Source organism: Crotalus tigris, unplaced genomic scaffold (genome assembly GCF_016545835.1).
Source record: "Crotalus tigris isolate CLP2741 ecotype Arizona unplaced genomic scaffold, ASM1654583v1 scf7180000024470.1849372, whole genome shotgun sequence".
Taxonomy (NCBI): Eukaryota; Metazoa; Chordata; class Lepidosauria; order Squamata; family Viperidae; genus Crotalus; species Crotalus tigris.
The window spans coordinates 1-237,765 of NW_024100641.1; the positions used below are offsets into that span (position 1 = coordinate 1).

The following is a 237,765-nucleotide window of genomic DNA, read 5'->3' on the forward strand; positions in this document are numbered from 1 at the left end:
TTCCAAACATAATTGCTTTCTCCAGTGAATCCCCCTGGGAAAAAATGGAAGGAAAGAGAAGACGAGAATGATCAGCACCAAATTGGATGGACTGTAGCAATGGTTACACAGTTGGAAAGACTGAAGGGCCAAGTTGGGGACAGATCATCCTGAAGAAAGCCTATCTATGTGGTTGCTCAGAGACAAGAATAACTTACTGGCACACAATCATCCATCATATGCTTGCAAGTTCAAAATGTCCCTACCCATGAAAGTGCTCTATATGTACTTTAATGCACATTGTTTTGGAATGTGGCAAAGAAGAAGGACACCTTGTAGGAAGAGAGAGACTTCTGCCCTCATGTTTTGCCCTGGTGGAGCTATTGCCACTAGTGCTTTGAACTCTGCTGAGAACTGGGCAGAAAGTTAGAAACTCCTTTAGCGCTGGGGAGACACGGTTCCTCAAGATAAAATTTGAAAGCCCATCTCTCCTACGTGATATTAAAAAAATACATAGGAAGGGCATTTGATAACATGCTACCCCTCAAATGTTTTTGACTGGGTGCAGCTGCAATAAAGAAATTAGTTCCACAGGGTTTGGAAGACCCCAGCAAGAGATATAGCTTAGTTCAGCATTCAGATCATAACTTTCAAAAAAGGAGGGGGCACTTCCTTTTCACACTCTTCCTTTCCTATTAGTCTGCTTTTGATCTCAGGTGGATTAATTAGGATGTTTTATCTGAAGGCAACAGTGAACAAGTCCCTCCACTGTGAGAGCAGTAATAGTGCCAAGGAAATCTAAGCCTTAGCTTTCCTTTTCTACCCACAACTGCCCTTGTGATTAATGATACAACAGAACTTTAAAAAAAATAAAGAAGAGGAGGGGGAAAGGGGGGTCAACAGCTGAGTGCAAGGCAACTCTCTAGACAGGGAGTAATTAAGATACTTGGATAAATATGATTAATAAGCTGAAACTGGCAGGGTGTGCAGTAAACAAGGGCTAACCAGATGGTACCCTTTTCCCTCTCTGACAATTGGAGGAGCTTTGCAAAACGAGGGAGACAAGCGCCAGATTCTCAAAATGTGGCTGTTTTGATTCAGTGTGGGAAGACAGCAATGGCAGCCTACCTTAAGCCTACAGGGTGAATTGCCTGAGAAGAATGAAGAATGTTTGTCTCCAAGGCTAGCAGCTGCTGAGAATCATGGCAGGCAATTGTTCTCATGCCAGCAGAGGGGGGGGGGGCCTCTCCACAGTCCCATTTGCAGAAATTCAGTGGGTTAGATCTGAAAGCTCAACCCTCTAAAACATGCCAGAGGATCATCAAGCATAGCTGAGGGAGTTCATTTCATCGGAGATAGAAGATGCTTGGAATAGTTGTTGTGAAAGGAATCAGATACATCTGCAGATGTTTCTCCAGAAAAGATGGGTTCCAGCTGTGTCTCTCTCTCTTATTTACTGGGATTCTGAACTCATGGTAAAGTTAGAGCATTGTCAGCCTTGTGCAATAATTTATCTGGAATATGAAAATAGGAGAGAGACGTCAGGAGCAAGGGTCCAGTGATAGGGAAACATTTCCATCACTTGATTTGCTTTTCATCCCTCCCCAATGGAGAGGAACAGTTGATAAAATGGGTAGGATATAAAGTCTCTAACTTAGCTCATTTATGAAGTGACCAAGAGAATTAGAAGGTTCTGTCTTCTATTGGACATCTCTGGGGTCTTGCCAGGCTTCCCATGGCTCAATTAAGTTGAGGAATGAGTAAATAACTAAAGTCATGGCATTCTGCATCATCTCCACCTCTACATTTATTAACCAGCATGCTTCTTTACCCAAGAAAAGTATGAACATTGGGAAAGAGCAGTCCAATGCTTTGTTTATTGGCATATTCAGCTTCCCAGAAAAAAAAAAATATGTGTTTGTATGAAAGAAAGAGGGTGGAGATGACTTCTCCCTAATAGTTCCCAAAGAATATGCTTTATGGGAGAGTAGTCTACTTTACTTTGGCAAGATTCTGTCTTTAGGTAAGGAACAATAAAGGAATCTGTTTGGAAAAAAATCACATGTTCCTCGTGGTTTTTGAAGCCTGACAGTCACCTACTGAAGCCTTCTGCAATATGTGATGACATGCTTTATGACCACATCACTTAATGATGGAAACTCTAATCCCAATTGTAGTCATAAATCAAGGACTACCTGTATAGCCTTCTTCTGTGCTTCTCATCTTTCAAACATTTTGTCTTGTTCTTTAAAACTTCCATCCTATAGCAATTACACACCTCCTACAAAATTGTCATAAAATATCCATCCAAAAGAAAGCTGAGAATGTTGCACTTTCTCACTTGAAATGTCCTTTTCACTCCATTGTACTTTTATCCCAAGTGGTAATTTAACAGGTTCACCTTAACCATCAATATATATCTTCAGTCTGCAAACTCATACATCTGTTACATTTATTTCTGTTACACAACTATTAAATTATGTTTAATATTTCTTGCTGGACTTTCTTAAGTACAGTTCAAAAATATTTTCTAACCATTTTTTCTTCTGATACTCAAAAGAAGTAGCGATTGCATCACAGTTTGTCCATATTTAACAATCCATTTTCCTATTACAGCTGTAGAAAGAACTTCCCAAGGTTTCCTATGGCTCTGAAGGTGCCTCAGACAACATTAAACTATTAACTGATTTTAAACTCTGCAGTATAAATTCACATTTTAAAGATTAGCATTAGCAACTGGGACATTGAAGAGGAAAACAGCTTGATACAGTTGACACTTTCCCTTGAGAAGAGGAGAAATGAAGCAACCAGGGAGTTTTCCATTCCTCAATCAAGTATCTGCTGGAAGTTCTGAGAGTAATACTGTGCTGATATTTATTTTGTTTGCTTTTCCAGAGTCTCCCAACCCCAGAAAAAAAACATATCCTTCAGTTTTCTCTTGACAGGATTTTCCAGTTGACTTGGTTCTTGGAGGTAATGGAAGGTGCTAATGCTTTTGTGTTGTTTTATGTTCCATATCTTTTGATCACACTGAGGCCTCCTTAACTGCCCATAGTTCTCAGCATGAAAGGCGTCCGTGGGATGGATTTCCTCATGAAGATGTTTCTTGAGATTTAATAGAAGCATAGAAAGGCAGGTGGGCTACGGACCACTGATGAAATGGTTTTTCAGTGACTGGCAGGACAATCACGCTTATAAATCCTCGGCCTGCTCATAGTGAAATAAGTTCAAGAACAGCATCTTCTATCTATGAACCTTTCATCAAAGTAAAAACTTAAAAACCGTAATAAATGAACCAAAATGCATCATAAGTCACACAGGAAAATCTTGGTCTTCAATCTCCATATTCCTCACACATTTATCACTTAACACTCAAATTCAGAAGGAGGAGGAGGAATCCATGAAGTCAGGACATTCAACATTTGAGGATTGACTTCCTGTAGCAGATCAGATACCTCTGCTTCCTAAAATGATGAGGCAGAAGCGATCTGCCTCAGCTAGCTTGAAGGAAGCTAACTCTGCATGTGCAGAAGCCATTTTGGTTAGTCAAAGCAATATGGTTATCCCATTGCAAACCATGCTGAATTTTACTTTGCAGCTGAAGTTTGAAGCTTCATTAAAAAATTTAAAAAAAATACTTAAAGCACAGTTCCAAGAATAATTATTTTCATATTCTTTTGCCAACAATGACATTACACCATTTCCAGAAGATGCTACAAACCTGAGGGACACAGAAGACACAAAGGAAGATTTATAGACATACATATACACGCAGACCAATAAACCCAGAGAGACAGAGAGAATCTGGTGTACAAAATATTTGGTGTACAAATCAAGGCAAAGTGGAAGCAACAGAAAAATTGCATAACAGAAAAATGGTAGTCCATTGGCACGGTGCATATTTTTCCAATATAAAAAGCGAGTGGGGAAGCCTTAAATGAATTGATTCTGAGAAAATGTCCCTTTCTATTACTTTCCCTCACCTTTAGTGGTGAAAATACTCTAGTTTATTTGAATGACTCCAGAATACGAAAATAATTCCCAGTTCATCATTCCGAAGGAGCAGCTCACAGCCCATATCCATTTCAGCTGTATGGGTACTGCCACCCTCCCTCATTGGCCTGGCTTTGCAAGCAGCTGCCATCTAATTACCAGCCCTCATCACAAGTGGGAAGAAACAAGTTGTGGCATTTAGGAAAGGTTTGCAAAAATAGGTGTCAGACCTTAACTAATAGTGATTGTCCTTCCATTCTGCTGTAATTTACATTTAATTCACACATTTCATTTCCATTTAAAATATGATTACAGTGTTTTGAAGCACATCTCACCTGTCCCCTTGCATTACAGGAGAAGGGAAAATAACCTAAGGTGGCAGGAGCAAAGCAAGCCATCTAACAGCCAGCCTGCTGGATTGTAAACAGAGGATACCACTGACAACACTTAAGACTTGATAGAAGGGTTAAAAGAGATGTGTGCTTGCTGAAACTGTACTGGATGTGGCAGGTGTTTGTTTCAGAGGTACCTGGGTCAAGAAAGAGAAGAGGGGATTCCAGAAAGGACAACTATGGGGGGAAAAATGATTTAATTACTAGAGAACGCCAACTAAATAACCTGTTGGCTGGACACTATTAAAGCTGACACCAGCCAGAGCCTAGAAAAACTGAAAGAAAGCCAAGCACATGGCAGCTGGGCAGCAGGGTCAAGACTCCATCCTCGCGCCCCCTCGCACACAGATGATGCGGGGCACGGGTGGAGGGCATGGCCACCATGGCACTGCAGGGCTGCCTGAGCGATCTGCGGCGAGCCGTGGAAGTGGTGGATGGCCCGGCAAATGGGGCGGGGGTGGGGCAGGGGTGGAGCGGGCAGGGCAGAGCGATGGGGTGGGGGTGGGGCGGTTTTGGGGCACTCGGTCTCTAAAAGGTTCGCCATCACTGCTTTAGGATAAATGGTTAACGGAGAAGGTGCTAGGTTCTCCACTAAGGCTGAGCCATGGTTTAAAATAAACCGTAATTGGATAGGTTCAGACAACATAAAGTTAAAGGGTTCCCCTGACCAGTCATGTCTGAGTGGATGGTGCTCATCTCTGTTTCCTAGCCAAAGGAGCTGGCATTGTCCAATAATGCTTCCGTGATCAAATGGCCAGTATGGCTATATGCTGAGGCACACAGAACACTGTTACCTACCCACCAAAGTGGTACATATTTATCTACTCGCATTTGCATGCTTTCAAACTGCTTGGTGGGCAGGAGCTGAGGCAAGAACGAGAGCTCACTCCATCATGCAGTACCTGAGTCTCCAACTTCCAACCTTTTGATCCACAAGCCCAGCGTCTTATCCTGGTGTACCTATTACAAGTCCTGGCTTCATGGTGCAAAGTCAGCAGATCCTGACGATGATTTAAAGGGCTGTATAAACCAGTTCTTTTTTCTCCTGTCCTCTGGTCTCCATTTCCACCACTAAATTATAGGACTTTGATCCGAGTGCTACTTTTGCCCTACATTTTCGCTGCAACATAGCTGAGTTTTGTGCTTTTTCTGAAAAAAATAAAATAAAAGCACTACTGTTCAAACATAAAATACCACACAGTATGCTTTAAAAAGAAATAAGAAAAGAAGATGACTCTGTGCTTTGGGGCTAAGACAGGATGGGAATTAATATACCATAATTCATATCCCAGGGTTTCTACTTTGTATTCTGTAATAATTTCTGCCAACCATTTTCATTTGGATGACCTCTGTTCTCTCTTTCCTTCAGCGATAAGCAATGGCTTTTAACTATGTGCCCAGTTTTCTTGCTGCTTACAGATGTCATCTTTGAACTTCATATCTATAGATTTTACTCCTACGTTTTCACTCATCCTTTCTCCTTGCCTCTCAATGCAGAAAGAAAAATGAGTTTTAAAAAATGGAATAAGTCTATTTCATAATATTGACACAGCCTTTATCTTTTTATCTTACAAAAAAAAATGATTAAGGGGGAAAAAAATCAAGGCACAACAAAAGATAAAAATGGCTAAGTTCTTCCTGCCACATGACGTCCTCCAGCTGAATCCAGAAATACAATATTTGCAAATAATTTCTCAATAGAGCTTCTCCCCTTAAAAAAAATCCATACATTTATGATACTTCGTTTATGTAGATGATAAGAAAAGGAAAGTTGAACTCCACCAAATCATTCCTTTTGTTAGAATTAGGAGATGTAGTCATCAAGCTTCTGGAAAAGGTGGTAAATGGTGCGGAGCTTCCTCAGCTGATTTTAATGATCAAAGTGATTTGATTATATGAGAGAAATTAAGGAGAATCCAGTTTGTTCTCTATGTCCCTCTGGAGAAGAAGAGGAAGAAACTGGAAATGTCTTATTTCTTCTTTAGGGCCTTGATAGCCACTGCTGTCTATGGAAATTCTCAATCATCCAGTCATAATTGGACTTGCTATTTATAGGTGCTTTTCCAAAGGCAACTGCAGGAGGAGGAGGAGGAGGAGGAGGAGGAGGAGGAGGAGAAGGAGGAGGAGGAGGAGGAGGAGGAGGAGGAGGAGGAGGAGGAGGAGTAATTGTAGTAGTAGTAGTTTTGCTTCTGATCCAAGAAGCATTGGTGTGGTGGTTTAGGTCCCAGGAGAATGTAAGTTCAACTCCTGTCTTAGGCATGAATGCTGGCTGGATGACTTTGGGCCAGTCACTCTCTCTCTCAGCCCATGACATCAGAATCAGGTAAAAAACCAGTGAGTCAAATTTCTGTTGTAGCCAATAGATTAACTCACTCAGTTGATTTCTCCCCCCCCCCCCAAAAAAAAATGGACCCTGTTTTTCCTTCCTTCCTTCCTTTCCACTTGGAAGGAAAAAAATGCTGGATGTATGACTCGTAAATCATCTGTCTGTTTTCTCTGTATCATCCAACTTATCTTGTAGGATAATGTTCCCCTTCTCACCTTCAAGGACTCGTGGGTGTTTCTACTATCTCCCAACTCAAATTTCTACTTCATACTTCTGATAAAGCATGAAAACGCATGCCAGTCAAAATGTCAATCTTTAAAGTGCCAGGGGGCTTCCAAAACCTAAAAGACAAGATTTCAAAGTCAAATGAAAGATGTAGTAGTATGTTTGGGGCTTCTCAGATTTCATCACTTTCCAAGAAGTTTTTCTGCAGGATATTTCAAATTTTAGCTACCAAAAGGGAGGTGAAGTAAATGTACAGTATCATATCTTTCTTTTTATACAAAATATCCTGACTCATACAAACAGATTTTGCTAAGCCTTAGCTATCCATCCAAGGCCTTATTTGCATGAAATATTTGAGGAAAAGAAATGCATAAAACATGTACATATTGAACACACTTGGTAACTGCATTCAGAATTCTAAATTACAGAACCGCCTCCAAATTGCAAACAAACACATTTACACAGTCATTAAAATTGAGAAACACATATACCAAATCCATTCATTAACCAGTCCCGGGGGTGGTGGGTGGTGATTAAACAAATGGATTCTTTGAAAGCATTGGTAAAACAGAATACAGGAATACAGGTAATTGTCGGCTTGCAACAGTTCCTTTAGTGACCATTCACTATAACGGCACTGAAAAAAGTGACTTATGATCGTTTTTCATAGTTATGACCTTTACAGCTTCCTCATGATCACATGATCAAAATTCGGATGATTGGGAACTGGTTCATATTTATTGCTGTGTCCCAAAGTCATGTTTTGTGACTTTCTGACAAGCAAAGTCAATGGGTTGGGTTCACTTAACAACCGGGTTACTAACTAATCGACTGCAGTGATTCACTTAGCAACTGTGGCAAGAAAGGTCGTAAAATGGGGCAAAACTCACTTAACAACTCTGTCCAGAAATGTTGGGATCAGTTATGGTTGTAAGTCAAGGACTTATACTGATCTGCACAGTACAACTTTGCAAAATTGTTCAGTTCTTCCTTATTTGTTCAGTACATCCCATGAATTTCCTAGCCCATTGCTGTAGAAATGGCCATGTGGAATGTAAATGTGCAGGTGAATAGAAACACTGTGGAGATAACAGCATATTGCCTGTGATAAAAGAAATTGTCAACCTCCTCCTAAACTCCTATTAGGACATGTAAAAAGGAAGGGAATGTATTTTCTGCTCAGTATTTTAGAAGTTGAGAGACTGTTGCTTTATCTCTCTAGCACGGATGCATCCCGCTGCGCATAATAAAACAACATTATTCTTAGAAACAAAAGGATTACATGCATTTTATCAGTATTGGCTACTAAGCTTATTGATTAAATGCAACATTGATAGCTTGAAAATGATGGCAATTACTATCCAACGTATCCCGAGGGAACCCAGATGGTAAAGGGTGGTCTAGAAGTTGACTAGCTCTTATAATGTTGGGTTGTTGTTGTTTTCTCATAAGCTCTTCTAGATAAATCCTGCAGTCAGAAATCTTTTTTAAACCCAGCAGGCATTTAAATACGATTCCTTGAAGCACAGGAAATATAAGGTCCAAAATAAATCAACCAGCAGCACACTCTTCCTATATTCCAACCTAGACCATAATTCCTTTTCTTTTTTTCATTTCCACTGACCTACAATGGAATCCAAGATGCCCTGATTAATATCTGCCTCATGTAAGAAAAACTGCAGCCCTTATAAACAGCCTTATAAGCCCAAAGGCTGGTGATAAATCAGTTTGAGAAGGTGACCTCAACAACAGTGCTATAATCCCAAGTGTCAGGGTAAATTTATGAGGCCAATTTTATTGGCCTATATGACCTGCGCTCCTGAGAGATGTCTTGGTAACAAATCCAATCCATATTATTTGTTAGCTTTGACGAGTCTTAGCGGTGACTATGGGGGAGGGATTCCATTAAAACCCCACTATTCTCTCTCCAAAGACTGGACACAAAGAAGACCTTTGATAATAGTTAGTTAAGAGTTGAAATGGATGTCATACATTTTCAGCAGCTGCTGGGGTACAGGTAAGAGGTCTGAAACCTTGGTTTCAGATAATAAAAGATGTACAAAAAAGGCAGTCTCTTTCATATCATTAATGTCTATCACCTAATATGTAAAATAAAACCAGTTGTGGGTTCTTGGTGATGAACAAAAACTTTCTTACCATATTTAAGGGTATCCTTTTCTCTTTTATTACTCTACAACTAGGTATCCACTGTTTTTAGCATGGCTTGTTGAATGAAAAAAAAAAAAAAAAAAAGATTAGGTGCCCACTACAGAATTAGCCATAAACTATCACAATCCACAATGGCTGGATACCTGCAATATGGGTAGCCCCAAAACAAACAAACATGATGTCTTAATGTGTTGTGTGGACCAGGCCTCTGGATTGCAAACCTGAACATTACATATCAGAAGAGAACTCTAGGCAGAAACCAAATGATATCTAAAATATAACGTCAATGAGAACTACATTTCTCATTAGCTTCAAACAGGAAAAACGTCAGCTGAAAAGAATATTTTTTTTCAGCCCTTCCTTTCCTTGGCAAACCTATAACCTAATGTTTGCTTATTTTATGAATGTATTAGACAAGGATGATGGTCAGATATTCTGGCTCACTTTGACATCTCAAGGAACTTTTCTGAAAATAGGAGACTGCATAATTACCAGCTGAGGGAAGGAAGGAGGATCATAAGAAGTTCAGAATCTTGAGATTCTCAAGATCCCAAGTCATATTCTTTCGTCCACTTAATCCAACAATTTTCCAGTTTGTTTTGATACAACATGCCAATTTGCCCTCAAAGTCTATAGCTTTAGTTTCTATCTATATAGAAATATATAGAAATATCTACATATTCTTCCCTTTCTATCTCTTTTTTAATGATTTTTCCAAGAATCACATAGTAAGGAAGACTCTAGAGATTAGCTATCACTCAGAGTAGAAAAATACTGTGTTGTATAAATCATTTGACCTGGAATTAAGGAAGATGTAAATACTTATATGCAATGATCCTTTGGATGTGAAGGCACTCTGGCTGTGACATCTGTCTCCCTGTTGATTGCCAGGTTGATTCCTTCCTCATTGCTCCATATGCATCCTTTCAATGAAGTAGAAGATGATCTCTTCAAATAGGAAAGAGTGTATTCTGTAGCTACTCTCCCTTGCTATAGTCTTCAGTGGATTTCTCCAGTTGGTCAACCTGGTTCCCCTTCATGGTTCTAAATTGTTCACTTTCCTCCTGATCCATATTTCCTTATTATTTTTCTTTGTTAGACAACTACAACTGGGTCCCAAGTCCTTTAAGTCTGTTTGACTGTCCCTGTCATCATCAGGTTTAGGGATGGTTAATTTATTCTTTATAGCTCAACCACTGATGGCTGTTAAATCACAAATGAGAGCCAATAAAGGGTGAATTGCAGCTGAAATTACACTGTTTATATGACAGTGGAGTGCTGGCTAAAAGATTCATATGCTGTTGATGAAGTACGTTATAAATTTTAATTACCATAGTTTGTACAAATGACATGTTTGAAATGCTATTGAGTAATGTGACCCTGATAATGAAACTATAAAATAAATCATTAACTTTCTGAATGAGTTTTTTAAAAAAAAAATTTCCAGGCTACATGAAGTAAACTTTTCAATTTATGTCAATGTGTTGTTGTTTTTTTTTAAAAAAAAATACACACTCACAACTCCTTTGTCAGGCACTTGCTCTTATCCTGAAACACATGGAAGTATTTTAAAAAGTCATTATCCAAACATTTGAAAATCACAAAGGCAATTCACTTGTACAAAACAAAAACAAAACAGCTTAGTCCAGTAAGGTTGTCAGATTGTATATATGCATGTGAAGGAATGCATAATATATGCTGCTATATCTTTATATTTGTCTACAATGGCTATACATATAGCTAACTATATCATCTATCTATCTATCTATCTATCTATCTATCTATCTATCTATCTATCTATCTATTATTTTTATTTTGGGGGTGCTGTCAATTTTTGTCACTTGGAGACTGCTAGGACAAGTTCCTGCAGTTTTCTTGGGAAAAGTGGTTTGCCATTGCTTGCTTTTTAGGGTTGAGAGAGATGGACTGGCCTAAGGTCACCTAGGGCAGTGGTTCTCAACCTGTGGGTCGGGACCCCATTTGGGGTCAAACGACCATTTCACGGGGGTCGCCAAACAACGCAGTCCGCCATTTTTTCCCCCTTTTCCTTAGCTGTGCTACTCCCTTTTATTCTATTGGCTTTTGAAAGCCAATAGAATAGACTCTCTTGAATAGAGTCTAATTCTATTGGCTTTCAAAAGCCAATAGGAATTGTCCAGGCTGTCTCTGCCCTGCTGAGCCTGCCAAAAGTCCCAGTCTGCAAACGGTGCTGCACCAGTTGAGTAGTCCTTGACTTACGACTGGTTGAGTAGTCCTCAACTTATGACCGGTTGGGGGTTGCGGCATTAAAAAGGTTGAGAACCACTGACCTAGGGGGTCTTGTGCCTAAGCAGATGTGGAACACACAATCTCCCAATTTCTTAACCACTTCCCTAAATTGGTTCTCGGTATTGATAACATAGTTTGCTATAGATTGTTTCTTCTTACAGCTTCCGTTACATTCCCCAAGGTCTACGTGAAATTCAGATGAAGAAACTTTTCTTAGCATGCAGGTAGATCAAGCTTAACGTTTGCTTGTTGGATAGCTGCAGAAGTATCCCACAGATGGATTGACAACCTTGTTTTGTTTTAGCACTAATTTACTGCAAAGTTATGGGGACTTTCAGCTCTTTAGAGTTGAGAATGCAATTTCAGTGTTAAAAAATGTGGTGGGTAAGAAATCTAAAACAATAATAAGATGGTTTAATATGGTTGAGAGTTCAATTCTAGGAAGTGACAGATGTTTCTCTGTCAGGGCACAAAGATAAAATATCTGCTGTGAACTCCATGTAGGCATCAGGAAGGGCATCTGGCCGGTAAACACTCAAATCCATTCAGTTGCCCTGAACCCACCCTGAAGCAAGGGATTACAGGATCATAAAAAGAAAAAAAATAGGATGGATTGATATAATCAGTATTATAATAAACTACGCTAACAGTAGCATATTACATAGTAGCTTTTTTATCACCACGGACAGCATTTTCACACTCTCTTCACCCATTTCTACAATAAGATAAAAATATCAATTTACCTATGGCAAGAAATTGGTTCCTGCTTCAAGAGTAGGATGGAACGAATCATTATGACATTTAGACCCAGGATATAAATCTTACAAGGTACTCATGGCCTCTGAATGCATATTAATGGATTTACAATGATTTGTCTGTTGAAAGGTCTAAATCATAAAACGAAAGATGTTTTCCTAAAGAATAAAAATCAACACTACAGGAAAAATTACATGGAAGCTTTATGTATGAGCAGCGTATTCAGTGTAAAAGAGACCAATAAAACCAAATAAATAAAACAAATGTTTTGACACATTTCAATTCAAAGAAGCAAATTAGAATAACATGGAGCACTGATTAAAAAAAAATGGCACCTCAAGATATTCCACATGTGAAATCTAATGATTGGGCTTAATAAATACATCTTACAAAAGGTAAAATCTAAAACAGTATTTTTCAATCTCAGCAATTTTAAGAGGTGTTGGACTTCAGTTCCCAGAATTCTGGAAGCTGAAATCCACACATCTTAACTTTGCTAAGGTTGAAAAATACTGGTCTAAAATATCAAGTTGCTTTCATCTGGACTAGGGACAGATAATTACGGCAAGGCAGATCTATCCAAGTCTCCATACTTATGGAAAACCCATTTTGATAATGTTTATTAACATTTCCAGCTTAACTGGCTTTGGTGAAAAGAAGAGAGAAAGAGAGAGAGAGAGAGAGAGAGAGAGAGAGAGAGAGAGAGAGAGAGAGAGAATTTCCTAAGAGCTGTCCTGTGGTTTTCTATAATATCAATAAAAGGAGCAGAATCAACATTTCTTGTTAAAATTTCAGTGAGTATGCCCTTAGAAATTGTGTGGGAAATAAGTTCTTTCTTGTAGTTGATGTCCTTCATGATTATAATGTTGTTTTGGACTACAGTTTCAACTGCATTTTAATTATTGTTATACAGTATGTACAAATGGACAATATTTCTTTAATTTTTCTCAGTTGTACGATACTGTATAAGGACTTACTGCACAAACATGGCTATGGGTCTTGTACTATAGGACTGTAATCACAAGTCTGTCTGGATAAACATCCACAGGTAATCATGATATTTTAATACACGGGCAGACAACTTTTCTTCTGTCACATTCCAGCAAATGGCTGTCCAGTTTCTTCTTAAAAACTTCCAGTGTTGGAGCATTCACCGCTTCTGGAGACAGGTTGTTCCACTGGTTAATTGTTCTAACTGTCAGGCAGTTTCTCCTTAGTTCTAGGTTGTTTCTCTCCTTGATTAGTTTCCATCCATTGCTTCTTGTCCTGTCTTCAGGCGCTTTGGAGAATAGCTTGACTCCCTCTTCTTTGGGGCAGCCCCTGAGATATTGGAACGCTACTATCATGTCCTCCCTCATCCTTCTCTATCCAATTCCAGCAACCGTTCCTTATATGTTTTAGATTTTAGATTTATGACTCTTGAATCACTTAACTAGAACACAGCTGAAAAAGGACCTTGGAGATCTTGTAGCCCAACCCCCTGTTCAAGCCGGAGACCCTATACCATTTGAAACAGGTCTTTTCTTCAAAAATCTCCAATGACAAAGCACCTACAACTTCTGAAAGCATCTTTAATTGCATCTTGTGGAAATTTGTTGGACATGGGGTAATTGGGAGATCAAATCATGTCAATCTTCTTCTTATCCCCTTCATTTGACATGCTTCTAGTCATCCCATTTTTACTTGTGGTTTTTCATTCACATGATGCTAATGAGATGCATTAATCCACAGTAATAGACTTAACAAGAAAAGTTTTATCACAGTCTCAGTGTCATCTGTTGAAAGCAATGATATAAACTCTTCAGTTTATATCATAAACTCAGTCAGGCATGCTGACTGAGGAATTCTGTGAGCTGAAGTCCACAAGTCATAAAAGGGCCAGGTTTGAAGACCCCTGCCATAGAACATCACAAACCAAAGGAGAATTTTAATCCTTAACTAAGGCAAAAACTTCACTTTGTCTAAATTTTATATCCAAATTATGAATTCACCTCTGTCTTGAGGATCCACCACTGAGTGGAGAGATAGTGTACTATCCATTAGTTTCTACTTTTTTAAAATATGGCACTTACAGTATAGACAAATGCTTAAGATAATTTATGTAAGGAACTAAGCTTCTCAAAGAAACTCTCACTCCAGTTGGTGGAAAATGCTGGCCACACATTTGATGCTTGATGAATTCCCGACTACTAGCAAAATCCATCATTGAAATAGCTAAAGCAAAATTTAATTGAGCATACAGTATCTCTTTGCGATTCAAGATCGTGTCCCTATTTAACCTACAATGCAAACTCTAACAAGCATAGCATGTCCTTATGTTGGTTAAGATCCTACAGTGTGGATGGGGAAAAGAGCTAACTGGGAGTGTGTTTGGGTTAAATTTATGTGCTGTCTCTTACCAGCTCAAATACAAGCTCTTCCTGTTCACCCTACTTACTATTAAAAGAAAGGACCACATTACTGCTTTTATAAACCATTGATTAAGGTTTATAATAGCAATAATCCCCACAAAATTCATTGTTACTGCAGTTAATGACCAGTTTATTAGAGCGTTAACCATCCTTGGCAATGGGCTAAGTCGTTTAATGCTGGTAATGACCAATTTCTCAAGGGTTATTGCTTAAATAACAATCCTGAGTTAGATATATTCCTAACCAGATATAGCTCCAGCTGGAACCTTCTCTTGTGAAATAATTGCTCATTATTATTCCCAAGTTTTGCCATTATACTTCAAAGTTTCAAATCCAAAGGGTCATTTAGTGGGGAAAGTATCAAAGAACTGACAGCAAAGTGCTAAAGTAAGTTCTGAACTGGTGCTCAGATTTATGGACATGATCAGATTTGCAAGATAGTAATGCACAAGAACAGTAACAAAGGACATAATTTGGGACTGTACTCCTTACACATCTGTCAAGAGGATACAGCTGGTTAGACAATCACCAGCCAGCAACAGGAAAGTGGCTCAAATAAGGTCAGATGCTGTTATTAGGCTACAAATTTCTAGATGATTAGAAGGCAGCAAAGAGCTAGAGGTTTCTGTGACTCTCTGGTGCCATTTAGAGGCCATTCGGGTTTTTGCTGCTTAGTTGCAGGACTGCCTTGCTTTCAAGATTTTATTCTGCACTCTCCAGCATTAAGACAATAGCTGGTGTTGCACTGAGGATTTACTGGCCAAATGGATAGGGAACATGGATTTGAAAAACATGGTTACTTACTTCAAAATATTCCCATTACATCTTCATGATCTTCCTTAGATTCCTAAGTGCAGTACTACCTCCCACCTCTGGAATAAGATGATGGAGATAGAATAGGTCAGAAAGATACAGATAGTTGTGCATGACTACAGGAAAGACTTACTCTTGATTTTAATTAAATGCAAACTTCACCCCAGAAGCTATAGAGGACAAATGCACCATGGAGCAACCACTGCCAATGCTTGTTCTAATGTTCTAATTCTACCTGTCGCTTACTTGTTTGCTTTGTCTGGATTCTTTTTAATAGTCAGCAGGAATCTGCACTGATAGTACAGTTTGTCTTGTTGTTTCTTGCCTCCCAAAAAGTAGGAACAAAAACCTAAGTCTCTCTGGCAGATCAAGCTTACTACAAGTGGGAGAGAAAGTATATCAAGGCAAGAATCTTTCTTCCTGAATGGTGCCTCCTTCTCTGCTCACCCTACGCTGATAAAGATAGTTCTACAGTTTGACTAAGACTCCAAAAATTTAAAGCTACATTTGGACTATAACAGTCCTGACCCTTGCTTGTAATTATCCTTGGCAAGCAAACCATCCATCTTTGTTATACAATGGATTTGTAAGGTTGAAAAAGACCAACATAGATGTGATGTTTCAAAATGTTCAGATTAGGCTATGCAATGAATGGAAATGGTGGTGATGATGACATGGGTATGACCCTGAGGTCATGAATACAGAGAGTGGGAGAAGATGAACAAACTAGGAAGGACACAGCAATGGACAAGCACATGTGGCTATAATGACAGAGTCTCTATGAAAGATGAGTCCAAAGAATGTCACTTAAAAAGAACAAGAAGAACTAGGATAGTATATTTATTTGAAGTTCCCTTTTTTGTCATTGCTTCTTACATCAGTGTAAATGTTCTTTCTATTTTTGTTTTCACCATTAAAATCAATGGTCCAGCAAATGACTATGTGAGAAAAAATACTGGAGTACTGGAAATAAGAAGCTTCTTAACTGATCAGTTTATTGCCTTGAAGTATTCTAACTAATCATTTCAAATAGCAAATTATAGTTTGGATCAGTTCAATCAAGGTGTGAGGTCTGAAACAAGTGATTCATTGCCCTCTTCCTAAAATGAAAAAAGAAAAAGGGATCAGCCTAGAAGGGAAATTCATGACAAAAGAACTTATAAATTTTGTTTTGGGGGAAAAAAAACCAAACATGTATCAGTTGACTGTTCAGCCGGTCAGCGCTTCAAATCTCACCGGCTCAAGGTTGACTCAGCCTTCCATCCTTCCGGGGTAGGTAAAATGAGGACCCAGATTGTTGGGGGCAATGTAAATATATATATATAAATATATATATATATTTACATTGCCCCCAACAATGTATATAAATTGCTTACTGGTGTACACCGCTTAGAGAGTGCTTGCACTTAAAGCGGTATATAAGTCTCATAAATAAATAAATAAATAAATCAGTGGGCATAAATTAGTGCCGCAGCATTTTCATAAATTGCCCAATGCTAGGATGATTGAAAAATGTTCATTTGTCATACACAAACAGATGTGTCTTTTAAAAACACAAACTTTTTAAAAAAATAAATAAATAATGGCATAGAACAGCTATTCAAAAGGAAGAGCAAAATTTAGGAATAATTCGACTTGCCTACACCTTCCTCTGAATCAGAATTTATGCTGTTCCTGCTGTTGTTCAATTACAGTTCTAAGCAATCACAGCCACTTGGGCCAACAGTAGATTTTATTCAGCAACATCTGGAATTATTAATGGAGCCGTTAATTCCTCCCCTTTCTTTAAGCAATTGAGCAACACTCGTTATGACTATTCAGGCAATCCTGGAAGGATGTAGGTATGTCAAGATTGGCTAATGGCTGCCAGCCGCAGTTCTGAGCTGTTCCTGCATGGTGGGTCTGCTGCTGTTATCTCAGCTGTGGGACATTCAAAACATAAAAGAAGGAAGAGGGCACCTGACTTCCATGGCTTTGCCTGGAATGGGAAGCCAAGCTTGGTCATCCAGGATGTGTCACTCTTTTCCACCTACATATTATTCCTGCCATAAATCCCCTGACAAGCTTGAACTTTTCCTCGACTGACATGTTTACAAGGGAAGTGCCTCTTTGACAGGAAAATTAAGAGTATCCATCATTTAACGAGCTTTTTAATGAATGGCTCCGCAGATCACCCTGACTCTAGGCCTGGTAAACTAATTTATTGATCCAAGATTGTCTCCCCAATCTTTTTCTATTATTGCTTTTTTTCCTGAAGGGGAAGAGTTGTGTATGTCATGGCCCAAGCTAGAGGCAAAACAAAAACAAAAACAAATCAACCTTTTTGCATGTGGCTCCTGAACATTTTATTTTATTACGCTTTTTCCTTTCTTCTACCCTTCCTTCCCTTGGCCCCACCTCTTTGTCAGAACGTAGGGAACAAATGCCAGCTTTGGGCTTCTCACACCCACTTAAACATATGGAAGTGATTGCCTTTGTCTTTGTAATTATCCAGAAGCTAGCATTTCAATGGCTTGAGGTTTTATGTTCCAGAAACGAACCCATTCCTACATAAAACATGTTTATGGGGTTTTGCTTTCCCTCAAGGGTTTTTTTTTCCCCCTCCAGGTCTAAAGTGAATAGGACCCAACTATCAGCCAGCAAATGATGCCTAGGTTTTATTAGACCTTCTAGGAACAGATCCCTTTAAGGCTCTTTATAAAGACCACCAAGAATAAGATGTAACTAAAGGACAAGGGGCCAAGTTGCAACTGGTGAACCACAGAAATATTTCTTGCATGAAAAATTAGTGGCTGAAGGTAGGGAAATGGTGGTCAATATGAGTCACCCTGCTTCATTCTAGTATTTTGTTGTTGTTCCTTCAGTGCCTGGAGCTTCTTCTGCAGGACCCAATCTGGGTCAGTCACTGGAACCGAAAGATTTTGTCTTCTGAGCTTTTGGACTCAAGCTGAGCCCATTCTGAAAGAACTTCTTGGTGTCATACAGAAGTTTCCTGAGGATGGGCTCCAGCAACATTATCCCAGAACACCTATATTCTTCTTCATTTGTGGAGCTTCTTCTGTTGCCAATTTTTTTTTTATCGTGGTTTCCCTCATTTGCAGGAAGTAAACATGATGTCTGGGGGCTATAACACAGGTTTAGAAGCAACAGTGCCCACAACAACCACAATCATATTCAAAAACAGCCACTGGTGGTGGTGTCAACATGCAAATGCTGTGATTATGTACTAACATTGGGGTATCTGATACAACTATGAAAGTCCAGCATTTCTGTCATTACATCATCATCTACGTGTCACTATTTATCTCTCCTCTACAGAGGACCATGTCTAGAATTGTTTTTTAAAAAAATCTCTTACAGTCACGTTTTTACACAACTTCCAGGAAGACAGAGATAATTCTAGCCTTGCCCATATGGATGTCTTAGACAAACTACTTTAACTCTTCATCTTAACCACTTTTTGTCCATCCCTGTCTTGGAAGATGGCATTATTTTAAGTAGCGTATTAAATAAAAATGGAAGCACAGAAGACATTTCTGTAGCTAATCCAATATTTCCAGATATTGAGGAAGTCCTTTAGGTATTCATCACTCCAAGGATTCCAGTATAACAATGAATTTCTTTTTCCATATAAAACACTATTATTATAAAGTAAAAGAATAAAATATTTTATTTCTTTAATATTTATTAAATGTTACTTATTCAACATTTTTAATATAATAATAATAGTACTAGTACTAGTAGTAGTAGTAATAGTAGTAGTAGTAAAGTTGGAAGGGACCTTGGAGGTCATTGAGTCCAACCCCCTGCTCAGGCAGGAAACCCTATACCATTTCAGACAAATGGCTGTCCAGTCTCTTCTTGAAAACTTCCAGTGTTGGAGCATTCACCGCTTCTGGAGGCAGGTTGTTCCACTGGTTAATTGTTCTCACTATCAGGAAGTTTCTCCTTAGTTCTAGGTTGCTTCTCTCTTTGGTTAGTTTTCCTCCGTTGCTTCTTGTCTTTGCCTTCAGGTGCTTTGGAGAATAGCTTGACTCCCTCTTCTTTGGGGCAGCCCATGAGGTATTGGAACGCTGCTATCATGTCCCCCCTCGTCCTTCTCTTCATTAAACTAGACACACCCAATTCCAGCAGCCGTTCCTTATATGTTTTAGCCTCCAGTCCCCTAATCATCTTTGTTGCTCTTCTCTGTACTCTTTCTGGAGTCTTAACATCTTTTTTACATCGTGGTGACCAAAATTGGATGCAGTATTCCAAGTGTGGCCTTACCAAGGCATTGTAAAGTGGTATTAATACTTCACGTGATCTTGATTCTATCCCTCTGTTAATGCATCCCAGCACTGTGTTGGCTTTTTTGGCAGCTGCAGCACACTGCTGGCTCCTATTTGATTGTCCACTAGGACTCTGAGATCCCTCTCACAGTTACTACTATTGAGCAAGGTACCCCCTGTACTATACCTGTACATTTGGTTTTTCTTGCCTAAATGTAGAATCTTACTTTTTTCACCGTTGAATTTCATTTTGTTTTACATTGTTCTCAGTAGCTTAAAGAGAAGCTTATAGCATCTGGAAGCAAACAACTGCCAAACTTGAGTGGGGAACCTCTAATGGGTGGGGTGAAATCCAGAGCATCTGGAGAACTTCTACCATTCTCATCACTTCAGAAGCATTTTTTTTTTTTTTTTTTTTTTTGCATTTCTGGGAATAAGACCTCTGGGTGGCCTTTGGGGAGAACTGACAAGCATTGACCAATCTCATGACTTCAGTGAGATTTTGCAATATTTGGCTCTCAGTTGAAAGCTTTTGCACTCAAGGGTGCTGAAAGGAGAACAATGGTGTTTGTTTTGTTTTCTGGCTTGGGATAACAAGCATTCTTGTCCTAGAAATTCTGACCTAGAGAAACTGAAAGAGGACAGTGGGGAGAACAGCAATGAATGTCCCGCCACATCTTCAATGTGGTTCTTCAATTATATTATTAAATTGTTGGGCTTAATTTTCACCACCATTTCCGGGATAGAGTTGCATCTGCTATTTTAATTTTCCACAATGCTTCCAAGTTACCATTACTTTGGAACTGGAATCATTAATATGGAGTCTGTGGCCACCCACAGATACTTCCCCCAACACCAACAACAGGATCTGCCTGACAAAGTAGGAAAGGAACACATAAAAGTTTCTGCCATCATTTTTATTTCTAAGATTAAAGGTAACAGATATGGGTGCAAAACTGTGGATAAACATTGGATGGCAGCAAAGTCTGCCCTTTATTTCCTTGCTGCCATTTATTGTCCATTTATTGCCATTTATTGGTGGATAAAAGAGGAGGTGGGTCACTCTGATAGGGACATAAATACAGTAACAGGATAGCATGTTCTATAGGGCAAAAACATGCATGTGCGTACTGCAGTATAATGAGATAATATCTACTACAATGATTTTTATAGTCATCTTTTAGAAATGTCATGCAATTTCTCTTCTTAAGGATTTCAACTTGAAGCAAATGTCTGGTTTCCAATTCAGATTGTCAATGAATTTCTTTTAACTAAAAACAGCAATGGTTTAAAATGCAGACTCTTCATGTCCCCTGAACATTTGACAGCATTGCCTTCTGACATGGTTTGGAAGAGTTGAGAACTTCTGTTTTATCAGTTTTCTGATTCAATTATGAAAACTGAGCACATCTCAAATGAAACCCAGGGATCTTTTCCTGTGGGGCATGGATTGAAATATGGGTGGCTAAATTATCAAACAAATCAGCTTAGCATTTCTTATCATGCTGAGAATCTTGTTGACATCCAAGCTGTTAGTAGGAAATTCCAGTGAATCAAACACAGGCTCACTTATATTGGTTTATGATTATAGTGGTATCTCAGTACTCTGCGTTAATTGGTTCAGGGAGTACCAAACAAATTTTTCCCATAAGGAATAATCACAAGGCAAGTTCTTGCTTGTGCATTAAGTACCAAACTAGTGATGAGTTCTAGGACAAAAGTTTCATGTCAAATTGCACTGAGTACCAAATTTGATGAGTTTCGCAAGCAGTTGAATACCAAGGTACCACTATGTGTGCCATCAAGTCATTTTCAACTGTTAGCAACCACAGAGATAGATTATGATGATCTGTCCCTAATCTGATCTTTTAGGTTATCTAATTGTTCACCCATCACCGCTGCAACTAAGTCAACCATCTTGATTTCATACCCTTGTTCTTTTTCCTTCCACCTTTCCTAGAATTAGAGGCTTCTCCAGAGAACTAGATTTTTGTTTAATGTGACTAAAGTATGATAATTTGAGCCTGTTCATTTGTGTCTCCAGTGATAACTTTGGGTTGATTTGTTCAATAAGGCATTAATTTTTGTTTTCCTGACTTTCTGCACTATACAGATGACATTGAAAGGAAATGCAGCTTCGGGATATATCAGCAGAAATATCATAATATTTCCATTATATGTATATAATATATATGACTTTTTCAGTGGAAAGTCAGAGGGAGTGGCATTAGAGGGGGGGAAATGTGCACATAACAAGGTTATCTGGATCAGCTCTGATCCAATTCAAATCAACAATTTGATCTGGATCATTGATCAATCTGATGCGTCCATTTCAAATCGATTGAGAATATTAATTCAATGTGACATTCCAGTTCACCTTTCTAATTTGATTGAGCAAATCGATTTGAAGGTACGGTAACATCTACTTCAAACTGAGGATAAGAATCAAAGTATCAAACACTGTAGTTCTAAAATGTTTTTAAAAAAGAATTGATGTATGTGTGGTGGGGGGGGAGGGTTAGATTGTTAGCCAAGTTTAGAAACATTGTGGACTTGTTAAACTTTAAGGGCATCTACTAAAAACAAAGCTGAGTATGGCATTACCATGGGTTTTCTAGACCTTAAGTTATGGAGTTGGGGAACTAGCTTCTGCCTTGGTTTGATTAGAATTATTGATGAGGAAAACCCATTATCAATTCAAGACCGAGATATTTTAAATACACAGGGATGGTTATTACACCCTCTCAAAAAGGTCCACAATTTTCTCATGTTAATGTAGTTTTAATGTCATCAAACTCTTCCTGCCATCCCTTGTCTAGTTAAAAGAGAAATGGTTCTCCCCATCCTTGAAAGTTTTAGGAGCTGTGACGATGCCAGGTGAGCCAGCGTCTAAGAACATTCCAGAAAAAAAGAGAAAAAAAACAAACCAACCTTTTTTTTTTTAATCTGTCATCTCTTAATCGTATGATTTATTCCTGGCTCTCTTTCCACCCTCCAAATACTTGCCAAATAGAGTTGCCCCAGTGATGTTTTTTTTTTTGCAACGGTTGCAATAATGCAAATCCTTCTACGAAGGTGTTCATATTTCAAATGCTGGTGACATATTAATTGCCCTGGGAAACAGGGCAGAGAAAGGGGAACAAGCTTCCCTTTCCATGGACCCCAGACTTGAGCTAGCTTCCCCTCTGTCTCTTGCAGTGGAACACAGAAAAAGGAAGAATCTTTCAATGAGGAGATGAAACTGTGTGTGTGTGTGTGTGTGTGTGTGTTGTGTTCCGGTTTTTGTGTAATTTCATAAAGTGCAAATGGGCCGTCCAGCTCCCAAATGCCATATTGGTGGTTTGTCACAACAGTCATCAGTAACTGTCACCTCCTGCCTGGGGCTTAATTAACCCACTCGCTCATTAGCATGTCCGTGCAGTTGTAAGGAATGAAAGCCTGATTATTTTCTACAACAGTCGTAGCCAATTACTGCACCGAAATAGAGCCACATTAATCAAATCTTTAGTACAGTGGCAAATTCAGAGATATCAGATTGCAAAAGCCTGCAAAACTAATATGTCACTGTCAATGGGGCTACACAGGCATTTAGTGAATTGCATTAAATAGATGGCTTTGCTGAAACCACATGAATTTAATATGTGATGGGATCTGGAAGCTATTAGCGTGACATGGTAAAGGACTGAGAACTTGGCAGTTTGGGATTTTATCCTTGAACTTGATAAACCTCTATCATAAGCAACTTGTACATGTGCAGAAGGCTTTTTTGCACATGCCTGAATAATGGACACATTTTGCATGCTTCTTCACTGATGCACAAAATGAAGGAGAACAAAGCACAAAAAGTCCCAATAGTGGGAAATGTTACATCTAACCAATTGTCATTGTCTAGCAACAAGCCGCAACTGTGAAATGAAGGACATTCTTCTTTAGTTGTTCTCTAACAGGAGCCCCCAAATTCTTCAGCTCATCAAACCCTTCGTGAAGTTTCAAATTGTTCAATCAATCCTCAAACATTTACTGCAGGGGTCTTCAAATATGGCCCATTTATAACTTGTGGACTTCAACTCCCAGAATTCCTCAGTCAGCTGAAGTCCATAAGTCATAAAAGGGCCAAGTTTGAAGACCCGTGATTTACTGTGTGGGAAAAAAATTAAGAAATATTTTTTTTAACTAACAGTAATATGGATGGTGATGATGATTATTTGGATTGCCCCACTGACCTTGAGGAGTCAATAGACCACTACAGGGAATCTTATATACAGCATAACCAGCCTCAAGAATTTATATCCCTAAAATGTAACGACATGTTTGCTTTTTTTTTTTTTTAAAGTATGGTATACTGAGATTTGGGTGGCTCTAAATCAGATGTGCCAAGAGCAATTCCTCTATTTTCAGAAAAAACACACCTGGTATTTTTACTCAAGCTAGTGAAACACCTTGAAGTTTACTTATCTCAGTGAGACAGAGAGAAGATTGTAAATCATTATGCTCCTTTTAAAGAGATATATTCAAGTGTATTTACTAGGCTCTGGTGGAACATCTAAGAAAATCTATTTGGGGTTATATACTGTATGCACCAAGGAAATGCCATATGCTCCAGGCTAAGATGTTCGTGTTTGTGCTTTTCCAGAAAGCTTCTTCCACATTCTTCGAGTTGGCAAAGCGACCAGGTGACAGCTATGACGGATGACTCCCCACCTATAGGGGCTGTTCTTACACAAATTGCCTACCTCAGCAACTTGCCTGTGCTATCGCTTAATCTCACTGCAAAAGGTACACTCCCAATACATTTGTATATTTCCTTTCACGATAACTTAATCTGCCTTCCAGTTTATACATGCATATTGGGAAGATCTCTCTCTCTTTTTTTTCCCCCTTCCTTTCTTTTGTTTTCTTTCTCCCTCCCACCCCCTGAAGCCATCCATCTATCCAGTGGAAAGCAGCAACTGAATTTAAATATCAGTAATTTCATTATCTCTAGCCCAGAAAAACAATATGAGAGGGGGAAGCATAGCAATGCTGAAAACATAGGAAAAATACATTCCAGTCAATTGAACATATGTATGGTGTGTGTGTTGTGTGTGAGAGAGAGAAAGGGGAGGAAATGGGACAACTTACAATAGCCAGCTCGCCATGGCCAACTCACTGGAGGATAATTTAACAATGTTATTTAATTATTTAAAATAAATAATAAAATATTTTATTTTTTTGCCATTCACATTTCATTTCATCTCTCCTTTCACATCCTTTCTTCAATGATTCTATTCTACTATTTCTTTAATATTAGTGTAACTCTTGTCCCACAGTGAGTTGGCTGTGTCAAGTTGTCATAGACCCAGATAGAGGGAGGGAGGCAGAGAGAGAGGGAGGGAAGGAGATGTCTGCTGACTTATGATATTTAATATATTTTACCCAACATTTTTGAATAGAAACCGATTAAGACCACACATTACTATGTTACCTTTTGTGTTGTTTTCTTTGTATTGGCCATAAAACTTTGTTTGATAGGGAACATAGGCAAGATCCTTCTATGTGCATGAAGGACAGTTTCAGAAACCATGCATGGAGTCTTCAAAAAATCATGAAAAGCTAAAATTGAATATCTGATAGATCTAACCCAGGGTCACATATGACCTTCCAACCCAATCTTTGTATCCTTCCAAACTTCCTCTGATCATATCGCCAAAATTCATTAGCAAAAATACCAACAATCATAGGTGTACTTTCCTCAGTTTTGAAGTACTAAACCAGCCAATAGGTTTCTGAGCACTGTGCTACATAGCCATTTGGGGTACTATAAGATAGAACAGCTGGCTTCTGAAGAGACATCTAACTAGTATAGATGCATTGGAGGTTTCCTGCTGCTTTTGTCACTTTGGGCGGTCATCCTTTTTGATATTTTTAATACACTGGTGGGACCAATGCCACTTTGCCTACTCCACAGATTATTTCTGGATGCTAATGTCCAAGATCACTACATCCAACATAGCCATTTCCAAGCAACGCTGGTCAAAAATGAAATTTTATTGGTGTAGATTGCACCCTTCGACATCACCCTATGCCTGCCTTCCTGTTACCTGTCTGCTGTGCCATTTCTGAATAAAGAGTTTGCATTCTTTCAGAAGACTGTTAGGCCCGTATTCATAAATGTGTCACTGATATCTAGCAAGAGAGTTGGTGAGTTCCATCCTGATTCCTTACATGCCATTCTTTCAGCTGTCAGTCATCCTATTTTGGGTCAAAGATTTAATACTCTTTCAGAAGTTCATTGAACCCATGTTCAGAAATAGTCCAAACAATAGATAACAGACATGGGGCATCTCCCTGGTTTCAACCTGTTGGTCGTATGCCAACTATTCTAAGCACTCCTAAACCCTTGGCCATCTTCACTCAACCAACTATTAAAGAGAGCAATTAAGAGTTGTTTTTTTTTCTACTAAGTGGGGACATCGGTGGGAAGGGAAATTAAGCAAGGAAACCCACTAATCACTTTCCTTAAATTGTCCCACATTAAAACAGTAAAAACAGCATCACTTGCCAGCTTCATTACTGAAGCATAATAGGGATCAGAAATGAGGGAAGTTTGAGCATGTTCTTCTCCTGGCTCACAAACTGGAGGAAAGCACTTCATCATAGCAAAATGACTGTGCCAAGAGATTATGTACTGGTAAGGAATAAAATCAAGAAACAGATTCAAATGAAAGCCTCCAGATGTTGAAAGTATCTGGACCTTATTTCTCATGGCGCTCACACTCACGTTGCCTGAACAAAAAGTTGAACTTGGTATTTGGAATCTAGCTTCACTATGCCCATAAATATGATTCCTGAATTCAATGCTCCCACCTATGAAGTTCAAAGAGTTATGGGCCTTTTCTCTTTGTGTTATCATCCAGAAAATGATTATGTTCTATAGAAAAAGTGCTGTGAACCTCAATAAGCTTTTGACTTAGTAGACCAGCATTGGTCTCTCTGTGTCTTTGTCTTTGTCTCTCTTTCTGATTTGTTTTTTTTGTTTGTTTTTTGTTTTGGTTTTTGGGCCTGAAAATAGCAATGTCATCCTGGACATTTTGCATGAGATGAGGGTGGACAAACATTCTAGTAACGATAGTCAGTATTACTTCTCTGGCATCCACTTTGCAGGCAGTAATATGTCACATTCTTGCACTTAAATTGAAGAGTAGCTCCCACCTGTGAAATTCATGAGTTATGGGCCTTTTCTGTTTGTGGCAGAAATGTAATACAGACCTGTAGTCAGATAGATCCAAGCTTCTTAGGTATACATGACTTCAAAGGATATGTAATTAGATCTTGATTGATCATATGCCAGACTTGGTGTATTAATTATATCTCAGTCAATTAATCATGTACATTTTGGTCAAGGAATTCATCAGTTAAAATAGCTTCTATTTGCATATAGACCAAAGGAAAATGCTTATTTTTAAATTATGCATGCAAGTATAAATAATGCATGCAAATATAAGTAACCGCTCATAAAAAAAATGTTCCCCTTTTAATGATAAGGGTAGACCTCTTCTTAGATAATACCTACCAATCTTTTTCATAGTTCTAGAAGTGTTCTAATGCTGAATTCTCACACATTACAATATGCCATGGTTTGAAGAATACACCACAGTGACTAGGGTCATACATAAGTATAAGGTATAAACCATGCTTTACAAACACCATGTTAGGGTTCACTTATCAAGTGAAAAATCAATCAAATCATATTAGGGCTTTAATACTGTGAACTCTGACCTGCCAATGATAAAAGCAAATATTAATTAGATTATGATTGGATTAATGCAGTGTACTCTAATATGGGATTACCATCAAGAAGCCTTAAAAGAGTGGTTCTTCCAGCCTTCAGCAGCGACATTGCTAGTGAGACTGTAGAACCAGGTTACATTTTTATTTCATATCCTGTGTCATCTGCCTTGATGCCAAATTGCTATGTCATTTCTGTCTTTGGTCTCTGCTTCTGCTGAGTTTCCATAATTAACCTTAAAGACAATTTGTTAGTTTCCCATAGGATATGAGTTACCAGCTGTAACTATCAAGTTACTTAGGAATGAGAAAATAAACATCTGACATGATTCATTCTAAGTCATTGATTAGAATTCATTTACAACATTAATTTATTCAACTTTCAAAATAAATGTTTTAAAACTATTTTAACTGAAATTTCAAATCAGTTCAGAGGTGATTCAGGCTGATGATTCAGTCTGAAATGCTGATTTAAGTCATAAAGTCAGTTCAGTTTGGAGATTTGATGAAATTTAATTTTTGTGCAGCCGGATAAATCATATTGTTGCTCACATAGTCATTCAATTTTCCCAACAGACTAATCTCCAGATCTCAAGAATCTAAGCTAAATGCAAGAGTTTCATAAATATATTTAAATATTTTCACAAGCAGTGAACAGAAAATTCCTCCATAAAGATTAATAGTTTAGTCAATTTCAACCAGTTTAAAACAATGTTTTAATTAGTAATCTAATGATTAGATAGATAGATAGATAGATAGATAGATAGATAGATAGATAGATAGATAGATAGATAGATAGATAAGCAGGCAGGCAGACAGGCAGACAGACAGATCTAATTCTGTTTATTTTGATTCTCTACTGAAATAAGTATAAAAAGAATCAATGTCAGAGCCAGTGCTAAGAAAATAAATAAATCCCAGGACCGTGTTTCCTTCAGTCTTTCAATTTTCACTACTTGATGCTAAAAAGAAAAGAACAAAAGTGTTGCTGGCTTTTCTCTAAAAAGTGGGAAATAGAGGTCACTTCCCAAGGTCACTTTTCTTTGGAGAAGCAACCACTAGAGACTTAATGCCTTTGTAGGAAATTCTTTGTTTACACATTTTTAATCTGAGAAGAACAGAGTGAATAGTACAATCCATCTTTGGACTCCAGCTGAAGAAGCTTGGCCTAAGCTCTCCAAGCCAGGACACTGATAAAAGTATGATCCAAGTGGTGGAAGATGAAGGGAAGGGTAATAATTCAATGGTAAAAGGGAAAATGTTTCCTTTGCTCTCTGGCATTTGTAGCTAAAAGGTATACAAGAGCGTGGAAAGTCTGTTGTTGCTGCAGCGACATGACAGAAGCCAATTGGTCTTTCTTTCTACTCAAGCTCCAAAATTAAATAGTGGTTTGAAACAATAAAGCTCAGTACAAATGGCTTGAAGAAGAGAGACAGAGAGCCAAAAGACTACCGAGGATGAAGTTGTGTTCAAAATGTCTGTGTTTATTTTCAGTCACCCAGGTCATGGTTGTCTCAAAGGTGCTTTTTCAAAAGGCAATTGTGCTGTTTTTTTCCTTGAAGATTTGCTTCTCACCCAAAAAGCTTCATCGGTTCTGGCAAGAAGGATCATATTTCTTTGCAGTCATCTGGTTGTTAGCACTCTCTCTCTGAGAGCTCTTGAGCCCATTTGGAGGTTTATCTGTGCCCTCAGGGTCAGCTGTATCAGAGTGCAAATGGGGATGAAACTTTCTTGGAACTGCTGCAAGGGCTGTGTTGTAGACAGGAGATGGGTGGTGTCTTATTCCTCCCCCTCTGATGAGAGAGAAGTGCTCAGTGTTAACATAAATGGCCTCTTTTACCCCTCTTTCAAACCAGTGATCCTCTCTATCCATTGTCCTCTCTATCCATCCTGCCAGAACTGATGTAGCTTCTTGGATGAGAAGCAAAATGTCTTTTTCAAGATAAAACAGTCCAGCTGCCTTTTGAAAAAGCACCCCTGAGACTGTGTTCAAAATTCTAAGCTAATAACTGCCTGCTTTTTTCACCACAATGGTATGCAAATACTACTTCTATTTTATTCTTCCAATTGCTTCAACTTGTGTGCAAATGTCAACGTAACGTCTGACTCTTAAGATTTTACACTGTAATTTTCAAACTGAACACTAGTTACGGCCTTGTATAGATCTAAAACAGGATCAACAACATGATCGCCAACGTCTGATAACGGATATGGCACAAAAAGAAGAAGATAGATCTATATTGGTCTTTCAATGTGAACGTTATCTATCCTTACTTGCAACATTTCAACTACTAAGGAACTTTTTTCCCCATTCTTTATCAAGTGACTTATTTATTTTTTTACCAAAGAGATTCCTAGAATTTTCTGTATGTATAAATATGCCCCACCACTGAGGAATTCTAGGAATTATATTTCCCTTGGAGACTTACCAACTGTTACAACGTACATCAATATCTCATTAATGATTTGTAGACCACAGATGAAGAACCACGAGTCTAAAATATCTCCATCCAGTTAATAATGATTCATATACATTGGGAAATAGTGGAAAATTATTTTTTCAGTCTGTTTTCTATTTTCCTCTGGCCAATTTTCCATTTCTGTTGGAAATTTTACAAAGGCATATTTTTAAAAAAACTGTGTAAGGAAGTAATCTATCTCTCAATCTTTCTCCAAGTGTGGTCTTCCAAAGCATGATGGTTTTGGGCTACCTTCTCTGAGCAGAACAGTGCTTTAAATAAAGAAAGGCTTAAATGTGTCTCATTATTCAGCCGGAGTAAGTAACTTAATCATAATCTTCTGTGGTTTAGAGCAAAGTCTAGGAAAACAGCATTCTGGCACATTGGAATATTATATTTATTGATGCATGGTTTGTGCTATTAACTGTAGTTTTGATCACCACAACTAAAGAAAGCAGACTAGCAAAGATTGCAAATGTTAATTTTAATCCCCAATTTTTTTTCTGATGCCCTATAATTTTACAGATAAGCCAAAATTTGTGGATTACTTCTGTTTTTAATAGTTTCTTTCTGTGTGAACATTCCTAACTTTGTAAAAAGTTTATTGTTCTACATAGGCTTTACCCAAACTGGGCATCCTTCAGATGTGTGGATTTCAAATCTCAGAATCCTAGCAATTATCACATTGGCAAGGCAATTATGGGAGTTGTAGTGCACACAGCTGAAGACCATTCAAGTTCAAGAAAGTTTCTATGTGCCCTGTGATGCATCATAGCAAGATTTCATCAATCGAAAGCAACCATAAAAATCATCCATGTGTGTGCTTTCTTTTTCAGCATTTCTTTTCTTCTTCACTGAAAAGCAGTCATGCTTCTGGAACCACTTTATGGCTCCCTTCCATGGACATACACCTATGGGGCAATGAAATACATCTCTTTGTTCATGCCTATGATGATGGCCTAGTGCTGAAGATGCTCACCTCCCATTCAGAAGGTTGAGAGTTCAATCTTAGGTAGCAGCAGATGTTTCTCTCTCTGGGTGCAAAGAAAAAAATATCTGCTGTGAACTCTTCATGGCATCAGGAAGGGCATCCAGCTAGTAAATGCTCAGCTCCATCCAGTTGCCCCTTAATTTTACCTCGAATTAAGGGTTACAGGGTCGTAAAAAGGGATTAAATACAGTAATCCAAAATCAGATCATGGAGACCAACGCCAAGATTAATAAGGACTAATGTCCATTGGATGTGTGTTACCTGATGAAGGCCAAGCTTAACTTATAACTGAATTCAGTCTCTCTAATGGCATATAATATACAAGAGAATGTTTCATTATATGTACCAAATACCATTTGGAATAAACAGCAAGAGATAACAATAAAACAACTTTTATGTTACTAGTCGTGCAACTGTGGTATACAATCGATTAATTGACTGATTGAATGAGTGTATTGAAAAGAAAACAGTGTTGTGGGTTAAGCAGGGGAAGAAATAGAATAAAATAGAAAGTTGTGTCTTAAGGAAGCACATCTTCCTTCCCCTGTCCTTACCATTTTCTACAGAGGGACGATCAAGAGTATCCTGTCATACAGCATCACAGTCTGGTTTGGAAGCATCACTGCTTTAGACAGAAAGGCGGTGCAGAGAGTGGTGAGAATGGCTGAAAAGATCATTGACAATTCCCTCCCTCCCATCCAGGACATAGCACAGAAGAGTTGCTTGAGCAGGGTCCACAAGATTGTCTGGGACACTACACATCCTCTTCACGATCTGTTTTCCTTGTTACCTTCTGGGAGGAGGCTTCGTGGTATCCGAAGCAGAACATCCAGATTCAGTCACAGTTTTGTTCCATACAGTATTAACCTTGTGAACTCTAAAGCTTCCTCCTTCCATTATATATTCAAGATGGACAGTGATTAATATTTATATGTTACTTATATGTAAGGGTGTAGGTCTATACATAATGTTGTATATAGTATGTTTTAAATGTGTGTTATGTATGTGTACATTTTGAGAGCAAGCAAACTAAATTTCATTTTTAATGTGTGCCATTGTGCCCACAGTAAAAAATGACAATAAAGGTTATCTATCTATCTATCTATCTATCTATCTATCTATCTATCTATCTATCTATCTATCTATCTATCTATCTATCTATCTCTATTTATCTATTTATCTATCTATCTCTATCTATCTATCTATCTATCTATCTATCTATCTATCTATCTATCTATCTATCTATCTATCTATCCTGGGGACTGTAAAAAAATTCTCTTGAACTCATTTTGTTTTGCATTTTCAGACCAATACCCTAGCCATAAGTGCTATCATTTGAATGTTCTGAATTTTGCAATGTGTGTTTGGCTAATTACAAGTGTTCAAAATGCATATGTTCACAAAACTAATGCCTTTTATTATGATATAATAGTTCATTACATAAAAAGTAATTTGCAAATGCTGGTATATCAAGCAACGTTGCAGACAGAAATGCCTAGGCTTAGAAAAAGGCTTATCATAAGGCATATAAATTTTGGTGTAAACTTAAAAAAAAAAGCCTCAAGTTCAATAAACAAAACTAAGAAACTGAAATTAATCAATGTATTCATCTTTTATATCTCTAGCTAAAAAAGACCATCAGTTCATCAAGACTGAAAATGTCAGTAGAACACAAGAGCAAAATAGGTTACAGAATAGGTTAGAATGCAGTATTGCAGGCTAATTCTGTTGATTGCCAGCTGCCAGCAGTTTGGCAGTTCGATTCTCACTGGCTCAAGGTTGACTCAGCTTTCCATCCTTCCAAGGTCAGTAAAATGAGGACCCAAATTGTTGGGGGGGGGCATATGCTGACTCTGTAAACCATTTACAGTAGAGAGGGCTGTAAAACACTGTGAAGCAGTATATAAGTCTAAGTGCTATTGCTATTTCTCCCTGGCAGTAAATTCTTACTTCTTCCATCTTTTCTCCACCTACTTCCTGTAAGCCTGGGGGAAAGTAAGCCATTTCACATTCTTTTTGCAATGGCCATAGTTACTCCCCAATAGAAAAAAAAATGCATGTGTTTTCAATAGAATGCTTCTATTCATGGCACATTTGTCTTACAAATTCCCGTCCAGCTTTTTTGACATAATATTAACATCTATTTAAAAAAGATAGATCAACCTAACTCATGACTGGATCAGATTATTCTAATTTATGGAGAAGGAAGGAAGGAAGGAAGGAAGGAAGGAAGGAAGGAAGGAAGGAAGGAAGGAAGGAAGGAAGGAAGGAAGGAAGGAAGGAAGGAAGGACTATGTAGCAAAATAATAGATACAAACGAATAGTAAAAAGATATTTAGTAATTTCCACCTTTGTCACAGATTTGAACTTCAGATCTGAATTTATGCCAGTTTTGACATTAACAAAGAGATTTAAGAGTTCTTGCAAAATATAACAACAGCAACAACAACAAAAAAAAAATTAAAAAGAAAAATAAAGGAAGAAAGGGGGGGGGAAGGAATTCACAAAAGAGATTTTGTGTTCCAGGCCGAATAAATTATAGAATGATGTTATTAAAACACTTAGTTGTTAAGTTGCCAAGGGAAAAAAAATCCAGTATATTCACACGGACTTGAGGACCTGTCTCCATGCAAAGTAATTAAATTAGATTTATGGTCTGCATTACATCAGTGTTTGATAGTTCATTTTTCCTTTCTTCATATTTTGTCCTGGTTTATTAGAGCATGTGACAGATGGTAAAAATAGTGTGAAGTTTCTTGGCCCTGTGCTAAATCCCCCAATGGTAGTATATCTCTCTTCTGTCAGTTCTCCCCAGTGATGATAAATTAACCTCTCTTGCTTTATCCCTAGTGTGGCAGTAAAGCAGTCTTTGACACAGAACTATCACTTTATCTTAATCTGTGCTGTTTTAGGGGTGGGGCAGCATGGACAGACAGACAGTGAAAGATGATGCAATTGCATTTCTAAATTTATTGTGCCAGAAGAGGATTTAGCTGTGGGGCATAAGGTAAGGGGATCAGCTTGGAGAGGAAGAACTGCACAAAAGTACCCCAGTTCACAAGTTTCACTAAGTTAGAAATCTCCAGCAAGACAACTCTGGCCTCTAAGTATCTTTGACATTCCTAGAAAGGATACATAAGATCCCCATCCTTAAAAACTATTTCTGTGTGTCATGGTTGCAATAGCAAATAACGCCAATCCTATAAAATTGTAGTATCATTGCATAAGCTCCAATATATGTTTGCCATGGTTAGAATGCAGTATTGCAGGCTAACCCTACCTGCAGTCAGGAGTTCGATCCTGACCAGCTCAGTCTTCTATCCTTCTGAGGTCAGTAAAATGAGGACCCAGATTGTTGGGGGCAATATGCTGACATTGTAAACTGCTTAGAGGGTGCTGTAAAGCACTATGAAGCGGTATATAAATCTAAGTGCTATTGCTATTGTGATAGACATCATGAAAACCTGAGTATGACACCTGCCTGAAAATACTAAACTGTATCAATGGACAATGTCTGGCAGGGACCACTGAATGTATATATCATTTCCATGTGGGGGCTACAAGTCTAAGAAACACTCCTTGAAAGCAGTTGAGGAAATCCAGAATATGTATAGGACAAAGAGGTATTTGACCCCTTAATCTTTCATGTGGCCTTCAGGCTGTAGATCCCTGAGCCCACATAAACAGAATGAGTTGATCAAGAAGATTCCTTTCCAACCCTCAGGACTTCTTCAGGATGGCTTAATATGACCACAATCATTTAGGATGAACTGTGTCCTAAAATTAACTGAGGAGCCAGGAAACTGAATGAGACAGAAACCAAACACTACAGAATATGTGTAGTAAAATAAATTTTTGTGCATTGCCCACATACAGCAATGAAATGGGTTAAATTTAGAAGAGGGACCAGTTAACTCTAGAGGATGCATGGCACTGATTCATATCCACCCAGCATCTTTTGATTGCTGATATCCCAGGTGATGCCAGCTGGAGTCTATGCTGGTTTAGGAGAATTCTGTCCAGATTGGGACATTTTGGCAGAGTATGCCAAGTTTTCAGATGTGATTGCAGGCTAAAACAACCCCCACTAGACTTTTCTTATGCTACTGCGTTATCCCAAATTTCTGTTCCCTGAAAGCCAATGGCAAATCTCTGAATAGGTCTCAGAGGGTAGATATGTGTGTGGGTTTTTTTGTGTATGTGTGTGCGTGTGTATTTCTGTCTGTGTAAAATGTGTTTTTCTGTGTATATATATATGGGGGGAGAGAGAGAGAGAGAGAGAGAGAGAAGACATGCCCATAGTTTTTGTATGCATATAAAATAACATGTATCCAAAGTTATATTAATCTTTAATATGTAAAGTTAAAACATCCAAGCAAACATTATATACGGAGAGACACACAGATTAAACAACTAGCTTTAAAATAAAATAAAAAAAATCCACACTAATGTGGATTCTCATTTTAACTCAATAAACTTGTCCATCCTGCTGACTTTTTAGCAGCACTACAGTGCTTGTTACAGAAACCATTTCTACTTGCTTGAGATAGAACAATTTGCCCCAATGTATACCACCAGTGATTAAAAATGATAACACTTTATGTTAATGGATTTTTTTAAAAGGAAAAATAGGCAGGAAATAATATTTCTTTAAAAAAATGTTTCTGCTGCATGTCAGGCAACTGTGTGCTCAAAGCCATGAACACCATAAATAACAGCTGTGGCAGATTTTAGAGAGATATAAGATAGCAGCCATAGACCCAGGTGAGGGTAACTGAAGGAAGGAAACTGGATGGCAATGCTTGAGCCAGTGCAATCCAAAATAAAAATTTGCTTTCAACACAGAGCCAAAGAATATGGCAGATGCTGCTTTTTTGATGATATGACCTTTACTGCCCTTAGGAAATGGTTGATGGCTCGTGTTTATAATGGAGCAAATGGGCAGTATGGATATGCTCAGAAATATCATAATACATAGAGATTAGAGATAGAAATATTCCTATCTAGAGGGATTCAGCTTCTTCCTTGCTTGCAATTTTTCTAAACAATATTATTGTGGCTTTTCTTTCCCGCGCAGGCCCGAATGTCTCACCATATTAACTAGCCAATCCAATTCTATTATCACTCTAAGTAATTCTTATCATTAAACATGTAATTTATTTTTTTCTGCATTTTACAAAATGTGAAATATGACGGCTCGTTGTGTGCAGAGAGAGAAGGTGAATGCTCCATTAAGTTCAACACAGCTCCTCCATAAGATGCAGTAATTATATGCATTTTTTACTGCTAATTTCCTACTTGCAGATGCTAACAAAAGAAATAAGCTTTTAATCCAAACATAATTAATATGAATTACCTTCAAAGTATATCCAGGCTTTGCACCATTAAACTTAATTTTTGTTTTGCCTGATAATTGTGTTATCATTATCATTTATAAGAGGACTCAGGGACCTTAACACTATTCTTAGCCAAGACCAAACAACCAGTAAAGAATGTCTGTGTATTTTTATCTGTGTATATTCCTTGGCATTTGATTTGCGAGGCCTGGGCAATTGAACTGTTTTCAATCCAGCTTCTGAGATTGAAGGAGAAAGCATTGTTTTTGGCAAGGATTGAACCTTTTTTTAAGGATGGTTATGAATTGGGAAGAATTCTTAAGGTTTAAGAGAGGCTAATGAATACTGAACCCAAGGGAAAGGATACTGAAGAAAGACTGCAGAAGATCAGAGGAAAGAAAGAAACTTGAATTAGAGGAGAATTGAGGTAGGAGCAAACAAGGAGCAGAGGTTCTTAAGTCAAAAAGGGCTTTATGCTATTAAAAGGTAGAAAGAGGGGATACGACCTATAGGAGCTAAAGCAGATGATGGTGGCAGTGATTCATCAAGCTAGTGTCAGTTCTTAGTGACCACAGAGATAGATCTGCTCCATGACAATCTGTCCCTAACCCAGTGATGGCAAACCTTTTAGAGACCGAGTGCCCAAATCGCGAGCAGGGAGGCATCTCTGAATGCCGCCTCTGGCACGCAAAAACCAGGGGCGCAAAAATGGGCCACCATGCTGCAAGGTGCAAAAATGGCCACCAGCACGCTGCGCGGTGCAGATACAAGGCGCTGCACCAAGCAAGAACGGGGCAGGGCTAGTGAGCATCATGCAGGCACTAGCCCCACCCCATTTGCAGTGTGTGTGTGCTTGCGGCCCCATGCGCGCATGCATGCATGTAAAATGCTTCCCCCTCCCTTTTCTTCCAGTCCACCAATCGACAATGGTTAGTGACCTCTGCTCTACCACCTCTACTCGAGTTTGCTAGTTGGCCGCTTTGCCTCCTTTGTGTTGGGCGGGGCTCCTGTTCCGGGCAGCAGAGGTGGCCTGATGGACCTGCTGCTGGCAGCGGCGGTGCATGTGCCAACAGAGAGGGCTCTGGGTGCCGTCTTTGGCACGCGTACCATAGGTTCGCCACCCCTGCCCTAACCTGATCTTTCATGTCTTCCAATGGTGCACTCATTGTCACTGTGACTGAGTCTATTTTTCTTGCTGTTGGTCGTCATCTTCTCTGTCTTTTTACTATTCCAAGTATTACAGGTTTCTCCAGACTGGGGTCTTCCCTTAATGTGTCCAAATTAGGATCGTTTAAGTCCAGTCCTCTGTGCTTCAAGAGAGAATTCTGGGTTGGTTTGTACAGCAATCCAGTTGTTTGGTCTCTTGGTTGTCCATGGTAAAGAAAGAATCTATAAAATCTGGAACTAATAATTGCAACTGAAGAAAAGATGAGTCATTGAGCAAGGAGAACTGGGTTTAGGAAGGTCCAGCCCCTTCTGATGGCTTCTGCTATGTTCCAAACCCTCTCTATGAATACCCTACAAATGAACGCAAAGGAAAACTTTATAATAAAATAGATTTTCTTTGCAAGTTGCTAAGTTATTTCTCCTTTTCACATTTATTTAACAGATTTCAGTCTCTTCCTTCTCAGGGATGTTGTTGTTGCAAGACTCTAAAGTAGAGAATTGCATATTCTTCCCCTCTGGTTTCCCATTTTAAAAAAAATATGTATTGATGTATTCAGCTCAATCTTCATTGAACTGTTTGTGCATATGTGGGTATGCGCAAATGATTCATTTTATCTGATTTTTCAAATTTAAAATATTAATGTATTGCTTCTCATTATAAAACATCCCAAGGCAGTTGTTATTTATGTTGTTTTTATTAGGCTGCTTGCACTTCTCCAAATCCTGTGGTTTCTCTCAGCATGTGGAGGCCTCCTCTTGTCTTTTTCAGTGCCCTGAAAAGCAAAAAGTTTAAGTTTGGGGGGAAGAAGAATGCAACACTAGTTGATCAAGCATCTGCTAAGCCTATCCCTGGCATGCCAGCTTCTGTGGATGGGCTTCTTTAATCTTATCTGTATCTTTCAGTGTCTTCTATTTCCTTCTGAACAGAAGATTTGGAAATCTGGAAAACAGAAAGAGCAGGTCTGTGAATATCTCCCTGATGAGGCTAAAACTTGGCAATTGTTTATTTCAATTTTATTTTTCAGTGCATCTTTGTTTTTGTACATGATTCTCAGGTAGTCTCTGAGAATCATGTACAATTTGGTAAGACCACACTTGGAATATTGCATCCAGTTTTGGTCACTACGATGTAAAAAAGATGTTGAGATGTTGAAAGAGTGCAGAGAAGTGCAACAAAGATGATTAGGGGACTGGAGGCTAAAACATATAAGGAACGGCTGCTGGAATTGGGTATGTCTAGTTTAATGAAGAGAAGGACGAGGGGGGACAGGATAGCAGTGTTCCAATATCTCAGGGGCTGCCACAAGAAGAGGGGGTCAAACTATTCTCCAAAGGGCCTGAAGGCAGGACAAGAAGCAATGGGTGGAAACTAATCAAGGAAAGAAGCAACCTAGAACTAAGGAGAAACTTTCTGACAGTTAGAATAATTAACCAGTGGAACAACCTGCCTCCAGAAGTGGTGAATGCTCCAACACTGGAAGTTTTTAAGAAGAGACTGGACAGCCCTTTGTCTGAAATGGTATAGGGTTTCCTGCCTGAGCAGGGGTTGGACTAGATGACCTTCAAGGTTCCTTCCAACTTTATGATTATGATTATTCTCAGAGATCACCTGGAAAAGTCCCTGCTATTTTCCATGGCACTTTTTTTTCCAGAAGTGGTTTACCGGTGCCTTCTTCGTAGGGCTGAGAGATCTTGATTGACCCAAGATAATCCAGCTGGCTTTGTGCCTAAGATGAGACTAGAACTCACAGTGTTCCAGTTTCTATCCTGATTCAGGAGGCTGTGAGTTCTACTCTCATCTTAGGCACAAAGCCAGGTAAGTGACCTTGGGCCAATCACTTTCCCTCAGTCCTAGGAAGGAGGTAATGGCAAACTACTTCTGGGGAAAAATAAAAACCTTGCCAAGAAAACTGCAAGGACTTGTCCAGGTGATCATTGAGAATCAGGCATGATTGAATAGATTTTTTTTTTAAAAAAAATAGTTTTATAGTTTCAGTACAGTTATTTCTCCCCGTGCGATATTGAATATGTTCAGGAAGCAGTGAGATAGCCATCTGTCTAGGATGCTTTAATTCCTCAGTGGGGCAGAGGTTGCATTTGATGACCTAAATGGCCCCTTTCAAGATTCTGAGATTCTATATATAGGAAATATGATGGTGCCCCAAGGAAAAAAAAGCAACAGATTGGCCTTCCTTATGATCAGGGCACCCAGTGTTTAGAGAGCAGGTGCAACAGCTTCAGAATGGAACAGGGCAGAGCTAATTGTCTGATAATATCCACAGGCAAATCATGAATATACTGTAGCCGTCCCCTTCTGAAAAGACAATTCAATTAGCTGCCCTATTTGAAACACAAGCTCACACAGACAAGGGAGGCTGTTTCAGATTCTCCATTCCTTCCCCCATGAGTGTGTTGGGAACTCTCAGCTTGGCACAGATTCTTCAGTGAATTCTGGAGCAGGTGCTTAAAAGCTGTCCTCCAAAATTTCTATGACTCACTCAACTAAACCCAATATGGTGTTTGTTCTCTGCTTGTGTGTGTGTGTTCAGGGGGTTTTCCATGTAGGAATAGAGATCGGTCAGAAAAATGCAATGTTCTACCAATCAGAGTAGTGGCCTTATCAGGGGGTGGATGAAGGAGAAGGAATGAGGGTATAGTAAACTGGGTGGGCAGCTGCTGCCCTGGCATTCAGGATGGGTGTGAGCTGGAAAGCTTCCCAAGCGGTTAATTCATTTGTCACAATATTCTGGATCCAGCCAGGCTCCATATGTTTCATGCGAAAACAAATACCAAACTCTTTGTGTCACATCTCTGCTTCCCGCAAGGGGTATTCATTCCAGAGGCCGAAGTGCAGAGTGAGTCAATACAGAACTGCTGTTTTGCAGAAGAAAAGGAGTTGAAGGGATGTTATTTATTTTAGGATCCCTGGTTCCTGGGTTTTCCCCACCAGGTGATCTCCAGACGTTTGGGATTAGAAAACATCAAGGAGGGGCTGTCATTCAGAGGCAGAGCATGAGGAGTTAAAAACTGCAAGTGCAAGTCATCTTGCAAAATTCTCCACCAATATTGCGGGCAAAGAATTCAAGTGGACGATTGTTTCAGATATTCTCCAGAAATGTCAGTCCCACTAGGTCAGTGGTTCTCAACCTTTTTAATGCCGCAACCCCCAACCGGTTGTAAGTCGAGGACTACTCAACTGGTCGTAAGTCGAGGACTACTCAACTGGTGCAGCACCGTTTGCAGAATGGGACTTTTGGGGGGCTCAGCAGGGCAGAGACAGCCTGGACAATTCCTATTGGCTTTTGAAAGCCAATAGAATTAGACTCTATTCAAGAGAGTCTATTCTATTGGCTTTCAAAAGCCAATAGAATAAAAGGGAGTAGCACAGCTAAGGAAAAGGGGGAAAAAATGGCAGACTGCGTTGTTTGGCAACCCCTGTGAAATCGTCGTTCGACCCCAAATGTGGTCGCGACCCACAGGTTGAGAACCACTGCACTAGGTGGACTAAGGAGGTTATCAACTCAACAGGAAGACTTGAACTTTATTGAGATAGGCTACAATAACAAAACCTTGCAAGTTTGGTTCTTCTGTACATTCATCCTTCCCCTTCCAATAAACTAATGGATTGGGAAGGGATGTGCCTGAGCCACCTCTGAATATTATCTTGTTTCCCCAAGCTCAAAAAACCATGCTTCAACCATCTTTTCCTAGCTCATCTTCCTTACTATCTAGGTCTATTTATGTCATTTTATTGAATATAGAAGCAAACTGCCATTGTCTTCTTCCAGGTATTTTTCCAACAATTTTTCACAGGTAGCACTAGCACAAGCAATAGCACTTATACTTACATACTGCCCTATAGTGCTTTACAGCATTCTCTGAGTGATTTACAGATTCAGCATATTGCCCCAATTCGGGTCCTCATTTTATCAACCTCAGAAGGATGGAAGGTTGAGTCAACCATGAGCCGATCAGTATTGAACTCTTGGCATTGGGCAGAGTCAGCCTACAATTCTGCATTCTAACCACTGCACCACTACAGCTCCTCCTTTAAACAGGATCCTCTATTAAGCCATTCTTCAATTAAAATATAAAAGCTTCCCAGCATCATCCAGCCATTGTCAAAATGATGTCTGTCTCTATGTCTGGTGTTTTGTAATAATACTATGAGTTATTAGTGAAGAAATCTCTTTTGAGAAAGTTCATGGACAGCTTTTCTTCACGGAATCTTCCCTTAGAACAGTGGTTCTCCACCTGTGGGTCGGGACCCCATTTGGGGTCGAACGACCATTTCACGGGGGTCGCCAAACAACGCAGTCCGCCATTTTCCCCCCCTTTTCTTTGGCCACGCCCCTGGCACCCGGTGATGTATAAGTGGTTGGGGGTCACCACAACATGGGGAACTGTATTATGGGGTCACGGCATTAGAAAGGTTGAGAACCACTGCCTTAGAATTAAATGGGTCCATAAGAAACCAGGGAGAACCAATTGGATAAATGATGGTGAAAGGTACAAATTTGCCTAGGAAATTTCCTTTTTCCTTATCATCTTTCTTTTCTTTTCCTTTTCCATAATGTCTCTAATGTATCACTCTGGAGGATTCTGGGGCAAAAATGAGGTCCACTATAAAGAAATGCCAAAGGACAAGATGTGCATTAATTAGTGTGAGTCATGAACACAAATTGATTTAATGAACGCATGATAAAGCAGATGGAATTTTAATGAATGAATCATGAAATGAATTGATATTTAAAAACCAAAGTAGATGGAGTAACCCAAGTTAAAAAAAAAAGAAGAAGAAAGAACAAAAAGAAATAACATTGCTAAGTACACACCCCTTCCATTTTCTGGACCTAACAGAACAACATTTATGGAAGTGGGAAATTTCTCTCTCTCTCTCTCTCTCTCTTTTTAAGGAGCCACGAAAGCCCAGTGATGAAACTGCGAGAAGGAGACAAAATAATGTTTCATAATTATTTATTGAAATTAGCATTGCTGTCAAGCAAGTATGAATTATCGCCTGACTCCATTAGCTGACTTTTTATATGTGTGTGAGACAGAGGGAATGAGAAAATGATGAATGAGGGAGAGGCAGAGAGAAAATTAGAAAGGGAGAAGACAGAATGAGGGACGAGGGGAAGATCTCCTCTCTCCTAATTTGTTTCTGCAACTGGAAGCTCTCCTGTCAGAATCCAGGTGATGGTGTGATCTGGGAAAAAAAAAAAATGCTGTCCCAGAGGTATGTTGACACATTTCTCAATAAACCTACAAGATGCAACTGAGCAGTGTCAGTTTGCAAAACCTCTTTTAGTTTTGCAGGCTCCATCTCTTACCTAAATAATTTTACAAAGAGGGCACCATCGCTCCTTGGATTCCCACTTCCATCACCGTTTAAAGAGTGCCTTGTTCTCTAACCTTTTCTGGAGCTGTATGAAATGGATAATGGTCTGTAAAGGGTTAATTTCACTGGAAATAGAAGGTGTCGGGTTTTTGGTTTTTTTTTAGAAATCTGCTTGTTGTTTATGTGTAGCATAAGAAGCATTAGTAGGTGCAGGAACTTAAAGCACAAGAATGCAGTTCTTATTCCAAAGGTGTTTTTTTCAAGAGGCAACTGGACTTTCTTTGTTTTTCCCTGAAGATATTTCACTTCTCATCCAAGAAGCTTCTTCAGTTCTGACTGAATGGTGGGGAATGGGAGATTCCTGCAAAGAATATAAATCCTTCCGTTTCCCCACCATTAAGTCAGAACTGGATGACTGAGAATCTCCATAGGCACAATGCAGTTCTTAATTCCAAATGAAGTTCTTATCCCATTTTACTTGAACTTTCAATTAAGGAGAGATTTATAGCTTTACATGTAATCTCATAAGGTAGTAAGTGAACAGAAAAGGCACATTTGTTTTTTTCAAACTGAAGATTCGAATTGTGAATAGACTGTCACGAGGTATACACCAGTAAGTAGCTGGGGTCAGGACTAACTCCTAATTAATTTAATCCAATTTAAATTTAATTTAATTTAATACAGCTGACATGATTGCTCTTCGTTTATACTTCTGTCACATTAAATATTTATTCATTTATTCATTCATTCACTTTTTAAAAATGGGTAATCCGTCTTTCTCACAGTTTGTGGTTTCAGGTGGCATAAAACAATCAAAATAAAAGGAAATAAAAATCCCAAAACAAAATAAAGCAAAACAAATAAGAACGATACAAAGCTAACATGAAAAAAAAATACAAGCAACACAAAATTGAGAATAGTGGTAATACTCTATTGCTCCTATCAAGATTGGGCTCATCTGCAATCCTTTTGAAATAGACTTTCAGCTAAGATCCAGCTGAAAAGCTAAGAAAACCTGACACTTACCCCAAGCATTGGGCTAGAATGAGGGTTGAGTAAGGAGGGTTTTTTGGCTTATCGCCTGGGAACAAGTGTGGTTTGTTTTCATTCTTGTTTCTATCAAATGTTGTGAGCACTGGGCACCCATAGAAGTTATCCGAACAAGCAACTAAAGAAGTCAATAGTAGACCACCGTCTTAGATTAACCATTAAACAAAATTATCACGTTCTTAAGGCAAGAACATGGTGGGTTTTTTCCCATTAGTTATCATGCCTTTAATTCTTTCACTGCCATGTTCATCTTTGGTCAACTTTTAGGTCATCATCCTTGAACTCCATGTTCAACTTTAATCCGCATTGTTAACAAGATGTTGGCCTTGGCATGGCAATTGACTGAAGTTCAAAAAATTGGTTTGAAGGTGTTGTCAGATGTCCCTTTGGTTTTCATCCCACAGTACTGAAATGCCATTTCCGTGGAGGGGCAGGAAAAATGCTTTAGCTTTTCTTAAAAGAAACTGAATGAAATAATCCCTTCTCTGCAATTGCTCTGCCCTGAGTTAAGAGAGGTGGGTGGGGATGGTATGGTATTTGCTCTTTAGAGCTAGCTTCATTCAATTTGCTGAGCCATCATATGTTTTTTTTGTTGTTGTTGATGTGGGATTAGCATGATATGTGAGGCCCACCACTGTGATTTATCAACGTGGTCTGAAGCTCAGTGAGTTGTGTGAATTGTTTGCACATGAAACATATGAGGCCTAACTGGATCTGGAATACAGTGAGAAATGTGTGGTTTAGTTAATAAACCATAGTTAAGAAAACTATGGCTTAGTACAACAGTGACAGACAGCCATGAACTTCCCTGATATACTCACAATCTACACTTTTAGACAAAGGGAATGACATCCATTTGACTTCCTGGCCTCTTTTGATTTCCTTTCTGGATTCTTTGCTCTTCCTCCAGACAATATGAGAGGGCTTAAAATTCAAAACACTGGTCCCCATGGCAGAGGCATTTCCCTGTCCCCAACTTGCCTGCTGATAATAATGAGCCCAGACACTTTTATTATCATTATTAATTAGCACTTTCAAGCAATGGAATTAAATCAATATGGTAGACTGAAACTAATTTTAACAAGCCATTGAGATCAATCATCAGGACTTTTATCTACATAAATGCCACTAAACTCAGCTCGTTAGTGTAACATTAGTTGGAAAAAAGGGGGTGGGGGAGAGAAAAGGAAGACTGGCGGAGTTTTAATTAGGGAGACATAAACTGTGCCATGATTTTTCTTCTTTGATTTGCTTTTAATCTCATCTGCAAGTTCTGCTAGGAACTCTACTTAGTTATTACTCTCTTCAAAGGCAGCAGGGGGAGAAAGGAGACCATGCAAGAGAAAGAAGACCCTCAGATGCTCTTGGGGGCTTAACTGGTTCAGAAGACCTCCCCATTTATAGGACTAATGGTTTCCACTTTCGTCTCAAGGTAGAGTAGTCAAGAAAGCTAAACCCAAGGTAAGAAGAAGGTGATCATCCAAAATTCTTTGCATGGTGGAAGGTTGAAGCCCACAACCTGATGATACAGTATCACATCTTAGCCCCCCCTCAAAAAAAAAAAACAGGAAAGACATGCAGCGACCCTTCCAAGTAGATTTTTTTCATTGTTCCACACCTATAGACAGAATTTTGCCAAATTAAAGCAGTCTACTGCCTACATCAAACATATACTCTGGGAACAATTAGGGAGAGGCTGTCTTTACCCTCTTTCTCTCACACAAACTATCTGAACAGAATTGTCTCATGCTCCTCTGGAATGCGCCCCTCCCTTCTGGGAATCTGGCCCAATAGATTCCATCACATCACCCTACAACAGGCATGTCAAATGGCCGGCCTGTGGGCCAGATGCATCACATCAAAACTGCACCCACCCCATTGCCAGCAAGTGACAGTCGTGAGTTTGACATGCCTGCCCTACAACAAAGTTTGGAACTTCAGACTATTCATTTCTGCATATTTTGGATCAGTCACATACTACATTTCTCTCTCTCTCTCTCTCTCTCTCTCTCTCTCTCTCTCTCTCTCTCTCTCTCTCTCTCTCTCTCTCTCTCTCTCTCCCTCTCTGTGTACCTTCCCTAACTTTTGCTATAATGTTGTTCCATATGGTAATGTCCAAATGATACAGATATGAGCCATATGGAACAGTCCTATTTCTCAAGACTGCAGTTCTTAAGATGGTGAAAGATGTATATTGCAGGCTAGAAACCTGTTAAGAGTCCTTTCTACCCATTGTTCTGTATCCTGAAGATCCTGCCAAGATTCCAAAACTGGATTTCAGTCACTAACATTATTTTTATATGTGTGTTATTTCAAGAAGATTGGAAATTATATGTAATAGGTTCCCTTTCTTCCCATCTTCTCCAGGTTCCAAAAATACTACATCCATTATTGTCTTTACCAGTTTATAGCTTCCTTTCTCCTGGCAATCTGCAGCTACCTCTTTTCCCATATTCTGAAGGTGAAAGTTGATCTTTCATGGCAGTGCTGAAAAGCAATAGAGAGAAGTGAAATATCCTCAGTCAAAAATCGTAGGAGGAAAAAAGAGCATATTTTTTTGTCAGTTAGGTTGTAGTAGTGATCAATCATACAGCCATTTCTGATGCTTCATGACCCAGTGGATATGATTTGTCAGGACTGTCTGTCAGTAACTTTGGTAGTATCTAGTCATCTTGTCTTTTGACAGCTTCTTTTTCAACTGCCTTCAATTTTGCCCAAAATCAGAGCTTTCGCCAATGACTCTTGTCGTTATTTTGTATCCAAAATATTGAAATATTACCTTCATCGTTAGTGCTTCTAGTCGTATGAAGTACCAAATTGCCATAAGAAAGAGGCAGAATATCCATCACTTTTTTTGTGGAAAAAGAAAACTTTCAATAAAAGTAAAACCAAATGTACAGGTATAGTATAGGGGGTACCTTGCTCAGTAGTAGTAACTGTGAGAAGGACCTCAGAGTCCTAGTGGATGATCACTTAAATATGAGCCAGCTGTATGCTGCAGCTGCCAAAAAAGCCAACACAGTGCTAGGCTGCATTAACAGAGGGATAGTATCAAGATCACGTGAAGTAGTAATACCACTTTACAATGCCTTGGTAAGGCCACACTTGGAATACTGCATCCAGTTTTGGTCACCACGATGTAAAAAAAAATGTTGAGACTCTAGAAAGAATACAGAGAAAAGCAACAAAGATTATTAGGGGACTGGAGGCTAAAACATATAAGGAATGGTTGCTGGAATTGGGTATGTCTAGTTTAACGAAAAGGACAACGAGGAGGAACATGATAGCTGTGTTCCAATATCTCAGGGGCTGCCACAAAGAAGAGGGAGTCAAGCTATTCTCCAAAGCACCTGAAGGCAGGACAAGAAGCAACGGATGGAAACTGATCAAGGAGAGAAGTAACTTAGAACTAAAGAGAAACTTCCTGAAAGTTAGAACAATTAACCAGTGGAACAACCTGCCTCCAGAAGCGGTGAATGCTCCAACACTGGACGTTTTTAAGAAGAGACTGGACAGCCATTTGTCTGAAATGGTATAGGGTTTCCTGCCTGAGCAGGGAGTTGGACTAGATGACCTCCTTCCAACTTTATTATTATTATTATTATTATTATTATTATTATTATTATTATTATTCCATGTATTGGGCAAACCTAGGAAATGGTTAATGCTAACCAGATTAAGCAAGCTGTATGAACTCTGTGCTTGTAGTGTCATTCAACATATGCATTTCAACACAGCTACATTTGTTTATCTATATAGATTTATTGTGGCATAAGCTTCATGAGTAAACCTTGTTTTTTTTACCAATGTATAAATGGTCATGAAAAAAAACAATAAACAGGGAAGCCTAACTGCCACAAAAATAAGAGAAGTAAGAAAATGTCTACATAAAGCTGAATTGATTATTGCAGTAAACCAAACAGCATAAGTCAGCAATAACATGCAATCTACCTAAGCTTTTGCCATAGAGACCTAATCCTGAATAAAGTAGCACAGATTGCATTATTTGTGTACTAGTGCAATAGCTGCAGTGCCATTGTCAAAATCCCAAATCAAGCATAGCTATATTTGCTCATAAATTTAGCAATGTTGGGGCTTCCAGGGTAGCAATGGCAAATTAAAGATAGCTGTAAAAAAAAAAAGTTTGCATTACTAATGGAGCAAAATGGATATACTGAACGATGTTTTTGAACAATGGACCCAGATGTTAATTTTAGGAATTTCTGCCATTATTGATAGATTTATTGGACAAAATATTTACTGGACAAGACAGAGGAACACATTTTACCAGACAAGACAGAGAGTGATCTGAAAATGGATTTAAAACTGATAGATTACAAGAATCATACGGAAAACATTGCTACACTGGATGTACAAATCAAACGAATTCATATTTTAATAATTAAAAGGATATACAAATAACTAATCAAAAGAGTGATCCAGATAACTTTCCCATTTTGGATTTACAAAAGACACTTATTAGGACACTGAAGAGTTTTGTGAGAAAGGGCAAGGAATTTTTTTTAAAAAAAGATCTAGGTCATTATTTGAAAGGACTAAAGATCAAGATAGTTAAAAGTAGAAGGAAGAAATATAAAGTTGGTTTATTTCATCAAGGTTAAAATAGATATATTGTTTTCTCTGGTAACCCTTAATGGACTTTTGTTGATCAGGACTGAATGATGGGTTTGTTGTAAGTAAGAGGTGGGATAGGGAAAAATTGATCATATTTTGTATTTTAAGAGAAAGTGATAAGTTTACTAAAAGTGTTTATACTTGTGATGAAGGAGAAAGTCATTTCTTTTTTCTTTTCTTTACCAACTTTCTATTTTTTCTGAACATTTGTATTCCTTTATTCCTCTTAATTTGTATTTGTTAACATTTTTCAGTTAACAATTTCTCATAAAAATTACTATAAATTTTTTTAGCAATGTCACATAAGAATCTTATCTAGAAGATTTTGTGAAAGCTGATGACACTGCCTTGTCCTTTCACTGCTATTTTAAAACTGTCCATTTATTATTTTGCAGAGACTGACTTGGCTTGACTATGCAAATCCAGAAATGTTGACAAGTGACTGCATATGTCACATTGAAGAATGAGCAACCACAGAAATCTGAAAGAAGGAGAAGCAAATATTTTAAACAAAGGAAGGGTAACGTGGTGAGATCCACCACGCTGATATATGGCTAATAAGCATCTTTCTCCACTTTGTGCTCTGGAGGTGAACTGAGAAAGAAAGGACAAATGCCATGAGAAGGATAGGAAACTTTTAACCTGAAGCTCCTGTTCTATCAGGAACTGCAAAAACCTGATAGGAAAAATGAATCTCAACTTTTAAGCTCAACTGTAATCAAGGGCTATAAAAGTGTCAGATGTTAAGATTAGCAGTTGATGAATGACCCTGCCATAGACTGAGACGCCTTATCCCTTTTCAGGCCTCAGTTAGTTTAATATATGGGCAGCCTTGAAATACAATTCCGCCTGGATTCTCTTGATTCTGGTTGTCTAAGGTGGGAGCATCCTCACCTCCCACTTTAGGAGCGGTCAAAAAGGTTAAATCTGTGGATCAAATGTTGCACATAAACTACAGACTCCTAACCTTTGCAGTTTCCTTAGGGTCAGAATCAAAAGTGAGACCTGCTGAGAGAAAAATATTCCCTAATTATTATTATTTTTTACCATTCAGGAACTCCCATCTATGAGACCATGGCTACAGAACAGCTGGTTTAACTCTCCTAGAGTAAATGGAACAGCCAAAAAATCTAATGCAATGCTTGGTTGCAAAAACAGAGGGATAGAAGTCAAGACCATGTACCGTTTTATAAAATGTTAGTAAGCCCACATCTGGAATACTGCATCCAGTTTTGGTCACTACATTATGAAAAAGATGTTGAGACTTTGGAAAGAGTGCAGAGAAGAGCAACTAAGATGATTAAAGACCTTTAGACTAAAACATATGAAGAACGGTTGAGAGAATTGGCTAGGGCTAATATGGCTGTATTCTGTTGCTTGTGGTTCACCATGTTGACTTAGTATACACAGAAGGGCTATGTAAAAATTAGTTGATATGATCTGAAGGCCATTTGAGCAAATGTTCCATTCGAATCAACTTTCCAAATAGCATCAAATGCATCTCAATGCTGATAACATCTTTTTAAAAAACAGATTTGGAAAATTCCATCAGTTCCCCAAATGGATTCTAATCCTCAGATGGGATCAAAGCCAATTTGTACATCCCAGTTCAACAAGTTTAGGAGCTGCCTCCATAGTGCCATATTTTCTTTGCATCTTAGATAGCAGAAATATAAATAAAACCTTGAAAAATTCATTTTGTCCCCTTGGTAGTCACTTGTCAGAGATTATCACTTACCATCTGGAGAGAGCATCAAAAGAATTGATGTAAAATGAACTTGCCCAAAGGATTAGAAATCTGTCACTGCAGTGGTACGATTGGGTTGTAAGCTGTGACTCCTTTTGTCAAACATGCTCTGCAAGAATTATTCTAAAAATGAATGATGGGAGAAATTTGGAGTGACTTGGCACATTATTTAGAAAGGCGTTCAAAATACAATTAAATCTAAATTGAAGGGTACCAGAAATAGGAGGGAAATGTTTGAAGCAGGAGGATTGAATTTGTTTTTTTGGCTGTCAGGCTTGTTATTAGAGATCGTTGTGTAATTTTATCCTAAGAAAAATCAGATAAATGTTGCCACAATAGAGCAGTTGGTCCAAAGCTAAATCAGAATGAAACACCACCTTGTCTTTGCAGTGGAAATATACATTTGTGAAAGATTTGATCCTATGAGGATCACCATCAGAAGTGATCTTGGGTAGCTATTAGAGTCCATGCCAACCACTTTTGGTCTTCTTTTCCACTTCCTTGTTGTTACTGATTACCAACTGTTTGTTTTTGAGCAAGCAAGCAAACAAACAAAGAAGCAATTAGTTGAATAAAAAAGAACTCTCGTCCAACATATAATGCAGATTGGACCCAGGGGAAGAAGAATGTAGATAGGCAGCAACCATGGTGAAGTGTTGGTTGCACCCAGGGACACAGAATGGGACAGCCAACTCTCCACGGCCAAGTCACTGCAGGACAATTTAACAATTCAATTTAAGTATTTAAAATATATTTAAAAATATTTTAATTTTTGTCATTCACATTCCATTTTGTCCCTCATTTTGCATCCATTCTTTAATATTAGTATAACTCTTGTCCCGCAGTGAGTTTGTCCTGCAAAGAGTTGAGCATGGCAAGTTGTTCTGCAGCAAGTTGGCCATGATGAGTTGGCTGTGGTGAATTGTCATAGACCGCCCCCCCCCCAGGGACAGGGGCTCAGATGACAGTATCTCATCTAAGGTCATCCCTGTCATCTGAAACTGGCTTTGGCAATTACTGTGCATTTCATGATATTGTGGGACCTGCAAGTCAACAGATAGGCAACTGGCTGACCTGTAGATGTTTTGGAGTTCAATTCCCATCAGTCAGCAGAATCAGCAGCAAGGGACTTTGTAGGCTGTAATCCATGCTGCCCCCGCCTAGCTAGGTCCTTCAATGTTATTATCCAGTGGTTTCCAAATATGAGCTAATGCTTCTATACCCAAGGCATACGAAGGAGAGTGGGATGGGAAGAATGAACAATACTGAAAACATCAGAATGGCACTGGGATTTTAAATCACTGAGCTTGCCTGTCAGCCAATTTCTCTGCAGAAAGCTCTTAGCAGTTAATTTCTGGGTAATTTATTATCCTTCAGCTCAGCCCCACAGTGCCATTAACAGTACAGTGACATGACTGAGTGAAATATTGTCTAATTTATTATCTTATTACTCCTCTGGAACAGGATCAATTAATTACCCATTAAAGTATTTCAGTTGCAAAGATTTATTAGGGAGCTCGGCATTTTAACAGATGATTAGTTATATATGTTTGTTTGGCTGAGAAGCACAACCAGAGGGGAAGGAGAAGGGGGGGGAGGAGGGGGGAGAGATGGACTGCGTTGGGAGGGAGCTAATGGATCTCTTCTGGACTCTCTGAAAATGGAGCAGTCAGTGACAAGAATTATCGACTCATTCGCTTGTGGCTTGGAGATAACCATATGTACAGCAGAGGGGGGGTGGGAGAAGAGAGAGAGAGAGAGAGAGAGAGAGAGTGAAGGGGGGAACTTTCATGCAGTATTCTTTTTTTTTTCCCGCTTCTCCATTCAATAAATTTGCTTCAGAATATATTGGATTGGGGTTTGATGGCTATTTCGTGTTTTGCAGAGTGCTGACACCGGTATGATTCAGTAATTATTGTTTCTTTTAAGTTATTGCTGTAATTTTGCTTTCTAAGATCCCAATCAATTCCTGCCTCTCAAGGGCACGCTTGAAAAGCCATATTTGAAAACGGCCCTCTGATAGATTGCACCGTTAGACAGTGGCGGTGACAAATAGCCTAATCTGGCAGAAATTAGCTTGGCTTCCACAGATAGTTTTATACAGCGATGTAAATTATTTTGTCAGGGCCAGTCACTTTCCTGCTTAGAGTGCAGCTAACAAGAAGCCATGGAGATATTACGGGGGCTGCCGCTCATCCTAGGAGCGAGCTGCTGCAAAGACATTTATAAAAGGGAGAAGGCAAAGATCTACCTACCAAAGAAGACCCATGGGGAAGACAGTATCCAGCTGTTCCTAAGCCTCCCTCTAGAGGGTGAAAAGGACAAAACCAGACCATGGACAGGGTGGGTCTGTTGTATAAACAAGGCACAGTGGTGAATACAATGCAGATCACTCTACCTTCCTGTTCAGGGGCAAAGCAAAGTGCCAAGAGTATCTCTTGGTTTGTAGAGGTCCACAGCACCATTGTTCCCCCCTTCAATGAAATGTGAGGTGGGGTGCTTTTCCTTTTTCTATATAGGCTATCAGTGGATTTCTTGGAAATGGATGCAAAGAAGGGAGGGAGGGAGGGAGGGAGGGAGGGAGGGAGGGAGGAAGGAAGGAAGGAAGGAAGGAAGGAAGGAAGGAAGGAAGGAAGGAAGGAAGGAAGGAAGGAAGGATATCAATGTCTATCATTTTGGCTCAGGGTTCAAAACAGCTGCTTCAAGAATGGAAAGCCCCAAATTTTACAAATAAAGACAAATATATGTGTCTCCAGATAATGTTAAGTGAATCACTGCAGTAGTCAAGTAAATCATGTGGTCATTAAGTGAATCCAGCTTCCCCCATTGGCTTTGTTTGTCACAAGCTGGCTGGGAAGATCGCAATAGCAATTACATGATCTTGGGATGCTATAACTGTCATAAACACATGCCAATGGCCAACTGAAATTTGATCATGTAACCGTTGGGATGCTTGCAACAGTTGTAAGTGCAAGGACCGATCATAAGTCACTTTTTTTCAGTGATGTTGTAACTTTGAAAGGTCACTAAACAAATGGTTGTAAGCTAAGCACAACCTATAGACCAGAGCGCGAGATGATATTCCAGGGGGTGCGAAAACTTGAGTTTTCAAAATTATAGTGTATATGCATAATTCGTTGCTGTTATTTTGAACGTTTGCAAGGGGTGCAAGAATATATCAGAAGCGTTCTAAGGGGGCGGGGTATAGAAGAGGTTGGGAACCACTACTGTAGCCCCAAAAGAGGAAGCAACAAGGGGAGGAAGTGTAAAGGAAGACATACATGCCTTAAAATATATCAGTATAAATTGAACCCTCCGCGCATACATCCATTTCCCAAAAGAGTGAAAATCATTTGAAAAGATTAGATTTGATTAGATAACCTTTATTGTCATTTTTTTACTGTGGGCACAACGGCACACATTAAAAATGAAATTTAGTTGCTTGCTCTCAAAGTGTGCACATACATAACATACATTTAAATATACTATATACAACATATGTATAGACCTACAGCCTTACATATAAGTAACATATAAATATTAATCACTATCTTGAATACATAACAGAAGGAGGAAGCTTTAGAGTTCACGAGGTTAATACTGTATGGAACAAAACTGTGACTGAATCTGGATGTTCTGCTCAGATACCACGGAGCCTCCTCCCAGAAGGTAAGAAGGAAAACAGGTTGTGAAGAGGGTGTGTAGTGTCCCAGACAATCTTACAGACCCTGCTCAAGCAATGCTTATGTGCAATGTCCTGGGTGGAAGGGAGAGAACTGACAATAATCTTTTCAGCCATCCTCACCACTCTCTTTATAAGCTTTATAAAATGCCATGTCCGGCGCAAAGGATCAAGACCACACCTTAAGTTGCAGCTCAGAATATTTACTGCTCAATCCCATACAAAAGAATCTAGTCAAACAAAGTTCAATATTAAATTGGTACCAGATAAGGCTCAATGGAATTCAAGAGGGGTTGGGTTTGGACCATTTGTGATAATATAATGAATCTAAGCTGATGACGCATTTAACTCCTACGTCCAGCTCTGCCTGCTCTTCTCCTACATGCCAGGCCTCAGGGTGACTTTCTTGTTTTCTATGGAGAGAGGGCAATCCTTTTGTTTAAAAGGTCAACACCTCTGATGGGAAATATAAACTGGTCTGCTGTCTGTGCATCAGACACCTTTTAAAACAAAACAAAAACACCAAAGTGCTGCTGCTGCTTTTTTTTTTAACAACAAACCTCAAGGCAATCACAAGAATTGAACCATTGTTCTGAAATCCATACTGATGTGTATTCATTAATGCATTATCAACTGAGGCTTGTCTTAGCATGGGAAATTCTACCGCTAGTCCTCTGATGTTGCTATAAAATCTTCTATAACACCCTAGGCATTCTTGAGTATTGATTCTCTCCTTCTCCCACTTCCCATGCACATATTACAATCTATATTATATGTGTTTGGATTAGCAGTTTGCTAATATTTTTTGCTGGAATGTTTTTCCACCCAATTCATTCAGCTGGGTTGGGCAAAATGCTTTTACTTTTTTATTATTACTGCTATTATTAACAAAAAGCAAAAAAAAAAATATTGTATGTGTGATATTTACAAGCTGGCTGATCTCCTGTTTTTCATTTTATGATGTTCTCTCCAGTTATTTTGGGGGCTCTCTAGCATCCCATACTTCGATTAAGTCTTAGGGAAAGGAAAGCCTAACCAGGCTTAAGAAAACAGGGCAGTCAGAGAAACCCCAGAGTGATGCAGATGGTTAACAAAAAACACAACACGAGTGCCTTCTTCTGCATAATTGTAAAGAAAACTGACCAAAACATGCTTTCATTGAAATAAACAGGAGTCTCCCACTGAAAGAAAGATTTGGGGAAAAAATTGGAGAACAAATTTTAGCAGGAAACTCTGGATTTTCTGAAAAATTGCACATCATCAAAGACCTATTAATATCTAGCTGGTCCCCTATCAAATCAATCAATCGTGACCTGTCAATATCCAAATGAACATGTCTACTTCATGCTTTGTAAATGGGCATGAGATTGTTTCTGCTAATAAAGTTTAAAGAATTATTATGGTTAGATAGTCAGCTAGATGTTCAGACTGGATCTGGCATTTTTATCCACCTATCTCGTTGGATAGACATTGGTGGTTTAATGATAGTAAAGATATTATTGCAGAGTATAAATTGCTCCAAATAAAACTGCTTGAAGGCAGGACACGAAGCAAAGAAGGAAAACTAACCAAAGAGAGAAGCAACCTAAAACTAAGGAGAAACTTCCTGACAATTAGAACAATTAACCAGTGGAACAAACTGCCTCCAGAAGCTGTGAATGTTCCAACACTGGGAGTCTTTAAGAAGAGATTGGACAGCCATTTGTCTGAAATAGTATAGGGTTTCCTGCTTGAGCAGGGGGTTGGGCTAAATGACCTCCAAGATCCCTTCCAACTTTATTATTATTATTTTACAATTGACTAATGTGATTTTGAAAATATCAATTGGATTCAAGTGGTGTTCCAGATGTTTTAGACTTGCACCCAAGATGGCTATGACTATTGGTACCATCTTTACTTTCTTTTGCCACAGTTCTTCTATTTGCAGATCTTATATTTTGTGATTTTCTTCAGTTTGTTCTCTTCTCTTCTGCTGTGTCTATGAATTGCAAGGTCTACTATCCAGATGTTTTTGTTATCCTTATCAACAATTGTTGTTGATAGTCTGGGCTGTTGCATGACAGATGCTTGTCTGTTTGAATTCTAAAGTCCCAGAGCACTTTAGTTTCTTTGTTTTCTATTACTTCATCTGCTTTGTGGTCTCATCACTTATTGCTTGCAGGCAAAACTATTTCTTGCAAATATTCCAATATACCACTTTGCTACTTCATCATGCCATTGTTTACAGACTGTCTCTGTGATCTTCTTGCAGGAGCATAATAATAATCCCGATGTGTTGTTGTTATTGTTTTTGTTGTTATTATTCCCATTCTCAGTTCTGACTAGCCTGCCAATCAATCCTTTGCACGTTTTATCTGCTACCCATTTGGCAAGTGATGTAAAAAAGAGTTGGCATTTCAAGGGGTTTGAAGCACAAATATTTGCCCAGGGATGGAGTTTACTAAAGCCTGAAATGATGTTGTGATATTCTGACCTCCTCAGAGAGAGATAGGATAGAAATAAGGCAAAATACGGGTTTTTTTTCTAAAATGTTTGCTATATGATTCAGAAATATGAGATAACATCTATTGCTTCACACCAACTATCCTAATTGAAATTATATGCAGGGAATGTGACAGCTTTGTTGTGTTGTGCTTGGTGTAATGAACATGACAGCTTTGTTGCAGTGTGTGTGAAAGCACATGTAAAATCACAACTTATTTATAAGCAGAAATATGCACATTTCAACTGCAGCTTCCCACAGCACAAAGAACAACCGAAACAACTAAACTAAGTTATTCGTTATCCATTCCATCCGTTCAGAGATACTTGCAACTGGTAGTAATCCCGTACATGCATTAAACCACCAGTTTGAAGCCCAACTACATAAAACAATATTTTTCACAATTGATCAAAATGACCTTCCTCTGTAATCCTGGCAACCAGCAGCGGCAATAATGGCCTCAATGGCTAAATATTCTGGTCTTTTTAAAGATTAGCAAAATTTCAACTTTGGGCTACAGGGAAAGGATGTTCCTTATATGACTGTAAATATTCCTTTGCCTCCTCTGCATCATGTCATGCTTCTGTCCTGTTGGAGTGAATACATATAGGAGGAATAAATGCCTTCCACTGAGAAAAATAATTCCATGAAAATGTCCCGCTTCATATTTTAAATCACAGCATTATCATAACTCCAGGACGCAAATGAAATTTACTCCTGCTGCCCTGATCCTAAATGCATTTACGTGGAAATAAGCACCTTCATGAAAATTATTATTACTGGTATGAATAAATTGAGCCCCTTTCGCAATGTAGATACCTATTTGGCTCTCATTATACAACAGGTTAAAAACCGATGCTCCAAAATCTCCAGGAAGGTTCAAGTAATGCAGTCAGCATTTGCTCCCACTATTTATTCTTTGGGACCACCATGTTGTAGCTTCCCAAATTGCCCAGAGATCTAGTCCCTGTCTTCAACTTTTTACATTCTTACTCAATTTCTTTTTAAACAATGCAAAACTGGCTTCCAAATACTAACAAGGGGCCAATTCAACAGTGTGACCTTGGGAAAGCTACAGCAAACCTCACTGTTCTCCAAACTGGGTTCTACAATTTCTTTTTGTATACATTTTATAGGCTGACTATATATTTTGGATATATAGCAGCTAAAAGGGAGGGAAGCATGCAGGGAAAGAGAGGAGAGGAGGAAAGAGAAGTATCTTTTATATCCGCAGGCTGTCTTCAGCCCCAGCCTTCCTAAATAGAAGAGGTTAAATATATTACCGCCATTATACTCTACAAGGAACACATTCCATAAAAACCAAGGTGCTGTAAATTATCCAAATATGATGCTAACAAGGCAGGAAATGCACTGCTAATGAGGTCAGTGATGGAACTCCTGCAGTTCTGCAAATCATGTGCCAACCCTAACACAGGAGGTGTAAAGCAGGCCTGGGTCAGCATTTTCTGAGTGGCTTTCATAGCCTGCTGTTCGGAGAATAGTTACACACAGGTAGAAAATATATATATACATCCTCTCATCTTGTCTCCTTATTTACGTGTCAAATAAGCAAAGCACCAGTCCAGCCCGCTTTGCATTAATGCACTTTGCTGATATGTCTATTGTTCCGCAGTGTAGAGTGGGGAATTAGTCAATCCAAAGTGCAAATATTGGTTACACTTTGGAAGTGAGCTCACTTTTCTATTCCTATCCGATTTCCTTTTTGGATTAATTAAATATGTTGCCACTGTCAAGTTTGCGTGCAAAATTTATGCTTTAAATTTTAAACACAAAAAGCTCACTGTCATACTCATTAGTGCATGCACACACACACACACACATACACCCACATTCACACTCAAGGCATCAAACAACAGTCTCTTAGCAGAGAGTACATCTTACATTCTGTTTTCTTCTTGTAAGATTGATATGTATATAGAAAATAATAAATATAACTAATCCAAACATTTCAGGAAACACAGTAAGAAGTTGCAAATTTGTATCCAATCTTCCAGTAGTGTCCAAAGCAACAACAATGCTAGCCCAATGAAAACACACATATTGTGACATCACACAAATGCCACCATTATGGGCTTGGGTCTTGATATCCAACACAAGAGCATGAGCCAATGCTTTTGCATGATGATGTTATTGCATGTATTTCATCATTTGCCTTCCAGGCTTATGGACGCTCTGTCAACCTTCCTTCTGACTCATAAAGGTGATATGTACGGTTTGATCCTTGTAACAACAAGCTTGTGAAGTAGACTACATCAGACACAGTCAGACACCTGAAGATTTAAATATGAGTCTTCTGAATTCTTGTCTATTTAAGAATTATCCTACCTCAAACTCAACTGTATCTGAGTATGAACTAATAGAATACAAGAGAAGAGGTGGACCACCATACCATTTCAGTCTTTATGGCATTGAAGACCATTTTTATAGGAATTTGAGCACTACAGTTTCTAACTTGTGGTTCAGATCTTTGCACAATATATGAGCAGAATCTATTTTAACTTAGCAAGCCAACTATGAGTGGGAGTTGTCTTCTTCTTCTTCTTCTTCTTCTTCTTCTTCTTCTTCTTCTTCTTCTTCTTCTTCTTCTTCTTCTTCTTCTTCTTCTTCTTCTTCTTCTTCTTCTTCTTCTTCTTCTTCTTCTTCTTCTTCTCCTTCTCCTTCTCCTTCTTCTCCTTCTTCTCCTTCTCCTTCTTCTCCTTCTTCTTCCAATTTGAGTTACCTGAAATTATCATCTGCATTGAACTATCCAATTGGGCAACTGGTTGCAAACATATTTAGAGGTTTATCCTTAACAAGGGCTATCCATCCTACCTACAATGTGTGTGCATCATTCTTTTCAGGCTATTGGACACATTTGACCACTGAATGGTATGCTATCAAAACTCAGGGAGTGGGACCAGGGTTCAGATTTTGATTTCCTTCCAATTACATTGAAAGCTAATGAGAATTAAATATGATTTATGCATTTAAACATTCCCCCTTTTTGTCACATTAGAAAATGCAGTTAAGAAATTGTGAAATCTACAAGGGAAAACTGGAAAGGTGTCTCTGCCGCTGTGTCCTATCTCTCTCCTTTCCAAGAGGGTCTGTCCTGTTTGCCCCTGTGATGTGATTCCATGGGTCTCTCTCTGCCATCTGGCTTCAGGTTAGGATGATTTATGAGGTGAAGAAAAAAGACTGATAAATTTTACTGCTGGTCCCAGCATAAACCAAGGTATCAACAGCCCAATCCAGACAGCCCTAATGGAAACTGCCGGCACCAGAGTGCAAGGCATTATTTATGACTGTCTGCAATGCCACTGTAGGAAATTTATCATTGCTTCTCTTGAGCAAGCTGGAATCACAGCAGCATGGCCAGGGGGAAGGAAAGGGAGGAGGCAGTGGAGGTATCGCCAGGGGTAGAGAGGAAAGAATGCTACCCGGTTACCTGGTTACTCCCTTCCTGCATCATCACAGGCCAAATAGGTCTTGAGGGGGAGATGGAGAGAAAAGAAAACAACGGTGGGAGGGGGTTTGCCGAGCAAAATGATGAAAGATTTCAAGACTTCATCCATCATTGAGGGTGAAAAGGAATTACGATTGGGGGAGAGAAAACCAACAAGCTCAGAATCTAGGCACAATGAATGCTGGATTTTATAAGTCAGTGGTTCTCAACCTTTTTAATGCCACGACCCCCAACCGGTCGTAAGTCGAGGACTTCTCAACCAGTCGTAAGTCGAGGACTACTCAACTGGTGCAGCACCATTTGCAGAATGGGACTTTTGGTGGGCTCAGCAGGGCAGAGACAGCCTGGACAATTCCTATTGGCTTTTGAAAGCCAATAGAATTAGACTCTATTCAAGCGAGTCTATTCTATTGGCTTTCAAAAGCCAATAGAATAAAAGGGAGTAGCACAGCTAAGGAAAAGGGGAAAAAAATGGCGGACTGCATTGTTTGGCGACCCCCGTGAAATGGTCGTTCGACCCCAAATGGGGTCCCGACCCACAGGTTGAGAACCACTGTTATAAGGCAAGGTATATTCACTGAAGATACTGATGAAGGCTATTTAACAAGTCAAAAGACAAAGCTGTGCTTAGCGGAGTGAAGCTAGAGGAGAAGAACAAGGTACTGTTCTTCTCTTCTTCCTACCATGGAATTAAGCTGAGTTTAGTTTCTTATTCCTGCTTTGCTTCAAGACCAAGTCTACATGAAGAATGCTTCAGCAGATTAATTAGGAAGTCATCAGAGATGAATTATGGATGCTAACAGCCATGAGTGCATAGATGAGCAGTTGAATGCATGTCTTCAAGCCATCCTATTAGAATGCAACATCAGTTTTTGTTAATGGATCTAGGACAACTTGCCATGGCCAACTCATTGCAGCCAGTTTGCCATGGCCAACTCACCATGGGACAACTCACCGCAGGACAAAAGTTACACTAATATAGGAAGAAATGGAGGAATAGAATCATTAAAGAAAAGATATGGACAAAATTAAATATGAATGACAAAAATGAAAATAATTTTTAAATTATATTAAATAATTAAATTGAATTGTTGAATTGTCTTGAAGCAAGTTGTCCCATGGCAAGTTGGCCTTGACAAGTTGGCCGTGGAGAGTTGGCTGTGGTGAATTGTCCCATTCCATGTATTAATTGACACAATTTTCAATCCAGGACTTTGCTAATCATATTTGACTATTAGGCCTGGCCAGAGATAAACCAAAAAGAATGTCAAATGTAGCTATTAATAAAATTCATAAATAGAGGTCACCCACTTAAAATATTAACTTACTTTTGGTGCTGTGTTATTGAAATGCATTATCCATGAGCTCTCACTGGCCTTATTTATTCACAGATGTTTCAGTAGTATTTCTCCACTGAAATACTGATAAAAACAGAAATGCCAAATCATCTGCTAATGGTGGGAATTTAAAGAAATGTCAATTACCCAGAGACTTTCTAGAACAACTGATGCCAAGTTCTCCCACTCCTTCATCTCTACTGAAATGTCTAAAGTATTAATACCATAGTTGTATCTGGGGAAAAACAGACTAATTCTAGAGATGTTGACTATCATGCTCTACAAACAGATGTTGCCAAGTAAGAAAATATTACAGCAGAAGGAAAGGAAACTCCCTTTTTGGCAGAAATTAACACTCTCAGCACTATCAATGTTTGCTCAAGTCCCAAGTTGTCTACACAGGCTGCAGTGATTACCACCTCTTTCAGCAGGAAACTATGGTACTAGAAAGAACTGGCTGATTAAACAAGATAGCAATAAGCACTTAGACTTATATGCCACTTCACAGTGCTTTACAGCCGTCTTTAAGCGGTTCACAGAGTCAACATCTTGCCCCCAACAATCTGGGTCCTCATTTTACTGACCTCAGAAGGATGAAAGGCTGAGTCAACCTTCAGCCTGTGAGAATTGAACCGGCAGCCAGCAGTCAGCAGAAGTAGCTTGCAGAACTGCATTCTAAGCACTGCACCACCAGGGCTCTTAATTCTAGAAAAAGAAATATGACATGGGTTTGGGAGGGTATAAAGTAAAGGTTTCTATCCACTATCACACTCAAAAAATTCATAAATCACCTAGAGCAGTGGTTCTCAACCTGTGGGTCGGGACCCCATTTGGGGTCGAACGACCATTTCACAGGGGTCGCCAAACAACGCAGTCCGCCATTTTTTTCCCCTTTTCCTTAGCTGTGCTACTCCCTTTTCTTCTATTGGCTTTTGAAAGCCAATAGAATAGACTCTCTTGAATAGAGTCTAATTCTATTGGCTTTCAAAAGCCAATAGGAATTGTCCAGGCTGTCGCTGCCCTGCTGAGCCCGCCAAAAGTCCCATTCTGCAAACGGTGCTGCACCAGTTGAGTAGTCCTCGACTTACGACTGGTTGAGTAGTCCTCGACTTATGACTGGTTGGGGGTCGCAGCATTAAAAAGGTTGAGAACCACTGACCTAGAGAATGTGGTATCTACAGAACCAATTGCTTGAGCAGAGTTTGGACTAGAAGACATCCAAAGTCACTTCCAATTTTGTTATTCTGTTACTCTGCTTTAATCTTGTCTTTGGCCTGAATCTATTTGGAACTTACAAGAAAAGAAGTGCATATTACTTTTTAAATATTCCGATATCAGTTGGAGGCTGCTAGATTAATGGACAAAACACAATGAAAAAAAAATGAAAGAATTAGAGAAGAATAGATAAAGGTATAGATGATAGTTTCCTCAAGATAACAGAGAAAGAAAAAAATGAAGGAAAGCACGGGTACCAATCTTTTCCTAGTGTAGTTTTTCTGACAGATAAAAATAATTAAATATGGCATGGATTTAGGTCAATTGTACTCTTACTGGTAGCTTTAGACCTGGAACTTTCTCCAATTAACTGCTTTCAAGAAACAGTTTCCTGTTTTTTTCTCCTGACGCTGAAAATCAAGATTGGGTTGGTCATTAGAGAAAATGTGGTTGTTATCTTGGATGCTAGATGTTTGGAAATGGCATGAAATGTTGAAAAAGAGAGCAACATCCTCTTTGCTTCCTCCCTCTTCCTGCTTTCTCCAGTTCAGAAGACTTTTGTACAGGTAGCCCCCAACCTTTAACCACAACTGGGACCAGAATTTCCATTGTTAAGCAAGTTGGTTGTTAAGTGAATCATGCCAGATTTTAGGACCTTTTTTGCCATGGTTATTAGACAAATAACTGTGGTTGTTAAGTGTTTCATGCAGCCATTAAGCAAATCTGCTTTCCAATAGTGGCGAATATCTGTAGCTCGGGTGGAAGATGAGGGTGAAGGTTCGTCCTCTGAGTCTGTGGGTTGGTTTCCGAATGTTTCATTACCAGGCTAGGTAACATCTTCAGTGAAGCTTAGGGGTGTCAGTGTCTGTGTTCTTCTGTTTATAAGGGCTTTGTGTCATCAGTAGGTCAGGTGATGGGTCAAATGTGGATGTGACAAGTGAGGGTCTTGTGATGGGTCAAGGTTACCGATGCTCTTTTTTTAAAGAGGTTTTTTGTGCTATAAAACATGACTGTCCCCTTTCTCCATTAACATCTCCTAAACTGCACTGAAGATATTACCTACAGTAGCCTGGTAATGAAACATTTGGAAAGCAACCCACAAGCTCAAAGAATGAACCTTCACCCTCAAATCTTGTTTTCTCCCATTGGACATTGCTTGTCAGAAGCTTACTGGGAAGGTCACATTGGGATGATGTCATGATCCTGGGAAGCTGCAGCTATTGTAAATACCTGCTGGTCACCAAATTTTGATCCCCTGATTGTTGGGATGCTTTGACAACAGTAAGCATGAGGTCTGGTCATAAGTCACTTTTTTCAGACCTGTGTAGCTTTGAATGATCACTAAACAAATGGCTGTAAGTCCAGAACTGCCTGTACGTGGAGTGAAACCACCATTATTTCCTTTATTTCTGGCAACAAATAGCGTGGGAGAATCTTTCTGAAAGCAGCTTCAGTCCCAGGATCCAGGATTTGGCACCTGCCTCATTCCCTACCTTAAAATGCTCTACATAATATCCTCCAGCATTAGCATCATCCACTCCTACATTCTGCCTTGAATTTTGAAATGATGTATGGAATACAACTTCATACAGGTTGATAAACTCATATAAAAGGACGCATATTACAGAGAATGCCAATACTGTTTTTGTTTCCCTCCCCCATTCTTCTAATATTGAGCTATTGTCATAATATTGATGGATGAGAGAAAGAAAAAAAGGGTTTTGTTCATACCATTCTGAAAGGAGTTGTTCAATTTGTCACTATATATGGCAATTAACTGCTTATTTACTGCTATTTAAGGATGCAGCATGAACCAGGCTCAACTCTTGGTGACTATCATCATGCCATTTACTGTTCTTAGCAACAGTATGAAAGTAGTTTGCCATTTTCCCTTTTCTGCAATCATCCTCAGCTTCTCAATCAAATTTACAGCACTAAGCCCTAACTTCCATCTTTGTACTACCATGTCCTAGTCATTTGAACACAGGTGAGATTAGGCAAATGCTTCCAACTTTTACTGTACAACATCAATAAAGGCCAGTCTTATAAACTGGGTAATAGATACCACTCCAAAGTAAAATCCAGGAAAGTGTCACACTGAAAAATTACAAAGGAGACTTTAGGACTCAGCAATGTTGGCTTGGCATCACCTTAGTAATCTGCTTTTGTACTGTGAATTTGATGCAAGTTTTCTCATTGAGGTGATGTCAAACCTACAAAACTACTTTGGCTACAGCCATCTTTCTTCGTTTTTCAGCTTGCCACAGCTAAGGGGGAGGGAAGATGCATTCTTCTAGTTCAGTCATAACAATAACTTTCTTGTGGGAACCAAGGCCAAATTGCATAAGGTTTGGCAGGCTAGAACTACCATTAGAGAGCCCACCAAAGGTGTTAATTGGAGAATGTGATTTATTACATATTTAGTGGGTGGGAAGTTTAACTTTAACTTTGTAACCTTTTTGGGGGGAGGCTTCCAGTTTTGGTTTCACCTATGTTCGTGCTGATATTATGTAGCCATTAAAATTGTTCTTTGAGGAATGCCTCAGAGTTCTTATTTCTGCTGATCTCATCTATTGGAACCAGGACAGGTGAAGGATGTGTCTTTCCTTGACATGGAGCTTTGTGTCACCTTGAAGCTTCCAATGGAAGGAAGGGATTTCTATGGAGGAGTCTCTTCTGACTATTGGGACCGATGGGAGAGACTAACTGAATGAAGTGGCCCATTAACTAAGAAGCCTCTGTTGCTTCATGGGGATGGAAAAGGAAAAAAATAAATCCAGGCTTTTATTCTTAGTTTCTCTTTACCAAGAAAATCATCTTGAAAAAAAAACCATTCCAGAAAAGCAACCTCACGAACATCAGAATTTAGCAGATAGGTATCCTATTTCTTTATCAGTCTCTGTCATATGGAATGGCAGCTGCTGGATGAAATTGCTCCTGAGTTAATGTAGACCAGGGGTGTCAATCTCGAAATGTCACGTGACATGTTGTGACCTATTGTGACTTATTTTCCATTGCCAGCAATGGGGGGCACGGTTTTGGCATGACGCATCCGGCCCATGGGCCGGCAGTTTGACATCCCTGAGGCAGACCTTAAGCCAACACAATGCTAGGCTGTATTAACAGAGGGATAGAATCAAGATCACGTGAAGTGTTAATACTTGGTAAGGCCACACTTGGAATACTGCATCCAGCTTTGGTCACCACAATGTAAAAAAGATGTTGAGACTCTAGAAAGAATACAGAGAAAAGCAACAAGGATGATCAGGGGACTGGAGGCTAAAACATATAAGGAACGGTTGCTGGAATTGGGTATGTCTAGTTTAATGAAGAGAAGGATGAGGGGGGACATGACAGCAGTGTTCCAATATCTCAGGGGCTGCCCCAAAGAAGAAGGAGTCAAACCATTCTCCAAAGCCCCTGAAGGCAGAACATGTAGCAATGGATGGAAACTAACCAAGGAGAGAAGCAACCTAGAACTAAGGAGAAACTTCCTGACAGTGAGAACAATTAACCAGTGGAACAACCTGCCTCCAGAAGCGGTGAATGATCCATCACTGCATGTTTTTAGAAGAGATTGGACAGCCATTTGTCTGAAATGGTATAGGGTTTCCTGTCTGAGCAGGGGGTTGGACTAGATGACCTCCAAGGTACCTTCCAACTTTATTATTATTATTATTATTAAGAAGGAACTAAAATTCAGTGGACGTCAGGCAGGAAAGACCTGGTCCACACTGAAGATTTAATTAAACTGATTTATTGCTAAAAGTCTATTCACAGGAGTCTTCTCAACTAAGAGTTGGCACCTGCTAATAATTAGATAAGGGGGGGGGGGTACTCAACATACTCAAAGGGGGGGGGTTAGAGTTAATTCACTTGTGGATATAGGGATTCTAAACTGATCCCTCTTTTCAAGATTCTGCCATCCCTTCTCCTACAATGAGGATTACTAGCAGCCATAATTAAATGATAAAAAAATCCACATTAATCTATATCTCTATTCGTTGGTCATGCCATGCCTGTCTTGTTTATTTGTATGGTTGGTTTTATTGGCCACGCAACTCCTGTGGACTCCTTTCTGACTGGCCCTTATGGAAAACATAATGCTAAAATAGGTGGGACTTTTTCTCATTCATCAGATCTTTTACTAGTAACCCTTCTGTCATGTGAAAATTCCACATCAGTCCACAGCATTCTTTTCTTTTTTCTGGCATGTAATGGTTGCAGTAACAAAATAGCTCACTAATTGCCCTCTTTTGCAACATCTTTCCTGATGCAGCTGGCAAGAAGCAGAAGCCTTTAAAATGACCCCTTTCCTTCTCAGTTTCTAGGTAGTCAAATTTTAAGCAATGTAGATGCCTATAGGGATATTGGGGGGGGAGGGGGGAGGGAATCTGACTGATATCATGGGATCAGCCACAGAAATGCAGCTGACAGAAATGACTGAGCTTGTCTGAGCTGGTACAAAGCGGCTTGATAAGAATCTGACCTCCCAGATGGCGTTCTTCAAAGCCAATCCTGAACATCCAAATGATGCATCCATCATTTGCTTTCAGAAACACCCAGATCTTTCTAAACACACTTCCCTCTACATCATCCCCAGCTTCATTCCTGATAGACTTCCACTATGGGCCAATATGAATTTATATTTTGCCTGCTTTGTCATTTTATATATGATGATTTTAAATTTTTTATTATGCCCCCAACTAGGCGTTCCCAGTGCAACGGTGATGTCACTGGCTAATCCTTTAACCCAGAGTGCAAAAAAGCTACCTAGAGTCATTTGAAATGAAATGGGCAGCAAATAAATTTAAAAAATAAAATAATAAAAAATAAATAAAATGTCTCATCATGCCAAAACAGCTTGATGAGATTGCCTTGTCTTTTGGCTTAAAAAAAAAAAAAAAAACCTCTAGGGCAGGGGTAGGCAACCTTGGCTCTTTTATGACTGGTGGACTTCAACTCCCAGAATTCCTGAGCCAGCATGGCTCAGCTTGGAAACCTCTCCCTTTCCCCTCAGCATGGCTGGCTCAGGAATTCTGGGAGTTGAAGTCCACGGTCATAAAAGAGCCAAGGTTGCCTATCCCTGCTCTAGGGGGAAAAAAAACGTTGAGGCCTTCATGGATATGAATCCAACTCCACTAATAGAAACCCCAGAGAATGCCCTATATCAAAAATAAAATAGAAAATGCAATAATGATGCAAACAGGCAGGAATCTTGAAATATGTCAGATGTTCACCCATCATATCCCTACCTGCACTGAGAAATAAAGAAATAAATTCCCTTGAATGAATTTTGAGATCCCATCATATCTGCACTGTTATCAATTCACTTGGTCTGGAGGACTCTCCTATGTTGTCCGGCATTTCTCTGCTTTTTGATGTATCTCCTTCTCAAAGCTTATTCTAGTATCAGATGAATTTACTGATCTGATCCCAGTCAGAGAAACACTATAGCGTAGAAAAATATGTTATCGTTTGTCAGCATTGTTCATATTCTATCCATACTGACTTGAAGGAGATATTCTTGGATCAAGAATCAAAAGAAGAAATTCCAACCCATACCCCTGCTTTCCTTTAATAAATGTTTTGTCATTTTTAAATAGCTGTGTCATGGGCAGAAAATCAACTTGTAATGATTCTTCCCATTCTACAGATCAATCTTGGAAGAAACAAGGTGTCTAAAATTTAAATCTTTCATGGTCCTTCCCCAAAACTATTGGTACACTACATGGGTATTTCAGAAAGCTTTCCATCTCTTTTAGAGGATGGATTTTAGGAGAGAAGTCAATAAAAAATTCAGTTTTCCCCAAGCACTGGGCCCCAAAATATATAAAGGGGATACATAAATACCTATCAGTTCAAAAGCAGGCAAATGCGAGTAGATAAATAGGTACCACTTAGGTGAGAAGGTAACAGTGTTCTGTGGATCTCGGCATACAGTCATACTGGTCACATGATCATGGAAACATCTTTGGACAATGCTGGCTAAGAAATAGAGATAAGCATTGCCCCCTGGAGTCAGACATTACGGGACAGGGGAAATCTTTATCTATTTTTAAGACCAAGATGTATTAGCTGACCTGATCTTGAGCCAAGATTCAGATGCATGCCTACAAGTTGTATCTTTTTGTTCACCTATTTTACTGGCACCTTATAGAAAAGCATTGCCAGGTCCCATTTGAACACATCTCAATAAAACAAGAAAGAAATCCTCCAAGTTCCGAGTGCACACTAAAATTAAAACGATGGCAAGGCATTTCCAAAAAAGCAACAGCAATGATTGATCAAGAATGGAAACCCAGCCCCCTTGCTAAAAGATGGAATTTAGATCTACAGTGCTAAAAGTATTTTTTGCTTCTAGGCACCTATTTATCTTAAAACACGCATAGCAACTGGCCCTGTTAGTAAATCTTGCATCATAAGGATGAGAAATTCAACGGGGTGGGTGGATGGGATCAGTATCCTGATGGTGTGGACAAAGCTCATTCATTCTTCAGTTTGCAAAGAATAAATACTTCAAGGTCCTTGTATCAGGGAGCAGGTGAATTCAAAGGCACCTTCTCAAGGTCAGCACAAAAGGATTCCCTTTCTCTTGGTTGTTTGGGAAGGAGAATCAAATAAACACCCAGCTCTCTTTCTACAGTCTGTGCCGATTTATGTTTACACCTACACTGACAAGCAAAAAAACCTTGACAGCCCAATTACAATCCACTCGGGTGTTCCTTCTCCAAACACAAAAGCATCTCTAAACGTTCTCTGAGTGAGTCCTTAAACTCTCGGCTTGTTGAAGCATCATGACAGGCACAGGCAGCCTGAGTGCCTTATTAAGGGTGCAAGAAAGATCATCTGGGTCTGACTACGCAGGCTGCCACCCAAGCCCAGCCTGAGAAAATTTGGCTGTTGCACTCCATTCCGAGACTCCCAATTAGCAAGCAACAGCCTGTCACCAAGCTGTTAACACATGGAGTTTCAGAGGAAGAACAGCACAGCGCAAAGTAGAATAAGCAGAGAGAGGGAAAGACAGAGATGGAGCAAGAGAAGGGAGCTGCCTTTGTGTAATCTGCACAACAAGCTCTAGGGTGTTGCAAAAGAAAGAGAGAGAGAGAGAGAGAGAGAGAGAGAGAGAGAGAGAGAGAGTGAGGGAGGGAGGGAGGGAGGGAGGGAGGGAGAGGGAGGGAGGAGAGAGAGAGAGAGAGAGAGAGAGAGAGAGAGAGAGAGAGAGGATTAAGCATATTACATGCCAACCGACCCACATTTAGAAAGTACAGTGCTGGCAAAGTTATTGGCAGGTAAAGCTGATGAAAGAGGCGCTTGCAATTTTATCTCTGGACTTCAAGGGTTCCAATTATGTTGTTTGTGCAGGGCACTGCCTATAAGCGGGAAATCTGCTGTTCTTCCAGCAATGCTTACCAGGTCATATGCAAAGTCTTGCTCCCTTCTGAGATTTTTCCATGGGTGGATCCAAAAAGAGTAAAAAGAAGACTTCCTGATGACCTAGTGTACATGTCTAGCATGCCATTACTTCCCTTTTACTCTATGTGAAGATAGAGAAAGATAATAGACAAATAAGGAAAATTCCAAAGGAGCCCAGCACTGGCAATATGCTCTATTCTCTCAGCTCAGCTTTTGCAAGACCGATGCAGTTAATTAATCACATTACTCGAGAAACGAAGAAATGCATATAAGGCTTTCAATGAAGGAACTACACTAACATTAGCTTGAATTATTATATGTGTATCAATGCAGCACAGGCCCATAAGAAAGAATGAGTTGTATCTGCAGTTCTTTGTATCCTGGTGTTACCCAGTGAAAATAATTGAAAGCATTATCTCCCTTTGGTACCATCAAGTAAAGAATTCCAGATTAGCTCATTAAGACTTTTACAATTATCCTTCTACAATTTTGTAATCTTCCCAGAGTTTGGTTGCCTTTATTTTAGGGATATCTTTACATCACCTAACCTATCCCTAGAAATGGATCTCCCAAATATCTTAATATTTTGAAAGGCCTCACCATAGCAAGAGTCTTATCTGTTGCTACAATGAAACTGCCCTGATAGATGGAAGTGTTTATAAATTTGTTTTTAAATTTTAATAAAATGCAATACCAAGCAAGAATAAAGTTCTAACCATGATTCTGGTCTTGTCAGCCCAAAAGCCAGTCTAATTTAAAATCTAGACTAGGATTAGGGAGGCCAAGATTCAAATACAATCACAGTCACAGAATCATGCTGTGTGATTTTGAGCCAATTCTCATTTCTATCTACATTCAATTGTGATCAGAAAAGAACAGAAAAGGGAAATGTTATTTGTAATGCTTTGGTTTCTTGGAAAGGCAGATACAAAATCAGACACTGGGGGTAGGAAGTGTTGTTCCATATTTTGGAAAGGAATGACAGAATTCCAGAAGCAGAGCCAGGGACAGAGTGATTAAGGCACCAGGCTAAAAACCAGGTGACTAGGAGTGTTAGTCCTGCTTTAGGCACAGGCCATCTGGATGTCCTTGGACCATGGATGGGGCCCTCTTTCTCAGGCCAGAAGAAGACAATGGCAAACCACTTCTGAAACTGACATATTGCTATGCACTTTGGAGAAGAAACCCTGAGGTTGGTGCTAGAGTAGTTGGTACATTCCAACATCTCTTGCTCCACCTTGCTCCAACTGAGGAAGCTGCATGGATGAGCAGTGAAATGTCTCAAACCAACAAGAAGTCCAGTTGCCAAGATTCAATTTTCCAAACAACTCTACCTGGGTGACTGAGAATCTTCAGCATCTTCTGAAATCATGCCAAGATAACTGCAGGGACCTGTCCAGGCAAATGCCAGGAGTCAGGAATGACTCAAAGGTACACAAAAAAATCAGTCTTTGAAAGCAATAACGTAACCCAATGTTACAGGAACATATCTGGCAAATTTTTAGAGCATCTTTTGCTATCATAGATCCACATCCAATGTCTAGCAGTATAACACACCCACTGTGAGTACCCATAATAACAAGTTACAGAGCAGAAATGCAGCAGACTCCATAGGGGAAAACAAGCCAGGAGGAAAATAGAAGAGTTTTTAATCTCATGCTATGCATTTGACACATTAAAAAGCAGGTACAATTTCCCATTTGCTTTCTGACCCTGAAATGGTTAAGGCTACAGGCTAAAAACCAGGAGATTCTAAGTTCTAGTCCCATTTTAGGCATGAAAGTTGGCTAAAAGTTGACTTTGGGCCAATCGCTCAGTCTCAGCCCAACTCATCCTCACATTGTGGGGAAAATAGAAGGAGGAAGGGAGTATTAGGTATGTTTACCGCCTTGGGTTATTTATAAAAATAATAAAGGCTGGATTTTAAAAAAAAATCTCTTTAAAAAGTATCGGACAAGCTTTTGGAATCAATCAAAAGTGACAGAGCCAGCAACTGCAAACTGCCAGCGGGGATAAGGGAGCCAGCTGATGGGTTCCAAGTCAGTCACATAGCCTCAGAGGGTCTTGCATGCATCATGGTCAAAGAATGTGCAATCTTTTGATTTCCACGTGACATTTTCCTTCTGGCTATGAAAATAAGAACCCTGCATTCATGATCATTGAGAAACTGAGACATTGGTCAAGATAGCAATTTTATATCCTCTTTATCTTTTGTGTCTCCCAAGGCGCGGAGTTGAAATCTGCCTGGGATTTAAAAATGCCTGCATTGTCTATACCCAGTAAAATGTTGGGTATAAATGATACTTTCACTAAAAAGCATGAAAGACACAGTGGGTGATAAAGATCCCACTTATCAGTAGCCCTAATACGTGAGAATTGCTTCTCCTCTAACATATTATTCGAAAACTATATTTGGAATATTTCCTAACAATATAATGCACAAAGAAGCACATGCACATATATAGAGACAAACACACACATACACACACAAAGCTTGATGTGGTTGATTATGTCATAACCCATTTATGTTAACATCCAGATTTTCCACAAATGTGCACAGAATACAAGGCAGCCATAGTACAGACCCAAATATTTTAATATCTGCCTGTCTGAAGGCCACTTCGAAGACAACTGGTATCATTGTTTTGAAGATAGATGTTTCCTTTCAGGTTAAGGAAGAATAAAATAAAATGTGAAAAAAAGAAACAAGAATGGAAAATAGATCCTCATCCCATCATCATGGGAATTAGCCTTCAACATTCAAAATATTTCATTCATGATGTGTGTGCTGGCATCAGTATTTTCCCAAGCTTTTTTTTTTTTTCTAAAAAAGCAAGATGATGTCAGAAATCCATCAGACTTCATCTCTGTTTAGTTCAACTTTCTCCAGCCAAGGGCTCTCCAGATTACATTTTGTGTTATTTGCAGAAGTTTGAAAGCTAGGATTGAAGGAAATAGAAATGCATTGAATCTAAAGACCACCAACTGGGGTAAACTGATGTTAGTCCGATATCCTATACTTGTTGATGACCCACAAGGAATATAAAAGTAAGAATTTCCCATAATTGTTATCCTCACCTTAGGAAGTGTGGCTCAGAGGCATGTTTCTTATAAACACAGAATTTCCACTTAGTTGTCTGTAATTAAGAGGACACCATTAGCAATTTGTATTAATATCATTTTAATCAAAATCCTTAATACTTAAATCAATGCAAAAAACAGGCTAGTTAGTGTTTAGCAGGAATGGAGATTTAAAAAAAAAACAAGGTCTGTTCTTTAAGGACAATTTAACTATAATATTAAACAGGAAAAAACGACATTTCTGAGATCTTCACTGGTTTTGTCTTCATTTCCAGATTCAATTTACAATGGTTAATTTTGACTTAACAAATGTCTATGCGACTCATGATTTTGGAACCTGATAGAACTCCATTTTCCAGATGAATCTATTTTGGGTCTTGTGTCACCCATGAATCCCTTTCTTCAAATACCCTTCAGACAGAACGTATGGATCCTAGCCACAAGAAAGATATTTCTCAGTGGTGGTCTTCCATATTTTGACACTCTTTATCTAAAAATGTCTATCCAACACTGTTATTAATGACTTTTCAATGCCAGGACATTCTTCTCCATGTCTTTTAAAGATCCCCCATTTTAATTGCTGCCTTTTGATTTTGTTGCTCCTACCAGTAATTGTCCATAGCACTTAAAGTCTGGATCAATTGATATGGTCTATACATTTCATAAATAAATAATTGATTGTATGGATGATGTTAACCACATTTATTAAGCATGTTACCAATTCTGGTGGGCTTTATTGAATACGAGTGCTTTGATCTGTCCATACATTTGTCCACTGATATCCTGCACTTGTGAGAAAACACTAGGATGAAGAAGTCAATTGGCCCTCTCCATGGAGGGCTAAAATACTGAACAAACAAATAAAAAGAAGCAATAAAAGGTTGCCTTGCCCTGCTCTACATATAATTTCTTCCCATGTTTTCTCTATTATTATGCTCACCACTGGAGCCTTTAAAAATGGGAATTCTACTTAGAAATAAATGCCGATGGTACCAATAATAGGGTGTTTAGAAAAGTTTAGGAAAGAAGTGTTTAGCAATTTAGTGTTAGAGTTTGTTCAAAACTTCTAAAGTGATTTCACTTGTTCTTGATGACAGTTTGGTCTTGGACAATTTCCTCACCCTATAACTCTTCTCAAATTTTCCATAATCTTAGATATATTTCTTAAATCCCAAAGATATACCACAGATTGATTAAAGTCAGAACAGAAAGCTTGTTGCTAAAGCTTTCTTTAATAAAAACAGATGCAATGAATGCAATTATATGACTCAAAATCCTGCAACATTTAATGAATGCTTTTCTCCCGGATGTGAATGGCAGCTCATACAGGAGTGTGTGTCTGTATGTTTGTGTGAATGTGGATGTTTTAACTGCTTGCCAATCCTTCTTGGCTCGGCTTCTAAGCATTGTTTTTGGTATACCTTTTTTTTTTTTTGCTTACAATTAACTCGTCAGAATTAATGCTGTCTTTGGTTTCCCACACTGGGACCTACAATGCCTTTTTCTTTTTGTGGATGCTTGCTTTTAATTGCTTCCATAATGCTGCAATTTAGCTGCATGGGTATGCTTTTTAGACCACTTTCTGATTTTCTCAAAAAAATTGTAGTCCTCTATACTTTAATTTGTGGCATTCGTATATTCTTCATCAAACAGTGCTATTGGAGACTATTTAAGCTGCCGTCCATGGTGTTGTTTTAAGGGGTGCCCATTAATTTCTTTAAAATGGTTTTCTCTCTTTTTTTTTTAACTGTTTGACCACTTAGTTTGGTAATCAATCATGATAATTCGTCCTCTTCAATCTTTGAACATTCCCTGTTTCTGAACTTAGTTTGTTTCAGTTTGGCAGCTGTGAAAATGCCAAAGGCTGTTGCAGATCTTTAGATGGTGATCTTTAATGCAGCATAAGACCATTTACATATTTCACATTTCTCCCCATTTTCACCTGCAAAATATTAGATGGTGTGGGCTTGTTTCCATTTTTTTTTTTTTTTTTTTGCATTAGAGATTAATTAATCCTCAGTAACTCTAAGGCCTCCTAAATCCATTATTTTTGTGATTTTTATGCTGTTAGCAATTTGCTGCCAGAGCCCATGTGTTATCTAAACTCTGCAGATTTTTAAAATAATTTCTATTTTATTGGAAGCAAGAAAACATTTCAAGATATTTTATGGCTTTAATACATTTAGTTCTCAGTCCCATTGTAATATGTGAACTGATACATCTTCCTTCTGAGGTAAGATCCCTGGCAATGCAGAAAGAAACTTCTTTTTAAAAAATGAATAGAACTGCCTTGATTTTTATAACTTGGATTTATTCATTGATTTATTTTAAAAAAGAGGCTAATTTATTTCTCTTGCTGCTTCTGTATTTCTTTGCATTGCTATGGAACATATTTTTTTTATATATTTTCCAGTATATGTATAAAACGCACCCTTTTTTGCATTCAGTTTCCTCTTTTCTTCAATGAATCTTTTCTCAGCTATATACATTTCTGTGCATCAGCAGCCTTAATATGTGCCTTGCTCTGAAGATAATTAGAAACAAACGCGGGGTTCTCGGACACACACATTGCCATCAATAACATCATTCATTTTACGCTTTTAATAACGCAGTGAGCACTCTTTATTTTTAATTTTGAAGTTGCCAGTTGGAATATGCAAGCAACTTTTGTTTGCGGGGAAAATCAAGGTAAAAAATGCATTGCTTTCTTTCTGTATTACTTATTAATCTTACCCACTTATTCTCTTGCCTTGACCCTATGGATGGAAAGGTGTAAAAGCGTGCTTTGTCATCGTGCTTTGTCATCGTGCTTTTTAAAGGCGAGAGTGGAAACAGAGCCCACATGTCATGTGCTGATGCATATTCTGAGCAAAGGTGGAGATCTCTCATCTAAACCATCAGCAGTTATTCTGGGCCTAGGGAACAAAAAAGAAAGCCTATTCATTGTTTCCAAATTGAATTATATTTCAGAAATGCCAGGCTTTCAGTCTTTCCTTCCCTCCTGTCCACCCCTTTTATAAAGAAGCTCAAGGAGGATTGTTGTCTATTAGCGTGATTAGAATTTTCACAGACAAGATAATTTTTAGCAAGACTTTTTAAAAACAAAACAAAACAAAACACTGCATAACATTAACTCCATGACCCAGAAGACCAAATGGAGGGGAAGGAAGGAAGGAAGGAAGGAAGGAAGGAAGGAAGGAAGGAAGGAAGGAAGGAAGGAAGGAAGGAAAAAACAATGGCAAACACCAAATATTAAACGAACCTATTTATTTATTTATTTATTTATTTATTTATGAGACTTATATACCGCTTTAAGTACAAGCACTCTCTAAGCGGTGTACACCAGTAAGCAATGTATATATATATATTTACATTGCCCCCAACAATCTGGGTCCTCATTTTACCTACCCCGGAAGGATGGAAGGCTTGAGCCGGTGAGATTTGAACCGCTGACCTGCTGAACACAGTCAGCTAAAGTGGCCTGCAGTACTGCACTCTAACAGCTGCACCACCTCGGCTCATACCATTGGGCAACCATTGATAAACAATTATGATTGTTTATCAATGGTTGCCCAATAAATGCAGCCATTCATTGGTTTTCAATCATATTTATATTAGGTTGGAAGTCATTTTTAGAAAAATCACATGGAATCTTTTATAAGCCTCATCCTGTGTCAATGTACTTCTTTGTTTCCACTTTCTTGTTCTCTAACGTTAATGTTTCAGTGATTGGTGCATGCACAAGATGTTTCAAAAGCTACAGTAATTACTCTTGGGAAACAGTTACTATTTAACTGGTTAATTTTACTGACTTGAATGAAAAGCCTTGAGACATCTGACCTTACCAAATGCAGATTAATTCATCCTGGGGTCCTGATATTTCCTTGCCCTATGCATGTTTGCTGCAACATAGCCACGTAGCTCCTAAAAATAAACCAATGGATAGAAACTAATCAAGAAGAGAAGCAAACTAGAATTAGGGAGAAATTTCCTGACAGTTAGAACAATTAACCAGTTGAATTGCTTGCCTCTAGAAGTTCAGCTGGATATTTTTAAGAAGAGACTGGACAGCCACTTGTCTGGAATGGTATAGGGTCTCCTGCTAGAGCAGAGTGTTGGACTACAAGATCTCCAAGATCCCATCCAACTCTGTTATTCTCTTAAGCCTATGTAGTTTATTTGGTTTATAGCAACTCTTTTTCTAGTCAAGGCTATTTGATGAAAAGCTGTCACTTTATAATCTAGATTCTGGAAGAAACAAAGATTTGCAAAGGGAAACATCCAGAAGAGATAGTGGATAAGACAACACCAGCCCTCCAAGAGTGATCAGTCAACAGCGCCATATGAATAGAATATGGCTAGGGAATTGTAGGAATTGAAGTCCGCATATCTTAAAGCTAAGGTTGGGAAACACTGCACAAGATCTTGATCTGAGTGGCTTTCCTTCTAATTTCCCTTATCAGATGGTTTCCAGAAATTGGATCAGATAAAGATTGTGTCAGGACCCACTTCAACTAATCACCCAAGAAAGCAGAACTCTTGAAACAAACATTGTCTCAAAAGGAAACTTTTATTAGGGACTAGTGACAGAAGGGAACATCAGGCGAGACCTGAAGAAAAACCCATGTGAATGATATCATTAAAGCAAGCAATATGCCCCCTCCCACCAAAATCACAATGTCTGTTTGAAATCCAGCCGATCCACAGGTGGCTTGATACGTGGCTGACTGGTACAGTAGGCGGACATCTCAAGGTCTTCTCCACCTTTCATTTCCTTGTAACTGTCTCCTAGACAAGGATACCCATTCCATACTCAAAAGGAGGAGGCCAGAAGCAAAAGTTACCACCAGGAATCCCCTATGCACTCCCTCCCCCAACAGGAATGGCAGGCCTCAAAAGAAGAGAAGAGAAGAGAAGAGAAGAGAAGAGAAGAGAAGAGAAGAGAAGAGAAGAGAAGAGAAGAGAAGAGAAGAGAAGAGAGCAGACGAGGAGTTCTGGGGTCTGACAGGTTAGACTCTTGAAATCAGTTTAATCCTTTCCTTCTTTTTGAAATTAAAACATAGGGAAAGTGATGCAGAGGATATATGTTCATCTAATCATATATTACTTACATGTAACATATGCTTCAATAATCGATATTACATGTGAAATATATTGAGAATACAGTGAGTGATTGTGGACAACAGTAAATCTCCTTTATCCAAGGTGATTCTTGCTACAGATAAAATGCCTGGAGAATCAACCATCATAACATCACTGAATTGCATAACATTTATTTAAGTTACAAACAAACCTACTTATTTCCACTGTTATCCGGGTGTCGCTATAGTAAATCAATATACAAGAGCAGTTTGCTTCCATAAGTCTGATTTAGCTGCACTAAATTTCATTGATTTTCCCCAAAATGTGTCATCCCTATACACTTTGATTTGGGGAATGCACGTGTTCCTTATCAAATACTGCTAAATCATGGCTCTCCTATGGATAAATAGCCAACCCAGTGACCTGCCATTGTTATATCAGCATGTGATACTGAAAGAATCAATTGGAGAAATAACTGCACAGTAAGTGAATTAAGTCATGTACCACAGCAAAGTGAACTAATTTTACTTATGAAATTTGTCTCTACTCAAAAAGCAGCTTTAAAAATTCAATTTGTGAATCTCTTCCCACTTGTTAATATCTTTATGTTAGGGAATGTAGTCCAGAGTTGCGGGAGGGAGTAGCTGTTTCCCAGAGGACAAAAAGGCAGAAGAATTTGGAATGTCTGGTAGGCAGGAAAAGGTGAATGGAGACCCTCCCTAGCAGTTCACAGAGCACATCGAATAGTTACACAAATAATTGCTTTAGCCTGGCAAGATTCTGTCTATAGGCAAGCAAGACTAAAGAACTCAGAAGTAATTCCACATGTCATTCGTGGTGCTTTGGGCCTGACACTTTATCCAGCACTCCTCATTCAACACAACCCACCTAGATGAACAGATATGTTATACATGAACAAGTCACCATTCACCCAATTTTCTCATCTGACAACAAGTAAATTCCTTGGATTTGATCTCAACATGCTCACATGCTTGTTTTTGCTTAGATTAGATGTCTTTTTTTGCCTTAAGAATCCAATCACAGAAAGCAACTATTCACATAAAGTTGTTAAGGAAGATTCTCTTAATCCTCTCCTTTGAGACCTGCATGGTGTGCATGTGTTTACATGCAAGGGGAGGGGGGAGGGACAGGACTGTTATTTTCATCCTTATTTTTAACTACAAAATGTGTCACACCTGGAAATAATTAGAATAAACCTTTACTAATTTAGAACTAATTGCTTTCCAAAGACGCTTCTGCCCAGGAATAGCACTTGAAACTTAAATAAATGGAGCCGCTCCACACATCACCGCCAAAAACAGCATAAAAACATTTGACTTGCTTTGAGTACATTTTATTAGCTAGAGATTAAGCAATTTTGCCTACTTTTTTTAAAAAAAGAAATTTGAAGCTTGAAGGTCAGCGTATTGATTGAGTGATTGATTGATTGATTGCTCAAACTTGTAGGCTGATCATTTGAGTCAATTTGCCATGAATAAATGAGAGGGTCAATATTAATAACTTTTCTTCTTTTGATGGTTCAAAATTTTATTAGTTTATAAAATCATTAAAATACTAAAATATAAAGAAAAAATGAAAATAAAGGTAAAATAGGGTACAAAAAGAAGAAGAGGGGTAAGTGTAGAGTAAAGGAGAAAAAGGAGGGGGAAGCATTGACTTCCATCTCCTTTTGGTGCAGTAAAATAAGCTAATAACATGAAGCCTCAACTTCTTACTTTCATATAATATATACTAGCCATTTCTATAACACCAAATCAAAGTTTCATTTTTTTTTCACCTTGAACACAAAGCCCAAAAGGGGTTTCCAAATAGAAACAAAATTAATTGTGTCCTTTTCTTTAATCAAAGCAGTCAGTTTAGCCATCTCTGCTATCTCCACCACTTTTGCAGCCATTCGTCCATTGTGGGAATTACAGTGTCCTTCCATTTTGTGCATAAAGTAACCTTGCTGCCGTCGACATGTATAACATCAAAGTATCAATAACCTTTCAACTGAAATAACTCTCCAATCCACTATAGCGGCTGTGTGGTATAGTGGCAAAAAGTCCTGGGCTGTAAACTGAGAGCTTGTGGGTTCCAATCCTCCCTTAAACATGAAAACCGGCTAGATAACTTTGGGCTGGTCACTCTTCATCTTCCAGAGTTAGGAGACAGCAGCATTAGGTATGAAAACACTATCGTGAGTCTAGCAAGCATAAAGGTGAGGTAAAAATCTGATAAACATCACCCACTTATTTGTGTGTTTCACATTGGAGTTATTAGACATGTGATCACAGATGCCATTGTTCTCTTCCCAAACTTCTGTTTTTATATTAAAAATGACTGGTAAAATGCATCAAAATCTGAATATTTTCTTGTAGCTTCCTTCAAAGCAGATCTTTGGAGCTTGATTCCCACGTAGCTTGAAGGCCGTGAACATCCTTAGCAAAACAGAAAACAGGAAACTGCACTACCCTGGCTAAGAAAAACTGAGTTCGGATTTTGACTCAAGGCCAAAACTTATGTTTTATTGGAAATCTATCTTTGGATCTCCTGGCAAAATTATTTTTCTTTAAAAAAAAAAAAGCCATAGGTTGCAAATCTAAGCCTTTTCCCTCCTATTCGGACATGTCACAAATCATCTCTAACCACCAATCCTTCTGTTAGTCAGGGAGAGGAAAACATATTTTATAGGCTGAAGTACATCACTTCTTAATATTATAACATGGATTTTATGCAAAGTGAAACTAGCCAGCCTTGTCTTCCTTCTCTTCTTCCCCTCCTTGCCCTATACATTGAAAAAGACCAAGCTTTCTTTCCTCAACAACTTGTTACCTACGATATTCAAAATACAAATTAAAAAATACTTGATGTGCTCCTTGCAAATTACAATCTATTTGCTTATCGCTCCAACATTAATAGGATTGGTATTTAGATGTCCAGGAGATTTCCATACAGCACCACGGTTTCTGGGAAAGTCACTTGGGAAATGATTTCCCCATTTTGGGGTTTGAGCAACAGAAGAATAGACAAATATACAAGCACTTTCATCTTTGATCCATGAATGTTCAGATCCACATGGCATCAAGTACTATATCTAAGAGCAATTGCAAAAGGTTGTGGTTGTCCATCAACAGGATTCACATTCCTCATTTACATACCTGTAGGATCACCACAGCAGAGCTGGTTTGGTGTATTGTAGTGGTTAAGAAACCAGGCTAACCACTACAATACACTGGTTTGGGATATTGTAGTGGTTAAGAAACCAGGCCCAAGGTCACCCAAAGCCAATTGGTTGACCTTGGGCCAGTCCCTCTCTCTCAGCCCTAAGAAGGAGGAAATGAGAACCACTTCTGAAATCTTGCCTGGAAAACTGCAGGGACTAGCCCAGGCAATCACCAGGAGTCAACAACTGACTCAAAGGCAAACATACAATACCCGCAATCTTTCCATACCTATTTACCCATAGCAAATTAAACACCAAGGAGGCATTGCACAACTTTTCCTTACTCCCTGCCCAGTGATACACCATTTGCCAATCAATCCATTTATTCTTACCCATACTTTACTCCCACTACATGCTGTTCTTTCAGTGTTTAGCAACCAACCTTCCACGCCAGATTATTGCAAGAATTGCCATAATTCAACCTTATTCATTTTATCATGTGCTTTTTCTTTCTTATGCATTTCCCATCTAAATCCTTGGTTGGAGGTGATGTGTAGATCAACCATAGTTGGCCAAAATCGCCAGTAATACATTAGATAACAGGGTTTTCTAGTAACATGGCATCTCCAGTGCAGATGATCTCTGCAAAAAGCAAGCCAAGAAACCTTCCCCATTCTCAGCTGACATTTCTGCTCTTGGTTTGTCTATCTCTCCAAAAGTGTTTGCAAATGATGTTTATTATTTTATAAAGATGATGAGCTTTTTCTGATACTTCAAAGCTGGCTGACAACTCTGTTAGAGATAATCAAGAAACTTTTGAACTACGACAGCAAAGGCTCTGACAGAAAATGCACAAATCTTTTAACTGTAAAATAGCACCAAGTCTGTGCTCAAAACAACTTGAATATTCATGCAATTCATCATATTTTGTTCTTTCTTTCTTAATGCTCCGTCTGTCTGTTCCGTGTAAGCTGAGAAAATCTTCAGTTTCTTTCCATAAAAGAAAACCACTGTCTTTTATAATTTTGATGGAGCTGACAAACATAACTAATTTAATTTTTCACCAGCTTCTAGAGGATGTAGTCTATTTCAGTGGTGTCTGTACATCTGTTTTGTCTATATGTGTGTGACAGCAGATGAAGGGAAACAAAGGGTATTTCAACTCAAACATATTGACAGATGAATGCAGAAGTTAGATGTAAATGATCCAAGAATTTAAACAATAAAGTATGTGTAACTTATAACATAGGAGCCTACTTATTCCAGATCAGACTATTTATCTATCTAGCCTATATCAGCTGGCAACAGTATTCCAATACCTCAAGCAAGGAACTATTATTCACATCACCCACTCCTTTTAAAAAATGAAGATGCCAGATCAGTCCTGCATAATAGGTAAATGTTGAGGTTAACGACTGAGGGGACTTGGATCCAAGTCTGTCCTTGAAAATTTCCTGGGTAACCAAGTTGGTTGTTCATCCAGCCCAGTCTACTGTACAAGAGGGAGGTGGTGAATCACAAAGGGGGTGTGAACTCTATGACCACCAACCTGAGTTCTTAAAAGAAAGCTGGGTAACACACACACACACACGAAGAGAGAGAGAGACAGAGAGACAGAGAGACAGAGAGACAGAGAGAGCGAGACAGAGACAGAGAGACAGAGAAAGAGAGAGAGAGAGGGAGGGAGAAAGAGAGAGAGAGGGGGGAAGGAGAGGGAGGGAGGGAGGGAGAGAGAGAGTGAGAGAGAGTGTGTGTGTGTGTGTGTCAACGCTGCAAATATTGTATATTCTTGCTTTTGACAATATGTCTGGTAATTATGGGGTTAATACAGAGCAGAAGGGGGGTTGGGGGTAAAGCCCAGGAAAGAAAGAGGAAGAAAACATTTGACCTTCATACTAATTGGATAATGTGAGATATGACGGCTAATTTAGGGAGGGAACATGCTGATAATTTAACTATTCAGAGGAAGAGAACTTAGATCCTAGCATCCCTCCATTGTCCCTGTGCCGACATTTTGTAACAATAGAAGACTTTTAGGAAAATAAATGCCTGGAAGTTCTTTGGAATGTTTCATTAGCCGGAACCATCATCTTAACTATCTTCAATCATCCTTGGGCTGAATAGATGCTTTTCCACGTCAATCTTCAAAGCAAAAATTCCATTTTGCTTGCAGCAAGACCATTTTGATGCTTTTCTTGGAGAGGGCCAGGCAGTGTTCAAATATTTCAGGGGCTATCATAAAGAAGAGGGAATCAAGCTATTTTCCAAAGCGCCTGAAGACAGGACAAGAAGCAACGGATGGAAACTAACCAAAGAGAGAAGCAACCTAGAACTAAGGAGAAATTTCCTGACAGTTAAAACAATTTATCAGTGGAACACCCTGCCTCCAGAAACTGTGAATGCTCCAACACTGGAACTTTTTAAGAAGAGACTGGACAGCCATTTGTCTGAAATGGTATAGGGTTTCCTGCCTAAGCAGGGGGTTGGACTAGATGACCTCCAAGGTACCTTCCAACTTTACTATTATTATTATTGTCATTCTCCACCTCCCTTGTGCAATTAAAATTTTATTCTGTAATTTTAACACTTTAAAAATCACAGTGGTTATATCACATGGAAAATCTATGCTGAGCAGAAGAATCATGTACACAGGAGTCTTTCATGAAGCTGCTACTAGCTGTGTAAATGCCAGTGCAAGAGTTGATTATAATCACATCAAAGCAATGCAATCCAATCACATCAAAGCAATGCAAAAATATTAGTCAAGCAAGGTTTGAACCAAACAAGGTGAGAACATTTACTGGCTGGATTTATTTATTTATTTATCTATCCACCCACTCATCTCCGCAAAGGTGACTCTGGGTGGTGCACAACAATAAATAAAATAGCCAGTATAAAACAGATAACAATCTAACAAAAAGCCACAGTAATAAATGACATAAAAACAAAACTACTAACCATGGGCATTGGGAAAATAAGAATGCCCCCCCCCCCTAGCTATCGAGCCATGAAGATAAATCTCCATTCTCTGGGAGATCCAGACCTGGCAACATAAAAAGAAGCTTTTGAGGGTTTTTAGAAAATCAAAAAGGACCATAGATTTGGGCCAACTGAATGTTAGGAGGAAGGATGTTCCATAAGACCAGGCGCCACAGCAGAGAAAGCATGTATCTTGGGACCCACCAGGTAACAGAATAACAGAGTTGGAAGAGATCTTGGAGGTCTTTTAGTCCAGCTCCCTGCTCAAGCAGGAAACCCTATATCATTTCAGACAAAGTTGTCCAATCTCTCCACAACTTCTAGAGGCAACTTATTCCACTGGTTAATTTCTTCTTAGTTTTAAGTTGCTTCTCTCCTTGATTAGTTTCCATCCATTGCTTCTTGTCCTGCCTTCAGGTGCTTTGAGAATAAGTTGACTCCCTCTTCTTTGTGGCAGCCACTTAGATATTAGAAGATTGCTATCGTGTCACCCCCTAGTCCTTCTTTTCATTAAACTAGACATTCCCAAGATGGAAGTCCCTAATTCACAGTACCTATAGCATGCCTTTTCTGCAAGATTTAATGGGGCAGGCTGATGTAACCAAGAAATGGTTGGTGTCTCAAATTGACAAACATTTAAGACATAGACCTGCTGTCAGTTAGGCATGCTAAAATTGTTGTTGTTGTTATTATTACAACTGGTTGCATAGTCAGCCATATGTTCAGACTGGATTTGGCATTTTTATCCACCTATCAAATCCTTTTCAAGCCCCTGGAATAGACAGATGTTGTTGTTTGATGGTGTTAAAGGTATCCTCACAGGATGTAACCTGTTCGAAGGAAAGCTGCTGCTGCTGCTGATGATGATAATGACGATGATGATGATTCCCAGTTGAGGTGTCCAGAGAGTTTGGTTTTATCATCACCTTTGTGCCTTAAGAGAGGGATCGGATAATAAGGATATAAAAATCAAAGCCACTGATCTAATAAGACTTTTGTGTGGAATTAGTGGGAACAAATGCTGACAGATTGCTAACATGTAACAGTGAAAATTACCGACATGATGAGGCTCTTGCACCCTAACCAGCACCTCGTGTTATCCCATTAACAAAATTGATGAGACAAAATTGCTAATAGGAGAAAACTTTCAGGTTGGATTATATCATTCCTCAATAACCTCAGCCATGAAATAAAAGGAACAGCAGAATATGAACATGATGAGCTGTGAGCCACCAAGTTATCATCCAGTGAACATTGATACCCCCAGGAAAGGGATATAAGATTGCAGTTTCTAATCAACCCACTGAGGGTTGGGGATATGTATTATTTTACTTATTTCTTTAGATTAATCTCAAGAGTCATGTGTTATACTAAAAACCAATGTGGTTAATATGTTGAACTGGGATTGGGGAGATCCTGACTCAAATCCACTCTTGAATGGAAGCTCATTGGGGGATTTTGGGTTAGATGATGGAAGCAAAGAAAGAATGAATAACAGTTCTGCTTAGGAGAACTAGCCAATGAAGCTCTATAATCTTCCTTTCAATCTGTTCATTTGCCTACACTAGACATCCAAACTCCTCATATTTTGCTGAGGATGACACTGCACAGACTTTTAAGAAGTTCTTACCCTTGTTTCTAGGATTCAGTGCTTGGAAGGAGAGACAGTCTAGTGGAAAATGCCCAGGAAATTGAATTCCAGTTCTTCCTTATGGAGGAACAGGCTGGGTGACTTTGGAACAGTCACTCTGAGCTCACAACATCAGGCTTGGGTGATGAGCTAGTTGGTCAATCCTGATGCAACCAATGACCAACACTGATTGATATTTTTTTTTAAGTACCATGTCTTGCAGGCAAAATGATAGGAAAAAAAAAATCAGGTCTTGGAATATTGATACTTTTCATTCAAGCAAAACTCCAGAACTGTAGATGGCAGGCACTGGCATCTATTGGGGAACAAAGATGGCCAAGTCATAAAATGTCCTTTTCTTGATCGCAAGTGTCCTTCTCACAATCCATTTGTCTGATGTCAAAATGCGAGTACAAAACCTGTACTTCATGATAGGCCTATTTCATCATTTTTCATCAAGATTTCTATGGCAGATATTTTGCTGTTTGTTCCACCACCATCTTCCCTTGAAGGCTTTTTCTCTCTCTTCCATTTGCAGCTTTCTCAATCTTCTTTCTTTCTTAAAAGTTCTAATCTCCTTCTCTGAATCTCCCTAGAAAGGCTTCTGGATCACTGTTTCTCAAATTCAGCAACTTTAAGATGAGCAGACCTCTGCTCCCAAAATCCTCCAGCCAGCATGTAACTGGTAGTTGAAGTTCATGCATCTTAAAGTTGCTGAGGATGAGAAACCAAATGAGAATTAGTCTAGATTATACAGTGGGGGTTTAGATGTGCTTATTTAAAAGAGAGAAAGAGAGAGAGTCCTGAAGATCAAACAAATACCATATGCTTGTTTCAGTTGTAGAAGATTCACATCTGCATAGGAGCACAAAGCCACAGTGGGCAGAGACCAAAGGTTGCAATTGCCCAAACCTCCAAATATGGAAGGGTTCAGCATCTGAAACCAACAGGCGAATCAATGCTTTTCCTTCAAGGCAGTCAAATTAATCAGCTAAAATTTATTCCCAAGAATGAGTTCAGTGTTTTGTGTTTCTCTGCATGTTCTCATTTACTGGGCCATTGACTTCAACGGAGACAAACAATGAAGGGGGAAAAAATTGCACAGATGTAGAATGCAGGGAGAGAAAAGGACTGTAGGGGATGGGAATATTTGGATCTTTGAAAGATTTTTTTTTTAAAATCCACAAATATAAAGCATATCTGTGTAGAATACTCGCATTATTTAAACAACCTCATCTCCTCTACATTGAGTTGGAATGGAATAGAGTTATCAAATCTGGGCTACTGAAATCTGGAAAGTTGAAAGAGTTCAGCAAAGCCTCCCATCTACCAATTACTCAGATTGTGGCAGCTCTGAAAGGGCAACCCTAAATTAAAACTATATGTCCTTTTTTGTTGTTGCTGTAATTGCGTGCATATATGTTGAAGGCCAACCCTTATTGCAAAGCCACACATTTGACAGTTTCCCACAAAGGGTAAAATTGGAGCTGCTGTTTACCAAGAAATTAGAGAAGTTTTTTTTTTTTAAAGTAGTGTTTAAAAAAATCTCCTTGGAAAACAGACAGCTGGCGCATCTTATTTATGTTTTTTACTTTGTCCACTTAAAGCAGTGGTTCTCAATCTTTTTAATGCCGCGACCCCCAACCGGTCGTAAGTCGAGGACTACTCAATTGGTGCAGCACCATTTGCAGAATGGGATTTTTGGCGGGCTCAGCAGGGCAGAGACAGCCTGGACAATTCCTATTGGCTTTTGAAAGCCAATAGAATTAGACTCTGTTCAAGAGAGTCTATTCTATTGGCTTTCAAAAGCCAATAGAATAAAAGGGAGTAGCACAGCCAAGGAAAAGGGGAGGGGGGGGGAAATGGCGGACTTCGTTGTTTGGCGACCCCTGTAAAATGGTGGTTCGACCCCAAATGGGGTCCCGACCCACAGGTTGAGAACCACTGACTTAAAGAGTGTGGCTTCTGGAAATGCAGGTGCCATGTTGAGAGCATTCATTTCCCGGCATTCAAAAGACTGGCTGGCTGCAAAGCAGAATCTCTGAATTCCTTTAGTTCAAGATTCACCATGCACAGACATGTAGCCCCTAATATACTGTAGCCTGAGTCTAAGCTCCAGATCAGAAGTTCTCTGTATCTACAGGTTTTAGAAAGAGAGAGAAGGAGAGAGAAAAATGGCTTCAAACCTGCCGAGAAGTGAAGCCTATACATTTTGCGGATGATGAATTGCACTGCTGAAAGTGTTGCATAAGAAAATCCTTCATCCTGTTCTTGCTAAATTCCCTCTGATGGATATGTGTGAGAATGCCAGCTCAGAATGTCTCCAGGGATGACAGCAATACTGCTAGAGTTGTCCTTTTAACTGTTCCCAGCATAGAATCCTTTGATTTACACCCAGATTCCTCCCACGTATTCTTCCCTTGCTCCTGCAAAGGCCTATGGGTAAGAATTGCACTTATTTTCTTAGCAGAGAGCCTATGCCCTTAATAATGGATTTCAATGGATACAGTCATGCACTGGGGATCAAACATCACAATTCAGCAACTTGTGCTGAATACACCACAAATATTTGGGTTCCTGCATTGTGCTAAACCAAACAATTAATCCAGTATTTAGTAGTCAGCTAACAATACAAAAGGAGCAAGTGAAAAATATCAAAACAAAGCTATCAGCAGTGGTCTTGTACTGATGTCAACAAACAAAAATGGGTTCCTTTCAAAGAAGTATCCAAGTTTATTCCATATAGATAGGAAACCAAGCATTGTTTATCAGAGGGCCTTCTAAATGGTTTCAACTCCTTTTAGCTGCTTTATGCAATATGCAATATGGAGATGCAATATGGCAGCGTTACAGTTACTGGAATCAATGTTTCCACATTAGAATAACCAACCTTTGGATTAATGGATTAACTTTAGTAAAAAATCTTTCGGTATCACAGAGGACGTGGAACTAAACCTTGCTTCTTTAAGAATTCTATTTTTTGTACTATCATAACAAAAAGTCCAAGTTGGAAAATTTGAAAATCTCAAAGCAAAATGTGATGATGAACAGAAACTAGAATACCAACACCCAAGGAATGTTTTAACGGTTGTTTGTAATGTAAGCCATAATTTACTAGACTCACACCTCACATGAAACCGTAATAAACAAAATGCCAGCTCTTTGCTTGCATTTGGTAATTGTCAGGATTTTTCAAGATTGATCTGGTTGTCCTAAAAATCAGGGGATTTAAAAAAAAAAAACAATTGGGGAGATTTTTTTTTTCAGATTGACTTTTTTCAAGCGTTTTAAATGAATGTTCTTATTAAGTATGGTGGACCCCAATTTCAAAGGCAAGAATGTTAAAGTCATCACCAGAAGACCAATAAGTAAGCAAGTAAGTAAGTCCATATTAGGGTTGTCTAGAACAGTGGCTCTTAACCTGGGCGATATTGCCCCCCAGGGGGCGATTTCATTTTTCAGGGGGGCGATGGAATGAAAAGGGGGCGATATGGGGGCGATGGAGCGAGAAGCTTTGGGGACACTTTTGAGACTTTTTCGTACAGTGAATCGCTGTATATCTGTCGTACAAAAACATCAGGTCGCTCGCTATTAGTGGATTGAATTGTGTTTTCAAATGTTCTTCCAGCTAGCTTCAGTACAGAATGCCATACATATGTGAATACCCATCACTTATCTTCATTCGCGTTGCGCAGCAGCCTCTACCCATACAGTGGCACGCCATTGGCCAGAATATGGGTGATATGGGGGAAAGACTGGAAATAAATTATTTGCATTGATATGTCCTGATGACAATTTTAAAGAAAACAAAAAAAGGGTTTGCATAAATTGAAGAATTATTTCCTATGTTGTGATTGAGAGGTTGTGTTGGGGGAGAGGGGCGATGACAACTTCCTCATTGGCTCAAGGGGGCGATTCATTCAAAAAGGTTAAGAACCACTGCTCTAGAAGCTCTGAAAATGGAGCTCATCTCAGGGACAGGTCCTTCAAAACCATCACTTTTTTCTTGGTCTGTCTGTTTCCCAGAAAGTCATTTGGTGTAGTGGTGAGGGCACCAGGATAGACAGCAGGAGACTCTGAATTCTGGTTCCACCTTAGGTACAAAGCCAGCTGGATAACCTTGGACAAGTTACTATCTCTCAACCTTAGGAATAAAAAGGCAAGAAAGAAAACCACTTCTGAAATCTTGCAGAGAAAGAAAACTGCAGGAACATGTCCAGGCAGTAGCCAAGAATCAACTCTGACTTGAAGGTGTTTTGACTCTCACACATACAAACACAGAAATTTGTTGCCCAGTCCCTATCCTTATTACCTGCAATAGCTGGTAGCAGCAGCACAAATGCTTCACGTCGATGTAGCAGGAGTAAATGCTTCCAAAACGCTACTATATAAACAAGGAGTCAGCAGATTAGAACAGAACTGTGCATAGAAGCCAGGAATAACAGCTACGAAGCCAAGTGGTGGTAAATCTGCCCTCTACTGGACTTCTAAAATCCCAATCAAAGAGTAGAGTTTTCCTGCCAATTCTGCCTATTTGCTCAAGAAAAACACCATCTAGTTCATTTGGGAAAATGGATCTCAAATATTTGTTGGCCCGCAGGGAATTCTGGAAGTCTCCATATATTAGTGCTTGTGAAGAGAAATGTTCTGGGATGACAGTAATTTATGTTAACAAAATGTGCTTTCTGTCAGGGCATGGCACCAAAGCTTGTGGAAATGTCTTGCTCACTAGATGTTCTCAGTGATGTATCCTGAACTTCATGTGCCCTTCATTCTGGGGGGGGGGGAATAAAATATTCCGTTCTAGTTTGGATCACGAAGACACCATCCGGTCATTTGAAAATTGGCCTTTCCAGGGACTGAGAAGTTTTTGTCCCTCACTGTCCGTAACTTTAGTTAATACAATGGTCTAATTTTACATACATGCAGATTGGAAAAAGTCAATTTATTTGCATTTTCTGCTTTTGATAGGTCACAGAAAAGCAGGTAGCCTTTTATGGCTGAAGACTCCCTGGGTTGTAGGGCTAATATATGAGTTGGACACAGTGGTGGGATTCAGCCGGTTTGCACCCCTTTGGCAGAAACGGTAGCTAAATTTTTCTTGCCCAGGCCCAAAATGGATTTCCGGAAGCAGCATCCACACAGAGAACCCATTGTTCACATATTTGAATCCCACCCAAATAGCATAGATACATGATATTTCCAAGGCAGGCATTCACCACACCCATATTGCCAACAAAACCAGCTGGTCTTACAGCAGCCAAAGGTCACTTAAAGAAAAATTGTTTGACTGCACATTCAACAAGCCTGAATTAAATTAATTAAATATTAAAACCTTGATGTCACTAGTATTTATTTGATGCTTCTTGATTTATTAAACCACTGTTTCCTCTAACATGTGAAGAAAGAGATTGTGCGTGTGTCCCAACCAGGTATATTTAGAACAGGGAAGACTTGAGAGTTAAACCTCAAGTGACCCGAAGCCCTGCTGAGTTCCGTAGTTTTATCTTAAATATAACTGGCCTGAATGTTATCCAGTTTTCTTGAATGTTCTCACCAAATCAGCCTTCTCCAAATACTACATCTTGCTCATAGTTTGTCTTTGGGATGGAAGAAAATAATCTAAGTCATAGTATTTTGGTTCAAATATCCCTGGAAAGTATATTTTGATAAACTGGAATTCAAGTGCTTGGTTAGACCAGTTTTGCTACAGTTGAACCAGGCTATGAACCAGGGTGTGATCCTTTCTAAATCAGTGTTTCTCAACCTTACGGTAGCTACGTGAAGGTATGTGGACTTCAACTCCCAGAATTCCCAGTATGGAATTCTGGGAGTTGAAGTTTACATATCTTCAACTGCCAAGGTTGAGAAACACTGGTCTAAACCAAGGGTCTTCAAACTTGCCCCTTTTATGACTTGTGGACTTCAACTCCCAGAAGCCCCCAGCCAGCATGGAATTCTGGGAGCTGAAGTCCACATATCTTCAAGGTTGAGAAAACAAACATAGCTTCTTAGATTCCTCTTTTTAATCATCATTGTCATCATGAATGGTGCACCATCACTCCTTTCTGAAGTTCCATCACTGTTTGCCTTTCTCTCCAGTGAAACTGGAAGGGTGGCAGATGTGCACTGTCTTTCACAGAAGTCACTCAAGAAAGGAATGGGCCAGGGATTATTCTGTACAATTGAATGGCAGGGGCTTTGTGTACCAAAAAGGGGCTTGGTTTTGTCAGGAAAAAAAAGTCTTTACAAAGTATCTGAGCTCTGGGTGTCATAGAGGACAAGGACAAGTTTTTTAATCACGTTAAAATGATTTATTTAAACGTCAAGACGTGTCACCTCACTTCCTTTCATTTTTCAAACTGTTTGTGTTTTTTCTGGATGATAAATTTATCTTCAGACAGCCTCAATATGACTAATTAACTTTGAAATATAAGAACCAGATGTGTGAGCTGGGGAGGTTTTGAACTCCTGCCAGACGCTTTCCCCCATTCCTCCCTTGCTCTCACTCCCCCTCCTTTTTTTCCCCCTGCTGGCTGAACCAATTTTGCTAAGGAGATGACGATCTGAACTCATATTCAGGGGGATCCAATCCATAACTTAGGTTAACTGTCCAAAGTAATTTCTTTCTTTATATATAAAATAATAATAATAAGCTACGGGACTACTGGAGGAAAAGGTTGTTTACCCATTGCAAATATGCAAAGATTGAAAGCAAATAATGATTGATCATTAAAACTCAAGCCCAAAATAGAAAAACTGTGGCAAAAAAGCAAAGACAGTACAATAGTAATCGGAGTTTTGAGTGCAATCCCAAAACATCTGGATCACCACTTGAACACCTTGGGCATTGACAAAATTACCATTATTCAATGCAAAAAGCAGCTTTACCTGGAACAGCTTACATCCTTACAACCATCAAACAACCTCTACCTATCCCAAATCTTTAGGAAGGACTCAATAGGTAAACAAAAATGTCAGATCCAGTTGAAACATCTAGCTGATACAATAATAATAATGAAAGCTACTGCAGTATGTCATTGTGGCATTTGTGTTGATTATGGAGTGTTTTTTGCCCTTGTTTATAATGCTTTTTACTTGTAAACCACTGAGAATTGTTGGGGGGGGGTCAGGCACAATATAGCTTAATAAATTAAAAAATATTTTTAAAGCATTAAAAACCTTCCAACTTGCAATTGCTTTGCTTAAAATCATAAAGGAGGTCTAGAGGACCCACTAATCTTAAGATATGATGGTAGGATGAATAACTCCAACACAACTTTTAGATCTAAAGTCTGTATAATGCTTTTAGAACTGGCCTACAAAAGTCTGCATGATCAAATAATTGCAGAAAAGAATTGTCATTTGGGGTACTTTTCTCCCATCTATGGGTTGTTTGGATTTTTGCAACTCATTATCTCTGCTGGACTTTCTTTTGCTTGCAGAGATGGCTTATTGCAAAAATAGATGAAAAGTACTAATTACTTTTACAGTGTGAACGTTTAGGAGTGTTTATCATTCACCAAGTGAGAATGGACATAAGCCAAAATGCAAGTTTTGTTGAGGCTTACATAACTTACAATTCAAAGAAAAAAAGAGAGGAGGGGAGGGGAGGATGTTGAGAAAACAGAGGGAGAGGGAGAGGAGAAGAAAGAAGAGGAAAGAAAGTTAAAATAGTGAAAAAAATATTAAACAAAACTAGTTAGAAATGAAGAGAAGTGGGGAAAAATAAAATAAGCGTCCTTGAAATATATGAAACAAAGCTTATGATCAAAAACTTTTAATATTATTAGTGAATTTCAGAGATGCTCACATGTGCTTGAACATTAAAAGTATTCTCAGTTCCTTTGTAAAAGTCCTTGAGTGTCTCACATTTGTTTACCCAACTCTGTGAAGTAGATTATCCACATTATAGCCAGAGAGATATAAAACAGAACAGGACCCAAATGGCCTTTTGAAATTCTTCATTCCATTTGTGGAGAGAGAAGTTGTGTAGATGATTGTTCTGAAGTTTTCCAGAGGGAAGAGAACCACTTTTTTTTTCAAAGACAGAAGTCACAGTTACGGGTGATGGTAGTCCACTATTTAAAAAAAAAGAAAACCCTCATAGGAATTCCCTCTTTTGGGATAGGATGGAATGATGAGACGGTAAGAGAGAAGATTGAACAAAGAAAGACAAGGTATTTATTTACATACTTTCTTCTGGCTGTCTCATCACTAAATAGATGCACAAACATAGTATTGTCTCATGAGAATTTCTCTGAATTCTTTCCTTCGAGAGAAATTTTCAAAGCAAGCTATCCTGCTGAAAGTCAGTGACAGCAAACTAATTTCTCTGTACTTATCTAAAGACTCTTGACTCAGAATTTTTTTTTTCCTGTGGGTAATGGGGATAATGAATCATGATCTACTTAAGCAACTAAGCAGCTTCCCCGACAATATGTACAGAATTACATATATGTAAATATAGGCTTACAAATAAGTCACCTTCGATTCTACTGTCAAAGGCATGAAAGGAAACCCGTCTTACTCATACCAATGTCCTCAGCATTTTCCATCTGGCTTTAGGCAATGACCGTTCAAAATCTGTGTTCAAAGATTGTCTCACTTCAGTTGCATCACAACAAATCTCCTTCTCCTACACTAGCAAGAAAACTCCTCAAGTGACTCTGTTGGCAATCTGATGACAGTTTCTACAGACTGCAACTAATTAGTACATCTACATGAACATAGACTTTCCAGGATTGAACTAATTATAACGGTGCAACTAAGGAGATGGAAGGGGACCGTGAAGAAACCCTAATCGAATTATCATATTAAGGTAAGGTCCTTCAGAGCAATAATGATAAAGAACCTCTTATTCAAGAGTGGATTTTTTTTCTTTTTTTTTTACAGTCCAAAGACTGCACTTAATGTTTCAGTGCCATGGAAAGTAGACAGGGCCAAAACAACGGGTTAAAAAACAAGGTTTTTTTTAACAATGGTTAAAAAAATAATAAATATGGTCATCCTATTACTTTGCATGCATTTATTCATTTCCTCTTGTTTCCCACTACAGTTTTTCATTTGGTAGCTACTTAAATTTTGCCCAAATTTTACAGAGTTGTATGTGATCCTGGAACCTCAATTTAACCACATTTGATGATTGGCACTTCCAGGTCAATTCAGGCTGATTTTTGAAAGCTAAGTATGGTTGGATATGGTCAGTAGTTGGATGGATGTCCACCAAGAAAACTAAGGGCTTCTACTTTTATGTCTTTGGTAAGAAAGCTTCATGGATACATCCATGAATTCACTAGAAGTTGGACATGATTCAAAAAAGATCCAGTAAAACCTTATAGACATGTTCTACCAGATGTTTCTGCATTTAAGACCATCATTATGTTTTGTATGTTTCATTGTAGCAATTAGTCTGTCTTCTACTCATTAACAGCCCAAAACCTACCAATCAGCAAAAGCCAGTCACTATCTCTTAGCTTAATTTACTTCCATGTGTTGTTGTGAAGATAGCACGGAAGTCTCATTCCACTTCCTTATGCAACTGGAAGGAAAAAAATAGAATGTAAATATAATTCATATAAATTAATAAACAAAATTATTTCCTTCAAATAGCATCCAAGGCACCATATGCAGCTGTGGTCTAATCGTTATGATGTTAGATTGGGACACGGAAGCTCCAGGTTTAATGCTACACTTAGATCTATCATTATTTCTTGGTCTTATTTCTCTGCCTGGAAGGTTTCTTGTTGTGGGGATAAAACTGGAAGAGGATGAGAATCGTTTTGAAAATGTAATCCATTTGCATCCAGCAAAGGAAAAAAAGATAAAGTAACAACACCTGCATCAAAGATGATTGGTATAAACTAAGAACATTTCTATAGAAATGGACACTTTCAACATTGGACTGTATATACAGAATTATAGTGAAAAAAACAAGAAAGCAGTTTGTCTGTTTGCCTGTTTATTTTTTTATTTTTATTTTAAGTCAGGCAAGTCATATTGGCTTTTGTAAGTTTCCTCTAGCTCTGCCACAAGAGAAGCACATGTCTGTCCAGGAATACATTTAGCAAATCAAACCCACATGGCCCAAGTAGACCAATTTTGCAACCAGTGGTGAAAACACAATGAACATTTCATGAAAACTAAGTTTAGTCTTGGACTTAAAAGTTCATTTTAAAGAAAAACCCCTTTAAAACTATTTCTATCATCAAATGCAAATTTGTTTTTTCAGAAAAAAAAATATTTCTTTAAATAATTTTAAAGAAAATGCTTATTGTAATTCTTTTTTTTTCTTTTTTTCTTACAAGATGTGGGAGAGAGAAAAAGGGATGGAAAAATGGGAAGATGCTTCATTGGATTCTAGAAATGTTATTCAGTTATGTATTTCATTTTTATCCTACAATAACCTGCTAACTCTTGATGGTTACAACTTTATAATTGAAACAAAAGAATTCAGTCATAAAGCCAAAACCAAAGCAGGAGAATATAAGTAATAAAAACAAGAGCCACATGATGTTACCAACATCTCTTGAAAAATTCAAATTTTAATAACTTCCTAACCAAGGAAGGGGCCAGTTTAATCTTAGTGGAAGCCCATTTCATAGCACCGACACTGCTTTGGAGAAGCAGATCCATCTAGTTTGGGTTCCCATGACATCCTAGAAATATAGGACAACAAAGAGAACCTCCCTACATAATTTAACAGTCTGAGCTGAGATTTTGGTTAATATTTTCAGAAATAATTAACTGCAGGAGAAGAGGAGGCAGAGCTGAGGGCAGAGTTAAATGAGCTACCAGCCTAGAACTGTTATTTCCCACAAATGGTCTAAGTCCACCATTCTTGAATTCCATTGACTCTTATCTGGTATCAATTTAGTATTGAATTTTAGTTGACTAGATTCTTGTGTATAGCTAAGCAATAAATCTTCTGAACTTCAGCTTAATGTATGGCCCTGATTCTTTGCGCCTGACATCTAATCTAGTTGGTCTCCATTAATGTATCCCAACTTCCTCCAATCTAGTCATTTCAGATGTATTAGAACAGTATTTCTTGACATTAGCATCTTTAAGGTGTGTGGACTTCAACTCCCAGAATTCTCTAGTCAACATGCTGGCTGCCATAGTTGGGAAACACTTTATTAGACTTAAGTATTCTGGAGAGGAATGTGCCCTAGAATACGATGTTCTAAGAACAAAGTGCACTCACACAAGATGCTCTAATAAAAATGACCTGTTTTTCATCACCACTTTTTCACCCCAAGAAAGACGGAGGCATTTTTAGCCATAGTCTCTAATTAAGACCTTAGTTATCATTGATGGTCATAAAGAACTTGGCAAGTTTATTTAAATCCAAGCAATCCTTGGCATATTTTTAAGCAAAGGGGCAGATCACAGTTGACTAGAGCAGACTCTTTTTACCGCATTCCCCCCTAAAGCTAAAACCATATGGGAAGTAAAATAACATAAGAGCATACAATAAGAAAGGGCTTACCGTGAAACTAGGATTTGAAGAGATCTGAACTGAACCAAAACAAAATGAAAAATGCTGCAACGAATTGAATTCTTGTCTCACTTCCTTTGCTTCTTAGGACAGATGATGGTTTTTCTACAATCTGTGGTTGGCTTAACCAGAGGAACAAAGAATTATCAGGAAGGAACTCTAAGTAGATAAATTCTCTACAGTCTCTGTAGGAACGTTGTGAGGCCTAAGGGCCTTGCTGGAAATAAATACAATGCTTTGCTTTTAACCATGCTCACTGCCAAGTGGCTGTGGTTATTGGGACCACCTAGGTTTGTTATTTTTCCATCCTTACTCCTGATTGAGTTTGCTCTTCCCCATTCCATCATGATGCAAAATCGAGGAGTCCTCTTGACTCACAACACCTGCACAATGGGCAGGTGGCAACAGAGGACCTTTACACAACTCCATCGGGTGTACCAGTTGTACCTCTAGTTGGATTGATGGTCCTCTAGAAAATCATTCACACCATTGTCACTTCACAATTTAACTGTTGCAATGCGCTCTGCAGGGATCACTCAAAAGTCTCAACTGGTCCAGACACAACAGCCTGAGCAGGGGTGGGCCTGCCCTGGCAAGTCCACATGACACCTCTGCTGTATAAGTTAGATATGATTCAACATGCTAATTCTTCTTCTTCTTGTGCCATATCTGTTATCGGACGTTGGCAATGATGTTGGCGATCCTGTTTTTATCAGCAGCTGCATGAAAAAGTGCTGCTGAGTTTTGTCCAAACCAGTCCCTTAGATTTTGAAGCCACGATGTTCTTCTGCCTGGACCTCGTTTGCCTTCAATCTTTCCCTGGAGGATTAAATGGAGTATGCCATATTTTTCTGCGTGTCGCATAATTATAAGCTTTAAAACCCAATGTGGTGTAGAGTCCAGTAATCTGAAGGATTGCCCATCTCCCGTAGATTGTGTATGTTGGATATGTTTGTCCCCTTGAGTTATTTGTAAAAATAATAAAAAGGAAAATACAAACAAACAAGTAAGTAAATAAATAAATAAATAAAGACCTGTGGTAGATGTTCTCCCAGGCTTTGGGCTAGGCTGGGTGGAACTCCTTTGTTATACATGTTTATCTTATGACACATATATTCTGATGTAGTTCTTGGATTTGCCATTTTATTTACTTTCCTTATTGTATTTCTATTTTTTTATTTTGATTTATTTATGTGTTTTATATTGTGAGCTGGCCAGATTAGTCCCAGAGTCAGGTGGCACTGAAGTCAAGATAGCTAGATAGGCAGGCAGGCAGGGCACGCAGGCAGACAGACAGTTTTTATATATATTTAGAAATGAGGTTCTACAAATAAAGTTAGATGGGGTAGCTTGAGGGAAGATAAGGGTGAACTGGGATCCATAGGTTCATATTGTTACACATGATTTACAAACAGAAGGAGGCCGATATCATTTGGGTCATTTTTTTAGCTCAATGAATAAACATAGGCCGATATCAAATGTTCCCTTTATTAGGGTAAATTGTAAAAACTGAGAAAAGGTGGCTAGAACCTTAGCAGCTATACTTTCAGTGAGTTGTGCACCATAGGCCTTGTAATAGCGTGATTTTTCTACGTTTACTTTTGCAATTTTGTGCATTTTTAGAAGAAAAACCCATAAACGAATGCCAATTTTTCAAAAGCTTGCACCAACCGTGATCTGAGGATCACAGTTAGTACAAGCAAACAAGTCGCCACACAAATCAAGATTGTCAGGGACTACACAGAATGGTTACATTCCTGAGAGACATGGGTCTTAGATTGAAGTTTCTTCTCTCTTGCTTCTTCAATGATCATGTCCCCTTTTCAGGCTGAGAATCTTCACTCAATAAATGACAGGGGCTATTATGGCAGGTTGTCAGTTTTGACAACTATGGGGCTGGGGTCCAATGGCGTCTTCTACCCTCTGGTGCTAGGTATTTAATAAAGCAAAATCCCCAGGATCAAGGAACTAGCAGGAACTGCAGTGGTTTTTGTTTTTTTTTCCCTTCCTTCTTTTTTTTTTCTCTCTCTCCCTTTTTTTTCCTTTCTCTCTCCAGAAATCCCTTCATGCCTCCCTTGCCAGACTGACATTTTGACAAGTTGCCACAAGTGACATCTGATTTGTACAAATTTCAAGACTAATAAATCTACCTGTCAAAGCGGAAACTTTAAAAAGGAGCTAAGCCCAGCGGGTATAGTTTAACAGAACTCAAGTTGATGAAACTGTGGGATGGATAAATTATATCTGTCACAATCCACCCACATTAGTTTTGCAGAGATGTTGGCAACTGAAACAAACGTCTTTCACAGCTTAGCAAAAGCATCCATGTACACGAACTCACACACACACACACACACACACACACACACACACACACACACACTCCAAGTAAGAATTTTTTTAAAAAAAAAAGGAAAAAAGAGTTGGTTAATACTGTGAGTAACAAGTAACTGTTCTGTTTGCAAACTAACATTTAATTAATTCCTCATTTGATCTGGCTTAGTTTAGACATGGAAATCGGTGTCTAAAAGAAGGACCCTCACCTTCCTGGTCTAGGCAAACTTTGGGAGATGAAAGTCTACCTAAGTCTGAATCCGATAAACTAGGAATTGCAGGCTTAATTTCAAAGAATCGAGGCATTCCAACCAATTTACTTCTTCCATTTGTGAAAAGTGGGATTAGTTGTGACAATTAAGGAAACATCAGAGGAAGTAATAAGATCAAAACAACATGGAATCAGAAAGGGTGCAAGCTCTTAACACCAGCCCCCAGCCCCAGACACACACAACAAACTTTACTTTAGCCTCAGAATAAGAAAACACATTTTTATTTTGTATTCATACTATATGCTATCCTCAGCAAACAAATATAGGTCAACGTGGCAACTTTATCCATAAAGCATGTTAAGGTAAAGTCTGAATTTCCCACTGTATCATGAAGAATACTCAAACCCTATTTAAAATACTACAGCATGTTTTGTAAAAGCAACCATCTTATTCAATGAAAAGTGGTATTCTAATAAGGTGACCAACTTTTTTACAATGAAAAGGAGGACACAAATAAATTGAAGAAAAAAATATTGTAAATAAAAGAAACATTTTATTCATTGCAACAATAATACAGACAACTTGCATGTGCATAGTTTGCCAGCCGGGTGTTTTGGTGCGCTCAGCAGCAATTCCTCTTGGCTTTCGAAAGCCAATAGCGGGAGTAGCACAGCTCATGCAAAAGATGGGAAAAAAACCATCAAAAAAGGTGCCAGAACGCTGTTCTGAGTGTTCTGTGATAAGAAAAAAAAACTCCTGCAGATTAGTCTACAAATATCGAAAAGGAGGACATGTAGGAGGACACTTTTTGAGGGAAGACAGAACTTACAAAAGGAGGACTGTCCTCCCTAAAGGAGGATGGTTGGTCACCTTAATTCTAAGCAAGAGAGAAGCAGGAAAAAGGGAGTACCTAGCCATTTTCTTGCTAACAACTTTCCCCCTTAAAATCTCTTCTCCCTTCTCCAGTTGCAACTTGGACTTGTACTGCTTGCAGGAATGTAACAACTCCAGGCTGATTCCACTCTTGACTCCATCCCAGGCGTCCTCTCTTCTCCTTCATGTGATGCGCTTTTCTTATTCTATATTTTCTCTTCAGTTATTACTTTAAACTTCATCGTAGTTGATGGACTGTAGGGATCAAGCTTTTTAAAATTAAAAACTATATAAATTGCCATTGTCTGCAGGTTCGCCCATTTTCAAGCTAGAAGATTGTAAATGAACCATGATGACTTTTAGGTTCAAATATTTTCTCTCATTCTCAATGAAAGAAGGGAATTAAAACGATCATTTTTACCTTGCAACAAAACACAGCCATCACCTGAGAGAAGTGTAACTGTCATAACTATACTTAGTTTAAATAAAAAAATGCTGAACGAATTAATCAATGTTAGTTCTGGTTTTATCCTATATATTTATTGTGTGTGTGTGTTTTATGATTATGTATTTCTTTTATTATACATCTTCATACTGTCCAGAGACCTCTGGAATTGGCAAGTTATAAACAATAGAAAGCAAGGAAACAAATGAAGTTGGTTAAAACAAACTACCAGACTCTGAATATGTACATTGATAAATTGATTGTTCCTTCCAAATGAAAATTTATCATTGCAAGTTCTTCAAAAAAAGACTTGAGAGAAAGAAAACTATTGAGACTAAGCAGAACAAAGATTTGTATTTAAACTTCCCTGGTCAAAATTTAATTGTGTTGGTATCCACAAATTCATGAGATATAGATTAATTTTATTTCCATTTTGAAGATGAAGAACCAAGGTTGAAAATAATTAAACAGCAATGCATTTACTTTGATTTTATACCCTGAACTTTGCACTTGATTCCATAAAGAAATAACCAACAGAAGCTTTATGAACAATCTATTTCAAACAATAAAGAATTAAACTTCCCTGTCAGTGAGGTTTATTGCTAGTTAAATAAGAATAGGATTGCAGGTATAAGCATTTATTTAAAGTGAAGTTAAAATGAACCCAAAGAACAGTCTGGTTTTTTTTTTAAATATTCAGGGTCAACCAACATCAGAAGAGGCTTTCATTTATTCTGGCAAAACTAATGTTCTTGAGATAACTCTTCTGCTTTTGGATGGAAGAGCATTTTACTTTAGGAATTATTTCAGAGGAGAAAACTTTAGAGGAATCTCCTAATAGGGTGGGTGTTCTTAAACTTATTTAAGGAGGAGGTGACCAAAAGGAATGAGTTTAATGAGAGAAAGAAAGAATATCATATCTCGGTTAACCACACCTACTGTATGAATTTTCAGGCATGTTAACATGGGCTGGTAAGACCCAATTTCATGCTTCATCAAGCCAAGATTAAGGTTGCTATCCCATCAGTTCTTCTCATGATTGTGGACCATGAGAATTGGAATGGATCTTTGTAAGAGAAAGAGAAGCTCTTGTCAAAGAAACATCAGTTTGGAGAAACTAAGTGTAAATTATATGAGATTGTTGGATCATTGATTTTATGACGAAGTTCCCCGTGTTTTATAATCCATCATCATACAATAATAAGTCTTCCTCAATCTCTCTCAATAGAAATATGTTTTCTTAAGAACTAGAGACCTATGAAAGGGTCATTCCATACAGAGTTTTTCCTGCATATAAACAAGCCCATACATTCCCTCCCCTTTCTTTCTTTCTTTCTTTCTTTCTTTCTTTCTTTCTTTCTTTCTTTCTTTCTTTCTTTCTTTTTTTTTATAAAGAGACAATTCAAGGAACATTTTGTAGCCCTACTGACATCACTGTAATAAATCACCATCTTGTCTTGTGGTAGAGAAAAAGCCAAAACACTGTCAGGACTGATTTTTTCTGGCGACTCAAGTCTCCTGAACAAACCATGTGTTTTTAATCAACAAATCTTTGTTTTGCATTTCTGGGACCCCAGCACTCTTTAAATAGTTAGCTTTTACCAGAGGGATATTTTAAATTCAACACACTGCTTCCTTACTGGAGAAATTAGGAAATGGGACACCACAGCGCAGATTTACCAAGCTTCTCTTGGTCTTTGAAAATTTGTTTTTGTTATGATGGCTTTGCAGCGAGGAGGGGAACTCCCATTTTTTTTCTCTGGCTTCTTTGGACAGACCTGTTCTACACACGCACTTAGGAAGAAGAAGGAAATATTAACATTGGCTGTTCCAGTTGTGTCATGTAAATCAAACTCAACCACAGTAGAGTCCATAATAGGCTTTTTTCAGTCATGGTGATAATGTGATGTTTTCTCTGTAAGTGAAGAAAGGGAGGCATGTAGGCTTGTCTGGAATATGCCTTGCCTCAAAATGGCTTCTCAACATGTTTTTTGATATGATGCAGCTGCTCATTTTTGGCTGTGTGGCCTTCACTTCCTGTGCTCTCAGAAAAACCCTGATGGATCAGCATCTCTTCTCCCAGCATCCTGTGGAATGTGAAAACTAGAAGTGTTCTATTCTTTGGCCTTCTGAAAATTGGATGTTAAACACCATGCCAAATAGCCTTTCCATACAGAGATTCTAAATTTAAGGGATGAAAGTTATTCTCTGTGATTTGAAGAAGATAGATATCATATAATGATTAGAGATAAAGATTATTGCAAATTAGCAGTAGCAACAACAGTTAGACACATAGTGCTTTATAGCCCTCTCCAAGTGGTTTACAGAGTCAGCATATTGCCCCCAGCAATCTGGGTCCTTATTTTTACCAACATCAGAAGATGGAGGACCGCATCAACCTTGAGCCAGTCAAGATTGAACTCCAGGCTGTAGGCAGAGTTAGCCTGCAATACGTGCGTTACTGCAACTCTTAAGGTAATTAACGGTAATTCTCATCAATTCTTCTAGATAAATATATGATATGTTTGGAGTACCCCAGACATGGCAAGTTACTACTGTATCCAAGGTCTCACAAGGGTCCACCATTAATATGACCCATTAAGCAATTAAAAACTATAACTCAGTTTTGAAAACTGGGAGAAACAAACAAACATGACATCCAGTTCTAGCAGCACAGCTTTGCATAATAGCATTTTTCCATTTCTTACCATTTCTTCACAATAGCAGCAAAGTGATATATTATTTTATCCCTTTCCCAGACATGTATGAACATTTGGTCTATCTTCTGGACATGATTGCATTACCCTGCACCTGCAGTTATAAACACCCATAGAACAAAATTGCTTATCAATTTCCAGGAACTACAAAATTACAGCCCATGCCACACTGGGCAATACAATTGCATATTTCTTAATATTTCATTACAGCCTCTCTCTCTGTCTCTCTGTCTCTCTCTCTGTCTCTCTCTCTGTCTCTGTCTCTCTCTCCCTCCCTCCCTCCCTCCCTCCCTCCCTCCCTTTTTTATATTTTTGATAGTTTTTCCCAGCTTCTGTGAAGATGCTAGGGATTGAGCTAAAAACTATCTGTATCAGTGTTTCTCAACCTAACAACTTTAAGATGTGTGGACTTCAGTTCCCAGGATTCCCCAACAAACTGATTTATAAGTTTTGCAATAGAGCTATAATCCTCTTCTAATCATTGGGGTTAAAAATTACATTTTTCATTTAAAAATGCCAGAAATAAGTTTCAGTCTATAGATGCGGGATTTTGTTCAATTAAATAATGGTCACTTTATTGCTTTAGATCAGAAGTATACATATTCTCTTGGCTTCAGAGTTACTTCAGGCTTTGCACAGCATATCAAGGGACACACTATAACGCAGATAAAACGAAAATAGTTTCAGCCCAATTTATTTTGCATTTTCGGGAGTTTTTAACCACACTAATCTCCCAAATATGGAAAAGACTGAACTCTTTTTGACCTCTGCTTTGAGCACACAAAACAAGTGCTGTTCACCATATGCATCTCACAGTGGCATTTCTGCAACTCACATTAGACTGTGACATCTGTAGTTCTCATGTTTACCTTATTCTTAATAGAACACTGATAGATGAATTGATTGATTGTCTGCATGCCCTTAAAACAATGCAGACTCTTCTCTATGATAATCCATCCCCAGCCCAGTCTTTCAGATGATGTAGTCATCGCTACTGTAACTGAGTCCATCCACTTTGCTGCTGGTGATCCTGTTCTTCTCTTTCCTTCCACTTTTTCCTTCTCCACTTTCCTTCCACTTTCCACTTTTCAGCATTACAGAATTCTCCAGACATTTAAGTTTGCTTTGTTTCACTTTTAGAGCCTCTTGTGGTACTTCCAATAGCTGGAAGACACTGTTGCACATGCAAGGAACAGTCAGAGAAGACTCCAGAATCAATACAAAACATTTCAACATGACAAATTACATTCTCGCTATACTTAATGAGCCGAATAAGGTTGCCTCCATGGCACAAAGCACCTCATCAAAGCAAAACATGGCAGTTCCACATAAGCTTATAATGTACTCTTTTTATACAAACTTTATGTATTATGAGCTTTTCTAGGGCTCTTGTTGGTTGTGGAACAAGGCAGCAAGGCTTCAGAATGAATGAATGAGTGAGTGAGTGAGTGAGTGAGTGAGTGAGTGAGTGAGTGAATGAATGAGTAATATTGGAAAGATTTTCAAATATCTCATCTTCTCTCAAAGAAGAAAGAGATGACAGATAATAGATCATGTAAATGTAGCAATGTAAGAGCCTTTTCAAAGTGGTGATCCTTAGTGAAATCCAGCCCTTATTGTAATACAAAAAACCAGCATTATATTGAGTTATCTTGGTTCTCTATTCTGTCCATTATGTTTTGTGCTTGGCTGGTAGATAACAGTTTAGAAAACTTCAGAGTGAAGGCATATATATCATGGCCTGGGTGGGAAGCAAGACCAGCCTGATATTGCTATACTATTCCAGTAATACTGTCAATAACTAACCAAGCAAGGGTTGAAATGTCCAGTAAGAGGGGTTGAATTATGCATATCATCATCATTGTCATCATTATCTGCCATCTATCATGACTATCAGTTGGGGAATTTATAGTCTGCCTTTATACCAAAGAAAAATGGAGCTCATCTTGGCTAATAATGTAGAACAGCTAAAGGAAAGGAATATATATAGGTAACCATTCACTACCCCAGGAATGCCTTCAACTGATCCTTGAAAAAGCAAAAGAACTGTGCTTGTAGCCCCCACTCTCTTCCTGGTTGTTTGAGGAATGTGAGCCCCTCCCACTAGATTATGAATGAACTTTCCCCTCTTAGTGAACTCCACTAGGTTTTGGTATCTATGGAGCACATCTGATCCAGAGGGGTCTGCATGTGAGATTTCCTCCCCACCCATCCCCTTTATCTGCCCTACTAGCAAGGCATGAATACAACTTTGAAACACGCCCTTCAATGACCCTTCTCCAGTATAACCTCAAGAGATCAAAGCTCTCATGCAGAATAAAAAGCATGTGATGGGCAGGTGTCCATCCCCCTCAACAGATCTAAGATGAATTAAACAGCCTGACCCACAGGAAGATCAAACAGAACTCCCACTGGCTTTTGCTTAAAGCTAGTGTTCAAGCCACCCTAATTAAAGCTTCCTCCCCCCCTCCCTCAACAGACACAGACTTTCTTCTGTGCTGGCCATTGTCCCATGACCATCTCACGCTCCCTTTCCTTCATCTTTTCTTAAGCAAAAGACACATAAGAGTTTCAGGGAGGAGAAAGCAATCTACACTTCCTGTGCATTGAGAAAAATAATGATATACTCAGTGAGTCCTTTTGCTTGGTTCCATGCCCTTTTTTTTTCATAAATTTGGGATGGAACGAGAGGGAAAAAAAGATAGCTAGAATTCCCAATCACTTTAATTCAAAAATACTCATTCCTGGATATTGCAGGTAGTTAGTTACAAATTCTTGAGTTCCGATAAAGGCCTGGCAAGCGAAGGTCTTGTTGGTATGTCAGCATTTAACATTATAATAATAATAATGATAAAGTTGGAAGGGACCTTGGAGGTCATCTAGTCCAATCCCCTGCTCAGGCAGGAAACCCTGTACCATTTCGGACAAATGGCTGTCCAGTCTCTTCTTAAAAACTTCCCATGTTGGAGCATTCACCGCTTCTGGAGGCAAGTTGTTCCACTGGTTAATTGTTCTAACTGTCAGGAAGTTTCTCCTTAGTTCTAGGTTGCTTCTCTCTTTGGTCAGTTTCCATCCATTGCTTCTCATCCTGCCTTCAGGTGCCTTGGAGAATAGATTGACTCTCTCTTCTTTGGGGCAGCCCCTGAGATATTGGAACACTGCTATCATGTCCCCCCTCGTCCTTCTCTTCGTTAAACTAGACATACCCAATTCCAGCAAGTGTTCCTTATATGTTTTAGCCTCCAGTCCCCTAATCATCTTTGTCGCTCTTCTCTGTACCCTTTCTAGAATCTCAGCATCTTTTTTACATTAATGAATTCATGACCAAGTGAGCTTTTAGATTGCAGTGTGTTTTATTTCATTTACTTATAAGGGTGGGATCCAGTCCTTCTAGGTTTGAGGGATTATTCATTTGGCTGAGTGGGGCTCTGGACTTGCATCCCAGAAATCCTGCTCTGGTCATACTATTTGCATCCTCCATCAAGATAGCAGCACCAAAACTAACCCTGTACCACATCTACCTTGCCAGTTTTCTCTTTTTTTGTCTTATTCTCAGAATACTCAAGAATTTCTTTGGGATTTCTTTTGGTGATGCTTTTTGGCTGATTTTATCATGGAAGATAGAAGAAGATGCTATTGGTGTTGCTTTTGGGAATGTATCCTTAAAGTTCCCTGAGCCCAATCTAGAAAAGTCCAAGAAGGAGTGTTTTTTCTTAATGTTTGCCTGTAGAATTCCTGCTAGATATAATCAACTAACCAGTTTCCTAAATATCATTTATAAGAAGCAACCTAGAACTAAGGAGAAACTTCCTGACAGTTAGAACAATTAACCAATGGAACAACCTGCCTCCAGAAGCGGTGAATGCTCCAACACTGGAAGTTTTTAAGAAGAGACTGGACAGCCATTTGTCTGAAATGGTATAGAGTTTCCTGCCTGAGCAGGGGATTGGACTAGATGACCTCCAAGGTCCCTTCCAACTTTATTATTATTATTAATTATTATTAGAAAGGGAGAGCTCATCTTCATAGGGAGAATTGCTTATTTCACTACCAACCCTATTAAGAATTTCCTCCTAATACACAGCCCCAGTCCTACTGTTGGATAAAGAGACAAATGGTGAAAATTGAGGATTAATTGCATTTACTGTTAGAGGACAAAAGTTAGGATCTGTATCCTGAGGCCTAGTGGAGGATGTTGTTCTTACATTTCTGCTGAAATAAGAATGGCCAACCCAGTTCTGCCCATGGGATAGCTTATCCCTCCCCAAGTCACACTGTGTCTTGGGGCAGACATGTCCTCATAACTAGCACAAATCAACAATTTTCCTTCCAGTCAATTGATGCTGTTTTGAAACCCAGCTCTCTGATCCCTGACCAAACAAAGTTGCTCCTTCTTCCTTATAATTGCCCTCAGATATTTGAAGATAATTATAAATTTTCTCCTTAAATGTTCTGTTCTCTAAGCTTCTCTGATCTATCCTTTCAGCAGTTCTTCCTTGAAATTGATTTCCAGATTCCTTATCATTCTAACTGTCCTCTTACTTCCTTGTTGCAATCAGTGGCTAGATTCAAGTATCAGTTGACCTACTAAACAAGCATTTGTAGGTTTTTTTAATATAATTTTATTGAACATTTTGAAAACAAGAGTAAAAATGAATACAAAGTAAAATAAAGTCAGAAGATATTTCCATTCTTCTTGTATTCTTTTTTACTTTTTTTCCAATGTCTCTAGCACCCTGCCATAGAGGTGAGCATGTTTTCATGGACCAAGTTAAACTATGGTCAGGAACATCAAAGGATGGCTTCCTATGACATTACATTTTAATCTAGTTAGTGTGTTTTCGATTTAGCTATGCTGTCTCCACTGATTTCAGCAAGCCATGTTTTCAGACGGAGAATTCTGTGGCTAGATTGTCACAAAATTCTAAGGCGATGTTCCTCGACCGTGGCCACTTTAAGACGTGTGAACTTCAACTCCTGTTTTATTTTTTTACAAAATGGTTGCATCCAATATGTAGGCTATTCTTCCATATAAACTTGCAGAAGATTTGCAAAATAAAAGGAGTAGAAGATAATGGGGAGGAACGGCATTCTTTCCCAGACTGTCAACCATAATCTTCAACCATGACAGTACAGTATTAGCCATGAAGGCTGGGGCAGATGAGAGTTATAATCTAACACATATGTAGAGTACTAGCATTGGGGAATGCTGAGTTACAGGATATACAGCCTGCACAAGCACAAGCTGAGAAGAACCCAAAAATAAAGCAAGTATAACCAGATTTATCAAATAGTATTAAAGCAGATAAACAAGACAAAAGTAAACTTGGGGAAAGAACAAACAGAACATAGAAAATCCCTTGGTTATTTATTACAAAAATGTTATTAAAGGACAAAGAATAATGGGAGAAATACAGTCCCTTTCTGTCAACATAAGCGATTCAAGCACAGCAATGAAATGAAGAAAAATGTTCGCTAAATTGTGTTTAAAAAAAATTAATCCTGGGTCCTTCTATCTTTCTCTCTTCATCTCTATGTGTCTTTAACTAAGGCACTGTGTGCATGCATAGTCACATAGACTTAAACAGTACCAAATGAAATATATTAAAAGAGTGATATTATATAGATCCACTCCTATTTGCGGAGGAGGAAGAGGAAGGCAAGACTTGTATATTTTACCAGCACTAAAACCAGCTTCAAGGTAATTTAACTTGGAATCTTAGTTCCTTTTAAAACTTGAACTAAGCTAATGGCAATATATGTATCCAGAGGACCTGTCTATCCCCTTCATTATTCTTGTTTTTGTTGTTCGTAGAACTTTTCTGGAGGGGGGTGTTGTTTAACTCAGTGAATTTGACAGATGTCATATTGATAAAGTTGCATTCTTAAGCCAATCACCCAGAAGATTAGTCTGGATAAGACAAGAGAAAGCAACAGTGGCACTTCTGAAATTTTGGAAATAATAGTTGAAGTTGTTGGGAATGGAGCCATCTATAAGCTGAATAAACAAATAAATAAACAGTGGAAAGTAGACCTATTTTTGCACAATAAGGGAACGATTACCGGTAGATCCTTTTCCCTTTAAATGTCATTCTTCTTCCTCCCAAGTAAAGGCACTAAATGTTCAATTAATCAGTGGAAGGACTTGCCTCCAGATGATTTGGGTGCTCCAACACTGGAGATTTATAAGAAGAGACTGAACAACCATTTGTCTGAAATAATAAAAAGTTTCCTGCTTGAGCAGAGGGTTGGACTAGAACAGGGGTGTCAAACTCAATTTCATTGAGGGCCACATCAGCACTGCGGTTGCCCTCGGGGGGCTGGGTGGATGTGGCCTACTGGGTGGGCGTGGATGGAGTGGGTATGGCCTACTGGGTGGGCATGGCCAGCTCTACATCGTTTGCATCAAGGGTGCCTGTGGGAGCCTGGGCAGGAGTGGGACAGATCTGAGGGTCTCTGGCAGAAGGGAGTGAGACTGGGGCAAGCGCCAAGGCATGGTCCATTTCTTCATTCCTCACAAAGGGTGACACCTCCCCAGCATGCACCCAGGGAGTGGGGCCAACACAGCAGGGGCCGCTTCCTCGCTGTTTCTAGACGGCTTTGTGGAGCTAAGACTGAATGCGTTTCAGCATAGATGGCCACCACAAAATTGTACATTGGCTCCCGGCTGGCCTGGGCCAGGGCCAAGGCAGTGGGGGCCGTTCCCTCACTGTTTCCAGGATGGCTTCGCGGGCCACATGAAACCACTTCGCAGGCTGCATCCGGCCCCCGGGCCTTGTGTTTGACATGTCTGGACTAGAAGATCTCCAAGGTGCCTTCCAACTCTGTTATTCTGTTATTCCTGTTCAAGTTGCAGACAGAGGGTCAACATCCTCCTCAAAAGGTAAACGCAGATAGTTATTCCATCTCAGAATTGGGACCCTCACTTGGGATCAGATAAACTCTATGTTCCTTTAGCTCCTTTGCTGCATTGGGTGCTCCATGGCTTTCTATGAAGCTCATGTTTGCTCAACCAACTTTTGTACCCATTTTTCTTTCATCGGTGCTGAAGAATTATAATCATGCTAATCCACTCCAGATACCACACCACCTTCTGGGATCTTCTTAGCCATTAAAAAAAAAAAAGTCCCTGCTGGGATTTGTCCTCCAAGCTTTCACTCCCATGATCACCTTGTCCCTTTATTCCCCTATCTCCCACCACTTTTGAACTTGGTTCTATGATTTGGACTCCCAAAATCCACTGGCAGCAGGGAGCTGGCAAAGAATCATCCATCAACCAGGAGCTCATGCAAGCACACAGGCTCAGCACTTGAATGGGGCACAGGTCAACTCAGAGGCTAACAAATTGTTCCATTGCCAGTATGAGGTATGATTGATGGCCGGGAATAGGAGGCCAGAGGAGAAGCAACCTTCAGTCAAATATGCATGCCTTCCGTTTTGATGCTGGTACTAGCACAAACCACCTTTCACAGCCTCTGCATGACCTCTTCCTCTCTCCCAGTTTTACAGGACATCCATCAAGCACTTGCCCCAAGACTGACCTTTCTTTATAGAGGACTTTATCTATCTGCCCCATTCCCTATTCCCCTTTCCCCATTCCTCCCCCCCCCAAAAAAAAAACCTCAGGATTTTTACTACTAAAGGCCAAGAGATGTTGCATTCTCTTTTAAGGGCTGCCCAGTGAATGCCAGCTTCATTAGAAAGATTTCTAGAAGGATTCAGAGATGCAACCAACAGGTTAAGGGTTTAAGTAGATAAACACATAGGTACATATCTCTCCAAACCCTTTCCCTGACAATTTACACAGCTGCTTCCAATTATGGCTTTGATGTTCTCCACCTCTGTTTTCCTAGCTGATGGCTTCTCCACATGGTTTTTGAGGTCAGAATGGGTGAACTTCAAAAGCTTGGGAAGTCAGGTTCAGAGAAGTGACCAGAAGTTCATGAGTTTCTCTCTCTTCTTTAAAAAAAAAAAAAAAATCAGGAGAATGAAAACTCAGGCAAAGTCACTGATTTTCATAGCTTGAGTTGGGATATAACAGGGGTCTTCAAGCTTGACCCTTTTATGACTTGTGGACTTCAACTCCCAGAATTCCTCAGCCAGGCACGTTGGCTGAGGAATTCTGGGAGTTGAAGTCCACGAGTCATAAAAGGGCCAAGTCTGAAGACCCCTGGGATATAACATGAAATGGAGTGGAAGGCTGTTCATCCTGTAAATAATTAACTACTTTTCATTCTACTCTTTTTCTTTTTTTTTCTCATGTAGGCAGTGCAGTCTAAATTGAGTTGGAATCAATATGACATCTCTTCCTCCATTTGTAAAAATGTGAGAACATCTACGTTTTATTCGACACACACCATTCTGAAATACACACCTTTTCCTTCATCTTCTATGCAATTTCACTACACACACATACTTCATAGAATACATAATTTTTCATTCAACTGAATAGATGATCCTATGAAATCCCCATGATACACTTTTTATAATACAACTTTCCCTAACACATGATCTTGTATAGGCGTGCAACACTTCCTCAAATATATACAGTTTTCTTTTCCTTTTTAGGGAGAAGACAAATATTTCAAATATTATTCATAACCTTTGTATTATATGAGACTCTACTTTGGTGGAAACATGCTTTTTTATTTATGTTTTTTTTCTTTTATACCCCTTACTGAGTGACATGCCCGTTTTATATATAAATTGTCTTTTAACACTTTTCAGTGCAACACGTGAACATTCTATGTGACACAAACAATTAAGAAATGCTTGATTATTTCCTGCCTTGGGAAAAGTATTAAGTTAATACAGAGAGATGATTAAGTTGATACTTCTCTCCAGGATGTTCCCTGATGTGCTGTTCTCTTGTACCAAAATCTGGATGTTGATCTCTCTAACTCAGTAGAATTTGCACCCAGAGACAGGACTAAGTACATGGTGAAAACCCATTTGCAAAAATCATAGGTGAGCCCAAGACAAAAACTAAAATTCACTGCATTTTCCTTTACACCAAATTAAAATTAGTTAAGCTTATTTTATTATGTTCAATAACCAGGTCATAAAATGAAAAGTAATAAGGAAACAGGAAGAGGAAGAGGAGGAGGACTTCAATCCTAATAAGATTATCAATTCAGGAAAATGTTAACATTCAGATTATTTTTTTAAATAAGAATATGGATCGTTATCCTTATGATTGTTGCAGAACATGTATCTTCAGATAACTTGGGAAAATTGGGAAAATTATTTATCTAACACTGATCCCATTTAGTGATCAATTGTTTGGCTATTGTTGGAATTCAGCTGGCATATTCAGTATTATTTTCAGCCACTCCCTATCCACCCAAATTTAATGTACACTGCTCCCATGGCTCTGTGGGCAGCAGTTGTCTGGTTTTCATTCCATTAACTTCTAATTCATCTTATTTTAAGGATACCTGATTAATCTAAGCAAGAAATCTAACCTTTAGAAAAGATACTGTGCGCTAGAATTAATATTTGGGGAAAACTTGATAGGTGGATAAAAACACCAGATCCAGTCTAAACATCTGGCAGACTGTGCAAGCAACCATAATAATTGGCCCATTGAATGCCATACTAAAGCATCTTGGACGGCACTTAGAAAATCTGCACAATGACAAAATTTCCATCTGTCAATTGCAAAAGACCACCCTGCAGTTATTATGGTGATACATTACAACATCCTAGGTTCTTGGGAAGAATTCAATGCATATGATGGCCAACACCAGCTTAAGAACTGGCAGCTATGACTTCAAGTGGTTGTGAACAAATGATAATAATAAGCCATGAAATGCTGCATACATGTTTATCTGCAACTTTCTTAACCTGCAGAGGTTTTGAGTAGAACGCACAAAGTTGTTTAACTAAATTCCCAAAGGAATCTTCTCTTAATGTGAACAGAGTATGTCCTTGAACAAATTCCTATTATAGAATTAGGGTTTCAGGGCAATCAAGCAAGGCTTCATAAAAGTAATATAAGCAGCATAAGCAATTTATATTTAATAATTTTGATACAATAAAAATATTTTTATACAACTCCTTTTGGTATGCAGCCTTTGGAAAAAAAACATGCATGCTTCTTTAAAGATTTTGTGCATTCATAATACTTTTCCATGGATTTGGGGCTCCAGCCAAAGATGAATCCCAGTGTACAAAGTTACAAAGGTAGAGCTCATATCACTGAAGAGTTGGCTCTGGTATGCCTTGTAAATTATTCCCCAAGAAATCTATGTCAAGTTTCTTTTATACTTCTAGGTCCCAACTGTTTCCCAAAAATCATAGAATTTCTCCTGGAACTGAACTGTTTCACTGATATAGATTAAACTGATCTGAACTTGGCTTCTAAAATCCAGTAAAGTTTTAGGCCCCTTGAGGTCAAGACCAGACTCCATCCCATACCAAAAAAAAAAAAAAGTTATCAGCATCCTAACATTTTGATTCAGACAGCAGTGTTGTGACCTCTTCTGGACCACACAGTGTGCTTGACATGCCATTCAATGCAATGCAATCAAAGGATTTTGGAACTCAGACATGTTGAGGCAAAAATCTGCAGGAGATGTTTAATACTAATTCCATAAGCATCTGAGTTAATGAATCACAACTGTAAGAAATTATGATAATCCAGAAGGCATTAGTGACAGATTAGCTTCACAGCTGCCATAAAAGTGCCACAATGCTTACCTAGAATCATGATTAATTCTGGCAATGCATAGTGGCATTATTTGGCAAGGAATGAAGTCAAGCCTATGGCAGCTTGTGCCTGCCAAGACCACACTTGGGGAAAAGAATGCATTGAGGTTTTCTTTCAGACTTCATTTGTCAATCTTTCTGGAATAGATTCTAGCACCTACGTTTGTCCTCTTCATATTTTCCAAGGGAAGTATCCTCTACTAACACTATTATATTAAACAGAGTGAATTATGGCAATTGGAAATGCATGGATGTTATTATTAGACTCCAATTACCATCAACCCTAACCAATGTTTCCTGAGAATGATGGGAGACAGAACCCAATGACATAAGCAGGGACAACCCTAGAGGATTGGATGGTAACAGAAGCTTCTACATTTTGAGACCACAGCCACCACCTACATCTGTTTCTAGCTATATTTTGAACCATCCGAACTATGAGAATAAAGAGTAGACATTCCCATCTTCTTCACCTTCCAGATATGTGAACCTCAACTCCCAGAATGTTCAATACATTGTTGAGAATTTGAAGGTTGACTTCTATATGCCCAAAGGTGTCAATTTGGAGAAGGCTCCAGTGTAAGGGTGACCCAGTCTTGATTCTTGGTTCTGTTTCCAGAAAAGATGCACCTGGCTGAGGTTTTTTACCTGGCTGAAGTTTTTATTCTAGACCTAGCAAGTATATTTCTACAAAACAAAACAAACCTTGGCTTGATTTGCATTTTTGACTGATTAAATTCCATTTTTTTAACCGTTTGCTACTCACCTCAGACTAGAATCTGAGAACTTCATTAACTTAGCACTCATCAGTTGCTGTTAACCTACCAAGGAGAACATGGCATGGAGGTCAAATGGAACTCTCTAAAGTTTAAGCAAACTGCTTTTAAATGCCCAAACAGACCAAAATTATCTCATTGGAATTTAGTTAGCATACACAAATGGAATGTAGAGGGTCTTGTGTCAGCCAAGGGCTGCGAATCCAAAAAGAAAGGAGACAAAAGAATATCACATCCTTTTCAAACCTGTATCCACTTTCAGACTCTTCATCTTTGCCCATCCTTGCCATCCACAATCTGCTGAGACATGCATTTTGCTAAACTATAGAACTGGATGAACAGCATTTTGCAAACGAGAATGTGATGTTTCCGGTTCACTGAGGACATACAGTAAAGCAGATAGTGGGGTAATATTTTGATACCCATTTCTGAAAGTGTGGAACAGATGGAAGGGTAAGAGACAAATTGGCTTTAAGCATTTTGCCCTTTAAACAATCATGACCACTACCCAAACGTAATCAGAGCTCATGTAGTGACAGTGACAACGATGTCCTCAGATTGGATGCTGTGATAGTGGCATGAGGTCAGTTGAGCATGGATGTTTTGCTTCCTAGAATGAATGAAGAATGAGTTAAACAACATGAATATCTTTATTGCTCAGCTTTACCTAAATTCTCAACTGGGCATGTGCCAAATTTGCTGATCAAATTGCCTGCTGGCAAGTGTGTGGAGATTAGTTCATTTGAGTACAGCACCTCCAGGTTTGTCATAGAGCCAAGCAAAATATAGGTTTAATCAAGAGGAAAAAATTAACAAGGTGTCTCAGCAAAAGGGACTGGCCTCTGTTTTGACAGCCAAGGCAGAAACTAGTTCACAACAGAAGGAGAATATTGACCAGTCTGTCTACAGAAACAAATCATCTAATAAATGCAAATGCCCTTAATCGATTTAAAAAAAAGCAGTGTAGCTTTGCATGATCCCAACCCAGACAGACAATCCCTAGTCCTCCGAGTGACCACTTTTATTTGTTTGGGGTTTTTCCGAACTTATCTCAAACGTTTTAATACAACCTTCTCTGAACCGGTGCCCTCCACATGTCTGGATTTCATCTCCCATTATCTCTAGCAAACATGGCTTTCATTTAATATAATTTAAAGTTCGCTTGCTTTCGGAGCTGCTGTTGGTCCTGAGTTTCCTCCAGCAAGCCTTGTTTATGGCATGAGCATCGTATTACATTAGAATTCATTGCTTATGCAATACGTGTGCATCCCATTTGAATCTCATCCTTCTTCTGCATTGCTCTGAGACAAAAGCAACTGGCCATTGAGTAATCACCTTAAGGCAGCTCTGGCCCTGAAAGCTGAATCAATTGATCAGCCAGCATGACAGGCCAAGCAGATCAGTCAAGCCACTGAGCATGCAGATGACAACTGAGGGCCCAGCAAGGTCTCCTTTTGACCTTCCCCTGACCCAGCACCTCTGTTTTGCCCCTGATCGTTTAGTACATAAGGGCTTTCGTTCTCTCATTTTCTTCCCCTCTGACTCTAATTGGACTTCCATACACTTTCTCCTCTTGGTTTTATCTCTATTTTGTTCATTAGTTCTTCAGATGCCAAGGATCCCAGGAGAGAAAGAGAGAGACACCTTTCTCAGTCTACTTCTTCATTTATCACCCTCCTTTTTTAAAATATTTCCCTTGTTCTCAGTGCTTGTTTTGATGATTGATTAAAGACCTTGTTTTCAATGTTTTGATGATTAAAACCTGGAGACTAAAACATAGGAAGAACGACTACAGGAACTAAATAGGGCTAATCTAGAGAAAAGAAGGACTAGGGGGTCACATGATAGCAATATTCCAGTATTTGAAGAGCTGCCACAAAGAAGAGGGGGTCAATTTATTTTCCAAAACAGCAGAAGGCAAGACAAGAAACAATGGATGGGAACTAATCAAGGAAAGAAGCAATTAAGGAGAATTAAGGAGAAACTTCATAACAGTGAGAACAATTAACCAGTGGAACAGCTTGCATTCAGAAGTTGTGGGGGCTTATCACTGGAAGTTTTTAAGAAGAGACCGAATAGCCACTTGTCTCAAATTATACAGAGTCTCCTGCTTGAGCAGGGGGTGGACTAGAAGACCTCCAACGTCCCTTCCAACTGTATTCTGATTGAACTTCAATGCACTCATACAACCCAAGCATGCTGCAGCTTAAATACAAAGGTGCATTGAAATCACATCCAATTTGTCCCTTCATCATCTTGTAACAAATTTATCAATGGGGCCTATTTATCAATTACCTTCAGCTTCCCTCCCCCCCCCCCCGTCCGCCGCCACCATTGATGTTACTGTAAAACGATCGTTTCCTTTTTCTGCAAAGGAATCATGAGCCAAACTGGGCATCTGTCTTTCTTTTTGGAAACAAAGAAAAGAATGAAAAAAAAAAAGACCTTGATTCCATCCCCCACAATTTTACAGGCAACCAAGCTGGATTTCAGAGATGAAGTATGGATGATTAAAAACGTCCCCATTTCTCAGTATCCTAGCAATTACTCATTCCAAACCTAAGGCTTCTCAATTACATAGCCCAATGCAAGCCAATCATTTTTTTTTCCTTGACTGAAACATTGTCTAACTGAAAACAAACTTTTGGTCCCCAAGGCTTAGCATATCTCAGGTCCCTTATGGTATTTAATCAACCAGAAGCTAAATATGTTCAACCCACGATGGCTCATTGGAAAAGGAACCTCTGGGCCTTCACTCCTGATATAATAGCTCTCCATTTTTATCGGGAGAACCCTTTTTTATTTAATGTTGTTGCTCTCCAATGACAAGTTTATCTTTTGAACATTTTTAGTGGATTTCCTCCTAGATATCATGGAAGTTTTCTTTATTTAGGGGGCAGAAATTTCAAGCAGAAGAAGAGGAGGAGGAAGATGAAGGTTATCAGTTATAACCCCAAAGTTGGGATTATTCTTGGCACAGGATTCATGATATAACAGAATAATAGAGTCGGAAGGGATCTTGGAAGTCTTCTAGTCCAACCCCCTGTGAAGCAGGAGACCCTACACCATTTCAGGCAAATGGTTGTCCAATCTCTTCTTAAAACCTCCAGTTATGGAGCACCACATGTTCAGAAAGCATGCTTGTTCCACTGGTTGATTATTCTTACTGTCAGGAAATGAGAGAGCCGAGGTGGCGCAGCAGTTAGGGTGCAGTACTACAGGCCACTTTAGCTGACTGTGTTCAGCAGGTCAGCGGTTCAAATCTCACCGGCTCAAGGTTGACTCAGCCTTCCATCCTTCCGGGGTAGGTAAAATGAGGACCCAGATTGTTGGGAAGTGTCTTGGCGACGTTTGATGACGAATGGGACTTCGTCGAAACGTCGCCAAGACACTTCCAATTTTACGCGGGAGAAAACCCGAACAACCAAAGACCTGCATATATATATATATATATATATATATATATATATATATATATATATATATATACATATACATATACACATACACATTGTTTACTGGTGTACACCGCTTGGAGAGTGCATGCACTTAAAGCGGTATATAAGTCTCATAAATAAATAAATAAATATTTCCTTAGTTCGAGGTTAGTTCTCTTCTTGATTTGTTTCAATCCATTGCTTCTTGTCTTACCTTTCAGTGGAAAATAGGTTGAGCCCCCCCTTCTTTGTGCCAAGCTCTCAAATGTTGGAGCTTTGCTATCATGTCACCTCTAGTCTTTTTTTTTCCACTACCCAATTCCTGCAACTGTTCTTCATATGTTTTAGCCTCCAGTCCCCTAATCATCTTTGTTGCTCTCCTTTGCATTCTTTCTAGAGAATTTTTTTTATATATTGTGGTGACCAAAACAGGATACAGGATTCCAAGTGTGTCTTACCAAGGCACTATAAAATGATACTAACACTTCACATGATCTTGATTCCATTGCTCTATTAATACAGCCTAGGACTATATTGGCTTTTTTGGCAGCTGCAGCACACTGCTGGCTCATATTTAAGTGATTGTCAGCTAAGACTCCAGGATCCTTAAAGTATATTTTAAATACGTTAGAAATATATTTGTCCAAATATTTTTTTCAGGGAATGAATCATTCACTGTCAGAAGGAAATCAAACCCTCACTTCCCCATCCTTTCAATCTTCAGCCATTTGATTTTCCCCCACTTTTCATCATCCAAACTTTCAGCCAATTTCAAGGCAAAATATCAATCCTGTTGTATTCTGAAAAAAAATAAATAAATTCAGAGGTGAGAATTAGCAATTGCAGATGCAATTTCTCCTACCACATTGCCATGCTTCTTGGAGCAAACCTAAACTTTCCTATTGACCACACCAATTTTCCTTCAAAAGAAGAGGTGGATGAAACAGAATTGTTTTGTTGGACCTAGTCAAAGGTCTATCTAGGGCCTAGGCCAGCATTCTGAATCATGCCATGGGCAGTTAGATGCATCAAGAAGCTTATAGGTAGGATATAAGCATCACAGCTTACCTACTACTCCTGCTTGTGGCACCTGATCCTACAGCCTGCTGCTTTGATTCTCAAGAAACTGCACATCTATCAAGATTAGTAATTACAGTGACCTCACCCTTATGGATTTATCAAGTTCTCATTTAAAATCATCTTAAAAAGTGGCCATCAACTCTTAAGGCAAAACTTCCATGGTTTACTATTGATTGCATAAAGCAGTACAGTGTACAACCATTCCTGGATTCCCCTGTGCCATAGAACAGACTTGCCTTGTAGAAATCATAGCCAGTCCTATTCTGAGCATACTTAGCAATGGGGAGAATAGAACCAAACCACCAAAAGGCAAGACAAGAAACAATGGATGGAAACTAATGAAGGAGAGAAGCAACCTAGAACTAAGGAGAAATTTCCTAACAGTGAGACAATGGAATAGCTTGCCTTCAGAAGTTATGGGTGCTTCAAAGGAACTGGACAACCATTTATCTTGGTTGGACTAGAAGATTTCCAAGATCCCTTCCAACCAATGGTGGGATTCAGCCAGTTTGAACCAGTGGCTAATTTTTTGTTGCCCAGGCCCAGAACGGACTTCTGGAAGTGGCATCCACACAGAGAACTGGTTGTTCACGTATTTGAATCCCACCACTGCCTTCAACTCTATTATTATTGGTGCTTCTGTTAGTGGTGAGACAAAGAAAGGTTGATGAAGGCTTGGAGGACAAGGTGGAGGGAGAGAATCTGAACAATGGAACAAGACCTTTCTTCCTTAAGCTTTAATTTCCTCTTTTACACAAATCAAAATAATATCAGAATGCATGTATGTATGTATTTCAATTTATAAGAGCCGTCACTCTCATCAGGATAACTCTGGGTGGCTAAGAGTGGTTTAAATCCAACACTACAACAATAAGTACATAATCAGCAGCCAAGATAAAATGGGATGCCTCTTGAATGGTGTCCGGCCCATTGCTTAAGATCTGGATCTTGCAGCCTGCATGCATTAAGAGTGCTTCTGCTCCCACGTCTTCCCACTGGAGCTTAAAAAGCATGCAGACTTCTGCCTGAGCAGCAAAGCCGCTCCTTTGTTCTCAAAGCTGGTTTAACTATCTCAAGGCTTTCCCAGAGATCTGAAGTCCTACTTTATTCTTTCTCATCCCCCACCCCACCCCTCATCCCCAGCTTCATGCGTTGGAGGTTAAGAAGCACGCTACACTATTCAATAAATCGCTTGGCACAGTGTATGACAAAACAAGAAAATGTAATTCAGATTAAAGTCACCCTCTGGCTAAAGCGATAGTTTATTAAGTAAACAGCAATGCTGCCAATCAAATCTGCTGGCAGTGATCCTTTGACATTAATCTTTGTTGATGTGATTTAAGGTACACCTGGGCCTTTGTTGAGTATCTCCCATAATTTCTTTCCCATCTCTTTGGATCAAGCTGCTGTGCTTGGCGGGGATTGACAAATTCCCCAAGTAATCCCTCAAAAGATTGAAGGAATGCTCCAAGTGCTCCATTAAATTTATTTTCCGTGCTTTAAGAGACCCAAAACTGTGTTCAATAAATAAGCGTTCCCTGTGATTTACTGAAACGCTGGTCTGATTTAAAGTTATGAAGCTGGAGGGGGGCAGAATGTCACCTCTGGGATTTGGAAGACCCAGCATTAGAAGCAAGTCCAGATGTGCTATTTCTGCACGGGGTGGGTTGGGGAATGGGGTGGCAGGGTCGAGAGAGAGGGAGGAAGAGAGAGGAAGGGAGAGAGAGCTCCAATGCAAAAGATTTACCAAAGGACAATGGGAGAACCTTGTTTCCAAAGTTTAACATAAAAGCTCCCCAGTCGTGTTTTTTGTTCTGGCAAAAATTTATTGTCATACCAGTTACTGGGGGAATCATCAAATGCCCCAGTTCTGGACTTTGCCTTTGCACCACTCTTTTGATAAATATGATACTTAGAAATATGCCTCCCTAAAGACAGAAAAGCCATTGAGTTAAAATGAAGTAATCTTTCAGTAAACTCACAGGAATCAGAGCCAGAATGAAATCTGTAAAAAAAGAGAGAGAGAGAGAAAGAGAGAGAGGAGGAGAGAGATAGAGAGAGGGAAGGAGATAAAAAATGGTGGGGGAGGGAGCCTTTGCTCTCAAGCATTTGAGGAGAAGACAGAGATGAAGGACTGTCCTTTCTACACTATTTTTATCTCCAGAGTTAAAAGTGAAGATTTATTTTCAAAAGGGCCTCTGTGTTTGGCTTTTGAACAGATGGAATCTGTTCCTGACTGGTTTTCTGAATACAATACCAGGAACTCATCAAATTTGTGGGTCTCTTTTCCCCACTCCCCCAGGATGGGGGAGGGGGTGGTTTGTCTCTCTTTTACTGCATACTAATCGTTGTAAGATCCACAGTGCTGTATGCTGATTTTTCTCTCCTTCGTCTTCAAATATCCTCCTTTTTCTTCTCCTCCTACTCCTTCTTATTTTCCTTGGAGGAGGAAAATAATAATAATGATAATAATTTTCCCCCACTTCCAACATAAATATATTTTAAGTTCTTAATAAAACTATTGTGTAAATTGGGCTGACTGGACAAAAATCATCCCATGTAGTTTGTGACTGAACAGGAGTCTCCATTCACAATTAGACATTCTATTCCATACACCATGTTGTGTGATGGTCTTCCCCCATATAAGCACCCTTCAGACATGTAGACTTCAGCTCCCAGAATTCTCAGCAAGTCGATGTTGGGTGGAGAATTCTGGGAATGGAATCCATGATTGGATGAGATCAAGGTTAAGGAAGTCTGCTCTGTGTCAAACAAAAACCTACATACCTTCAAATAGAAATGTAAACCACATCGCAGCCTCAGTTCATTGCTGTTAAAACAGGACGTCCATGAAGGTATGTAGAAAGATATGTTGTTATGGCCTGAAGGGAAGGGAGCAGAAATGAAGCCAGATCTTTTTCACTCCAGAAAGCATTCTTTAATACCTCACAGAATGAGGCTCTGTCACTCATGCTTATCTTCTGTGCGTCTAATGGTACTGAAACCCAGAGCTGGATGAGAAAAAGATTACTCAAGATCAACATGTTGACTAATACCCACTGCTCATATTTCCCCTTCTTTCAACCTTGAACAGATGAAAAAAATGACAATCACCCTGTACTTTGGCAATGTGACATTCTCAATCGAGGTTTATCCTATGATTCTGAGATCCAATGTTGCCTTGGATTGTGCTTTGCATTTCATGTGTCCATAGTTTTATGCATGTGTACCAATCTACAATCAGGGGCATTTGCCTTCTATATATAGTCCTTGACTTAAAACCACAATTGAGCCCAACATTTCTGTTGCTAAGTGATTCAGTTGTTCATAAATACAGTCAGTTGCCAAGTGACTGAACTTTGATCACATGGCCATGGGGATGCTACAATGGTTGCAAAGTGTGAATGACAGTCATACGTCACTTTTTTCAGTGCTGTTATAACTTTGAACAGTCACTTCTGTCACCTTCAGCCACCATTTTTTCTGGAAGTACTGTTGCATATCTACAGTATTGCACATCTGCATACATCTCTTCCAGCTATAAGAACTGCTGGATAAGACCTTAAAGAAACAGGCAGCATTCAATGAGTAGCATGAAGCACCACATTGTGGCAAAGCACAGCCACCTTATACAGATCTACTTATCAACTCTACTGTTTGGTGGGGATGGAATAAATCATGCTATTACATCTTATTTTTGCATTCAGAAGGTGTAAAAATGGGCCTTCTTGAGATTCTCAGAGTATCAGGGGATGGGAGAAATAGCTGAGTCCACCTAGCCTAAGGTTGTGTTTCCATACTTGAAGTTCTCCTTTGTCTTATAAGCAGCAACTGTCTCAGAAAAAAGAGAATAGGTCTTACTTGAGTAATGACTGGTGTTATGGAGCAATTTCCCCATCACCACCAGCTTGCATTCTGAAACAGATGCAGAACAAACTGAACCAACTTTATCCTGAGCTTATGGATTGGCTTTGATGACAGAGCACGTCTCCTTCCTTATGAACAGACCACAGTCCTGCCTCCTGCATCGTCTCAATGAGCTTGGATGAAGATAAAAGGGAACTGTCTCTTGCAGCACCTGTATTTGCACTGCTCATTCTTCAGTTTAAGGTAATAAAATCATTTAATACTGTCATTTCTTTCTCTCTCTCTTTTTTCTGGCAAGGACTGTGTTTATGCTGAGTGATACAGAATGAGGCTGACTGACAGTCGCCTGATTAAAACCATAAATCAAAACTGAGGTTGCTTTTAACAGGAAGCAACAAGTAAATCAAGTTTGAAGCTTGGGTTTTGGTGTTTGTGGGCCAGCTGTACTTAAGAAACTGCTGATGGGCACACCATTCCTTAGAACTGCAGCCAAGTTACCGAGAGTGTTCCACTAGTACATAAGCTTGAAAATCAGGAGGGAGGGAGACCAGACACAAGATTTCTCTTGAAACCTCAGCACTTCCAAGCCCTTGGGGCTAAGTAATAAACACTGTGAGAACAGTGGGTGCAGCATCTCAAGACAAGATCAGGAGAAATAGAACAAATGAGGACTTGAGCGTCTTTTATATACCAATTTCAGACAAGGCTCTTTTGATCTCTGCACCTCCATTTTGATTTTTATAATCTTGTTTCATTTTTTTTCCAGCAATGCAATGTTTAGAACCCCTTTTCAGAAGTATTCCTCTCTGGAGGATAATGTCTAACAGGTTCAGTTGGCGTTATTCACGTGAAGTATTAATACCACTCTTCAATGCCTTGGTAAGGCCACACTTGGAATACTGCATCCAGTTTTGGTCACCACGATGTAAAAAAGATGTTGAGACTCTAGAAAGAGTACAGAGAAGAGCAACAAAGATGATTAGGGGACTGGAGGCTAAAACATATAAGGAACGGTTGCGAGAACTGGGTATGTCTAGTTTAACGAAGAGAAGGACAAGGGGGGACATGATAGCAGTATTCCAATATCTCAGGGGCTGCCATAAAGAAGAGGGAATTAAGCTATTTTCCAAAGCACCTGAAGGCAGGACAAGAAGCAACGGGTGGAAACTAATCAAGGAGAGAAGCAACCTAGAACTAAGGAGAAACTTCCTGACAGTGAGAACAATTAATCAGTGGAACAGCTTGCTTCCAGAAGCAGTAAATGCTCCAACACTGGAAGTTTTTAAGAAGAGACTGGACAGCCATTTGTCCGAAATGGTGTAAGGTTTCCTGCCCGAGCAGGGGGTTGGACTAGATGACCTCCAAGGTCCCTTCCAACTTTACTACTACTATTATTATTATTTCTCACATGCCACTGTCCCAGAGGAATTATCCAGCCAGTTAAATCCAGGTCAGGGAAGATACATCTTGTGTCTTGCCATTCCATGTGAAATTGAATAAAAGGCAGGACTTTTTCAACGCTGATGTAAAACATCTATCTGAAGATGGGGGTTGGACAGGCCAACAGGAAGAAAAGGAATATATCAAGGAAGGCAGACCAGCGGGAATATCAGTGGCAACTGTGGGAAGGGGATGGGAAGATCAGTGGGTGGTCTGGCAGGAAGATCCTGGAGAGATAGTGGGATACATCTGAACTGGTTGTGTCTAATTTAGATAACAACATTTTACAACAGTTCTGTTTTCAGAAGCAGAGGCTAAAACAAAAAAAATTAGCTCAAAATGCAGTTGCTGCAAAGAATGGATAAGAAAGCATTGTGGTTTGAGTTTCAGCAAGACATGAAGGCAGACATGAAGAAACAGACTACATCATCCCTTAAATAAGCATGGGTCAGGATGACAAGGAAGTAAAATAACATGGTTAGAGGCAATCCCAACAATTCCTGCTCCAGTGGCTCAGTAGGAATACGATTCAAAAAGAAATGGAAAGTGTCGGATCTACTGGACTGACCCGAGAAGAAAAAATGGACAACTTCTGCTCCTTCCAGTTCTGGGAACTAGTGATTTAGTAACATCTGGAAAGCCACACATTCTATGCCCTCATCTTTGGAACTTTGTCTTAGAGTTTCTAATGGAGAAAAGGAAGTGTAGGCTAGAACTCAGGGAAGAAGTTTAGAATTCAGCAGATGGAAATGTCACCGTTGACAGAACAGAAAAATTACCTCTTGGTTGCGAGGATGGCCAGCTTGGAGTTTACTTTTGTGCTGGTTCATTGGCCAAAAGAGCCAACCACCTTTAAATATAATCTGTACACAGAAACAGTTGTATGAAGAGCATAAAAGCAGCAACAAGGCGCAGTAAATCATCCAAGGGTCAGGTCTATCTGGGAAAAAAAATAATAACACCTTCTCTATATTAGCTTGAAAACTTATGCTCCTCTGCACAGATCAGCTTATGTGTAATCCACCTTAGAGAGAGCTGGCTGCATAAATAGCACTTAAAGTGGGAGTAAATTTCAATTATACCCACTTGGAAGCGCACTTACACTGCGTATTTTCAATATATTATCAGATTAGATGAAATATTAATTAAAATTAATCAACCACAGACTCAGGGCCCCTGTGGGAAGAAGGAACTATAAATACATAGCTTTTAAGAGAGAGAGGAACAATTTCTTTGCTTCTATTTGGCTAATTAATTATTGAAATGTTTCTTTGAGTGGGGAAAGATAAGGGGGTCTGGATAACTCAGATCTTGAGATTTGCCTGCCACAGAATATTTTTTGTCATGACTCTGTGTCTGTGCACATTTTCTTGGCAAAGACAAGGGAAGTCTTTGGGTCTGAAGTCAGTTGCCTTACAGTTTTTCGGTAGGCTTTCTGTTGCAAAAAGTGCCTTCTGCTTTTTTCTACATTATTCTCAAGATGCTAGGAAATCCCTGTTCTGTTTTTCTAGATGAGTGGTGCTTTTGTGCATACTGTACCTGATGGTTGGAAGATGTTCCTGCTGATGATGTGGGTTTTATTTTTCGCCTACACAACTTTCCATTGCTCTGAAGCCTCCTTGTCTGCTTATCTTTCTCGTTCTGAAGTTCTCTTATGGTGTTTTTCTAAGGGAATTTTTTCTTTCTTTCTTTCTTTTTCTCCCTATCATTTTCTTACTAGTGGAAAGTCTGCTTTTTTTTCAGATCAACTGAAGGTTGATGCATTGGTTGTGATAGGAATTGACTGAATGGTTTGATGCCCAAGCCTGAGGTTGTGGGGAGAGAGAGGGAGGGAGGGAGGGAGGGAGGGAGGGAGGGAGGGAGAGAGAGACAGACAGACGGACAGAGGGAGAGACGGAGAGACGGAGAGAGAGAAATGAGAATATAATTTTATTTTGAACATCTCCCTTGGGCAAGTTCATGCTTTCTTCTTGTTTCTCAATGTCCCAAGTTTGAACTTCAGCCTCTGCTGGCACTTACTAACCTGAGAGAGAGGGGGAGAACTTTCATTCCTAAGGCAGGACTAAACTCAGTTTCCTAATATCTAGATTGGTGCTTTTAGCATTAGACCAAACTGGCTCTTTTCCTAAGGATATACGGTAATTGATTGGGGGAACTCAAGGAGACTGTAGACCCATGGAAAACTCATTGCACAATGAAAGATAGAACATTTACACCGAGTCTTCAGATACCTTGTAACTTTAAGGAGAGCAGAAATAGCACAGAGCACCTAAATGAATTCCAATTCTTTTGGTAGAAAAAGCTTTCAGGAAATTGACCTTGTAGAAAGCAAAACTGGAAGGAGAAATGGTATGTGTGCCTCTCAAACATAATGGTGTACACAACACATACTCACCTGGAGGTAGGAATGGATGAATTGTATCCATTTCAGCCTTTCTCGCTTTCCCTACTTTTATATTCATTTCATTTCTGCATCTGTCTGAAATTGCTTTTACAAAAAAAAAATTGCATGCAAATTATATTAATAGAGTTTTGTAATAGGGAACTCCTTGTTCTTGGTCTTTCTGTCATTATTCCAAACAACAGTTAAAATCCACTCTCTTGACATTTTTATAGAGACAGCCTGCATCCCAAGATAAAATTAGTATCATGAAAATCTAAGTAACGCACACCAGTCCGAAAATTAATTACAGTATTTTGTACCAAGTGGAGCCTCTGGATAATTTTCAAGGATATTCACAAGTAGAGATATTTACATTTTTTTCCTGTAATTCCCTCCACCCCCACTGATTCCTGCTCATAGTTTGTTCATAAAAGTATATTGTCCCATTTGTATTGTGTTTTGAGTTTTGTTTCATCAAACAGATTGTATGTTGCACAAAGGACTCAGATAACAGGTGAGGAATAAAGGACAACAATCAGTTTAAAACTGATTCAAAATGTATTTTGAACCTTACATCAACAAACCATGAGTAGCCCCAACTTGTTTGGTATGTTGCTGAGAATTATGGCATGAATACAAAGCAGGAAAAATTGTAGTGATAAATCTGTAGTTGATTTCCATCTGTGGTCACGTGCAAAGCTAACCCAATGTTTGATCTGCCCCAACTTAAATCTCTAAATAAAAACAATCCTTAGCTCCATTTGTTGAGAAAGAGTTAGTTTATTAGAGATCAAGTGTATTGCAGTATTGCAAAGCCAGAACTGAACATCGTGGGCCAAAGTCCCTAGGTTCTACTTTTCTCTCCCTGTCTAAGTGGTTTACAGAGTCAGCCTATTGCCCCCAAACATCTTGGTTCTCATTTTACTGACCTCGAAAGGATGGAAGGCTGAGTCAACCTTGAGCTGGTCAGGATCAAACTCCTGGCAGTGGACAGAGTCAGCCTGCAATACTGCATTCTAACCACTGTGCCACCACAGCTTGTTCAAATACCTGATATAATAGATTTTCTTTATTTCTAGTCAGATGTTTTCAAGGAAGTGAAAACTGGATCTTTTTTATCCAGTTTTGTAAGTTCATCCCTTATCTGAACTTAGTACAGGCTGTGCAGTGCAAGACAGTTCTTAATCAGGGATACAAAGAGACAGTTGGGCAATTGCTCTGAAGCCTAAGGAATGAAAAAAAATATTTTCTCTTATAAATTAAAGGAATTAACACAGCCAATTATCTAACAGGTTTAATAAAAAAAGAAGCAACACACATGATCGAATATCAGATAATTATTAGTTTTGTTGCAAAATGCTTATCTGTTTATTGTACTCAAGCATTATTTTCAGCCGATAGTTGCATTCAACTTTTAAATAACGTTAAAGGGCTACAAGGCCTTACAATTATTTCTGCCATTGTTCTGCCATTTCTCCTATTTTTCCATTTTAACACCATTCAAATACTAGCATATTTTTGCAAGTGATTTCAAAAGATAACTAGGTTTCGGATGGCATATTGTTTTGAAAGCATATCAAAACATTAAACTACAAATCAAATAAGTATCTCCCATCCCTATTCTGAATAGTTGAACATGCATACTCTTGAACCTACAGAAGCCAAGGAAATGTATACACTATATACCATATATGGCCAAATTATAACTATCTAGGCTAGATGGGAAAATCAAGCCAAGACAAGGAAGACAAAAAGAGTGTGTTTAGCTGTCTGGATGTGCATCTTTGTGACTGTGAACGAAACAGGATTTGGGGTCATTTCCTGCCAGATGCTGAACTGCTCCAGGCTGATGAAAGTTTGCCTGTTGAATATCAAAGGCTCCCCATGCACAAATGTATTTCCTGCCATTTTGCAGTTTAGCTAATATGTCAGTCAGTGAGCTATGAAGCTTAAAAGGTAGGGCGAATATAAGCATTGTATCAATGTGTACAAAAACTTTGTGAAACTGAGAGGAGAGGAGAGGAGAGGAGAGGATTTCAGTCATATTCATCCAGCTAATTTGCAGCCTTTGCAAACTTTCATGAACCATTTCAAAGATCTCATTTTTTTCTTCGGTAGGAGGAAGGGAACTCAAAGGTTACATGCTTCCCAGTTGGTTGCCCAGGAATCTGTGAAATTACCCTTCTTTCTGCTTTTTAGGAAGTAGCACCTGCGCATCTGTAAACACAGCCACACATATTAGCTCTGACAGCTTGAATTAATATATCAGATTCTATGATCCATATTGGCCGACAGGCCTTCTGACCCTATCAGCACACGCCTTCCTTGGCTGAGAAATGGGAGGCTTTGGATTGACTGGAAAATTTTTGAAAGACCAACAAGGTGGGGGTAGAGAAGGATACTGTGTGTGTGTGTGTGAGAGAGAGAGAGAGAGAGAGGGAGAGAGAGAGACAGAGACAGAGACAGACAGAGACAGAGAGACAGAGAGAAAAACAGAAAAACAGAAAGAGAAACAGAAAGAGAGAAAGAGAGTTTTTGAACACTTGAGTTCACTAATGAATAATAGATCATGATTTAACAAGATGTAAAAAAAACCCTGGATTTACAGAATATGCACAAACCCTTAAAATCACAACTGCTATGTTCTAGGATCACACTGTCCCCAAGCAAATAAACCACAATATAATTTAGCATGATGGTCTGGTTCCCACAACGTGTTAAGAGTGCAGCTCACCCAAGACACCTCCCTAACCATTTTTAAGAACTATGTCCTTACAACATTGCCTTTGCCTTCTTCCCAGCCCAGTGAAGAGAGAGGCACTTCTTTTTAACTGGGGAGGATGCATTTAATTGGGGAGTATTCTGTGACTGTATATCAAAAGTAGACAACCATCAGAACATCTTCCATATATTTTGGACTCTATTCCTAAATGTCAATGGAGATTCTCAGTCATCCAGGTCATGGTGGTCTCAAAGGTGTGCTTTTTTTTTCAAAAGGCAGCTGGACTTTCTTTGTTTTTCCTTAAAGACATTTCGCTTCTCATCCAAGAAGATTCTTGGGTGAGAAGCACCTTTGAGACTCCCCAACCATTTTTGCGTTGGCTTGGCCATGCCTTGGTCCAGTCCAAAACTCCAGAGAAATACCAGGCTCTTCCCCTTCCCCTTGCCTTCTTTCAAACATTTGCACAATTTTTAGAGTTTTCCTCACAAAATACCCCCATTTATACACCCTTGCTTTAACATGCAGCATTTTGTAAATTATATCTGAAGAGAACACATATATGAACACTCTAGCTTGCCTTTTGAGACAAAGCTAAACATTTGCAAACATTGTAGAAGCGTGTGTGTGTGTATGTATGTATGTGTATGTGTATGTATGTGTGTGTGTATATATATATATATATATATATATATATATATATATATATATATATGTATGTATGTAGGTCTTTGGTTGTTCGGGTTTTCTCCCGCGTAAAATTGGAAGTGTCTTGGCGACGTTTCGACGAAGTCCCATTCGTCATCTTCAGGCTGGTGTTTTCGGCTTCGTGCTTCGTAATAGCACGAACAGCTTCATAATAGTTTTGGATGTAAAGTTTTAGGAGATATGACTTTGGGAGACAATTTTATAAAATCTATTTATATTGCGCAGAAAGCACATATAATTATGAATGGAGATCTAACAAAACCATGTGAGGTATATAAAAAGGAATAAGACAAGGCTGCTCATTGTCCCCTTTCTTGTTTATTTTGGTTCTTGAAATACTGAATAGAGATATCAGACAAGACAAGAGGATTGTAGGAATAAAGATTTAAAAAGAAACTCACCAGTTAAAGGCTTTGGCAAATGACTTAGTGTTAGTTTTGGAAGATCCTTTAAAGGAATTTGAAACATTAATGGATAAAGTAAAAGAATTTGGTGCATAGTCAGGTTTTGAGGTTAATAAGATGTTAATAAAAATATGAAAATACAAGGTCAAATAGAATTGATGAATGAAACAGATTTCAAATAGCTGGGAGAAAAAAAATCATGGAACTTTGTTTTTTTATGTCTGACAACTGCAGCAAGATTATTATATGTACAAAAGTGGAAATAGTCAACATTACCCACAAAGAAGGAATGGATTGGTGAAGACCTGTAGAGGTGGCTGATTGACTTCCTTGATTAGAGAAAAGACAATATCTCTGTTCATTGCTGACTGGAAGTCCTATACAGACCTTTTGCATAAAAGAGAAAAATGTGAAATTATCATTTATAGTCTTGGTGGTTAGAAAAAAAATAGCTAATAGGAAAAAAAAGAGTTTGCTTTTTTAAATCATAGAATAAGAGGTAACTTGAGATTTGTAATTTTACTTGCTCAAAAAGAAATTGGAAGCAACTTCTTTCAATTTCTTTTCATTTATTTTTGTACTTTTGACCTTTTCTTTGTTGTTCTTTTTCTTTTCTTTTTGCTTTGCATTAGTTCTTGTTACTTTTTATATTTTGTTTATGTATTATAGGTAGGGGTAGGGGTAGTTGTAGGAGTAGGGGTAGAGATGAAAGAGAGAGACATGTAGATAAAGATATATAGATATCTCAATACTAACCATGCATTGCTTGTTATTTCCTCTTCTATTTATGCTATCCATTGGACTAAGAAGTTAATATTGACTCAGAAGTCAATAACCACAGACCTTGAAGGTTAGAGAATTGTGATTCCAAATAAGAATGTCACCTGTCTTGGGTAAGCTGGCCAACCATCTGCCTGCTGTATGGGAAGATGTTTGCCAATGCTACCTGTGAAAATTATTCATACCCTTCACAATGTTCTCTTTTGGAGTATCGATATTATGCAGAGCACAAAAAAGGAACAACAAATAATAACCCAAAGTTATTAAAAAGAAAAAGGAAACTTAACTAACATTAGTTTACATCCATATTATTTTCTACATCTCCCTGTGTCTTTCACAATAGCACTTAGCAATAGCACTTAGACTTATATATTGCTTCACAGTGCTTTACAGCACTCTCTATGTGGCTTACAAAGTCAACATATTGCCCCCAACAATCTAGGTCCTTGTTTTACCAACCTCAGAAGGTTGGAAGGCTGAGTCAACCTTGAGCCAGTCAGGATCACACTGTTGGAATTTGGCAGAGTTAGCCTGCAATACTGCATTCTAACCACTGTGCCACCCCGTCTTTTTATATCTTTCTATTTTTGCAAGCCATCCTTGCTTCCATCCCATCCATATGCTTCATACACAACATGCATATCAACATTATAGAGATAATAATTTAGCAGGGCAACTTGAATTTTGCAAAGTAAGTAAGGAGAGCTCACCTTTGCTGAGAGAAGAAAAAAAATATTTTGTGAAAGATGCAGTAAAAGTGGGTGAGAACTATGGGCTTCATGCTGTGGATGGGACAACTGATTCATTATTCTGAGAAATGTGACATCCCTCCAACCATTGTACTTGATCAAGCCACTTACTATAATTGCATCTTGTGTTTTAGCTTTGGCTCTGGACCTCTAGCAAGCAAAGTAGACAACTGTGAGCTGAAACATAAGAACATGTTTACCAGATTCAACCATCTTGTTCACATATGTCTGGAAAGCTCATACACAAGGGAAACAGCTCATAACTCATCTAGCACCATCTCATTCATATCCCACATTGGGGGGATGCATAGCTAATATTTCACTTACTTCTCCGAGTGCCAAGGCATGCAGTGTCCAAATCTAGATCTTTCTGTGTCTGATTGATACAACCTTCTTGATCTGCTTATTGAATTAACTTGGAAAATTAGTTCTGACAATGTCAGGAGCCAATGGTCTGAATTCAGATTAGTTCATTATAATGGCAAAGGACAACATAAGCAGGAAACCTCAAGCCCATTGCACAGTGTGGGCAGGATAATAGGCTGGACTTTAAATTTGCAATAAATAAGCTTTGCATTTTATATTTGGCAATCACTACAATTTGTTTTTAATGGATTTTCTCATTTATGCAATAAATCTGCCTATCAGAGACCTGACCTAGCCCATTTTTTTTTTCAACTTGTATAACACCCATGAGAGAAGAAGATTTACCAAGGTTCAAACTAACCGGCTTTGCCTCTGTGCAGATGCAGCCACTTGGTATTTAATGACAGTGCTGTGTGTTGTGTGAATGCTGTCTGTTTCCATCTATGGATACAATTCAGTTAAACCTCAGCGTTATTATTAAGGGAAAAAATGTTGGAACGTTTTAAGGCTTCTAGTCTGCCTTCCAGTCTTCTCCTGATGCCCAGCAACGCATCTGCATAAAAAGCATTGCGCCAACAATAATTGCCCTGCCAGATTTCCTTCAGCTTTGCAAGGACAGAATCACAACAAAGAAATTTGACTTCAAAAGCATCCCAACCTGTTTCCTATTCAGTCCTTCAAATACAACTCAATAAAGGAAGCTGACAGGCTGTTCTGTTGAGTGATCACAGCTCTGGTTGTGGCACCCTTTTCTTTGGCTGTCAGGCACACCTTCCCTTCTCCTTCCCTCTACCCGTCTTCTCTTTAGACAGGTATAAGACATGGGAGCATGCAGAGGCCTGTAGACTCATCAATTCCTTATCAGCCTCTGCCCAGCAGCCGAAGAGCAAAGGGGGTGTACGGCAAGGAATAGCAATAGTACTTTCTACCTTCTGGTTCCCTTCTTTTTTTCTTTTCTTTGTAAACTCCATTCTTCTTTGAAGATACTGTTGGGTGGTCCTTCCCTTTCAAAATTTTCCGTGAAGGGGCAGAAGATGAATTACCAGCTTGCTGAGGATTCTCTCAGCACTGAAAATTCATGTCAGGTTGAAGCCAGGTTTTTCTCAAGATTAATGAAATATAAAGAAAAGTTTTTCGGTTCTTCTTTCCATTCATTCTTGAACTAGCCAATCCTTTTGATATGTCAAATCGCTAGCCAGCATAACAGCAATAGCACTTAGGCTTATATAGCACTTCATAGGGCTTTACAACCCTCTCTAAGCGGCTTACATATTGCCCCCAACAATCTGGGTCCTCATTTTATAGACTTCGGAAGGATGGAAGACTGAGTTAACCTTGAGCCAGTCAGGATCGAACCCCTGACAGTCAATAACGCACTTCCAGTAGGCCATTCTGGGCCTGGAAGGCCTCCCTCAGGCCGCTGACGCTTAGAACGGACTTCTGGAAGCGTCGTTTATGCACTCCCAGTGGTCCGTTCTTGGCTTTGTGAAAAAGAGTTAGGGCTTCAGCCAGTTCACTGAAGTCAACAAAAAAATTAGGTACCGGTCTACCAAACCAGTGTGAACCGGCTGAATCCCACCACTGCTCACAATCAATCCTCACATGAACACAGTTCATGATCTAAGTTCAGGTGCTTGGTCATTGACACTGCAGTGTCCTTGGGTCCTGTGGCCCCCATCTGTGACTTCCCCAGCCAGTTTCTGACAAGTAAAGCGCAATAAGCTGTGTTCATGGAATGGCCATGCGACTCATTTAACAAGTGCAGTAATTCACCTGACAACCAAAATAGGTTATAAAATCAGGCATGGTTCACATAGAAACCATTCACAATGGAATGGAAATTCCAGTCTCAGTTGTGATTGTAAGTCGACGAATACCTGTATTGAACAAGTGATTTTGCACTGAAGATATGAAACTGTCTTGGTGGCTCCACTCAAGCCACTAAAGCAAGTAGGGCATGGTCCTCTGTTCATACATTATGTGGTTAGTTGGATCAAAGTTACATTTCTGGATTTAATAGAAATTCTCAAATCAAACATACTGTGCCTTCTCCAGCTTCACAATGCAAACTTGTCTGTCTTCACTGAGCCAAATGTAATGCTACTGTTGCTGCAGCACCACTCACTGAAAAACTGGACAGAACTTTGAGCATCTGGTATCATGATTTCACTGTGAGTTCAGTATCAAATCAGCTGCTCTCTCTCTCTCTCTCTCATATATATATATATATATATATAATCAGCTATGCAAGTAAAAATATGACTCTTGGGTATGTTCATATTAACTGCAAGGAAAGGGGAAACACCCCAGCTAATTTTAGAACTAGCGAGAAAGACATATGTAACAGCACACGTAGAAAGGGTGAGAAACAACTACACCCTAATGCAGGACACACACTTGGATTACAACGCACACAGCTGGGACCTATGACACGATCCAAGAGCCGAGCGCAAATGATTGGAGTCTGCATATAAGCCCTCCCAATGATTGCCGTTTACACCCTGATGATGTCAAGAGCTCTTGACGAAAGCTAGGTTTAGTAAATAAAAGTTTTAACATTTTTAACTTTTGTATAATTTTATTCTCTTGGTGTTCAACTATTTATTGATTTTAATATATATATATATATATATATATATATATATATATATATATATATATATATATATATATATCATCTTGCTATCTATCTATCTATCATCTATCTCTATCATCTATCTATCATTATCTCTCTATCATCTATCTATCTATATCTCTCTATCTATCTATCTATCTATCTCTATATCAATCATCTATCTATCTATCATCTATCTATCTATCTGTAACATTTGTGTTGTTAAAAAATAAATATAATCTAGAATTATTAAAAAAGACATTTCGGGAAGTGGGATCATTTTGGAGTTGCTGATCAAAGTGTTAGTCACATCACCAGATCTTGTGATTGTGAATTTCAATTGATTGTTCTTATAGAGATGAATTATTTTCAGTTCTTTGTGCCAGTAAACTGAAGTTTACCAAGATTTGGTTGAACACTCTCACCACGGAGGCATGCTGACATCCTCCAATCAGGTTTCACTCATGAATTCAGTTTGCACTGTCATTTCAATCTGCTTCAATGGTTCAAACTGAATTGGAAAATCAAAGCATGTAAAAAGAAGAATTTGATTAAATTTGCTGATTCAATTAAAAACAGATCTCTTTGCATCATGAAATCCACTTGGGGGGGGGGGGAATCTAGAAATTGCATTTCCAAAACAAAGCTTCTCACAGCCTCATTAACTGCTACATCAACATTGCCAAACAGGCTAACTGAGGGATCACACATGCTATTGTATAAATATTATAGGAATAGACCTGGTTTAATATACAGTAGCAAAAGAAATCTGAGTCTGCTAGCACCTTTTCTGACTAATAAATGTTATTAAAATCTTTTCTGAGTTGCAATTCATGCTTTTTAATAAAATGTGTTAGTCGGTAAAGGTGCCACCAGACTGTTGATCCAGTTTTATGGGAGGGTGAGAAAAATCCTGTTCCTTCTGTTGCATTGGCTTTAGTTCTGCAGAAAAGAGTTAAGAGGGAGAGACACATCCAGCTGTTTTGAGGCAACTCTCTCACTCTTTAAGTTTATCCAGTTCAGGGTTAGGTCCATCAGATAGCATCAGTGGCATGATGCAATTCAAGAAGCATAATTTGAAACTGTACATTAGCTAGTTAATTTCCAATAACATCCAAGTATGTCATCCAGTTCTCATGTATTTTTTTCCCCAGTGCTTTCCCTAAAACTATAACATTATGGAGAAATTCTGCTTTCAGCATTTTCCTCTTTCAAAAAAGAAATATTCTGTTAATGTTAGATTCTAGTAAAAAGCTGAAGGGTAGGGTACTGGATCAATCCTAGTCCAGTTGTGGTCAATATGCCGAACTGAGTTTGCTGTCTTCAGCGGCTAGGATTCATGAGCTGTTAGAAGGCTTCAGAGTTATGGAATGCATGTGGGAAGGAAGGAGGGAACATCACCAAAATAAATTATTAAATACCTCAAAAATAAAATAGAAAGCCAGAAGTGTCTTTTGCCCAGAAAGAAGCTCCTAAATAACTGGGAAACAGGCAAGAAGAGCTACCATCTGAAGACTGAGAAGCTGCAGAGTAACAAAGGTATTGAAGTTAATATATAAAAAATAAATAAACAAAGCAGCTCCACCATCTTGCAAGCACAAAATTGTCTGTAAAGGCATGCATACACTGAGAATGAGTTTAAATAAAATCAAAAGGGATTTCTTGGGGAAACAGAAAGGCAGATTTCAACTGGTACGAAGATAAGGCAACTCAACCTTTTTGTGCTTTAGACTGGAAAAAAGCTTTGGTTTAAAACAGCAGGGCTGCCAATGCCTAGCATCTTCTTCTTCAAGGAGAGATGGATCTTCCCAGCTGTTCTAACCAAAGTCTCCCTCACAAACCTGGGTGGGATCAGAGAAATCATTCTCACACCTCCAGCTTGTCAAAAAGAACAGGTTTAAGAGGCTGCCGACAATGGAGACAATGCAAGCTAATCTCATCTGTCTCTCTTCTGCAGGCCAAACCGTTTTAAGGAGCAGGCGTATTTCCTCATCACCAGCTTGACAAAGTTTTCCTCCAGGCTGCTACCACACCCCTTCATTTTCTCTTGACAGAGACAAGGAAGGTCTGGAGCTCCCTCACTCAGCTCCAGAGAGTTTGCATTGTTGCAACAGGGAAAAATGGAAGGAGTTTCAACGCCCTCTACAAAATAGGGTTCTGCTGGCCAAGCTAGGTTCATGTCAGGTTGTATCCCACCACACAACACGGGAAGGACTTTAGAGGTTTATAAAAGCCTGCATCTAAGGCTTAGTTCAAGGTATCTCTAGAGTTTTAAAATCATTGTATCTGAATGAATGGAGATATACTATTCCTGTAGGTTAAAAACAGACAGAACAATTTGGGGCCCTCCAGTTGTTTCTATATTGTATCTTCCAGCATCCCTCACCATTGGTCAGGCTGACTAAGGCTGCTGGAAAATGTATTTCAGCAACCTTTGGAGATTTGGACAATATCTACCTAGCTTTAAATGAAAGCCTAGATGATACATGTATATACTTACTTGCAAGTATACACATCACAAGTTTTGTACCTTAGCATTGTTAGACATACCCTACACACACACTCACACATACTGCTAGACCAGTGTTTCTCAACCTTGACAATTTTAAGGCATGTGGACTTCAACTCCCAGAATTCCACAGCCAGCAACTCTGGGAGTTGAAGTCCACATGCCTTAAAATTGTCAAGGTTGAGAAACACTGTGCTAGACCTATAGCAATGATTCAGACTGTTAGGACTTTACAGGAAGTTGACTGTGTAGAGCACCCACAACAACCCCCTTGTGAGTGGGTTGGGTTGGCCCAAGGACACTCTTCTGGCTTTCATTCTAAGAGAGAACTAGAACTCCCTGTTTCCCAGTCTCTAATCGAGTATTTGAACCATTAATTACCAAACTAGTTCTCCCCGCCATGTGATTGGGGGGAAAGGAGCTGCTACCTTAAGAATAGAGGTAGACAACATCTGCATATACTCAAAAGAGCCAATCAAAAAGCCCAAAAGGAAACAAGACCAAACACCTCCTCACCAGCGACCAACACCCATATGAGCAGAGATTAACACCAGGATTAACACAATCAAGAAGTGAACAATATTCCAATCAAGAAACTACCAACAAAGAAGTAAACAACAGCCTAATCAAGGAACAACCAAGAACATGCCCACCAAGACTGACAGGGCAAGTATATAAAAATAAGAGCAAATGTCACTCACTTCTAGTACTGATTATGTCACGTAGTTTGGTAATGAATCATCTGCAAGAAAACTACCAAGCTCAGACCCCACAGTTTAAGAATCTCCCAAATTTTAGTGAGCTTGCATGATTAGCTCCTATGCCATGAAGGTTGATAGATCCACATTGTGTTCCTTGATCTCTTTATTAGCAAGGAAAATGATTGCTTTATAGGAAAATTAGTACAGGAAAAAATCAGCAGTAGTAACATCAACTTCCATGAACTGGTATTTCTTTTTAGCAGTGACCCTGAAATTGGAGAACAATCTTCTTTCCTTAATCCCTAATTTGGCCCATTTTTAAAATAGTAAATATATTTTGTGTGAATGCCTCTAAAATGATCTTCCCAAATTCCCTAAATTTCTCCAAGAATGTTGAAGTTCTGAATAAACTTGCTGTAACAGCACTAATCTTATTTTCAGTCATTAACTCACATAAAGTAATATTAAATGATGAAATTTACATTTCACTGTAAATTGTGAGAGCCTAGCCTATACACTGCAGCAAAATAACTACAAGTTAAAATTACTAACACGAACTATAAAATCTTGCTCCCACTAAAATATTAGGATTGTGGTAACTATAGTATGATGCAGTGCAGTATAAAATTGTAGGGTGTAAATGTTAATCCACACAATTTATGGAATAATATCTAAAAATAAAAATTGAGACATAAAATCACTCTGTAACTAAGAATTTACAACTAAAGTTATAATTAAAATTAATACCAAACAAAATAATGAGAACTATAATAAACTGCAATATAAAATAATACATTATATATATATTAAAACAAGCAACAACTTGTTCTTGTCTCCAAAGAGATGTATTAGGAAACTTAATTTGCTCCTTTATGTGTTATTATTATTAAGGGGGAAGAAGGAGTATGAAGTGGGTTATTTATTATTTGCATATTGGATCAAAAGTTGCTTTGTGCATCAAGTCCCAACCTGTAGGATTAAGTGTATGTGTCAGTAAATGTGACACAAGCTTACAAGATTATGAATCTTTACGTCTTTGTATTTAACAGGATTTGATCACTGTTCCATGGTGTGGTATCTTAAACATGGGCAAATTAATATAGACTTAAATGTAGGAGAAGTGCAGGCAGTGCCCAGGGTGGAGTCAAGAGAGTCACCAGCCTAGAATCCTTATGTTCCCACAAATAGACTATGTCCAACTCCTTTTGCTTCCTCCTCTTGCTTGGAAGCAAAATATGCCTATACACAAGAATCTAGTCAACTAATGGTCAGCAGTAAATTGGAGCTAGATAAGTGTCAACAGAATTCAAGGGAAGCTCAACGATGTACTTGTGGGAACATAGTGACTCCAGACTGATTCTTCTCTTGACTCCACCCCCAAGCTCTGCTTCTTCTCCTTCTATAATAATTCCTCTGCCAACCATTCAGCAATGGTTGGTGAAGATTTGGGATTTAGCTGATATGAATAAATACAACAGGGAACGTCTAGAAAAGAGATGAGCTATAGCCACTGCTTTCTCCTAAAGGAAAAGTAGAGTCAATTCATTCCAAAATGGATTACTTGCACCCCTCCAGATGTAGCTGAATTATCAGCTAGCAGCATGCATATTCATCAACATCTGGAGGACCACAGGCTGCACAGCCCCATTTCACTGAAATATGAATATTTCAACTTTGTTGCTTGGGAATTATTTTTCTGCCTTTTTTTCTTTCAATCATTTTTTTTTAATTTCAATCACATGCCAGAATAAAAAGCAAATAGGAAAAATTGCACTCATTTCAAAAATAATACTGAAACTATTAAATAAAAGATAACTAAAAATAACCATAATACTGCTGATACAATGCTGTAATGCTATAATTCTAAAACACTAAGATCTCTGCATAAAACTTCTTAATATCCATACTGAATGGGGACTAGGGTGGGAGGAGGTCTGTGAAGCAAAAATGCTAAAACAGTTAAAGATTTTTTTAAAAAAAGAGGATCTCTCAGTAAGTAGACCCATGTTCTGTATTTTTTATTATTAGTTTTCACATTTCAATTGTCCCCAAGCAAAAATCTAGCAAGATCTTTAATAAACAATTTCTTATCTGAGAGGGGAAAATCAAGAAGAAAAAACTCATTAGGATCTAGAATACATGTCAATAAAGAAAGAATGAAAGATTCCCAACTACCTTAATGTTCTCAATAATGACCTGCATTTTTCCTTGAATTCAAAAAAGATTCGAGTTTTTTTGTGTGTTCTTTTATTAAATGTTTGGTTTAGTATATCATTCAGCTCCAAGAGTATACATACCATAATGCTACCATACTACAAAAAGTACGTAGAAATCATCACGTTCACTCTCTTAAGATTTAGCCAAAAAGAATAGAAGAGTATATTCTTTAGAGAAGCATGCATGTTAATTTGTTATTTGGCTCATAATGTTTCCATGGTTTACTGTTGATTCTACTAAATAAACATAATTTCTTGGAGCCACACAAACAGAGGCCAGAAGCCGTATTTAATCCATTTGCTGTAAATAGCTGGCCTAAAATATGACTGTTGGATCAACCAGATCTAGGACACCTGAACTGCAAAACTCTGTTGAACACTAGATGGCAGCCAAGTTAGTAAATACTAACTCTTTGCTGCCATCTAATGGTCATTACAGCCTAAATACCTAATCTTATTCTCACACAAAACATTTTTATTAAAAGTATGTGTGTATGTGTGTGTGTGTGTGTGTGTGAGTGAGTGAGAGAGAGACAGAGAGACAGAGAGAGAATACTCAGATAGCTTCTCATGCATTTAAATACATAATAGGTTTTACATAACAGTTTCAGTAAATGATGAATAAAACATTACCATATTTCATTTTTGCAATACCAGGTCATATATAATTCTTACACCTGCAGAACAAATTGTAATCCAGACATGTCTCAATCAAATTAAATAAATAAATTTGCACAATATGTTAAGCTTGTTTAATTTTAAGTCCAATTAGGGGTTTTGTGTGTGTGTGTGTGTGTGTGTGTGTGTGTGTGCTACTATATTTTGCAAATTCAGCTCTTTGGTTTACAGTTTAATGCAGGGGTGTCAAACTGCCAGCTCACAGGCCAGATGCATCATAGCGAAACTGCGCCCACCCCATTGCCAGCAATGGCAAAAAAGTCATGATACAGTCACAACACATCACGTGACATTGTGAGTTTGACACCCCTGGTTTACTGTGTTGTACAAAGAACCCAGTAACCAAGTTAAAGCAGGGCATGCAAACTGAGACTTTGTGTGATGCATATAGGGAGAAATTCTAATAACATACACCATGTTCACATGGTCTAGTGAGAGTTTTAAGCAGTCTTCCTTAACCAAAGGCTCTCAAGATGTTAGGAAAAAACATGAGTGGGTCATTTTTTGAAAAATGGACAAAGTGAACTAAACACCCCTGTGAAGTTCTTAGTTCGAGCCCCTCGTCATTGGAACAAGTGGGAAAATGCTGTATTTAGCTCTGTGCTGACTTCCCAAATAAATAGAACAAAGGTAACCGAGACTAGCTGAAATAAGCCAGCTTTAATAACAGGGTAATTATTCAGACTTAAGTGCACAATCACTTTGCATTTGGCTAAACTTTATGACAGGTGATGACAAGTTAATAAATGAGCTATTTCACCAGTACTTAACCAGCTATCTCCTGGCAATGGATAACCCAAAGCAAGGGGGAAAAAACAATATAAAAACAGAAGAGGGAAATAACTTATTCTGAAAGCTAATGCTTTGAAACTGGTTGTTTGGGTTTGGTAAGCTAGGCCATGCAATAAATCACGATTAACAACGCTGTCATTTATCAAAGAAACTCTCTTGCTCAACAACCTTTGAAGTCCCAGCACCTATAATTTCCTACCTATAAAAAGGTACTTTTGTATCTGTGTCATGTTTGAAATTGACAAGAGAGCCAGAAGGCACTAACCAGTTCCTTGCTCAAACACACCCATCCAAGTAAGCTTGTTCTAAGACTGGCAAGGCTGGGATGATCACCACGGTCAAAAGTGGAAAAAAAAAAATCCAAAGCTACAATCATCAGAGTTCAGGGTGGTCTCTATGATTTTTTTTTTAAAAAAAGAACGTATTATAAAGTAGATCTTGAACTTTTTTTTTTTCTGTATAAATGCTGGCGGGCCACCAACATACAATATTCACTTTTTGTAAACCAATTGGCTAGACCATGTAAACTGATTGGTGGAGTCTGGAAAACTGATTAGCTGACACCTGCAATTTATATACATCTTATGTATGTCTTGCCTGGGCAGGTTAACATATTTGTCATTGCTTAAGCTCTAGCTTGCTTCTTAGTCTAGCTGTAAATATTCTGTCTCTAAGAATTTCTTTTTAAAAAATGCCTGTTAATGCAGTCTTTCTATGGACAGGGCTAAATTGCTCAGTGGGGGGTTCAGCCAGTTCGCACCACTTCGGCAGAACCGGTAGCTAATTTTTTATTACCCAGGGCCAGAATGGAGTTCCGGAAGCGGCATCCATACAGAGAACCAGTTGTTCACCTATTTCAATCCCACCATTGACATTGCTATTGTCTGGTCACATATGGACAGGGGTTTTTTGATGAAGACCTTCAACACTGGGTGGGAACATCTTGTTCTGTTGCCTAGACAGTTGTGTTGGGGTCATTTTGCTACTGATTTTGCTCCGTATAAGAGTTCCTCAGGTCACTCCAGGACCCTCCTTGGATTTTTGTACCCAAGGAAAGAGCTGTCCTTAGGTGTTGATTGCCCCTATCTCATGTATCAACATGTCACTTTAATACATGAAGCAGGCATTGCCCAACCTCACCACAACTCATAAATCAAAATGAAAACTGTAATGAACAAAGCCATTTCTATGGAATCAACAACCGGGATCTTATATCATTTTGACAGCCTGCTACGAAAAGCAAGAAACACACCCAACGGATGGAGCAAGAGGAGGTATGTTTGAACTAAAGAGAAATGAACCACCTGTGCCTCCCACGTGAAAACACCTGGGTGTGTATGTGTGATAAGAAAGGCATGTATATGAGAAAAATCTGGAAAATAGTTCCAACCCAAACATACATACATTCATATATACATACATACATACATACATACATTCAAAGCACGAAGCTGAAAGCACCAGCCTGAAGATGACGAATGGGACTTCGTCGAAACGTCGCCAAGACACTTCCAATTTTATGTGGGAGAAAACCCGAACAACCAAAGACCTATATACAAATACCCACGAAAACCTCAGAAAACATATATATATATATATATATATATATATATATATATATATATATATATATATATATATATATATGTAAAATTGGAAGTGTCTTGGCGACGTTTCAACAAAGTCCCATTCGTCATCTTCAGGCTGGTGTTTTCGGCTTCGTGCTTCTATATAACAAAGAGTTAAAGGGAGACTGGTATAGCTATTTGTGTGTGTTTATACACACGCATACAAACACACACACACACAAATTTCATAAGAATGTTGTGAGAGCAAGTAGAAGGCTGAAATCCATTGATGCTATTGACTTCAGGTAATCCTCGACTTACGACCACAACTGAGCCCAAACTTTTTGTTGCTAAGCAAGATAGCTCTTAAGTGAATTTTGCTGCCTTATGCACAGTTGTTAAGTGAATTGCCACAATTGTTAAGTTAGTAGCATGGTTGTCAAGTAATCCGGCTTTCTCATGGACTTTGCTTGTCAGAAAAGTCTTAAAAGATGATCACGTGACCCCAGGACACGGCAACCGTCAAAAATATACGATGTTGCCTGAATTTGGATCACGTGACCACGGGGATGTGACAATGGTTATAAATATGAAAAATGGGTCATAAGTCACTTTTTGGGATGCTGTTGAATAGTCACTAATTGAACTAGATGACCTCCAAGGTCCCTTCCAACATCATCATCATCATCATTATTATTATTATTATTATTAAGTCTACCTGGAGTTATTACAAGAACAGCCACCAATGGCCCTTCAAAACATCTCACCCAAGAACCTGGGTGAGCGAGAAATTTGGCGATAATTCCTCAAAAGTGGGAAATCCACTCTTTAGCGCAGGCATGTCAAACTGCTGGCCCGTGGGCCGGATACGTCATCCTGAAACCACCCCACCCCAATAGGGGGAAAGTCGCAATACAGGAGGCAAACTCTATACAGAACAATCCTTGAAGGTGGGCATGGTGGTGGCTATTGAGAGCAGCTGCAGGAAGCAGTCCTCCAGCAGACAAGCAATGGAGTGAATCCCAAGCAGATGGGTTTACTTCTGGCTCTGAAGCAGAGAGACAAAGGAAAACCTGGTTGTCTTGAGAAAATATCTGCGGTGGCCCACGATGCATTGACACCGCTTTGCTACTATGCTGAGAAAGCAACAAGGGAGTCATTGGAGTTAAACTTTGCATTTTTACCATGAATGGTAGGACTCATTAATGCCGCACCTGAAGACAACAACATGGGAGCCATTTTCACAGAATGCTTTTGGGCTTTACTAAGAATTAGTGGAGGCAGCAGTTTCTTGGAACAAAGAAATGTGGCATGCTCCGCCACAGATAGCAATGCAGAGAGAAAGACAGATGGAATTTCCAATGCACATTCCTCATGTTATGCTCCAACACTGGAGGTTTTTAAGAAGAGACTGGACAACCAGGTTGTCTGAAATGGTAGAGGGCTTCCTGCTTGAGCAGGGGGCTGGACCAGGAGTCCCTTCCAACTCTATTACTCTGTTATATTAGATTATTGTAAAATGTAGGGGTGATGATTGAGATAGAAATAGAGAAATAAAACCCATGTTAGTTTAATAAACGACATTTCCAACGTATGTGTTAAACACTAGCAAAACACTAGCTTGCTAAATTAGGCATATGGGTCTTTTTTTCCCCCTTTTAAAGTAATTTCAGGACTGTTGTGAGTAGCATTTTTAATGAAAAGTGACTTGGCAATGCATTAAAAAAAAAAACCACATCACAAATACTTTGAAAGGAGCCGAAAGCCAACCGCAAAATAATCAGAGTGGAGCAGATTAAATTGAAGTTAGGAAAAAAAAAAGAAAGGAAAAAGTGGTTCAGTTAGCACCAGAAAACAGGGAAGACTATATCTTGATAGAGTACTCCAAAGTCAGAGAGCTAACACTGCAAACACTGCATGGTCTCGCCGATAGCTTACCTGTCACATCTAGGAAGAAGTTGAATGACATCTCAGGAACCTCCAGGAATATCTCAAACTATAAGCGTGGATATGAAGAAAGAGGAAAGCCTACTCCTTTTATGCATTTGTCACAGTTACAACCCCATCTTCTGCTTTTGCACTACAGACTGCCGCACCGTATAAATTAATGGTGAAGAGTTATGAGATATCATAAATCCTGTACAGGAAACAGACAGGAGGGAAAGAGAAGAAACAAAACAAAACTGTAGCATCGAGATCCCTGAAAGAAATAGTGCTGGTTATGCTGCTCTGTCTCCATAATGAAGATTGAATTGATTTGATTTAGGTCTGGAAAATAGGGAGCCAAAGGGTATTTGCAATTGTGGTAAAGATGGTTAGACCTGAAAAGTAAAGACATGGAACGACACATCTATTTTTAGCCATAGCAGCAGCTTGTTGGATGGATTTGAGTCTGTCTGTCTGTCTGCCTGCCTGTCTGTCTGTCTGCCTGTCTGTCTGTCTGTCTGAAAGACTCTTAAAAATCTGACAAATCCATAGGACTTTGGTTTACTAGCCATATGGATCCTGTCTATTTATCTATCCATCTGTCCATCCATCCATCCATCCATCCATCCATCCATCTATAGTACCTATCTATCTATCTATCCATCCATTTATTTATCTACCTATCTACCTATCCATCAATCCATCCATCCATCCATCCATCCATCCATTTATCTATCTATCATCTAACTATCTAATCTCCCTTCATCTTTTCATTTCTTTTATTCCAATCTAGGTGCACAGCTCTGAAGTTTTGGTTGAAAAGTGAGATATGTGTAAATTAAATAAATGAATATCTTTCCATTGGAACAACTGCATGAAATAATGCAATGAACATTACTTGCTAATTTAGAGGGGAGGAAGAGATTTTACCCCTACTTTTATCAGTGATGAAAAAGTGCTCATTTTGGTTTTGTGCCAGCCACACAGTTTAGTGTTCCATCACACAAAATGGTTTGAAACATTTGTTATCAGCTTTAGAAAACCTTTCTAAGTCTGAGCAGTTGGTTATTAATTGTGATAAAATAAAGACTGCTTTTGATTGATTGGTTTCAGTTTGATTTATTTTAGTTTTCCTCATGTGGTATGTTGATGGCCATACTACTGCTAAACAAGTTCTATTGTTTACTTGGGAGAGGGAATATTTTCTTTGTAAATCGCAGTAGGAGGAAAACAATTCAAAACATAAAATAAAAACTAAACTTGGTACAAGATCCAAAATGTCCTTTAGTGCAAAAGGCAGGAAATAGATTTCCTTAATCCTTAATATTTTAGAAATGAAAACTGCATTTTAAACAGGGTGAACCTTACAGGCTATTGTTCTACTTCGGATCTGGAATCAGTTCAAAGCTATTTCTTGAGAACTATATTAGATTTCACAAAGAGATACAGCTGTCTGTTCTCCATCAGGTTGAAATGGATGTGTTACCTGGAGAATATGTATATGGATTTAAAGACCCACAAAAAAGAATATTCAGGAAACTACTCAAGTTTTGCTTTAGAACATTCTCCAAGCAGCTTTATGAACAGATTCTCTTCTAACACCTAAAAGAGACATGAGACTCCACCAATAGTTGACTTGAGTTCTTGGACTTTGTGATCTCATGAGAATCCTTTGAGGCAGTCATGAAGCAGCAAAACTGGAAATGGCCACCATCATGCTTTGATATAAGCTTGATTTTATGGCTGGAAAACAAAAAAAAATTGAAATAGAAAAATGAAATAATAAGGAAGGAAGGAAGGAAGGAAGGAAGGAAGGAAGGAAGGAAGGAAGGAAGGAAGGAAGGAAGGAAGGAAAGAAGGAAGGAAGGAAGGAAGGAAGGAAGGAAGGAAGGAAGGAAGGTGCTTGCATCCACTGGTGGATATGAAGTTCAAAATAACCTGTATGTATAACCTTTCCAGTTCCAAACTAAAACATTGTCTATTGTTTCTAGACTTTTTGCATGAAACAGAAAAAAATGAACTTGTGATGTGTGGTTTCAGTGATTAAAAAAATTGATTAAAAGGGGCTTTCATAATCATATAGAAAGAAATAACTTTGTACTCATACTTGTATTTGCTGCCAAGGAAATTGGAAGCTTGTTTCTATTTCTTTTTATCCTTTCATTCTGCACTTTTCCTTTTTTTTTTCTTCCTCTCTGTCTCTTTGTTCTCTTTACGTTGCATTAGTTTTTGTTAGTTTATATGTTCCCTTTAAAATTCTTAATAACATTTATATTTTAAAACAGACATCGTCTGCATACTATGCCTGTAACATAGTCTCGGTCCCACCCAGACTTTGCCAAATCTTCTCACAGTATCCCAACTGTTTCCTGAAAGGGTCAAACATGTATTGTAATATTGCTGATGTTTGATCTCAGTCACAGCCATGTAAATATATCAGAATTGTTGCATCAACCTCAGCGAAGCACAGATGGTAATCCATATGCGGCATTTTGATGCTGTCTCACACAGCCAGACACAGTCTGTCAGAGAAAGGTGTTGATCGTTTGCAAAGGTTAAAGCAGGCCAGATTACATTCAGACACTAGCATCCCAAACAAGAATTGCACATGCACCAATATATTCAACAACAGTCACTACTCGCCTCACCCCACATGAATTGTTCACTATATTGAGTCTCTTGATTGGCAGTATAAGCTTCTCTCCTGGGCCTTCAGACTCCACAGGAAGTCTTCCTTCTGGTTTACAGCAGAATGTGTTCTACAGTACTGATTACTCTGTGGAACCTCTAAAATCTCTAATTGACTTCTCCATTCCACATCCAAAACAACTGTCAAAAGTTTCTTTCCAAACCAGAGAGGAGATGGCTCAATGCATCCTGTGCCTCTTCTTTTGCTGAGGGTGAGAAATGGAGAGTTCTGATTTAATGGAATAATAGAGTTGGAAGAGACCTTGGAGGTCTTCTAGTCCAACCCCCACACACACTCAAGCAGGAGACCCTATACTATTCTGGACAAACAGCTATCCATTCTCTTCTTAAAAGCCTCCAGTGATGGAGCACCCACAACTCCTGGAGGCAAGCCATTCCACTGGTTTATTGTTGTTACTATCAAGAAATTTCTCCTTAGTTCTAGGTTGCTTGTCTCCTTGGTTAGTTTCTATCCATTGCTTCTTGTCTTTCCTTCTGATGTTTTGGAAAATAGGTTGACCCCGTCTTCTTTGTGGTGGCCCCTCAAATATTGGAACACTGCTTGTATGTCTCCATATATGCTTAGAATCTTTGGAGAAACCCACCTTAAAAGAAGCTTTGCTGTTTTGCTTCCTTACGTTGCCTTTCCCACAAACAACCTGAAAGCAACTCTTGTCATTTTTCAGCAGCTACAGACTTCTGTGTTCTCATCCAAATGGCATGAAGCTTGTCTGCCTTCTCTGAATATCTGCCAGCAGAAGCCATGTCACCTGCCACCTTCCCTCAAGCAATTTCAGAAAAGAAAATACGATATATCTAGATAACACAGAGCAGAACAACCAGTTTCCCACAACAACAACAGAAGACTGCAAAGAGCCTTGCACGGAGATGGACAGGCTTTCAACATCATTTGATAACGCTTGTCAATCATAGAACACCTCTGATACATCGCTGTAATGAAAGATGTCCTAGATTTCTATCTAAAGGGAGAAGAAGGTTTCTTAGAGTGTTTAATGCTGAAATAAGCAGAAGACAGAGAGGTTGGAATGATGTTTAGGATAGTGTTGAAGAAAGACAATTGAAGAAAACAGAGGACTAGCTGACTGGGAATGAGATTATGGATTAAGATAGCCTTCCTTTAACTTTAAACTCATGTCATGCTTGGAAATACAACTCCATACTGGCTAGAAATTATGAAAATTGGATTTTCAGCAGCTGGAAGGGGAGGGCAGATATTAAAGTGAGGAAACTAGTTTAGAGCAGGTTTGTTCATTTGGGCCTATATCTCGCCATGGGCTTGTTCTGATTTTTCCTTCAAAATAAATTCCAATACACTTAGAACATCCATCATAATATCTATACCTCCATTAGCACTATTAGCACAGCAAGACCCTGACGTGTTATGCTATTTCCCAAAGCTGAAATAAAGTAATGTGTTTGTTTTATTTCCATTCAAATCATGTTCCATTCTTAGAGACTGCCCGGATAAGTCTCGGCAGTTTTATTGGCAAGGTGTTTCAGAAGTAATTTGCCACTGTCCCCTTCTTAGGGATGAGGGAAAGTCACTAGTCCAAGATCATCCAGCTTTGCCTAAGGACTCTCAATGTTTAGCCTGATGCCTTAACCCAGTGTTTCTCAACCTTGACAATTTTAAGGCATGTGGACTTCAACTCCCAGAATTCCACAGCCAGCATTGCTGGCTGTGGAATTCTGGGAGTTGAAGTCCACATGCCTTAAAATTGTCAAGGTTGAGAAACACTGCGGTTAACCACTACACCTTATTGGCTCTCAAATGTAGCCTCTCCTAAATGAACTTTGTCTCTGCAGTTGTTGGAGATAATGCTACCACCTTGCTGATATTCAGCAGGCTTAAATTTGGTTAATACCTAGTGTAATGCTAGTTACATTCCACGGTTGTCTTCCGTTCCCATATTGCCCTGACTGCATGGTCAAGTTTCAGATATTTGGGACTTCCACTCCCATAATTAAGGGATAATAGCTATAAAATTGAAAAGTCTCACTTTCAGCCTAGAACTAAGGAGTAATTTCCTAACAGTGAGAACAATTAACAATTAACCAGTGGAACAGATTCCTTTCAGAATCTGTGGGTGTTCCATCATTGGAGGTTTTTAAGAAGAGACTGGACAGCCACTTGTTTGGAATGGTATAGGGTTTCCAGCTTGAGCAGGAGGTTGGACTAGAACAACTCCAAGGTCCCTTCCAAATCTTTTATTCTGTTTTGCTCCGTTCCCCATGTTGTTCAAAAGAAGGAGGAAGAGGAGGATGAAAAATTAGAGATAATTGATATGCATTACTCCCAAATAGAGAATTTGATACCCAAATCAGACAATAATCCCCAATGTATGAAAATAGAAAGGTTTTAATTAACAGATAAAGCATCGCTCCATTCTGGGATGAAAACAACTTGTTTTCTTTCTTTTTTAGTTCCCCCCCTCCATTTGCATATAAAATTTGTTGATCAAATCTCAAAAGTCATCTCTCTGCAAGTTAGGAAATTACCATCAAATCCTGTGACAGAGAGAGCAGTGCGTGAGAGAGCAAAAGATAGGTGTGATTTAGTGTCTGAAACTCCCATAGGCTCTGACATTTTAAACTGTCAAGATGTGCTTTCCTGCCATATTGGATTCCATAAAGGGGGGGGGAAGAGCAAAGGAAAAAAATGCACAAAGGAATGAACAGCCACACATGACCACATCACAAGTTGTAGCAGCTTGCCAAGCAATTCACCCTGTGAAATCACATCTCTCAAGAGTGGTGTGCAGCTGGCACATGTGCACTTGTTATCAAACAGATGAGATATCTGTCAACACAGCAAAGTTGGGGTCTAAATTAGTTCCCCTCCTCCCGTTCATCTCCTTCTCATTACCACATGGAAGAATTTGCCTATTTTTTTCTCTTTGGTAAGTTCCCTCAAATGTCTTCTTGCATTGTTACATTCTCCTTTTAAACCCAATTCTCACCCCTCCCAAGAAGAGTAATAAATATGTCTGGAGACTACTAGTCTTTCTAGAACTAACGGTGCTACCTAGATGGGTAATGAGACACCTGCAACCAAGATCAGAGAACGCCAAGAACTCAGCAAAGCTCAAAAAGTTGTTGACCACTTGGCTCAATATCCTATAATGCACTGCATGCGCTTTCTGACAGCTCCTTAATCACTAAGGCAACATACCAGATTTGTCCTACAGAACATGGGACTTCTTCCTTCACACCAAATATGTTGGGGAATTTGGAGAATCACCATTTCAAAGAAAGTGGAAGTACAACATTTTTCCACACTAAGCTTCCAAGTGAATGGGGCCAGGACAAAACCCAAAGGCCATTTTATTGATATTAAATGTAATCAATTATATATACTTCGTGTGTGTGTGTGAGTGTGTGAGTGTGTGAGTGTGTGTGTGTGTGTGTGTGTGTGTGTGTGTGTGTGTGAGAGAGAGAGAGAGAGAGAGAGAGAGAGAGAGAGAGAGAGAGAGAGAGAGAGATCTGGGGCAACTTTGAGAGTGATTGACTCTACAGTTTCGGTGTCTGCTGCTCCAGATCTTACTCAGCAAGGTCTTTGTTCTTACTTGGACATTCTAGCCATCAGTGACCACTCCAGTAGCCCAATACATTTATAGCTCCATTATCTTTATTTCCCCACTTTCCTGATCCCCTATCAGTCACATGCAATGTGTTTCTTCTTCATTCACACTGCAGGAGGTGTCCATTAGCTCCAGATACAGCTTTCTTAGGACTCTGCATTTCATTTACCAGGAGATTTACAACCTGATCTACTTTGATGTGTGGCCTCTGATAACCATCAGGTGTATTTGGCTTTTATGGCATAGTTAACTCTGAATACAAAGGGCTTGTAAGGATTTCCTTGAGCTACAAAGATGGTGATGCTTCATGGCATGCCCAAAAAAAGAGTAGGAATTCAGGGAGGAAGGAAGGAAGGAAGGAAGGAAGGAAGGAAGGAAGGAAGGAAGGAAGGAAGGAAGGAAGGAAGGAAGGAAGGAAGGAAGGAAGGAAGAAAAAAATTTCAGGTTTTCCTTTAGGAGCAAAACCAGACAGAAATGGAATTTGACATTTAATGCATTTAAGGGGCAAAGAGAATTCTATTAAAATTAAAAGCAGTCTTGAAATAAGAGCACGAAAAAGAGAGAGCTGCATAAAATCCAGGAGGGGGGAAATGGTGGTTAAAGGTTTTCTCCTTATACTTAGTTATTTCTTATTAGATCGTTCATGTTTGGCTTGGGGAAATAAGAAAATAAAACAAAATGCAAGGACGAGAAGTTGATAAATAGGAGCAGAAGGAAAGCTAAAAGCTGCTGGTTGATCTCTGGGAGATTCTGCTGGACTCAGAGTAGACTTACTCGGTTATCTTACCTTGAGAACGCCCCTTTCTTCCTTCCTTCTAAATTACACAGTTGAAATCAAACCAATGGATCAGCAAACCAATCAGCCTAGAAGGACAGCGAATTTTAGGACAGTGAACATGAAACATTCATCCTCATCATCTTTCAATCAGTCCAGTCAACATCTCCGCTTTCATTCAATTTTTTTCCCACATCATCATTCTTTCCCCAATTTTTAATGTGAGAGTTCTCCATAAAGTCAGTTTAGCATGGGAAAAAAAGAATCAAATGTGTTTTTATTAGACATCATCATCCATAGCTTTCTAGCTGATATAATTGTTTCCAGAGATACTGGAATTCTATTTTATTTAGATTCTAATACTATCCATCCAACCAAAGTCTTAGTGGGCGTGTGGGTGTGTGTTGACTCCAAAGTTACCCAGATCAGAAAATTAATACCAATTGTTGACTTCCAATATTTAAGGCTTGAGAGCAAACTATCAACCCAATCTGAGGTACAAATGGCCAGGTTGGAATTGTCCCACTTCTGGTATGTTATGCAAAGAACTAGCCCTCTAGAGAAGGCTGTAAAGTTAGAAAAGGTGGAAGGAGAAAAAAAGACAATGACCATCGGGAGCAATGACTGCATCTTTGGGAGCGCTGAAAGAATAGGTTAGGGATAGATCATCATGGGGAAAAACCCTACCTATGTCTGGCCACAATAACATGATGACACATAATCAATCAATGTACATACATATATAAAAAAAGCTAAAGTTTTCCCTGTTCAGTCATGTCTGACCCTAGGGCACGGTGCTCATCTCCATTCATGCTCCTCATCTCCTTTTCTTGCCCAAGGGAGCCAGCATTGTCCAAAGACAATTTCCATGGTTATGTAGCCAACACTGTTACCTTCCCACCGAAGTGATACCTATTAATCTACTTGCATTTGCATGCTTTCAAACTGCTATGTGAGTAGGAGCTGGGGCAAAAATATGGGCTCATCCTGTTGCAAGGAGCTTGGATCATACAAATAGTAGTAGTAATAATAATAATAATAATAATAATAATAATAATAATAGCAACAACAATAAGTTGGAAGGGACCTTGGAGGTCATCAAGTCCAACCCCCTGCTCAGGCAGGAAACCGTACACCATTTCAGACAAATGGCTGTCCAGTATAATAATAATAGTAAAGTTGGAAGGGACCTTGGAGGTCATCTAGTCCAACCCCCTGCTCGGGCAGGAAACCCTACACCATTTCGGACAAGTGGCTGTCCAGTCTCTTCTTAAAAACTTCCAGTGTTGGAGCATTTACTGCTTCTAGAGGCAGGTTGTTCCACTGATTAATTGTTCTCACTGTCAGGAAGTTTCTCCTTAGTTCTAGGTTGCTTCTCTCCTTGATTAGTTTCCACCCGTTGCTTTGTGTCCTGCCTTCAGGTGCTTTGGAAAATAGCTTAAGTCCCTCTTCTTTATGGCAGCCCCTGAGATATTGGAGTACTGCTATCATGTCCCCCCTTGTCCTTCTCTTCGTTAAACTAGACATACCCAATTCTAGCAACCGTTCCTTATATGTTTTAGCCTCCATTCCCCTAATCATCTTTGTTGCTCTTCTCTGTACTCTTTCTAGAGTCTCAACATCTTTTTTACATTGTGGTGACCAAAACTGGATGCAGTATTCCAAGTCTCTTCTTAAAAACTTCCAGTGTTGGAGCATTCACCGCTTCTGGAGGCAGGTTGTTCCACTGGTTAATTGTTCTAACATATATACATATACATGTATAATATAACTATTTATGTAAGCACTAGCTCCAGTATTGTAAATTATTTCTCTTTTGGACCTGATACATGAAATCTAGTATGGGTTCCATGAATTTGATTTCTTGGAGGAGATACGAGATAAGGAAAGAATTTTTCCAGATTCTACTTATTCATTTGAGACTTGTTTTCCACCATTGGAAAAATAAAATTCATGGTCCCATTCAAATAGGCTGAGGAGCTGAATTGACAGTGAGTTGCTTACAGACATAGGCTTTCGTATGGACTATTATAATGAAATTATAAAATTTAAATTCCATATACATACACATAGATTACAAACATGAATGCAATAATCAATTCCATTGTAATAAAAAAACATCTCCTAGAGTCCAACTCTCTTAATATAATGGGAATTATATGGAATTACAAGTAATTTTTCTACTTGTATTTTTACTAGACAGGTTTATGCTATCTATAGCAGGGGCTCCTGAAGATATAAAATCCTATAGAGCTTTCTAAGTTCATACCAGCATAACCATATTAATTATTTCCATTTATAGAGATTGGAGGTCCTTGTTTCTGGATCTTCTTATTTTCAGAACTGGGCTGAGAGACAAATGAATCATTGTCTACTTCCTAGAAGTAAAGAGATTTACTCAGAAATATTTTTTTTTCCCCTGAACTTTACTTAAATATCATGGGAAGAAGGAACCGGCTTGAATATTAACAGGCTGACTGGAGAAGGATAGAAAGAGTAATATCAAAACTGCAAAATATCCTGGAGCTCTGATTGGAATGTAGGTAGTCAAGTTTAATGAGTCCATAAATAAAGCATGTTATTTTCAGTTCAAAGTTGAGGAGGAAGGCAGGCAACAGTACTCGTGAACATTGTTTTAAGCATTTCTCTACTTCCTTCTGTGAAACACAGGGTGGCTATATACCTGGGTTTTTTTTAACTTTGCAAGATGCTTGGGGTTCTTTAACCCTGAGCTTGGAAAAAGTCGTATTTTCTTCCCTGTGCAGAATGTAATTAAGTTGCTAATGCAGTGTCCATCTTGGGTTAGCGGAGGTAGTGCAGCAAGTAGCCATATTGCTTAGCACGGCAGTCCATCCAGGAAAGATGAGATGTCTAAAATTATCCGACTCAGCATAAGGAAATGAAACTTTTTTTTTTAATTGATACTGCTTGGCTAGCAGTCATGCTGGAGGCTGTATTATATGGGCTGTGTACAAGTAAAATGAAATTTACAGCATCTGTTGACTGTAACAAATGCAACTAGGTTTCAAGCTCCTGCCTACTCTTTATTTGAAGAAGTTTGCAGTCCACTGGAGGAGGAACCCAGGGCTTGCAGAGAAGGGGGAGTCTTTGGAAGAGATAAATGATGAGAGATTAATTCCCAAATTCTACTGCTAAGACATGGTCGGACTGCAGCTTTTTAAAGGAATGGGAAGGTTTCCAGAAGGATACTTCTGCTGCCAAAGGCATTGGGAGGAAATATAAATCTCTCTACAACAGTAAGGTAATAAGCAACCTTGTATACAGCCATGATCACATCACGAAGGTCTCAAGTTGACTTTATGCTTACCCAACTTTTTTCTGCAGAGAAAGATGTTAAATGTTCAGATAAAGAATCAGGATGGTGCCATCTGTGTTCCCAGCCTTCTTTTTTCCCCTCCAAATGGTGCTCAGCTTTGGAACTGGCAAAAATATATCCCAGATGCAGGGGGATATTAATACCACAAATATTTCAGCGAGAAAAAGAAGACTTTCTACCAATCAGTCTCACAAGGCTACCTAAAGCTTGTAGGACAACTCAGCAGCTAAACCAATCAGAATTAAGAACGTTGGAACACACATGCTTGATGAGCACCAATGTAACATCAGAAAAAGCCTTCACTTCCACCAGAAGCTCAGCCATACCTGGCAATGACACTAGGATTAACCATTTCAGTTGCACTTGTCATGCAACAAACTTCCCCTCTCACACAAGAATGCATTGCCAAAGAGCGAATGTCCAGTGTTGCAAAAGTTGGTTTCAAAGTAAAAAAGGGGAAGTGATCACCCACCAAAAATATAAATGTGGTGTCTAATTATAACTAAGTGCTGATTTTAGAGAACCCAAGAAAGAGAATTTTTAAAGGTGCATTCACTCCCCCACCCGCTGACATCAAACAATTGCCCATAAATTCAGATGAAAGCCAGGAAAACACACAGAGGGAAAGATCATAAAAGCTTCTCTCTTCCTCCTCTTAAGTGCATCGCTGCCTTGTCTCTTCCATTTCCTATTGTTCCTATCACTTCATAAACAGACTTCTCAAAACACTGTGCAAACACATACCTAAGGCCTGCCTAATCCAGTATCTTGTTTCCCAGAGTGGACATTTGTGTTCCTCTGAAAACCCATCATCTACCCTGGATAATTCTTCCCTGGAGATGGTATCTAATGGCTTATCCATTTCATTTCTCCTTAGTTTGGTGTAGTGGTTAAAGTACCAAGACAGAAACCAGTTCTAATCCTGACTTAAGCATGAAGGAAGCTGTGTGATGCTGGGACTTGTTGCTTTTTCTCAGCCATAGGAAAGAGGTCTGGCAAGACACTTCAGAAAAGATTGCCAAGAAAACTGCAAGGACTGGTGCCGGCATTTGCCAGAGGTCAGACCTGAAATTGAAAGCACAAATTTCCTTTCCGCAGAATTTAAATAGCTACCTTCATCTGACAGCTTAGGGTGAGTGATTCAAACCAAGATTTGCTATCCCCTCCTTTTTCACCCCCACACTTAGAAAAAAGAAATGTGGGAAAATGAGAGAGGACATGAACAAACATTATTGTGATGATAGATTTAAAGCATTACTTAGTGGCAGCTAGAAATCTTGCTTCCTTCCTGCCCCCCTCCCAGCACAAAAGGAAGCAAAATCAAAGTATTTTAAATGGTTAAATAAAATTTTAGTTGACCTCTCATCTGCCCTTTAGCAGGTTCATTCATTTGGGTTGTTTCGACGTTTCCTCAAATTTCAGCAAAATTGCTGGAGCAAATGAAACAACCTTGGCAATTTAATGGAGAGAGTTTATTTCCAGAGGAGGGGAAGTAATATTTTTAAAATGTGTTTCCCAAGGTTGGGAAACTTTCTCAAGGTTGGGAAACACAGGTCTACATATCAACAAGGGATACTAAATATATCTTGCACACAGACGAAACTTCTTCACTGCAATTAGTCACAGTGTACCTATGTATGACCAACTGTTTCCTGCTCTCACAACACAGAGAGGGTGAGGTCTGCTCACCATTTTTAACAAGCTGAGATGCACAGTCAAAAGTACAGTCTGAACAGAGTGCAAAAGAGCTATTTTTGCTCAAATTTTAGAAAAGATGCAGTGAAGACATTTGAACCCAACATGAAACAGTCACGAAGTTGGTTGGTGAGCTCAAAATCATTGGAGCACATGAAGCTTTATCCATCTTACCATGGTGCAGAGATGGAATATCTGTAGCCCACTAGATATAATTGAGTAGCATCCTTCAACTCAGTCATAACACAAGTTGCTCCTGGAATGGCTGCAAGTTCTCTACATTTGTCATTTGATATATTCAAGCATAACAAATGAACAGACATTAATTAAATTAAAAAGAAAAATCTTACCCAAGTTTTTTTTTTAATTAGAGATACTGTGTCTGGGATACAGTAATCCTATTGATTCGTAGATGGTAGCAAAAAAAATGCAAAAAAGAATTATTGATGTTTGTGCTTTCATTTAGTGGTCAACGGCAATTCTGCAGTCCATGCTTAACAGTTATCCTTGGCATTTAGGGCTTACTTTCTATAAGCAATATTAGTTTATTTCTTGGGATTATCAAACAGAATAGAGCCATGGTATGCCTTTTTTAATTTCGTTAACTAGCACCAGCAGATTCTTCTAACATTAAGAGCTGTAACAGTTGCCAAGAATTCACAGGCCGTCCTTTGAAGTTTGTGGTTAAGAGCCTGATCTTATGATGTGTTACAGATCATAAGATCTAACTCCCCTCATTTGCACACACAGACATATAATTTCCAGCATTAAACCATCAAATACCGGGATACTTTGCTGAAGGCTGTATTCTCTCTCTTCTACTGTAGCTTTTCCTTGTTGCTGTTCTAAAACCAAGCACATTATTTGTTTCTGTTACTTAGAAACATGATGGAGGCATAGGACACTCACTGCAACATTTTGACATTGATAGAAAGTTGCCTCAAAAGTTTAGGCTTTCCCTTTCCTAAATTTCGTAAAGAACAAGAAGTCCTACCGTTAAGCAGAACAGTTTGAATATAAAATGCATGGGATATATTTCTCTCTCTTTTGACAGAAATGATTTTACATTGTGTATCTAGCAAACTGTTACCCCGAACCTGATCACAAAATTAGCATCTTCCAATTATATTCAACACCACTCATTTGAGAAAGAACAGCATTTCTTATCCACAGAAGGTAAAAATGGGGTGGGGTGCAAAGAATGGGTAATTGCACTTCTGCAGACTCATTATCTTTTAGGCTGTTTTGCAATGAGTTTTTTCTGTACAGCCTTTTCACACAACTGCCCATGAACATTGAATAAACACAATGTATTTGCTATCCCTCTTGGTCAGTGAAATTATTAATCAGCAGGAACAAAACTATGAACATCATCTCTAGATTTTCAGCTACTATCAGATGGGCAGCTGCTATAGGATCACTGGAATTGAGTCAAGAAAGTTCAGTCTGCTAAATCCAGGGATCAATTTTAAACTTGCAGAAGATTGAAAGGACTTCATTTTTTGTATCTATGTATTTCTTTATTTGTTTAATCATGTCTTGACTTCACCTGTTTATTAACAAAGCATCTCTAGGCAACAAAGATATTAAAACAGGATAAACCTAGCCAACCACAAGCAAATTTAAACAACCTACGTTGGGAGGAAAACAACATAAACCACCTAAACTAGCAGAGCTACAAATGATCCTATTTCAGGGGCAGTGGAAAAAAGTGAAGTGTTTACAGTTTTTCCTAAGGAAATGATTGGTTTGTTAGTCTCCTTTTTCTACATATTTTGTTGGGAGACTTGAAAGGACAAGTTAGAGATAGATTGTCATGGAACAAAGCCATCAAGGTGGTTGCTAGGAATTGAAAACAACTTGATGATATATAGTCCATCTTTCTGTATTTTGGGAGAGAAAGAAAGGGTGGGTGGGGGATTAATGCAATAGGATATGCTTTTTCTCTTAGCATTCAGATCAGCAGTTGCTAATCAGTTTAGGTTGACAGATACAATTTTATGTTCTGATATGATGGTGAAGGATAGGCACCATCTAAAAGAAGAAGAAGAACTGCCAATCTCTCGTGAAATCACTAAAACTCACCTCCAGGTTCTTTTAAATTCCCATTTGGAATTTCACAAGCTCTTGTGCAGAAATACCCATCAGCGTTTCTTGAGATTTAGTGATCTCGTGATGTTTTCACCAATCTGAGAATCCATATATACCCTTTAGGGATATTGCAAATAGCCCGATAACTACGAGCATCTTGTTAACAAATTTTGGTTTGAGTGACAGTTGCCTAACCAGATGAAAGCTGCAATAAAAGCTTTAGAATCTCTTTAATGGAAGTTCTTAGTTGATCAATAAGGCTGGATCTGAAACCTTTGTCTCAATTCAGAGTCAATTAGGCTGTGAAAGACCATATCTATATTGTGGCGTTAATGCAGAGGTACCCCAGGGTCACTTTTTTATGAACTTAATCTTCTAGTTTACAGCCTTCAGAATCCCATATTCATATAATTGGAAGCAAAGATCATTATGGCTTCTTTTTAATATAAAGAATTGCACAAACCCGAAAACTGAGGTTTTGGAGTCATGGGTAATGTTGGGCTTCAGTTTTAGTGACCGATTTCCTGACAAGCCAACACCAACCTGCACTAACTGGAAACCAGCTCAACTGAAGACCAAACAGGTGTCAAGACACCCAGCTATAAAGATAGAAGCCCAGTCAGTCCCTGCTCAGTTGCCTGTAGTTTCTCTAACAGACCACTTTCTCTGAATATGCCAGCCACAGTCGCTGGCAAAATATCAGAAATGTGTTATGTCTTTGAGTCAATGCTGACAAGTCCATGCAGTGTTCTTGACAACATTTGCAGGAGTGGCTTACCATTGCCTTCTTCCTAGGACTGAGAAATATTAACTCGGCCAAAGTCATCCAGCTAGCTTCCAAGTCTAAATCAGGACTATTAACTTCTTGCCCAGCACCTTTAGCTGTTGCACCAAACTGGCTCTTGAAACAGATATATTGAAATCACTGTCATTAAGACAGTTTGAATCAAGAGGGGACTGGAGGTTAAAACATATAAGGAACAGCTGCTGGAATTGGGTATGTCTAGTTTAATGAAGAGAAGGATGAGGGGGGACACGATAGCAGTATTCCAATATCTGAGGGGCTGCCACAAAGAAGAGGGTGTCAAGCTATTTTCCAAGGCACCTGAAGGCAGGACAAGAAGCAATGGGTGGAAGCTAAGCAAGGAGAGAAGCAACCTAGAACTAAGGAGAAACTTCCTGACAGTTAGAACAATTAACCAGTGGAACAACCTGCCTCCAGAAGCGGTGAATGCTCCAACACTGGAGGTTTTTAAGAATAGACTGGACAGCCATTTGTCCAAAATGGTATAGGGTTCCTGCCTGAGCAGGGGGTTGGACTAGATGACCTCCAAGGTCCCTTCCAACTTTACTATTATTATTATTATTATTACCTCCAAGGTCCCTTCCAACTTTACTACTACTACTACTACTACTACTACTACTACTACTACTACTATTATTAAGACATTCTACAACCATGATGAGATTTGACCACCTTTATTTCTAAAGCTACTTTGATGATAATAGGAAATATCCCATATTCAATAGGTTCAGTGAATTAACACCAAACAATTGGAAATGACATTTACCTCTTAGAATGGGCAACAGCTGTTGTTTACTGAGTCATAGGTTATCTTGATCTATGTAACACAAAGATGAAATTTTACAACAGATTCATTACAGAAGAATATTTAGCTATGAGGGATGCAAATAAAACAATTTTATTTATGGACATAAGCTGCAGAAAATACACATTCTTGTGCATTTGTAGTACAAGACAATTGCACAGTTGATAACATCAACTGACTGCTGGCAACACCATCATGAACCCAGCTTCCCTATTTTCTATTATTCGGAACAAATTGGAAATTGACTTTCAGCAAATCCAGGGTAAAGACAACCTTGAACAAGATGTCCTGGGTGGGATCATCATCTCCCATATTTGAGTATTCAACCTCTTCACTCAATTCCATTCCTTTCTTGAATTTCTTTACCTTCACACAGAGAAAAAGAGTAACTTAAATTTCTTTTAACTTCCTAAAAAAAAATTTAAAAATGAAGATTCTGAATTTGGAGAACTCTTCAAGCTCCACATTCAGAGGTTCAAATTTAGTCACACTGTTGGGCAAATCAGTTCTTGATTATAGCAGAAAGTTTAAAAAACAATCTATGGAGATTCTCAATCATCCAGGTCATGGACTTTGTTTTTTCCTTGAAGACATTTTGCTTTTTATCCAAGGAGCTTTTTCAGTTCTGTAGTCTCACTGTCTCATCAATTCTCAGTCAGAACTGAAGAAGTTTCTTGGATGAGAAGTGAAATATCTTCAAGAAAAGATATTCCTTGTGGCCTTTGGGTTAAAAAAAAAAAAAATCCAATGCCAGTTTTAGAGAAGATCTTGTTAGTGACAGTCAGTCTGTTTTGGGAACACATACATTCATTTATCAAATGTAAATCAGTAACATCTTGCCATCTGATGGATCCCAGGTCTCTCTCAATGGGAAAACAGGATAGGGAGAGAAGGAAAAAGAAAGTGGGAGGCCTGTAACCCCAAAGAGGACCCAGGTTATGGCAGAAAACACCTGCTACAGACTTAAGTGTTAACAGGCCCAGCTGAGTGGCATAGACATTAACTCCTGCATTAGCCAATGCCTGGTCTTTGAAGGTCAATGAAGCCAATTCAAACGGTGCTGGCAAGAAAAGGGGGAGACTTCAATCAAAGGCTGCCGACTCTATTACGTGTGTTCAAACTCTCGCCAGTCATCCATGTAATTGAAATAACTAAGGGGATTTTCTCTGGGCTGGTGCAAGGAGAAAGGGGAGGCCAGTCAGAGCCTCTTCGTGAAACCGAACTGGCCCTCACCTTCTCCACAGACTAATGCTTTTATTTTCCTAATTTCCATATCAGTGAGAGAGATTGCATTTTCCTCCCCCATGAGGGAAAACAGGAAGGAAAGATACTCATTGGAGTCTGATGCACTTAGAAAGCTAAAACATACGAAGAAAAGTTACAGGAATTGGGTATGTCTAGTCTAATGAAAAGAAGGACTAGGGAGACATGATAGTGGTGTTCCAATATCTAAGAGACTCCTACAAAGATGAGGGGAACAAATTTCCAAAGCAACAAAAGGCAAGATGAGAAACAATGGATGGAAACTAATAAAGGAGAGAAGCAATCTAGAACTAAGGAGAAAATTGCTAATGATGAGAGCAATCAACCAATGGAATGGCTTGCCTTCAGAAGTTGTGGGTGCCCCATCACTGGAGGCTTCCACAAAGAGACTGGACAACTATTTGTCTGAAATGGTATAGAATCTTCTCTTTGTGCAGAGGGTTGGACTAGAAGATCTCCCAGGTCTCTTTCAACACTATTATTCTATGTTCTGTTCTATGTTCTGAAGTATGCAGAACTTGTTAGAGCAGAGTTGAAAGTCAGCAAGGACGTTATTGTATTTTAGGTCAGAAATGGTGTTTCCAGGGGGAGATAAAAATATTTTCATGAAAATCCCTCAGCCATTGCATTCCTTACTGACAATAAAAGCAAATTCACAAACATCCCAGAAGCTGTGAGCCAATGTGGCATTTTGAAATGTGAAGAAAGCTAGTGACACTTGAGCTATGATAACACTAATATCATCACAGTGAAGGCAATGCTTTCTGCCCCCACTTTGCCTAGGGTGATAAAAAGAGAGAGATTAGAATCAACACCAACTCAATCTGAAGGTACGCCCTGAAATACTGAGCAATATAATAATCTTTTCTGCTTAAAAAAAAATTGGTCGAGGAATGAAAGCTAAGACTTGAACACACGTTAATAAGGATCATAATTTCCAGCTTCTTTGACAAAAGTGCAACCTATCGCAAAATGCACCCCATTGTGGGAATCTGTTCCAGCCAGTCAGTTGTGCCACAATCTCATATTATCATCCATCCTATTTTTCTCCTTAATCCTCAATATTCCATAGGCCATGGACTGGATCTCTGGGGGGAAAAAAATCTACCTGTTACAATTAACTGCTCTGTAAACACAAACAAACAAACCAGCCCTACATTTTTTGTCTAGCCTGCCAAGCCATTGTTTCATTGTGCATAGGTGGTGCTGTTTTGTCTAAAGCTTTAACCTTGAGAAATAAAGAGTATTAAGAAGGAGGTGCCATCTTTGTTGAATAGATTAAAGATGATGAAGCAAGCCAAAAGTAGCACAAATACTTCCACCCAAAAGGACCATGAACTAAATCTAAATTCCAAAATGGAATTCTGAATTCTGATAATCACCAAGACCAGCAGAGCAGGTGTGGCAGAATCTGTTGACTGACAGTGTCATCTTTTAGTTACTCAAGGGTAGACTTCAATGTGGCAATTCTGTTTTGCAATGCTGTCTTTCCTAAAGTCTATCTTTGGCCATTTATTTAAGGCCATTTTTTTTCTTCTCTTTGTGAATGACAGATGACTAATTTGTCTTTCCTTGTTTCACTTTTCCATTCTCTCCCTGTCACCTTTTTCATGAATATTAATTTTACTGTTTTAATTCATCGTAGTTTAGCATGATATTTTAATAACTTTCCCATTTCATTGGTCAATCATTTCAGTTGTGAGAATATCATGTAGAAATGCAACAAATCATCATCAATTTTTGTCATTTAAATACAGTATATTTATTCTATTCAAATCCCAGGTTGAATTTTTGGGGTGCTTCACTGTGACATCTAGCAAATAGCTGAGTTCAATTTTGTAGATGTAATTATTTGTTCCAGACATTTTGGGCTTCTTGTAAGGGCACAAAAAAAAAATGTCCTAACATAGCTTCTGTAACAGAAGTTCACCCTAGGAAGTTCCTAATAACAGCCAATTGATGAACAGCAGGAGTTATCAAATATATCCTATCCAAACTGTGCTAAAATCTAAAACCAAGTGTGACTAAAAACTAATAATTTAATAAAACACATATAAGGGGGGGGGATCAAAATGGCTTTGGTGCTCTTCTAGATATGGGTATTGATGTGAGTTAATGAGTCCAGATAGCAATTAGACCAATTTGGTCCAGTGGTTAAGACACCAGGCTAAAAACCAGGAGATCGTGAGTTCTAATTCCACCTTTGCCATGAAAGCCAGTTGTGTGATCTTGGGCAGTCACTCTCTCTCAGCCCAACTTATCTCACATGGTTGTCGTTGTGAGGCAAATAGGAGGAAAGTGTGTTGGATTATATTCGCCACCTTGAGTTATTTGTGAAAATAATAAAGGCAGGATACAAATGAACAAACAAACCAAAATGGTTCCCGAGAAATGGGACCATTCTAGCATAGTCCATCTTTCTCTTATTGAGCATTTGAATAGCCCTTACAGTAGATGTTCAGGATAGACAGGCTCCATCACTGATATTAAACTACAGATGATATGGTTGAACATTTTCATCCTCGATGTCTGAGCCCCAACTATGTCTTTGTCCAAAACCAACGCTTTAGAAGAAGCTACAGGTCTCCAAATATAACTGAACTTCAACTCCCATCAGTCCTATCCAACATGTCCAGTTCTCAAGCACGATGGGAGCATTAATCCAACGCCATTTGGAGAACCATCAGCTCCTACTCATTTATGAGATAATTGTAAAAACAATCTGCATTCTAAATCTGGAGTTTTCATCTTTGCATTTAATTTCCTTCCCTAGTCCAAGTTTCTTTGTCCTGACTTGCAGGATTTGAGTATAGAATCAGGACTTCCTGGAAATGAATCTCCTTAATCTTTCTCCTCATATTATGCCATTACAGAGAGACCTAAAAGACAAACGGAAGGAGAGTTAACCAACTGCAGCTTAAGACATGCCTGTACACTGCGGCACCAGTTCATCATGCTGACTGTCATGGCAAAATCAATTCCTTGTGTACTTTGGGGAATTACAGCTCTCATTTGGGTGTGATTTATTTGCTCTCTAACATGAGCAGGGTTATTTGTTTCTTCGTTGTGAAAGATCAGCTGAAATTACTTCAAGTTCCCGTTTTTTCAAAAATGGTAGAATGTCTGTCAGTTTTTCTCTGATGATGGGTTATTGGCTGGAAAGGAAGTTCATCTTTTTCCATGGAGCTTGGCTTAAGTTGCTCCCAGTTTTATTTGGCATCTTCTCTTTGAGGATAAAAAAGGATATTTTCTATGGAATATGCTGTTTCATAAATCTTATATTATAATGGGATGGGACTATTATTTCAAAATTCTAGACTGTGGAGGAGATGCTGAAGAACAGTGATTTGGCCATAATGATCTGGCTTATACAATTTCCCTACTACAAGATGGGGAATCTATGACTTTAATTCCTAACCTCCATCATCCTTGGCTCTGCTGACTATACTAGAAGATGTAGTTCTGGAAAAGTTTCCTCCAACATTCCAAGCCCAGAGTTGTCTAGGTGATATCTATGGATATCATTGTACTACGTCACTTTCTTTGATATCTTCTAAAGCATGAGAGTTTTGCAAAATGGTTCCCAATTCTGTAAATCATGAGTAAGAAGGATCCTACCCTCCAGAAGTTCTTTAATTATAACTCCCACCAACTCAATTCAATACATTGTGGGGTATTCTGGAATCACACGAAACATAAATTAGAAGATATTCTGAAGATACCCAGTGAGGTCTTCTCTCCCCTGCATAGGTTTAAAAGTCTGCTGCAGATATTTCTAGTTGTAGAGTTAGAAGTTCCCAGGTTTCCCATCTCTTCTTCTATTTTATTTCTCAGTGCAAAGCATTCAGTTAGTAACCAAAAGGCAGCATGATTGCAAAACGTGTCTTCATTGGTAGCACTAGAAACCATATGTCTAAGTATATGTGAACCACACGCTTCTGACTTTGCATTGTATCAAACTACCCAAATACACTAAAAGAATCCTCAAAATAAATATAAAGAGCATGTGATTGTCTTTGTTAGGGCTATGTAATGAGCCCATTCATATTTCTCAGTAAGATATATTTAGCATATCACAACTGGGATTCTTGGCTTTTTTCCATGCCTACAGGGTTAGGAGCCATTATAATATAATAGTCCAAACATTTGACCATATGAGATACAGAACTATTTAGTCCTGGGGATTTATAGCTAGATCCCCAAATGGCATTGAGTTCATTTATAGGTATACAAGGGAAGTTTGCCAGAAGATTCACCCTGCATGACCAGCTTGGGCTCAAATTATTGGCTTAAACTGGCTTGACAGAAGCCATTTCATAAAAGAGACACATTTCCATGATTCAAAATGTCGTTAGTTTATCAAGGCATAAAATATAAAAATATAAAGAAAAATGAAAACATAGGTAAAATAGGGGAGGAAAGGGGGAAAAGAGAAAAGTGTAGGGTAATGGGGGAAAAAGAAAAAAAAAGCATTTACTTCCAACTCCTTTTGGTGCAGTAGAATAAGGTAATAAACATGAAACTTCAACTTTCGACTTTTCTATAATAATATAGACTAGTCATTTCTACGACACCAAACATATCTAATCGACAAAACCCAAAATCAAAGTTTCAATTTTTTTTCCACCTCAAGCACAAAGTCCAGAACCAGTTTCCAGTAGAAACAAAATTAATTGTGTAAAAGAGACACATTTCCAACTCCTTCCAGCTGCTCTGTAGGAGTTGAGCAAGCTGAGCCCGAGGGAGGGGTCAAATGCATCATCAATCTTGAGTCCCTTCACTCCTTATATATTATAATAAACCTATATGTTCATCGGAATTGCCTGGACTCCTGATTTCCTGTGTTTGACATGTTCTCTGGGTTAGCTTGTTCTTTTATCCTTTCTTGCTTTTATTGAAGTTCAGAAGTGGCCAATGTACTATCCAATTACTATTTCTGCTATGCAGTCAGAAACAATGGGCAAGACTTAGAATTGCATCTCTTTTGTCATTTCAAAGGAGAGGTGGAAATGGGAAAGCAGATCTCCAGGTCCTGCTTCCCCCGCCCTCCCACACTGCTGTTTCTCAGACCCAGGTGCCCTTTAAACGTCTTTCTAATGTGGGTTTAGATGGAAATGAGACTTGCAAAAAAATATATATATTGTTATTGCAGTGGGCTTTCATGAGAAACACAGTACATAGTTCAGCAATAATAGGGATGAACACATGTCGTCTAAATTAACCCAGCCAGTTAAAACCCAATATCCTTAGCCAAAAAAAGGTATGCAGACCTTGCTTTCAGTTTTATGGACCAACCAATTCAAGATGCAGCCAATTTATTTCTGCAGAAGCAAGTGTCAAGTCAGAATTTGCAGCTTCAAGTCATAATCCTCTTATTAAAAATGCAAATACCTCCAAGCCCACTAATATAGGATTTGATTTTCTACCCTCTTACTAATGACCAATGCATATTAATTTACTCAGTTCAAGATGACAAGAAACTTTGAGCCATTTTCTACCAATAAGTTCTTACCAGGAATATACCTTAGAATGGAGAATCTGCCTCTTGAATGCTAAACCTTCAGAACAGACAAACAGCAAAAGAAGAGAGGTGAACGTAGACTCAAGAGTAAAAATATAGAGACTTTTTTGGAGGTGGGGGGGGGAGAGAACAATCAAAACACTGAAAGTTGAGGTTTTTCTTTTGTTCCCAAGCAAGTGTTAGCCAAGCTTGGCATACTGAAACCACCACCATTAGGATAACATTGCTTTTCAATTTGGATCAGGTTGTTCAAATGTTCCCCTTTGTCAAAACCACAGCAATTTCTCATTCTTCCCTTTTATTTGTCTAATGGCTGTGGCAGTGAAAATGCATTGGCTTTCCCATTAGTGATTACACATCATCACATACCTAATTTATAACAAGGTACTCTAAAGAACAGATGTAATAAAGTGAGGCCAGGAGCAGTAATGTTATAAAACAGAGCAGTCTGCTCAAAGGCCTCAGCATGTGTGCAGGAAAGAAGCCCTAGGCCACCCTTCGGTCAGAGGGGAAGGGATCTTTAAACTCATAAAGCCAGGCTTGTAAACCTCTATGCATAAGCAAGAACAACTCATAGGCAATTTCTTAAGAGCCTGTCATATAATACAGGCACTGAACTCCAGATTTAGGTTCTTTGGCTGAGACTAGAATAACGACTGAAATATAGCATCTGGATGAAAGTCAAGCAGAAGTCTTGAGGTATGATTGAGCCTATACATACATAAACTTGGTTGAACAAAAGAAGAATGCTAGAAGTATGTCAGCTATACATACGGACTAGCCTAGACTATAATGATATGTGGAAAAGGCCTTGGAGACAGGGAAAGAGTCAGATAAGAGACAGCATAGCTCACATTTGGATAGTGGGCAGGGCCACAGACTCAGAAAGGACCCTCCTTAATTCCCCAGTGTCATTCTATGGCATTCTTTTTATTGCTCTTTATGTACTTTTATTGATCACTGGTTTATTTTTAAATGTTATTCTCTGTTAAGTGGATGATCCTATCTAACCATCTCAGCTTCTGCCATCTCCTTCTCCTTTTGCCTCCAGTCTTTCTCAACATCAGGGTCTTTAATACCTGCACCACAAAGGGGTATTCCAGTCTCTGGGGTGTCTGCAAGGTATAGTCAGAAAAATCAAGATGGAAGCCAAAACAGCGCTTTGATTGCACCATCATAGCTATCCATCTTGACTGTTTTCACCATACTCTGTGGACTATCTTGACCATTCCTAAACCTTCTGTTATTCTGACATTGTTTCTGTATTTGAGCAGAAGCATCTAGCTATAAAGAAAAACCAAGGAAAAAGCCAAAGAGCAGAAATTGGAGGTAAACCCCTTGCTGATACAAAAGTGAACAATTGACATTTAGACATTCTTTGAACCAGCAAAATGCAAAAGACTTTTATTGTTCATTTACATTTCTTTATCTAAGAGGAGCAGTAAGGGAGAACTCTTTTTATTTCCCAGGATTATTAAACAAAGATAACCGGGCCAACAATAATTAAAAGAAAATAGTTATCGATAATAAAATGTTAAGAATTCTACATTCCACTCTGAAAGTCAAAACCAACATATTGGAGGATTGCTAGAGGTGAAGTTGGCTTTTATCAATGCAAGTTCTTCCGCTGTTATTCCCTGCTTGGTTTATCAGAGCTAGGGGTATTATATCTATCTTGGATGATTATGCTCCAATTCTATTGCTAGATTTCCCACCCCGGTGGCAGAAAATTGTAGGAAGATAAATTATCACTTCAGGTGCTTCCTCTTCAGAATCTCAGCTCAATAGTACCTTTGCTGGCAGTGGAGAGAATTTTAAAGGGGAATGCATGGATTTTGGAACAGAGATACCTTTGGATGTGATTTAATCAGGGTGAAAGCATCTGCATTGCCCTTTCTGATGTTTCCATAAGGCAAAGCTGTGGAATACTGAGGATGGAAGATAGAAGTGTGTGTCAAGACTGCTAACATCGTATGTTCTTGCTTGCCATATATGAAGAAGCAAACCTGTTTTATTTAGCCGAGTAGCATTTCTAGAGTTAAGACAGATAGCAGTAGGTTAAGGGGTGGGAAAGAATGCAAGTTAACCATAACAATGTCTGGGCACAGTGTGGCCAAGGTCAGCTCAGCTGCAACGGGAGGGGCACCTCACGGTTCACATTAATTGGAGAATGTGATTGATGACTGTAAAATGAAGGAGTGAGTTATGCTTTGTTACAGATGCTTGGGGGAGGGAGGATTCAGTTTCTGGCTTAACTTTGTTAGTGCCGAAGCTATGCAGAATAATAAAAGATTCTTTTAGAGGAAAAAGCCTCAAAATTCTTTGAAAATCTGCTTTCTTTCGGAACCATGTCAGTGTGGCTGCTTTTGTGAAAGGACCAGTGCAACTCCCATCAAGTTTAGCCCATGCCCATCAGCAATATACGTGAAGAACCTACAAATGCATAAGGACTGTAGTGCTAGGAAGGCATGTGGTAGAGTTGAGGAAATCTGACTTGAATAAGCAGTGGATGGAAGCTAATCAATGAGAGAACCAACCTAGAATTAAGGAGAAATTTCCTAATAGTTAGAACAATTAATCAGTGGAATGACTTGCCTCCAGAAGTTGTGGGTGCTCCAATATTGGAGGATCTTGAGAAGAGATTGGACAACCATTTGTCTGAAATGGTATAGGGTTTCCTAGTTGAGCAGGGGGTCAGACTAGAAGACCACCAAGGTCCCTTCCAGCTCTGTTATTTGTTTATCCTAAGGCAGCAGGGCAGTAGATGAGCTCAGATTCTGGACCCCCATCCTTTCAGATCTACACCTGAATCAAGAGATCCAGTCTATAGAGAACCATTTTAGCTGATGGATTTCTTGTGATAAATTCTTGGTTCCAGCTAATACCCATCACTTGCACAGTCCATTTTGACACCCTTGTTGCAGAGACCTCTTCCAATGAGTAAGGATGGAGCTTCAAAAATCTGTAAAAAGGATTTGAGCCCAATTTGAATTGAAGCATGCTCATCTAAAGCGGGCGAGCCAGCACACCCTGTCAGATTTCCAAAGGGTTTATTAATCCAAACATCCTGGAAACCTTGGCTTTCATTTGTCCATACACTTTAGCAAATGTTCTCGTACAAATGAGTTAACTTAAAAACTAATCACTTCTAAAGGTCAAAGCTCCCATTTGTAATTGGGTGGAACAAAAAGCTAATTAGAAGCCTTTTATCTGACAAAATGACGATGGAGCATTGGTGGCTACTCTCTGGAGTTACTGGTTTCAAAGGCCCTTGGCAGCGTTGTTGTTTTCATCCTGAGCCATTTACAAAAGGAAAGGCAGAAGCAGCACGTCTGCCCCTATGAATAGGCAGAAAAATGCTATAGAAACAGCAACAGCTTTAAAACGTGCAATAATGTGTTATTAACCTGCTGTTCTATGTGGAAGGGGGAGGGATGGAGCTAAGAGAGAGAGAAGACCATATTGCTTGGCATTTCTTCAGATATGTTGCATGAAACTTGAAATTCTGTTTTAGAGGAAGACAACAAAACAAAGTGAACGTGGAAGATCGTTTTTGTTTCCTTATTCTGTTTTTCTCCATTCTTCTTGAAACTCCAGGTAGCACAAAGAGTGGGTGTCTTCCATCATTTTATCCTAAAACAACTTGATTGATGGGTTAAATGGGTTATGGGTTGAATCAGAAGTCTCCAAACTTGGCAACTTTAAGACTTGTGAACTTCAACTCCCAGAACTCCCCAATCATGAGAACATGATTGATTTGTGTTACTTGTGAGAATTCACCAATTGTGGAGGAGGGAAGTTCAATGAAGTTAAAATACAACAGTCCTTGACTTACAACAGTTCATTTAGTGACCATTCGAAGTTACAGTGGTACTTAAGATCATTGCAGCATCTCCACGGTCACCTAATCAGATGTTTGGCAATGGACTTATATTTATGATAGTTACAGTTCACTTGGGTCATGTGATCATCTTTTATAGCCTTCTAACAAACAAAGTCAATTGGGAAACTAGATTCATTTAACAACCACTAACAACTGCAGTGATTCACTTAACAACTGTGGCAAGAAAGGACATAACAAATGTCTCACTTAGCAGCATAAAGTTTTGTGATCATAAGTCAAGGACTACCTGTCTTTTTCTCTCCAACTTTTTCTTTCACAAGCATTTAAAAGCTAAATTTAACTAGTATGTGCTTAGAGACATGGATAGAGATAAAGAATATACAGAGATTTTCTGTATATTCCCTTGCAGTGCTCATTCAACCTGATGAACAAGAATTTGCTTCAGCATTTTATTTAAAGGAATGCAGATTTTTGTACTCTCTTGATGGAGATAATGTCCTCATGCATACTTAATTGCAAAATGCCCAATGATATGTGTGAATGCCCATTGTACAATAACCATTTTAAGGATCTAAGTAACTCCAGCTGTCCATGCTTAACATAATCCCATGCAGAAACATCAACTGGGAACTGCCTGAGAAATGTGGACAATTAAGAGAAGAGGAAACAAAAATCCTGACAGCAGAATCTTTTGTCACCTCCAACAAGGTCAGTTTAGAAACACCACCAAGAAAAAGATTCAACCACCCTGTGATTTAGGTAAAAAATTAGAAGCCTCTTTTGTGGAGGTTTTTGAGAAACAGCGAGGAAGATTTCAACACAGCAGTAGGTCCAATAAAGTCAGGCCTGGATGTGTATTCAAAACAACTGCCAAGAGCAGCAAGTAGCTGACTTTGGCTGATCTCAAAAAGCTAAGCTGAATCGGATTGATTATGGAAGGAGTTCTTGTCCTCCCAAGTTAGAAGCTAGGCTAGACCCAGTTGATCAATAGCAGGGAGATCTTCAGAAAACACAGGCTAAAGCAGTGATGGCGAACCTTTTAGAGACCGAGTGCCCAAACTGCAACCCAAAATCTACTTATGCATTGTCAGGTGCCAGGTGGGTGTGGCCCATTGGCTCGGTGTGGCCCATTGGGTGGGTGTGGTCAATTGGGTGAGTGTGGCCCATTGGGTGGGCGGGGCTGCAGTGGTAATGGCAGATTGGGTGGTACTAAAAAGTTCAATCATTCAATTCCAAATTTGCAAGATCTATTTTTTTTCTGTGAAAAATTGAAATTGACTGATTGATTGAACCTCTTTTTTTTTTTTTTTTGCACACGGCAGCGGAGGCCTAAAGCGAGAAGGTTTTATAAAACCCAGCTGAAGACCTAGGACTGGGCCGACGGCGCATGTGCCCACAGAGAGGGCTCTGAGTGCCGCCTCTGGCACCCATGCAATAGGTTCGCCACCACGGGGCTAAAGTAAGGAGCTGAATAAAACACTCTGAATGAAGACCATAGCAAACATCTTCTCTACTGTGGTCAAGATAGCTACTGGACATGTCCATGCCATCAACAAGGTCAATCTCAACTCAAAAGAGACTTTATCATATCTTTAAGAGTTTTACTTCTACCGGTGTTCTACTTCTGATGGACAGGATCCGACTCTTCCTGTATTTCTTCCACAACTGAATTATACATTTTCCCCAACATGAATCCCAGCAGAATTTGAAAAACTTCATGTCTATCTGCCGAAGCTTTGGGAACTCTGAGGTATAACCCATGAGGAATGTATTTTCAGAATGCCCAAAGTATATCTATTCATTCTTGATATACTACATCACATTCTTCTCAAGGGATCATGACTATAACAGTAGTACACACTATTAAATACCAGAAGAGAGCATTAGGATATATGTATCTGTCTTAGAAGGTGATCTGTTTTACCCATTAAAGTTTTAGCTTACACCTCACAATCAGGATACACATTTATTTCTGGACCTAGTTAAAGTGCAATAAAAAAGAACTATGACCAATTTCAACTCCCCGCCGTAGCACACATTTAAGATGTACATATGGCAAAAGGAAACACATGGGACAACTCACAAGACCTGTATCAAGCCAAACCATGGACTTAAAAAAAAAAAATCTGCAAAGAGCCATACATAAATCTTATTGCTTTTTTTTCCCCCACTTGAGGCCCATTTGACAACATGGTATTGCAACTCTTAGGACGTCTGACCACCAAACTGAGTAAAGCTTAAGCAAAGTTAATGTTCCATTTGGTTGGATGCTGTCTTCCCTGCAGCTCTCTTGAGTTTCAGAAAAACAGATCTTTTCAATTTAAAAGATCTTACCGAGGTCTTTTAAACCTGAAAAGTCCATGCAATTAATGCACTCCCTGCAAAGTTTATTGCATGTTCATCCTTCCTCTCCAGTGTGCACAAATATTTTGTAGGAGCGTGGTGGGTTACAAAGTCAGCATGAGCTAATTGGGAGCTTCAGCAACAGCTGGAAGGTAAGAAATTATCCATTCCTGTCCAGTCAGGCTTGTTTCTATTCTCTAATGAGTAAGACATTTGCTAACCTAACCTAACCTAAAACATCACATAACATCGTAACATAAAACATCTCACCTCTGGATGAGATAAGGAGCAGCAAATCTAATAAATAAATAAATAATAAAGGTGGGACAAAAGTCTTATAAATAAATAAACTTATAAGATTTATCCTCTGTATATGTGTGTTGAGTATATGTCTGCTTTGAAGACAATTGGGGGTTGAAATACAGTTTGAAATGAGTATATAATGCCTGCCATTCCTTTTATTGCAAAATAAAGACACATATAAAAACAATTAAGATCAGAATAGTCTAACAATGAGGAACGTACAGTTCTTCGGGTGATGCTGCTTTACTGTTTCCATCATCCTTGACCAATGGTCATTCTACTGTAGTTGAGATTTATGAGAATGGAAATCTATAAATAAGCATAAAACCATCTAGATCAGGGGTCCCCAACCCCCGGTCCGTGGACCAGTACCAGGCCACAGCATGCCAGCAACCAGTCCGCACAAACAAGCAAAGCCCCATTGGTGGGAAGCAGGCAGCACACAAAACCATGCACTCTCCGGTCCGCGGAAAAAACTCTCTCCACGGAACCGGTCCCTGGTGCCCAAAAGGTTGGGGACCTCTGATCTAGATTCTAGAAGATGTCTGTCTGGTTAGACCAGGGGTAGGCAACCTTGGTTCTTTTATGACTCATGGACTTCAACTCCCAGAATTCCTGAGCCAGCATGGCTCAGCTTGGAAACTCTCCCTTTCCCCTCAGCATGGCTGGCTCAGGAATTCTGGAAGTTGAAGTCCACGAGTCATAAAAGAGCCAAGGTTGCCTACCCCTGGGTTAGACCATACCAATAGCTGTTTAAGATTTCACATAGAGGAGACTTCAATTGGTTGGGCAGTTGCAAAATTTCTGAGTTCAGGTTTTGGGTTGTAGAGTGGCAAAATTCTTTTGGAGAAAGTTCTTCCTCACTGGAAATGGCATGGCATTGGAACATATTATTAGAGAAGAAAGTCAAGATTGTGCTCATAAACCATAATCCAGGCATGTAATGCCCACAGTTGCTTTGCCCTCTGCAAATTACTCTTACTCACGTAGCCCCAACCATTCCAGTCCTTGCAGATAATGTTCATGGGAGCCCCAGCTTTGCAGCCTTGGCCCAGCTGTTCTGCAAAATTGCAACTCCAGCTGTTATGAAGCAATAGGCTCCTGTTGCCAAGCTATGGATTTGGTTTTAATAACAGTTAGTGCAAACATTGTAAATTTACTGCTGTGCGAGAGCGTTTTTTGAAAACGTCCAAGTCTGGCTATAATTTTTCAACCACACCAGCTGTTTGCGCTCTGCTCATACCTGACATGGCACTTTGAAACAGCAATCACTGTATTTATAAGAAGGGAAGGACTCATAAATATGTCAGGAGTGGAATATACAAATCCATATTTCACCATTTTCTATTTTAAAATGGTGAGTTATGGCTACAGAAATGTGGACCCATTAAAGGTGATATGATGTATTTTGTGTCTTGTTCAGGAGCCTATCCATCATGGAGACAATAAAGAAAACCACACTTATTTTTTTTCCCCTTTCCTGTCGTCTGTAATTTATGATGCCCCAAAAGCTGTAACCTTTTGGCAGGCTTTGCAGAAACTGCTGCACTGTTAGCAACTAAATAACCTTTTATAAGGTTTTAAATGTGTTGCTACAGTCTCCATGCACTTGCTGTATCGACCTGAAAGATCTCGTGGAGAGGGAGAGAAAGTGAAGTCAGGGTAGAGGAAGAAGAGACCATGATCTATAGCCAGATCAATAATAAGATATAGATTGCCGAAAGACTGTTCCTAATGTTTCTTGCCAGCTGTCATCTTTCAGCATGTGCTTCCTAATCTTTTAGTCTCCACCCAGATTAATTAACCTTACCGAGGCCCTCAAATCAACGTGCAAAAGAAGGTCTCTGTAGATTTGTAGCAACCAGGATTGAAACAAACAAGGAAGAAGCCTTCATCCCCTTAGCCAAATCATAGATTATCGTAATCTATGTTGGGTTCAAACAACTTTTTGAAATTATCCACTAAAGTTATAGGCAGAGACCTTCTCCCCAACATGGGAACAGTAGTTGAAAAAGCTCCATTGATATATTTCCTGGGTACTTGATGGAAACATTAATTTTAGGATAGCATTGTTTCAATATCTACTTTTTTTCTACTTCCCTAATATTGTATTCAGAGTTACCCATATGCCCCCAGTCCATCTAGACACAAAGAATACCAACAATAGCAGCCTTTATTATCTGTAATGACCCTGAAAGCTGAATGTTTATGGCTGTTGGATTGCTAAAGCCAGTCTTCTTTGCCTGCCCAGAAAAAGGAAAAAGCAACAGAAATCAATTCTTGAGAAATTCAGCCTGGTTCAATCATTGCAAAACTTTCATAGATCGATTAATTGCACTTAAGAAGTGAATTATACTTGCTCAGAAGATCTTGTAGAAGAGCAGGCAGAGCTGGAGGGCGGAGTAAAGTGTGTCATCAGTTTAGAGTCCTTGTGTTGCCACAAGAGAATCAAGTCCAGTTCCCCTTGAATTTTGTTGACCAATTTGGTGCTGTTAGTTGACCAGATTCTTGGGTATAGACTTGAATAAATCTTATGTGCTAGAATTTAATGGATAGCCCTGATTCTTTGGGCCTAACAGATCTTCAAAAACAGGAGGAAAGAGAGATGATGGGGATGGGAGGGGAGGAGATAGACAAATAGATATCACGCCAAAGATTTAGTCCTAAGTCTTTTCCTTTCCAGCTTTCAAGGAAGGGGACTTTGGGCTAATCTTTTCCAAGGCTTGATTGTAGGAGATACCTGTTCTGTGTTTACAAAACAAATCAGAATGGCCTGGGAATTGTTGATTCCCATTTTATCAGCTTCAGCCTTGAGATCTATAGAGAAGAGACTGGGGAGGCAGCTTATGCTACTGTGCTAATGTATTGGTTAGTATTCCTCTCCAATGAATGAATAATATTAACTTGAAATTAGCGACAATTCCCACTCTCATTTGAGATTGGAGCAAGTGCTGGTTTTCTATTGTGTATTTTACAACTATCATTGCTTCCTGGGATAGCTTATTTTAATTGTAATGTATATCTTGTTTGAATTGTATTTTAATATTTGATGATCCTGGTGATACTTTGTTAGACTGAAATGTTTATGAATTGCTGAATTGTGGGTATCCTGACTGTTAAGCAAATTGCTCCTATAATTGAATTATCATTCCCTATACTTCTGGTGTTCAGATGCTGAGTGTTATTGCTGATGTAGCCAAAAATGTGCCATGAGCAGCTGAGGCAAGGGAGAGGGGAAGTAAACTTAGCAAAAAAAATTAAGGTCTTTTCTTTTTTTTTTCCACTTTGGGAGAATGGAAATCCCTTACTAAGAAGTCATGGTGGACCGAGGATTCAGGCAGAAGGAAATAAAGAGAAGAAGGAACTGAGAAGTTGGCTTGAAATAAAGATTAACAGTAAGAAGATACACTTGTGATCCTTCATTTAATAACCATTCAAAGTTATAATGGCATGGAAAAAAAGTGATTTAGGATTGATCCTCACACTTATGACTATTTTAGCAGTCTTTAAAAAAAAATCCTTTTGAATAAACAGCAAAAGGGTAATTAGAACCCTGATTTTTGAAAGTTAAAAATAGACAAAGGGTCTAGATCATGGGTGTCAAACTTGCCATGTCGCATGACGTGTCACGATCTATCGGGCCTTATTTTGCATTGCCGGAGCTGGGGTGGGCATGGCCTCCATATGATGCACCCAGCCCTCAGGCCGGCAGTTTAACACCCCTAAATGGATTCAAAGTAATATTTTAGATGGTCTAGATGGATTCAAAGTAATATTTTAGAATTAATTATCAGAATCCTTCTCATGGGAAATGCTTTTGTTTTGAATTCTCTTTTTAAAAAGCATGATAGGATGAAACTTTGAAAGCTGGACACTCTGTGTGTGTGTGTGTGTGTGTGTGTGTGTGTGTGTGTGTGTGTGTAAAAAAAAAGATATAGCAAGGACAGTATTCAGGTACTTGGCAATCAATGTGTAAATAATATCCAGCTTTGAAGACAACAAATACAAGTTTATGCTCTGACCACCGATACAGAAAAACAGGACCTACGTGAGTGTCATGGTGAAGTTCAAACTGAAATTGACGGAACATAGCAATAGCAATAGCACTTAGATTTGTATACCGCTTCACGATGCTTTACAGCCCTCTCTAAGCAGTTTACAGAGTCAGCATCTTGCCCCCAACAATCTGGGTCCTCATTTTACCGACCTCGGAAGGATGGAAGGCTGAGTTAACCTTGAGCCCGGTGAGAATGGAACTGCCAAACTGCCGGCAGTCAGGAGAAGTAGCCTGCAGTACAGCATTCTAACCACTGCAGGACCAAGATTTATCGCTTGTGGTTGGAGACCAGCATGCCAATACTGGAAATATGAAGGAAGAAAACATTGTTGGGTTTTATGATGTGGAAACCATAATGAAGCAAGAGAATGATTTATCCATTTCTGCCAATCACATGATTTCTTCATTGTGAACACAGTTTCCAACGCACTACAACAATGCCTATATATGAACATCACCAGAGAGGGTGTACAAAAATCAACCAATGTTTCCTGAAAATCTTGTCCATTTAATCTATTACTTTTATTATGAGCTTAACAGAATAACAGAACTGGAAGGGACCTTGGAGGTCTTCTAGGTCTACCTCCTACTCAAGCAGGAGACCCTATACCATTGCAGACAAGTGGCTGTCCAGTCTATTTTTAAAAGCCTCCAGTGATGGAGCACCCACTACTTCTGAAGGCAAAGCTGTTCCACTGGTTAATTTTTCTGACTGTCAGGAAAGTTTTCCTTAGTTCTAGGTTGCTTTTCTTCTTGATTAGTTTCCAACATGATAGCACCTTGTCAATTGTGGGGCTTCTGTGCACAAATCTGAATATATATGTGTTTAAACTTAGCTTAGGAAACTATTTGCATGGCCTCTGCAACTCTGGCGGTTTGTAGAAATATCTGAGCCACTTTAGAGACTTGAATTATTAACACCAGACACTTTCAGGATTGTAAAGTGCCAAGTAGAAGCAATTACCAGGCAAAAGCTTCCTAGTTCTTAGAGCTCTTCAATTAAATATGAAATAGACTAAAAGCAGCCTTTCCCAAGCTAGAACACTCAGATGTGTTGGGATTGCCACTTTCCAAATTCCCAGCCAGGATCTTACCTCATTTATTTTATAATGCAAAGTCTTATTTTGTCTGCATTTCTTTTGTTACACTTCTCTGCATAACTCTGCAGCCTCCATGGATATTCCTTTTTTTTTTTTTAATCTGAAAGGGTATCTTGATGTCTTCCTTAGAGATTGAATTGCAATATTGGAAAGCAGGTGGCTGCAGACCCCATCGGAAAAATGATTGTATAAGGAGAGACAGGTCACCCAACCAAGTCCTCAGCCACGTTGCTGGCCAACAAACTCCTGTTCCCAGCCTTTAAAATTTCCTTGATGTTCTGTTCTCATTTGATGTGATTTGGAAGACAATACCAGAGCTTTGCCCTTGAGCTTTATGTAATAAGGTTGAACAAAATTGCAGAATCATTATGGGGAAAAGCCTTAGTTCAATTTATCTTCACATTTTGCATCAAATAAATCCTAATCCTTGTTCCTTTCTTTATTCTAATGCAACTCCCTGCAGACCTATACATAGGACTGTGTACTCAATATTAAACTGATTTCTCTCCACCTGCCTTCAGAAATCATGAAAGAGGGAAACAGCCATCACTTGTCATTTGTCCCATGACTGTTTAATCCCAGACCCACAGAACCCTAGAACCAATATTTATTAATTTATTAAACTTCTGTGTCACCCATGTCCATTAAGTAACTCTAGGCAGTTTACAGTCATTCAATAAAAATACCATATAAAACATTAAAACAATAAATAAAGACCATAAATTTAAAATTCAGTTAAAATTCAATTGACCAACAAAGAGAAGAATATCTTACAGCTCTTTCCAAACCAGAAGAAGAGGTGAATTATATATTGTGCTGAACTAGTATCATGATTGATAGCCAGTTTGGTCTAGTGCAGGGATCTTCAAACTTGGCCCTTTTATGACTTGTGGACTTCAGCTCCCAGAATTCTTCAGCCAGCATGCTTTGTTTGAAGACCCCTTGTCTAGTGGTTAAGATATCATGATAGAAGCCAGTTGGATGACCTTGAGCCAGTCTTTCTCTCTCAGCTCTAGGAAGGAGACAATAGAAAGAAATCTAGCCCCTCCCCAAAAAAATCTGTAGGGATTTGTCCAGACAATCACCAAGAGTCAACACCGACTCAAAGACACATACATCAAAAACAATATAATTATTAGATTTATATCTCAACCCTACTTTTGATCAAGGTAGTGTACATAATGTTCCTTCCTCCTATTTTCTTCACAATGAGAACTTTGTGTAATAGGTTGGGAAAGAAAAGAACTAGCCCAAAGTCACCCAGATGGCTTTCACTCCTAAGGGAGGACTAAAATCAACACTTTCCCTCTGTATAAGCCCATCATCTTAACTCCAAAATTTGGGGGGCCTGATGACATTTTGGAAGGTCATGTTCTCAGTGGTTGACTCCCAAGGAGATAAAGTATCAATAAGGCTGTAATGCGAGCAACTGAAGTAGGTGCAAAATTTGTTTTAAAAAGCACATTTCTTCTTCTTCTTCATATCTATTCGGTGATCCCTGCTCACTGAAATCTGAAGGTTTTTCTTCCCCTGCAGAAGACTAATGGTCCTATGGAAATTGGTGGGGTTTTCTAGCACAGCCTTAGTTGCATTAGCATTATAAATGTAATAGCATGTTATTAAATATAAAATATGCCTATTTCTCCCACGACTCGCAGAGCAGTTCATAAATATGATGGCTTAATTTCATCTGTAATCCAAATGGCTGATGAAGCATTACACAGTTCTCTGTTAATTGAAGTTGTTAACAAAGAGAAAGGGAGAGGGGGGGGGTGATTATGTATAGACTTCTATTCTTCTGGGAGAACATCATAACTGATCATAAATGGAAATGAATTTGTCACCTCCTTGTGTCACAGCGAGTTTCCCCAAAGGCAGCTGGGGCTGGACTAGACAGACAGATGGTCTCCCTGGGATGGAGAAATAAAAAGATGATGGAAGGAAGATCCTGTGTCGAGCTTTTTTTTTTTTTTTTTTTTTGAACTAAGGAAAATTAATTTATGGAACCTGTTGCAGAAAATGTGGATCACCAGCTTCAATGACTCTTAAAATGCATCTGACAAATCCATAGGTCTTTGGTTTACTAGCCATATAGATCCTATCTATCTATCTATCTATCTATCTATCTATCTATTTATCTACCTACATCTGTCTATCTACATCTGTCTATCTATCCATCAGTTTATCTACCTATATCTATCTACATCTGTCTACATCTATTTATCTACATCAGTTTGTGTCTATCATATTTATTTATCTACATCTATTTATCATATCTATCTATCTATCTATCTATCTATCTATCTACTTATCTATCTCTATCCATCTGCTGTATATATCTGTCATCTATCATCTGTCTTGTCTGTCTATCTATCTATCATCTTAATATGGCTGCCCATCTCACAAAAACATGACTCAGGACTCATAGGCTTGATTCGTGAAGAAAACCTTCAGAATAAGGAACAAGACATATCTGAATATTAGTGTAGAGAGGTCGAGGTGATTCCTTTCCTACTTTGCATCTGGGCAGGTTTTGAGGAATCCAGATGCTGGAACAGATTTTAATTTAATGCAGAGAAGATCCTTCATGTGCATATATGTGTGTAAAGGGCCATTGATGAATATACAATACGTGAGTAGAATGGCTCCAACCATTCACTGGTAGCTTTGCTCTTATATCAGCCTGGAACCCAGGATTTTCCATGTTTCTCTATGTATGCAAAACAATGGCATGTTGATCAGAGTTATAAACAGAGGGCTTCATTTCCTTTTTTAACTATCTATGTTTTGAGCCTGCTGTTCAAAGTAATAATTACTTGACTTCTTTGATAACCGCTTGTTAGCAATGGGCTATTTGCTTTATAGAGAAGGGCCACCTACTGTGAGCAGCTATTAAATGTTTTATTGATGCAACTGCACCAGGAGCATTAGCATGCATGCTCTTTAAACATTGACTCCTAAAAGGCAGCAGCAGATCATATACGTACTCAGAAATTAAATTCAGATGGTTTGGGGGAAGAAACCAAAGTCTTTTCAAGGAGACAGGAGGACCCCAAAGATGCCTTATATCAGAAGGGGTTTAAATGCAATTCAAGAAGATGCTAAGTGATTGGATAATCTGACAAAGCTGTCTTTGGAAGAAATGATAGCTGTTGCAAAAGTCTTACCCAAGAGTCTTTGACATGCTTAGACCTCACCAGCATCTCCTGCCACATATGAAGTAACATGGAAGTTGGTAGTTCTTCTGGACATGATAGCTATTTGATAGGCACATAAACCATTTAATTGGCACACTCTTCTTATAGAAACAGCATACACTTTCTGTCCCAAAGGTGCTTTTTCAAAAGGCAACTGGACTTCCTTTGTTTTTCCTTGAAGACATTTCGCATCTCATCTAAGAAGCTTTTTTAGAAATGAACAGTCAGAGTTGGAGGACTTTTAGTCCAACCCTTTGCTCAAGCAGGAGACCCTCTACCATTCCAGACAAAGTAGCTGTCCAGTCTCTTCTTAAAAGATTGAGCACCCACAACTGCTGAAAGCAAGTCATTCCAAGCAAGCCATTCCACTGGTTAATTGTTTTCATTGTTAGGAAATTTCTCCTTAGTTCTAGGTTGCTTCTCTCTTTGATTAGTTTCCATCCCTTGTTTCTTGTCTTGCCTTCTAGTGCTTTGGAAAATAGGTTGACCCCCTCTTCTTTGGGGCAGCCCCTCAAATATTGGAACACTGCTTTCATGTCTCCCCTAGCCCTTCTTTTCTCTAGACTAGACAAACCCAATTCCTGCAACCGTTCTTCATATGTTTTGGCCTCCAGCCCCCTAATCATCTTTGTTGCTCTTTTCTGCACTCTTTCCAGAGTCTCTACATCTTTTTTTTTATAATGTGGGGACCAAAGCTGAACTTCAAATGGTCACTAAATGAAGGACTACCTGAATTTCTTTCCTGGATCACTTACCTTTGTATTTAACTGGCACTCATCCAGCCTCCATTCATTCTTGAACCTGTATATTCTTACTAACTCAAAAGAGCTAGAAAGATAGAAAGGCTATCCTCCACTCCTCCAAGTCCTATCACAGGTTATCTAGAAAAGCAACCAATGCAGTTTGAGTCTTATCACCAGCTCTAACCTGCAAGGGACCCAGATAATCCACTTCCTCTACGACTTTCTTTAACCAACTCCCTTCTGTCCAGATCACCTTCTCCACCATTTTCCACAAAGAGGTAAGAGGCTTGGTAGTGGTTGCCTCATACATCATCTTCATTTGCTGATTTGTTTGGGTTTCTAGAATTTTGAATATTTCATATTGGGCAATTGCCTGGAAAGGCAATACATGTCTATTAAATAAATGAATACAGTTCTAGCTAGAAAATCTTTTGTCACTATAAAAAGATTCCGAGCCAGAATCTGCAGTGTCCTTCAGATAAACCACAACTACTTTTAGATTCTCCCAATCATCATGGGGGCTGGCAAATCTGAAAAGGGTAGTTGTAGCCATCTTGAAAGAACCAAGTTGGAGAAAGGTAGGCTGGGTAATGCAATGCTCAATTTATAAGGTTGAAAATTGAGAAGCCAGTTTGAGATGGACCCCTTAGCTACTATTTTAGAAAGAAGCAGAAAGTTTTCTTGCTAAAATTAAAGAGAGCTGAAAAAGCTAGGATCTGCGATTAGTCACTCCATCTGCATAGACGGAGCTGCAAATGAAATTTCTCAAGCTTTTGATTGATTCTACCTACCTAGGCTGAATATTGCATGCATCTATCCAGGAAGAAATGATATGGTTTCCTGTTGCAATAAATCCTCTCTTGAAATACAACTGCTCCTGACCTCTGAGATATCCTTTGTTCTTCTCCACCCTTCACTCCTAGTTTCTTTCTGTTCTGACCTCCTTGTGTATCTGATCGGTGACTTGTCCACTGGCTCCCAGCAACATTCAGATTGCTTTCTGGCAGGGTAAATTGAAATGAATGAATAAATAAATATTTTCCGTGTGAGCGTGTGTGTGTGTGTGTGTGTGTGTGTGTGTGTGTGTGTGTGTGTGTGTTTTCCCCTGTCCAGGAAATCTGCAGATACATGCTTTCAGAATTTAGTGGCTAGGAGGATCTGGAATGTGTTACTTGAAACACAGTGAATGCAAATTACAATTGTCACATTTTGCTGTGGCAATAAAAAATAAAAGATGTTGACATCAGCCTGAACATTGAATTAACTTGCGCATAATATGGTATGAGACCGAGGTGTTGAAACCTATGTGCTAGAGTTTCCAAGCTACAGTGTGGAGCTGTCCTGGCAACCCACAAGATGAGCTAACCTTTTTTGTGTTTGTGTGTTGTTTTTTTGGACTGGAATAGGTTGAAAGAAAAGGCTGCAGCTCAGCTTCTCAATGCCAGCCATGTTGTCTCAGTCTTACAACTGCCTTTTTTTTTTCAAGCTCCACTGTTCTTAGCAGTAAGCTCTGCAGTTCCAGAAAAATCTTGAAGGCATTTTTGAGGTTCCGTTTATAAGGTTGCTTTTAGAAAGACCACAAGAATGATCAAAGCTGGAATAAGGACGACCCAAAAAGCACTATGTCCCAGAGCTCTGGTTGACGTTTAGCAGAATGCTTCTATTCCCAACATCTGTAATTATTAACGCATGAATACTCAACTTTGCAAAGGAAATAGCCATCACGTTCCATGCCCCCAATATTGTGCAGATGGAAACGAGGATATTTATAACAACCTTATTGTCATAAGGATAATTGCCCGAGCCATAGACAATTATCAAAGAAAAGCTAGGAGCAAGAGGTGAAGCTTGGAATAACTAACAGGAAGTAAAACTAGGAAAGTCTACTGCATTTTTCAGGCAGCGGCCCAGATTAAATAGGAAGAACTTTACACACAGTATATTCCTGTTTGGGGTAACTCAAGGGTCAATCTGGGTAAGTGAAACTAATAACAACCTGCATAGAATAAGTTAAGATTGATGGAGACAGGTATGATCTCTTGCCAACGCAACAAGGGAAACAACATATTTTAAGTCCAAAAGAAACAGAAAGTATGTGGAAGTGGCTCAGAGAGAGACACCTTCCTAATTGCCACAGGTGTAAGAAGGGGAGGAGGTACAGCACAATCGGACCCTGCAAGATTCTGTTATTATAGCCACTCTCCATAAAAAATAGCCTTAACTTTCCTGGAGAATTAAGTCCAGGTCTGGTCTACCCAGTGGGGCTGACAGAACCTTTCCCAAGATTATAGAAGAGTCTCCTTCAAATAATAATTCTAGTGATTCAGCATGCAGACCAGCTAGCGCTTCCCAATAACAGTGCCCAGGGATTGCTAAACTTCACAGTTATCTTTCTCTGAATTTAGCTGAGGAAGATCATAGATACAAAGAGTTAAGGTGTACAACAGAGTCAAGTCTGGTCAAGGACCATTGTCGAACCACTTCCTTCTGGGAAACCTACATTTGTGAGCCACCAATATCAACATTTCTTGGCAACAGGAATAGCTTGCAGCTGCTTTAATTCCCAATTCCAAGGTCCAGAAGCAATCATAGAATAACACATTTGGAAGGGACCTTGGGGGGGGGGGTCTTCTAGTCCAGAGGTCTCCAATCTTTCTGGGCTCGAGGACCGGGGGGGGGGGAAGGAGAGCAGCTTCAAAATTAGTGTAAGTGCGGACTCACAAGGCCATGCACACTGGTGCAGCACTAGCAGCCCAGTTTGTGCATGCGGCATGCACAAATGGCCGCGTACCCCCACAGCGGCTAGCGGCCCATTCGTGCATGCGCAAATGGCCCACGCAAACTGCCTGGTGGTGCATGCGCAAATGGGGTGCAGGCACCCACCCCGCATTAGCGTTCCTATTCGCGCCCTCAAGCATGTGGAAACAGGGCCTTGGGCACTAGCGCAAGTGGGGGGAATGCGCACCCATGTGGCCTGCTGGCCAAGAGCCCATGGCCCGGTCCCAGGTCACGGACCATAGATTGGGGACCCCCGTTCTAGTCCAATTCCCTGTTCAGGCAAGAAACTCTATACCATTTCAGACTAATGGTTATCCAATCTTTCCTTAAATTTTCTAGTATTGGAATACCCACAGCTTTTGTAGGCAAGTCATTCCACTGATTAATTCTTCTAATTGTCAGGAAATTTCTCCTTATTTCTAGGTTGCTTCTCTCCTTCATTAGTTTCCATCCATTGCTTCTTGTCCTGCCTTCAGGTGCTTTGAAAAATAGCTTGACTCCCTCTTCTTTGTGGCAGCCCCTGAGATATTGGAACACTGCTATCATGTCCCCCCTCATCCTTCTCTTCGTTAAACTAGACATACCCAATTCCAGCAACCGTTCCTTGTATGTTTTAGCCTCTGGGCAACTTAAATGACCATATGGCATTGCTATTCCTTACCTGGTTTGGTTGTAACAGACAAGGACATACATCAAAGTTAACCAAGGACAAACTAAAGACATTGTGCCATTTTGGTAAGAATTTATACCATCTCTTGCTGCACCTACCAAGAATGCCATCTAGCATCAAGCTCACAATGGTTATTTTGTAGAAGATGCTGATCGTCTATGTTTTGGCCCTGGAAATTCAGAAAGCATCTGCTATGGAATATTATTAATGCATTCCTCGGATGGATGTTGGATATTTTTCACTCTCTCACTCCTACTTTTAAATGTATGTTTTATTCATTTCTATTTTATAAATATTTTATTTATTTCTATTCTATTCAATATTTATTCCTCTTTTATATGTTTTATTTTGTTAAAATATATTGTCTTGCTCCTTATTTCTGTTTATCATACACTGCTTTGAGAACATTTGGCATAGGAAATTATATTAACCTATAATTATTTGCAATAATGCCTAATTGGGCCAGTGAAAACTCTAGCAGTTGTATCCATGCTAAATTTTGTTTGTGTGTGTGCATGTGTCTCTGTGTGTGAGACACAGCAGATTGTGAAGCTCTCTTGCTTGGTTAGTTTATGATCTCATATATTCCATGAATCAAGACAATTGGTTAATTCAAGATGTGGTTGTTATGAATGCATTAATGCATTTAGTTCTTCTATTTTACATGCAATCATCAAAGTCAGTTGAAAAATGAAGGCATCAGTGACCAATTGAGATGAGATGTTGAGGAAAAAAGAGATTAATTGATAAGAGGTTACATTCTTTGATCTTCCCTTTGATTTCTCCATGCAATATTAAATTCATTTGCTGCTTAAAAGGAAAGTCCCAACTCATTTGTCACAATATTATATCTTCCCTCATAGCAAGCAAGCAAGGAAGGAAGGATTGTAAAGAACTCAAATGGTTGCAATTTATTTTCCAACTGCCTCCTATATCCACTACTGCAGTTTAAACATTTGTTTAAATATTTGGTTTGAAAGTTTTCGTTATCTACTCAAATGAAATGGTAATCTTCCGATTCCGTGATTATGACTGACAATCAAGGCAATCACATTTAAAATGTGGTAAATTTAAATTGCTGTAGCTTCAAAATCAGTCTCCAACTGAAAGCTGTGTCTGAATGCACTTGTAGTAAGTCATAGATAGCAATATTCCTACTTGCGGTTAAAGAAAGACGGAGTCCACCTACTGCCTGTCCCAGCCCTGGAAACACAAAAACGGATGCCCTCCAAAATATTTCCTGCCATAGATGAAGCTCACAATCTCCTAGCCTGCCATCAGCAGAAAGAAAGAAAGAAAGAAAGAAAGAAAGAAAGAAAGAAAGAAAGAAAGAAAGAAAGAAAGAAACGCGTTATTATATTTAGATCTTTAAGGCCAGGAATAATTGTAGGTGATTTGCTACATGAAAAATCAATTAAAGCACACAGTATAGGTTTTTTTTTTTTTTTTTTCCCCCTTCTGGTGACTGAAGAATCAGAATAAAAAATTCCCTGTATCAGGGACATCAGGAGCAATTCTATAAAGTTCTTTTAATGAATTGCTTGTTAAATGCTACCCAGACAGCATTTCATTCAGAAATAAAGGAAGTTGCTCCTCTCTCCCAGTGTCCTGACTGAGATGGTAGAAAGTAACTAGGTGAAGCAAGGCTGACTTGGAAAATAGCTTTATTCCCAATCCGGGTGGCTGAAATCCATGGCAGGATTTACAACGCCCTGACCCTGAACTGCCAAGAAGGAACAGCCAGATAAATGAGTGGGCGGTTTGTGTAATAATCATTTGTTTGATGTGACAAGGCTGATAGGCGTTGATTTACTTATGGACTGATAGGCCTTTAATTGAGCACCTCCATTCCTATCACATCAAAGGCAAGGGGAACTGATGAGAAGCCTCTGTTACAGAAACTCATACCTAGTAGGCTAATTTGGCCAAGGAAAAAAGGTGAACTTTCTTGCTAGTTAACGTTTTTTTCTTCAGAAAAAAACCCTTCTCTTTTCCACTCTTTCCTCCATAGGAATGTTCTCCTCATCCTTCACTCAGGAGTTTTAGCAAGTCAAATATTCTCTGCATAACTCACCATTAATCTTGTGACATGTGGAGGAGGCGGCGGAGATGATAATAAGATTGTGTGGGGATTTAAATTCCACTTCAAACGTGCTTCAGAGGTCACTGGAGTGTGGGAGAAAGGTGTGACTGCTTGAAGAGGAGTCAAACTATTCTCCAAAGCGCCTGAAGGCAGGACAAGAAGCAACGGATGGAAAATAATCAAGGAGAGAAGCAACCTAGAACTAAGGAGAAATTTTCTGACAGTCAGAACAACTAATCAGTGGAATGGCTTGCTTTCAGATGTTTTGGGTGCTCCGATATTGGAGGATCTTGAGAAGAGACTGGACAACCATTTGTCTGAAATGGTATAGTTGAGCAGGGGGTCAGACTAGAAGACCTCCAAGGTCTTTTAACTCTGTTATTCCCTTAAGGTATTGCAGGCAGCTGCTATGTTCATGTTTCCATACTTTCTGAGATACCTTCTAACGCAGGGATGTCCAACTTCGGCAACTTTAAGACTTGTAGACTTCAATTCCCAGAATTCCTCATGGCTGGCTAGGAACTTCTGGGAGTTGAAGTCTACAGATCTTAAAGTTGTCAAGGTTGGCCATCCATGTTCTAGAGTACACATGTCAAACTCGCGACGTCACGTGAAATCGGGCAACATATCGGAGCTTTTCCCCCATTGCCAGCAATGGGGTGGGCACGGTTTCCTTGTGATGTGTCTGTCCCACAGGCTGGCAGTTTGACACCCCATTGCTAGAGATTGAAGCTATAGCACCAAACAACTGCAAGTGTATACGGTCCTGTCACATATACAAAAATGCTTTCTCTTTGCTTTTCTCAGAAATTCAGAGAAGCTTGTCTCATTTTCCATCCCCTATATAAGTTGACTAATGACTCCATAAGCAAACTAAAGAGATTATTTGGAAAATAAAAACATGCAATGGACTAAAATAGAAACTCCCTTGGAAGGCAGAAGCCAACATCAACCCTCTCTACCAGTCACTGGGTCTAAAACAACTTGGGGTCTTCTCAGATTTCCCAATCAATATAGCTTTGGCAATAATGAAAGATGTGACCAAAACATACCTAAAAGGGTACTGGAGAAGATCAGAGAAAGCTGAAAGAATCTAAGAGGATTGAGGGGAAGGGAGATGAAGAGGGAGAGAAGAAGAATGCACCATGAATGAATGATATTTGTTCATGCTGGCTGAGGAACTCTGGGAATTGAAGTCTACACAACTTACAGTGGCCAAGATTGAAAAATACTGCTCTAGGAACATAGATGAAGACTTCCTTCTCAATTCTTTTGACTCTTTTCTTTAAAGCAACCATGCTAACAATCTGAAATTTTGCAAATTAATCCAGATCTAGATCCAAGCCATAACATCAACCATAACATTTCCCCTAAAGAACTGGAAATCAGAAACTGGAGGAAATCTTTATATCTGAAATCAGAGCAGAATTGCAGAACCCTTCAGCCAAGGAGGCTTAAATGTCCAGTAAAGAGAGCACAATTGACCTATTTGTCTCCACATCTGGTTTTTTTTTCCTCCTTAAAAAAATCTTAGGTGCTGGCTAGACTTGTTTAGAATAGATGTTTTATTATTTTTGTGTAAAAATATATCCGTGTTTTCTGAAAGAAAATGATTTATTTTCAAGCCCAATTGCTTGTCTAAAGCTAAGTCCATAGTTTCAAAGTGTCAAGCTGCAGGACTAGCTTGAAGTAAGACTTACTCTTAGTTCCAAAAGTTCTCATCCATTTTTCTTTCTTTTGTTTTATTTTTTTTCCTAAGTCTTCCAAACATTTCCACTTTTTCTTCTTCTTTCATTTGTGTGTGTGTGTGTGTGTGTGTGTGTGTGTGTGTGTGTGTGTTGGCCATCATTCCTTCTCTCCATAGTCCTTCAAAATAATACCAGGCTCATGACAAATTATACAGGACATGAAATTATAACTGACTGTCATATACAGTTGCTGGTGGGAACCCATGCTGGGAAGAAGAAAAGATGAATTCCTGTTAACCATAACCCTTAAAATGTGTTGAAGAATTTCTCCTTGGATGGGGAATCATTTTCTCTATCCACAGGAATTGTATTAAGAGTAAATTTAAGCATAGTGCAGTTACACAACATATCGCTCCAGATTCCATACAACTCTCAAAAGCAGTGAACCAAGGTCCTGGAGATTTCTAAACATAATGATCATAGGAGAAATTATTAATAAAAAAGAAGAAACAATTACTACCTGACTGGGGTATTAATCTTTTTTTTTTTTTAGCGTCTTCAAGTCAATATTGACTCCTGGCAACTACCTAAACAAGTCCTTGCATTTTTCTTGGCAAGATTTCAGAAATGTTTTGCCATTGTCTCCATCCAAGGGCTGAAAGTAAGTGGCTGGTCCAACTCTGACTTTGAAGTCTAAGATGGGACTAGAATTCACAATCTCCCAGTTTCCAGCTTGGTGTCTTCACCACTGCATCCAACTGGCTCTGTTCATCTCAACTTACCTACTGGATACCTACAGTATTATGTTAATGTTAATTCATGTTATTAATCTACCTAGGTTAACATCCCGTGTTGTTATGAAATGGCCAGTCATACAGATATGATACATAACTAACTAAATGTTAACAACATTCAAAGAAATTAAATGTAGAATAACTACTGCCTTTGCTCACACCTTGCCCTGGGCTCAAAGTTATAGTCTCCTATGGTTGTGCGTAGTAATAGATTGAGAGCTTGAACACAGAACATAGAATAATAGGGTTGGAAGGAACTTTGGCAGGAAGGAACTCTTGTAGTCCAAGCTCTTGCTTGAGAAGAAGACTTCTTCAGGAGATGAGCTGCCCTCTTCATAACAAAAGGGATTAACCTTTTTCAATGACAGGAGTTACCTGAAGGAGCTTTAGAACTGTTGTCCAGGCACCATCGCTGGCTGCTATTTGAGTAAGGTCTCCCCCACCCACCCCTCCTTTTCCTACTGCTGCCAAACCATTGGCCTTTCCTCATCATGGAAAACATTCAACTGCAGTTCTAAGCTTCTGGTTCCATCTGCACTAGAATAATAAACAAAAGATGGCATGAAAAATGTGACAGATTTTTTTTTCAAAGATGGATGGAGACAGGCTGTATGATTGCTTTATGGTTTTGCATGTAATATGAGTTTGCAGGCCAGTAATGAATGGTTTCCTTCAGTGCTCAGAGCTGAAGCAACCTGCTTATTTGATCAGTGATATATGAAGAAGGTAAGGAAGGAAAGTTTGCACTCTCAAGACCAAGGATCTCTCTTGTGTGTCAAATAAATAAAAGAAAGGACAACATCTGCCCGTCAAAGTGTACTTTATCCTTTCTTCCCTTAACTTTCCTTCCTTCCTTCCTTCCTTCCTTTCCTTTCCTTTCCTTTTCTTCCTTCACAGTGATTGGAATGAAATCTTCCAACTAAAAGATCTAACTTCAAATTCTTTTGGCTGCAAAGCATATTGGAGGATCTCAGGGCACTTACAATTGCTACAGACTTCCTTTTTTCCCTGAGTCACTGTGAGTGGCAGCATGGAGCAACAGCATTCCAATTCTGTTAAAAAGAAGACAGAACAACAATTCCAAAGAAGGCTATAGATATTTTTCATGGAGCAAAATGGTGGCTGGTTTACTCATTGTACCAAATTGTTTAGCAATATGTGTGAATGTGGTCAACTGGATTTCAAGAAATATTGTTAAGCAAATCTTACCTCAGTACTCCATGTAAACCCATGATTAGAAGCTACACCCAGCTCCAAGCTATAACATAGTGATACTATCTGCACTTTTAGGGCAAAGTAGCTTTTAAAACAGGGAGGAGTCAGGAATGAGAGAAACCACAGAACTTATATACTTCAAATATGCAAATATACTGGCCTCCTTCTGCGGTTCAATTCACTTGTGAATTTGTGTACAAAACCACTGCATGGCTTTAGTTGTTTCCTCAAAGTTTCAGCACTAAAAGTGGTAGTCAGATCACGTTTCACTGTATTTGGGATTTTCCAAAAGTTTATAATGAAGCCGCACTTGGCATATTGTGGACTGTTATAGTCACCAGATTTCTGTAATAATACTGTAAAGTTAGATGGGATTAAAGAGATTGGTGAAAATTCCCTGAAGAACTGTGAGTCATAACTAAAGCGTATCAGAATGATGAATATGTCTCCATACCAGGCATCAAAACCAATTCAAAGATATTTATCAAACTAGACCTGAAAGCACCAAAGGGACAATCAAAATGATTATAGTATTCCAGCACCTGCTCCACAAGGGAAGACTATGCAGTAGTCACTAAGCATTTTAGTTTAGAACAAAGGTGAGGAAGAGGAATGTTAGACTTACGTTAAACCATGTGTGGAAAGGGTGGATAGAGAGATTTTCTTTCACACACACAACGTGAGAGCTTAGGGCTATCTATACAGCAAGAGCCAAGGTTGATAACAGGTAGAACTTCAATGCATGATTGAACTTTGGTGGCAACCAAGTTAGATGTCTTCAAAAAGCAACTAGGCAGATTAAATAAAGATGGTGTTGATTACAGTTTAGATGGGATGGACAAATTCTGGAAAATTCAGCTGATGAATTCTAAATGCTCCTCACTGACCATTTGTATGATCCAGAAAATTGGATTAAGTGGATTTTAGTACAGTTTATGCTCTTGATATAATATTTAAAAGGATCAGTAAAGAAAAGACCAATCCCTCTGGTTAAATCCCAGGTTTAAGATGGCTTAAATAGAAAATACTTCTATGTTATTCTACGGAGCAAGCTCAGTTGCTTTGAGCCAGATTACCTAGGGTTGGTAAAAGGAAATCATAGATAATGCTAAAGCTGGCTTAGTGGTGGCCCCTAAATTACAAAACTTCCATACATTGAAAGAAGTATGGTATATATAACCCTATCTTGAATTGTCTTTAAATACCACCCTATTTGAAGCCATTTCCTTTTTGCTAACATGATATCATGATCCTAGTAGTGTGAACTGAACTGAACTACTGGAATAGTTCTGGTGTCATGTTGATTTGATATGATGGATTTGCAATGAAATTTTGTGTTTGCCGTATTTTTATTTGGGTTTTTTATTATTATTATTATTTGATGGAAACCCCTTGTTGCATAAGTTTCAACTCCCAGAATTCCCCAGCCAGCAGGGCAGTTGCTGAGAATTCTGGGAGCTGATTCACACCTGCATGTACCGTATGGTAGAGAGGTCCAAGTGAATCAGATTATTCCCTGCACATTTCCTAACTGCCACTTGGAATGGCTACATTTAGTTGTACAGGGCTGAGATGCCAGATTGTGTTTTCCCTCTGCTGCGATATTATTGCTCTACAGAGAAAATCATTACTTGCTGAAACCTGGGACAATTAGATGGATGACCTAAAGTTACAACTATGCATGTAAATACCTTACGGAACACAATAATTAAATTTTACACAGAGGGAGAAAAAAGGGCTCTTAAATTACAGTCACCCAGTTGCGTTTTCCAAGAGCATCGTTGGCTCATAAAGCAGCCGCTCTTTCTTTAAAACAAGAAAGCACACAAAAACTATCATTAACTCATGTCACTCTGACCTGATGTCAAGCATTCTGTGTGTGTTTTGATCTGTTGCCTGTCCCCACAGAATAGAAGAGTGCTTTTTCTTTTTCTTTTTTTTTCCAAAAGCACTTTGATAAGTGTGTTTGAGTTCACCCTCCCTTTTGTACAATCCATCCTGTAGAATTTCACACCAGGAAGTATCTCCATTACATCAACAACAGGAAGATCCCACTGCTTTGCCACAAAGAAAAACAGCTGTTAATCAAACATCAAGGGGATGAAAGGAGAGGAGGGGGAAAAAAAGATAAATAAATCTCACCTCTTTGTCCCTCCCCTCTCCACACACACCCCCACCCCACAACCCACAATGTTCACACAGCTCTTGAATGTTAATCATCGGACTGAAAAGAGAACCAAGAATTGGAACTGTATGGCTTGTGATCGGGTGCTTCTCAGTTAGCATTAAGAATAGCCCTGCCGTCCACCCACTGCCTGAAAAATGACCCCCATCTCATTTCCAAGCATGACCCCAAACAACTACATCTCTGGCACCCAAAAATCATTACTAGGAAGTTCTCGGGCTCCCCAATATTTTCTATCCATCTCCCCCCTTTTTTCCTAAATCTCAAGAGTTTATGATGGCATTTTCAGATTTGGTTCACTGTGGAGCAGTGCTTCTCACTTTGGGTGGCTTGAAAAACATATGGACTTCAAATCCCAGCACTCCTTAGGCAGCAATGAATTCTGGGAACTGAAGTCCAGACATCTTCAAGCCACCAAAGTTGAGAAACGCTATACTAGACAAAGCTAAAGTGGTCATGGGAGATTATGTTGCAGTAACCCAGCACTCTTTTCTTAGCACCCTTTTTGGACCAGACCACCATCTTACCATATAATATGGTTTATTTGCATGGGCATAGCACTTCGTAGCAATCAAAACTGGTTAACTCAGATTTGGCATATTGAATGACCCCCCCCCCCAAAAAAAACTAGGTATGTTGAACATGGTAAGGAAGGAAGGGATGTCTCTACTCCTTCCTTTCTGCTGTTAGTTCCAGAAATTCCATGCCCCTCCCCCAACCTGCTCCATGGTCTTGGAAGTACCTATTTCCTAGACTTCATTGTATCCTGAGAAATATATGTCTCATGTTGCTTGGAAGACTTCTCTTCAGAGGAACCCGAGAGTTCTCAGAAACAGAAAACTCTTTAAGTTGCAGAGTCTGAACAAAAAGATTCCTGCTTCTTTAGGAGAGAAGATTATAAAGATCTTCCCTAACCTCATAAGGCAAAGTAGAAATTAGACATTAAAAGGGCAGCCTATGATGGAGCTTCTATCTAACTTGAAACTTGAAAAGTTGAAATGGTCAACATGTGGATAAGGCCATCTCTAAGGCTATTTAACTCGGGATGACCAGTAAATGGCAGAAAAGAGACAACAGGAAATTTGAATTCTTTGTTGGTATCCATCAGCTGTTCAGATTTTTTTTGCAGCTCAAACCGGCTACTCTACTCCTACTTTACTTGAACTGAGCGCTACAAATCCAAAATGTTCACCCAGCCTGAACTCCATAGGTTTGTTGGCAACCTAGTCAATATCCAAACATTTCCTCACTTTCTTGAAGATAATAATAATAATAATAATAATAATAATAATAATAATAATAATGTTAAATCTAATTACAGTTTTCAAATGCACTCGCTGTTTTTAACCCTGCCAGACATCTATTCAATCGTTAAAAAAAAAAAAAACTATTTTGCCTGTCATTTTACAGCTTGCCATTTTGTCAGTTGTTTTAAAACATGTCTTCTGCAATAAATAAGATTGTCTCTAGGTTGCACTTGTTTAGCAGGGAGAGAAGAAAAAAAAAACCCCGAGTCTCTTCTACAGTTGCAAGGTAGAACTTGCAAAAAAAAAAAAAAAAAAAAGGTGGGGGGGGCCAGAGAGAATTGCTGACACACGTTTTCTTCCACCAAGGCAGCCGAAAAGGACTGTTCTGATTTGAGTACAGGCTGCTGTCAACTTCTTTCAAGGAAGGCTAATAGATGATGATTTATCCCTAAAATAAAAGGCGTGAAGCAAACATCCAAGAGCAAACTGAAGCCTCTCCTCGGAAAAAGCCTTTGAGTCATCTTTGTTCCATTAAGTCGAGGAGCTGATATATGATCTGTTCTAGCCTAAGGTCCAGCAGTCTGAGCTAAGTGGAAGATGGCCCTGACTCAGGCCTTAATTTGAGCAGGCTGGGCCAGCACTGCCATGAATCACTGCAAAGTTGCCATTCCAAGCATTGGATTCCAGAGAAGGGTGAAATGAGTGGGCAGCACATTCCTCCCTTCCCCCTCTCTCTGTATATAATTAACTGAAAATATGCTCTAGAGTAGACTGAACCTGAGAGAGGAGCCCTCTTGGGATACTTTGGATACTAAAACGTATGAAGAACGGTGGCAGGAATTGGGGATAGGGCAAGTCTAGGAAAAAGAAGGACTGGGAGAGACATGATAGCAGCATTCCAGTATTTGACAGGCTGCCATGAAGAGGAAGGGGGTCAATTTATTTTCCAAAGCACCAGAAGGCGAGACAAGAAACAATGGATGGAAGTTCATCAAGGAGAGAAGCAACCTGGAATTAAGGAGAAGCTTCCTAACCGTGAGGACAATTAACAGTGGAACAGCTTGCCTTCAGAAGATGTGAATGCTGCATCAATGGAGATTTTAAAAAGAGACTGGACAGTCACTTGTCTGAAATGGTATAGGGTCTCCTGTTTGAACAGGAGGCTGGACTGGTCCCTTCCAGCTCTATTCTGATTGATTGATACTTACTTATAAATTCCCATTTTACAATCCTGTGATCTCTTAATTTGGGGTACAGTCAGGGCAACTGGATGGAGCTGAGCATTTACTGTCCAGATGCCCTTCCTGACACTATGCAGAGTTCACAGCAGCTTTTTTTTTCTTTGCATCCTAGCCACTATGTAGGATTGAACTCTCAATCTTCTGAGTGGGAAGCAAATGTCTTCAACACTAGGCCACCAAGCTGCTGGCTGAGGAATTCTGGGAGTTGAAGTCCACAAGTCATAAAAGGGCCAAGTTTGAAGACCCCTGGTCTATCTGACCTTTCCTCAGTTTTGTGCCCTGCAGAAGTTTAGGGAGAATAACCAGTGGTGGGATTCAGCCGGTTCACACCACTTCGGCAGAACCGGTAGCTATTTTTTTTGTTGCCCAGGCCCAGAACGGACTTCCGGAAGCGGCATCCACACAGATAACCGGTTGTTCACCTATTTGAATCCCATCACTGAGGATAACCTTTCCTTTGCAAATGTGGAATTTGCATTTTGCAGTTCTCAGGATGGGAAAATTCTGGAAACTTGCGGCAATAGACATTTTGGGCTCAGGAGCACCCTATAGAGTGGACTAGGCGGGGAGGAAAGTCAGAATCGCTCTAGAGAGAGTCCGGAAGTAATGAATGGAACCAAATGGAGAATAGTGGGACCTCAAGAGGGAAGTGGCTGATCAAAGCACCAGGAAGTTTTGCAGGAAGTCTGCAGCAGCAGCCCCTTCCTCTCTTAGCCTATGGATACCAATTTCACAACAGAAAGAATTTGACCTCCCCAAATTACAGTATCTTCCTTAATGGAGTGTTTCTTTAAAAGCACAGGTGTGATCTTAACAACAGGATACCGAACACAAAGGCTGACCTTTCCATCCCACAGCCATGCCTTGGATTCTGCAAACAGGAATCAAGGTCAAAGTGCAGGCTGGTAGGTGGGGAATGGATGGGCAAGACTCCCGGTGTATCGCTTTAAATATTTAAACAATCGTTTTACTGGAAATATATATACTGTATATACTTATACACGCCCCCTCTTTCTCTCTTTCTTCCTTAAACATTTAGCTAAAATAACTTCTATACAAGCAGAGCAAAAAAAGGCATAAAGGGTACAGTTGTAACAATGAAAGTAAAACAAAAGCAGTGATAAACATGCATTTTACACAGCAGTAAAAGAAAATAAGCATGTAATAAACCATATGCATAAAAGTCATCTGAATAACTAGAAACTCTTTAACACAACTACTGAATGAGTGGCAAAATACTAGAAAAAAAATAGGAAAAAAAATCTGCTTTGTATTGTGCTCCAAACTGTCAAGAGAGCCATTCTGTGCTCCAAATGCCTTAAACCTGGAAATAATAATACTAATACTAATAATAATAAAGTTGGAAGGAACCTTGGAGATCATCTAGTCCAACCCCCTGCTCAGGCAGGAAACCTTATACCATTTCAGACAAATGGCTGTCCGGTCTCTTCTTAAGAACTTCCAGTGTTGGAGCATTCAACACTTCTGGGGGCAGATTGTTCCACTGGTTAATTGTTCTAACTGTCAGGAAGTTTCTCCTTAGTTCTAAGTTGCTTCTCTCCTTGATCAGTTTCCATCCGTTGCTTCTTGTCCTGCCTTCAGGTGCTTTGGAGAACAGCTTGATGCCCTCTTCTTTGTGGCAGCCCCTAAGATACTGGAACACTGCTATCATGTCCCCCTTCGTTCTTCTCTTCATTAAACCAGGTCCTTACTTTTATATATGATGTTAATTTTTGTCCCACTGTAGACAATTCCATCTCTTTTTCCCTGTCCCAATCAGTGGTACTTTTGAGCATACAAACAGTGGACTGGTCAACCTGTGCATGCAATTCGGTGAGTTTCATAACTGAGGTTGTAGAACTCTGGGATTTTGTGTAGCATGACAATTAATGTGAAAGTAATGTCCTTTTGTGAAAGGCATTGTGAGATTGGTTGAACATAGGGGAGAAATTAACAATGACTTCTGCTCCAGATATGCTAGTTACAGCCATTTGTTTAGCAACTATTCAACGTTACTACAGCAGAGGAAAAAAGTGACTTACGACTGGTCCTCATACGTATGACTGTTGCAGCATCCCCAAGGTCACGTGATCAGAACTTGGGCACTTGGCCACCAGAATATGTTTATGATGGCTGCAGCGTCCTGAGGTCATCTGATCCTTTGCTGCCTTTGCCCACAAGCAAAGTCAATGGGAGAAGCCAGATTTACTTAATGGGCAATTGATTTACTTAATGGCAATAATTCACTTGAGCCATTTGTCTGAAATGGTGTAGGGTTTCCTGTCTGAGTCCCTTCCAACTCTATTACTGTTGTTGTGTTGTTGTTGTTGTTGTTGTTGTTATTATTATTATTATTATTATTATTATTATTAATCATTGCCCAGTCAGCCAGATGTTCAGACGGATTTGGCATTTTTGTCTACCTATCAAGTCCCTACCAAGGACCTTCGATAGGCAGATGTGGATGTTTGATGGCGTTACAGATATTGTCGCAGGATGGAAGCAATTGTTGTTGTTGTTGTTGTTGTTATTTAATAACTGTGGCAAAAATATTATAAAATTGGATATGACTCAGTTAACATCCTCCTTGCTTAGCAGAAATTCTGGTCCCAATTATGGATGTAAGTCAAGGTCTACCTGTACTATTTTTATTTAAGCTTGAGTTAACCTGAACATCAAAGTAGATCTTCACTTTTAGCAAATGATGCTTATTCTGAATCTTTTTTACCTAAACACTCAGATGTTTTACCTTTCAGTCAGATGAAAGATGGAAAAGGGGGGTTAAAACATGGCCAGTTAGCTACAGAAATGTGTCGTTTACATCCGTGTTTTTAAAACTTGACAACTTTATATTGGGTGAACTTCAAATTCTGGGAGTTGAAGTCAGTTTCAGAAACTGAAGTCAACACTGTTTGAAAAACACAGCTCTAGATGCTCTGTAAGTAATCAATTGCACTGCATACTATGAGATCCATCTGGACCCAGCCAAGAAATTAAATTTCCTCCAACCTTTCTCCATAATCAAGGTCCATTTTCCCCGAACAAATAAACACGTGACTTCTATTCAGATTTTTTTAAAAAAAATACTTTGACTGGATCAGGAATTGAATATTCATTTAAGCCCTTCGGCACCATTCTCTTCTCTCTGTATCCTATGTCACTGGCTATTTTTTTTCTCCTTCCATTGATTTTTCACAATGCAAATCACCAGGCCAATAAATAGTAGCATAGGGAGAAACTCAACATATTGAAATAACTCTGGGTCAGTTGATCGGTTTCCTTGACTTGAATGAAAAATATTGATCTGTCCAATAATTTCAAATATTGAGCGATACTTTTTGAGCCATAATTTGGATCGGGATGACTCCATATAGGGAAAGGCAGTTTTGTCTCTCCCCATGACATATTTCCTAGTGTTGGTCAGCTTTAATTGCCATAGAATAAAATTGTGGCTTTTGCATGCAACCAGCACGGACCTTGCATATGCAGTCCTGGAAGATGGAAGAAAGCCATTTTGAGAACAGAATGCACCATTTAGCCAATGTAGGCTTTTTACATTCAAATTACAGGCTTGAGAAATGTAAACAGCACATTTTAGTGCAGGAAAATAGGCAAACTCCTTCTCCGAGTCTACTCATCCTTGCAGCCATTTCTCAAGAGTTAGACAATCAGTTATTAAATCACAATACAAGATTATTCCAAAGAGTCTGAGAGTGTTGAGGAGGGAAAAACCTTATGTTCTGTTGAGTTAAGATTGAGCAACGTTTATAAATCACGCTTGTCTTTCTTTTAGGAAAGGGGTGGAAAAGAGTCTCTCTTTTTTTTAAATGCCACGTTCGATTGTTTTTCTTTTTTTAATTTCCCAGAATTTACAAAACATCATCCACCTTCACGACTAAGAATTAAATTGCTGACCTCTTTTGTTCACAGTAATGTGTCTCACAGTAATTTGTTCACAGTAATGTGTCTCATGGTTTTCCCAGTTGCAATGTATGGCTGTGAAAGTTGGACCATAAGAAAGGCTGAGCACCAAAGAATTGAGGCGTTTGAACTCTGGTGCTGCAGAAGACTCCTGCGAATCCCTTGGACAGCAAGGCGTTCAAACCGGTCAGTCCTAGAAGAGATCAACCCCGACTGCTCTTTAGAAGGCCAGATCCTGAAGTTGAAACTCAAATACTTTGGCCACCTAATGAGAAGGAAGGACTCACTGGAGAAGGGCCTAATGCTGGGAAAGATTGAGGGCAATAGAAGAAGGGGACGACAGAGAATGAGATGGCTGGATGGAGTCACTGAAGCAGTAGGTGTGAACTTAAATGGACTCCAGAAGATGGTAGAGGACAGGAAGACCTGGAGGAATGTTGTCCATGGGGTCGCGATGGGTCAGACATGACTTCGCAATTAACAGCAACAACAACGTGTCTCCATTACTTGCTGGCGATTCTCCAGAGTTTCCAGCATGGAAAGGTCCCCATTGCTAACCTGAAGAGCACAGGGATTGAACTTGGGACCTTAAAAAGGATGTTTTCTATCAATCATTCAAGTTTAAAAAAAAAAAAAGGGAGGGGTTCCAGAGAATTTATCCCTGAGGAGAAAAAACACAGAAGCAGAATACAGATACAACAGTTCATTTAGTGAGCGAAGTTACAACAGCACTAAAAAAAAAAAAAGTGACTTATGACCATTTTTCATACTTATGACCGCTGCAGAAGCCTTGTGGTCACATAATCAAAATCCGGAATGCTTGGAAACTGGCATGTACTTATAACGGTTGCAGTGTCCCGGGGTCACGTGATTACCTTTTGCGACCTTCTGACAAGCAAAATCAATGGGGGAGCTGGATGCACTTAACAACCATGTTACTAACAACTTCAGTGATTTATTTAACAGCCAGGGCAAGAATAGTCATAAAGTGGGGCAAAACTCACTTAACAAATGTCTCACTGAACAACAGAAAATTGGAGCTCAATTGTGGTCGTAAGTCAAGGATTACCTGTACATATTTCAAGGAACAGCATCAGTCACAGCAGCAATTTCCCTAAATATTCATCAGCTCATCTTTGATCTTCTGACGACATTTTACTCCAGCCGACACTAGTCTGAGTTGGAAGAGTTGTGGCTAAAATATATAGGTCACAGCTTCTGTTGACGGTTACTTTGGTTTTATTATTCCTCCTCTCCTTTTTTTTTCTTTCTTTTTTTTTTCAGGGGAGGGTAGAGGTGGGGAGGGGGAATTTGAACAGCTCTATTTAGGAAGCAAAATGGACCCAACTTCTCCCAGAATACCTCACTCTCTTCTACCACTGATGATGTTCCTTAGTTTGGTAATGAAGCGTCTGCAAGAAAATAGCCAAGCACAGAGAACAGGACCCCTCATTTCAACCCTGAGCTACAAATATTGTTGGTGATTGATTGTGTGCATGTGTGTGTGTGTGTGTGTGTGTATCCATTTCCCTTTTGCCATTCACTTCAAATAAAGGCTTGTTGTCTGACTTGGGAAAGATCTCCAAAGATGGAATTGACACATCAGACATGAGGGGTGATGGATGATGGTTGGGGAAGTGGTATTTGATGCCGACAAGCCTCCTTCGCTAAGAGAAGGGCTTCCAAGTTCTCTTCCCAGAATCCAGCCACGTGGGCAGTGGCTGTAATGAGTGGCCATACATAGTTAATAGTACCAATATTGTTGCAAACTAAAGCATCTGTCAGCATCTAATATGATCAATCATACACTTGCTTGCTCTGCTCTGAGGGCTCTTTTTTTTCCCCACTTGAGGTAACTGTAACCCAAAACTTTTATTCCATGAGAGAGGGGAAGGAAGATAAGAAATCTTAGGGTGGAAAGTTTGGAAAGAGTTCTGTGAAATATCGACTCACCCACCGTTGGGAAAATTCATCCAGAAGCCTGTTTCTTTCCCTCTCAGCCCAGCAATGGCCAAGCGACATTCCACTGGCAAATCCGACAGCATCACTTAGAAGGACATGAAAGGAAATGGGAAACTGTCAGACAATCTGAATTAGAAGTCTGTTACTGGCCTGCCACGCCAATCACAGTGGCAGGTTTACTGAGGTTTCAGAGGGTAATTTATTCCAGATTGGGCTGCATTTGTAATGGTTGTTAGGTGTTTTTATTACAACGCAGCCGTGACATCACCCCAAATGTACTTTGATTTTCTCCCCACCCTCTCCTGCTGGCTCTCTCACAGATTGGATCAATCCATATCTCAGGTCCTGCCACCTGAGTGAACCTGTGATTCTCAAAACCACGTACGACTGAACTATCACAAAGAAGCTCCTTTTCAAAGCAAGAGAAAGAGAAAAGGAAAGCAAAAAGTTTGAGAAGATGGAAACCTTGCCACCACCACTTCCGTCATCACAACTTCCACCCTCATTATCATCCTCACCCTCATGTCTTGTCCCAAGCACCTTGGGCTAAAAGTATTACTCCACCGTTCTCAGTCCACATTTACAGTCTTGGTAGGCAAGGCGGTGCAGCAGTTAGAGTGCAGTACTGCAGGCCACTTTAGCTGACTGTGTTCAGCAGGTCAGCGGTTCAAATCTCACCGGCTCAAGGTTGACTCAGCCTTCCATCCTTCCGAGGTAGGTAAAATGAGGACCCAGATTGTTGGGGGCAATATAAAATATATATATATACATTGCTTACTGGTGTACACCGCTTAGAGAGTGCTTGCACTTAAAGCGGTATATAAGTCTCATAAATAAATAAATCTTCCATTTAAGGTTGAGATTTTTCAGGTTTTCCTGAAATGTTTGTTAGCAGGGTTTTTTGGCCTCTTTTTCGCCAACCATATGATGGTTGGCATAGCAATACAACTTAGACTTATATACCACTTCGCAGTGCTTTGCAGCCCTCTCCAAGTGGTTTACAAAGTCAGCATATTGCCTCCAGCAATCTGGGTCCTCATTTTACCAACCCGAGTCAACCTGGAGCTGGTCAGGATCAAACTTCCTGGCTGTGGGCAGAGTTAGTCAGCTATATTGTATTCTAACTACTGTGTCACCATGGCCCGATATCCAATCAAATGGTATCCAATTGACTGTGGTCTACGCTGGACTTTGCTCACTCATGCAGAGCACAGGCTCAACATAGCACATTCTTCATTCTATCGCTATGTCAGAGAGCCTTCAGGAATTACTTCTTTGTAGAATTTCTTTTGTGGTCCTGATATGAGATACGAAGTATCTTTCTGAAGCAATGTTGTTGAAAGAAATGGTGGGCTTTTTCCCACAACTTCCACTAGGAAGAAATTCTACCAAGCACAGAATTCCAGATGTCATCCTACCAATATTAAGGATGATGGGTTGGCATCAGACACAACATTCAGAGCAGATCTGAAGAAATGGTTGAGTTCAACTCCATGAATTTTCAGTGGGGTCGGAAACCAAGTGTGGCTAAATCTGGTTCCAGTCCAATACAGGTAGTCCTTACTTAGAAACCACAAGGGTGACTGGTGACACAGTCACTAAGTGAAAAATCATGCATCTGCATTGGACCTACAATGTCACTTCTTGTTCGGTCATTAATGAGTCACCCTAAGGTGTTCAGTGAACACCGCTTGCAATTTTATTCCAACTGCTCCGTTGACTGCTTGTTGGAAGCCCATTGTGAAGCACACAAATGGCAATCACATCGACCACAGGATGCTGCAAGGCTTGTAAATGAGCACTGGCTGTGAAACACCTGGATTTCTATCTCATGACCACAGGGATGCTGCGATAACCATTAAGTGCGAGGACCACTCACAATGCTACTATTTCAGCACCATCATAAGTTCATACAGTTGCTAAGCCGAGGAGTCATTAAATGACATCCACCTTTATTGTTCCTCCCATTAGTGGAACTCATGCTTGAAGATATGTACGGTGCTATTTCTTCAAGTCCTCCCTTAAAAACTCAGGCTAATTTTAAGGCCCACCTTCTTCCAACACTCCGCCCTCTGTGCTTTGTTTCGTTTTGTTCCAAAGTTCTGCTTTAAAGTCTTCATTTACAGAAAACCCAGTAGGAAGCAAGAACAGGACCACATCCAGCCATCCACAGAATGCCCTCTTATTTTAGGCATGGGTGATGGTGGTGGTCAATTTCTACTTATTTAGGAATCCTCCCATTAGGGATAGGATGCTGCACTATTGCTTCTATTCTCTATGTCAGCGGTTCTCAACCTTTTCTTCACTATGGACCTCCTTTAAATACCTTTTGTGGCCATGGACCATGGCCTCAGACTCCCAAGACATAAGTCAAGATTTAAATAATAACATTTCTTCAAGAATTCACAGACCTCCTGTGACGATATTGCGTTTCCCCTCGCCCCGGGGTCTGCAGACCACAGGCTGAGAACCACTGTTCTATGTATTCATTTGTGTCTATGTATGTTATTGACTCCAGATAGTTTTTGAAATGTTTGAAACATAAACATGATGCCAACACCACCCTGTAATCCAGTCCCAGTTTTGGTCACCACAATGTATAAAAGATGCTGAGACTCTAGAAAGAGTACACAGAAGAGCAACAACGATGATTAGGGGACTGAAGGCTAAAGCATATGAGGAACGGTTGCTGGAATTGGGTATGTCTAGTTTAATGAAGAGAAGGACGAGGGGGGATATGATAGCAGTGTTCCAGTATCTCAGGGGCTGCCCCAAAGAAGAGGGAGTCAAGCTATTTTCCAAAGCACCTGAAGGCTGGACAAGAAGCAACGGATGAAAACTCATCAAGGAGAGAAGCAACTAGAACTAAGGAGAAACTTCCTGACAGTTAGAACAATTAACCAGTGGAACAACCTGCCTCCAGAAGCGGTGAATGCTCCAACATTAAGAAGAGACTGGACAGCCATTTGTCCGAAATGGTGTAGGGTTTCCTGCCTGAGCAGGGGGTTGGACTCGATGACCTCCAAGGTCCCTTCTAAGTTTATTATTATTATTATTATTATTATTATTATTATTATTATTAAGTAGCTACAATAGTACTGAACATATTTAGAAAAGAAAACCAGGTTCGTGTGAAGTCCGCAGGTCACAAGTCATCCCGCCTTTCATTTACATTTTTGCAAAATGTAAGAATTATCTTTGGGGGGGGGGTGCTACTAACCTTCCATTAGCACATAATGAGGACAGTTGGCTTTCAGAAGCCAGGGATGCCATTAAAAAATCTGTACACAACAAGCAAATGAAAATTTCCCTTGGTCCGAAGGGAAGGGAATGTCAAACCATGACACGAAATGCAGCTGACTTACTGAACAGGAGCACTGTTGTTAGGAAGATGGATAGTGAGAAATAACTAATTTTCCCTCCACCGCAAACCCCACTTACAATAATGGAAGGAAGGTAGGAGATTAAGGTCTGCTGATCTTCACCAGATCTTCCATTGATTTGCAGTCTTCTTTCAAGGAGATGGTTCATGCAGTAAAGTATCTCCCAGCTGAATTTCTTCAAAAATGTCTAGTCCACATGGATGATTTATGTTGATATTTTGGCTCTTCCTGTAGCAATGCTTTTTTGAGGCCAACCGTGCTTTCTTTCTGCTTGTCTGCAATGCTCATCAATCTGCCTGACCATTACTTGATTCTATCTCTGCTGCTGAATTATTATCTGGAAAGCCATGATTACTTTTTCCCCTGCAGCCCTGAAGAATTTCATACAGGCCTACAAAAAAAAAAATGACATAGCATTTGGTGTCTTTTCGTTTCCCTGTTATGTACAGATTTTTCTGTCATTCCTGGCTTCTTAAATCCAACTGTCCTTTCTTTGGACTTCTTATGTGCTAATGGAAGTTAGTAGCACCCCACCCCCAAAGAGATAATGCTTGCATTTTTCAAAAATGTAAAATTGAGACCTGGATGACTTAGGACCTACTGGCTTCATGTGAACCTCAACATAAATTTACAGCCTTCTTGAGAGAAGAAACCTGTTAAAAGATATTTTTCCCCAGACCCCTGGTCTAGTGGGACAAGGGGAGGAGATGGGATGAACATAAAGGAGACCCCACTCCTATTTTTGCCTTCAGACTTACCCACTTAACAAGAAGAAAACTATTACAAAATAGAGAGAGGGAGGGAGGGAGGGAGGAGGAGGAGGAGAAGAAGGAAGAGGAGGAGGAGGAGGAGGAGGAGGAGGAGGAGGAGGAGGAGGAGGAGGAGCAGCAGCAGCAGCAGCAGCAGCAGCAGCAGCAGCAGCTCTGGTTGAATTCTTATTTTGTCTCTATGTCCTTATTTGAGGAATCATAAAGTTTGCTGTACTAAAAAGCAGAGACATCACCTTGCCAACAAAAGTGCATATAGTCAAGGCCATGGTTTTCCCAGTTGCAATGTATGGCTGTGAAAGTTGGACCATAAGAAAGGCTGAGCGCCAAAGAATTGAGGCCTTTGAACTCTGGTGCTGCAGAAGACTCCTGCGAGTCCCTTGGACTGCAAGGCATTCAAACCAGTCAGTCCTAGAAGAGATCAACCCCGAGTGCTCTTTAGAAGGCCAGATCCTGAAGTTGAAACTCAAATACTTTGGCCACCTAATGAGAAGGAAGGACTCACTGGAGAAGAGCCTGATGCTGGGAAAGGGCCTAATGCTGGGAAAGATGGAGGGCAATAGAAGAAGGGGACGACAGAGAATGAGATGGCTGGATGGAGTCACTGAAGCAGTAGGTGTGAGCTTAAATGGACTCCAGAAGATGGTAGAGGACAGGAAGACCTGGAGGAACGTTGTCCATGGGGCCGCGATGGGTCGGACACGACTTCACAATTAACAACAACAACAACAACAACAAAAAGTTTGCTGGAATTTTTTAATTGCCTCTGGTAGAGACCACTGATACGGTTGTTATATTTAAACCTTGGCAGCTTTAAAAAAAAAAAAAAAAGCAGAATCAGACTTCCGCTGGTAGTTGATGAAATACCGCCCCAAGTTGTGAGGTGGACTGAGAAATTGAAAGGGGAGGGGGGGGAAACCATTCCCAGAGCCACAAAGATCGAAGCAGTTTTGTATCAATTACCATGAAAAGAACCTGGATCCGTCTCTACAGTTCCCGGGAACTGAGCCTGACTCAACAGGGACTTTACATGTTACCTTTTGATTAGATTGAATAGCTCTGTAGTTTATTACTGGAAGGGAAATAGGGTGGCGAGGGAGCTGATAATTCTGCAGTTGCACTTTCCTCCTTGCAATCAAGACCAGAAAGAGTTAATCAAGCACCTAGGAGTGCTGGTTAATAGTATTCATTCATTTTAGGGCAACAAAACTCTGGTCCATTTCCTTGTGTTTTTTCAGTGTAAAGTGCTCAAGTTTCCTTCTTTTGTGAAGGAAGTAACAGTTTGATCTACTTACTGTTTGGGCAACTCTCATTCCTGACAGTGAGAACAATTAACCAGTGGAACCACCTGCCTCCAGAAGGGGCGAATGCTCCAACACTGGAAGTTTTTAAGAAGAGACTGGACAGCCATTTTTCCGAAATGGTATAGGGTTTCCTGCCTGAGCAGGGGGTTGGACTAGATGACCTCCAAGGTCCCATCCAACTTCTTCTTCTTCTTCTTCTTATTATTATTATTATTATTATTATTATTATTATTATTCCTGTCAAGTACAAGAACTAACTCTTAAAAATGCATCTCCAGCCCTGGCATTTAACATCTTTGAAGGCAAAGCGGTGGACCTCCAGATGTTCCAGTGATGAAACAGTTCAACATACAGAAAGCTTTGCTGATGCTGTGACTGTAATAAAGATTAATTGAAATTATGGAAAAGTGCACAGTGATCACTCCTGAAGAGGTCCTTCGGTCTTCTTTCTTGAGGAGCAATAGTGAGGAAAAAAATATTTGGTGATGACAATACACACACATCCAATGTATGGTGTGGGTACTGTAGGATCATATCAAGCATTGTGAAGAATTTAGGCAATTATAACTAATTTTTTAAAAACACAGTAGCATCAAGTAAGGTAGCGCAAAAGTTCTAGCTTTGAGAAGTGACCCAGCATTCTAACAAAAGGGGGGACATGAGTAATTGACGCATCATAGCCAAGAAAGGATCCTGGAAAACAGATGCTACAGGATGAGGATGAGTGAAATAAGGCAATTAAGGCAAGATTCCACCTTGATCGTGAGAAAGATAAGGAAATCTACCAGAGAGGGAAACCTAACCAAGTTTAAAGGAGTTGGGCAACTTTCTAAATCTAATAAAAGTAAGTTAAATAAAATGACATTTGAGGTGGAAGAAGGTGGCCTTTATTGAGATCCACCAGCCACAGGCTCAACAGATTACCCCAAAAGTCACGTCTGGTGAGCCCACATCTAAGGCTGGAACTAAAGATGACCAAACTTGGCTTCCTGGAGAATTTAACCTCTTGGGTTAGGAATAGCTTCGAATCCAGCACCTTTCACCTGGAGAGGAAGCAGAAAAAGCCAGCAGCAGGCAGCTCCTGTTCCTTTTCTCCACTCCCTTATGCCAAATAGCGAGGGTTTGGGTGCGTCTCTCCTGTATACTAAGGTGTGTGTGTGTGTGTGTGTGTTGTATGGGGGGGGAGAGAGAGTAGAACGCATCTGAATGGAGGTTTTGGGATCTGGAGGGAGCAAGGGAGAAGATAAAATAAGACAACCTTAGGGGAGGAGAGTGGTGAAGGAGAGGAGAGGAAGAAGAGGGAAGTAGGGAAGAGAAGAAAGGGAGGAAGAAGGTAGAGAAGAAGGAGTGTGGATACGGTGAAAGGGGAAATGGGCGAGCAACACCAAAGTTACGTGTATGTATTTATTTCATTTTGTTAAAAGTATCTGTATGTGAGTGTGGAGGGAATGTATGTTAATATCTGATAAGTATTACGGTATATGTATGGGGGAGAGTTTGGAAAAATAAAAAATTATTAAACAAAAAAAAAAAGACAACCTTTATTGTCATTTTTTTTTTTACTGTGGGCACAAGGGCAACACATCCAAAATGAAATGTAGTTGCCCGCTCTCAAAGCGAAACACATGCACGACACACACCTCAACATACTATGTACAACCTGTGTATAGACGCCCTCCCACCCAGCCTCCGTTGCTACACGGCCTCTCCTCCACCCCCCACCCCACGCTCCCCCTCCCCGGGATCGGGACCCCCTTTGCGCCGGCAGGCGACAGAGCAGAGCGAGCAACCCAGGCAGGCGGGGAGGCGTCGCTGCGCCGAGATGCCAAGGAGGCGCTCCGGAGGAGGAGGAGGAGGAGGAGGAGGAGAAGAAGAAGGAGGGGATTCGAAAGTGACTTTCTCCTCTTTCCGCTGGGCTAAGCTCCTCCCACCGGCCGATGGCCCCGCCCCCGAGGTCCTTGGCACGTCCCCGATTGGTGGGCAGGGCCGGTGCCTTTGAAGTGTGCTGCAGACCGGAGCTATTAGACGTGCGGCTCGGGGAAAGGAAGGGCTTTTTTTTTTTTTTCCTTCCCCTCCGTCTCTCGCTGGGGCCGGTGCGGTCGTCCTTGCCGCTGCCGCCGCCGCCTCTGCCGCCGCTTCCCCGACGCGCCCTGCCCGGCTTTTCGCGCTGCGGAGCTCGCCTCTCCCCCCCTTTTCCCCCCTCCCCAGCCCTGCCCTACCCCACCCCCGCCCTGCCCGGCTCGCTCCCCCAAATGAGCGGCGGTTCGCCCGCTGGATCTAACGCAAGGAGATCGCCCAGCGGCAGCAGCAGCAGCGGCGGAGGCGGAGGAGGAGGCGGCGGAGAAGGCTCGGCCGCCGCCTGGTCAGCCCAGCCATCCGGAGCCGTGTGCCCGGCGCTCTCGCACCTGTCCCCGGAGGACCCCCTGCGCCAGGCGAACCGGCTCCCCATCCGGATCCTGAAGATGCTGAGCGCCCACAGCGGCCACCTCCTGCACCCGGAATACCTGCAGCCGCTCTCCTCCACGCCCGTCAGCCCCATCGAGGTCAGTGCCAAGTCCGAGCCTCCTTCCTTGGGCGACCGAGGCCGGGCCTTTTCCGCCCACGCGCTCGGCCGCCGCTTCTGCTAGCTCTCGGCCACGGCGCGCCTTCCCAACGGCTTCCCCGGGGCGGCGGAGCCCCCTCATCCTCCCACCCCGGCCCTTTCCGCGGCGCTTCCCGGAGCGCGCCCCCCCCATCTCCACCTCCTTTCCCCCTTAGCTCGGGCACCTCTGTTCCCCGCTTCCAGGCGCCCCGCTTTTGTGGACGGCTGGCGGAGGGCGCCCGCTTGCGAGCCAGCCTTAAGCCCGAGCTGATTGGGCTTGGCTGGCCTGCCGATGGCAAGGACTCAAGGACTGGGGGAGGGGGAGGACGAAAGAAAGAAAGAAAGAAAGAAAGAAAGAAAGAAAGAAAGAAAGAAAGAAAGAAAGAAAGAAAGAAAGGTGCGCTACGGCCTTTGGCGTCTTCTTCCCCAACTTTGCGCCGCCGTTTTAATGCTACCGCTTGGAAAAGGAGGGTGCAAAGGGGCGCCTGCAGGGGGGGCGATATCAAACTAGCCCGAGGAGAGGAAAGGTCCCATTTGGGGGGGGCGGGAGGGGGAAGAGGACTTCTGTCCACCGACTCCCACTCCGGGTTCCGCGGCTGCACGTCGGAAGGCGCCGGACCCGTATCGCGGATGACCTTACAGCGGGGATGAGAAGCGGGGAAGAAGGGGGGGGGGAAGCAATTCCTAGGTTGGAGGACGGACGGGTGGGTGGCTGGGAACTTCCAGCCATCCGGACTGGAACACTCTGGTCCCTCGGGAGATGCGGGGGCTCTTGTCTGGTGCGCCCCGGGACCCCCTCGCCTAGCTCGGCTTTTCTCACGCGCCTTTCCTCTCTCCTTCCTCCCCGCAGCTGGACGCGAAGAAGAGCCCCTTAGCGCTGCTGGCGCAAACCTGCTCGCAGATCGGGAAGCCGGATCCGCCGCCCGCTTCCAAACTCAACTCCGGCGCGGCCGCCGGGCTGTCTGGGCCGGAGAAGGAGTCGAGCGGCCGCGCCTCCGGGGCCGGAGCCGGCGGTTCCCTCGGCAAGCAACTGGGCGACGCGCCGGCCGAGGATAAGTCGAGCTTCAAGCCCTATTCCAAAGGCGGAGGAGGCGGCGGAGGAGGAGATCCGCGGAAGGACGGCAGCCTCCCGCCGAGCCAGGCCGGGTCCGGCGCGGAGAAGAACGGCTTCCGAGTCCCCAGCGCCGCCTGCCCGCCTTTCCCTCCGCTCTCGGCCGCTTCTGCCGCCGCCTCGTCCTCGTCCACCGCCTCGTCCTCCTCGCCGGGCGGCTCGAGAGGCAATTCCCCGCAGCAGGCGGACTGCCGAGGCGGCCCCGACGACAAGAAGGAGTCGGAGATCGCGGCCAAAGGCAGCCCAGACGGCGCGCCAGGAGGCGGCGGCGGCGGCGGCGGCGGCGGGAGCCGCTCGGGCGCCGGCAGCGTGGAGCCCGGGGCGCAAAGCGAGGCGTCTTCCGGGCGCAAGTCCGAGCCTCCGGCCTTGGCGGGCCACGTGGCTCCGGTGTCTCCTTACAAGCCGGGCCACTCGGTCTTTCCTCTGCCCCCCTCCGGCATCGGCTACCACGGCTCCATCGTGGGCGCGTACGCGGGTTACCCGTCCCAGTTCGTGCCCGGCTTGGATCCTACGAAGGCCAGCCTGGTGAGCGGCGGCCAACTGCCGGGGGCTTTGGGGCTCCCGGGAAAGGCGTCCAGCTCCAGCCCGCTGACGGGCGCCTCCCCGCCTTCCTTCCTGCAGGGATTATGCCGAGACCCCTACTGCCTGAGCTACCACCCCGCCTCCCACCTGGGCGGCGGCAACTGCTCCAGCTGCGTCCACGACCCGGGCAGCCTGAAGAGCGCCTACCCCTTGGTCTACCCCAGCCACCCGCTCCACGGCGCCCTGTCGTCCAGCGCCACGCCGGCCCTCGCCGGCCACTCGCTCTACACCTACGGCTTCATGCTGCAGAACGACGCCCTGCCCCACATATGCAACTGGGTCTCGGCCGGCGGACCTTGCGACAAGCGGTTCGCCACCTCCGAGGAACTGCTGGCCCATTTAAGGACTCACACGACTCTGCCCGGGGCGGAGAAACTGCTGGCTGGTTATCCTACCTCGGGGCTGGGCTCGGGCGCGTCCTGCCACCTCCACCTGCCGCCCGCCGGCCCGGGAAGCCCCGGCTCCTTACCCGGATCTCTGTCGTTGAGAAGCCCGCAGACTTTGGGACTAAACCGCTATCATCCCTACGGCAAAAGCCACTTGCCGACGCCGGGCTCCTTGCCGGTGGCTTCCTTGCCTGCAGCTGGACCCTACTACTCCCCCTACGCCCTTTATGGCCAAAGACTAACCTCAGCTTCTGCACTTGGATATCAGTAACTTCCAGCGGCCCCTGCCCCCCCTCTGGCGACCCGGCCTCGCCTCCGGAGTGTGTATTTATTTCCTGTATGTTAGCTTAAAGCTGGGAAAATAAGTGCATTAATACACCAATGAATCAATGGTATGCAAAACGTCTGTGTCTCCCGCCCCCCCCCCACCCGCACCCCACCCTCTCCAAAATCTGACCCACTCTTTTATTTTATTTTGTTTTATTTTGTTTTGTTTTATTTTATTTTTTAAAAAAAGCAAAATGTTTGTGTCCATGAGGTGGGATAGGGGAACGTTTCCTGTCTTCCCTTCCCCCCCCCCCTTTAAATATTTTTAAAGAAAGCTTTGCTCTGGTCCACGGGGAGCACCTGGCATGATGTTCAGCAAAATGTTTTTCTTCCTTCTCCCTGCTTTTTTTCTACCCCCCACCACACACACACACACACACACACAGACACACACACACACACACACAAACATTTTCTTTTTTTAAGTTTGGTTCTATTCTTGGTTTCGGGTTTTTTGGCTTTTTGTATAGTAACTGGAAAATTGGGGTTTTGGTTTTTTTTGTTTTTTGTCTTGTGGAAGGAAGGAAGGAAGGAAGGAAGGAAGGAAGGAAGGAAGGAAGGAAGGAAGGAAGGAAGGGGGAGGTCAGATTGGCTGGGAAATTAATCGCAGGCTTTGTTGGAACTGCGGAAGCGGAAGGAGGGGTGGTGATTGGACTCACTCTGTGACTGGGATGCTGCTGGCATTGGGCTGGCAGTGCTGAGTTGGGGTACCGCATAGAACCCATCGTCCTGCCTCCTCTGCGGAAACCAACTCTCCTGGGCTCTCAAGAGTGAGCAGAGAGGCCCTAAACAAAAAGGAGAGCATTCAAGCACTGGAATTTTCGGGGTGAAGCTGAAGCTTCTTCCCATAAAGGAAGGGGCGTGCAAGCTTTCCACCAGTGGGGTATCTTTCACACTTATTTTATTTTTGCTTTGGCTTTTTTTCTTTCTTTCTTTTTGTTCTCTCCTCTCCTTCCACTCCACCCACCCGCCCTGCTTTCTCTCTCTTCGAAAGACCTGAATTTTAAGGAAATTAGCAAGCATCCTTGAGGGACTGGAAGAGAACAAGATTCTTTCTTTATACGCCAAATGAGGAACTCGGAGGACTTTTTGCTCCGTCTGGTTTCAAGCTGGATCGTCAAGTCTAGCTAGTGGCCCTTGGGGGCCCTCTCTATCTTTGTCTGTAGGCTCAAATCTACATACCAAAAAACCCCAACCATCAACCAACGGAAAAAAAAAATCACTTGCCCTTATTTCCTAATGACCCTATCGCCCACTTTTCTCTTGACCTGTGGGAATGGAACAGCTGTTAAGGTGGGGCGACCCCCTCCCCAAATTCCAGAACTAACTGCAGCACGGAAGGCTGCAGATCTTTTGGGGTGAATAGAACTCCCACTTGGTAAGTCTTATTTTGTTAATAAATGAATACTTGCTATATCTACCCCATCGCGTCTGCTCTTTTGCATTCTCCCTTCGCCTTCCTGCGTTTACACCTTCCCCTTGGCTGGCTGGCTGGCTGGCTGGGCCTTGGAAATTCAAAGACAACAGTCCGAAGGATGGCCAAACCATGAACCAAGTCCTTTTGTTTTTAAGAGGACTGAACGGTGGAAGTGGAGAGATCCCAGTCATCAAACCAGCCTATTGTTCATCCGGTTGTGATTTCTGGTTTAGTGCATTGGGCAAGCACAGCTGATTCGGTCTGCCATTCCGAGAAGGGAAGGCCTCTTGTGAATCTGGCCATTTTGTGGGGGAAACCGAGGCAAGAATTGCAGGGGAAGAGAAGCATTGGGCCCCTGGCCAGCAGGACAGACCCACATAATAATACCTTTGTCTCTGATGTGCTACCTTTCTTTCTGCAAGGATCAGAAGGGAGGGGGGGGGGAGATGTTCCAAAGCAATGTGCCTGCACCACTTTTGTGTTCCTTATTGCCCGCAACTGCCACCTCAGCAATCTGAATGCTTCATTCTGCTGAATGGGTGAAGTCTGCCTGCAGCTGCTCTCTCCGCTAAGTGTTTCTCTTGAGCTAACTCTATTCGGTGGAGTGGCGAGTTTCTCGTTATAGGAAATATATACCAATTGAAGTCCAGGAAAGACTTTTTAAAGGGGGGGGAGAGAGAAACAGGATTTGAAAAAAAACCTTCCTGGGAAATGGAGCAGGGAAAGGTTGCAGCACCCCCTCGTGGCGGAGAAAAGTAAACGCTTTTGCATCCTCTGAGAACGCTGTTATGGTTATTTATGGATAAGACACCGTGCTAAGAACAATGTTTTATTATCAGGACTTTGGCACATTTTTCCCAAAGGCACCAGAATGCTGAAGGATTTACCTCTCTGCTGTTACGATTTTAATTCAGGGTTTGTTTTTTTTAAAGAGTCCAGCTTCATCCATCTTGAGAACCCCGAAGGGAGGGGATGTATATATTTTTCACTTTTCCTCCTTCTCCTCTGGATCCATTGCCCCAAGTTCTCCGATCATTCCGCAAGGTTTTAAAATCTCAGTTGGGGTGTCCTTTTGTTTTCCTTTCCCTGCCAAGAGTGCAGGCCACAGCACTAGTTGACTTTTGCACTGAAGGACATTGGGATGTGCAAAGTCAGCCTTTTTCCCCAGCATAACCCTTGGGTTTGTCCTAAAGGTGCTTTCCTTCAAAAGGCAACTGGACTTCTTCAAAAGGCCATTTTTCCTAGAAGACATTTCGCGTCTCCTCCAAGATGATTCTTCCGTTCTGACTAAATAATGGGGAACTGAAGAAGCTTCTTGGACGAGAAGCGAAACGTCTTCAGGGAAAAACAAAAGTCCAGTTGCCTTTTGAAAAAAGCACCTTTGGGACATCTATGACCTGGATGACTGAGGATCTCCATGGACCATCCCTGTGGTCTCCATGCCATAGGTGAACAGGGACTTTTGGGGATGATTTGCAAGCCTCAGCTCTGGGGTGCCTGGCCTGTGGGAAATAGGAAAGTACTTGCATTTGACGGAAGGGAGCTTAGCGCTAGGGCTATCCAGTGGTGAGTCAGTTGAATAAGTTTTGTTTGGGTGTTCTTTTACTTCTCCCATGATACCCGTCTGCTTTGTGCATTGTGCAAGAAAACGGCTTTTCCAATCCAGGTGTATTGGAAGTCAACTCATAATGCCCCCACCTGGTAGATCTTCTGCCAGGAGTTAGACTGCAGGATGGAGTATTTTCTACCATAGTTGAAGGATGCTTGTGAGACTCTCCATCTTTTCTTTGTTTTCCTGAGCAGGTAGGCAGGGACCACAAAGTAGACCCAGCTGTAAGTTGGTCATAAATTTGCTCTTCACCAGAACGGGATCTTTTTCTTTCTCTTTTCTTTCTTTCTTTCTTTCTTTCTTTCTTTCTTTCTTTCTTTCTTTCTTTCTTTCTTTCTTTCTTTCTTTCTTTCTGAGGCTGCTTAATTCAGAGTGGAGAATTTGAAGGCTGCTGAGATGTTGCTAAAATGCCATTTTTGGCAGCCTCAGTCAGGGTAGCCAGTAATGAAGAATGCTAGGAGTTGGATGTCCATCAACATCTGGAGAACTACGAGTTCTCTCCCTCTACTGTAGTAAGGAGGCTTCAACCTGGATAATTTTTCAAGCATTTGAAAAACTATTGCCATATCAACACTTTTCTCAGAAGCTAATTGATGACCTGGAGGATGGTCTTGCTTTTTAAGATGCAAAAAAGTGACTTAAGATTAACAGGCTTTATTGGAGATAATCATGGATGTCAATCCGTAAGAATGATAATAACTGCCATTATCCATCTGGGATGGTTCTCAGTGCTCAGTTTTGTTTATAACCAGCCTTCCACAACCTGGGCATAGCCAAATGTGTTGACTTAACTCCCAGAATTCTCAGCAGCAATGACTGAAATTTATATCCACACATTAGAGTGAACTCAGAATTGAGTAAGATCTACCCATCTGTAGAGTATCAAGTAGGGATTATTTTTAGCGAAACCTGGAAATGAAAGGAATTGAACTCTGAATCTACTTCAGACAAAGCAGAGGTTCTACGGTTGAGTAATGAGGGTTCTTCCATCACATTTTAAATACTTGTAGTAGGGAGAGCCATATTTCAAACAGCATTGCCCTGCTAATGAAGTCAGATGAAACTACTTTTTGTTTATATGGTTGGGGACAGGATTGATGAGCATAAGTGCTTGGGTTCAAAGATGACTTTTCAAAGATATAAAAGATGACTGTCTAGAATGCTGTAGAGCTTCAAGCTCAAGTTTATAGCTACGCAAATGTGTATCTAGCTGCGTAGGTGATATTTGTTTTTAATTCTCAGAGATTGTCCCATTAATTGGGCTAGCAACATATCTTTAAGCTAAGATAAAATGAGATTAATTTTATTAATTAATAAACCATCGTTTTAGCATGTTGTGTGACAGGCAATCAGGTTATGCTGCAATATGATTGATGGAATGTTGTGGGGATTCAGGAATTGAGGGCTTATATAGGGGAGTTAAATGAACTCAGCCAACTGTCTGTTTAGGCACCTTGAAAAAGATAAGATAACACCAAGGAACTTTCTACAGAGCAAGCTGTTGTCTGCAATGATTCCACCATAGTTTGGACTAAATTCAGTTACAGAAGGATTTCCCTTTCCTTTCCTTTCGCTTCCCGTTCCTCCTTTCCTCCTTTCTTTCTTTCTTTCTTTCCTCTTTCTTTCTTTTTTTCTTTCTTTCTTTCTTTTTCTATCTTCTTCCCCTCCTTACCTTCCACCCTTCCTTCCTCCCTTCCTTCTTTCCTTCCCTCCTTCCATAGAGAGGTTTGGAACTGCACCTTCCATGACCTTCTCATCCACAGGTCTCTTTCAGTTTTTGTCCAGATGGCCACTGAAGTCCGGATCCTCTGGTGGGTTTCAGGACTGCCTCACCCTGTTCTAAACAAAGCAGAAGTGCTTGTTCTTTGACGCTCAGAATGGCCACCGTGCGTTTCGCCTTCTCAGCAACTCAACTGCCAGTAGAGTGTGCATTTGAAGCAAGCCAGTAAAAAATCTTAAGAAGACTCTTGCTAGATCAGCACAAATACCTTTTCAGTCTCCCATCCCATTTCCTGCAGTAGCCAAGCAGAGGCCTTTGAGAGGCCTGTAAGCAGAATGGGCAGAAGAAGCATCGATACTAGGGATAATAAAACCTCCGTGAACTTTCTGATCAGGGCAAAAAGGTTTCGTATCAACTTTCAGAGTTGGATATTATACTGTACACTTGGTCGATGCTCAGTGAGATCACTTGGTCGATGCTCAGTGAGATCTCGTTTCCTCAGTCTATCACAGTGTTTCTCAACCTTGACAATTTTAAGGCATGTGGACATCAACTCCCAGAATTCCACAGCCAGCAATGCTGGCTGTGGAATTCTGGGAGTTGAAGTCCACATGCCTTAAAATTGTCAAGATTGAGAAACACTGGCCTATCAGTGTTTACTTTCAATCTGACTATGATTTTCAGAAAAACAGAGTTAACAGATGGGTGGTTAAAATGCTGATGCGGTTATTGGTGTTATTATGGATAAACTTGACTGATTTAGTTGTAGTTGCAAATACTGACAGAATCTAGTCCATTTCTCTTTGCTTCATCCCGTTTTGGTTCCTGAGGAAAATGAGAAGGAAGTAGAACAAACAAGGCTGTACTTTGGCTAGTTTTGACATGTGGCCTAATATACATTTGATCTTCTGTGAGCCTGCACATGTTTGTGCACGTCTCTAATCCTACGTATTTAATAAAATACTGGAAGATTACTATTTATCACCGAGCTTTTTGCAGACAGATGTCAAACGGGCAGCCCAAACTAGAAATTATGCAATTACCGCTGTTTTCTGAAACTTCCTTACAAAAAAAGTTTAAATCAGTTCTTAAGTCTGAATTGTACATCTGGCACGGCAATGTTCTCTGCAGTCAGTAATACAAGTATGCTTGGGAGAATTTCAGAGGTTAAGGTGCAGTTGTAAATTATTTTTGCAAGGGTACAATTTCATTCACTGCTTTTTTAAAAAAAACATCTATGGAGCTGTAAAAATAAGCCACCAGAAGACCGCAGAGCTGGAAATAATACCTTGCAGCAAGTTTCTGTGCCATGGAAAATTTCACGGGGCCATGAGCACCTGTTTTTCTTAGTTTTAACATAATGTTTCAGAGGTGAGAAGTTTTCATGGGTGAGATGCCTTTCTCTTTGATAAAGAGCCAACAGAACAACTCTGATTGATTTGTTGTTATCTCTTTCTTTAGGAGTCATTTTCCTCCATGGATGCCATCTCTGATAGGAAACAAATTATATGCGAAAAAATGGGTTGCTTTTTTGATATAAATTCAGGTGCTTGGAATTAAACGTTCCTTCTGTTCTGTTCTGCTTCCCAAGAAGTCTTTTCATTGCAACTAGACCCTCTGGCATTTCTTTGTATATAATCCAGCTTTCCTTGTACTGTATTTTCTTAAAAGAAAAATAATGACATTTCCTTTGTCTTGAGATTTCCAGTGTCTTGACAACTCCTAATTCAAACAGATAGTCCTTAATCCTTGGCTGTTTGCTAAAATAACAGCCCATCCGTTGTATCTACACACGTTCCTTGCTAGTGAGCAGCTAAGCATCGTTTAGCATTTGGAGTTACTATAACATTGGCTCTCCTATAGTATAGCGAGCTACACAGTAACAAAGAAAGCTCTCAGTGGCGATTGGTCATCCTAGCTATAACTCAAGAATCAGAAATAGTAGTACGCCCCAGAAGAGCAATTCCCGAAGGATTTAGCACAAGGATGTTGTATTTCGTTAGAGGTTTGTAACAGATAGTTGGTTGGTTATTTTAGGGACAAAACTCAAGACTAGGTAAATTTTTGGTCTAAGCCAGCAGAATTCTTAAATTTCTTAAGAACATATATCAAGGCCCCTAAAGCTGGGAAGGAAAATATGGATGACCACTAGAGAGCAATAAGAGGATTTTTTTTTTTTTACACAAGTTCTTGCCATCTTAGTGAGATATTTCCAGATATTTGCAGTTTGGTTCTGGTAGCTTTAATACCAAGTTCATTCAAGATATGAGCCACTTTCAGATTCAAGAGCTTAAATGCGATGTACTTTAAAAAATACAAACTGCTTTTAGCAAGAGGTAAATCAAGAAATTGCATTTGTTGCTATTAATTTAATACTTTTTTGCTGGAAAAAGGGGCTATAAAGCAAAGTGGTATGACTCCCTTTCTCTGAGATTTTTAGTCAGGATTAATTGTTCTTCCTTTGGATGATAAAGAGCTTTCTGCGAAGCCTACACGAGAAAACTGCTCTGAGTATTTGGCTGTAACTAAAGAATCTGTCTGTCCATTCATCCATCCATTATCTGTCTGTCTATCTATCTATCATCTATCTATCCATCCATCCATCCATCTATCTATATCTGTCTATCTATTAAATTTTATGCTGCCACCTCCCCTATAAGGTGACTCTGGATGGCTTTTAGGACAGAAAAGAAAGAAAAACAGGCAACAAAGATGTTTGAGAGAGAGAGAGAGAGAGACAGAAGGAAGCAGGGAGGGAAGTCAACACAGAGAATCTGCCTTAGATCAGAGGTTAGGAGGCCCCCCTGGGAAGTCATGAGCAATCAAGAAATGTCCAAACATGGCACGATGACCAAGCTTAGGCTTTTGAGTATTACAGCCTGCTTACTTCATAAGGTTGCAAGAGAGAGAGAGGGGGGGAGAGAGAGAATGGATGGATAGACAGATAGATAGATAGATAGATAGATAGATAGATAGATAGATAGATAGATAGATAGATAGATAGATAGATAGATAGGGTGGGTGGATGGATGGATGGATGGATGGATGGAGATAGATGATAGACGATAAATTTTAGATAGATAGATATAGATAGACAGACAGACTCAATTCGCATAAGTTAGAGAACTATGTGAATGCAGGTATGATCAACCTGACCTAAATTATCTATGTTTAACTGGGACCTAAAAGCTAACGTGTTGCCACCAATCTTTCCAATTGTTCTTATAAACAGAGATCCAACCTTGATGACATATAGCCTAATAAGCAACATTTTTTTTAAAAAAAGATCTTTTAACCAAGCCAGTTTTTGGGCATTCAGTCTCTAAAAGGTTCGCCATCACTGTATTAAACCATCAAGCCACACTACTCTTTTGAAAGTATACATGCTCCTCTTTCTCTTATCTGACACCCAAGGAAGGCTTTGCTCCCCCCAAAAAAACTCCTCAATTTATCCAGGTCAGCTCTTCCTTGACATTTCTTATACCTTGCATTATCAGGCAGCGAATAATCACAAAACATTACAGAGCAGGCTATCCGGTTGCAGGAATTGGGTATGGCCAGTCTAGAGAAAAGAAGGACTACGGGCGACATGATAGCAATATTCCAGTATTTTAGGGGTGGCCACAAAGATGAGGAAGTCCACTTATTTTCCAAAGCAGCAGAAGGCAAGACAAGAAACAATGGAAACTAATCAAGGAGAGGAGCAATCTGGAATGAAGGAGAAACTTCCCGACAGTGAGGACAATTAACTAGTGGAACAGCTTGCCTTCAGAAGTCATGGGCGTTCCATCACTGGATTTTTAAGAAGAGACTGGACAGTCACTTGTCTGAGATGGTATAGGGTCTCCTGTATGAGCAGGGGGTTAGACTAGAAGACCTCCAAGGTCCCTTCCCAGCTCTATTCTATTGTTATTTGTAAACTGCCAGGCTATTGCAATTTCATCTGCGGCAGAGCAATTGCTCTGCCAATGCATTAAACAATTCACTATTCTGATTTTTATTGTTATTTGTAACCTGCCTGGTTGCTGCAATTTCATCTGCTGCAGAGCAATTGCTCTGCCAATGCATTAAAGAATTCCCTGTCAAGTTTACAGCTTGGCTATTGCCCAAACCGCCTCTAATAAGGGCTAGGAGATGCGCTTGATTAATCATTCCGCAGTTAACAACTTGCACTCAAGTTTTTCATGTGATTTGATTTGGTTTCCTGTCACTGGGGCAGCGAGGGTGTTGGGAATCGATTGAGGTGTTTTGTGGGGTTTTTTGCTCATGGAGTCCGTCTACCTCAGTGGTTCTCAACCTGTGGGTCGGGACCCCATTTGGGGTCAAACGACCATTTCACGGGGGTCGCCAGACAAGGCTGTCTGCCATTTTTCCCCCTTTTCTTTGGCCACGCCCCTGGCACCCGGTGATGTATAAGTGGTTGGGGGTCACCACAACATGGGGAACTGTATTATGGGGTCGTGGCATTAGAAAGGTTGAGAACCACTGGTCTACCTGAGTGGGATTGCAGTTTTCAGAGGAAACAGAGTTCTGGGTTCTGAAATGTGGCAATCAATCAATCAATCAATCAATAGCAGATATATTGCTATATGCCACAGGACCACAGAAAATATCTTCAGACAACCCTGGTTCCCTGGGCGAAGAAACAGAGATGAGCACCATGCCTTAGAATCAGACATAACCGGACAGGGAAAGCTTTACTACATAAATATTAAATATATATTTGTTTGTGCCATAGCATCACATACTGCTTTTGGGAGAGACAGCACTTGGGTGGCAGAAAACCATATATATATATATATATATATATATATATATATATATATATATATATATATATATATATATATATATTCGGGTGTTTGTATGTAGGTCTTTGGTTGTTCGGGTTTTCTCCCGCGTAAAATTGGAAGTGTCTTGGCGACGTTTCGACGAAGTCCCATTCGTCATCTTCAGGCTGGGGTTTTCAGCTTTGTGCTTCGAGCAGCTGCGTTTGCTGCTCGAAGCACGAAGCTGAAAACACCAGCCTGAAGATGACAAATGGGACTTCGTCGAAACTTCGCTGGGTTGGAGTTCACTCCAATCAGCCATCCATTGTGGTTTACAGGGCACAGTCGTTGGGTCTACACAAGCTGCTGAACTAAATCTAAACTTGACACATTATGATTTAACTTACATTTGTATTTAGCTGCCTGGACACTGACCATTTCTGAGTCAGACATGTTTGGAGTGGCATATAAATTTATTAAACAAATAAATGACCCCACTAGTGATTTATAATTTCTCCATAACAGCCAATCCTCACTGACAAGACAGAAAGTTTGCCATCGCTGTCATTTGCTTCTGAAAGATGCTTCAGGGGTCTCCAACCCAGGAAACTCTAAAAGCTTTTTCTATCTATCTATCTATCTATCTATCTATCTATCTATCTATCTATCTATCTATCTATCTCATCTATCTTTATTATCTATCATCTATCATCTATCTACATTATCTATCATCTATTTATCTACATTATCTATCTATATCTATCTACATTATCTATCTTCATTATCTATATCTACATTATCTACATTATCTATCTACATTATCTATCTACATTGTTTATCTCGATCCATCCATCTATCTATCTATCTATCTATCTATCTATCTATCTATCTATCTATCTATCTATATCTATATCTATATCTATATCTATATCTATCTATCTATCTATCTATCTATCTATCTATCTATCTATCTATCTATATATCTTACTTCTTTTGGTACCTTTGCCATCCCTAAAGCAATAAGTGAAGCCATGGCACAAACTACAGGTAGTTCTTGACTTACAGCCATTCATTTACTAACCATTCAAAGTAGCAACACAAAATGTTACCTACTGCTGGTCCTCGCACGTATGATCATTGCAGCTTTCCCACAGTCCCGTGATCAAAATCCAGGTCCTTGGCAGCAACCCTTGCACCCTTCTGGGGTCACCTGATCCCCATTTGCGACCTTCCCCTCCAGCTTTTGACAAGTCAATGGGGGAAAGCCAGACTTGCTTCATGACCAGGGGATTCATTTAAAAACCATGGCACAAAAAGGCCATAACAGACGACCTGACTCACTTAATAGCCACCCTGCTTAGCAGCAGAACTTCTCGTCCCAATTGTAAGTCGTAAGTCAAGGACTACCTGTACAATCCGGGCCATTCTGCTTATGCTTCACCTGGATTCAAATGAAGCAAGAGATTCTTTTTGACTCCCTTCTCCCTTGTCCTGACACAATATGGACCAGCGTTTGGTGTTCTTTCTCCGGAAGGCAGGCCTGCATTTTCAGGCGGAGAAGCTCACTTTGAGCACCTCTGAGTTAAATGCAAACAGAGGCTTCTCCAAACCAGCCAGGAAGTCTTCATTTCATTTTATTTTTTGTTGCCCTTGTTTCTTTTTGGGCCAGTTGTTTAGGCAGCTCAGAGGGAACACGGCATATTCAGTGTTCCAGCTCTTGGCAAAGAGCTGCTGATCTTCTGAGGGCCAAACCCACCCCTGTCCGAGTTCTGGACCAGGACTGCAAAAGGCCTTTTGTGGTTGACTCCTGGTTGACCCTGTTTCTCTCACTCCCCCTCCCATCCCTTGTGAATGGCTGCAATAGCACCAGCTGTCCCTTCTTCAAACCCTAACCAAGAAGGAAAAAGCACTGATTATCCAAATACAGTCATTAAAGGGGAAATGTGTTTTTAGAGCTGTCAGGGTGATTAATGAGGGCTAGCGAGCTTTGCAAATGCACTTGTTTAGTCTAACTGGCAGACTCTGTTTCCCTTTGATTTATCGCAGCCGCAGCTCAGGCCTCTGTGCATGTCTGTATAGGGATGCATATCCCTGCCCTGATTGCAGGAGGATGCAAGTGACGAATGAGAAAAATCAGGGCGCTGCATTACTTGTTGCTGTTTAGGGTTATGATTATTTTTGGTACCCAAAGCAGAAAGCGTTTCGTGGGTCCTGGGGAATTGCAGAAAAGGCAATTCTGCTTGCTTTTTTTTTTTTTTGGCTTCAACTCAGTCTTGCGGGCCAGACTTAACAAAGGCGACATTATACGTTTGGGCTGGAGAAAGAAATGTGTTGGGTTCTGCAATGCACAAGCTGTTCTCTCAAGGTGCAAGCCCTTTGCTAAATCTCCCGGTTAATCCATCACAAAGAGAAAAGCTGCAGTGGAGATGTCCACAAAGAAATCTCGGGGAATACAAAGAGCATCAAAGATCTGTAGTCCGTGAAGGATGAATTCCAGTCTAACCTTTAAAAAAAGAAAAAGAAGAAGACAGATGCCCGATGCAAAAACAGGAGAGCTGGGTGAAGAAAAGAGGGACGCTAATAGGGACTGAATGATGCCCATCAGGCAATGAAGTGGAAGCTTTTCTTCCGAAACTCCGTTGAGCTATCACAGATTTTGGCTTTTGAGTGCCATATTTATTTATTATTTATTGTCTCTTCTGAACTCTTTCTTTTTCCCTCCACCTTTATTTTTTTTTTCCAGGGTGTGGGAGGAAAAGATTAAGCTGAAAGAAATTGGTAATGTGTGTCCATCACACAGTTGTGAATCCAGCCGGTTGTTTTCACCCAACAAATCAAGGATGAAAAAAAGCACAGCTTAATAGTAGGTGCGCTCCAGCCAAGAACTGGCTCAAGGTCATCTAATAAATCACAGTCGCCCTAGTTTAATTCATGGGAGTTTTGGGAAAACACTATTCAGGGACTGAAATTAAAAACCCTCTTCCCCATTATGCCTTCCTTGAGTGAAAAGGGACAACAACCCTGGCTGATATTCTGTAGCTCAGGGGTCCCAACCCCCGGTCTGTGGACCGGTACCGGTCCATGGCATGCCAGCAACCAATCCGCAGAAAAAGCAAAGCTCCATCCATGGGATGCAGGCAGCACACAAAACCATGCACTCTTCAGTCCGTGGAAAAACCTTTCTCCATGAAACCAGTCCCTGGTGCCCAAAGGTTTGGGGACCTCTGCTGTAGCCAACTAGTCAGCCCATGGTGAGTTGGCCATCGCAAGTTGGCGACAGCAAGTTGGCCTAGACCAGTGATAGCGAACCTTTTAGAGACTGAGTGCCCAAACTGCAACCCAAAACCCACGTATGCATCGTCGGGTGCCGGGTAGGTGTGGCCCATTGGGTGGATGTGGCCCATTGGGTGGGTATGACCCATTGGGTGGGCGTGGCTGCGCTGGTAACGGCAGACTGGGTGGGACTAAAAAGTTCAATCAATCAATTCCAAGATCTTTTTTTTCCCTGCAAGAACTTGAAATTGACTGATAGAACCTTTTTTTTTTACATGTGGCGGCGGAGGCCTAAAGCGAAAATATTTTATAAAACCCAGCTGAAGGCCTAGGACTGGGGTGACGGCGCGCGTTCCCACAGAGAGGGCTCTGAGTGCTACCTCTGGCACCCGTGCCACAGGTTCGCCACCACTGGCCTAGAGCCTTCCTTGGAAGAAGAGATAAAAATGTGAACGTAAATATAGTATTATATAGTTGCCTTCATTTCTTAAGTTCTTTCTCCATTTCCATGATACGCAGCAGACTTGTAACTGCCTTATATATCAAGTCAGACCTTTATTTCGTTCGTTAAACTCCAGTTTAGTCTCATTCAGTCCTAAGACGAACCCCCAGAATGTCCCAGCCAAACATTGTCCCTGCTGATGAGTTGGAAAATCCCATCCATGGTCAAATACAATAGTTGATCAGCAGCTCTTCAAGGTTTTCAGAGAAGAGTCCGTCAGCTGTCACAAGGAAGATGGGGTCAGCCTAGTTTCCCAAGCACCAGAAGGTAAGACAAGAAACAATGGATGGGAACGGATCAAGGAGAGAACCAACCTAGAACTAAGGAGAAATTTCCTGACAGCGAGAACAATTAATGGGTGGAACAGCTTGCCTTCAGAAGTAGTGGGTGCTCCATCACTGGAGGCTTTAAAGAAGAAACTGGAGAGCCATTTGTCTGGAATGGTATAGAGCGGGGGTGTCAAACTGCCAGCCCACAGAGCGGTTGCATCATATGGAGGCTGTGCCCACCCCAGCTCCAGCAATGCAAAAAAAGTTGCGATACGTCATGACACATCACTTGACAAGTTTGACACCCATGCTATAGATCAGGGGTAGGCAACCTTGGCTCTTTTATGACTGGTGGACTCCAACTCCCAGAATTCCTGAGCCAGCCATGCTGAGGGGAAAGGGAGAGGTTTCCAAGCTGAGCCATGCTGGCTCAGGAACTCTGGGAGTTGAAGTCCACGAGTCATAAAAGAGCCACGGTTGCCTACCCCTGGTATAGAGTCTCCTGCTTGAGCAGGGGGTTGGACTAGAAGATCTCCAAGGTCTCTTCCATCTCTCTAATTCTGTTATTCTGAGCTCTACTGAGATGCAAAGGATTTAAAACTGGAATTTTCTGCACGCAAAACATATGCTCCCCACTGAATTGCAATCCGGAACTGCTTGTGGTTATCTGTTTTATGTCACATTCATGCTCTCTTTGTATGGATTCCACATTACAGGGTGGAAGAAAAGCTCTCCTTTTCCACAACGTTCATCCGAGACAATGGCCAGGACAGATCTATGCCACAGTGATTTTCTACAGGGCTCTGCTGATGTCATTTTTCAGCCAGACCTATTGTTTAGTGTGAGATGTTACTTGATGATGATATATGATCAGCAGTCAGCCCTCTGTTTAACATCATGACAAATAGCTAGAGAGACATCATTTTTTCCCCACCAAAGAACATCTCCTGGAAACATTTAGCAGACCTCTTCATTTAGAAAGGCTGTTTCTTTAACTTGATTCCCAGGAAGAGTCATCCACAGCTTCCAATTTTTTTCTCCAGTCATATACCAAGCTAAGGTTGAAACATGGTTTATTGAATAAGCCACCAGTGTTATGCAACTATTTAGGGAACAATGGTTTATAAAATGATATGGCTCAGTTTGCGTGAGTGTGCTTTCCGTCCTCTGTTTGCATCAGTCCCGCATGGAAGCAAAACCACTTTAAAAAACGCATTATGTCTTCATGAGACACGTGATCAGAGCTATTAACAGTACATGGAGAGAATAACCAGGCACACAGATCACTTGATCGTAAGTTATACTTGCTCTGGTGAGATGGATTGCATTTCTGATCAAAAGAGGACAAAGATTTGCAAGAAAATCGTCTTTGCTTCTTTATAGGTATAGATGAACATTTATAATCGGTACAGTATATGCAAAGTATGCAAAACTTTTATATCTCTAATCTGCCTTCACATCCTGTAACGGTCTGAAAGAAGTGAAGGATGCACCGCAATCACTCAATAAAATCAAGAGTGCATTTTCCCATTAGTAACTTAAAGGATCTTTCAGAAACCAACACTGTTTTCCAAAATAACAGCAGTGGGGCCAAACTTTCAGTCTCGTCAGCGAGGGTTGACTGTTATGAAGAAATTATCAGTCACTAGTGAAGTTACTAGTGGGGTCACTTAGGGTGGTGTGCTGGCTCAATCGTTAAAGACGCTGGGATTTTTCGGGCTGGAAAATCGGCAGCCCAGGTTTAAGACCTGGGTGCCTGTCCTCACCTGAGCTCCTGCCAACCTATCAAAACGCAAGTAGAAGTGAGAAGGTAACAGCGCTTGGTGACATCACCCTGGCCATGTGACCACGGAAATGTCTTTGGATGGTGCTGACTCAAGGGCCTTGATACAGAGATGAGCACCGCCTCCTAGAGTCGGCAATGACCAGCGGAGTAAAATCCACAGAGACTCTTTTACGTAATGAGGTCTCTTATTTCACTAAATAATGTGTCTGATTCAGAAATGGCCAGTGTCCAGGTGGCTAAGTACAAACGTACATTAGATCGTAATGTGTCAAATTGAGGTTTAGTTCAGCAGTTCATGTGGATCCAACGACTATGCCTTATAAACCGCAATGGATGGCTGATTGTGATGGACCAACTCAGCCATTTTGGCTTGTCCAAAAATCCAGATTCAAACCTATGGCTTCGAACCATCTACAAACCATGATTTATGACTAAGCATGCCTGTGAAGCCACGCCTTGTGATTTACTCATCAAGTCATGGCTAAAGCAAAATATGGTTCAGTGCATGATGGGAATCCCATCACCGGAGCCTGTGGCTGTTAATTATATTATAGATACGGCTGCTTCCAGATGGGGTTTTTCTACAACAAACCTCCCTTGTTCATGAAAAACTACACTCACTCCAGACAACCACATTTTTGTTTGTAATTTTCCAGTTTTTTTTTTTCTTCTCGTGTCTTCTTTTCCCTGTTAAAGAGAAAAGGAATAGAAGCCTGGGGACCTTTGCAGCTACACATCTGGAAGTAGCCCATAGTTCTTCCTGCTGAATTCGCTGTGGTTTCCTTAGTCCTCCATGCTCTCAAGGACACCATCTGAGACTGAGAAACAGACTGAAGATGCTAAAGACGAGAAAGGAAAGCAAATGTCTCACAGTGTGAACTAAAATCTTTTCTTCATAGCCGCACGCTGATTTTTTTTTCATTCAACACGGATCGTACGAGTGGTTTTAATAATTGGCAGAGTAGAAATAACCACAAATGTCTTCTTCTTCTTCTGGAATAGGGGAAAGGGGAGATAGTAGGAAAGGATGTATCACTTTAACATTTTGAAAAATAGTATCAGGAGGATTTAAAACTGCTCCAAGGAGTAGACTAAGCCACAAACTGGAATCTGCATACTCTGTAAAGTTTTACTTGGCGTGGTTCTTTCATTCTCTCACTCTCCCCCCCCCCCAAATAATATAATTTTATATTGTACCATTAGTACTCTTCACAAGGTTTGGGTTTTGAACAGTATGGCCTGGCATCTACTGCAGCTTTACTAGTGGATCTTAAATTGATCCACTTTTGAAGAAATAGAGCTAAAAAGGAATCAAGATCGGCTAAAACCTGATCTATATGCATAAATACCCATCTATCCATTTCTTAGATATCACGTTTTCTCCCTATGTGGCCATTAGTATGTTTTGTGGCATATGAATTCTATAGACATCTTAGATAGCCCTAAACGAGAGTGAATATTCTCTCATTTCCTCCATGTTAGTATTTTTTTTTTTTACACGCCTCTGTCGTGCAGAATTCTGACAATTGTTCTAGGAAGCATACTTAGATCCTACAGAATATTGACCTGTGATCATGGAGGCTCACTATGACCTTGTAGAACATGGGTTCTCAACCTTGGCAACTTTAGCTTCAGAAGGTTACTTCCAAGGAATAAATCATGTAGCCCAGGGGTCTTCAAACTTGGCCCTTTTAGGACTTGGCATGCCTGGCTAAGGAATTCTGGGAGTTGAAGTCCACAAGTCCTAAAAGGGCCAAGTTCGAAGATCCCTGATATAGCCCAACCTCTTATTTCAAATAGACTTTCCCAGTGTGTGCCCTCTCAATCTGGCCTAGAAGAAAACCCATCTTCACCAGAAGTTGCTGCCTCTCATCAAAGAAAATTCACTCATTTTAAACATGAAGTCTTCAGTCAGGCAACCTGATCTACCATCATCCATAGACCTCCTTCATGAGGGGTATCAGTGATTTACAGTGCATAAAAACATTCCTCTTGTGAGGACTGAGAAAAGATTGTGGGGTCACATAGGTTACTCGTGTTCCCATCATATTGGCCAAGCCTTTCACTATAGGCTGGCAAAGAAAATTCCTCTACAGGGAAGCAATGTTTGGAATGTTCCCCCCCCCTGTTTATTATAGTTCCTGTTTGAGTTCTCATTCAATGTTCTCTAGCATAATCTGAATCAATATGGATGTTTCTTCCAGATCATCATCTTTAGTGAGTTTTTCAGAACCATTAATATCAGAAATGGAAAAGTCCTAAAAGCATTTCTGAGACTGCAATCTATAATACACCATTAATTTGGTCAAGAAAGTTGGTCTTACCTTGGAAAAGGAGCTTCAAGATTTAAAAGTCTTGCTCCAATTTTTAAATTCACCTGAATATATAGGCTAACTATTGCAAAAAATAAAAATAAAAAAATCAAGAGAGGGGGGAAAAAATTAGTTAGGCCTTCTCTATTTGTTAAAAGGAAGAAAAATGTCTTATTGTAATGAAGTCTTTTCACTGTGATATGATTGCCAAAATTTTGCTTTAAGGTGTGGGAAGTCAGCCCCCCAGAGAAGGAAATATTAAAAGGGCAGGAAAATATATTTTCTCAAATGATCTTGAAGAGGCAGGAAAGCATGCCCAGTTTTTCTTAATAGCCCCACGTCTCCCTCCCCCAAGCAGAAACTAGCTCTGTACAAATGCAGATGTAAACCTTCAGGAAAGTTGGAGCTAGGAGATTAGGAAGACAAAGACCTAAAATTTGCATACCCCACCTGAGACAGATACATGACACAGGAAATAGCCTCAAAACAGGAACAGGAAAAAACTCCAAGCAAAAGGCTCCAGAGGGTATAAAAATCCACTCCCTACATGTGCTAGTTCCTTTTTCTGCCAGAGCCATCTTCCTGTCTGGCTCTCCTCTCCAATAAACTACAATCTTCTTCCCAAAGCAGTTGCCATGTTTATTCCCAGCTTGGATGAATCACAATGAAGACTTTTCTTCCAACAAAGGAAAGGAGTAATCTTGATGGTTTAGGGCAGTGGTGGCGAACCTATGGCATGCATACCAGAGGCGGCACTCGGAGCCCTCTCTGTGAGCACACATGCCATTGCCCCAGCCTTGCCCCCTCCTGTGACCCCCTCCTCACCAGCAGCCTCCCTGGAGGACAGTCGCCCCCAAGCATGGCCCACACGGAACAGTGCAGCCAAGGACATGGCAGCCAGGCAGCGTAGACAAGACTCTGCCCTCACGGCCCATCGTGCACAGTTGATGCTGCGGGGCACGGGCAGAGGGTGTGGCCGCCATGGCGCTGCTGGGCTGCCTGGGCGATCTGCAGCAGGCCCTGGAAGCGGTGAGTGGCCCTGCGGGCAGGTGGGGTGGAGCAGGGGCGGGGCCAGTTTTGGGGCACTCGGTCTCTAAAAGGTTCGCCATCACTGGTTTAGGGTAACCAGAAGCAGAGGAGAAGACATTAACTTTAAACCCCAATGAGCACAGCAGTAGCCAAACATAATGGAGATGGAGGAGGAGGAGGAGGAGGAGGAGGAGTTTACTTCCAATGGAAGAGAATACTCTCTCCAAACTTGGTTGGTTATGTGCCTGGTTGTGGAGTTGCGTGTCCATTCATTGTCCCTGGAAGGCCGGTGGCTCCTTAAAAGTGTTTGCCAGCCTTGCTTTTGGGGGAAAACTAAAACCCTTGGAGATGGCAAGAATGGAGCTGGTGACTTTTCCATGCCAAGCAGGGCTCAGCCACGGAATGAAAATCCCTTTCCTGACCCCTATATAAATATTTCTTCCCCATAATTACATGCAGCTGTTAAACTGGGGTCCCCAGAGAGCGCAGCGCAAATACCAGTGCAGTCACGTGAGCCTCCAAGGATGGGATCATCCCCCCCCCCTTCCTCCTCCTCTCCTCCTGTCCTGCCCTGCCCTGGTCTCCATGCCTTTCCCTTTTTTCTTCTTGTGAGAGGTCTGCCGATTCACCCTCCTCGTCTTCCCTTCCATTTGTTTCAATGAAGGGCCCTTTTATCTATTCTGTAGGTACAAATAAAGCTGTCCGATTTGATCAGGTTCTTGATATGACAGGTTGAGAGAGAGCTGAGGAGGGGGGGAAGAGAGAGAGAGAGAGAGGCTGCTCAAACAGAGCTCCCTTGTCTGTCAGGGTCTGCTTGACACTCTCTATAATAGCCAGATTGATGAGCTCCTGAAAGGAGAGCCTTGCGTGTTTTTCAAGCTCTATTTTGGGTGAAAACACTTCTTGAAAGATCTTGAAAGGAGCTGGCAGTTGAGAAGTTCGAATGATTAATGAGGGCCGGCTTGGCTGGGTAAGATTCTGTTGGCCGTGCCAGCAAGCGGCAGTGGGGCCTGTTCCAGCAAGCCAGAAGATGAAGCCCCCACCCTCTCCCCACAATTCCCAAATCCCAGTGTTTTCCCGGAAGTCACATGGAGGCGACAGGCCTGTACAGACGGGTACAAAAAGTTAAATAAACTTTAACTTTAAGGGGCCTCGCCAAGCCGAGGTGAGTTAAAAACATGTTTATGGGTTTAGAACTCGGGTCTGCATAGCTATCGCAGATTTAAAGACAATAAATATCATTCAGTAAATCAAGGCTCCTCCATCACCTTCCCCACTAGGAGCGTTCAGAGTCCAGATCTCCAAAAATGTAATTTATAAATTGGGGGGGGGGGAGAGGGGAAGCCTAGATAGAACTCCATTCTTTCATATCTGCTATTAGTTTTATTTATGGATTCCAGCCAATAGGAATAACCATCCACTCAATCTGGGGGCAGAGTGGGGAGACAATTAGTGGGCACTCTGCACGGCAAATCAATACATTCAGAAATAATGACTAGGTTCCATCTGAGAAATAATTGATGTGATTTGTAATTTTTCTGCAGAATAGTTCTCCTGCCTATCGCTTCCTGCTAGTAGTCACTCTGGAGTCTTATTAAATTCTCATGGGTGGCATTCCAACTGCCCAGAAGGTTCATAGGACGGCCCTGTTTTTCGGTGTGCGATTGTTTATCCAGAAATGTAGGTTCACTGACTTCCTAGGGTGATACTCTTAAAGGGATCCTTTTCATTAGCTTCTTTTTTCAGAGCAGGAAATATGGGCAGTCAGAGAGGCTTCATAGTGAGAGAGGAACGTGGAGCATAAAAACAGCAGCACTGATGCTCTCCATCGTCTTTGAGATGTTTTTTCTATCTTTCAAGCAGTTGGAAAGAGCAAAAGGCTTATATTCTCTCTTCTCTGGGTGTGCATGCGGCATGGGTGTTTGTACACATACACACACATTGGAAGATCTTGAATTGTAGGCACAAACCAACTACGCCTTAGACCAGTCCCTCTCTCTCAGTCCTACGAAGAAGACAAGGGTGAAATCACTTCCTAAATCCATAGATAGATAGATAGATAGATAGATAGATAGATAGATAGATAGATAGATAGATAGATAGATAGATAGACAGCCATCCATCTACAAGCAGCACTCGCCAACTGCAACATCATTTACATATACATTTTTTTAGATTGCTAACAAAGAATAAAGGGAGAACTGGAATAGCTATTTCGAGCTTCTTAACTCTCTTCAGCCAGACATACCCTTCTGAGATTCGAACATACATACATAATTTGCTCTTTCCCATTTGGTCTAGTGCCAGAAAACAAGAGACCATGAGTTCTAGTCTCACCATAGTCAGGAAAGCAAGCTGGGGGGGGGGGGGTCTTGGGCCAATCCCTCTCTCTCAGCACACCTCACAGGGTGGGGAAATAGGAGAAGGATAAAGGTGGGATCCAAATAAATAAATAAATAATTCTCCATAGCTCCCTAAATCCATCCATTTGTGCCATTTTGGAATCAACTGTATAAAGTTTTAATGTTTTGATTTTAACTTTTCATATTTTAACTTAAGAGTAACTGTAAGCCGCCCATAGTTACCCTACAGTAAGATGGGTGGCCAATACATTTTGTAAATAAATAAATAAAAATAAACAAAAGGCCTTCCATCAGAGAACAAAGCTAGTCAATTTCATAAACCTACCACAACCACTAGTCAGTTTCACAATCCTTCTACCTATAACCGCCGCTAAGCTTCAATCCTTGTCCTCTGATTCTTGTGTGCGGGGGTCAGGCGTCGCTGGCTTCAACCCATGAACATTGAAGTTGCATGAAGAGGCTCTTGGGTGTCTTCCATATGATTCTAGACATCTCCTGTGTGTTGTTGTTTTTTTCCCTACCAATCGGGATTGAAAAAGCAGCGTTCTGTCCTTTCCTTCCTTTCAACTCAACTGCATTGCAGAGGCCGGCTCCCCTAATTCCTCAGGCCATCTGCAAGGGTTTTGGGGGACTGCCATCTGCCTCGCCTAACACCTGGGCCCCTTGTACAGCCTCACCACAGATCTATCAATGGAGAGAGATTCTTTCCACTGACCTGCTGAAATGGAAACATCCAAAGAAATGTTTTCTCTGTGCAAGCACGTGCAGGCATGTAGAGATCAAGCTAAGCCTGGCTTGCCTTTGATCTATATCCAGGACCCATTAGTCATCTTCACTGGGACATCTCGGCAGCCTAGTGCCTCAGAGCGGTGGGGAACATCCAGAGAAGGAAAGCAATTCTCTTTCTTCTTCCCTGCAAAGCCGCGTGGATATTAATTCATTCCTTCATTCGTTAGCCCACTCCTTCAGCTTGCTCAACCCTTACCTGTCTCATCTGTGATTCACTGGGAGGTGAGCCCACTACGCCTCATTGTCTCCAGCCGGTTCTGCCAATCACTGTAGGATTTGAAAGAGCAGGGGAAAGTTGCTAGAACAAGAAAAGGATGTGAGACAAGGCCTGAGCCTCTGATGTTTAATTAAATCAGTTCATTTTTGCCAGTGGCAAAGGGGACCACAGACCATCCTCTGGATATATTTGTCTTTCTGTGCTAACTGATAAGTTTGCCTGCCGAAAATACGTTGCCAGAGAAAAAGCAAAAATATGGCTATAGGCATTGCAACCTTGAGCAGAACGGCCCGCTTGCTGGCTGCAACTGGAAGACTTCCCTAAGGATGTAGCCACATCCATGAGCCTGTGTTTGCACATCCACTCTGGGCATCTCGTAGCACTTCAATGATTAAGCACTCCGGTGCCTGTATTGTTTCCATTACAGAAACCCTTCAGAAGCAATTTGAAGGAGATTCTTGCTAGCCTTCCTTTTTGCTGATGTGAATTGAAAATCACTGCAGAACTGCTGCAAACAAAAAACAAACCAGCCCTGACCCCATTTTGCACAAAAGGAGAAGAAAGAAAAAGAATTTTAAACAGTCAAGCACCCTGGGACTATGCTTGACTAGTGTTGGGGGGAGGGGGGAATGGGGAAAACTAATAGAACTTGTCATACCTGTTCATCTGGGCTACTGAGAAGAAACTGCAAAGCCATCAGTCTTAACATACCCTTTACCGAACCCAAAGCTCAGCATGCTGAAGGAGGATTCTGTTTTCCAGTAAGAAAACTGATTGTCATTAACTTATGCCAAAAGCTTGGCTTCACAATGGTTTCCAACTACTTTGCAACCGAGCCAGAAATAAACTAGTTTCTTTCTCTAGCATGGCTGCTAGAACCCAGAGATCCAGAATGCTTTCCAGTGGAGGAATAGCCCTACACAGGTGTCCAGTCTCTAGGAGCACCAAACACACGAAGCAGCAATCAGACACATGAACAAGTACACATGTTCATGTCTGGCAGGTACCTGAGGTTTCATTGGCCAATGGGTGCTATCAGCTTGTTCTCCAGCCTCCCATAACAGAATAAGAGTTGGAAGGGACCTTGGAGGTCTTCTAGTCTAACCCCCTGCTCAGACAGGAAGCCCTATACCATTTCAGACAAATGGTTGTCCAATCTCTTCTTAAAAACCTCCAGTGT

The 237,765-nt window shown here is 40.0% G+C and overlaps 1 protein-coding gene and 1 long non-coding RNA gene across 2 annotated transcripts; one reads left to right on the forward strand and one right to left on the reverse strand.

The window, feature by feature from the left end:
• Window positions 1-113,709: 113,709 nt before the first annotated feature.
• On the reverse strand, window positions 113,710-214,426 carry LOC120303432. The gene is made up of 4 exons (XR_005555460.1): window positions 214,287-214,426; window positions 204,085-204,174; window positions 122,504-122,727; window positions 113,710-115,809 (listed from the first exon to the last, which is right to left on the reverse strand). It is a non-coding gene; the product is annotated as an uncharacterized LOC120303432 (long non-coding RNA).
• ZNF703 (zinc finger protein 703) lies at window positions 211,402-215,951 on the forward strand. Its single transcript, XM_039332957.1, has 2 exons — window positions 211,402-212,086; window positions 212,975-215,951. Exons 1-2 carry the CDS (start codon window positions 211,481-211,483, stop codon window positions 214,472-214,474), a joined length of 2,106 nt encoding a protein of 701 aa, XP_039188891.1. The 5' UTR covers window positions 211,402-211,480; the 3' UTR covers window positions 214,475-215,951.
• Window positions 215,952-237,765: the final 21,814 nt, after the last annotated feature.

Coding starts and splice junctions, on each gene's coding strand:
- ZNF703 (XM_039332957.1), top strand. CDS start 211,481: ATGGCCCCGCCCCCGAGGTCCTTGGCACGTCCCCGATTGGTGGGCAGG. Junction 212,087..212,974: donor CGCCCGTCAGCCCCATCGAG/GTCAGTGCCAAG, acceptor TCCTCCCCGCAG/CTGGACGCGAAGAAGAGCCC.